We start from the raw sequence: 288358 nt of genomic DNA, 5'->3' as shown, positions 1-288358 counted from the left end.
AAGATGGGGCTCAGGCTCAGAGAATAACAACAGAGAAGAGAAAAGATGACACAGAAGAGAGTTAAGAAGAAAGAGCTCATTGATCGGATGTGGTTGGTGGACATAAGGAAACTATCAGAGATGGCTCGACACTTGTCTTAAACAACTGAACAGAATTATATATAATTTACTGAATAGAAGATGCTGGGCAAGTGGAAGAAGTGAGCAAAAAAAAAAAAATGAAACAGTACCTTGCCCCTAACATCTAACCTAATTTCATATAAGTCTGAGGTAATGTCTAATGAAAAGTTAATAGGGCAGAATAGGCAATTGGTCTAGGATGTGATTTGGGGGATCTGAGAGTGAGTGATTATGCTTCAAAAGTGTTTATAAAGATAACTAATCTACCTGACAGCTGGAATTTGTGGAGAAATATATAATTCCAACAAGAGAAATAAGCCATGTCTTAAGCAGAGCTTTCTGTCATTACACCAAGCAGTACCCTTCCAGACAAATAGGCATGTGTTTCCATGTGCATCCGTTCCAACCAGAATCTGAAGGTACACATTTCTGTTTGTTTACAGTAGCCTGAAAAACCACTTGACTTCAGAGCTGGGCACTGTATTACTGCTTCAAAATGGAGTCAGTTTCTATTTTATTCGTAAGAGGCTATAAATAGACTTTGTTGTTATTGTTTTCCAATCCTTTTCTATTATTTCAAAAATCAACTGGTTTGTGACCTCATTGCCTTACAGGTTCTGCAGCAGTTCTACTCAATAACCCCAATGACCGATTTGCTGGATTCTTAGATTGGCACTTCATAACTGTTGAGCATCTAGAAGTCATAGGTGGGTGAAGACTTACCTTAGAAGATTAAGATTCATAAACTTTACAAATGAATGGAGCAGGCTGAGTGTGGGAAAATAATTCAAGAAACAGTGGTAAAGAACAGCCCCAGTTGGTAAGACAGAAGGGAGTGGTGGGATTTTGCATGGAGTTTGCATGTATTATCTCAAAGTGAAACATCTATGAAGCTGGTTGTTGCCATGCAAGGAAATGAACCTTGAGTTGCAATTCTTTTTATTTTTCAAGAATAACTCCAAATTTTAAATGCCATGAGAGTCTCGGATTTGTAAATATTGTCAATTACTTCCATTTTTAAGACGAACGTACAAACGAAGTAAACCAAAGTTTCTCAACTCATACCTTCGTTGATCAGGGCTCTTGTTAGTTGCCAGCCAGTTGGCTCTAACTCATAGCAACTCTGTGTGCAACAAAAGAAACATCGCCAGGCCCTGGCCCATCGCCAGGGTTACTCTAATGCTTGAACCCATCGGTGCAAACACTGTGTCAAACCATCTTCTTTGCCGCTCCTCCACTTTGCCAAGTGCAACATCCTTCTTCCGGGACTGGTCGCCCCTGACAAAATGCCCAGAGCACTTAAGATTAAGTCTCATCCTTGCCTCTAAGGAACATTCTGACTTTATTTCATTCAAGACAGATACGCTTGTTCTTTTGGCAGTCTACATTACTTTTAATATTCTTTGCCAACACCTTCGCTCAGATGCATCGATTTTTCTACAGCCTTCCTTATTCAATGTCCGCCTCTCACCTGCACATGAGGGAATAGCATGGCTTTGTGTCAGCTACATCTTAGTCCTCAAAGTAACATTATTGCTTTTCAACACTTTAAAGAGATCTTGTGCAGCAGATTTATCCAATGCAATGTATCAGCTTATCTCTTATCTACACCTTCCATGAGCATTGATTATTGATCCAAGCAAGATTAAATCCTTGACATCAACCTGTCCATTTTCCATGATGTTACCTATTAGCCTAATTGTGAGTTGTAAAGGGTATTCCCTTCCATATTTTGTTTATCTTTAAAGTCTGCATTCTTTTTTTTTTAAACCATGTGCCCTTTGCCACAGATGCTTACGAGGAGAAGACACAGAGATCAAAATGCTGAACCGTGTCAATGTTGGCAAACACAAATGACTGTAGACTGACTATGGTATTGTCTATCTTTCCTGAGGAGTCCTCACTTCGTGAACCAAATCCATTTTTAAATATTATCCACCATTTTTTATTCGATAGCACAAGGTCAGACAAGGAGGAGAATGTGGTCTCTGCCTCAGAGGCATAGTCTACCTGAGAAAGGGGAACCTTCCAGAAATAAAGGCAGCAACTGGACAGGAGGTATCATTAATGAAATACTGCCAAAACGGTCATAGTGCACTTGCCGGGTGTTTCTGATGCTCTGACAGAAACTGATGCCTGGAAGTACAGGGACAGACCAGGGCCTCACCCATTCTGTGTACACAGGACTGATCTAGAGTCTACACTCTCAACTGCTGTGCTGTCAACCAAACAGCACAAGTAAATCCAACTGATTTGCCAAGCACTGTAACCATTGCCGTCTAACAAACTCTGAGGCATAGACTGCAGGACAGAGTAGAAGAACCCCATGGGGTTTCCAAGGCTGCCATTTTTGTGGGAGACACCTTCCACAACTTTCTCCCATGGGATTACTTGTCGATTCGAACTGACAATCTTTTAGCTCCCAACAGAGCACTTTACCACTGAATTGCTAGGGGTCCTTGAAGACACCTATAATAACCCTTAATGATGGGCATTCTGCAATGGCACCATTTCCCTCAGCATTCCAGAAAACTCATGGCGATATATTGCCTTATCTCTTCCAGAGGCAGTCCAGCTTACTTTTTAAAGGGTGTTAGCTTGTGTCTGGAGTTCTTAATACAAAATATACTAAAATGTAAGGAAAATAAATGAACACGAACACTGTTACCCATATACTGTGAGACCAATTTTATGTGTTCTTAAAATGACTGGTGTAAAAAGAAATAGATGAACATTAAAGACAAGAAGGACATCCATCAATGTGCCCTGACTCTGTGGACGGTGGTTATCGCAAATGACTGTTAGGAAAAAGCAAACGGAAACCACTCGTGGTCTTTCTCATTCGTGCTCCTGAAAATCAACTTTGTGAATTTGTCGGTGACGTTTTAGACGACCGCCGTACATTTTCTGTTAACTCTAGATAATAACAGAATAGCCTTTCCAGTAACAAAAAGGCCCATCCAATCAAAGAATCACACACCTCCAGGCAGGTGTGCTTCTCAAGCTCCAAACTCTTTTAGAAATCTCCTCTGGCGGTGAAGTTCAGGCTCACTGCAGACCAGAGAGTACGCAGGACAACAAAAGGAAAGGGGCTCAGTCTCTTTCCTCTTTCTCATATTACGTCTTCCCCAGCTGCTAGAGAAACTGTGCGTCTTGCTTGGCCCAGCTGAGTGTGAAGAGGGAGGAGGAAAAGGAGCTAAAGAAACGGTTTTCCCTGTAAGGAATCCTGGTGGCTTAGTGGGATGAAGATCTACAGCCATAAAAACCCAAATGGGCAATTCCACTCTGTCCCGCAGGGTCATTGCCTCTGAATCCCCTCAATGGAAGTGATTTTCTTCTCTTTTGTGATCTGGAATTGATGTCCTCAGGACATGGCAACTGACATTTGGATCAAAGGAATCTTTTGAAATCCATCAAAGATTCATCTCAGGGCACTTCTAATTATATAATCCCAGGCCTCCCCTCCTATGGCGCCCACAAGAAACACATACCGTTGCCCCATCCTAAGAGCAACCAGAGATCACTCAAAATGTAGCCTGCTGTGTTGACTATGGCTGCTTCGGTTAAAAAAAAAAATCTTTGAATTTCTCTGAGAAAGAGTCAGATATCATTTCTGAGCCCATCAAGCTTCAGCAGATAACTACCCCTGTTATCTCGTGTGATTGGTGAAGAAGAAACAAGCTAGCCCCTTACATTCTCAACTCCATGAGATCACTCTAGGTCCTAGAATCTAGGATAATGTTGTTGACTTGTTCCTCACCATATATACTGTATAGGGGTTCTCCCTTTCTGTGAAAATGTGGGTACATAGAATCTTATTTTTAGCCTTTGTGATTACTATGGAAATGCTACCAGTAAATGGATAGCCTTTTAACATACTGCTGTATTATTTTATTCTTCATGTTTTCCAGTTTTCCCCTGATTTTTCTACATTTAGCATGAGTTGTTTGTCTCTTAAAAGATTGCTTCTTTCTAAAAATCTCCAGTGCTCATTTTCCAAAAACAAGTCGGCAGCCGTTGACCCCATTTGCTAAAAAAATTAATTTTAAAAATACTATTTCCTGACTAAAAGAATTCTGGAATAATTCCCTTGACTTCTGTACAGGTGAAGACATTTACAAGCATCCCTTAGCATTATGCTGTGTGTGGTATCAGGACAAACCACTGTACAGCATACCTCCATGTCCGCATACCGTGTTCCCCTCCTTCCCAAATCCAGCATGCTTCCTCTTCTCATTTAAAATGCTCACGGCAGAAGAAGGAGTGGCAACCTGTGGACCCAGAAAAGGTCTTCGATGGTGAACTCACACGGTGGTGAAATCGCCATTATCTGAGGGTGAAATCACCGTTATCTAAGGTCATTATTTAAGGGTGAAATCACCGCTATCTAAGGGCAGAAGCACACTCCTTCAGACTCTGCAGGGTTAGGCCAGCCAGTGTCTATCACACTCAGGACAAGTGAATAAAATGTATGTCTAGGTGTAGTGAATGGAAAGCTAATTGGGTGGCACAATTAAGTATTCAAAGAAACACAACTCTCTTTCGGTAATCTATCTGAGAAAGTAGAGCCAGGCTGCTCCTTGGAAATAAGGGCGCTGAGATATCCTTCAGCAAACGCTCTGGGAGAACTCAGCAGGAAGCAGCAATCACCAGAAAGGCCATTATGTTTGGTAAAATAGAGAATCAGTGAAAAAGAGGAGACTATCTCTGTGAGATGACCCAGAGATTCTCTCAGTGAGATGACCCAGAGGCTGAAACAATGGGCTCAAAAATAGCCATTGTCAGATGTCGTAGGAATGGGCAATGCTTTGTTCTGTGATGAGTTGGAGCTGACTAGACATCACGGAGCCACAAAGAATGCTCAGATCACAACCTCAGTTTGACAAGTTCAATCATATCATTTCAAAGGCTAGAAATAAAACCTATCACCTAAACAATGATATAAATGTTTGCCACTTTGGAAGTCACAGACCTAGAGAGTTAACAGCCTAACAATGGCTGTCATCAGAGTGAGCTCAGAGATGAGTCATCTCAAGGAACATTGCTTGTGTCCTTCATATCACCATGATATACTGCATGTGTCCCCGGGAGGGGAAGTACAGCCGTTAGACATTTGACAAAACATAACACTTAATATTTTTCTTTATTTCATTCATTGCAATCACCTAATCTGGTGTCAATTTAAGGATTAAGAGTGTAGGGGTGGAGTCTAGGCTGTCAATCTGCATATAGCCAATGAGACTTCTGTGTGGGCATGGCCTTCTCCCGAGAATTCTGGGAAATCTGGTACATCCTCCTTGGAGGCGTAAGACACCTCTCTCTCTCTGCTATTCCCTAGGAGACAATGCAGAAGACAAGCCACATGGATGCAACCAGACCTTGGAAGCTGGAGAAGCCACAGAGAGACCCCTGCCAGCACTGAGATGCTTACAACGCCACTGGACCCAAAGACTTTCTACCCAATGGCTTGTAATCGTACTGCATTTGGCTTTATTACATGTGTTTTGTGAGTCTGAAGAGGACTTTATAGATTGATATTGGACATATGGATTAATATCAGACTTATGGTCTTGGACTGGACTGGGTTGGGATGTTTTTCAATGTTCAATTCCTCTTGTATATAGACCTCTCCCTTATACACAGATGTGTGTCTATGGATTTGTCTCCCTACCCAGACTAACACACACTGCTGTTGAGAATATACACAGCAAAACACACACCAATTCAACAATGTTCACGTGGCCAATTCAGTGACACTGGTGACACTTTATAGTTGTGACACTAGCCGTACCTTCCCTTTCTGAGTTGTTCCTCTTCTGTCGCTATCGACTCGCTGCTCCCGAAGGGTTCTATCATCTGATGCTTCCAGTTGTGATTGTCCATTTGATCCCACATAGATAGTCCTTAGGGGATCACAGCAGTAAAAGCAGATTCATTTTACTCAGAATGCCAAACAGCTGTTTGATTTTAAGATGACTTCAAGGAATATTTTTGGTTAAAAGTTCAAATATTATCTCAGGGGAATCATTTGAGGGGTCCATCCAGCCTCCATGACTCCAGATGAATTTGAAATTTTGTTTTGCATTTTTCTTCTTTTGATCAAGATGTTACTCGAGGATATGTGCTTGTCTGGGTAGACTAGAGAAACAAATTCATAGACACTCATATGTGTATAAGAAAGAGCTTTATATACCAGAGAAATTGAATATTGAGAAAACAGCCCAACCCAGTCCAGATCAAGTCCTTAAATCCTATATTAGCCCATATATCTGAGACCAACCTATAAATTCCTCGTCAGATTCACGAAACAAATGCAATGATGCTGAGTGCAGGAAGATCACAGGCCAGTGGGTGGAAAGTCTTGTGGATCCAGTGGTGGTAGAGGCATCTCAGCACAGGCAGGGGTCTCCACGTGGTTCCTTCAGGTCCAGTGCTCTAGCATAGCTCCATGTGTCTTGTCAGCACGCATGTCTCACAGGGAGTAAGCATGTGTCCCACCTCCAGTGAGCTATTTATTTCTGTGGCGCCTCCAAATGAGGTCATCAAGCTGTGAACTGATTGACAGGCTAAACTCCACTCTTTCACTCTTAAGTCTCAAACTGACAACAGATTATGTAACAAATTATATTTGATCAAAATACTCAGTGCTGGAAGCAGAATTATTCAGTTTGGGTGCCATCCAGTCCTGGTCAAGGGTAAAGGAGGCAGTTGTCCATGAAAGCAACTAGTTACCAGTCACACATTTCATTGCTGCCTCCTATCTCTGCTTCTCCTTCCTCTGTTTCTCCAGTTAAATAGAGACCAATTGCTGTGCCAAGGAAAGCTGATTGCAAGCTTTTAAGACCCCAAGAATTGTGCAATAATCAGGAGGCAGAACAGAAGCATTAGGCAAATTAACCGGGATGTCCCATAAAGTCAAACCTCTAAGCCAAACAGCCAAATCCTGTGGGATGTTTGGTTCTACATAAGCAGCCTCAGCAGGTCCAGGTGCAGGAGCAGTGGAGGGAGGGGCTGCCTCGCTGAGGACATTTGGCCTACCGTAGTTTCTAACTGGCCCCTGGTGACCCTGGCAACATGCTGTAGACAACTGAACCTTTAGCCTGTCTTTTCAAGATGCACAACACCTTTTATAGATCACACCAGAAGGACCCAAATTGGAAACCCCACTAAGTGAACTGGATATAACCTTAAACTCATTTGTAACAGATTTAAAGAACTGAAATACTATTCCCTTGAACTTACAGCTGAAATGTCCTAATAGGAGAAGCAGATGATTGCTATCCCGAGGTTAGGAAATTGGAAGTTGTTGGTCTTTGGCTGGATTTGGACCTCTTACTCTAAGAATGCCCCACTGATCATGACCTGAGACCAATATTTCCTTGCTGTTTTCACACTCTGTATGCTTGTTTTGTAACATGGGTTAGCCTTCCAGGCAAGATACTGCCTCTATATGAGTGTAAGTGAAAGGATGGCCGTATCTCCAACCCTAATGGTTGTCATGTCCAGTCCCCTAAGTTTTGAACCGGTTGTTGTTATTGTTAGTTGCCATTGAGTCAGATCTGATTCACAGTGACCCTGTGCACAACAGAACAAAGCATTGCCTGCTCCTGCACCATCCTTACGATTGCTCTTATTTTTCAGCCCATTGTTGCAGCCACTATGTCAATCCAACTTGTCAAGGGCCTTCTTTTTTTGCTGCCCCTCTACTTTACCAAGTATTGTGTCCTCCTCCAGGGACTGGCCTCTCCTGACAATATGATCAAACTATATGAGATGAAGTCTCACCATCCGGCTCCTTAAGGAACATTCTGGCTGTGTTTGCAAGACTGATCTGGTTTGTTCTGTTGACAGCTCATGATGCTTTCAGTATTCTTTACCAGCACCATAATTCAAATGCATCCATTCTTCTTTGGTCTCACTTATTCCGTGCTTATGAAACAACTGAAAATACCATAGCTTGGGTCAGGTGCACCTTAGTTCTCAAAATAACATCCTTACTTTTCAATACGCTAAAGAGTTCTTGTGCAGCAGATTTACCTAATGTGACATGTCATTTCATCTCTTGACTGCTACTTCCATAAGTATTCACTGTAGATCCAAGCAAGATACGATCTTTGACATCAACCTTTTCTCCATTTATCACAATGTCACCTATTGGTCCAATTATAAGGATTAAATTGAGTTGTAATCCATACTGCACACTTCAATCCTTGATTTTCATTAGTGGTGTTGGAGAAGAATATTGGAAGTACCATGAACTTGGGAAAACAAATTGGCCAGAGGACTTCTCTTTAGGGGTCTTGATTCTTAGAGGCGTCGTCTTACATTCTTTGGACATGTGTCAGGAGAGACTAGTCCCAGGAGAAGGACATCATGTGTGGAAAATTAGACCAGGAGGAAGGCCCTCACGGAGAATGACGATGCGGTGGTGCAACAATGGGCTCAGGCAAAGGAGCAGTAGTGAGGAGGGCGCCGGGCTGGTGGCGTCTCATTCTGTTGTGCATGAGGTCGCTGTGGGTTGGAATCGACTCAATGGTCCCTGAAAATGACATTAACTCTCCTTAATTTCTCTTCATTGCTGAAGAAACCACAATACTCTTTTCATTTGGGGGATCTGGAGAGTTCTGGTAATGTATTCACACAGTCATTTCCTCTTTACTTTCTTATATCTCCCACGTCACTTCCAAAGCACTTACACGTCAGGTCTCACAAAACCTAGATCCATCTCTGTCAATAATCAATTGTTTTCCCTGAGCCGTTATCTTGCAAAGAGGCAATAATAAGTTGGATAGTTCATCATCAGCTCCATGGTAAAACCTGTCGCCACAAAGAGTTGATGATATGAATACATTTTCTAGCATTAAATTCAGACTTCCATTTACTTACCTTATTCTCAAGAAAATACTCTAGTGACACTGTCATTAGCGTATGTAAGCCTAGACATAGAGTCTTGTTCTCTGTCATTGACAGACCTTAAAAGGGCGGCATAAGATAAGGGACGGCTAACCCTATCATGAATCAAGAGACATGAGGTCTAGCTCACAGTCACTCACAGTAACACCTTGACGTTGTTGTTCAACGTCTCTAGATTTCTTTGACACTGAATCCATAAATTGGGTAAGATGATTATTGTTCCCAAAGTTGTCTCTCAGGAATGCTTGTGATGATGTTCTAATCTCTTCTGGTGTGTTCCATGTTATCCTGTGGATGTGAAACACCAATGTCTCAACATCCAATTCCGCCAAAAAAGGAAAACCAATATTGTTTTGTTCTTCCTGCTCTAAAAAAGACTTCCCTGCCTCCTTTCCCCTAAACTCCCTCCCAAGCCCTTAAACTTTGTCATTAATAGAAGTTGTCAGCTCCCCCAACTGAATCACTCTAAAATAGAGCCTCAAGCCAACCTGTACAAGAACGAACAATATAAACAAATAAATCAGACGGGCAAGAAGGCAGAGCAGAAAAAGTGGGTTAAATGTGATACGAAGTTTAAAATGTATCCCATTGCCTGCAATTTCAAAGGCCATTGATAAATTACTTCAGCATTTTCTGGCCTAAGAAACATCCATGTGGATTTAAGAGGTAGTATCCAGAAAGAATTCACAGTCCCCCAAAAAGACAGAATAGTGTGAAATAAGGACAACTCATCTTAAAGAAAATAATGGAGTCCTGTAGACAATCATTTAATAAATTGTAGCCTTTGTCTGCTAAATAGTGCTTCTGTGGCCTGGGGAACTTTTTTTTTCTTTTTAAGTTCAATAGGCATCCATTGTATAACTACCCTGGTGTGATCTAGCCCAGAAACGCTATTGGATCCAATTCTTTAATAGCATATATTTATTACAAGCCTTCCAAGTTAGATCAGAGACAGAGTGTGCTTATGGCTGTGCTCCCAGAGAGCATGAATAAACAAAATATAAGTGGGAAGGTGAGAAGTGCCAAGAGAGAGAAGATGAAGTATTATGGGAGCAGAGAGGAAAGTATAGAATATTTCAGAGAAGGGAATTCGGGACTGTTTCTTCTGGATTTGAGCAAAGTACGAAGGGAATGGATATTGAATGTGCAAGGTGAAAGATAATTGAAGAAACTGACAAGAATAGAGATGAAGAAACTTGTAAGAATAGAGGTGAAGGGCAGAAAGGGGAGGGGGTTGTGGAAGAAGAAAGAATCAAACTGGAAGGTTGATTAGGATTAGGCATGAAGCATCTTGAATATTCACCTAAATAGTTGAGGTGCTTCCCCCAGATTTAGGAGGCTCATGTAATTCTTGAGCAAGGGAAAGCGAACATTCGAACGTGCTTCGGCAAAGAACGGGAAGGAGATTATAAAACAGAGAGGGATGGGACTAGAGATGATGAGAAGCAAAAGTCTAAAGGAAAATCCTCACAGAATCTACAGAAAACCTGCTCTGTGACCACGCCGAACCTGTTCTTTGGTGACCCTTGTCCTCCCCCCTCAACACCCATCACCACGGGGTTGTAAGAGTCTTAACTGAGGAAGAAGGTGAGGGAGAGAAAAATGTTTCAAATATTCTTGATAGTAAAAGGCTGGAAAATACAACTAAGATTGGTTTCCTGGAGCTACTGTAACAAACATACGAATTTGGTGGCTATAGACAACAGACATATGTTTTCTCACGGTGCTAGAAGCTAGAAGCCCAAGCCCGGGTGTTGGTCATTGGCTCGTTCAAAGGGCTGTGGGAGAAGAATTGTTCCATGCCTCTTTCCTACTTTCTGATGACGTCCAGCTCTCTTAGGAGGGTTGTAGATGCATCTTCCCATGACCGTCTTTCCACTGTGTGTCTGGCTGCTTCCGTCTTGTATACCCACTTTACCCCAATATGATCTCATGTTAACTGGCAACATAATTAAAAGTAGGGTTTCCAAACAAGGTGACGATCACAAGCACTGGAGTTTAACCAGACACAAACTTACCCATTGTCATTGAGTCCATTCCAATCACAGCAACACTGCAGGACAGAAGAGAATGGCTTCCCAAGATTTCTACACTGTGATCTTCACAGATGCACACTGCTGCATCTTTCTACGGTGGAGCTTCTGCTAGCTGTTAGCGGCTTCAAAGTTTGACCTTTATTTTAACATTGGTAAAGCGGGACACCATTGATAAAACTCATATCCTGGCAAAATAGCCACATGGCAGCCGAAAACCGTATACCCTAGCTTGTCGTGCATTCTTTCCAAAAATCGGGACTTTCTTAAAATGCCGCGGGACGCGGGAAAAATTGTTAAAAATCGGGACTGTCCCGCCAAAAGCGGCACGTCTGGTCACCTTACCTCTTGGTTAATAGACCAATATTTAACCACTAGGCCACCTGAGTTCCCAATTGGGGGTTCACTTACTCACTGCCATGGTCAATTAAGACCCTATAGTACAAGGTAGACCTGCCACATGGGTTCCAAGACTGTAACTCCTTTTTAGAATAGAAAGCTCCATCTTTCTCCCAAGGAAGAGCTGGTGGATTTGAACTGCTGACCTCGAGGTTAGTAGTTCACCATATAAGCTACTGAGGCACCTTCTGATTTGAGGTTAGGGCTTCAATATACCTTTTGAGGGGACACAATTCCACCCAGAGTTTAAGCTTTGGAAAGATAAATGAGTCTTGAAAGAAGGACAGTATTGATTCCTACAGATTAAAGATTCAACCTGGGAGAAAAAGGTTAAGAATAACTGACAGGTAAGAAGATAGGTTATGAGAACAGAAAAGGTCTCTGAATCCTCTCTCATTCTCTCACTGAACATCCATCTCTCTCTCTCTCTCTCTCTCTCTCTCTCTCTCTCTCTCTCTCTCTCTCTCTCTCTCTGTTTTGTGTTGTGCATCTCTGTCTCTAGGGTAGTAGAAAGGATAATTTAACAGGTATTGAAGAAATGGCATGAGGACCATGTATGAACTCCTTCAGCTACAAAAAGGGGGAAGGAGAATCCAACTCCACATCAAACCAGTCCCATGCTTCCTATTTGCATGCCCCGTGCAGAAATTTGGTGAGCGTTACAAAGACTGTAGCTACAGGGGCCATCCATCCTAGGAAACGCCACTGTACCGCAGGAACATTGTACTCCTTCTTCCTTTGTTCTCCCACAGCCTCTGAACAAGTGCGACCAAGCACGACTTCAATGAGAAAAACATATCGTCGCAAAACACCCCACGGAACCCCAAAACCTTATTGTATTTCTTCTTCATGTAAAAGTAATATCTGCTTACCCCAAATAAAAATAAGTCATCGGATTCAATTAAATAATGTGGACAATTCTGAAAAATACCTGTAGTCCCACACTCTGAGAGAGCCACAATTTGGTATCGTCTTTTTCAGATCCATATGTAGATATGTGGAATATAAGTCACAAGAGTAGATTTACTGGTAAAATCAATTTTAGGTACACATTTCACTTGGAGTGTTATCATAACCAATTCATTGTCTGAAATACACTCCTATACATGTAAGTTATTTTAAAATTTTATCACTGCAATTTTAGCATCTCACAAAGTCATTACAAGATTAAAATCTACACTGAAATTAAAGAACTCTGTTTAGCTCTCTCAGACCACATTATTGTCCTTACTTTAATTAGTTATAATTTGTATATAGGACATTCACGGCGAGGGAGCTGCAGTCCTCATCAAACTCCAGGAAGTACATAGGAGGCATTTTAATTTCAGCGCTCAGATTCATAAGCTGAGGCCTCCAGCAGTTCACAATGAGCTCAAGGTCACCTGGTACATGAAAAGTCGACTTGGAAATCAAAGCCAGGATATTGGAGCTCAAAAATTCCCTAGGGACAGAAATCCCTTCATAGAATATCTGATCTTGTAGATATAGACCTGAGAAACAATCCAATTCAACCTTCTCACTTTATAAGCATAGAAACAAATATACTGGAATATGCTTCTGTGGGCCATGTGGTGGTTAATGACTATCTAGAAAGTTCTTGCTATTGTTTTTAAAACTGGCCAGTGTAGAGAGCTTCCTGAATAATAGCGGGGGGGGGAGGGGAAGAATTATGCAAGATGTTTTGCAAAATGGAGAGATGTTAATTAAAAACAAATTCTTATTGAGTAGAAAATTAGAATTTATTAAAAATAAAGAAAAGATATCCTGACTATTTTTTGACTTGGCGAAAGTGATGTAGAAATGCATTTCATTTTTTAAAAACTCAGTGTCTATTACTTCAATGAGGTTTTAAATTAAGTTATTAAGTCAATACGTGTTTTATGATTTTTAATTAACTTGACTTTTTAAACATTGCATCCAGATTTTCTACACATTTAAAATAGATCTCGACATTGTACAGTATGATTCTGTTTTTAAAACCATATGCAGACACAGGAGATGGGGCATCTTAGGGTTTAGGAAGATGATTGAAAGATCATATACCAAAATATTAACCTTGCATGGTAAGATTTCACAACCTTTTTTTTCTGCACTTGCTTATTTTCTATTTTCTCCTTCAATGGACATTTATTTCTGATGCAAAGGTATTTTAGTGGCCCATCAATGATTTTCTCAGCAGTTGTTGGGAAAATAGTTATAATGTTTTAGAAGCCATTTTTTGGCCTTAGGTGCGGTTCAAACTCACCTGCTGTTCTGCAGGAGAACGATAATACTGTCAGCTCCTGGAAGGTTTATCAATCTCAAAAATCTTGCGCAGGATTACGATGAGTGGTAATTGATTGTATGGACATGGATTGGGGTTTATTAAAGCATTGTGGTGCATCTGGGGAGTGTCTGCTTCGTGTCTACTCCAGATTCTGTGTAGTCTGTCTTCTGCTCCACCCAGGTTGCAAAGCGAAAAACGACATTTTAAAATTCCCTTGCCATCAGGATTCCAGGGGAGACCTAGACTTTGGCTCTGCCAGTTAGACACCACCCTCGGCGTCCTCCTGGTGGATTTGCGTGGAAGAGGGGAGGCATGCTGTGAGCCACCCGTTCGTTCGCTAGGACCATCCTGGTCAACCCCGGGAGGCAGTCTCCATGCTCCGCAGTCCCAGCCTCCTCACCGGGCAGCTGCTTGCAGCAGTGGGCCAACTATCCCGTCTTCAGAGACCGGGAGGCTTGGCATTTTGTCTTCTTTTTCCCATCCGATTGTAAGCCATCTAATACATGGTAATAAATGCCATTCAGCAGCGGCTGACCATAACAGTTCTGTTGATTGCACTTGAACACAAAGCATGGGATCATGGAAAACTGCTTTTGCACTCTTCTTTCCAAACCTCAAGCTCTATGATTCTTTCCCCACCTCATTTTTTAATTACAATAACATTTACCTTTTGCTAAAAATCAAAAAGCGATACTAAGAGTTATAGACTGTTTCTGCTTTTCCCAGTGAGTCGATTCTGGCTTACAGAGTAGAACTGTTCCATAGGGTTTGGTGGGCAGTAATCTCTTGGGGAGCAGACTGACAGATCTTTTCTCCTACAGAGCTTTTGATTAGCGGCCTAGTTCTACATGGCTGCAGTAACTGGGATCCTAAACGTTATGTATTCGGAAAACCTGCTGCCATGGGTCCCATAGCCCATGCCCACCCGCCCCCAGCTGTTCTAGGTGTACTCGTGAACAAACCCACCGATGGCAGCGCAGTGCTGCATTGCTCTCAGATACGTTTTAGGGTTATGGAAAACGCAAATACCCAAAGAGGTTTCTCTCTCTCTGTCTCGTTATTTTTTCTTTTCATTTTTACAAAAAACAAGACTAGTGGTCGTCTCCAATGTACGACTTAGTCGAGTTGAGGTAACTGCACTCAGAGCCACCTGCTTTTGTGTGTGCACATCGCATTGTTCGTGATATGCATTCCATACCGTGTTGCAGCATCCAATTGGCTGGTGTGTTTGAGTCTCAGATGTTCAATAGCTATTCATTGTCCCAAACACTGCTCAGTGTTGTAAGGCGGATCAATATTTATTCATTGCACAAAGCCAGAGAGCGGGCTAAAAAATACTAATTTTAAAGATGCATTCAACTTTCAACAGCTCCAATTTCTGAACAGTGTGGGAGCCAAGAAGTTGTAAGTCAAGGACTAGCTGTCCACAAACCTAACTGCTGCAAATCTCTTTCTTTCTGATGCCTCTTCTGACTTTCATTCACTCTAGGTGCAAAAATAACTGGTCCTTCCATGCTATTGCATATCACTCCACATTGTGTAGAGACCCAAATGCATTTCACCCCTCCCCTGTGGATATGGTACCCATGTAAAGCAACCGTTATTCCTTATTACAGTCTTCATCACAGTGCTTAAATATCTCTGACAGTTTCAAAAGCTAAGTGCAAGAAACATTAGATGCTAGCAGCTTGCATTTAGCAGTGTTTTTATAAATAATATCTGTTTGCTTCTTACTGTATCACCAGGGCTCAGAGCAGCAGCTGCCATGTAAAAGGCACTAAGTAAATACGTGTGAGATGAATGCCAAATGAATGATTGAAAACAAATTAGGAAATATATTAATGCAATGCACCACATGAACGAGCTAAAGGAGAAAGACAAATACATGTAAAACCATCTTATTATATGCCGTCACAAGAATGGCAAAATTTCATCACCATTTCTGAGTTTTAAGAAAAGTTATTCATCAGGAAATAGATGAAGTTTTAGCCTGATAAAAAAGCTTATCAGAAACCAACAGCAAATTATATTTCTAAAATTCTCATAAAAGAAAGTATTGTTACCACCGTCGAGAGGTCAGTTTTAAATAAAAATAAACTAGCGTACCTGAGCTAGGAAAGAAGGAAGCATACAAAAAGAAGGCACACAATATTAAATGACCTATTCACTTCCACAAAGAAATGCAAAACATGCTTGATAAAAAAGCACTATCGTCAGCATAGAGATTTATTGAGTTTACCATGAGGAAGTTCATCATACTGGAGGCAGGCCTGGTGGTCCAACTTTAATAGCGCTTGTTCTTTACCAGTGAAAATGAAGGAATCGGACAAGGAAGACTTCAGGGGCCAGTGGTGGACTCCATCTGTGGCAGCATCTCCTGTCAGTGTTCCAGGCCTTACCCACAGACACTGGGCCCACCCACCTCTGTCTGCTAACGTTCCACCTTGTTAACTCCTAATGCTTCTCATCTATGACTATTGAGGTGATATTAAGGTTTCGCATCTACTTTGCTGGGCTAAAATTCTCAGTGGTTTGAGGGTTAATGCCTAGTAACCCCTCCATAACCTCTCTTAACACAGCCAATCCACTGCAAATCTCCGATGCACTTAACTCACTGTACACGGTATGATCTGGCTCCGAGATAAGCAGATGCTGTGATTAAGCTTGTTTGTCTTTTACTGGTTCTTGATCCCATATCTGGCTCACTGACCTTTTATAGTCAAGGGCCTCTTACAGTGCCTGCTTATCCTAAGAGTTGTCAGAAACCTGTTATCTGACCTTCGATTTATCCTCCTCTGCATCCACCAACCTGTGGTTCTCCTGCCAGTCATCCCCCAAAGCTATACGTGTCAGGAGAAGCCCCCAGTATGACATCTGACCCATGGGCTTAGAGCCTGCTTGTCTTTACACTTACCTGCTTTTATAACCATGTGAGCCGTTATCAAATTCCGTGATAGAAATTTCTACAGATATATAAATACATAAGCATTACTGATCTAGCATCTCAAGAAAACCTAGCCTATGACAATAAATAAGATATAGCTAGCCAAGAAAAGGGATCGTCTCAACATCAGAAAACACTGTTAGAGAAGGTCAAATTACACGGAACAACTAAAAGCCCATAATTTGGGATGATATATGACAGTGAAAAACACTTTTGCTAATTATTGTTGTTGCTGGTGGCATCGAGTCCATTCCAACTCGTAACAACCCATGATACTTTTAATATTTTAATTTTCAACACTATAATTTAAATGCATCAATTCGTTTTTGGTCCTCCCAATCACTGTTTAAATTTCACACACATGTAAGGTGTCTGAAATTACTGTGACTCTGGTCAAGTGTACCTTCGTTTTCAAAGGGACGTCCTTCTTCTTCTACACTCTGGAGAGCTCTTTTGCAGCAGAGTTGTTCAATGCAACACACCCTTCACTTTCCTGACCGCTGCTTCCACGGACACTGATTGTGGATCCAGGCAAGCTAAAACCCTTGACAACTTCGATCTTTTCTCTGTTTATCATGCTATTACCAATTTGTCCAGTGAGGATTTGGGTCTTCTTGACATTAAATTGCAATCCATATTAAAGGCCGCAGTCCTTGATCCTTATCAGCAAGTGCTTCAAGTCCTCCTTGATTTCAACAAGCAAGGTTACATCATCTATATATAACAGGTGGTTTATAAGTCTTCCTGCAACCCTGATGTAGATTTCATCTCCATACAGTCCAGCATCCCAGATTATCTGCTCAGCAGACAGATTGAGTAACTATAGTGAAAGGAGAAAATTCTCCCGCACACCCATTTTAAGCCATGCAGTCTTGTTCTGTTCCCTTGTTCTGGTCAAACAACTCCCTCTCAGTCAATGTGCAGGTCCTGCAGGAGCACCATGAAGTGTTCTGGAATTTCTATTCTTTTCAATGTGGCCCATAGCTTGTTATGATCTCCAAATTCCTTTGCGTAGCCCCAGTAACTATCTTTCTGGTATTCTTTGCTTTCAACCAAAATCCATCTGACATCAGCAATGGTATCCCTAGTTTCAAGTCCTCTTCTAAGTCCAGCTTAAATTTCTGGAATCATCTTGGTGATATACTACTGCAAGCATTGTTACATTTCCTTCAGCAGTTTACATGCATAGAATAGTAAAATATCATCCAATAATTTTGGCATTCTATTGATTCACCTATTTCCATATTTTAACAGTTTTATTGTCACTTCATCCACATACCATACAATTCAATAGTTTAATTATATCAAAAAGAGTGTGTAACCTCCTCTCTGGGAGATTGGCAAGGGGGAGGCGGGTGAGGGGAGACGCCGGGGAGTGTAACATAAGATATAATAATTATTTATAAACTATCAAGGGACCAGGGGTGGGATCGGGGAGGGAGGGGGATGGGGGAAAAAAAGGGAAACCGAGCCGATTCCAGGAACCCAAGTGGAAGGTGAATTATGAGAGTGATGAGTGCAACGAATGTATAAAGGTGCTTTGCTCACTTGATGTATGCACAGATTGTGATAAGAGCCTTATGAGCCCCAATAAAAAGATTTTTAAAAAAAGAAAGAAAGAAAATGATTAGGGCAAAGAATGTACGGATGTGCTTTATACAATTGATGTATATATATATGTATATGTATGGATTGTGATAAGAGTTGTATGAGCCCCTAATAAAATGTAAAAAAAAAAGAGTGTGCAATCATCACAGTCCATTTTAGAATGTTTTCTTTTCCCTTGTAATCAGTTATTAGTGCAACTTTTTTTTCAATTGTGGCAAAAATATGTACACAACAAAACATCCTCCAGTCAACAACTTCTACAACTTCAGTGCCATTGATTATATCTTAGTATTGTGTAACCATTATGGATTTCCTTTTCCAAATTATTCCACCGCCATTAACATAAACTCAATGCACCCAAAGCAAAAGCTCCTCCTCCTTCACCTTTGAAAACCAGTGGTCAATTCTAGTTTCTTTTTTATTTAGTAGTTTTCTCGATATAAAATTCAACTCTCCTAAACTTCCTTAGTTGTTGCTTTTAAAAAGAGTTGTATATGCATCATCACAATCAGTTCTAGTGACCCTTCGATTCTTTCGCTTGAGATACGCTGAGCATATTCTTCATTTTTTGTTTTCTGATTCCAGGTCTTTACACATATTTTTATATTGTTTTCTCAAGTTATCTTTTGAAATGTTCTGATCTGATCTTTTACTTCATCATTTTCTCCACTTGCTTTAATGACTCTATATTCAAGAGGAAGTTCAGAGTCTCTGCTGGCGTCTCTTCTGTCTTTTTTTTTTTTTTGTCTATTTAATGATGTTTTTCTTTCTTCGTGTTTGATGTTCTTCATGTCATCTCACAGCTCATCCATCCTTAGTATTCAACAAGTCAAATCTGCTCCAGGGATGTTCTCAAAATTCAGATGGAATATAGTCAAAGTCATGTTTTGGCTCAAGTAGACTTCCTACAGATAGAATCCTACAGAGAGAGTATTACTTCTGGCAAGCTCCATGTATGTTGTCACTGTTTATGATGCTGAAAAAAAATTATGTTTGCAAACAAGATGTCTTTGGTCTTGAAAAATACTATCATGTAATCTTCAGCTTTGTTTCAACCACCAAGGTCATATTTTCCAATTACACTTGAGGACCTCTGTGTTTCCAACTTTTGTATTCCAATTGCCAATAATTAGAAATGCATCGTTCTTGCATGCTTAATCTATTTTATTTTTTTAATTATTTATAGCTCTTACAGTATTCCATATATCAATTATATCTAGCATCAAGTATATTTGTATATATGTTGTATATATATATATATATATATATATATGTGTGTGTGTGTGTATATGATGCTGTATCAGTCTGGTTTGACTAGAGAAACAAATCCAGAGGCATTCAAATATGTGTATGGGAAAGAGCTTTATATACAAGAGCAATTGAACATTGAGAAACATCCCAGCCCAGTCCAGATCAAGTCCATAAGCCCGATATTAGCCATATATCCGATACCAATCTATAAAGTCCCCTTCAGACTCACAAAACACATACAATGATGCCAAATGCAGGAAGATTACAGGCTAGAGGGTGGGAAGCCTTGTGGACCCAGTGGCGATGTAAGCATCTCAGCCCTGGCAGGGGTCTCCACGTGGCTCCTCCAGCTCCCAGGGTTCTAGCTGCACCAGGATAGCTTCATGTGGCTTCTAGTCAGAAATGCCTTGCAGGGAGTGAGCAAGCAATTTATCTCCTTCGTGCCTATAAATGAGGACACCAAGCTGTGACCAGATTGTAGATAAGCTCCACCCCTTCACTCCTAAATCTCAAATTGACAACAGATTATGGAGCCACCACAGTGGCCATCATCATTTTCTAAATATTTACTTTCTATTGGAGCCCTTGGAATCAGCTCTTCCTTTTGCCCTTCCATCCCCACCATACCCCTTGATAAATGATAAATTATTACTGCTTTCATATGTTACACTGACCGCTGTCTCCCTTCACCCACATTTCTGTTGTCCTCCTCCACCCCTCGGGGGCAGGCGGTATGCATTGAACATTTCAGTCAGTTCCCCTTCCTCCCCTCCTCTCACCACTGTCCCCCTACCCTCCTGATATTGCTCCTCCCATTTCTGTTCCTGAGGGGTTTATCTGACCTGGCTTCCATGTGTCATAAGCTCTTATCTGTACCAGTGTACATGCTCTGTGTATGACCAGTTTTAGACTTAACAAGTTGTTACATAAAATCCTCAGTTTCTTCATCTTTGGCATTAGTGGTTGGTGCATACATATGAATAATAGTTGTATTAACTGGATTTCCTTTTTAGGAATGTAGATATTATACCATCATAGGCTCCATTACTTCGAGATATCTCTAGAACATTATTTTTTGCCAAGGAATGCAATATTGTCTGATGGAAAAAGACAATACCAGTTCATTTCAACTCATCAATGCCTAAGATATTTATCTTCGTGCTTTCATTTCATTTTGGATGACTTCCAATTTTCCTCCATTCTTCCTTCATCCATCCCAGGTTCCAATTACTATGGGATGTTTACAGCTGTGTTTTCTCATTTTGAGTCATGCCCCATCAGTAAATGAGGATCCTGAAAACTTTGCTCCAGTGGCACCACTATGGTCGACTCTACTTTGAGAAAGCAGCTCTTCCTGGGTCACATTTTGAGTGCTTTCAACCTTGAGGGTCTCGTCTTCTAGCATTATATCAGCAATTCTCCCACTGCTATTAGAAAGGTTTTCGGTGACTTTCCCTTCAGAATTTGACAGTTTATTCTTCTTTGTTTTCCATTCTTAGTCTGAAAACTCAACTAAAATCTATTTCCTACAGTAGTTGAAATGCATGTTGTGGTAGTTACCTAACTTCATGCCAACTTGAAAATATATAAAAGAGCAGGGGTGGAGTTCAGCCTGTCACTCAGGTCACAGCCTGATGATGCCTCATAGGGGGTGTGGCCTTCTCATAATGAGGGCCTTGGGAACCTCCCCGTCTCTCTCTGCCTTCACTTTCCTGATGGCCTGACCCTGATTGCTATTAGAATCCTGCCACCGCCACTGGATCCACATGACTCTGCACCCACCAACCTGTGATATTACTTCATTCTGCATCACTGCTTGTGCCTGCATGAGTCTGAAGAGGGACTTATGGACTAGTACTGACTTAAGAACTGGGCTGGGATGTTTTCTTGGTGTACAATCACTCCTTGATATACAGCCCTTTCTTACACATATATAAGTGTCTCTGGATTTCTTTCTCTAGGCAACCTTGCCTAACACAAGCATGACATAGCTTCAAGGATACATCAACATGCAAACCACCACAATACAACCATCTGACAGACAAGTCAAGTCATAGATTTAAAATCATAGACAGTGATACATGATTTCATATATATATATGGTACATCAAGTGAAAAAATATAATTTACAGTGAAAATGTACACATTTAAAGTGTACAAGTATATCTTAAATATATTGAAAGATTTGTGCAGGTTAGTGTTGTTGTTAGGTGCTATCAAGTCAGTTCTGACCCATAGCAATCCTATGCACAATAGATCAAACAGCCTGGTCTAGCACCGTCTTCACAATTGTCCCCATGCCTGAACTCAGTGTTGCAGCCACTGTGTCGATCTCAATCCATCTCTTTGAGCAGATTGCCCTCTTTGACTACCCCTCCAGTTTACCAAGCATGATGTGACGTCCTTCTCTAGGGAATGGTCTCTCCTGACATGTCAAGAGTACCTGAAACAAAGCTTCACCATCCTTGCCACGAAGGACTACAGAGTCATCTTCTTCTAAGACAGATTACGATAGTTTGTTTTGTAGCAATCTGTTACTTTCAACATTCTTCTCCAGCACCACAGTTGAAATGCATCAATTCTTCTCCAGTCTTCATTATTCGGTGTCCAACTTTCACACGCATGTGAAGCAACTAAAAAGGCCACGGTTTGCTTTATAGTAATCAACAAGGGTCTTATGCACTGGATCAGGATTGCATACTCATCTTAAAGCTGAGCTACCTTTTGGAGGAGGTGCTCTGAAATTGATGTGGGGCTGATTGTACAATTCCCTGTGATATGATGAGATGATTGGACTATTGAATAATATGACATGTAAGTTACTTGCCAATGAAACTGTTGGAGGAAAAATCAGTTAATTAATAAGCAGAGAGGTCTCGTGTAGCCGATTTATCCACAGAGTTGTGCATACATCACCATAATTTCTCCTTTGCTGCCATTGAGGTGCTTCTACCTCATAGCAACCCCATCGCCGGGGTAGAACTGCCCCAGTATGTTTCAAGACTAACTCTTTAAGGATATAGAAACGTCTGTCTCCTAATGGCTATAATTTGGTTGTCGAATCTTTCGGCACTCCTACAAAAACCCCAGTATACATTGGTATTCAGTCCTTATTCCCCTTTTCCTATTCGTCTTTTAACCACTAATCGGCTTTGTATCTCTCTAGATTTGCCTCTTATGGATATTTTATATAACTGCAATGATTTGATATGTGTGGCCTTTTGTTAATGACTTCCTTTGCCTAACATTACGTTATCAAGGTTCATCCATGGTTTATCATGTATCATTACTTCATTTATTTTATAGCCCAATGATAGTCTATCCATTTTTTTTGGTTAATGAGCAGAGAATAGTTTCCACATTTTGGTTATTTTGAATAATGCTGTAATGAATATTTGTGTGCACATTTCTCGATGGATGTATTTTTTATTTCTCTTGGGAGTGAAATTGCTCAGTGATTCACTAACTCTACACTTACCCCCTTTAAGTTCCTAGCAGACGATTTTCCAAAGAGGTTACAGCGTTTTAAACTCCCACCAGCAATTCATGAAGATTCCTATTTCTCTGTACCATCACCAATACTAGATATAATTTTGGTAATAGTATAGTTGATAGGAAGTGGCCTATCACTGGGTTTTGATTTGCGCTTTCCTAATAACTAATGCCATTGAAAGGAGTCCTGGTGGCACAAGGGTTTGTCTTGCTGCTAAAAGCAAGGCCCACCGTTCTAACTCACCAGCTTCTCCACGTGGAAGACGTAGCAGTCTGCGTCTCTAAGAAGGCTTACAAACCCCAGGGGTGGTTCTTCTCTGTTCTATAGGGAAGCTGAGTCATAACTGATCCGTTGGCAACCACGATAATGAGGAAGAACATGTTTTCACGTACTCATTGGCTATAGATACAGAGAAATATCTATTCAGATCCTTCACTCATTTAAAAAATCATTTCGCTTTTTCTTACTGAGTTACAAGGGTTTTTACCTTTTATAGGTACAAGTCAGGTAGGCGTGTGATAAATAATTTCTTTCCATATGTGGGTTGTCTTTTATTATCTTGAAGGTATCTTTTACACAAAAAAGCTATCACTTTGATAAAGTCTCACTTATCAATCTACTCTTTTCTATTATTCTTTTTTGGTTGTTTGGGGTTTTTTGTAAGTATTTATTCTATTTTTCAATTGGGAGCTAATACATATCATTCCATATGATATATCATGTCATCTAGCAGTATGGTGCAATTGCTATTGCAACCAGTTTCCAAACATTCTTTTCCTTCCTGAACATCTTCCCCTTTTTCCCCCCAACCCCCCCACCACCCCCCACCATCCCCCCCACCACCACTGTATGCCCTTACCCCAGAAACCCTTATTCTACGTGCTGTCCCTATAGGTCCATCCATCCTGGGGTTCATATACCGAAAAACAGAAAGACATATAACGCAAATTCAAGAGGGTAACCTCAATAACATAAAACATCTGAGATAAACCCTATTATGAACAAGCAAAAAAACCCAGAGCATTTTGAAAACCAAGTTAGGTCCAGCATGCATCAGAGGGGCTTGGGGGGATCAACTGACAAGGTTTCATCCCTTCAACTCAGCTTCATCCCTTTGATCTTCTCTACTCATCTCTCCCACCGCTCTGTTTAGTAACCAGTTTCCTCCCATCCCTCTATTATGGAGAAAGGGAGGTCACCGGAGGCTTGTTTCCTATGCGTACCCACAAATGTGTCTTGGGCTCCCACTGTCAGTCATAGCCTTCTGCAAATCAGATGATCATAATTTAGGCTCTGATACGAATCCCTCCTCTGACGTCAGATTATATGATTTACACTCCTCTAGTGACGGATGATGGTGTGCTTCCTCCACGTGGATTTAGTTGATATCATACTAAATGGCTGCTTGTTTGGAGACAAGCTATTAAAATCCCAGATGCTATTTTATCTGATAGCCTGGAACCATGTAATTTCTTCAGCACATTTTGCTAGAACACCCGTATGTTCTGTGTTCCATTCCTGAGGGCGAGCACTGAGCAGGGCCATGATGCAAGAACTAATTGTTCTTAAATAGGAACTAGGATTTAGTGTGAGCCCCAAACCCTTTCCTAGATCTATGTTTTTGTTTTGTTTTTAATTTGCCTGTGGCTCCCCTTCAAAATCTCCTTGTTAATTAATATATGTTTGAGAGTGTTATCTATCATCCCCCAGGGGCATAACGATCTTCCGTTATTATTGTGATTAGCACCTGGTACTAATTTTTTTAAGAACTCATGAGGAGGGAAATGTACTCTTTTCATATTTAATTTTGATCTTGAAAGTAAACGTAAAATGTAAGTAAGAGCAATAAACATCATAGTGATAGTAACACCTGAACCTGTCTAACTTCAGGAGAAAAAAATAACCACGAGCATCCCAACAGGGACTCCCAGGAGAGAGAAGCCAGGCATTCATCCTCCAACATTGCTTTGAACCAATCTTAACATTATTCATCCTCCCATAGCACGCTCTACTTCTCTTCGGGTTTCCATCATTCATTGAAACGGCTATACAGAACGCACAGACCAGACTTATGGTCGTGGCTTATGAAGGCAGCAACAAGATTAGGATCAAAAGAATACAACTCAAGGTCTGAATCAGGAAGCATTCAGGAAAAATACTCTTGTTACAGTGCAGGACAATTCTCATACCTCCTCTAAATTACAAGAGAGCTTCTCTTGGCCTCTCCTCTGGATCCCTTAGGACAGGTCCTTTTTTGGCGCTACTATCTGACAGCATCAGCTCTTCCACTGCTCCTCTTCTAGCCCCATAGCTGTCAGTGTTAGACCCTTGACCATTGTGACAGTTCTTTGGGAAGCTTCCTTGCTTCCTCGATTTTTCTGCTTCTTACTGAAAAAACTCTGTGGGGTTTGTTTTATATATATAGAGAGAGAGTTTGTAGATATACAAAGTCCTTGTAAATTTCAACGCATGGTCCTCCTATCAGGCCCCAAAACTGACCAATCTTCTCGGTTGGCAAAAAAAGCACTTCATTTGCAGTGTTTCACTCCTCATGTCTCAGGTTCTCACTAACTCTTTAATGTCTTATTGCTGTTGGTTTTTAACATTTTATTAGGAGCTCTTACAGATATTATTAATATCTATAGTTCCATTAGATCAAACATAATTGTACAATTGCTGTCATCATTTTCAATACGTTTTCTTCAATCTTGAATTCTTTAATATCAGCTCTCCTTTATCCCCTCCCTCCCTCCACCACCACCATGGACCCTTATTATATGACAAATTATTATTGTTATTATTACTGCCATATCTTACACTATCCATTATATCCGTTCACCTACAATTCTGTTGTTCATTCCCCTCAAATGCGGTTACACATTCATCATTGCTATCAGTTTTCCCTTTCCCCCTCCCTCTCTTCCCTCAGGGAATTGTTACTCCTATAACTGTTTCTGAGGGGGTCATCTATTTTGAATTTCATTCATCGAAAGATCTTGATCACACAAGTGTACATACTCAGGTCTAGCAAGACTAGTAAGTCAAAACTAAGGCCATAATCATGGGGTGGGGAAGAAATATTAAAGAACTAGAGTATAGTTGTGTGTTTCATCAGTGCTGTATTACACCTGGATATATCATCCCTTCCCTGTGACCCTTCTGTGAGGGACTGTCCAATTATCTTACAGGTGGGTTTTGGGTCTCCACTTTGTCCATGCTCCTTCACATCAATTTGATTGCTTGTTTTTGAAATTTTTGATATCCGTTCCATCGACACTTCATGATCACACAAGCTGGTGTGCTTCTTTCATATAGGCTTTGTTGTTTTCCTGCTAGATTGCCACTTGTTTAGCTTCAAGCCTTTAAGATCCCAGGAGCTATATCTTTTAATAGCTGGGCACCATCAGCTTTCTTCACCACATTTGGTTATGCACCCACTTTGTCTTTAACAATCTTGTTGGGAGGTATCATACCTTGTCACAATATTAGAACAAATCATTTTCATACTGAGGCAAGATTTAAGTAGAGATCCAAAGTCGATCTACTTCCTTATTTTGTGTGTGTGTGTATATATATATATAATTTTTACCTTAATGGCAACAAAAATAGTTTCAAATTGTCATTACCAAAACCATCTCAAGAACCAAAACCCCATTCTAAAAATAAAAGCTAAGGAAAACACATCTCTTTATGCTTATCTGGCTCTTTAAATGGAAATCATGTTAAGAAATTACTGCTCTCTTTTAAGAAGTCATTTTTTGCCATTTAGTAATGAAACATAATTGCACAAATCAATGTTAATTTATGACAAAGAGACAATAAAATATTGATGAAATAAAAATCCCTAGGCTTAAGTAATGAGAACAGGCATTTAAATCAATTCTCCACACTGGCACTAAAGTGATCTTTCGAAAACACAAACCAGTTTGTATTTCTTGCTTAAAACATTTCACACACTTGTCACCATTTATAAAACGAATCCAAATTCATTGGCAAAATGAAACACATAGTTTTTGATTGAGCCTTGCTTATCGCTCACTCATCTCCCACTACTCGGTAACCTTGTTTTATCCTGCAGCATACTAAGCTAAAAATAGTTCCCAAAATATATGCTATTTTCTTCCTTCTTGCTTGTATTTTTATGGTTTTAATGAACACCCTTCTCTGGTTTCCACACAGTAAGATCCCATCCATCCTTCAAAATCCAGCCCAGATTTTACTTATTCTAGGAAATCAGTTTCATACTAACCCTTCTGCAATGCAATCCATCTCTCTTTCCTCTCTGTTACTTTGTACCTCATGCATATTTCTATTCTTTCCCTTAATGACAATATATTGTGTGCATCTTGGGAACAAACTAATTTTTTGTATCAAAGAACATAGAACACTTTATAAAAACAATAGTGTGATACAATTTTTAAATTAGATGGTAGTTTAGATTGTTTTATAAAGAAATGCTTTATATTTCTACACACTGAAAAATTATGACAAATGCTTACATGTTATATAGATCAGACTTGCTCCACACTGTCCACTATCACAGTGAGTAAAAAAAATATTTCCATATCTTTAATGTCGAAGAGCTAGTTGGTGGCAACGTTACAAACAACTCTGAAGAATTTTAGTTCCTCTGCTGTCCAGTGCTACCTACATCGACAACAAAATAGTCACCATCAGATCATCTTCTTGTCAAGCAGCCTGGTTAAATACATTTTTTAAAAGAATAGTTATAGAATTAATCTCAAAATAAAAATTATACAGGGGAGTATGAGGCGAAGCAAGTCAGTACAGAGTATCTACTGTAGAACTCCATGTAAGTAAAACTCTCTAGAATGGTGATTCTCAAGCAAGGGCAGTTTTGTCTTCCACCGGACATTTGACAATGTCTGAAGAAATTTTGTTTATTACAATGGGAGCAGAGGTGCTGGGGGTATCTACTGGGTAGAGACCCAGGAGGCTGATAAACCTCCTGCCATGTACAACAACGAAGAATTATCCAGCCCGCAATGTCAATAGTAACAAGGTCGAGAAATCCTTCTCTGGAAAATGCAAACTAATCTATAGCGACAGAAAGCAGATCAATGGTTGCTTGGAGATGGAGGAGAAAGGGAAGGATGGGAGAGAGGGATTGCAAATGGACTCTGGGAGATTGTTCCGGGCAATGGATACGATATGCATTGTAACAGAAGGTTTAGGAGTGTATGATGTTGTCGTTGTTGTTGTTAGATGCAATCGGGTTTGTTGCTGGCACACCAGTTGCAACTCTTAATGAGTGACCCAGTGGAAGACACTGAAAATGCCCAGTCCTGCACCATGCTCACTATTGTTACTACACGTCTCCAAAGTGTTACTCCATCTAACCATGGTTACTATTTTTCGCATAAATATTATGATGTTGGATTCCATTGGTGTAACCGCCTATCAATCCGTGGAATTCAAGAGCTTCACCTTTAGTTGACTTTCTGTTTCACTGAGCTCTGTTTCTCTCGAGGCACCGGTCCCTCCTGAGAACATGCCCAACATCTGTTAGACAAAGTCTCGGCCTCATCATTTCTAAGGAACATCCGAGCTGCTCTTCTACCAAGACAGATTTGTTTGTGCCTCTGGCCATCTATGGTACGAACATTATTCTTTGTCAATAACGTACATTTGCCAAAAATGAACCCAAATGTACATTCACATGTGTACAGTTCATGATCTGTCCAACAAGCTCATAGAGCTATTTTTAAGAAAATAAGATAAAATGGTACAAGAACAACAGCAAAAAAGGACCCTGTTACACGGGCCAAGAGTGCCAGGGTCCTCTCCTACTCAACAATATCGCACTCATGCCGCCGTCTCTAGCCCCAGGATATCATCAGGTTCCCTTGAATAATTCACAATTTTTCTTTACAAGCATAATATGTTATCATTTCAGATTAAAGTTAAATATACAGAGAATTACCCAAAAAATCAGAGACTAAGCTATGGATGAAGAACAGATACAAGCTGTTTCTATATATTCCAAACAAGTCAAATCAGAGCAGACTTGATAAACATTTTCTATCATGGGGATGAACATGTTCTGTCAGCAGAGTGGGTGGTTTGTGGATTGTTAGGAGCCACTGCCAGAAATACGCCAGGAGATGCCCAGCGACAATAACATTAACTTTCATAAGCTTCCTTTGTTGGACCAAGACAGGAAGAGCAGGACAACTAGGTTAATTGATAAAGCTCACCAAGAACCCTCTTTCCCTCAAACTGAAAACCCAACATGATCAGGTGGATTACAACTCATAGTGATATTATATGTAGATTCTGAGACTATCTATCTTTACGGGAGCAGACAGCCTCATCTTTCTTGTGGATCAGCTAGTGGGCTTGAACTATAGGCTTGCAGTCCTAGCTAAAGAGTAATCCCACAGTTCCATCCCTTAAACCTGTCCAGTTATGACAGCCAGTCTTCAAAATGGCCTCCATTGATCCCAGTTCCTAGTAACCCTTGTATGGAGTTTCCTCCAACACTGTACCAGTGTCTATCTGTGTGACAAGTCAAATGCAATAGAAATCTTAGTACGCTATTTCCAAAATGAAAGTGCAAGAGGCATTACCATTCTCTCTCTCTCTCTCTCTCTCTCTCTCTCTCTCTCTCTCTCTCTCTCTCTCTCTCTCTCTCTCTCTCACACACACACACACACACCTTGGGGTAAGCCAGCTTCCATATCATGATTCAGCCCTATGGCAAGGCCCATATGGCAAGGAACTGGGTCATGGGATCACCAGTCAGTAAGCAGATAAGGCTTGCTAATGGTCACAAAGATGGAACGTAATTCCTCAGGCCCCAGGTAAGCCTTCAAATGTATCTTGACTGCTCCCTGATGAGAGATTTTGAGACAGAAACACCTAGGTAAATGTTTCCTCTATGATCCTCAGAAACTGTCTGAGATGATGAATGTTTGTGTTTTCAGCTGCTAAATTCTGACATAATTTATCATCTAGCAATAGATAACTAACACACAATCTACTTCAGAAACTTGGGAGCTAGGCAAATGCTAACATTTGATGTGTCTATTGTTTGCCATAGTTTTGAGGCGCCTGCATTTGGACTCAATAGATGCTTCTGATAGCCTGACATTCAGAGCCTAGAAATACTCCAACATTCCTTTTGAATGAGAAGAAATGGAAGAAGGATATAATGGTATCAACAGCAATTGTAACCCAATCTCCACTAAATGGATCACTCACAAAGGGAGGAAACACTCTGATCTGGAAAAGGCGTATGAAGTTGGTTTTGAAAGTAAGATGTAGAGACTTTGCCTGAGGTGTTTCTATGCACCCTCTGAATCCAACAGACGGAAGGTTTGAATATGATCCACATTATTAAGTAGAGCCCTGTTGCCAATTATTTGCCTAAAATCTGCAGCTTTACATCCACAACTTTAACATCCATAAGGGACAAGCCATTATTTCCAAAAGTCCCTCCTTTTTTTTTAATTTTAACAATTTATTAGGGGCTCATACAATTCTTATCACAGTTCATACATATACATACATCAATTGTATAAAGCACATCTGTACAGTCCCTGCCCTAATCATTTTTTTCTCCTCTTTTCTTTTTTTACATTTTATTAGGGACCCATACAACTCTTATCACCATCCATACATATACATACATCAATTGTATAAAGCACATCCATACAAAAGTCCCTCCTTAAAACCCACCTGGAAAGGGAGGAAGAGCTCTCTTCCACTTAAACTGATGGCAAATGAAACTATTTAATAAGGTTAATTGATGTTCTTGCAAAAGCTGCAAACAAAAGAAAGTGGGACAGAAGGAAAGTTAAGGAAAATAGAGGAAAGAACTAGGAGGCAAAAGACATTGATAGAGATATAAACACAGGCATGTACACATGTAAATATATTAATATATAATAATAGGGATATAGGTCTATGTACATATATTTATAGATTCAGCATTAGGGTAGAGACAGGCATTGGGCCACTACACAAATCCTCCCTCAATACAAGAACACTTTGTCCAAATAACCTAGCATTCTGTGATGCTCACCTTCCCAACACAACTGCTGAAGACAAAATGGGTGCATAAGTTAATGTGGTAAAAAAAAAAAGCTGATGGTACCCAACTATTAAAAGATATACCATCTGGAGTCTTAAAGGCTTGAAGTTAAACAAGCGACCATCTAGCAGGGAAGCAACAAAACCCACTTGGAAGAAGCACACCAACCCATGAGATCACAAGTTGTCTCAATGAGATTGGGTGTCAGGCATCAGAAGACCCAAAACAAACAATAATTTCTATGTGAACGAGGAGGTTCCGAATGGAGACCCAAAGCCCACCTGTAGATAGTTGAACATCCCCTCACAGATGAGTCACGAGGAAGAGATGAGCCAGCCAGGATGCAGTTTAGCACCGACAAAACAAAACATTCCTCTAGTTCTTTAATGCTCACCCCCACCCACCCACCCGCCGCCACAACCATGACCCCAGTTCTAGCTTACAAATCTGGCTAGACCAGAGCATGCACACTGATACTGATAAGAGCTCTTGACGCATAGAATCCAGGACAGATAACCCCCTCAGGACTAATCATGAGAGTGCCCATACCATGAAAGTAGGGGGAAGGTGGGGACAGAAGGGAAAGAAAGGGGGAACCGATCGCAATGATCAACAATACAACCCCACTCCCAACAACAAAAGTGTGGATGAAGGGAGACAGTGGTGTAAAATATGAAAGAAGTATGTTGGATGGATGTAATGATTAAATGAGATCACCTCTATGAAAAGCCAGAGAAGGAAGTGTGTAAGGATCAGACTTGTTCCTACTGGAGTTCTCTCCGGAGCAGTGGATTAAAAAACAAACAGCAAAAGCCATATTGCAGCTCAACAAAAACCTTCGCTCCTATGGGGGTTACACAGAGAAATTATAAACAATCCAATACCGAAAGCACACCCACCTCTATTACGTCAGTGCCCTGGAGAGGAGTGGGAAGTGGCAGGGGTTTGGTTTGGGGTTGTTGTTTTTTTTTTTTTTATTTCAATGTGTAGCAAAGTCTGAGACTCGCTGAGCTGCAGAATATGAAACATCCACAAAGGATGTGCACAGAAAACCAAATCACTGAATTCACAATGTATCCTGCCACTTTCAGGAAGATAAGCTAAATGTTCTAGCTGCTACTGCTTACATGACACCACACGCAAAGTCACCAACCTTCTTTAGTATTGTATTCCTCGTGTTTCACAGCACCGAGCATGCTGTTGACATTCTACAAATATTAAATAATAGCAATGGCTTGCTGTCAGTTATTTTTTGTATAGCTGTCATTACAGTTGAACTGGGAATCAGGGAGAGGTTTTGTTCAGCAAGACTCAATTATTTGGACATCACAGTGGCTGGTGAAAGCACGGGCCGCCACAGACCTAGGGCAGTGAGAGGGGTATCAACGGAAGCGAGTCCTGAAGCGACACTTTTTTATTCCACAATCTCAGTGGCTGCACTGGCTTTCCAGAGAAGCTGGGGCTGTATCTCTCCGCTCAGTCTTGTGTTCATCCTATCCACCTCCTCGTTGCTAAGATACGTTATGGGACTGGACCCCAAATCCAACAGACTGTCTCTTGAACACTAAGATCCTGTCAGGGGGTCTCCAGAAAAACAAGACCCCATAGTAGTTCTATATATATGTACATGTGTATACAAATATATGCAAATATCGATGTCAGAAGCAAGGTTGTTTAATAAGGTCAATTGCCTTTTGGGGGGAACACAAGGTACAAAGAGAAAAAAGCAAAAACACAAGAATGTAGGAGCCAAGGCTGTTTCAAAAGAAGTACTATCCAGAGCAATTGACTAAAATGAATTTTAAAATGTGTGTGTGTTGCTGTAAGGTGCTATCAAGTCAGTTTTTGATTCATCATGGCCCCACGGGGCAGAGTAAAACTGTCCCATAGGGTGTTCTAGACTGTACTATTTATGGAAACAGGTTTTCTAGTCTTGTGGAGTCTTTCTGTGTCAGGTGTCATTGAGTTGGTGCCAACTCATAACAACCCTATGTACAACAGCACAAAACACTGCCCCATCTTGCCCCACCGCCACAATCATTCCTATGTTTCAGCCCGCCATTGCAGCTACTGTGCCAATTCACTCGCCCAGGGCTTTCCTCCTCTCTGCCGACCCTCTGCTTTCCCAAGCATGGTGTCCTTCTCCAGGGACTGGTCTCTCCTGACAGCATGACCAAAGCATATGAGACCAAGTGCCCATTGCAGGGAGGGTGACCCAACAGAATGTTGTGAGTACTAACATGGTTCTTAAAAGCTAGTGAGCAGCCTTCGAAGGTGTAACTGCTTGTCTCTCCCCCAGCTGGAGGAAAGAAGAGTGATGAGAGTGGAAAGACACACGGATAAAATTAGCCCAATGGGCTTGTGGATCAACCATATGAATGAGTGTCAGTCTCCACTACTGTGGGATCTCAAGAACTAATTGGGGTCCCATTACCATTACTACCTGCTCTAAAATGGATCATATTAAGAAGGGTTAGGATAGAGTGGAAGGAAAATGTGGGACATAATTCAAAAATCATAAAACATACCAGGTTCACCAGTCAGAGAGAGACTGGTGAAACCTCCAAGGTTATAGTCCACAGTCACTCTTCAAGTCTGGAGCTATACTCACCTGTATGGTTCAATTTTCAGTCAAACAATAGGTACACTGCAAGCGATAAATGTAACAAAATGTGTATAAATTGTTGGATGTAAAACTCATGATCTACTCTGTTACCTTCACCAAATTCATTATATATATATATAATGCATTGACTCAAAAATCCAGGTGACTGGCAAGTCAAAATTTGTAGGACTAGCTGGAAATTGTGGCCACTTGTTTTGTAGGCTACCGAGGACAGTGGAAGCCCAAAATCCACTTGCAAGGATCTACATGTATATGAAACCTCAAGTCTCAAGTGAATCCCTCTGACTGTATGAAGAGATACCAAAAACAACAAAAAAATGGAATTGGACTGGGCAGAGTGGTATTTTGTAATAGTACCCATTTTTCCCACTAGGCGGGCATAGAGCAACTCACTCTGAATTAGTGCACCCAGTGGCCTCGCCTGGGAGGTTATCTCTGGTCACAGTGAATTTTTTCGCAAAAGCAGTTTCACTCAAACATTGTTTTTTGTGATTTGTCAATTTCAGAGAACAGCATGCGGCTGTGAAATTTTGTTTCCTGCTCAGGGAAAATGCCACCGAAACTTCTGTAATGATGAACACAGCTTACAAGGACAGCGTTATGGGGAAACCTCTAGTGTACAAGTGGTCTTCTCGTTTCAAAAAAGATGAACTGCTGATTGATGACAAACCTCATTCTGAACATTTGTTAATTTCCCAAATGGGTGAATATGTCTGTTGACTCATAGTGCATTTGTAGTTCATTCCACCAGGTCAGACTGTTAATCAAGATTTCCATTTAGAGATTCTGAAAAGATAGCATAACAGTGTGCCACAAAAGACCTGACTTGTGGCAGATGGAAGGTTGGTTTTGCCACCATGACAATGCACCTGCTCGTGCAACCATCTCAGTGTGCAAGTTTGGGGCAAAAAAACACAACAGCATGCCTCTCTTGCCCCACGCACATTCACCTGGCCTCATTCTGTGTAAATTCTTTTTGTTTCTACAAATGAAGAGGGATATTAAAGGATAGCAATTTGACAACATAGAAGAGGTGACGAAAAAACGAGGGAGGTGTTGTCAGCCATCCAAACAGATGTTTGAAAAATGTTTCTAAGAACGGAATCACAGATTTGACAAATATATTAAGGGTAATGCAGAGTACTTTGAAGGTGATAAGGTTGTTTTACAACAAAAGTTAAATACATAGCATTGAAAAAAAATCCGTTTGATGGGGGTTACCCCATTGTAGTACAGCCATGTGACTAGACTTGCTTTCAGATAGAGAATATGGTAAAGGTGATTATGGTAGATATAGTTAGGTCAAAATGTAATATAATTTGATCTCTCCTTTGTCTCATTTTAAATTTGTTCTAGTTTTTAATATTTTTCGTTTCTTTTCAATTGAAGTTTTTATCTGTTACTTTGCTATTATTGTTAGGTTTCTCCCACTGGGAATTTTTTAAATACACAAAGATGTTAATTGGAGAACAAGAAAAGTATTTGAAGCACTTTATGACCTACAATTATTGTTTGAGAGAGTTGGATATTTTTTCACACACACACTAAATATGTGTGTCTTAGCTTCTCAGGGAAATAATTTGTATGGGCCATAATTCTGTCAGCATGAAACTGTTGCATATGTTAGCATGGAGAGCAGCCTTCCCTCCGTTGTGGGCATGGTGTGGAGGCCACAGACGACCTCCTTGAACTTCTGTAAGGAGAAAGAGAATCCAAGTGCACACCAGCTCAAAGCTGATTGTCATCAGGCAGGGGTCAGCTATACCTACTCCCTCCAGACTTCTTTTTCCCATTCCACGACCAACTTGCCCTCCCTCAGAACTCCTCCGCTGGTTTGTGAATACATGGCAAAGGCCAATAAAACTCACAACCAATACTCCTAGGGATGGAGGTTTATTAGAGAGGTGAACAGGTTGCAAATCAGAATCAAGAAACACTAAGTATACAGTCCTTTTTGCCATCAGCACCTCATCTCAGCCATACTAGCAAGCATTTCTCTTCCTGGTACTCCACCTCTCAGCCATGAAGTGCCTTGGCCTCTTCCCTGCTCAGGAGGCAGTTACAGTGTTCCTTTAACACTGGTAAATGCCCTAAGGGCAGCCCATTCTGAAGGCGGCCTCCTGCTAGAAGGCACTCAGCTTTACCCCTTCTGTGGGCTGGGGAACCTTCCGCTCTGCCTCCGGGTCTAGGTGCTGCCATGTCTGGTGCCTCTGCTGTTGCCCCCGTGCACCGAGACAATTGGCACATGTTCCCATCATGGGCCTTCTTTCTTGATGGCCGTAGGATTCTTTTTCTTCCTACATCTCAGTGGCCTTATTTTTAATCAGGAGGATGGGAAAACTGACCAATCACCTCTTTACGAGCCCTGCCTGCCCTGTTTACACGATTGCACTGAGTCACTTGGTGGAGGTGACAGAGACTATGGATAGAAGAGCCATCTCAAATAATGTCATTTCACTGCATGTCCCCAAACAACTTAATGAGAAAGGCAAGGCAAGAGAAATGCAATTTTCTTGAGAATGCAAACAACCAATTCAACGAATTATATCATAGATTTTTTTTTTAAGTAAGAAAAGGGAAAGGCTCACAAGATTCCAGCTCTTCATTTATATGAAGTACAAAATACCAGGCTTAAATTTTCAGTTTCTCTGCTTCAAATCCAGAAAACAATTAGGTGCAAGGATGTCGCTTAGTTTACTAAGACCTTTACCCTCATCATACCACATAGCATTACGCAGAGCCAGTGGAGAAGAGGTCAGGCATTCTATAGAGCTGTTGTCACCGTGTGGGGGTAATTCTGAGTGTCTACAGTTCTTTATAATAATCATGTGGACCAGGGAGATGTAATTATTGTACACAATAAAGCATTGTTGTGTTGAAGACTTTCTCATTCATTACCTGGTTTCAGGTGTGTTGTTATTATGAATCTGTGCAATTATATCATGAAATCTGTGTGGAATGGGGAAGCACAAGGACAGGTCCACAAGGCTCTGAGTGGCAGCGCTTACTGCAAATAAGGAAATTTGAAAAAATAAAGTGCAATATATCCATTCAATTAAATACTGCTGTTTGGGGGTGCTGTTGAGACAAATCCAAGTCATAGTGGCCCCATCTGTCAGAGTTGACCTGCCCCATGGAGTTTTCTAGGCTGTAATCTTGACAGAATCGGGTCAAGTGGTCTTCTTCCCAGGAAGCAGGTGCGTGAGCTTGAACTGCCAACCCTTTGATTAGCAGCCAAGATCCAGGGCTCTAAGACTCTCTCATTAAATAGGAAAAGTCTTAGATAGAGTACTGCTGGAGGGTCTGTAAGATCCACAGAACAAACTTCAAGCATTGGAAATGAACAATATAAATGCTTTTGTGTTGGCTTACTAATAAACATTTTTATACATGACAAAAGAGGGCCTAACACTTGTTTTCTATAATATGCTACTCAATCAGGGGGTCGAGATGGAGAGGACCAAAGCAGAGTCACCATAACACATAGCATCCAAATCAGGACACCATTCAGTGTACTAACCTACTTACCTGAACAGGACACCAGGACAGCAAGCCCAAGCTGAGTCCGCTCAAGGCAAGTAGAAACAATAGACCCACACCTCCTTCTAATCATTGGAAACTATAGGCAGACACCAAAATAAAAACCAGATTGCCATATCCTCTTTTAAAATTTCTCCTTTGCAGCACTGGTGGTCTAGCGACTTGCCCACTGAGTTGCAAGCAGTTCAGGACACCAGTTAGAACCCACAAGCTGCTATGTTGGGGGGGAAATGAGACTTTCTACTCCAGAAAAAAAGTTATAGTCTTGGAGATCCCAAAGGGGCAGTTCCACTCTGTCCTATGGGGTCCCTCTGAGTAGAAATCAGCTCAATGGATGTGAGTTTGTTTTTGTTGTTGCTTTTAAATATACGTGTTATTTTTCAAGAATATAAAGATAGAGTTTACTGTCGAGATTGGGCTTGTGATTTTCATTTTTGATAATTTGGCTTGATAATCAGTCCAGCTGTACTTTTCTAGTCTTATTTGGGAACAAATGAAGGTAAGATTTTCTAGTTACTTTGTACTCAGAAGACGTAGACACTCACGAACAAACTGGACGGTTGTGCTTCAGAGACGGGATCGTTTTATTACATGAGTTTTTGTCTTCCTCGTGGAGTCCAGCTCTCACTGTTGGGCGTGGCAAGATCGACAAGAGTCAATGCTTTCTCCGAGTCCTAGGAGGTGGAGACCGGAGTGGATGATAAAGGAGCTCTATAGTCTTTGGTTTCCTCTTTAGATGCCACTCTTCCCAAAGAACAAGGCACACAGACCTTGTTCGCTTCAAGGTCAGCAGTTCAAATCTACCAGCCACCCTGCAGGAGAGTGATGAGGCTTTCCACTTCCCTGAAGGGTCTCAGAGTCAGAAACACACAGGGCAGGTGTACTCTGCCCCGTAGGGTCACGATGAATTGGAATGGATTCGATGGCTGTGAGTATGGTTTTGTTTGGTTGGTTGAGCTGTTCCCAAAAGAAGAACATCCCATTCTCATATTATAATCCCATGAAGAAGTAAAAGTAACCCTAACGATCACTATCTTCCATATTGGACACACGACTGCGGGGGCAATTTCCTTCGCCACTAGCATTTGAAGCAAACAAATGCCATAAAACATCAGAATCCTGGCCTACATGTTCATGTTTTCAAAAGGCCCAAAGGTCATAGAGTCTCTGTGTCCATTTCTTATTTGACATGAAATCATTCCCTTCAGATTTCCCAAAATTGCTGCCAATGGCCTTTTACCAGGTGAAGTTTCGGTCACATGGGTCAGTCAACACCGGAGTTTCCAAATGGAAAGTGATAGCAGGTCATTAGTAGAAAATACAGACGTGGTATAACTTCACACTTGAGTGTCTTTTTGGTTTTCTTCTTTGACAAGTATGTCAAAGGCAGTGAAGAATGAGGCTACCCAACACAGAAAAAATAAAATCACTCCTCCCTTTAGTATCCAGGATTAAATTAACAGGGTTGCTAAAAATAATATTGTAAATAGACTGTTCAGTCTATGATTTAATGAAAAGCAAACCAAAACTTCACGCAAAGGCAATCCTGTTTTAAAACAGAAGTTAGAATACAATCCATAACATTACAAAGCTTTTTCCTTTGAGACTTTAGTAAGCAGGAATGGTTAGCTTATTTCCTGTTTGTCAATAATTCTAGTAATATCTGCACCAAATGGAATCATTATGATTATTTTCATCATCATCAGTAGCAATCTTAAGGGAATTTTTAATGAATTGAATAAATATATGAATTGAAGTTAGAAATTACAAATATGATTTGCTCTTCTGTGATTCAGGACTCCCCACTTTTAGAAGATCCTTTCATATCTTTCCCTCTGTCTTTTGCTCTTTTATAAAATTTCTTTTTCCTTTTATCTTCAAACCTACTGCCATCGAGTTGAGGCTGACTCATTAGGGACCCTATACGACAAGGTAGAACTGCCCTGTGGGTTTCCAAGACTGCAGCAGTGAACAGGAGTAGAAAGCCCAGCCCTTCACCCATGGAGCACCTGGTGGTTTCAAACTAGTGACCTTGCAGATTGAAGTCCAATGCATAATCCCTATACCACCAGGGCACCTCCTTTTATCTTAGGTGTCCCAAATTAAGTGCTACTCACAGCATTCAAAACTTTGCTTGTTGAAAATGAGGAGTTGAAGCACTTTCTGAAAAAGATCAAGGAGTGCAGCCTTCAGTGTGGATTAGGACTCAGTGTAAAGAAAGTAAGAACCCTCATAACTGGAACAAGAGGCAACATCATAACAAACAAGAAAAGAATGACGCAGTCAACGACTTTGCCGTGCCAGGATTCACAGCCCAAGGCTCATGGATACAGCAGTCCAGATATCAAATGACACATGTCATTAGCTAAATCTAGTACCCCAAGCGCCATCTATTAAAATGTTGATAAGCAAGGATGTTAAATTGAGACCTACTCTGCACGTGACCCAAGCCATGGTATATTTCAATGATCTCATACGCACATAAATGTTAAGCATTGAATAAGGAAGACCAAAGAAGAAGCGATGTGTTTGAATTACGGTGCTGATGAGGAACACTGAGCGTACCCTGGGCTGCCAAAAGAGCAAATACATCTGTCTAGAAGTACAGCCAGAATGCTACTTAGAATCAGAGACAGTGAGACGTCGTCTCACAGCCATTGGATATACTATCAAGAAGACAGGTCCTTGGAAAAGGACATCATGCTTGGTAGAGAGGCAGCAGAGAAGAAGACCTTCAACAAGATGGATTGACCCAGTAGCTGGAACAGTGGCTCAAACAGAACAAGTTTGGGAATGGCACGGGACCAGGCTGTGCTTCATTCTGTTATACACATGGTCCCTGTGAGTCGGAACTGACTCTCTGGCAGTTATCAACAACCACCACAACAGCAATACCATCACAATTTTATCTGACTTGTTTTGTTTAATCTTTTTTCATCATCTGTCCTCTTGGTTCCTCGGTTCTCACTCCCATTCACCTCCTCTCCACTCCAGCCCCCTATCCACTGTATGTAAACTCTTTCCTTCTCTCGATCACTGTGGTGGGTATAAGTATAATGCTGATGGGTATGTGCATCATTCGTATGTGTGCCCCGTTGTTGCAGTCATCCTGCCCATCTTGACTTTATGCCCCTCTCCAGGTAACTGCTCCTCCTTCAAACCATGCCCTAAGCAGATGAGATGAAGTCTCCCTGTCCTCACTTCCAAAGAGCATTCTGACTGTACTTCTTCCAAGATTGATTTGTGTATTTTTCTGACAGTCTGTGGGACATCCAATAAATTTTGCCAACACCATAATTCAAATGCATCAAATTTTCTTCAGTATTGCTTATTTATTATCCAACTTTCACATGCATACAAGGGGACTTCAAAAAGTTGGTAGGAAAATTCCATTATCTCTTCATTTCATTTCTCCATGTGCTTTTGGAAATACCCTTATAGGAGGCAATTGAAAATACCTTGGCTCTACAAGGTTCCATTTAGCACTGCTGAATCATACAGCTTTCCTCTAGTTCTTTAATGCTTCCCTCCCCCCACTATCATGACCCCAATTCTACCTTACAAATCCGGCTAGACTGCAACATGTACACAGGTACAGATCAGAGCTGGAAACACAGGGAATCCAGGACAGATAAAGCCCTCATGACCAATAATGAGAGTAGCAATACCAGGAGGGGAAGGGGAAGGTGGGGAGAGACAGGGGGAACTGATCACAATGATCTACATATAACCCCTTCCCAGGGGGATGGACAACTGAAAAGTGGGTGAAGAGAGACATCGGTCAGTGTAAGACATCAAAAATAATGATAATTTATAAATTATCAAGGGTTCATGAGGGAGGGAGAGTGGGGAAAGGGTTGGGGAAATGAGGAGCTGATACCAAGGGCTCAAGTAGAAAGAAAATGTTTTGAAAATGATGATGTCAACATATGTACAAATGTGCTGGACACAATGGATGGATGTATGGATAGTGATAAGAAAGAGCTGTACTAACTCCCAATAAAATAAATAAAGAAAATACCTTTGCTCATCTTAGTCCTCCCAGTGACATCTGTGGTAGTCAATACTTTTTAAGTCTTTTGCGGCAGATTTTCCCTATAGGGCACATTGTTTGATTGCCTCACCGCTGTTTCCATGGGTGCTGATTATGGATTCAAGTGACCTGAAACCTTGACAACGCCACTCCTTTATCCCCAAATCATGTTGTGGCTTAGGATCCAGTCATGAGTGTTTTTGTTTTCGTCGTGTTGAAATGTCATCTATCCTGAAACTGGTCATCTGGGATCTTTATCAATAAGTGTGTTCACACAATATTCCTCTGGTTCTTTGAGGCTTCCTCACCCCCTGCGATCATGACTTTCCGTGTTGGCTAGACCAGAGCATGCAGATTGGTACAGATAAGAGCTCAAGACACATGGAATCCAGGTCAGATAAACCCCTCAGGAGCAGGAATGGGAGTAGTGATTACAGGAGGGTAGGGGGAAGGTGGGGGGAGGAGAGGACGATGGGGGAATCGATCAGTATAACACTGTCCCCCAGAGGAGGAGGATGAACAGCAGATATGTGGGTGAAGGGAGACAGTGGTCGGTGTAAGATATGAAAAAATAAGAATTTATAATCTATAAAGGCGTCACAAGGGTGGAAGGTGGGGTTAGGAGGGGAAAGTGGGGCTGATGCCAAGGACTCATATAGAAAGCAAATGTTTAGAAAATGATGATGACAACATATGTACAAATATCATGAAGCAATTGATGTATGGAACGTTGTGAGAGCTTAAGAGCCCACAATAAAAATGATTTTTAAGTAATAATAAAATAAGTATGTTAGGTCCTCTTCACTTTCAGAAAGTTGTGTCATCTGCGTATAAGAGCTTGTGAGTGAGTCTTCTTGCAATCCTGATGCTGTGTTCTTCATATAGTCCAGCTTGTAGGATAATTTGCTCAGCATACAGATCAAAGAAGTTTAGAGACTATAAATATTTTCCCTGAGTCTCTCATCCAACTTGGACAACGGGTAAAGAAAGTTGAGGAAGAACTGATGCATTTGAATTATAGTGCTAGAGGAAAACGTTGAAAATGCCATGGCTACAGGAACAAACACATCTCTCTAGGAAGAAGCAGACCCATAATGCTGCTTCAAAACCAGGATGGCGAGGCTCTGGCTCAGACACTGCAGACAGGTCATCAGGAGAGACATGTCTATGGAACAGGACATGATACTTGGTAAAAGTGAAAAAGAGGAAGACGCTGGATGAGCTGGACTGGCACAGTGGCTGCAACAATGAACCCAACAAAACAATTGTGAGGATTATTCAGGACCAAGTTATGTCCTGTACTTTTCTTCTACTCGATCTTGAACCTTCTAATGTGATCCCAAGGTGTGGTAAGGTAATCATTTGTCAATTTGAAGATTAAGAGTGCAGGGGTGAAGTCTAGCTTGTCAATCAGAGCATAGCCAATGAGGCCTCTATGTGGGTGTGGTCTTCTGAGAATTCTGGGAAATCTTGTATTTCCTTCTTGGTGGTGGGAGACTCTGCTCACACCCTGGGAGACATAGCAGCTGATAAGACACATGGACCCACCCTGATGCACAGACCCCTGCCAGCGCTGAGATGTTTCCAATGACACTGGATCCAAGGATTTTCTATCCACTGGGCTGTGATCTTCTACATTCGACATCATTGCATGTGTTTCGTGAGTCTGAATAGGACTTTATAGATTGGTATCGGACATGTGGGCTAGTATGGGACTTATGGACTTGATCTGGACTGGGCTGGATGTTTTCTCAATGTTCAGTTGCTCTTGTATATAAATCCCTTTCTTATACACACATGTGTATCCATGGGTTTGTTTCCCTTGTCTACCCAGAGGAACACACAGGTTTTCATTAACCCCCTAAGTCTGGCAGTGCTTGTGGCACAACAGTCTGGGGAATCAAGATGTCGGTAAACGACATTGCTACTTTGAGATATAGAGCAATCAAAAGTCTCATCTAAATTTTGAAGATAAAATTGAAATACTTTAAAGCGGGTTGAATCTATACATTAAAGAGAAAATAACAGCAGCCCAGACTGGTCCCGAGGCTGACAGCTGTCTCCCCGTTCTTAACTATGTCACAGGAGTCTTGGCTTCAGAGAAATGTCAAGCTCTCATGGGCCTTCGGGATCACTAGGCTCATCTGTGTGGACCATTTGGGGCACTTGTGTTCACAGTGCTGTGGCCTGTCTATTAACGGAAGTAGCTACCTCATCAACATGTGCTGTGTTTGCTCTTTTGAGTCTCAGAGTGATTTTTAAAACACCTATTTTGATGTGCCATGAACCTTTAATGAGAACAGAAAACATCCATTCAACAAAACATTAGGCTGCAAGACAGAGAGAGAGAGAGAGAGAGCCCACTATCGGTTTTTGCACTTGATTGACACACTGGGACCAAACAATGAACTGTCATTCACAAGTCCCATAAAGAAGACATTCTACCACTAACCTTGAAAACACACCCCCACACTTGCTTTAATTTACCCCAGCTATGCAGAACTCAAAAATCATTTGCCCCGGTGAGAGCACTAAGTGGTGATGAGTTAAGGGACAATGGAACAGGGAGTTTTCAGATATGTGAAGCCAAACGTAGCATACCTAAGAGAGGGAAAGTCCTTAGGAAGGTCTGTTTGTTAATTTTCCTTCTTAGCCTTAGTTTTCTCATCCATAAAACCAAACTACCGCCATGGAGTCAATTCCAACTCAAAAGAGATGATAATGATACCTGATATCAATGTCAATGCAAAAACTAACAATACAAAGAGGCTTCAAAAAGTTCATGGAAAATGGAATTTTTAAATTATGGAATTTTTTCACAAATATTTTGGAACTCCCTAAATTGTATCTAAATTGCCTGACACAAGGAAGCACTTAACAAATGGTTAGTATAAATTTTATCATCCTCTTCAGTATCATTAAAAAGGTCGAAATGAATCTCAGTAATGCAGAATAGGAATAAGACCTAGAAAACTTATGTTGGGATGTCGATCTGAAACCAATAAAACTGCAAATTACCTAGAAAAACACAAGCAATGCTCTGACATTGAGTCCCATAGGGTTGTCAGACCAGAATTCAGAAAGACAAATGGACTCAAATGGAAGGGGTTGTTTAGGCAACCCAACTTTAACCACTCCCGCCAATCCCACTCCCAATATCAATGCAACGTGTCATACTTACCGCCTATTCTAATGGCCAGACATGACCCATCTGTAAGATCACTGTACTGCATTATCTTGCATGATGCTGTGATGGTGGACACTATGTCACCAGTACCTCAAGTAGCAGCAGGGTCACCCATGGTGGACAGGTTTCAGCAGCTTCCAAACTAAAAATGCACTAGAAGAAAGGCTGGGCCGTCTGTTTCTGAAACTTAACCAGTGGTAATCTTGAGGATCACAGCCGAACATTGTCCAATTCACTTACTTTGTGTACATTCCCCTACCCTTCCCACGATGTTACCAGGACTCCTGCAGACACCCTCAGGAGAGATCAGTCACAAGAGGAGGCCATTCTGTTTGGTGAGACAGGGTCAATGAGGATAAGGGAGAGCCACAGTGGACAGAGTGACAGGGGGCTGGGAGGCTGGAGACTGGAGAGAGAGGGAGCGACACATGGGTGAGGGGCTAAGAACGAGAGATATTTGGCTGCTGGTTGGGGAGACAATGCCTGTATCCTTATTGTTGCTTAGCTTAACCTATGGTAACCTCGTGATTTCTATAACTGTGAGTATTGTCTGTGCGTTCTGTATGGCCATTGTAATGAACTCTCGAACCCAGTGGAAGAGTAGAGTGGAGTGAGAGGAACCGTTGGTGTCAGCTAGGTTAAGACGGATGGCTGGTGGAGGCCTGGCTGACCTCTGCCTCGGGGCAATAGGAAGCGGAGAAGGTCAGATATGGCTCTTTATTGCCAATTAATGCAGGGCCCACATCTATGCTTTCAAGAGACTCCCCATAGACCGCTAGAAGCCCTTGTCTGATCATAGAGCGGGACAAGAACCTAACGACTCATGGTGCCAGCAGCATATGAAGGTCTTGCCTCAAGTCACAAATTAAGGGTTGTAATTTTTACTCCACAGGATCAGGCTAAGTCTAGGGCTCATCAAAGATTTCACCTTTACTTGGCTTCTTTTCTTCTTCTTCTTCGTCGCCGTCATCTTTCTTCCCTGTTCAGCTTCTCTCTTTGCTTTCCAGCTTTTCCAGAGAACCCCACTTTAATGAATCATCTGTCTTTAAACTATTCACCTCTGGGTTGGGTTTTCTTCTGGGGAATCCCACCCCAGGCAATGAGTCATGGACATGTTGACTGTGGGGAGGCAAGATACACAATAAGGGGGAGGTCAGCACAACTGGACGGAGACAAAGAAAGGCACTACAAGGTGTACAAGAGTAAAGGATAAGAAAGGTAAATACTGTGGCATGCATAATCTGGAAATAATAATAATAAGCAATACATTGGAGTAGCTATGGAGGTAGACATGCAAGCTGAACAGATGTGAGAAGGCCAAATGGGAGGTATAGTAAGAAGAACACATCGATTTGACAGAGGATGTTTCTCCCGACGTAGATGTATGCTCTGAAAATATATCCAAAAATATAGTAGAGAATTCAGAGTTCAAAATTCTGAAAGTATCTCAGCCATACCAAAGGTATGAAGGAAATGACCTGCTGGGTTTGGTAACTTCCGGCCCTCATCTCAGGAGACATTAACATAACTTAACATAATCCACATAGACAATGGTCTACAATTCAGTGTTCCCCAGAGTGGGCAATCCCACGCCCTGGGGGGCTAGAAAGATCAGACACCTACATTTTATCTGGAACTGTAATAGGTAATATAAAAGTTTTTAATTGTCAGGGGGCAATGAGTATATTTTTTCTGCAACGGAAACATGAGGCCAAGTAAGTTTGGGACCCTGTGCTCTATATCCTACCTGAGTGAATAAGGACTGGGATCTTAAATCTGGCCATCTGCAGCAATGACAATTCAAGGAAATCAAGGTCCCAAGGAAACAATTACATCAAGTGGACCACATAGAACCCAGCCCACACTACTCTGAGACCCCAAGAGTTAACTGGCGTTGGCTCCCACCACCAATCACCCTGATACGCGTCACGTCAGAAGGTCCTGTACAGAGTTGGAGGGAGGAAAACAGGTAGAACTAGATTCTAAACCATAAAATGACCAGAATCACTGTTTGGATAGAGACGGGGAAGTCACAACCATTCAAGGGCAGAATTCAACCCATCCACAGAAAACCAGAAAAGAACAAGCTCCTCAATATCATCCACAATAAGATATCACAGAGCAGTATTTCCTCCAAAACAAAGCTCAAACAGCAGGAAAGGACAAATAGAAATAGAGCGAAATCTGGAAGTATGCTGTTACATTGTTAGAGGTCAACCAATGTCAGAGAATAAAAATACGTATCCATTTTAGCGGAAAAGGAGTTTGTTCTATAAACTTTCACCCAACTCACAACTTTTAAAAAGTGTTTAAAAAATGGAAATCACCATCTGCCCACTGATATTGGTGCATCCTATTAATTGGAGGGCCCTTTGTTCCATCTGAGCTAAGAATACAACGGTTGAAATAGCTACTGGCACCTGTCTGTTCTTAACCCCACTGACACAAAAGGTCCTCCAGGTAATAGAATCCGTCAATGTTGCTGCGCAGATGGTGAAAAAGGTGTAAAGTTAGTATTAGTTACTGGTGGGGGAAAGATGGGCTTTCTACTTCTTTAAGCAGTTACTGTCTCAAAAGTCACTGGGGCAGTTCTACCCTGTCCTATGGGGTCACTGTGAGTCAGCATTGACTTGATAGCAGTGAACTTGGTATTTTTGTTTTTCTCTCTCTCTTTTATATTTTTTTGAGGAGTTACTGGTGGTGCAGAGGTTATGCATTGGGCTGCTAACCACAAGGTTCGTAGTTTGAAACCACTAGCCACTCGGCAGGAGAAAGACAGGACTTGTCTCTTCCTGTCAAGAGTTACAGTCTCAGAAACTCACCTGGGAAGTTCTAGCCTGTCCTAGAGGGTCACTGTGAGTCAGCATTGATTCGATGGCTGTGAATCTGAGTTTTTCCGTTTTTGCGTAGTTGCTGAGCGAAGACTAAATTGCACTACCCCTAAAGAAAAGGTAAGGGAGTTCCCATGTGAGTGGATTTTTTTGAAGGACTGGACAAAATACAGGATGGGCAAGAAGTACGAACAGATACTATTCTTGTGAACTCACACTTGGGCAAAAACGAAGGACACGTATGAGTCTGTTTACACATATGAGTCTGGTTACATATATTTTAAAAATGATGTTTTAAGTTATGGGCAACATGGCCAAGTTAAAAAATAACAGAACTATTAGCTGAACCTAAATCCAGCAGATCTCCTCTCTCATTAACTGTTAGTCAAAATTCTCAACCAAGTTCCAGGCTTAGTTTTTCAAAGGCTGACATAATGAAAACATAAGATTCCCTCCTTTCTGTGGTCAAATCTTACCCTCTACCATCCCAATTTCTTGGCATTTTTTTGTTGCTGCTGCCTATTCCCATTCTCCTTCCTTTGGATGCCCTGTCCTTGTGCCATTATTGAAGGCTGATGTCATTTAGAAAGAACTTATACTCTGTTTTCAGTGGCTCTGTCCTCCATGCAACAGCCTGGCATCCTGTCAGTGTCCATCTCTGTCAGCTAACACAGAAAAGCAGCCCTTTAAGGACATTATGCAAATGTGACCTTCCCTGGAGACACTGCCTGGATCCCAAGGTCTAAATTGCCCTGACACATCACAGTGTCCACTTAAGCAGCTGTACCCTGCTCCAATGTGTCACACACACACACACACACACACACACACACACACATTCCTAAAGGAAACTACAATTTCTCAACCAAAATATTATACTAGACCAAAGATCCCACAAGGGAAAACAACTAAAATTTGATACTCAGTGAGCAAAACTGCCTTTCATGATGGCCCATTAAGTAATGTAATTGCCTCTCGAGTCCAGATCATAGCCAAAAAGGGAAACAACGATATACTGTTCTTTCCATTTTAATCCAATGGAGATTTTAATCTCCTCTCCAACAAGTCCTTCAGGTCAACGCAAGCAACCTACCTATTGCCAACCCGTTACCATTGAGTGGTTTCCAACTCATGGTGACCTCATGTGTTTCCGGATAATACTGTACTCCCTAAGTGTAGCACTTATATTATCTGTTGTCAATTTGAGACATAAGAGTGAAGGAGTGGAGTTTAGCCTGTCAATCAGGTCACAGTTTGACAACCTCATTTGGAGGCACTAAGGAGACAAATTGCTTGCTGGAGGGGGGACCTATACTCATTCCCTGTGAGATATGCTTGCTGAGAATCCACATGGAGCTACCCTGATGTAGCCAGCGTCCTGGGAACTGGAGAAGTCACGTGGATACCCACGCCAGCGCTGAGAGGATTCAAAAGACTTTCCACCCACTGGCCTGTGATATTCCTGCATTTGGCATCCTTGCATGGCTGTGTGAGTCTGAAGAAGAAGATATGGACTAGTATCAACATATGGGGCAATATTGGACTTATGAAGTTGATCTGGACTGGGCTGGGATGTTTTTTCAATACTCAATTGTTCTTGTATATAAAGTTCTTTCTTACACACATATGATGTCTATGAATTTTGTTTCTCTAGTCAGCCTGGACTAAGGTTTAAATGCCTGTGATTGCTCTTAACCGATCATGAGATCTTTATTCTGAAGTTCTCCAGATGGATTCTGAAATAGGGTAGTAATGGTAGCAGCAGAACCTGTCCAAGTCCAAAGAAGTTAAAGAATAAGATCAGCCTCAAACGGATTCCCGCGAGGAGGTCAGACATTCCTCCATCCTCCAAACATTTGACCAATTCTGACACCAGCTGTCCCATCCACTGAAGTCTCTACATCTCTTTTGAGTTAAATAGCCCATGGTGACAGCCACACAGAATTCAGACAAAACTTAGAGTTGAGTGGTTTATTAAGGATCTACGAGGGTACAACGTGAGATCAGCATCAACAGACCACAAATCAAGATCAGGATCAGGAAACCTGTAGGTAAGATCTCCTTCTTCGGTGCTGGACAGCCCTTGCAGCTCCTCGAAGCTGGTAGTTCTAGTAAGCAGGTCCTACTCTCAGTCATCAACACCCCCTTTCAGTCATTTAGGCCTCCTCTCGGGCCTCTGAAGACAGACTTCTCTCACCCCTGCCATCTGCTACTATCTACTCTGTCACAGGGCCCCTTCCAGGCCTGTCACTGGCAGCTCTGCCATGCGGTCCCTTCCAGCCTTATTACTGTCTTCAATGTTACAGCCTTGGACCACGTTGTGGTGATTTTAGGAAGTTCCTTGCTCTCTCTCTCTGACTTTTCTCGCTTCCTTCTTCCTATGCTTCTTGCTGATTCTTTTTCAGTTTCTTTCCATCTGGGAAACCTTTGTGATCTGCTCACATATGTATCTAACTCCTTGTCTATTTCAATGCATGGTCCTTCTAGCAGGGCCACAAATTAACCTAGCCAGTGCCCTCCTGGTAGCCCACAGACCTTCATTTGCATAGTAAGTTACAGACACTTCATTTTCACAGACATACTGTTCTCACTGTCAGAGTGTCAATGCTGACTCACAGCGACCCAATAGGATAGAGTAGAACTGCCCTAGTGGGTTTCCAAGACTGCAAATCCTATGAGAATAAAAAACTTTTCTCCCAAAGAGCAGCTGGTGGTTTCGAACTGCTGACCTTGTGGTAAGCAACCCAATGCATAGCCAATATGCTACCAAGGGTCCCAGCCTATAAGCCCTATAGTCACTCCATTTGCATAGTATTGCTAGTAACTTTCCATGGATGGCTACAGTTCTCTCAATAGTGAATTTATTTTAGGTAAGGTACCACTAACAAAATAAGGTCCAATTGGGAGCAGCGATACTAGGAGGGTGAGGGTTGGGAGAGGAGGGCAGGAAGGGGAAACAGATCACAATGTGTAGCCCCCATCCCAGGGGGACAGAAAAAGAAAAGAACAATTTATAAAGTATCGAGGCGGCACGGGGGAGTAGGAGGTGGGAGGAGGGTTGGGGGGGGGGATGAGGAGCTGATGCCAGGAGCTCAAGTACAAAAAAATGTTTTGAAAAAGATGATGACAACATATATACAGATGTGTTTGACAAAATGGATATATGTATGGATTGTGATAAAAGCTGTAAGAGCCCCCCAATAAAATGATTTTTAAAAATAAGGTCCAATTTTTATAAGTGGATTCCAAGGAGATCTGCTGGGCTAGTTAAATCAAGGTAAAGAGGTTGACTCAGAAGACTCTGAGAATGAAAAATCACAGGGAAGGAAGATCGACAAGGAGATGACAGATCTAAGCATTACAATTAGAAGATGTGACCTGATATTTTCAGAGCTCTCCACCCAAATCTAAAGAAATTCACCTTCTTTTCAAATCCACATGGCACATACTCATAGACCGACCACATGCTGGAACACAAGCCAAATCTGTGTGAATTCAAACACATAGAGCTCAGATAGACTTCTCGCTCAGACCACTATGCCATGCGGCTGGAAATCAACTAAAAGACAATTAAGAAAACAAGAGCAAACAATTGGAGGATGAATAACTCTTGATTGCAAAAGGAGTGAGTACTGGCCCAGATCAGAGATAAAACTAAGAAGTTTCTAGAAAATAATGATAATGAAAATTCGACATACCAAAACCTTTGGGACAGAGCAAAGGCAGCTATCAGAGGAAGTTTGATAGCAATACAGGCAAACATGAAAAAAGGAAGAGAGACTTATGACTGAAATGCTGATACAAAACTTACAGCAATTAGAGCAGAGTCAACCGGAAAATCTTACTAATAGCAAAAGAGAAGAAGCTAAAAATCAAGGCTGAGATTCATGAGAGGGAAAACAGGAAAATTATTAAAAAATGCAGTTAAAATTTGGTTCTTTGAAAGGATTAATAAAATCAACAGACTGCTGGAAAACCTAACCAAAGAAAGGAAGGAACCAATTTCAATAGGAAGGATGAGGGATGAAACAGGGGACATTACAACAAACCCTAATGAAATCAAAAGGATAATCATACAGTACTATGAAGGCCTGAAGGCCTGTACTCCAGTGAATTCTTGGAAAAACAATCCCTCCCTAGATTATCCCCAAAGGACATCAAGAATTTCAACAGACCCATTGCAATAGAAGAAATAGACAAGGATATCAAGGGATTACCAACCAAAAAAAATTCCCCCAGACCAGATGGCTTCACAGGAGAATTCTACCAGGCATTCAGGGAAGAACTGACACCAATCCTACACAAACTCTTCCAGAACATAGAAAAAGATGGCAAACTCCCGAACTCTTTCTATGAAGTTAATATAACTCTGATACCTAAACTGGGCAAGGATCCCACAAGAATCAAGAACTACGGACCGATATCCCTCATAAACATCGATGCAAAAATCCTTAACAAAAGACTGGCCAATAGAATACAAAAGTATACAAAACAAATAATTCATTATGACCAAATGGGATTCATACCAGGGATACAGGAACGGATCAACATATGAAAGACCACTAGTTTTATTCACCAAATTGAATGAAAAAATTATAAAAACCACATGATAAGATCAATAGATGTGGAAAAGGCATTTGACAACATCCAACACCAATTCTTGTTTAAAACACTCAAGAAGATAGAAATGGAAGGAAAAATCTTCAATATAATACAAGCAATATATGAAAAAACCAACACCCACTGTGGTAATCAATGGAGATAAGACAAAAACAACCCCTCTAAAAAAGGGGACCATACAAGGATGTCCCTTGTTCCCAGTCTTATTTAACATCGTACTAGAGGTCCTAGATAACAACATAAGACAAAGATATAACATGAAAGGTATTCGTCTGGGGAAGGAAGAGATGAAACTGTCATTATTCACAAATGATATGATTTTATATATGGAAAATCCCAAAAGCTCCACAAGGGATGTACTGGAAGTGATAGAGGAATAAGGTAGAGCGGCAGGATACAAGATCAAGAAACAGAGGTCTATCGGACTGCTATACACATTGGATAAGACTACAGAAGAGGAGATCAAAAAGGTGGTATCCTTCACAATAGCCAAGCACAAATCAAAATAGCTAGAGTAAAAAAACCAAAAGATTTGTATGAGGAAAACTACAGAACACTATTACAAGAAATCAAGAGTGACATCAACAAATGGAAGTATATCCCATGCTCGTGGATCAGAAGACTCAATATAGTAAAAATAACAGTTTTGCCCAAGGCACTATATAAGTTTTATGCTATCCTGATACAAATACCCTCATCTTTCTTCAAAGAATTGGAAAAACTGACTACCAACTTCATGTGGAGAGGGAAGAAGCCCAGGATTAGCAGAGAACTCTTCAAGACAGAGTGGGAGGGCTTGCTTTACCTGACTTTAGCACCTATTATACAGGCACAGTGGTCAAAACCACATGGTATTTTTATAATGACAGATACTCAAACCAATGGAAACGAAGTGAAAACCCAGAAATAAAATCATCAGCATAAGACAACTGATCTTTGATAAGGGCCAAACATATCAAATGGGAAGTGGATTCTCTCTTCAAAAGTGGTGCTGGAAAAAATGGGTATCAACCTGCAGAAAAATGAAGGAAGACTCTTACCTGTCTCCATGCACAAGAATAAATTCAAGGTGGATCACAGACTTGACGTAAACTACAAAACTATTAGGGCCATCAATGAGGAAATTAGGACCAACCTGAGAACTTTGGCCCAGGGAATACATAGGCTATCAGAAATAGGGAGTGACACAAATACAGAGGAGGCACAAATTGACAAGTGGGCTATACTGAAGATAAAACACCTGTATACATAGAAAGAATTCGCCAAGACTTGGAAAACATCTTTAGCAATGACACATCAGACAAAGGCCTTATTACTAAAATCTACAGTACTCTGCTAGCTTACAAAAAGACAAAAATGAATTGTCCTCTAAGGAGGTGGGCAAAGGACCTGAACAGAAGTTTCACAGGGGCAGAAATCTGAATGACCAATAAACATATGAGAAAATGTTCCTGATCATTAGCCTTAAGAGAAATGCAAATTAAAACAACCATGAGATAATACCTAACACCCTGAAAGGTAACCCAATTCAAAATAACAGAAAGTAGCAAGTGTTGGAGGGGCTGTGGTGAGATAGGAACTCTCATCCACTGCTGGTGGACCTGTAGGTATATACAGCCACTATGGAAATCAATCTGGCGATTTCTAAAACAGATGGAAATCGAGTGACCATATGACCCAGCTATCCCCCTACTGGGCATATACCCAGAAGAGGCAAGAAACAAACCATGGCCAGACATCTGTGCTCCAATGTTCATCGCAGCACAGTTCACAATTACAAGCAGTTGGAAACAACCAAATTCCCATCAGCAGATGAATGGATTAAAAAACTGTGGTGCATACAAACAATAGAGTACTATGCATCCCTACAAAGCAGTGATAAACACATGAAGCATATAACCCCATGGGAAGAACTGAAGGGAATTATGCTAAGCGAAGTAAGCCAAGCACAAAAGGACAAGTACAACATGTATCTGCTGAGGTTAGCTTAAAAATGCAAAAGGGTCATAGAGAAAAAGCTATAGTACACATATTTCTAGGGTGAGGCCCAGATAGGATGGCAGGGACAGACTCAATTCAGGGATACATATGGTGGCCAAAAAGTACAGAGAGTGAGAGAGAGAGAGAGAGAGAAAGGAAAAAACAAAAAGACATGGGTAGCAGGGTAACAAGGCACTAAACCACCCAAGGGGAGGATATGTTTATATCTCTACAGGCAAGGGCAAGAAGGACCAGACTTCAAGAAGTGAATGCAACATACCAGCATGAAGCAAAGAACCAATAGAGAGGTCTGAGGGGCCGGCCCCAATCCCAACTACGTGAACACACACCTCCTCCCCTCAGAAGAATTCATTTCAGAGGACAGCACTGAAGCTACAGCTCAGGGAGAGCGGTGAGTCTGACCAGAGCACATAGGAGCAAATGAAGAGGGAAGGAGAGAGTGGAACACATTCTGGCCCACCAAGCCCTGAGGACTATATTCCTGCTCAGAGCAGCCAATGCATAGAAAGGACCATAGGGCTGGCCCCATCATGAGACACGATGTCCCTCACTGACCCATAGTGCTACGGGAACAACACTGGAGACACAGTGCAGGAATTGTGCCCAATCTGACCCCACCACTCTGGGGTGAAATGCTAAGGGTGTGCAACAGAGCAGCAAGGGGAGCAAAGCAATGAAGTCCCCAGGGAATACCAAAAATAGACTTTGGGGCCAGGGCATGGCACCCCATCAGACTTGACCAGAAACCCCTCCTAAAGGTCAACAAACAGACCTTGAACTATTGATACACTTTTCTTTTTTGTTGTTGGTTTTTGTTGTGTTTTCTTTTGTTGCTTTGTTTTGCTCTGTCTTGCTTTTGTGCTTATTATTATCTCTGCATATCTATCTAGATAAGATAGGCAGGATAAACAATCCTGAGGAGAAAACAACAATGGGACCTATGGTTCCAGGAGAACACAGGAGAGGAGGAAGCAGGGGAAAGGAAGGGTGTGTGTGTGTCAAACAACCCCGGGACAAGGGAACAACAAGTGATCCAAAATCGATGGTGAGGTGGCTATAGGATGCCTGGTGGGGCTTGATCAAGGGCAATGCAGCCAAGAGGAATTACTGAAACCCTAATGAAGGCCAAACATGATAGTGGGACAAGAGGAAAGTAAAAGGAAATAGAGGAAGAACTTGGAGGCAAAGGACATTTATAGAGGTCTAAATACAGGCATTACACATGTAAATATATATCATGATAGGGGAGTAGATCCATGTACATATATTTATTTTAAAAGTATTAAGGCAACAGATGGACATCAGGCCTCTACTTAAATACTCCCTCAATTCAAGAACACTTGGTTCTAATAACCTGGCATTTCATGATGCTCACCTTCCTGACATGATAGCTGGAGACAAAATGGGTGCATAAGCAAATGTGGTGAAGAAAGCTGATGGTGCCCGACTACCAATCAAAATAGTGTCTTTCATCTATGGTCTTAAAGGCTTGAAGATAAACAACTGGCCATCTAGCTGAGAAGCAACAAAGTCCACATGGAGGAAGCACCCCAGCCTGTGTGATCATGAGGTGTCAATGGGATCAGGTGACAGGCATCAAAGACCCAGAACAAAAAATCACATCAATATGAAGTAGGGAGAGTACAGAGTAGAGATCCAAAGCCCTTCTATAGACAATTGGACATCTCCTTACAGAGGAGTCACAAGGAAGAGATGAGTCAGTCAGGGTAGAGTATGGGGCACTGAGCGCCAGTCAGGGTGCAGTACGGCACCGATGGAACACACAACATTCCTCTAGTTCTTTAATGCTTCCTCCCACCCACCCCCCACTATCATGAACCCAATTCTACCTTACAAATTCGAGTAAACCAGAGATATATACTGCTACAGATAAGAGCTGGAAACACAGGGAATACTGGACAGATATACCCTTCAGGACTAATAATGAGAGTAGGGATACCAGGAGGGTAAGGAGAGGGTGGGAGGAGAAAGGGAAAACCTATCACAATGATCTACATGTAACCCCCTCCCAGGAGGACGGACAGCAGAAAAGTGGGTGAAGGGAGACATTGGTCAGTGTAAGATATGAAAAAATAATAATAATTTATAAATTATCAAGGGCTCATGAGGGAGGGAGGGTGGAGGAGGAAGGGGAAAATTATGAGTTGATACCAAGGGCTCAAGTAGAAAGAAAATCTTTTGAAAATGATGATGACAACATATGTACAAATGTGGTTGACACAATGGATATATGGATTGTGATTAGAACCGTAAGAACCCATAAGAAAATGATAAAATATAACAAGAAAATGATAAAATATAAAAGTTTTGAAGTTAAACAAGCAGCCATCTAGCTCAGAAGCAACAAAGCCCCCATGGAAGAAGCACTCCAGCCTATGCGATCATGAGGTGTCGAGGGGATTAGGTATCAGACATCATCAGAACAGAACTTCATATCATAGTGAATGAGGAGGGGAGTGCGGAGTGGAGACCCAAAGCCCATTTGTAGGCCAATGGACATCCCCTTACAGAAGGGTCTTGGGGAGTAGACGAGCCAGACAGGGTGCAATGAAGCGACAATGAAAAATACTACTTTCCTCTAGCTCCTAAATGTTTCCGCCCCCTCACCCCCTCCCCCGTCCCCCTGCCTGCCCCAACTATCATGATCCCAATTCTACCTAGCAATTCTGGCTAGACCAGAGGATGTACACTGGTACAAATAGGAACTGGAAACACAGGAAATCCAGGGCGGATGATCCCTTCAGGACCAGGGGTGTGAGTGGCGATACTGGGAGGGTGGGTTGGAAAGGGGGAACCGATTACAAGGATCTAAATGTGACCTCCTCCCTGGGGGATGGACAACAGAAAAGTGGGTGAAGGGAGACATAGGACAGGGCAAGATATGACAAAATAATAATTTATAAATTATCAAGGACTCATGAGGGAGGGGGGAGCGGGAAGGGAAGGGAAAAACTGCCAGAAGCTTAAGTGGAGAGCAAATGTTTTGAGAATAATAAGGGCAATGAATGTACAAAAGTGCTTTACACAATTGATGTATGTATGGATTGTGATAAGAGTTGTATGAGCCCCGAATAAAACGATTGGGGAAAAAAAAGACCAAAAAATGATAAATAAAAATAAATATTAAAAGAAAAAAAGAGAAATTGTTGTGGTTGTTTTATTAGAATCCCAAAGAGGTAATCTTGACAGATTTTCTTGAAGGACACAGGACAATTACAAGGGCTTGTATGAAGAAATTTTAAGGAAATTTAAAACTGAATTGCTGAGAAAGAGGCCAGGAAGTGGTATCCATATTTTCATTCCTTCTTTCATCACCACAGTGGCCCTGCTCATTCTTCCAGCGCAGGAAACCCTGGTTATATCCGCCCTAGAGCTCTGATGATGCCCCTTTAGACATCTTTTTGCTTCCCCAACGCAAATAATATTGTGACGGAACAGGATTTGAGTCCCACAAGGATGCTGGAACTGCCGCTTGCATGTGGTGTAAATCAACGAGCGCAGCATCTTCAGGGCAGGGCTGGCAAGAGGCAAACGCCACCTTCAGAAATACTTGGCTAACATAAGACACAGTCACTTCACATTTTGGCATTTTTGTTTCTTAAAGTTTTCTATGGTTTTTTTGTATCAATCCTTTTTGACTTACCCTCTGTGATGAAGTCAAATTGCTTCTATGGCTCTTCCATCCATAATCTTTGCAACTCCCACCCAGTCTCTACAAAAAAGGGGCAAACATTTGGCCAGTTCGGCCACTCCCCTGAGTATAACGGAACCACCTCCGAAGCAAGAACGGAGAGAATCCCGTGACTAGAGAGGAAAGAAACTGCAGGGGAGCATGTGTCAGATCCCAGTCCAGGTCTGTGGGAGCAGCAGAGGCCACAGCACCTAGAGCACGCGGCAGAGCAGAGTGGTAACACTGAGACTGAGGTAGAACAAGGAGCTTCCTGTCCACGGCATAAGGAAGAAGCCAAGAAACCTTATAACTGAGAAACTAGGGACCAGAAAAAGGTTGGCTGCTGGTTGGAGAGACAGCTGGGGACAAAAATAATGTGCCATTAATGTTTTTTGATTCTGACTTGTGGCAACCTGTTAATTTCCGTTATAAGCCCTTATAATCATGAGTACTGTCTCTGAGTCCATCAGGCCATCAATGGATTATTAAACTCGGCAGAAAAGCAGAGTGCCATGGGAGGAGCAATTGGTACCAGAGCCAGGCAAAGGAAACATGAAGGCACAACTCTACCTTGTGGCAGTGAACCTTAGCCGGCATGGAGTTGGATTCTCCTTCTCCTTTGTGTTACCAGAGGAGGTGAGGTGGCTCCCATGCAAGTGAATAGACGAATCCTTACAAGGTGCATACCAATCGCAGAGTAGACTGGCTCAGGGCCAGACAAAAGTATCAAACCCAAGTTGCTTATGATTTATTCAGGACATGTCAATCAACCTGTACAAAAGTATCCATCCCTCTGGAATAGAAAGCAACGCAGGCCTCAAGGTTTAGGGGAAATATAGCTCAAGCTGTTTTTGCAAAGAACCAATGCAAAAAACCACAGAATGGAAATCATTTCAACACAGATTTTAATCCCTAAATTTCCAGTTTGGAGCCAAGTGCTTAACTGTTCTATCCAGGGACTTTTCAAGGAACTTGGACTCAGCGACATTCTAATTTTAATCAGACCCAAAAAATGCAAATTATCATTATGCAAGCATCTGATTACACTTGCTTTCCTACAACTGCTCCTTGTGGGCATCTTGGCCACCAATAGCTCTGTCTCGCCTTCTGTCTCTTCTGTCTTTCATTCAACAAATATCTTTTAAGGATGTACTGTATTCTAGCACTTGCTAAATCCTGGGGGAAATGTAACACCAAACCATATAGAACTTGTTCTCAATGAGTTTATGATCTAATCGAGAAACTAAGTCATAAGGCCAGCTCGAGACTGTGCAATGCTTCAGGGATCCAGAAAAGAACGTGAGAGACAGTAACATTTTTAAGTTTACATAGACAGTAGATGTATTCACTTTCTATTCCTGCAGTAACGGACTACCACAAACCTCGTGATTTAAAACAACATAAAATTTAGTCTTTCTGAAGCTCACAGACAGTTTTAGAAGCCTAAAATCTAGCTATGGACAGGACTGGTACCTGACATTTCCAGGGCTTTGCCTCCTTCCATTTCTAGGGGTTGGCTGCAGGCCTTGACTCTTAGGTTTGTAGGCAGATCACTTTAATCCCTGTTCTCATTTTTACGGTACCCCTCCCAGCTGGATCAGTCTCATCCTTACCAGGACTATTATGGCTGCACTGGGCTTACATGGATAACCCAATTTCAAGATTGTTCATCTCACTTGCAAAAATACTGCTGTCATATGTGACAGCGTTTGTATCATTGCACTGCAAACAAGGCCTTTCAATCATCAAGCTCTCTGAGGAGAACATTGAGGTTTTCCGCTCCTGTAAAATGTGCAGCCTTGGAAATCCACAGAGGCGACTCTACTGTCTTGTAGGTTGCTCTACATAGGCATTGGCCCAATGGCAATGCGTTTTGATTTTCATTTCTTTTTCTTTTTTAAATCTAAATGGTGACATATTCACAGGTTCCAAGAAATAAGTCATCAATATCTTTGAAAGGCTATTGCTGAGCCTACCAGTGTCTCAGACCAAGGAAGTCTTATGGGCCAAGATGTGGCTGCAGGTGAGGAAACCGCCATTGAGAATGACAAGGAAAAGGGTGTACAACGGAGGTAGGGACTCTCCATGTACATGGTAGGACAATCCTATCACAGATTCATTGAACAGACAACTAGAGCACAGAGGGTTGCCAAGAGTCAGAATCCTTTTATCGGTTTTTGGTTCCTAGAACACAGTAAAAGTGCAGAGTGGAACAGTGTTTCTAAAAATAACACTGGCAGCTATAGAGAGCATAATTTAGAATGTAAATGCTACAAGAAGCAGCCAGGTAAATAAACAAGTGAGCTGCTGTTTATATAAGCAGAACACATCCAGCCCTGGGAGCTCTCCGGAACACAGGAAAGCACAGCCCACTCTAAAGCAGGTAGCACTGAGCAGACCCAGCCTATTGCTTGTCCAAAGATTTGGGCACAATGGCTTCATAACTTCTGATTGGTCCAAAGACGTGGGGAGTTTTACATAAGATGTCCCAATTTTTGAATGCTAATGACTATTCCATGTTCTTGGGAAGGACTGCGATGTGGAAACAGAGGACACATCCCAGTGCTGAGAAGTTGCAGCCTGTGCATTAGGGAAACAGAAGCCCAGCAGCCTACTTGTCCCATGTTTGGACCAGTATGTACGCTGTACGTAGAAGTGTGCTGGAACTGTGCTTAGATGCCGCGGAGGCTGTTTTGAGTCACACTAACATGAAACAAAGTAGCTGCCGTAGACTGATCTAAGCTACCCCCTTTGCAAAGCTCCCATTCAGCTGCTGGGTGGATTTGATGTCCACCTTCTGGTTAGCCGCTGAGCACGTAACCATCAGGGCTCATTTTGTGACTAAGGTGAGAACTACAGATGGCCCTCCTCTCTAGATTGTCCTTTGATGGGTTCACTACCAAAGCAGCACCACCACCGAGTCGTGGAAAACAGAACATACATATGGAAGGATATGCTAAGGTCAGATATGTTAAGTGTTGGTGAGGGTTATTTGAACAGGGACTTCAGAAAGTTTAAAAGGACGCTTCTGTAGTTCAACCTGTCAAAAGACTATTGGCTTCCTAAAGTGGGGTCCTTACAGTATACATTAGAGACCCTTTAATAAAGACATGAGCGTGCCCTACCAAGAGTCCACTCCATCCCGAGCGTCTTACAATTGGGACTTGGAATTTGCCTGAGAGTCAATGTCCACAGGTGCACTCCACAGATTGAAAGGTAATTAAAATGACTAGGTAACCAAACCTCGAATCTACTAGCAGCCAATGAGTTAGATTCTTAGGAAGTGGGAGTAGACAAGTACGAGGTAGCTGCTTGCCTAAATATCATGTTTGAGATATCTCACATAATGCAACTTTACACTCGCATAAGGTTTGTTTGCCAGTGTAAACAATTACATTATACATGTAATTGTGTTCCTGGTAGGTACTTCCATTGGCATAATTCGTGATTCTCAACTCATTTTTCTGCTGTCATATGTATAATGTAGTGTTCACATGTTTGTATTTCCATAGCTATACAAATTTTGCTGAAACAAACAAACACAATACCTGGGACCTAAAGCTGTTTTAAACAGCCCTACATGTGTAATGTGGAAGAAAGATCCACATTGTTTTACATGTGTCCCTTATCCTGCCTTCCTGATTATAAATGTACCCATCTGGTAAAATTAAAAAGAAAAATAATTAAAATTTCAGCTTCCAAGAATTTAATGATCAGAATGAAAATATGAAATCCCACGAGTATTATCAATACGTATATTAATAACAGTTGCATTCCAAGGATCAGACTGTAAATTATATTCGTTTTCTACCAAGTTCACTAAATACAGCTCAAACCCTCACAAGGAAAAGCACGAGTGATAGTCTTGGGCTTACCATAATTTTTACTAAAAGTTAACTCGTTTGCAAACTCTGGTCCTGCTGTTCGAAATGTATAGCCTATGCATGGTCTCAGAAACCTTGTTGTCACAGCTATGTAAGTTTGTCTCGACATCACTTTAGACAACTGCAATGATTACCTGCAAACTAATGGATGATTAAAAAAGAAAAGAGAATTGTATATGTTTGTAATTTTAGTGGTCAAAAAGAAAAACATGTTTGGCATAGTAATTGTGAATCATTATAGAACATGCAATTGGAGAACAGGGTCAGTGTATATTAATATATTTTATTATTTTCTATTTCCCAAAGTCATTGCATTGATTCCACCGATGGGCCAGAGTTTAATGAAAATACGAAATGTTATTATAAAAGGAACTGCAGAAGAAAATCCATTCATCATGCAGGAACTGTACAGATTTTTCAATCTCATTATGGCCTTAATATGCAATTTGTAATGTTTCTTGTGCCTGGTGTTACACAATAGGGAATGAAAAAGTGGCTTAAAGCACATATGAGTTTGAGTTGATAGTAAAGCTCAATATGAATCAATGGCGACATGCAGCAATCAAACAAATCTCACCCACTCTTTATTAAAAATGTAATATCCAGAATGAGTTCTCTCTTCTGCCTCTCTGGCAATGCCTATGTGAATAACATGCTGTTCGGGACACACACCCCCCGCCCGCCCCACAGGACCGGATGTGGATAAACAGGAGACGATTCACAAGACTTCACAGGATGGTAAGGGGGTTTGAAATGCTGTTAGAGAAGAAATTGCTGAAGAAAACCAGTGTTTAACTGGGAAAAGAGAAACATATGAAGCAAAAATAAGAAACAGAGGAACAAAATATTAGTTCAAGCAATCATATAAAAATGTATTTTTTGGACCTTAAGACATAGGAAAAGCCAGTAGCAAACAGTGTTAGCTGCTGGGTTCCCAAACGAACATGAAAAATAACTTCTCAACAGTCAGGATATGAGACAAAAATGAAGGACCTGTTGAATAAAAGGTCTCAAAGGCCATTGGAAATTGAGAGAAGATACCTCAATCCAACATAGATTTCTATTGAAATGAACAAAAGGGGAAAATACTTTGCTAGATCAGAAATTGGTAACTTTCTGCCTACATGAGCTGAATTAAGAAAGATAGCAAGAATATCACAAGTAAACAAAAGTACAAACCTCTGTCCCTTATGAATACATATTTAAAATTTTTTAATTTAAAAAGTTTTCATTAAAACAAACAAACAAAATCTCACTACCATAGAACTGATTTTAACATATAATGACCTTATAGAGCAGGGTAGAAACTGCCCTTTGGGTTTCCAAAGCAAAAACTCTTATGGTAGAAAGCCTTCTCTTTCTCCCATTGAGTGGCTAGTGGATTCAAACTGCTAACCCTGCAATTAGCAGACCATCGCATAACCCACTATGCCATCAGGACTCCTTATGAAGATAGATGCACAAAAATCTTCAAAAAATACTGTAAAATTGAATTAAGAAACATAATAAAAAGATTTAAAAACATGACCATGTGAGGTTTAGCCTAGAAATGAAAGCAAAAGTCAATATATAAAACGCAATCTATGCGACGGAAATTATGTAAACCATTTATGCAATGAACAGTACTTGGATAATGACACCATTTAACAATAAAGCAATCAATGAATTAGGTATAAAAGAAAACTTCCTGATAAATTTTTTCTATTCATAAACTATAGGCAGCTAAGATCAAGGACAGGAGTAGAATGTTCATCCTCTACACGTTTGCCTAACAACACACCGGAATCTCTACCCAGGGACAATATGCAAGAATATAAAAAAATAATTAGCTGATTGATTTAAGGCATTCTGATCAGAAAGGAAGTATTAAAATTATTTCTACTTGCACATGATTGAATATTATATTGAGAAAATCCAAAGTAATCCCAAATACATGATTAAAATTAATAAATAAATTTAGCACGGTTACAGGACATATGATCAAGATATAAAACACAGCTTTACACCCCCACTATCATGACCCCAGTGCTGCTTCTCAATTCAGACTAGACTGGAGCATGTACACAGGTATAGATACCAGATGGGGGTTCAGGACACATGGAATCCAGGAACAGGAATAGGAATGGCTATACCAGAAGGGTAGGGGGAAAGGGCGGAGAGGGGAAGGGAGAAAGGGAGAACTGATCACAATGATTGGCACATAACCATATACCCCTTGCCAGGGGGAAGGAAAACAGAAAACATGGGGGAGGGAGACAGCAGTTGGTATGAGAAATGAAAATAATAATAATTTATAATCTATAGAGGAGTCATGAGAGTGGAGGGGAGGGAGGGGAAAAAAGAGGAGCTGATGCCAAGGGCTCAATAGAAAGTAAATGTCTAGAAAAGAATGAAGGCAACATATGTGCAAACATTCCTCATACAGTCGATGTATGGATTGTAAAAACAGCACAGTTGTATTTCTCTACGCTAATAAGGAACAAGTCAAAAAGAAAATGGTTCCCTTTAAAGAAGCATAAACAATAAAATATCAATTAATTAAGCTAACAAAGAAGTATAAGGCTGTACATTGAAATAAATTAAAAGCCAAAATAGGATAGACATTCCATGTTCACAGTTTAGAACACTTAATATTGTTAAAAGGGCAGCAATCTCCAAAGTGTTCTCCAGACTCAGTTAAAGCCCTTTCAAAAGCCTATCGGCTAGATTTGCAGAAAGACAAATTTCAGCTAATTCTAAATATCATATAAACTTAGAAAATTAAAATAAAACCCACTCACATTCTAGTTATTTTTGACTCATAAAAATCCCACAGAATAGGGTAAAACTGTCTCTGTGGGTTTCCAAGACAGTAATTCTATATGGGACTGGAAAGCCTCATCTACCTATCCACAGGACAGCTGTGACCTAGAACTGCTGGCTTTGTGATTAGCAGCCCAACGCTTAACCACTATACTACCACAGCTCCTATGGACTTGCAAGGGTCCCCTAACACTCAAAACGCTATCAGGAAAAGGAGCAAAAGATAGCTCACTATTTCTCTATTTCAAAACTTACTACAAAAGGACAGTAATCCTGGTGGTATTGGCATCAGGATAAACAGATAGATCAAGAAATAGAATTCGTGATCCAGAAAAATATTTTTACATGTATGGCCAACTGCCTTCAAAATGTTAAGTATTCTAAGACCAACCAGTGGGGAAAGAACAGTCTTTCCAAGAAATGGTTTGAGAACAATTCCACAGCCAAAAAAAAAAAGAAGTTGGCAGTCCTACGTCACATAGATACAAATGTAATAAGCGTTAAAACTAGAAAACTCTTAGAAATAAATCTTTGTGGCCTTGGATTGGGCAAGGGATTCTAAGATGCCACACAAAAGCATATGCAACAAATGGAGATATAGGTCATTCTCGATTGTAAAGTGTTGCTTCTTCAACCTTGTTAGTAATGTTAAGCTCACTTACTCACTGCCACGTAGGTGATTCTGCCTCACCGAGCCACGAGAGGACAGACGACAACTGCCCGCTGGCTTTCCAAGACTGCCCGCCTTTACAGGAGTAGAAGGCCTGACCTTTCTTCCAAAGAGAAGCTGGTGCTCTTTAACTACTGACCTTGCGGGAGCAGCCCAGCGTGTAAACCGCTGTGCCACCAGGGCTCCCAATACAGGGAAATGACAACCCCAAAGTGGGAGAAAATATTTTCAAATCATGCATCTGATAAGTATCGTGTATCTAGAATATTCAAGTGTGGTAGTTACACAATTTTATGTCAACTTGATGAATAGAGTGTTCGTTAAAGTTAGTTGTTATTTCCTGCTCAGGGATGCCCAATAGAGCTTTGATAACCAAGGCAGCACAGAAAAAGGATCGACTTTCTTAATATTGTCTGTGGTTAATGTGGTTTATTGTGCCAACCTGACTGATAAACACATGTGGGGTTAATTGAAGGGAGGAGGGATGAATGGCTTGGTGAGCCTCGCCTTTCTAGTTCTCGGGTCTCTTGATTTGTGATGGTCGGACCAGGACACAGCTGCCTTAGCCAGTTCCCTGCTTCAGCTGGCAAGACTCACTTCCTCACGTCCCCAATGAGAAGCTGCAAGGACCTACCCCGATGCAGCCCTGGGTGCTGGAGCAGCTGTGTGGAGAGCCCTGCCAGTGCTGAGATGCTGACATGTTCAGTGATTTGGCTTTCCTCCTGCAGTCGGCGTCATTGCGTATGTTTTGTGAGATGGAGCAGGACTTGATTGGTGTCAGACATATGGGTTAATGTTGGACTTGTGGCTTGGGCAGCACTGGGTTGGGATGTTTTCTTGATGTGCACTTAACCTTTATATAAAACTCTCTCTTATACGGAGTTTCTGCGGATGTGTTTTTCTAAAGGACCCAGACTCACACGGCTAATTATGAAATGGCAAACAACAACCAGAGGATTATCTGTAGCCCGTTTCAAAGATTCCTTTCCCAGGTGTACATAAATACATAATGTTACCCATTATTTTAATGAACTCAACAAGGATACAATTCCTGGACACCCATGCGTAAACAGACAAACAAAGCCCTAGAGACATTATCCACAGAAGTAATATCTATCAGTATTTATTATATTTTAATGAAGTTTAGGCCCCGGACTTGCTTAGCAGAGGAATTAATTCCAAATAGGTTTCGCTCCCTGCCACAGCGAAAGCTAAACTGCAAGCCGCTGAGACCTGACAGAGGGTCCTGAGTGACCCCAACAGAGTGCGCTTGGCTTCTACCCCTCAGATTAGCAGCTCCTACCCATGTCTCGGCAACAGAAAAGACAGCCTGGTTATCTGCTTCCATAAAAATCCTAGTGGGAAAGATCCTATATAACAGTTCTACTCAGGGGCGGCCATCTGTTCGCATGCCCTTACCGGCAATCGGTTTGGGTTTCCTTTTGTTTTGTGCGACACGCAAGCCCGAAGCTTACCCGGCTCCCATGAAAGAAATCCAGACTCGGGTGAAGGACCTGCACTGGCCGGGGACTGCACAGTCATCAGGGAGCCCGGGCCCTTTTCAGGTTCCCACTCCACAGCATCTGCTTTGTGAGCCTGCACTGCATTTTCACCCACTTTGAATGGCCAGGCGAAAGAAGACAAGAGGACCTTCAGCACTCTGAGAGTCACAAAATGAACTGCACGAGGGCACAGGGAAATGTGGGCATTGAAGCTCAAGAGCTTCAAGTCTGCACTAAGAAACAGGGGAAGCTGATAATAGGAGGCAACAGCTAGAAATCTCTGCTGTCAAGCATTTATACGACCATCATTAGAATGCCCACTGAGTCAAACAGCCGACAAGCAGAAGTAATATATACAAATTGAACATACAAATCTGTGGTCAGCTCCCAGGAATGAACAGTAAATTTTTCTTCTACTTTTATGTGTTGATGGTATTCTTTACTCATTTGGCATCAACACACTTTTCTAAAACTATATGCCTGATCACAATGTCATAATTGGCAGTGTATTTGAATTAGCATGAAATGAGGAAGGTCTATTAGATAAAGCAAGTGAGCATTTCTGGAATAGCGAGGATCTGAAACAGTTCTTGAACTGCACACAAAACAACCACTCAGCCCGTCTTCCCTTGAAACGTATTGAAGGTGGCAGTAATTTCTTCAGTCCTCATTTCCTGCGACTCTGTATCCCTCCCTGAAGCCAGACTCCGAACTATGATACCCGTCAGTCAACAGAATGGAGGAGAGATGATCAGTGTCATCTTACTGAGTAAGCAAGGAAAGCGCAGACTTACATGTGCTTATGTATTACCTGTAGCAAAGAGATTGCTTCTTTTTTCTCTCTTTTTCACTACATCAAAAATCCCGCTCCTAGGTGTGGTTGACATCTGCCTCTCTCCTAACCCCTTAGTGTCTCCTGAAAAAAGCCAAGCTCTTCTCAAATGCACAGTCCTTGACATGGATGGGCACCCCCTCTTCCCCCCCACCCCCCTGTAAGAGGAACGCAAGCTTGTACTAGCCAGTCTGTAGTGAAGCTTCTCAGGGTTTGTCTGGGTTTTGTTTGCTTACCCCATCCACCAGGTGAAACTGCTCACTACAGAGGAGTAAGCAACACCAGGTGCCCATGCTTCTCTTGCTTATTGGGCAATCCACCCCCTGGAGGTGGTACCGTGCGACTTCCAAGGTCAGCCTCAAGATAGGTGCAGTTTCACCTCCCGATGCGTGAAATACTCTTTTTTAAATCCAGCTTTCATTCTCAGAGACGTCTAGCCAAAATCCAAAGAACATGTGTAGACGAGGCACCTAAGTCGCATGGTATCTGCCACGTCTATGAGAAAGCCATACTGGGCAACCTTGCCCAATCGAATTCACAGGTGTCTGCAGCCCTGGCTGCCATCCTGTAGAACAGAGCTATCGAGCTGAGCCTCGGCAAGCCACAGAATCATGAAACATGGCATTTTTAAACCCATGTATTTTGTTCTTTAGTAGTATACAGCTATTTCAAGTAATATTTTGTTGTGTTTCATGGGATTTTCATTGTGGTGTCATGGGTCCCACATTATGCTGCTAACACATGGTCAACAAGATCTGAAACACAAAGGGGCAGTTCTGCTAAGTCCTCCAGGGTTTCTATGAGTGGGAAATGGCTCTACCGCAGCAAGTGTGTGTGGCCTTTCAGAAGTAGATCACCTGTCTTCCTAGTCTATCTTATCCTGGAAACCCCATTGAAACCTCTCCACCATAGACTATTACTCAATCGGTATTAGAGATCCTGGTAGCACAGCTTCCAGCAGTGTAGCAATACTGCAGCTGTCATGGCATGACAAACCGACAGATCGGTGGTGGACTCAGTATTCCAATGATCATGAAAATAACAGAGGACTGGGCAATGCTTCCTTCCGTTCTACATAAGGTCAGCATGCATTGGAACTAGCTGGAGAGCAACTGACAACAACAAAATACAACTGGCACATACACACCTGCCCATCTGACATAGACTAAAATTTTATTTTGCCTTACTAAGAGGGAAAGAGAGAGAGAGAGAGAGAAGATAGCATCCTGGCCCACCAAGTCTTGTGGACAACATTCCCACTCATAGCAGCCAATGCACAAAGAGGACCTTAGGATGGGCCTCACCATGAGACATGATGACCCCTTACTGAGCCACAGAGCTACAGGGGAGAGCAACAGAAACAGTGTGACAGTTGCGCCTGGTCTGACAGGCCCCTTCTCCCCCCACCACCTCCCACCCCCGCCCACACACACCCAGGCATAACACAAGGGAGTGAAAAAGAGCAGCAAGAGAGAGAAAAGCAACAAAGTCCCACAGGGATTCTGAAAATAGACTTCGGACTCGGGAGACATAGCTTGGCATTGCATCTGACCCAATTGGAAAACATTCATAAGGGTAAGCAGACAGACCTGGAACTATTCATAGGCTAGTTTTTGTTTTTGTTTTTTTTAAATGTCTATCTATGTAAGATAGGCAGGATAAACTACCCCGAGGAGAAAACAATGTGCCTGATGGTTCTGGGTGAACAGGGGAGAGGAAGAGGTGAGGGAACGAGGGGATAGCCAACAAACCCAGGGACAAGGGAACAACAGCAAAGGATCTAAAATTGATGGCGAGGAGGTCAGAGAAGGTCTGGTGGGGTTCAGTCAAGTGCAATGTAGCTGAAAGGAAGTACAGAGAGCGGAATGAAGGTCAAACATGATAGTGGGACAGGAGGAAAGTAAACGGAAATAGATGAAAGAACTTGGAGGCAAAAGATATTTGCAGAGGTATAAACATAGGCATGTACATATGTAAATATATTAATATATAACAATAGGAATATAGGTCTATATACATATATTTATAAGTTAAGTATTAAGGTAGCAGATGGACACTGGGCTTCTCCTCAAGTCCTCCCTCAATGCAAGAACAATTTGTTCTAATAACCTGGCATTCTGTGGTGCTCACCTTCTTAATATAATCCCTAAAGACAAAATGAGTACATAAGGTAATATGATAAAGAAAGCTGATGGTGCCTGGCTGTTACACGATATAGCATGTGGGGTCTTAAAGGCTTGAAGTTAAACAAGAGGCAGTCTAGCAGGAAAGCAACAAAGCCCACATGGAAGAAGCACACCAATTCTTGTGATCACAAGGTGTCCAGGGGATCAGGTATCAGGCATCAGAAAACCCCAAACAAACAACCATTTTGATGCAAATGAGGTAAGGGTCAAATAGAAACACAAAGCCCATCGGTAGACAATTGGACATTCCTTCACAGAGGGGTCATGAGGAAGGGACAATCCAGCCAAGGTGTGCAGTATAGCACCAATGAAACATACAACATTCCTCTAGTTCGTTAATGCTTCCTCCACCACCACCACTATCATGACCCCAGTTCCATCTTACAAATCTGGCTAGAACAGAGCATGGACACTGGTACTAATAGAGCTTGCAACACAGGGAATCCAGGACAGATAAACCTCTCAGGAATAATAATAAGAGTAGCAATACCATGAGGGTAGGCGGAAGGTGAAGGAGAAGGAAGAGAAAGGGGGAACTGATTGCAATGATCTATGTACAACCCCCCCCCTGCCTTCCCCATGGGGATGCACAACAGAAACATGGGTGAAAGGAGACAACATATGGTATAAAATATGAAAATAAAAATAATTTATAAATGATCAAGGGTTCACGAGAGTGGGAGGGTGGGGGAAGTAAGGGGGGAAAAGAGGAGTTGATACAAAGGACTCAAATAGAAAGAAAATATTTTGGAAATGATAATGGCAGCATATGTACATATGTGCTTGATACAATTGATGTATGAATTGTTATAAGAGCTGTAAGAGTCCACAACAAAATGATTTATTAAAATTAAATATATATATTTGCCTTTTAAAAATATTATAAATGTTTAGTTTAAGCTTGCTAATTCTCCAGGAAATGTATTTTCTCTTAGGAATTAAGAACACGTTTTTACATCTTTAATTCCCATCTGCCTTGGTCATCATGTAAATATTTATTGAAAACATGAATGCTTTTAAAGAGATATACATTTATAATGTCAAAAGTAAACGGGTTGTAAAGGATAAAGGCTCTTTGATAAGCAACATAAAGTGCTCAGCGAGAGACGTTATTTTTTTAAGTTATTTTGAGCATTTTAAGTAGAATGACATATACAGATGGAATACTTTCCTTTAATAAAAACACATAAGCAAAAATAAGAAATACAAGAAAGCCACTTTTGGTAATCTCCTATTCTGCTGGTCATATTCAATTGACCTTTGATTTTTCACTACTTTTCAAAACATATTTCCTATACTGTTCACTAGTGTTTTGCAAGCTTAAAAATGCAGAACCGAATGTGTATTGCACATTCGTACTACACTGTAAAGAAAGAACAAAACCTTAGACATTTTCTTTCGATCCCTCTCCTGTGATTACCTTATGAAGGGAACAGCCTACGCCACTCAAATTCCTCCATTCTGATTCTTGAAGGTGATATTGGAACCTATGCATGACTGAGAAACCAATGTAAAGCTTAGTCTTGATTGCAGTTTTTGATTCTACTTTTCCACTGAGAATCTAATTATGCAGAACAGCTCAAGAAATATTCTTTATATTCTGTGACGTTAAAAATTTTAAGGCTTAGGAATAAGAGAGTTTCATCTAAGAACATCTTTTTACTTAAAACATATAAATAATGCTTCTGAGAAATAGCTTACTATCTTGAAATCACATGAAGGGAGCTATTAAACAATTTGAAATATGTTCAGATCTACAAACGGGTTTTAGACTGTGGCGAGTGACCTTCACCACCATCACTTCCCTCCAATGGAGCCAACTTGATTTCTGTGTATTCCATCTTCAGAAGTACAATATAGTGTCTCCTTTGGTGTTGCTGACAAAGGCATTGGCAGTGAAGAACTCGGTGGTTTTGCAAAACTATCTCAGGCTATTCCCAGCTTCATTTCCAGAATTAAAGCCATATTTTCCAACTACTGTTCCTTCCCTCTTTGTTTCCAACTTTTGCATTCCAATCACTAATAATTATCAATACATATTGATGGCATGTTTGATCAAGTTTAGATTGAAGACCTTGGTAAAATTCTTCATTACTAGCTCTAGCGGTGGATGCATAAATCTAGGTAACATTGCAGTGACTAAATTTAAATACAACCCTATTTAGATATTAGATATTTACATTTGAGTAACAAATTCACTGCCATCAAGTCCTGCCAACTCACAGTGGCCCTATAGCACAGGGTAGAGCTTCCCCTGTGAGTCTGCAAAACTGTAACTTTTTGCAGGAGTACAAAGCCCTGCCTTCCTCCCAGAAATTGATGCAGGTGGATCTTATCCTATCACAGGAAACATTCTACTTCGACGTAGATTGTGAAATGTCCTTTTGATGATGAACGTGACGAGATGACTCTTAATCTGTCATTCCTGGCATAGTATACCATATGGTTGTCTGATCTTAAAGGGCCACTGCTAGTCCATATTAGCTCATCAAAGCCTAGCACATTGATCTTTATGTATTCCTATTCATTGTGACGACATCCGATTTTACTAGATCCCCACTTTGTACATTCCCAACTCCAACTACTAATAGATGTCCGTGGCTGTTTCTTCTCATGTTGAGTCTTGGCCCACCAGCAAATGAAGGTTCCAAAGGCTTTATTCCACCCATGTTATGGTGGTTGACTCTTCTTTGAGGGACAGCTCTTGCTCAGTCACATTCTTAGTGTTTTCTGACCTGAGGGACTCATCTTCTGGTCAAAGTCAGGTGACTGTGTGGATCATAATAGAGTATGGATACTCTTGAGAAGAAGAGGAACTCCAGAACACTTCACTGTGCTCGTGAAGAACTTGTACATGAATCAGGAGGCAGCTGTGCCAACAGAACAAGGGATACTTGCATGGTTTAAAATCAGGAAAGGTGTGCTTCAGGATTGTGTTAGGCTGGGTAGACTAGAGAAACAAATTCATAAAACATGCATATGTATATAAGGGAGAGGTTTACATACAAGAGGAATTGAACACTGACAAAACATCCCAACCCTCCAGTCCAAGGCCATAAAGTCTCATATTAGCCCATATGTCCAATACTAATCTATAAAGTCCTCTTCAGACTCACGAAACACATCCAATGAAACCAAATGCAGGAAGATCACAAGCCAGTGGGTAGAAAGCCCTTGAGTGCAGTGGCGTTGTAAGCATCCCAGTGCTGGCAGGGGTCTCTCTGTGGCTTCTCCAGCTTCAGAGGTCTGGTTGCATCCATGTTGCATGTCTTCTGTGATGTCTCCCAGGGAGTGGCAGAGACAGAAAGAGTTGTCTTCTGCCTCCAAGGAGGAAGTACCAGATTTCCCAGAATACTCAGGAGAAGGCCATGCCCACACAGAAGTCTCATTGGCTATCTCCTGATTGACAGCCTAGACTCCACCCCTACACTCTGAGTTCTTGGATTGACATCAGATTAGGTGACTACCACAAGATTTTATCTTCTCCCTATAATTATTAATCTGTATGATGAGAAACGAATCTCAGAAGCCGGACTATATGAAGAAAACTCGACATGAGGATTGGAGAAAGGTTTAACAACAACCTTCATCGTGCAGACGGCGCAATCTTGTTTGCTGAAAGTGAGGAGGATTTGAAGCATTTGCTGATGAAGATCAAGGATGGCAGCCTTCAGCACAGACTGAAACTCAATAAAGAAAACCCAAATCCTCACAACTAGACAAATAGGAACATCAGCATGAGCAGAGAAAAGATTGAAGTTGTAAAGGATTGCATCTTGCTTGGATCCACCATCAATGTTCATGGAAGCAGCAGTCAAGAGATAAAAGGAAACACTGCATTGGGTAAATCTGCTACATCAGACCTCTTGAAAGTGTCGAAAAACAAGGCTGATACTTTGAGGACTCAGGTTCACCTTACTGAAGTCACAGCATCTTCAATCAACTCACATGCATGCAAAAGGTGGACATTAATAAGGAAAACTGAAGAAAGAATTCATGCATTTGAATTCTGATGCTGGTGGAGAATATGAAAGATACCATGGCCTGATAAAAGAACCAATCAATCCGTCAGGCAGGAAGTGCATCCAGCATGCTCCTTAGGAGCAAGGATGGCAAGACTTAATATTACATACTGCACACATGTTGTCAGGAGGGACTGGTCCCTGGAGAAAGACATCATGCTTGGTAAAAGAGAGCTGCAGCTGAAGAGAGGAAGACCCTCAATGTGGCGGATGGGATCAAACATAAAAATAATTGTGAGGATGATACAAGACTAGACAGCATCTAACAACACACACAGTTGTCCCTTGAAATACTGCAAAAGGAGTGGAGACCCAAAACCCATCTGTAGTCAAGGGGACAGCCCTTCACAGAGGGTCACAAAGAAGAGATGAGTCAGTCAGGGTGCAGTATAGCACCGACAAAACACACAGCTTTCCTCTAGTTCTTTAATGCCCCCCCCACCCGCCGCTATCATGACCCCAATTCTACCTTATACATCCGGCTAGACCAGAGCATGTACACTACAGATAATAGCTGGGAACACAGGGAATCCAAGACAGATAAACCCCCAAGGACCCTTCATGAGAGTAGTGACAATAGGAGGGGAAGGGAAGGGTGGGGGGAGTAAGGGGGAATCTATCACTATGATCTATATATAACCCCCTCCCAGGGGAATAGACAATAGAAAAGTGGGTGAAGGGAGACAACAGTAGGCATAAAACATATATATATATATATATATAAATTATGAAAGGTTCATGAGGGAGGGAGAGGAGAGAGGGAAGGGAGGAGAAAAAATGAGGAGCTGATACCAAGGGCTCAAGTAGAAGGAAAATGCTTTGAAAATGATGATGGCAGCAAATGTACAAATGTGCTTGACACAATGGATGGATGTATAGATGGTGATATGAGCTGTAAGAACCCCCAATAAATGTATTTAGTAAAAAAATTTTAATTAAAAAACAGATACAGTGAATTGAGGTTTTACCCAAAGAAAAAAGAAAAAGCCACAGATTGGTAAAAGTGCTTGGCACCAATATATCCTACATGAGATTAATCTCTAAAATTTATAGAAAACTTCAACACCTCAAAAAAACCACAAAAGATGAATAATTCAATTTTAAAGTAAGCAGAGGACATGAGCACACGCTTCCCACAAGAAGACATCCAAATGGCCAAGAAACATATGAAGAAATGCCGACGGTCACTAGTCGTTACAGAGATGCAAATCAAAATCACAATGAGATGTCACCTCACCCCAATATTAACAGCAAAGTACAAGAAATAAACAACAACACAGAAAACAACAAATGCTTGTGATGATACAAAAAGATTGGAACCTTCATGTGCTGCTGGTGGGACTGTAAAATGGTGCGACCCTTTTGGAAAGCTGTATGGTCCTTCCTCAAAAAGTTGGAAATAAAATTACCATATGGCTCAGCAATCCTCCTAGTTGGGACAGATCCTAAAGAAATAAGCAGTGACAGAAATAGACATATGCATGTCGGTGACAGCACTACGCACAGTAGCGAAAGGATGGAAACAATGTACGCAAATAGCCACCCGTGGAATCATGGATAAATAAACGTTAATACACATACACAATGGAACGTAAGGACAATGAAAAGGGATGAACTTTTGAAACACCCCATAACATGGTGGAATATGGAGGACACGATGCTGACTGAAATTACTCCATCACAAAGGACAAAGCTTGTATTCGACCACTGTTTTAAAAGTCAATACAAGTTTTTCCCACTTGAACAAATATTGTTTGATGGTTCCCAGAAATGGGAAGGAAAGCAGGGAAGGGCAGTCACTGGCTACAGGATAGACAAGTGCTAACTGGGGTGAAGGGGAAACTATGGGCAATGAGAGGAAGGTCAGGAAAACGTCATGGTGGCAGGGAAAACGTGGGATGGGTGAGAATTAAAGCCCATAAGGGCAAATAGTGTTCTATGTCCAGTTGTGCAACAGTGGTGACCTACGAATAGATGTTTGAATAGATATGCAAGCCTGACAGGTGTGGGAGGGAGAGTGGGAATGCATCCACAAATATTTATCAGTCTGAAAATAATGTGTGGCATACAGGGTTATAGTTATGACAACTTTACTTAGACTTAACTAATCATATTGAAGGAATAGACACCTGGCCGGGCTATCAGGCTCATACTCTAAGGGGACATCAAGGTCAACTGGCATAACAAAATTCACAAAGACAATGTTCTACACCCTGCTTTGGAGAGTAGGACTGGGGTCTGAAGAGCTCATGAGCAACCATTGGTCTCTCTCCCAATGGGGGAAAGAAGAGCGTTGGAAATTGAAAGATGTTTGGGAAGTAAGTCTGATAGACTAATGGGCCACACAAACATCATTCGCTACAATATTGGGACCAGAAAAACTAGATGGTGTTCTAAAAAGGATCGTGTAAGAAGGACCTGGATAGTATGGGAGGAAATCAAGGGAGAGAATTCAAAATCGCAAAAGAGACCAAGCTGACTGGTTGGAGAGAGATTGCCGGGACCCCTCCCCAAGAGTAGAGCCCACGGCAACCCTTCAGGACTAGGGCTGGATTCATCGCACGCTAGAACACGCAACCACCTCAGACCAAAAGGGCAGCAGCCACTGAAGGGCCAAGTTCAGAGGGTCGGGAAAGGAGGAGGAATGACAACTGGAAGCGCAGGGAGGAAGTAGGATAAAAGATAGTACGTTGAGGCGATTCGAATGGATGAATTGAAACAAAATGCGAATTAATTTTTAATGTAAAATTTGACTATCTATTCTCTTGACCTTTTATAATGTATATAAAGATATAATTCCATTTTATTTACCTGCTAGTAGTTGGCATTTTTATGCTTGTACAAATTTATGCAGATTGGAAGCAGTTTGATCATGATATCGCAATCATCGAGAAGATGCATTTTGGATTGAGGACATTTGTGGAGATGCTACTCAGCTCCAAGACATTAGACTTTTTTGTTATCCAAAAAAAAAGTATTTTTGTTTCCCATAACTCTGGCATCTAGCAACTTTTCTTGGTTACCTACCAATCATTTTTCATGAATTTATAGGGTGAAGTGATGCAAAATGCTCTGAAATTTACTTATGCCTCTGAACTTATTGTGCCAAGAACACCACAAGGACGAACAAACAGGCCCTAGAGAATGAGAGCCAGAACCGTCCTGAGAACAGAGGATGGAGAATCGTCTTGTCATCAGGTAAGAGCAGTCCCCAGAAAAGCTTGGTAAAGTAAAGGGTCAGAAACCCTGGAAGAAGCCACTCACCAAGACGGAATGACCCAGTGGCTGCAAGGTGCGCAGACACAACAACAATCACGAAGATGTCACAGAATCAGGCTGCTTCTCGATCTGGTGTTCATAAAGTTGCTATGAGTTGGAACCAACTGGACAGCACCTAACAGCAACAACAAGGAAGACCTAACAATTTACATACACACGATGTTAGTAATTTGGGGGCTATCAACTGCAAAGTCAGCAGTTCGAAACCACCAGCCACTCGTTGGGAGAAAACTGAGGCTTTCTACTTCTATAAAGAATTACAGTCCTGGAAAGTCAAGGGGCAGTGCTAATCTGTCCTGCAGAGTCAAGATGAGTCAGAGCTGACTCAAAAGCAGTGTTTGGTTTTTTTGTTTGTTTTTTTTTATCTTAGTGAAGCAACCTCATGGGATAGTCAAAGGTTAATCGTTTTTGTAGTATAAGTAAAGAAAATGAGACTTCAAAATGCTTTGCCCAAATCAATAGTTACATATTTTCACACAAATATCACACACCTTATATGTTTACTTGCCAAACACTGCCCCTCTCCATCGCAGGGATGTTTGTAAATGTCCTGTTCTAATTTTTTTTAACAACAATATGTGTTTTCTTGAGAGGCTCAGAGTTGTAAATGGCCCAAAGGACACACAGTCCAAAGCCTGGAGCTCCTGATGGAAAGCACTCATGCTGACTTCTAGATCATGCTGCTTCAGACCACACAATATACTGTTGCTTGAGGGATTGATAACAAAACTTACAGCCACTGACTTAAAGAAGAAAGTGTAAATTTATTTTAAGTTGTATTAGAAATTACAGAATATTGTAACAGGCAGGGATATAAAATGTGGTTATTGTCAGAAAAGGAGCCGTTACAAAGAATGGCAATCTCAGAAAACATAGATCTCCTTCCCATGTGCCTTCTGATTCATGTCTGCTTCGTTTACTCAGAAAAATAAATTCTTTCCTCCCACCTCCCCTTGCAGAACCAATGCTGCTACAGGAGGGCAAAATGCATGCTATTCTGGCTCATGAATCAAAACTATTACTGGCTAAATTCTGATTTCAAAGTCACCAATGTTGGCAATGATAAACAAGGTGAAGGAACACACAGCAACAAATCGTTAATGCTTCCAGTGCTCTGTTCTTAATGCATAAACATTAATGTTTCAGTGGCTAGGAGACGTTCTATATAAACCCATTTTCAGAAAATTCAAGTCCCTTCCGAAAGTGACAGAAATGGTTGGCATCATTTCAAGTAGTGAGTGTGGGTGTACACTCTGATGTAAGAATGCCAATCACAGATCTCATTATCAGGAGGCAGCTATTTAATTTAATAAATCTTTGGCTTTTATGTGACAGAAATATGTAGCAAAGCTCTGAGACGCTGAGAAATACTGTACTGGCCCAGTCATGCCTAGCAGAGATCTGAAATTAGGTAACGCTGAATTCTTCAGACCATAGAGCATATATCTACATAAATATCAAGGGGCCTCTGTATGATTGCATCAGCTCTTATCTTTAGATGGCACCAACCCAGCAACGGGAGCCAGAAAATTCCATCAATGCCACCGTGAATGTGGCTTAGCTTTTAACTGCAAGACACAAATGTGCCTGTCTTCATTCAAGGGCAATGATGACTTAAACCTGCAACATCCAAGGCTCAGATATGGATGTTTGGTAAACTTCGAAGGCAGCCTAGAATTTAAGCCTTCCTCCACATTTCTGAAGGCTCCTTTTTTACCAAATAATTGTGCTTCGGACCCTCCCCCACATTATTTCACTACTGGTATATTTCATCAAATAAATTAGAATTTCCCCCTAAATGACCTTATCTTAAAAGAATGAAAATTATTTCATCAGACCTGAGGCCAGTGTATTCGCTTGAAATTATAGTTACCTTTTTAATACAGTTCAGATCCCAACAGAAAAAAAATGTACCATCTACCAATGGAACTTCATGTTGTATATTTTTCTTTGAGGTATAGTCTATTTTGCACCCACCCATCAGGACTCTTGAAACTTCTTTTATTTAATCCATCAATTGCAGTGTCGGTCCAAGTATATTACACCCACATACTCGTATAATCAACATGGATAAATGGACACACACACACGGACACACACGCTAGCCCTTGCTTTGGAAATAGTTCTACATGTGTTATTTTTGTTAAACAACTTATGGTGGGGTGACCATATGGCTTTTTGGTCAGTGAGATATAGGAACTTTTGGGTGGGATTGACAGAGCATGTGAGCATCCTTCACCTTAGATTGTTGATGTGATTAACAGAGCTGGTAACAATGATGAAAAAGTGAAGCAGGAGAGTCCCTGTATCAGCTTGGACCTCATAACACAGGTGACCCTGGAGGACATTATGCGGAGTGAGATAAGTCAATCACAAAGCAACAAATTGTCTAAGGTTGCTATTACAGAAAGTCAAGAAAAGTCTTCTCACTTTAAAAAAAAAAACAAACCATTCTCTGATAATCCCCAGGGGTGGGAGGGCAAAGAGGGGAAGAGTAGACTTGGCCTAGAGTGTTGAAGCCTGTTAACTTGGGTGAATGGGAAGCATTACGCAATGACAAATGTTGGCCCAAAATGATCAAATCAGGGATGAGCATTAAATGATCAACCACTGGGAGGTTTGCAACAGTTAAAGGCAGCAGAGGTCAATATGATTTATATATTTAACCAGGCAATAGTGGTGCCCTCCAAGGGGGTGTTTGGAAAGACGCGTGGGAGAGTGGGGATATATCCACAATGTGTATATATATATATATATATATATATGTCACAGAGATCTTGGTATTGACTTTTGCTGAAAATACACCCATGAATGTTTCTGGAGCATTCGAATGGGCCGTGGCGCGACCCGTACGCGGCTGGCAGCGGCGGCGAACACCGCGGAGGAAGGCCGTGCGACTCCCGGGGCCACCGGCCCACATTCGATGGAAAAGTTATGAAAACTTCCTAGACAAAGCAAAACACATTGAGGAAATGAGTGACTGGACTTGGAGGATCAGGACCATTGTCTCCGGGGGCACCATGGTCAATTAGCCTAACACAATTCACAAAGACAATGGTTTAACGTCCTCCCTTGGTAAGTACTGACTGAGTTCTTAAAAGCTCATAAGCAGGTATCTAAGATGAAATTATTGATCTATCCCCCATCTAAAGGAAAGATGATCCACAAGAATCAAAAGATGCACTGAAAACAATTAGTCCAATAGACAAATGGACGACACAAACATCAGTGCTCACACACTTGAGACCAGAAGAACTAGATGGTGCCCTGCCACCACTACCAACTTCTTCAAAAATAATCGTAGTAGAAAGTCCCAGATAGTGTGAGGTGAGAAAAAACGTGAAACAGCACTTGAAGTCATACTGGTTGGATAGAGACTTGTGTGACTACCAAGTCGATGGCTCTTAGTCACCTTAAAAGTCTGGAGCTGAACTCACTCCTGTGTTAAAACGTTTGCCTTGTTTGTTAGGTGCCATCTGGTTGGTTCCATCTCACTGCAATGTCAGGTACAACAGCCCGGTCCTGTGCCATCCTCACAATTGTTTTAACATTTGAACCTACTGTTGCAGCCACTGTGCTTGTTAGAATAATCAACCATTTAAGAACAAAAGGGCAGCATTGGCCTATGTTCAGAGGGTTCGGATAACCGAGGAATGGGAGCAGGACACTCTGTGTGTAAACAGAGCAAGAGATGGCACATTGAGGGACTGCCATGGGTGGGTTGGAATAAAGGGCATATGAATTATTGAATGTAAAATTGATAACATGCTCTACAAACATTCACTGAAACCACAGTAATTTTCTTTTTAAAAACATCAAAGTACTTTCACCAGAAATAAAGAAAAACAGAGTAAATTTTTGAACACAATAAGGGGACTTTAAAAAAATTGTGGAAGAACAAAATGAAAAGGTAATGGGGTTTCCCCATGGATGTTTTCAAGTCATTTTGTGTACTGAGCACATATTGAGGAAAAGCCACATTGTAGTGAGAAAGAAAAGAAAAAACTTGCAATTTATAAGGCAAATGAAAAAAACAAAAGATACCCCATTAATTGGACTTCTGATGGCTTTATAAAACTAACCAATTCTGAGAATGCTGTAGAACATTTTCTCCAAGAGATGAAAAGGCTCACAATAACTCTGAAGTGCCTCTAAACTCAAAGCTGGTGAGACTGAATAACATTCAAGCAGGGTTGGAAATAAGAGCCAGGTAGAATGGTGGCCTTAGGGGTGAATGGAATTCCCATAGAGTGGAAGAAAAGGCAAACCAAAGACAATGTTGTCTGTCTTCTGTGCAAACTATCAGGCAGCAATACAGATGTTTCTTGTAGAAAGACCCTATTGGAAAAGGGGAAAAAAAAATCGAGTGGAGGATTAATGAGATAAAACCACCCAAGTAAAAAAAAATGGCACGCAAGGGCACTCTAATGATCAGAGAGAAAGCTTTTGAGCTCCAGTTTTGTTGCCTTTCAGCTTATCTTTGATATAACATTTTAAACAAGAAGACAACCAAAGTAGCATGCTATTTTTAGTAATGCTGATGATCACCTCCAAATGGAAATGATTTATAAAGGAACAAAATTTTGGAAAAACTTCAAAACAAGAGAAGGAAATGGCTCAGGATCAAGATTTTAATTTACTATTTTCTAACATTTAAGCACAGCCTGACAATTTTAGTAGGACTGATCTCATCGATGATTTTCTCTCATTAAACCCGCACTTGATTTTTTAAAAATAATCCTATTATTTATTCCATGCTTTTCCCCCTTAAACATTACTATATGACACTTAATATATTCACCAGAAGTAACTACATAAATATGATATTTCTTTTTTTTAAAATATGCTATTTATATGGATAATTTGAAGACACTCTGGTGGCTTATTAGTTATCGGACGGCTGACAGGTCAGTAATTAGAGTCCTCTGGCAGTTCTATGGGAGAAAGATGACCCTATCTGTTCTCTTAACGACAAGCAGTCCCAGAAACTCAAAGGGGAATTTCTATTCTGTAGCAATCATAGGGTTTCTATGATTCAGACTTGATGGCAGAGGGTTTGGATTTGGTTATATATCTCTGCAGAGGTTGACAAATCCAAGATCAGCAGGTCAAATGGCAAGCTGCTGACTTAGAGGCTGTGGAGATAGATAAATGCCAAGAACTGGAGTTCAGATGATGATGAACCTTCCCAAAGAAACTCTTAGTGGACTGTCTATTCACAGATCTCATTTTAGAGATGATTACATCATATCACGTTGCCAAATGGACCACATTATCACATCACTGCCAAACCACATCACAGTTTCCAAACTACTGAAAATCATACCCAGACAAGATGACATGCAACCTTAACCAAAAACTGCCACCCTAGCTAATTTAGCATCTGTACACATCTTCTTAAACCATTACCTAGTCTCTATATAGGCAATTATAGAGTCATATTTGCATCTAACATGATTCAACTAACATGTAATTGAAAATGCACCTATTACATTTTTTGATGTACATATTCAAGAAATACTCACAATTGCATTCCTCAGTTGCAATTGGTCACATGATCATAGCTGGTATTTGGGACTGCCTTCTTCCACCACACAGCCTGTATAACCTTGATCCTCAGCAAGCACCTCAGCTGGTTGTGCTTCTGTGCCTTTTCGGGTGGCCTAACTTCATTCATAAACAATCTGTGCATCCAAATTCAAGTCACAATTGAGCTGAAGTAGTTTTCCATTGACTTTGATCACAAGACAGTAGTATTAAGAGATGCCTCAGGAGATATCCTTAATTTCAGACATGCAATTCTTTTCCTTCACTATGTAATATCAATTCAATTTCTCCTGGGTCAGGATGAATCACACAAGATATTGTGACCACCCCTTCTTAGTCCGTTGAAACAAAGGCAAGAGGAGTCCAGAGTGGCTGGTTGGCATTTTAACTTCCATTGAAATTGAATCAGTGTTATTTGGCCAGGTGGGAGCATGCCTCTGTTTGGAACTAACATCCCAAGACCCGCAAACCACAGAGTTCCAAAAATAGGAAACCGAATTTTGAAAGTGGATCACTACTGGTAATTGTAAGTAGTGATACTCCCATTTCCATCTCTTGGTTCCTAGACCTGTGAATCCTGGCTACTGGAGTAATGCCACTGTATATTAGGTGCTGAATTAGAGCAGATATGGCCTCCTGGAGAGCATCTCCCCAAGCATGTAAAGTATTGCCACCTAGCTGATCCCAGAACCATGTTAGAAAGCCATGCCATCATTCTAGCATGCCAAATGGGGAACCTGGTAAAATTCCTAGTGAATTCCATGAGCATACGCCCATGGCTAGATTTCATTTGCTATCAAGAGTATCCCTCAATCTGAGGCAGTGCTCTGTGGAGGAACCAGGATGGTGAATAAATTTTGTGAGTTTATGGATTTTGGCAGAAACATTGTATGCAGAGAAAAGAATTCTGTATCCAGAATAGGCATCTATCAAAGTAAGAATAATACCATGTCAACCTGAAGACTTTTCCTTACCCATGTAGCTTCAGGTGTTGACAAATTCAAGATCAGCATGTCAGCTGAAGGTTGCTTTTTCATGGGCTGGAGAGGCTGGTGAACCCAAGATAGGCAAACAAGACTTCAGACTGCTGGTTCACAGGTTCTGGTGGCAGACAGATCCCCCAAACTGGAGGTCAGATAATGATGAACCCACTGCAGGATCCATAGCAAGTCTGAGTCTTGTTGGAACATGCATTTATATTCTGGGGACAGGACACATACCCAAAGCAAGTACTTTATCTCCAATTAGTTCCCAATGACAAAAGCCATCCAAAATGACATTTTATTAAATGATATATTAAAATGTAAGAATTTATGGTTTTCAGAAGAGTACAAATGTAAAGGCATTGCTCCATTGCCTTTGCTTTAATCTGACTGAAAATCATGCTGCAACAACTCAATGGCAAACCCAAAGTAAGCCTACATCACCACTGATGGTGTCTGCGATGACTTTGAAGATGGGAAGGAGGTCAAATACATTGTAAGGATGAAGATACAAAGGAAAAAGTTGATTAATTACTCAAAATTCCACTTTGAAAAATAATTACCAATTTAAAATTCTTTCCAAGACGGATAATCGAAGACAATAGAACAAAAGCATTTTGTCAGATGTGTGGAGTCAAAATATTTACATATTCTTTCTCAGAAAGCTAGAGGTTACACACTATCCAAAAGTTTTTGTAAACAGAAAATAGAAATACCTAGAGAAGAGAGAGACAAAGGCATTTTCCAAGGGCCGAGAAGAGGTCAGAAGGGAATCATGGATGAGAGGTGGGAGTCAGATCGCACCAGCAACCCGGGCAGGCAGAGCAGATCAGGAGGGACTCTTTCCAGGAAAATTTTGAATCTTATTTATTATTTGAACAGATTCGTCTTGAAGGAAATTTTTTTTAAATTGAAGGAAGAGTGCAAAATTCAGCAGTATTTTAATGAAGATAAATGATAATAGATTGAGAAGCTTAAACCTACATTAAACATTTACATACAGGTTCAAGACGTTAGGCATAGATTTGAAAACAAATTATTTTCATAAAAAAAACAAAGCGATGCAAAAAAATGTAAATGCAATCATTATAAGTAACCTGGAAGACTAGTGGATGCTATTTCCACAGTTGAGAAAATCTTGAAAATCTTGCTCACGAGTTGGGTAGAGAGAAAGAGAAGTGATCTGGGAGATCACGTTATAGAAATCAACAAATGTCTATAACAAATGAACCTCGAGAATGCAGTATTGCCACCATCCTTATCTAGAGGTAAGTGGTGTTGTTTGTTGCTGAGTCTTCTTGGACCTATAGTGACTCTATGCACAATAGAATGAAATACTGCACGGTCCTGCACCATCATTACAATGATTCCACTTTACCAAGCACGCTGTCCTTCTCCAGGGACTGGTCTCTCCTGACAACGTGTGCACAGTACGGACAATGCGGTCTTGCCACCCTTGTGTCCAACGAGCGCGCTGGCCTTCCTTTTTCCAAGACATCAGTTTGCCCTTTTATTACTCCATCGTACTTTCAGTATTCTTCCCCAGCCCTATAATTCAATTGCATCGATTCTTTTTTTGGTCTTCCTTATTCAATGTTCAACTTTGACATGCCTGTGAGGCAATGGAAAATACCGTGGCTCGAATCAGGTGCACCTTAGTCCTCAAAGTAACATCTTTCCAAGACTCTACAGAGGTCTTGTGCAAAAGATTAACTCAGTGCATTGCATTGTTTGCGCTCTTGACTGCTGCCTCCATAAGCATTGATTGTGGATCCAAAGATGAAATGCTTGACAACATCAACCTTTACTTCCATTCATCATGATGGTACCTATTTGTCCAGTTGTGATGATTCTAGTCGCCTTACATGGAGTCAATCCTTGATCTTCACCAGCAAGGCCTCCTCATTTTCAGCAAGCAAGGTTGTGTCGTCTACTTATTTTGTGTTGTTAATAAGCCTTCCTCAAATCCTGATGCCACATTCTTCTTCATATAATCCAGCTTCTCTGATGATTTGCTCAGCATACTGATTGAATAAGCATGGTGAGAGGATACAACCCTGACATGCGCTTCATGTGATCTTAAACCACGCGGTGTGCCCTTGTTCTGTTTGCACAACTGCCTCTGGACCCACGCACAAGTTCTGAAAAGCTCCAGACGAGCACGACAAAGGGTGTCGAAATTCCCATCCCTCTTCAGGGTCACCCACGATTTATTGTGTCCACACAGTTAAATGCCTTTTCATAGCCATGAAGCACAAATAAATGCGCTTCTGGTATTTTCTTTTAGCCAAGATCCATCTAATAAACAATGATATTTCTCATTTCATGTCTTCTTTGGAATCTGGTCTAAACTTCTGCAGTCATTGTTGGATGATCTTCAGCAAAATTTCACTTGCGTACCATATCAATGATTTTGTTCTAATAATTTGAGCATTCTGGTGGGTTGCCTTCTTTGGAATGGACACAAATGCGTACCTTTTCTTGTCAGTTGTCCAAATAGCCGTCTTCCAAATTTCCTGGCCTAGACAACTGAGTGCTTCCAGTGCTTCATCGGCTTGGAGAAACATTTCACTTGGAATTCCATCAATTCCTGGAGCCTTTTGTTGTTGTTGTTAATGTATTTAGTGCTTCTTGAATTTCTTCCTTCAGCACCATTGGTTCTTGCTCATATGCTACTTCCTAAAATGGTGGACTGTTCTTTGACCAGTTTGCTTTGGTACAGTGATTGTGCATTCTTTCCATCTTCATAGGTAAATACCAGGAGTAAATACCCAAATAAACTACTGGAACTGTACAAATTGGCTTCTGAGTAAAGGTTGAGGGATATTTTTTTTTTGGTGTAAATATGTTAGCACCATTTAGGTTTTTTTAACTATGTACACAAACTACCTTGCTGCAAAATACAATTAAGAAAAAAAGAAAAAGCACCACTCCATTTTAACAACCGTTTTTGACATAAAAAACACCTTTTTAATGACTACATCTGAATGCCTAGAAAATGAGCATGAATATTAAAAGGATCATTTTTTACAGGTAGATAAAATAAATCTGATACGATTTAAGTACTGTTTAAATTATCTTGAGATTAAATTTGCTAACTTAAGCAAATTAAACACCGATGGCAAAACCTCATTTTCCATTCATGGCTTCAGCACCCAAGGTGCATTTCCCACTTCTGACTCAACTATCTCATTAAAAATGCAGCAAGGGGGACCATCTAATAAAATATTGATAAAACTTCATTCCACTCTGCAAGAGACCTGAAGAATTACCACTCAAGAGGAATTACAAACTGGTTAGTGTATATGACGGTGAACATTAATTGATCTGCTCCTAAGAATGAGACCTTGCTGAACTTGCTTGGCATCGCGGGTTACAAGCTGGACTGCTAACTGCAAGGTCAGCGGTTTGAAACCACCAGCCCCTCTGCAGAAGGGTGAGGTTTTCTCCTCGGGTTGCCTTCTCAGAAACCCACAGAGGCATTTCTGCGCTGTCTGATAGGCTTGCTACGAATTGAGCCCACTCAATAGCGGTGGGTTTGTATTTGAAGCATGACAGGCACTCCCTTAGATAAGAAGGTGGTCTGGTGGCGCAAAGGTAAAGTGATCAGCGACTCACTAAAAGGTGGGGAGCTAACACTCGGCAGGGGCTGTCAGCGATTAGAGTCGAGGAAGCCAGGTGGGCAGTTCTCCTCTGGTTTATGTAGAAATAAACTTGGCGGTACATGTTCATTGTGTTCATGTTCACAGTCCAGAGAAATCATTCCAATTTACTACTGTGTCAGAGCTTCAATAATGGTGATGATTTTATAGCACATGCATCACCGTGTGTCCTAGCATGTTCCATGTTCTAGCATGTTCCACACAGGGCATGTGTGTCTTGGGGAAGCAACTATAATACGTAGGTATAGTTACAGTGAGTCAAAAACATGACAAATTGTGGCACACGTGCACGGATACACATGCGTTTTGGATCCCAATGAGTCCCCGATCCAGAGACAGAATCGCTGATTGGTGTGGCTGTTGTCACAACTGCCAGCAATAAGTGGTGCTCGGCAGGCATTGAAAACCACCTGGAGAGCTTGTTTAGATTGAACGTCTTCTTCCTCTTCTCTCGCAGTCCACTCTTGAGTCACTTATTATTGTTATTTACTTCTTCTATGTCCAACTAGGAAGGCCTGGCCTGCCAGGTAAGAATCACTTCTGTTCTGAACTATAACTATCGAGTGTGTCTTAACTTCTGGTGTCTTGCAGGAGGAAGCAATACACAGATTACTGAAGCTTTTAGCATGACGTAATCTCACGGTGACGATTATATTGGAGCTGATAAAGTATTTTGAGCAGTGACAGCCTGAAATGGGAGATGAGAGTCATGAGAAAGATTCTAAGATCCTTTTTGGTTGAAAGTACAGTGTGATGATTTGATATGAAGGCCTGCAGAGGTAGGAGTAGGGTTGCAGCACATGTATGTTAGAGGCCATCCGTCTTTCTAGCTGCTCTGTTGTGACTACACATGAGCAGAACTGCCCTTCTAGCAAGGTCTGCCCGAGTGCTTCTTGGCCAGTTTGAACCACAAACACTTTGGCACCTAGTCGTTGAGTGGTGAATATATTATATATAATACATATATAATATATAATATTCACCACTCAACTACTAAGTGTGTGTGTGTGTGTGTGTGTGTGTGTGTGTGTACATTCGGGGACTTTCTTTGGATGTCCTCCAAATTCTATCTGACTGTCATTAAGTTGAGTCTGATGCAAGCTACCACATAGGCAATGGTAAAACTGCCCCTGTGGGTTTCCAAGACTTTAAATCTTGACAGTAGAAAGTCCCATCTTTTTCCTGAGGAGTGGCTGGTGGGTTAGAACTCCTGACTGTGCAGTTTAGTAGCCTAACATGTTATCCACTCTGGTGCCAGGGCTCCTCCTAGATGTCCTGGACCAGCCCATTATGTTCATGTAAGTGGAATTCAGGTCAGAAGCGTAGATAGTAGCACACACTTTAAGTATACAAAATTCTTTCACCAAGACTTATGACTACATACTCATGAAATAATGTATCTACTGGGCGGTAGTGTGGCAAACAGAAAGAACACATCATTTAGTCTTCGCTCTTTGTTGCTGTTGGTAGGTGCTGTCTAGTTAGTTTCCATTCAGAGTGACCTGGTGCACAACAGAATGAAGCATGGCCTGGTCCTGGACTGTCCTCACAATTGTTGTTTGACCCATTATTGCAGACACTGTGTCTGTCAGTCCATCTCCTGGTGGGCCTTATTTTTGCTGTCCCTCTACCAAGCATGATGTCCTTGTCCAAGTACAGTTCTCTTCCTGATAACATGTCCAAAGTATCTGAGACAAAGTCTTGCCATCCTTGCTTCTAAGGAGCATTCTGGCTGTACTTCTTCCAAGACCGATTTGTTTATTCTTCTGGCAGTTAACGTTACTTTCTTCACAAGCACCATAATTCAAATATATAGATGCTTCTTGAGTCTTCCTTAATCAATGTTCAACTTTCACACGCAGATGAGGCGAATGCAAATACCACGATCAGGTCAGGAGCATCATAGCCCTCAAAGTAGCATCTTTGCTTTCCAACACTCCAAAGAGGTCTTTGTAGCAGATTTAGCCAATGCAACGGTCCATTTGAGCTCCTGACTGCTGTTTCCATGAGTATTGAATGTGGGTCCAGCAAGAAGGAATCCTTGACAACTTGAATGCTTCCACCATATATCATGATGCTCCATATATCATGATGCTCCTATTGGTCCACTTGTGAGGCTTTTCATTGTCTTTGCATTGAGTTGCAATCCACACTGACGACTGCAATCATTGATCTTCATCAGCAAGTGCTCCAAGTTCTCCTCACTTTCAGCAAGAAAGGTCTGAACAACTGCATATTGCAAGTTGTTAATAAGCCTTCCTCCATCCTGATGCCACATTCTTCATATAATCTAGCTGGCTGATAATTTTCTCAGCATATAGATGAATAAGTATGCTGAGAGCTTCGTAGCCAACAGCATCATCTTGAGCAAGTAATTGGAGTTCTCTGGGCTTCTTCATCTTATAAGATCTTGTCATGAATATGATAATCTCTAAGACCTCTACCACCGAACCTATGATTACATTTAATTCCCCCCCGTTTGTATCTAACCATTAAGAAGAGCTAGAGTATTTTGAACCTTACTTGCCAAGTCTCATCAACTCATAAAATCATAGCAATCAGTTAAACCTCATTTTAAAATTTTTCAAATTTAACTACAGACATTAATTTAAATATGTAGGGTATGCATTGCATTCAGTAGAGACAGTAATGATGACTGACATTTTAAATAAAATGTCACCCACTTCGGACAAAAATTCATAATAAAGATGCTTAAGAGCTTTAACTATAATACCAATAATCTGGATATTCTATAAGAATTATATTAAATGTTATAATACAACTTGATGTTAGGATACTATACAACTATTTGACTTTTTCTCTTTTTTTGGTGACATAAGGTAATTCTACTGATCATTTCAGTAATTTAGCCAATGGTCTAGAACTTTGAGAAAAGGAAAGTATAGGCTAGTTGCAAACCATAGCACATGAATTGTTGACTACAGACTGAACTCTTAAGTGACTGGACCCTATTTAAAAATATATATTCATATTATATAATCACTTATATTATATAATATAAATGTATTATTGAATATTGTTAAATTGCATTATAATATTATATAATAATTATATAACACATTATAATATATAATAATTACTTTATATAATTATATAACATAATTGTTTATATTATATAATTATATTAGGTTATATCATAATATATTGAATTATAAATATTATAAGATTAAGTTATATAATATAAATATATTGTTTATATATTATATATACATATATGACTGTAACCACCGGCTACATGTCACCTGCAAAGTAGGTAGTGGGTCCAAACAACTAATGTTTTGATTAGAAGCCAAGCACTTAATCACTGCACCACTAGAGTGCCTTGAAACTATACACAAGAATATTTAATTACATGGGGAAATATAGAAAGTGAAAGTATATACATGGATATATGCATGCTTTAACCCCTTAAATCTGGAAACCATAGATATTGTGACCAAATAAAAATATAATTATTATTCCTGGAGTGTAGATTTTTTCACTTCTGCGACGTCCAAGTACATGTCTAAACTGAATGGAGTCAGGAGTCAGGCATGTTGGGGACCCAGGACTGGGAGCACACGTGGTCTTGCAACAGTCATCTGAACATCTTTTTAAGACCATCAAGGCCAAACACGATGGTTCGTCTATGATGCCTAGATTAGGAAATTCTTTTGTTTTGATATTTTGTAAAATTTCTACAGTATTGATGTGTTCTGAATTATTCTACAAAATGTGTTGTAAATCCCAACGTCCATGCCTGTGGTTGTAATCTCCTTTGAGACTGGATTGTCTTTGCTATGTTTACTAGGCAGGATTAGTGTATGGTGTGTGTTGAGCTAATGGCTGTTGAACTGTAAAAGCGATTACACACAAGCTAGCAGACCGAGATGGGAAGAGACGACCAGGCACATGGAGACCACATGGAGAAGATTGAGAAAAAGGGCTTCTCTCCAGATCCAATAGAGAGAAAGCCTTTCCCTACAACTGGCACCGTGAATTTGGGCTCTGGCCTCCTAAACTGTGAGAAAATTAATGTTTGCTAAAACCACCCATTTGCGGTATTTCTGTGACTATAGCAAGGCTTACCAGGTAATATATTTGGAAGCCCATATTTTAAAATGCCTAGGTAGCCACATTAGTAAAGTAAGACAACTTTATATTGCATTCATAGCACAATATTTAGGTAGTATGAATTTAACCAGCAGGTAAATGGGGGGCAAATTTTGACAAAGTTTGACCTATAGGGCCACTACGAGTGAGATACTACATGTTTGGTTTGTCATCACTCTCAACAAACATTTGCCATCCACTTGAGCCCTTAATATCTGCTGCTCATTTTCCCCCTCCCTCCCCACTCCCCCTATCCCGTGAACCCTTCATCATTCATATATTATCATTTTGTCATATATTGCACTGTCTGATGTGTCCCCCTGCTCTCTTCTCTGCGGTCCCTCCCCCAGGGAGGAGGCTCTATGTAGATTTCTGTAATCAGTTCCCCCTTTCTACCCCACATTCTCTCCACCCTCCAGGCATCGCCACTCTCATCACTAGTTCTGGACGAGTCATCTGTCCTGGATTCCTTGTTTCTGGTTGCTATCTGTACCAATGTACATCCTCTGGTCTAGCCAAATTTGCAAGGTAGAATTGGGATCATGATAGTGGGGGGGGGGGAAGCATTTAAGAGCTAGAGGAAAGTTTTATGTTTCATCATTGCTACCCTGCACCCTGCCTGGTTCATCGCCCCACAACCCCTCAGCAAGGGGTGTCCGGTTGACTACCATTGGGCTTTGAGTCTCCACTCTGCACTCACCCACATTTTCAATGATATGATTTTTTGTTCCTTGATGCTTGATATCCGATCCCTTCGCCAGCTCGTGGTCACACAGGCTGGTGTGTTTCTTCTATGTGAGCTTTGTTGACCTTTTCTACACTCTTGTGCAACGGATTTAGCTAATGTCACCCATCTTTTGATCTCTTCACTGCTGCCTCCATGAGCAAAGATTGCATATTCAAGACAAAGTTCTTCACGTCAACCTTTCCCCCATTTGGCATACCAGTGATATAGCTTCCGACGCCACATGAACACACAAGCTACCGCAGTTCAACAAACTGACAAGCAGTACACCTGTGGCTAGTGCGTTCTGGAATGCAGGACTTCAGTATGGAGGGCTGAGCGGTCTTGATTCTTTTCCACAAGGGCGTACCCTCCCCAAGATGGGAAAACTCTACTGGATGGAGCTTTCGTGGGGCGCATTTTTCCCGCTAGGTATGGAACAACTCACTCTGAGTCAGTGTACCCAGTGGAGTCGCCTAGGAAGGTTCTCTCTGGACACAGTGAATTTTTTTGTAAAAGCAGTTTCATTTGAACCTTGTTTTTTGTGATGGTCAATTTAAGAGAACGCTATGTAGCTGTGAAATTGTTTCCTACTCAGGAAAACTGCCGCAGAAACTGCTGTGATGAACACAGCTGACTAGGGCAGCGCTGTGGGAAAAACTCAAGTGTTCGAGTGGTTTTCTCGTTTCAAAAAAGGTGAAATGTCGATTGATAACAAACCTCGTTCTGGATATCCATCCAATTCCTGGATGAAAATATTGACTCGTAGTGTATTTGGAACTTGTTCCACCAGGTCAGACTGTGAGTCAAGCTTTCTATTTAGAGTTTCTAAAAAAAAAGCATAACAGGGTGTGGCAATAAGGCCTGATTTGTGGCAGACGGGAGACTGTGGTTTTGCCACATGGAAATGCACCTGCCATCGCAGTGAGCCCATATTTGGCAAAAAAACAGCATGCCTCTCTTGTCCCATGCACTTTACTCACCTACCCTTATTCCATGCAACCTCTTTTTGCTTCATGAATGAAGAGTGACACAAAAGGACAGCAATTTGATGACAAAGAGGTGAAGAAACAAACAAGGGAGGTGCTGTCAGCCATCCAAACAGATGAGTTTGAAAAACGTTTCCCACTGATTATGACCATATCTTTGTCAGACATTAATCCATTTCATATTTAGCCTAGAAATCTATTTAATCACCTTTATATACCTAACTTCTTAGGTGTTCTTTGAATGGTTTCAAGATCATTTTTGTTCCCTTAATAATTAATCAGTAATAAAACCTCTAATGTGTATGTAAAAAAAAAAAAAGAAAAGAAAAACGTTTCCAAGAATGGAATCACAGATTTGACAAATGTATTAAGTGTAATGAGAGAACTTTGAAGGTGATAAGGTTTTGTACTAAATTTAAATACATGGCTTAAAAAAAATTCCTTGTGTGTGGCTATACCCCCTTGTAAATGCATTCAGGTTGGGAAAAGTGAAATAAAATTTTAGTTGAATGGGCAGAAGAGGCAACATAGATGGCAAAAAATTTAACCAGCGCAGATGGGATGAAGTGTAATCAGAGATAAGAAATTAGCAAGACAGGCTGTGTCCTGGCTGTTAATGCTAATAATTAACTAAAGACATGAAAAACACAGTTTATCAGTGGAGCTGGTGTTGGAGACAAGTTAAGATTGATAAGCTGCACTTCAAATCCACCATTTGCTTCTAGAGATGTCTTTGAAAAATCCTGTTCACAGTAATATTGGGAGAAAGTAATCATAGAAGTGCCTCTAAGTTGTTCTTGCTTTCTTACCACTTAACATCATGTGAGATGTACCCATCGCCCCCCTTTGTAACCAAAGGTACAGATCAGGCAAATCAGTTGAGAGGTACAAGTCTGACGGACTTCACACCTTGTGCAGAATTCATGCCTGTCCAATCTCGTCTCCTCTCACTGAACTTCCTGACCTGGGCAGAAACTGAGCAGCAAGTGGGGTTGCTAGGATCCCAGGATGCTATCTAATAACCAACTTTTAAAAGACACTTCAGTCAAAACAGTGGGGTTTCCCCGACTCCTCCCACAATGCCATCTCTAAGTGTTACAGGTATCCAGCAGCACACACCGTAGCCTAAGGATCAGCAGTCCCTAAGAAAAAGTGAATGCTGAGTAACAAGGCAAACCATGTTTATTATTTGACTGAAGAAATCAGAACTCTGAGCTGAACGGTTCCTTCTCCTATTTATCAGGCAGCTTGACATGCACATCTTTGAAAGATGTTGCCTTAAAACGGCCAGCTCTACACTCAGAACTCGTAGCTCAGTCCACTTGCAAACACAGTAAAGGCGTTACCCCTACCACGTTGCTAATGTGTGTTCCCCTTAGGGCAGTGGTTCTCAACCTTCCCAAGGCCGCGACCCTTTCATACAGGCCCTCATGTGGTGGTGACCCCCAACCATAAAATGATTTTCAATGCTACTTCATTACTGTCATTTTGATACTGTTATGAATCAGGCGACCCCAATGAAAGGGTCGTTCTACCCCCCCAAAGGGGGGTTGAGAACCGCGGCATTAGGGGGATAGACATTTGTAACTACCATGAGGACCACTCAACCTCTTACAGAATTGTTTCACTCCCTCAACCAATGGAAGACATATCAACAAAGGAGACCCCTCCCCAGCCTTCATGATTCTTTTCTTACCAGTTGTACTAATTGGTATCAAACCGATTTTGATTCATGGTGACACCATGTGTGCAAAGTCCAACCCAACTTCATTGGATTTTCAAAGTTGTGACTTTCTGGAAGCTGATCACCAAGACTCTGTCCTGAGGCACCTCTGATGGGCTAGAAACACCAACCTTTTGACTATGAGAGCACTTAACCCTTTGCAGCCCCCCAGGGGGACTACTTCTTACTTGCACACAAAATATCAAGTGATCCAGAACATCCAGAGTTCATTTAACTGCAATATTCAGTGACCAGGCAGGCCCAAGAAAAATCTAGACTGATGGAATAAATGGAACATTCTGGCTATTAAAATGCAAGGATTTATGATTTGGTGAATCACTTCAATGCTCAGACACTGATCAATTCTTTAAATTTAAGTCATAAATCTAATACTTTCCATATAACTCTAAAAACTTTCTACCTAGTTTTTCATCAGTAAGTCCAAAAAAAAAAAAAAGATAGGGTCATAGTTGAGATAAAAAGTAACCGCTCTTGGGGGGCGGGGGGTAAAAGGGGAAAAAACTACCACTGCAAAAGTAGGCAGAAGAACTAGGAAACCGCCACGGGGAATTCTGACTGTGGAGAAGCTCAGACCTGACTTCACAGGACTGTGGAGGGACTGTGGGAGATACCTGAACACTGGTGTGCTCTGACAGATGCCTTGGGAACACCACATTGACCTGGTATTCAGAAAAATTAACTTTTGGAAATATAGTTTCTAACAGGCGTAAGAAATATTCCTAACCTAAATTATTTTATTCAAAAGTATGATTATTGAGGTAAGTTTCTGTTATCCGAAAAATTTCCCCATCCACTTATAGACCCATTCATTCCTCAATAGCGCAGAATAAACCACTTCTTGAGGAGCTACAGATATACATTAAAACAAGGAACTTTAATGATCTTGGTAAATAAAAAGGAAACGTGAATCTTACAGCTGAGAAGTGAAAACAAGTACATCAATATTGGAAGCACAATCACAAGTTCAAGTGCTTACAGAAGCCCATGGCTGTTAAAATAAACATTTAAAGAAGCAAACAGAAACTTCTTACTGGGGACAAAAACCAAAACACAAAAGTGGAGGGGGTGTAAACAAGCAAAAATACCAACTGATGGCTCAAGAGCAGAAGGACTCCCCAATGGTGTTTTTAGAGACATGCATCAGAGGCACGGGAGTGACTACTGGTCAGTTATTAATCAGACAGCCAGATGACCCCCAGAGTCCCAGGGAGCCTGACATGACGGAACCGAGACATTATCGAAGCCCTTCGGGTTGTGAGGGGTCATGGCAGTGCGTTGATCACGCTCCTCAGAAGGAAGTGGAGGGTGAAGTCCACATCCTGCTGGTTGTACCAGTATCTCAAACCTCTTTCACCCGGGAAGGCTAGCGTCTGCTGTATGTGCTTCATTCAGATATTTTAACACAGAAAAATAACATGGCAGAGCAAGAAACTAAGCATATAACGTTTCTATTTCGTTTTTAAAGGATCAGCAGAATCAGACTTTCCCATAAAGGGAACCTGAAACGTTGATTCACGTCATAGTATTTTACAATTGGGGATAATCTAGTCTACAGTAGGCATCAATTGACATGGCTACTTGGGCCCACCAGGAACTGGCAGGTCTGAGTTACCTCCCCCACACGTATTACTGTGACTCCATTTAACATATATCAAAGATTAATTCAGACTTCTACTCCTTAAAAAAAAAGAGGGGGGGGGACTGGAAACCATCTATCCATCCACAGAGAAGAGCCTAACTGCGTCTGTCCTTCTTAGGGTGACATCCTCATTCACTACTGTGCCACCTAGTCTGTCTGGGGACTGCCAAGTCCTTCCATTTCCCACCACCTCCTACCCTGACATCAACTGTTTAGCCTTGGGGGCTGAACTGGCCTCTACAGGGCCGGGGGTGGTAGGGGGGAGGGGAATCTGTTTTAAATCAAGTAATTTCCAACTACTACCTTCCAATAACTGGAATTTTGTTTTAATTACAAGGAGAAAATTAGGATCTTCAAAAATGGAATGTAGTAATACCTAGCAAAGCTGACCAGAAAAAGATTACTTCCTAATTAGTTTACAGGCATTTTATTGGCAATTTGCTAGTGTGGAGATGTGGTCTAGAAAATATTAGTACTAAAATGAGTTAGAGCAAATGCTCTAAGTGTGTGTGCTTTAGATAAAAATGTTATAAATCAGCAGTTAATAATAAACAAGTGTATATAGCAGAAATAGGTACCCTGTGCCCAGTGCTGATCTTTACCAGCAAAGAACAGTGTTAGCGTTCAAACCATGATTTCTTGATTTATGGGCAAGATTAAAATAATGGACAAAAATTAAGCAACAGACATCCCGGTTAACTATTATGAGAAACAAATTAAGTAAGGTAAGGTGAAGACAATTATGAACAGGAAATATTTAACACTGCGCTAGTATATTTAGACCAGATACTCTACTCTCGTTACAATAAAGCCAGAATAAGATATTGGACAGTATTTTGTTGACTATAAGATCTTAAGTATTTTACAGGTGGCAGTCATATTTTTCATCAAAGAGCACTGAAAGGATGAGATGATGATGATACCATTTGTATATTGCACCAATAGTTCTAATACCCTCATCAACCTTTGGTAGTTTCAGAGACATGATGAACCAAAGCATATGTCAGGTATCAAAAAGGAAGCCCGCCAAAACAATCTACCCCAGTAACCAAGTGATAAACACAGGATCCATTCATAATCTGGCAGAAGACTTTATTTCCTAATTCAAATAGAAAAATACCACACTTTTATGAAAATAACCAGCACTCTATGGGAAGGGGTCTTTCTGTTTGTTGTCTGAGGTTTTGTTTGGCCAGGTGTCCTCTCCCAAGGGACAGTCATAAACGTCTTCTGCTTCCCCCGCCCCTCCAACATGCTGCTGCTGGGAACACAGACACCATGCTTGTGACTGATGCAAAACCTCCTGCGTGTACAGAAGTGAATGGTCAAGGCAGCTACCTGGTTGGGTCTTCACCCACTGCGGCGGCTCCGAATAAAATGTCCATCTGGTACCGCATTCAGATGTCCAGAGGGAGCAACTGAAAGGACACCGCACAGTCTATCAGCCAGCTGGAAGGAGCCATCCAGACTTTGCCCTGCCGAACCTTCTCTAGGCGGTAATTGGAAATGTCCTCGTAGATGATGTACTGTGTGCAGAAACGCTGGTCGGAGTCGGGCCTGGCGTGGTAGGCCACCGTGTTGATGGTCTGGGTCACGTCGCTGTCGGGCTTCGGCTTTCTGTTGAGGATCTGGCCTCCGGCCGCTGTGACAAGTTTCACTAGGTCGCCCTTCGGATGGTGCTTGAAGGCTCCCCCGAAGTAGAAGTGGCACCCATCAAACAGTTTTGGCAACTGAAATAACCAGAAGGAAAATAGAAATCACTGCAAACAGATAAAAATATCTCCCAGTACTATACATGAATGATAGCAATTTAAAAAAAAACCGTGAGCAGTTAAGAAATCACGACAGGAAATCTCCTTGTGTGAATTCGCTTCTTCTAGTTCATCCCCTTCCCCTTTAAAGTCAATCAGTACCCTGGGATCCGTTCCACTCTCCCTAGATTTCAGGCAAGGTTTTTACAAAGAAAATCAAATAGGCAAAGGCTGCTCCAAGGCTTCTTTCTGATGTTTATTCTTAAGTGTTAGGACAGGAAGCCTGAGCATTCCTAGAATCTCTCTGAAGTACAATTCCGAGGGCACCTGCTGTGGTTAGGGGCTATCAGTTGGTTCCTACCCACAGAGATCCTCTGCATAAAAGAAACACTGCATGGCCCTGCAGCGTCCCTGTGCAGCCATGTGTCAATCCACCTCGGTGAGGGCCTTCTTCTTCTTCACTTCACTGACTATGATGTCCTTCTCCAGGACTGGTCTCTGCTGAAATACCCAGAGCGGAAGACAGAATCTTGCTTTCTTTGCCTCTTTGGAGCACTCTGAAACGACCAAACTTCCTTTAAGGCAGATTGGTCTGTCCTTTCAGCAGCCCATGGTGTTTCCAATGTTCTTCTCGAGCACTACAATTCAAAGGTATCAGTTCTTCTTCTTTCTTCCTTATTCAATGTCTGACTTCCACATGCAGATGAGGCGATGTAAAAGAACATAGACTTGGGTCAGGCGCGTCGTGGTTCTCGAAGTAGCCTCTTTTGCTTTTCAATACTCTAAAGAGGGCTTTGAAGATTTACCCAACACAGCACGTCTGTTGATCTTCTGACTGCTGCTTCCACGGGCACTGATTGTGGATCCAAGTAAGACAGAATTCTTGACAACTCCAACCTTTTTGCCATTTATCATGATGTTATCTGTAGGGCCAGTTGTGAAGACTGGGGTCTTCTTGTCATTTGGGCTGTCATCCACATTGAAGGCTGCAATCCTTGATCTTCATGAGCATGTGCTTTAAGTTCTCTTGACTTTCAGCAAGCCAGGTTGTGTCATCTGCACATTGAATTAAATTACAAAGTAGGAGCTTTCCCATAGACCTGTACACACCACCACCCGCACAAACTTGGACCCTTATGTACATATTACCAACTAAAGCAGCGGTTCTCAACCTGTGGGTCACAAGCCCTTTAGGGGTCGAATGACCATTTCACAGGGGTTGCCTGATTCATAACAGTTGCAAAATTACAGTTATGAAGTAACAATGAAAATAATTTTATGGTTGGGGGGGTCGCCACAACATGAGAAACTGTATGAAAGGGTCGCGGCATGAGGAAGGGTGAGAACCTCTGAACTAAAGGTTTCCAACAGCCATGGGGTGAAGGTGGCCTCTCCGGGGCAGAGGTCTCTCAGGTGGAGGACAAGAAATGATGAAGCCCTGATTAAGAGCCCAGTCTGCACGTTTCCACCTGCTTGGAAAAAGAGCAAATCAGTTCTTCACGTCCCTTCCATAAAAATATCTCCTTGTCATTCCTGATGTGCTCATATATCAACTTGAAAATGGAATATTATCTATTAAAACTGCAATTTGTGGCAGGAAAGACATATGGCAGCTAAATTCAAACAGCAGCTGGAAGCTTTCTTCGGAGCTCCTTCCTGTAGCTGAGCCTTCCCTCAGATTCTGAAAGGTTTATGGAACGTTCAAGATGCCAGAAATCCATTAACGGTATGAAATTATTACCTTCTGGATTTTACTGCTCATTGTGATCATCTTTCTGAATCAAGTGCTTGAGATAAGCACAATTAAGATTGTAATCAGTCACGTGTACTTGCTGAAAGGGCAGGCGCAGACTCCCTGAGGGTGGGAGTAGCACGGAGTCAGCAGTAGAAGAAGGAGAAGGGAAGAAGGGAAGAAGTAGTAAAAGAAAAATACCAGCTGCTCTCTGTGGAGTCTGCTTCTCTGAGGACCGTCAGGGAGTTCGTACTTCTCTTCCTGCTCACACTGCTTACTGAGCAGACATGCTTCCACCCCTGAGCACAAGATGAGAACGGAATCAATCAATACCCAGTGAGCACTGTCCTTCTATCACGGCAACTGCACGACTCGCCAGAAGTGTTTTAAAACAGGATGCAGTTTCTTCTTCATATCGTTTGGAAATCAACGAAACCATGCTTATGCGAAAATAAAATAGAACAAAACTGTAGAGAAAACCTGAGAAACTCCTCTTCAGAGGATTAAGTACCACTGACCATAAGTATTAAGTTTAAACTCCTTTCTGGAAAACAAACAAAAATAGAAAAACCTACATCAACACATTTTTCAAAGATAAGAATAGAGATCCACGTTTTCATTTCTAGCCATCACCAGAATGAAGGCTGCAACAGTGCCCGGCCAGCCAGCCACGGGGAAGCGGAGCCTGAGTACTTGTGCCGTGTCTGTACCGCTCACCCTGGCAGTCGTGGGTCTAATCTCCCGTCACACTTGAAATTATCTGACATTAAGGAAATTACAGCATAGCTCCTCGCTCAGCGGGCCTCACTACAGGGGCCCGACAGGCCTCGTTACAATAAGCAAGCAGCAGAGTCTGAGAACACACTGGGATCTCGCAGACACACACCGAAGTGACAGCCTTGCAGCATTTGCTATTTTTCCCTGGGGGCTGGGACGAAGGCTCACAGATCCAAATTATAAGAAAAGGCAATCGAGAAGCCCAGTCTGGCACCGGTTAGAGTCACCCCATTAAGTGGCTCTTGGACTGGGAAGACCTACCTGGGCAGCCCATCCTTGCTGGCACCAACTGTTTGGCAAAGCAAACCCTAAGGCACAGCCAGAAGTGGTCATAATGGAGGGCAGTTGGCTAAATCTAGAGGTCTGTCTTGCAACACTGTCCATCATTCTCAAGGAAGGGCATTCCGGGCATGTGGATGAACCCTGGTGGCGCAGCACTAGGAGCATGGTGGTGCGAATCCACTTAGTGCCTCTGGGAGAAAGAGCTGGAGATATGTGTCGAAAACCACAGGGCAGAAGATGCCTAGGCAGTTCGGCTCGACCGCGTCGTGGTCTGGTGCTCCCAATTCAAAGCCGACTCAGCAACAACTACTGACCTCTATGTACAGCAAGCTCTTGTTCTGATGATGCATACATAACTAGACACAACTCAGGATCTGGAGGTGAATGATTTAACTACTTTCATTACTTAGTTTGGAAGAAATGTTGTAACCTTTTGAGCCCTTGCCTTAGAGGAAAAACAGTACCGAAAAGAAAGAAAAGATCATCCCAGTACCTGACGCACAGGGCCATTGTGGGGGAAATGTGAAGTTTCTGGAAGCTGAAAGTGTAATAAATTATCTTCCCCATAAAAACAAACCTTTCCCATAATTTGTTATAGGTCGTTGAGATTCCTTGTGCGATATCTAAGTTTTCTCACTGGAGGCAATATAGTATCACAGGAATCTCATATCCTTCACATTTGTATTCCTCCCACATCGACTCTACTCTCCATGAAACAAGAGCATCCGGGACAACAGAGGCTCCTGGAAACCCAACGTCTCATCACTTGTCTGGTATTAACATGAAAAGTTTTTTTTAATGGGACTCAATAAAAATGTAAATACTTGAGAATTAATTTTACTCACACAGTACTGTAAAAGTTCGGGATATTTAGATGTCTAAATATAGTCATGTATATATGTAAATACACATATATAACGATAGGGAAATAGATCTGCACTTATATTTATTTACCTATTAAGTATTATGGAAGCACATGGACATTGGGCCTCCACTCATACTCCCTTATGCAAGAACACTTTGTTCTAACAACCCGACATTCTGTGATGCTCACCTTTCCTGACACAATCGCAGAAGACAAAAGGAGTGCATAGCAAATGTGAAGAAAGCTGATGGTGCCTGACTATCAAAGGATATAGTGTCTGGGGTCTTAAAGGCTTGAAGAGAAGCAAGTGACCATTTAGCTGAGAAGAAACAAAGCCCACATGGATGAAGCACACCAGCCTGTGTGATCATGAGGTGTCGATGGTATTAGGTATCAGGCATCAAAGACCCCAAATAAAAAATCATATCGATTTGAATGAAAGGGAGGGTGGAGTGGAGCCCCAAAGCCCATCTGTAGACAACTGGACATCCCTTACAGAAGGGTCACAAGGAAGGATGAGCCAGTCAAGGTGCAGTAGAGCACCGACGAAAAACACAACTTTCCTCTAGTCCTTTAATGCTCCCTTCCCCCTCCCACTATCATGATCCCAATGCTACCTTACACATCCGGCTAGATCATAGCAAGTACACAGGGGAACACAGGGAATCCAGGGAAGATAAACCCCTCAGGACCAATAATGAGAGTAGCGACACCAGGAACAGGAGGGGTAGGGAAGGTGGGAGGAGAAAGGGGGAACTGATCAGAATGATCCACATATAACCTCCTCCTGGGGGAAGGACAACAGAAATGTTGGTGAACGGAGACAGCAGTCAGTGTAAGACATGAAAATAAATGTATTAAATTATCAAGCGATCACAAAGGAGGGAGGGGAGGGGCGAAGGGGAAATGAGCAGATACCAAGGGCTAAAGTAGAAAGAATGTTTTTTAAATGATGATTGGCAATATTGGATATGTGCATGTATTGTGATAAGAGCTGTAAGAACCCCCAATAAAATAATTTTTTTAAAAAGATCTGAGTTACAATCCAAATGTACAACTACTTCAAACTATTTTTAGATACCGAAATGTCACTTAGCTCTGTATCTAATGACATCAACCATAAGCAGAAACAATTCATGGTTGCACTCTAAAGGTACAGCTATTGGTTGTCCTTGTCTCAGGAAAAGAAGAGCATAGCAAGTCAGAGGCAGTTGGAAGCAATTAGTGCAGTGGACTAAGGAGCTCTGTGAACCTCACTCAGTCTACATGACCCTGAGACCAGAGATAGTGCCTGGCTATCACTACCAACTACGCCAAAGGGATCACATTAGATCACATAGAATGGATGGAAACATGCCAATCAAAACTCAAAACCGTAAAAACAACAACAACTGCAGGCCTACTGATTGGAGAGGGACTGATGGTGTCCCTGAGACTTTGGTACCTAGTCACCCTTCAGGCCCGGAAATGAAGTCAGCTCCACATGGCTCAAGTTTCAACCAAACAACAGCTAGTTCTTAGGAGGAACAATAAAACCAGTGAAGTACACACAACTTAGAATAATCAGCCACTTCAGATCACAAGGGCAGCTATTACCCAAGGACAAAGGAAACAGAGTTCAGGAAGTAGAACAGGTAATGCTACATTATAGAGAACACAATGAATGAGATGAAACAAAGCTGTATAAATTGTTGAATGAAAACCTCCATGAACCTTCACCCACTTCACAATAACGCGTGAAAGAGAATCTGTAGACACACACACACACACACACACACACACACGGCTGAGAATTAGAACAACATGCAGGTAATATATGATTGGACAGCATTGTGAAAAACTCCTGAAAGATGCCAGTGGTATAATTCTGTCCCAATGATCCTTAGCCAACTCCACAGTGGAAGGATGTCAATGTACCCGAACTCCTCCTAGGCTTAGCGTCCATGGAGCTGCCCAAATGCTGCTTTCTAACCTGAACGAGAGCCCCAAATCAAAAGTACATTGCTACATGTACCAGAATTGTCACAGGAATGCATTTAAAATATAATTAAGTTAATTAAAAAAAATGAGAAGCCTCTTACACAGGGCGAGCCCCATCACGAGACACGACGACCCCCATTGACATAGAGCGCTGAGTAGGACAGCACTGGGGACACAGTGTGGGAGATGTGCCTGATCCCAGCCCACCACCCCGGGATGAACCCTAACAGTGTACAGCGGAGCAGCAGGGGGAGCAAAGCAATGAAGTCCTTGAGGAACGCCAAAGGTGGACTCTGGGGTCAGGGTGTGGCAGCCCAGCAGACTCGTCTGGAAAACACTCATAAAGGTCAATGGACAGACCTGGAACTGCTTGGGAGCTTTTCAATTTTGGCTGTTGGGTTTTCTTTTTCCTTTATTTTTTTTGTTCTGTGGTATTAGCTGTTGTCGATTTATTTTTTGTCTTCTTTATTTGTTGTTTTTCTCTGCTTTGTTTTTGTGTGCATTATTGTCTAAGCACGTCTATCTGGACAAGACAGGTGGGATGCACAATTCCAGGGAAAGAACAATGGGACCGATGGTTCTGGGGGAACACAGGAGAGGGGGGATATAGGTGAAAAAGAAGGGAGTGCCAACAAACCTAGGGACAAGGGAAGAATAAGTGATCTAAAGTGGCTAGCTAGGAGGGCATAGGGTGCTTTGGGGGAGGGAGAGTACAGATCAAGGGCAATGTAGTCATCAGAAATTACCAAAACCTGAATGAAGACCAAACATAATAGTGGGATGAGAGGAAAGTAAAAGGAAATAAAGGAAAAAAAAATTGGTAGGCAAAGGATATTTACAGAGGTCTAAATACAGGCGTGTATAAATGTAAATACACTTACACACAGACATATTTATTTATAAAGTATTACAGTAGTAGATGAACATTGGGCCTCCATACAAATACTCTCTCAATGTAAGAATAATTTGTTCTAACAGCTTCCCTGACATGATCGCTGAAGACAAAATGAGTGCATAAGGAAATGTGGTGAAGAAGGCTGATGGTGCCTGGCTATCAAAAAATAAAGCGTCTGGGGTCTTAAAGGCTTGAAGATAAGTAAGTGGCCATCTAGCTGAGAAGCAACAAAGCCCACATGGATGAAGCACACCAGCCTGTGTGATCATGTATCAGGCATCAAAGACCCGAAACATAGCAAACAAACAGCATATCAACGGGAATGAGGGAGAGGGCAGAGTGGAGACCCCAAAGTCCATCAGGAGTCAATTAAACACCCCTGTCAGAAAGGCAACAAGGAAGAGAAGAGCCGATCAGGGTGCAGTATAGCACCAATGAAACACTCAACCTTCCACTAGTTCTTTAATGCTCCCTACTCCCACTACCATGATCCCAATTCTATCTTACAAATCTGCCTAGACTAGAACATGTACACTGGTATAGTTACGACCTCACAACACAGGGGATCCAGGACAGATAAGTCTCTAAAGACTAATAAGGGGAGGGTAAGTGTGTGGGTGGGTGGTGGGGGAGACGGGGAACCAATCACAATGATCGATATATGGACCCCATCCTAGGGGGATGGACAGCAGAAAAGAAACGAGACAGTGGTCGTTATAAGGCATGGAGGGGAAGAAAAAAGAATATACCAACTATTAAGGGTACATGGGGAAGAGGGGGGAAAAATGAGGAGCTGATGCCAGGGGCTCACGTAGAAAGAAAATGCTTTGAAAACAAATGGATATATGTATGGATTGTGGTAAGAGCCCCCAATAAAATAAAATTTAAAAAAATAAGCCTCTTAACCTATAAAAATTATCGAGCAAAACCCATCACTGGATGGCAAAATAATCCCGTTACTCCAAGAATTTTTATCTAACAATCTTCTTTAAATTGATGTGGATTTTTATCATTTTAAAATATTCTTCAATTACCCTAAATCTTAGATTCAATTTCTGTGTACATTAGCCACTCCAGAGCTGGAAGAAACAAAGAAAAACCATAGCAACCCTATAGGATGGAGGAGATCTGCCCCTCTGGGTAGACCTATTTAAAACTTCAAACTTCTATTGGTGTAGACAGCCTCATCCTTCTCACTCTCTAGACCTATTGTTTGGCTGAGAGTTAAGTCACAGACGTGAGTTAGAATAGCATTAAGATGTTTTATTGTTACTCCTCCACGAAAAATGGAGTAGAACGTATCTACGTATCTACAGAAGATTGCTGAGTGTGTTATCTGAGTAGGATATAAGTTTATTCAGATCAAAATAATTACTTGCAAATGTTCATTAGTGGCGAATTACTTTCGTAACATAGTTTTATTTTACAAAAGCAACGAATGCTGCGTTGTAGACACAATAAATCATTACAATATGAATGTGCAAACATTGGCCATACTTTCCCATGGTTTAAAACAAAGCACTCAATCCCAATATCTAACCAACGAATTTCAGGGAAACACATTCCCTTACAAAGCGTAAAAACGGTGCCAAAAAGCCACACACCAAAGTTTTCTGATTAAAGACCTGGAAAAAGATATTTAAAACTCAATTCATTCCACTCCACTTTCTTTTTACCTGTACGCGATCAAGCTATAATAATCATGTAGTCTAAGGAAGGACCGTAATAAAAACTACTGCAATTGCTACTATCATATGATGCGTGTATTTATGCCATGCCCCACGCCCAACAAGATCGGCGTTTTGGTGCCACCTTAGGTTTGGGAACTGGAATGGAGAGAAGTGGCACGACCTACGTCCACTGACTTTTCTAAATCCTGTGTGTCTTTTACACTAAAATGCAAACATTCTATAATACACAAGATAAACCTTGGGCTCTAAAGGGCAGGATGTGCCCATCTCACAGGCTTCAGGCGGCTGAGCTAGTCTCCAAGATGATCCTTAACCGTTTTAAATGCCAGAAGAAGCAAAGAATGCAACAACAGACTATATCATCGCTCCCAAACAAGGGACCGGCCTGCTGACCTCAAGGGCCATGGTCTGGACCAAAGGCAGCACTGCAGGACCAAGAGGCAGCTGTCAGTGTATAGTAACACTTTGTCCTGTAGGATTGCTAGGAGCTGGAATGGGCTCAAAGGCAGTGGGTGGGTCATGAGAGCCTATTTTTCCTCACCTTGGGAATATTACTGCCTATTCAAATTCTACAATCGACCTAGGGATATCTGCGATCACCTATCATGTGATTCTCCATTTATGTTTGCTTTGCCTACGTTTTGGAACCGCATCTCTGTTCTCCAATGTTTTTACAAGAATCACATTTGGCTTTGAATCTATATCATAAGTGTAACAGTTCCATAAAAATTGTTTTGCATAAAATAAAAACAAATATTTTAAATAGCATAGGTTTTAATTATGTAAAATTTAATCAGACTAGTACTAAAATATTTTCTTTATTGAAAATGTGCCTCAGAGTTCTGGGTCAAAATTTAACAACATGGCCAACATGATCATGTTAAAGTGATGACTTACTGTTTCCATATTAAGCACTGAGCCCAAAATAAACTTATGATTTAACTCAAACTCATTTTTATTTTACAAGCAACTTATTACTTTTACCTTTCTCCTCACTTAAATGTGTCAGCCCTTTCTGTAGCTCCTTCCCGGATGATACGCCGAGCAATTCTAACGGAACCTGGACAGGACGGCTCGGGCCAGCACAGCAAATCGAAGACCGACTGACTATCCACTCACAGGCTCCTGGAAGCCGTGAGCAGCTCAGGTCTACTCACCGGAAGAACCAAATGGACTGCACCTCTATGAGGTGCTCACTGGCTTTACGGCAGTACTTAGCTGATTATCTAACCACTCACAGATGGACATTACAACAGTACATCCCTCCAACCCAACAAGGGGCTTTTCTCCGTCAACTGCGAGAATCCAGCCCCAACGGCAACCAGTGAGGAACGTGTGGCCTGGAGAGGAAGGCGCAGGCAGACCTCCGGGGCGCATCTGTGGGCAGGTACCCAGGCTTTACTAGGACCATGCCTCCATCCATAACATGTGCAGCGCTAGAGGCCAATACATCCTAATAAAGAAAGCAGGAAAGTTCAGGGCTCAGATTCCAATATTGAGGAAATAGAGTACTGGCATGGTCTTACTCCTTGCCAGGTCCTGAGACCACTGAATGTCATCTATGAAAAGTTTAAAAGAGGACAAAAGAAGGACAAGACAGACTAAGGAACTGTTTCAGTTCTCTAACAAGTTAGCAAACCGCTTTGCTAGTCGCTGTGTTAGCAGAGAACACACCTAGGATATTCTGAAAGCCAGGAATGACGTCCAGTCCACGAGTTGCACTTGGAATGCCTACAAGGGCCAGTCAGATGCCATACATGTGTGAAGCATTTGGAATTAAGTGGTAGGGAGTTGTGGAGACAGAGAGACAGACAGAAAAGTGCACATCGCACCTGAAGGCATACAAATGAAATGTTTATTCTAGGCTAACTCACATGAACTGGGCCTGCTTTGGGCCTCTGGGCTGACAATCTGAGACTCCTGACGCTCTCAAATCAACCTCTTCATTTCACAGATAAGGAAACTCAGTCCTGAGAGATGTGAGTAGCTTTTCCAGTGACACAACTGGGATGAGCATGCAGATAGCCTCTAACCTCTAGATCGGTTTATTTTGAAATCTTTCTTAGTTGTAGAAAATAAATCGCCCAAGGAAACGCCAAGCAGTCTCTCTGCAGCTTTAATACACAGTATCCTTATAAAAGAAAGCCGCACGCCACTTAACAGATGTTTAAACAGCAGGGTTTCTATTTCAAAAGAAAAGCAATGGAGAGCAAATGCTTTGAGAGTGATTAGGGCAAAGAATGTACAGATGTGCTTTATACAATTGATGTATGTATATGCATGGATTGTGATAAGAGTTGTATGAGCCCCTAATAAAATGTTAAAAAAAAAGAAAAAGAAAAGCAAATAGCCAAAAAGTACACCAATGGCAAAAAATACAGACTAGCTCTGTAGGGAGGAGTCTGGCAACAAGCAGTGGGCTTGTCGTTATCGTTAGGGGATGGATAGGGGTTTATAATCTAATGCCAAACTACCTCTCTCTAGCTTGAATCCTATAGTTTCAGAATGACAAATCAATTCTTATCAATGCCCAAGGGTACTGCTGCTTCTGAGATAAACCAACTGAGCTGATTTGTCAACAAAACCAAAAATGATGATGGAACACTTTAAACTTTTGGCAATTCAAATGGTAAGACAGTAATATCAAAGTGGAAGAATCTACCAGCCAAAGCATCACCCAGTATAAATAGCATTTTAAAGTTTCACTTAATAAATGCTAAGCAAACTACAGTAAGAATTATAGTAAGATCTTAAAACTAGAGACAGGTTACTTTCTACCACTAAATATGCTTCTTTACGTTTAATCAAAATATCTCACATTTTTGATACAAAGAGGTTCATAGAAAAATGGAATGAAAGTCATGGCAGTTTTCCACCACCTTTTGAAGCCCCCCTTGTACATGCTAATAAAACCCCATTATGCAAACATCTACTACTAAAATAGTTCAGAAAATCGGAGAATGGACTCATGCTCACCTCTCTGAATAAAAAGCAAACACATAACCATCTTGTTAGCGATCTTTACTCACAGTCTCCGAACTGAAATGACTTCACATGAATGTTATTTATGTAAACACAGGGTAATTCTGCACACGCAAGGATTATGTGCACTTAAAAATGTGTAAAGCTATTATCTTTATAAAAATGTATGCTTTATTTCATCTTCCGGACCTTTCAGAGTTTCTGTTACATTTTAGATTTTCACGGAAGCTTTCATTTTGCAGGGATGTAGTGATGAACCCCTTATCTTATTAAAGCCAACGGATTCTTTGGCCAGCTGTCTTCTTCATCGGGTCTACGTCTCGCGAAGCGCTCCTTCTGCCCTGATCTTAGTACTTTATAGGTAAGCAGCCCAATTCCCCAAGTACGTCTTAACTCGAAGTCATTAACTCCAAGCCATTAAGGTCGCTCTGGCTGCCTTAGCAAGGCCCCTTTCTGCATACTAATGCTGCTTATGAATTGAGGCTACAATGATTTTTGTAAGAGGAGTTTCCACTATCCAGAAAGGTGCTCCTTTAGTCCAAATCGTGAGTAATGGCCCCTACGTCCCATCTTATTAAAAAACTGCATACATATCACTTAATGTATGTTTCCAGTTTTGAGCTGTATAAAACGGAAATGATGTCTGTGCATGTATATTAAGTATTGCCATGTTTCCTAGTTTTAAAAGGAATTTAAAAAATCATACAAATTGGAGAGTAGGAAAAATGGCTTTCCAGAATGGATAGCTACACATAATGGTTAGAGAATACGATGAAGGTGGGCTACAGCTTCATAATAGAGTTTTTAAAATGTCTGAAGGGCAAGGAATTATACATCCCCAGAAGGCTACCGAATTTGCTTACTCTCTCTTGAATTTGATCTCTCACGTAAACACTGTTAATGAAACTGTTACAGAAAAACAGGCCTCTTCAGTACCTACTAATCCAACAGTTTTCCTCTGTTTCTTTGTACATATTCACACACTTTGTTGAATAAGGAAAAGATAAAAATTTTATGATTTAAAAATGTTTTTAAAATATCTTGTTGGTTTCCTTTTGTCTCAACATGTACCTGGTAAGCATTTTTTTTCCAGATATCTTAGAAAACCACAAGATGCTCTTATTCTTCTCATATTTAGCACATCCCCTGCCATTCCCTGCCATCAAGCCGCTTCTGACCCACGGCGAACCCCCAGGACAGAGTTGAATTGCCCCCAGAGGATTTCCGAGGCTGCAATGTTTAAAGAAGCTGGTTCAAGGCTGTGGGCGATTCCACTGTGTAGCACTGTCTCTGGTCGCATCGCATCACGGTGCACAAGTTCGGTTGCTAACCAGTGTCAGCAGTTACCAACTACCAGCTGCTCCTTGACAAAAAGGTGAGGTTTCAGCTCTGCTAACAAGTTACACGTCTCTGAGCCCACAGGGACGGAGCTACACGGAGAGCCAGCACTGACTGGATGGCAGTGAGAGTGGACTCTGCAGCAGGATGGCGCTGCTTCTCCCTCTCAGCAACAGTGCCGCAGAACATTCTTTCCTCTGCACTGCTGCTGGCTTGGGGCAGATTCTCCGGAAGTGGGGCTGGTAGATCAAAGCAAGGGGGTTTATTTTTATTCTGAGACAATCTGTAGATTGATCCCTGCTCAACTAAACAAAACCACTCACTTGCCCCTCTGCCACCTCCCTGAGACAGGCCCAGAGTAAACCAACTGATCGGTCCCCCACCGCAAATCCCCGAGGCTCTGAGGACTTTTAAAACCTCCACAGCAGCCGTTTTCTCTAACCTGATGGGAGGGAGGAAGGGAGAAGGAGGACTACAGGAAAGGTGGCAGCCACAATGCAAAGCAGGCGCTCAGACTAGAAGAAATTCCAGAAGTATGGATTGAAGGAACAGGTCTATCAGAGACATTTTATTTTGTAAACATGAGTTTGCATCTTTAGAAAATCATTTTACCATATCCATATTCTTTCCAGGAGATAAACACGAACATTTATTATAGCTCTTCATTCCTTCATTCCTTCGCCCTTGTACCCAGACGGGTAATGAGGTGCCTGCATCACTGGTACCAAGAACTGGAGCTAGAACAGAATCTCAGCCACAGATCTGGCCTTCAAGAAAGAACTGTTCTAGTTCCACGTTTTAATTTCTGTAAAAATATGTGTAAGACAAAATATCAACTTATAAAACAGCTGCAAGATAGCTATGGTGAGAGAAAATAGCTGATATAAGATCTATATAGTCAAGTATTAGCTGAGTTTTTCAGCGCATTTTAAAGGCAATTTTTGTGGTAACATTAGGTTCCTTGACTGATATTCGGGTCAGCTTAGACTCGAGTGTATACAGTTATACATAATACCATTACAACCTCTTCCTACAATCTAGACACTCATCTAGTAAGTAAGACACTCTACATATACAGTATAGGAAGAAGGAAGACTTTAACGAACTAAGACAAAAGATTTTTAAATAGGAAGCTGGTGTCAATGGATCAAAATTCTTTTTGTTCATTTTCTTAAATGACACAATTGCCCTATACAACTACAGAAAATGCTCAGCTCTAATTTCTCATTGAACCTATTTGATTTCTGGAAACGCTCATGAGAAGTAAATTACGGTGTCTACATAGACAGCCCCCTTCAGGCTTGGTCTACTAGCAAGCACCGCGCTCTGCAAACACAGAGCCTTGCTTTAAGAGGCCACAGACCTTGGCAACCAATTATGAATGCTCTGGTCTACCTTGCTTTAAAAAAAAAACTGCGTTTTTAGAGTTCTTAAATAGCTCTGAAACATTTCTGACTATCAACCTGAGATGCCTGGCACTAAGCAAAATATAGAAATGAGGAGAAATATCTATTAGGGAAGAAGTGATCTGAGTGGATTTGCCTTGCTTTTATAAACCCCAATCACTTTTCAAAAGCATTGTTCCAAACCTTGAACCGATTTCTCTTGGGACTCTATGTTAGAAAATAGGGGCTGTGAACTTCAATAAGAGAGTCCATCAGTCCTTTAAACTAAGACAACCATTGAGTATTACTCACCACTGTGAGAATCACCACATAGCACACTATAAAGGCGGTTTGATTCCATCAGTGAGTCTACATAAATGACATGGCCAAGCCATTGAAATGACAGAACTTTCATTTCTTAAAGGCCAATTTTTATGGAAATGAATCACGTGGCCTGTGTATGTAACCAAGTGCTAGTTCAGCAAATTCACAGGAACTAGACTCAAAAGTTCAGTGGTAAATGCCTTCACATTCAAAATCTCACATGGCTTCTTTACTACGGAGGCTGATTATTATGAAAATCGATTCCTGTCTACAACCAGCAGTGGAGGTTCAGCACAAAAGCATCTATAAATCATGGAACCTTTCTAAATGAACTATTTTCCCATCAAGGCTTCCAACGGTTTGCCACAGATCTGAAAGGATAAGAAGGTACACAAGCAAAGAGGCAAGGGCCCAGTGGAAAACCTCTTTGTCCTGCATCAATGGCCAGTCAGTTCCACTGCTGGTCCTACCTCTGCTCTGGTCAAGCAATGACTGGGAAGAACTGTAACAGAGACTGAGGAAGACTGCTTAAAACCAAACAACAAGCTTCAATGAACCAGTGAAAGCGTCTGCAACACGCTCTTGTAAGTCAACGACTGACTGGAGTGTGATCAAATGGACAAGGTCAATGTCTGATAGGACCCTTGGGGGACAGTGAGTTTATGGCACTGTGAGAATAACAACGCAGAGGAGTTCAGTGAAAGTACATGCACAGCTTAAAAAGTATAATCAGTGTTGCTGAACTGTATATGGAGAAGCTGTTGAACTAGTGTTGTTTTGCTGTGCCTATTCTCAACAACGGCTAATTTAAAAATACAATAGATTTGTTCTAAGAAATGGGAATGTACAGATGTGCTTTACACAGTGATGTATGTATGGATTGTGATAAGAGTTATATGAGCCCCTAATAAAATGTTTAAACAAAATGAAAAAAGAAAGCAGAAAATATTCAAAAAAAAACCAAAAAAGTGCTAACCAGACATTCCTATCAAGAGGTATTGTGGTAGGGCTGGTCACAGCACCAGTGGGGCTGAGCATCTACAGAAAAGACACTGCGTTGAAACAGGACATGAATATCAATTGCTGAGAAGATACTGTTTCACAAACCAAATCAACTTCAAGCTACAAATTAATAATTACCGTCTTGATAAGTCAAGCGTTCCTACCACACCATAAAGCTATGAAACAAAGTTTAGAAAAACTAATTATAATCCATCATTAGCTTCTTGAAAAGAAAGTTTCTTTAAAAATACCCATTATTCCTTTTCTTATCTGTAACTTTTTAGTTGGAAGTCATTACGGGCATCCAGGGGCTTGAAAAGAAAGGTCCTGGGACTGACTTCCCATGCAGCTTCCCCAGTTTCCCCCAGGGTTCACATCTCACACACTCACACAGCCATAGTACATAGGAACACGCAAACGGCACTGGCGCAATTCCGGTTTTCCTAATTAGTGTGTGAGTACAGCAGCTCTATGTAATTTTCTCACCTATGTGGCAATATGTGACCATGACCCAGATACTACTCCACCACATTATCACAGCCCCCTTGCATGATCCTTGTAAAGCCGTTACTCTTTTCTTAACAATCAGTCAATGTTGCCCCCAAAGCCATCCAATTAAAAGCAGAGCCTTTGGCCACCAAGGAGAATCACAGCCCTGTGGGATGTTTCTTTTGCTTAGTTTAGATCCTAGAAGAAGTGAATGGCAAACAGGCCGACAGTCGGGAAGATGAAGACGGGCAGTTCTGAAGGGGGTGGCACTGGTGGAGGAGGAGCAACAAGGAAATTTTCCACAGGAAAATGTGATAGCATTGGTTTAGTCACCCCAAATCAGGGAGTACAAGGCAGGTCGAAATTCCCCAATGCATCTTAAATTAGACTGGATTAGCTCAGAAAGCAAAAAGGGTAATTGTTATACAGGTAAATATTTCTAAAAATCATTAAAAGAAAAATAACTTCCATTTCACACCCTACCCCGCAGTACATTTAAGAGATTTATTTACTAAACAGTTAAATACACCATGTATAGGAACCCAGGTAGCACAGTGGTTAAGCACTCGGCTACGATCTGAAAGGTTGGTGGCTCGAAACTACCAGCTGGTCCACCCAAGATGGATGTGGCCGTCTACGCCCACAGTCCTGGGAACCTGGCTGGGCTGCTCTACTGTCGGCCACTCTGAGCTGGAGTCCGGGTGGGGGCAGTGGGTCCGGGGAGTGTTTAAGTTTGTCATGTAACAGTAACACAGACTGAACAGGCATGAGTCTACTACATAAGTCCTTTCACTCTCAATTAAAATAGCTGGCATAGTAGGGGAAAAAAAGCTTTAAAACCAGAATATATTTGCAGACCAAGAACATCTAAGTGACACCACTAAGAAAAGAAGAGAAGCTTTGCAAAATTTAGAGACTGACCAGAGGTTAAAATAATAATACTTAGCATAAGTTCTTTAAATAATTACCAGCAGTAGTACACTATGAAAAATGAAATTGGCCTACTTAATTTATTTTGTAATTCCCCCAAATCCAAATACTTACATTCAAATCTGAGGATCCAGCATCCATTGAGAATCCCAAGCAAACATTTCAGGGTACTTTGAACTGCATCACCAGGAACAATGACATGAGTAACTAGGATACAAAAGAGCAGAAGGGAAAACAGGTGTAAAGCAAAATAACTCACTGATTAGCCTGCCTTCTCTAACTAGCTAGCTTATCTTCATAAACCAGTCAGGCTGTCTTTCACAATCCGATACTAGCACGTAGTCAAATTCAAGTTAATCTTATATTCAACCACAAAACTTCTGTTACATAGCATCCTTTGCTAACCTGGCCACCGACACGAAGAGTCAGATCATAAACCGTACATGTGAAAGCCACCTTATTAACTGCAATTTTTTTACTTTCATTTTCAAATTACAGCTAAAGAATTGTGGCAATGCACCGCACTACAATTTAGTTGTCATTAGCAGACTCACAAATTCACTCTGTATGATGAACTGTTCTAACCGAAAGCAGGAAGCAGAGCTTTAAACTTTAAATTCCATAACCACAATTAAGCCTATAGATAATTTATAATTATATAAATAATTGAAATTACTGCAAGATGCACATGAAAGAGCTTCCAAAGGTTTGTGGGAAATCCAATGATCTTTTCATTCCATCTTCCCACACGTTATGAAGCACCCATGTTACAAAGTCATATCCCAACGTCTAAAACATGGAGACGTTAATCAAGGAGTTTTCCAGAGGGGTTATATAATTCTGAAAAAGAAAAACAAACCTACTTAAATGTAAACAAGCATCCTCACCTGTAGTGTCAAACTCAGCACATTTTTTCGCTTTAAGCATGGCTGTCAGGTCACTGAGCATTTTCTGTTGCGCAGAAGAAAGGCCACTGCCGATAAGCACAGGAGGCCTATCCCTGCGCTGGCCCGTTTTCATCTGCTGATGGAAGAGACGCCACAGCATTACAAACACTGAAAGACCACAGCAAAGCACTACGCTGACTTTCAGTCCTTAAAAGTGTGAGTGTTAATATTTTAGCTTACATCTGGCAATTCCCAGTAACTGTCACCGATTGAATGCTTTTCTATGTCTTTGATTCTAAATTTGGATCTCTTTAGAGTTTTACAATTTTGGTCGGTCACCACGAACATTTTCGCTAGTTTGCTTCAAAGAGCTCAAAATCAATTTATCAATTTCCTATCTCAGCATCGATCACTTATTCCAACAGAGTTACACTCAACTTGCTTAGTATAGTTTACACAGATTACCTTAGTGAGGACGAAAAAGCAACCTTAGAACACTCCAGCCTCTACAAAAGTATGACCCCAGAGATAAGGAACATGTTAAACCCCTCTAACCATCTCTTCACGTCTCTTCAGGCATGACGTGTGATGCGGTTCCTTTTCTTCTGACCCGCACCACCCAGTAGTCCCGAGTTCACAGCAAAATCTGGTTAAATCCCAGCTACAAGTTTGGGCGCTCTAGGATCAACCACATTTTGTCCAATGGACTGGAAATTCAGGGGTGTTCCTACTATACCCCTCAATTAATTTCCTGGGTGGCAGATATGTAAAGTGCTATAATTACAATTTGTAGATATTACAATACTTACAAAACAGTTGTATAAAAAGAGATTCATAGGGCAAGGTCTGGAAGTGTCTCCAATGTGGAGGTTCCATGTGACCAGGGTCTCATTCACTCTGGAAACATTTTTCTCTAGTCAATGAGGAGGTTCCGCTGAGCTTCAAAGTCTAGCACTTTCAGTAAGGTTTCATCACCCAGGCCTGGATGACAGCACCATGGGTTAGTGTATCGACAACATCTCCAGCCCTCCCTTCACTGTGCACAGGTCTGCAATCTGGCGGAGACTCCATGGGCAGCTAGCTCTTACCACGCCTCGCCTTTTTAGGCCTCCCTGAACAGCAAATGAGCGCTGAATAAGGAAGGCCAAAGAAGCGAGGCACTTGAAATATGGCTGGAGAAAAATCCTCCAAGTACTATGGACTCCTAAAAGGACAAAGTGATGTCTTAGAGAAAGTTAGGTCAGGGTGCTTAGAGACAAGGATGGCAAGACTTCGTCTTCCATCCTTTGACATACTGTCAGGAGATCGCTCTCCCCGGAGAAGGATTAAGCGGAGGGGCAGCGAGAGAGATAAAGTCCCTCGGTGAGATGGACAGACACAGGGGCTGCACTAATGGGCTCGGGCACAGGAACAATGGTGAGAAAGGCACAGGCCCGGGCGGTGTTTCGTTCTGTTGTGCACAGGGTCACTATGGTCACACCCTGCCTGGTGGCACCTCACACAACAACAATGAACAACAAAACTATTCAGTCACGCGAGACACTGCAAAGGTTTCCAGGCTGCCTCCCCAGAAACAGGGACAACGGGCAAATTCTTTCCTTCATCTGATCCTGCAAGCCCATGAAACAAGGAAAACACACGCGAGTTTAAAACATCAGGAGATCGGATGCAGAAATATTAACTCAGAGCAGCTCACGGGAATGGAAGGAGTGCTCGAATTCCCCCTGGGATTGGGGGAAAACACCAGGTTAAAGGCTTCTGGGCAGCCGCCTTGGGTGCCCTCATCTCCCAGTCCAGAAGAAAGGAAGATGGCAAAAATCCAGACAAAGGGAAACAGCGCAACGGACTAATAGACAATGCAAAACTGAGACCAGAAGAACTAGACTGTGGTCAGCTCTCCCTACCAACGGGTCTGAAAAGTACCGCACTGGAAGATTCTTGAAAGAACGGGAGCAAATGTGGAACCAAAGCCCCAACTGTAAGAGACCAGGCTTACCGGTCGGTAGACACTTGTGCAAGCCCACAACTAGGGCCGGCCCTCAGTCGCATTCGAGGTCTGGGGCTGAATTCACCCCAGTGTCAGAATCATCATCCACTCACAATTTTAAAAAGGTATTATTTACCCAATGACAGAGTGCAGTGTTCGGAGGTTTACAAAGAGATGCAAACAAGAAACACAGGAGACAAGTTGGATAAGCGATGAAGGTGGCTCTCGGGGATGTGAAACATAATGCATATGAACTACTGGATTTTAAAACTGAGCGTGTGCTCTGTAAAAGCCTCACTAAATTCACAATAAAAAGGTTAAAGAAGCGCGCTGACTTATAAAGAATATTGTTTTCACTTTAATCTCTAGATTTAAACACAGAGGAGACAAAATGGACCAAAACAAAGGCAAGGCAGCAGTGGAGAGGAGCACCACAGACTGAAAGAGAAGCGAAAGATTCAAAGGGGCCGTGACCACAACAGAGGCCGCAGAAGTTTAGAACTAAAACTGAATTGGGAATCAGTCAGGAACTACCTAAAAGAGGAAAAGGCATGACCCCAGCAAAGAAGAACGCCGAGAAAACCAGTCTAACACACTAAAAAGGGCAATTCTCAAAAGTAAAACACAGAACGCTCATCCATGCGTGAGTGCACATGGACACCCAGCATCCGGGTTTTCAAAAGCGCTAAAAACACGAGTGAAAGACTGAAGGTAAGACCACAAGTACAGTTTGACAACTGGATGTAAGAGAGTTAGCATTCAAGTATTTCGCATATCGTTACAGGGATAATTTTATAAATGTATGCTGTCTGGTGTCCTACATTTACTATACATCAACCTGTGGCTACATCTGTATACAGACCTATCCTAACAACTCATTTACTAATTACTACACTATTAGAGGGCTTCCAAGAGTTCATAGAAAAATAACGGCACTTTGAAGGCTTCTTATCTATATACTAATCTACTAGCACAATTCATGCACTTGTATAGTAAGTAGGTAAGTGTATGAGACATTCTTTAGAGGCACCTCATTTAAAAAGTCACAACGCCTAAAAGCTCAGCTACCTGAATCACTAATTCAAGCAGCACAGGCTTTACTGGATGTGCTACATAAGATGTGCACATACGTACGTTTACTTTCCTGTAGAACTACCTTTCCTGTCAAGTACAAGACAGCGCGGACCATGTCTAATGTAAACGCGGTAACATCTCGGCAGCTCGGTGTACCTTGTGGATCATGCAATTGCTCCATTTCTGCCAGATTTTGAAAATCCTTGTCAGTTATACTGAGAAGTGCCAGAAAAATAAGCCTAAGTGGAACATAGTCTCAGTTTATATAACTCCACTGCAACTATAAATTCGTTCTTGGCACACACAAAAACCAGAATGAAAAGATATCGGTTCTAAATATAGTTTGTGCTACTATTCCCACCAAGCCCAGCAAAGCACCAAAGTGGGTCAAGCATTTTTCTATCATAGTTTTTTAATTTGAACAAAAAATAGAAACAGAAAGCAAGCAGCTGCCACAGTCACATGTCTGGTTTGGGGTAAGGATGGGGGATGGCGTTTGATTAGAACAGACAGAGGTCTAAGAGTCATGAGACGCAAAGGGGTTCCATAAATAGCAAAGGGCTCAACATTCTACTCAGGATAGAAGCCTGGATGTTCTGTCCCTGAAACTACAGAACAACACATATTCTTAATTAGTGAGTTACCAAATATAAACTATTTTGAAAAACCTGGGAAGAATTTAAAGGATGGTAACTTGCTCAAAAAAAGAGTGATGCTTAAAGAAATCCCAAAAAGAACCCACCAAGTAGCTTTTTTCAGTCTTTTTGGAAGACCCAAAGAGAAAAGATCTCTTTGAATGACGAGGTTGGTGAAGAATCTGGCCGGGACGAGCGAATCTGTGTTACAAGAAGTGCAGCCTGAATGCTCCTTAGAAGTGAAGACAGCAAGGCTTCCTTGGCCCTTCCTGTGTACTTGCTACCAGAGCATGTCATTTGGACTTGTGAACAGTCGCTGGAGAAGGGCATCATGCCTGGTAGAAAGAGTGTCGATGAAAAGCAGAAGCCCCTCAATGACATGGACTGATGCAGGAGCGGCACCGACGGTGACAACAGTCTGGGCCTGGCAGTGTCTCCTTATGTCGTGTTCGGGGTCCCGATGAGACAGAACCAGGGTCCCGATGAGTCAGAACACTGACAAGCCGGCACCTAACGACACATGTGAGAGCTTGCGTTTCAATGGAGAGTCACGCCTTCTGTCCAAGGACCACTAATCTGTCCTTGAAAAATGTTTTAAAAATCAAACGAGGAGCCGAGACATTTAACCTTATCTACTTATCATCCCTGCCTTTTGCGCACAAGGCCCTCGCGAACAGTCTGTGCGGCTCCTCAGAAGAGCTTGCTCATGACTTATGTCATAAAGGACACAGCCATCCTCACCCATGCACAACATACTGAGCACCCACTGTAAACTAGACACTGTTCTGGGTGCTGCTCACTGCCATCGAGGCAACGCTGACTCACGGCAACCCTCTGTGGGTTTCCGAGACTGAAACTGCTTAAGGGAGGAGAAAGCCCAGTCTTTCTCCCACAGAGCTGCTGGTGGTTTTGAACTGGCAACCATATGGATCGTAGCCCAATGCTTAATCAGGACACCATGGTGCTAGGATTATAGTAAATTAAGAATCAAGTAAGCCCCAGCTCTCCCAGTTTATATTCCAGCTAGGAGGAAAATGAATAAAGTAGGCACATATTGTACCAGATGATACATGTTTGGTAAAATAAAAGCAAGGCAAGAGGGATAAGGCATCTTGGAGATGGCCACTCAATATACTTCTGCTGTGCCTTCTGGTGCACAGGCCTCTTGAACAGGGTGACACTGGAGCAAGGCATGAAGGAAGTAAGGAAACATGCACTTGACATATGACTTTCGACTTTTTTTCCTGATAATGAAAGCAGCTGGTAGGACGGGCCTGGGCTGTGGACACATTTGGTAGGTTCGAGAAACAGCATGGTGACCTGCGTGTCTGGGAAGTGAGTGAGCAGGAGGGGTTTCACAGCAGCTGCAGAAGGTGGACTTCATCCTGCCGCTGCAAGGACGGCACAGAGAGAAACTGCTCTTTCCTGAGTGACATCAAGAAAGACTTGCTGGCACGCATTAGTCTTCCTCAGGCAGGTGTGCACGATCAAAAGCATGAATCAGGACACCTGCAAGGCCATGGCCCTGCAACACGCAAAAACCAGTTTCCAAATCTGGTGAGAACACAAAGGTACCTGGAAAACAGAAACTAAAAAAATGACCACTTTGCTCTTTTCTTAAGAGAAATGCTATCCTCTACTCCAAGAGTGCCATAAAAAATAACGTTATTTTTGAAACATTTAAAATAATCCTTTCCCGGCTTTTAACTGTGAGGAACACTGGCAAAAGACAGTTCAGTTTTGTGATATTCTGCCAGGAGAGTTCAAGTTCAAATGAATAAAATAAGTAATGATTTATAGTGGCCATGTCTAGTGAGACAGAATGAGTGCAGACTTAAGATTTAAAGTTGGCTTTCTAACTAGTCAGTTCAAATACTTTAAAGGTTGGTTAGTCCTGGGCAAGGTCATGGTTATCTCTTCTGTGAGCGAAGGAGAGTGAGCTACTCATTTCTAGGTTGGCTTCCAGTTTCATTATCTACACTTCGGTTGGGGAGCTTATTTCTAAAGACAAAAGTCCAGGGCAGAAGACAGAGAATTCTGTAAGTTGTAAGTAAGCAGGCTGAGTGTAGTTACCTCTAGGATTGTGGCCACCCCTGATTAGGATGGGGAGAGATTAGTGAGGACAACGCTGCTACACCGAGTACGGCGAAGCAGGAACACAGAAAGGATCAGGGTCCTTGATAGTCACCAACTGCTGAACTAGCGAAATGCAGAGCCAGCCTACATGGGGATCAGCTGACACAGAATACATGCTATAAGTACAGTATATACCCGTGGATAAGCCCAGTTTTTCAGCACAAAAAATGTGCTGAAAAACTGGAGTTTGGCTTATACATGGGTTAGTGGAACCCCAACGAGGTATAACATCTCCCTGGGGCTCCCCCCGACCGCGCCCCCCACCCAGGTAACAGGATGAGTGCCCGTTATCTTGCGGGTGATTGCCATTTCTCCGCTGTTCATTCAAAGCCCCGCTGACATGGCAGTGCTTTGAATGTTTGTTTACTCACATCTAACCAATCAGAGCCGTCCTATGACGTGTATCTCTGAATAAGCCTTTTAAAGACCGTGTGCGAAGGATGTGGCATGAATGGATGTCATCTGGTCAAGCCCTACTAACAAAAGGAGGAAATCTCATGAAGCCTGACATAGAGTTAATAGCAAAGTGGGTCCCAGATGCATGGGAAGACATTCCAGAAGACATGACGCGATGTGCCTTCCAGAAATGTAGTATTAGTACTGCTATGGATGGCAGTGAAGACTGCGCTTTGTATGAAAATAACAGCAGTGATGGTGGTGACGGTGATCTCAGTGAGGACAGCGTCTATGATGACCTCACACCAGCTGAAGCTCTGCATTGGGATAATGATGATGATGAGGAATCCAGTTTTGAAGGATTTTTACTCTTTACATTTTAGCTTGGTTGCTGATTGAGCTCAAGGAATACTACTCTTAAGGTATCATTGTTGATACCTTATTGTAACCTATTTTCCACCTACTGTGCCAGTTAACTAATGTTAAATGACTTGTCCTTTTATTTATGTTTTTATTTATAATAAATATTTAAATACATTACCCCCACTGATGTCTCAATTTTTAGTAATTTTATTTTCATTTGTTTTGATTATTGAAACTCATCAATAGCTTCTGCATTTTCTACCCTAGGCTTATACTCAAGTCAATCAGTTTGTCTGGTTTCATTAGGTACCTCGGCTTATACTCGGGTCGGCTTACATTCAAGTATATATGGTATGCAATAAAAGATCTTGTTTCCAGCCAACATCATTCTATGCGGCGCCCTGCTAAGCTTTTACCCTTAAATGCTTACATCACCTTCCCTGTCACTCTCTCTGCGAAGCTCTTCCCAAATCCCCACTGAAGTGAGTTTCTCCCAGCTCTGTGCTTCTGATGCATTTTTTATGAGTCTGATTATAAATGTATATCAATGCATAATGAAGGGCTTGTCATCTGTGTTTCCCACTAAACCAGGGGCTCCTACAGAGCAGGCACTCCTCCATTTTGGGTCTCCAGCTTGCCCTTCACTCCTAAGTCCAGCTCACAGATCCAACTGCTTACTTAGCATACCCGAATGATGCCTGGACACAGGATACTACAGAACACTACCGCAAGGAACCAAAACAGACCTACACAAATGGAAGAAAATGCCATGTGCATAGAAAGGAAGACTTCACATTCGGAAAACGTCAATACTACCCACAACAAAACACAAGAGGACACTGCTTAAACACACACGCACACCCACACAGACACATACACCTGACACCAGTGAAATTAAAATATGTTACTATTGAGCCCTTAGCTCTTTTCCTTTTACATACATATTGTATATTTATGTTTATTGGCATGGTTATATATCCGAAGTTCAATGGAAAATTACCTCCCTGTTTTTTTTAAAGTGCCAGATAAGTTTTAAAAATGAACAAAACAATTAATTCCTTCCATGCCGAGCAAATGGCAATAGCACAGACTCCATTAGCAGTTCCTAATTACTCATTCCCTGCACCTCATAGCGCGGTCACACCTCCCCTTATTACTGCACTCCAGGTGGAGGGGGCTCTCTCCCACCACAATGACAGACCTTGCTTCCTCTCTTGCCCTCCATCCCACAAGTCATCTTTACATGGCAGGCAAAGTGAACTTTTATAATAAATCATTAAGTCAAACCATATCATTCACCTGGTGTAAATCCTTCCAATACTTTATCAATACTTTCAGCTCCTTGCCAGTGTGCAGCAATAATCACTTTTTGGAATCTTAAAGCATGCCAACCTCATCCATTCAAGGTTGAAACTCTCGCTATTCCTTGATTTGAAGACTTATCCTCTAGCTGCCACTTGGCTGCCTCCCTCTCATCGTCTAAGCTTTGATTCAAAGATCAGACCTTTGAGGACCTTCCCCAACAACCCTACCTAAGCAGTCCATTCATGGGCCCAGCACTCCCACCCAATTACGTGACATAAAACCTCTTCAAATCACTCATGGAGATTCTGCTATTTCTATTAGTTCACACATTTACCATCTATTTCCTCGCTCTCACTAGCATGTAAGCTCCTTGACAAATAAGAGATCTATCCATTGTATTCCTTGCTGCATCTGTCACGCCGGGTGACGGCATGGCCATCAGAAATACAGAAAGGGCTCCATAATGTTTGCTGACAGACTCATTGTTACCGTGTCTTTTTTGAATCCAGTCGCTAATAACAGGAAGTGCTCAATAATTGCTTGGCAAATGAAAGCAATTTGCTAACTGGAAGTTTTTCCATTATGCTCCTTTCATAACCAATTTCAGTAAGAGATATAAACGTCCCAAAGCTAAATCCATACTTACAACTGAGCAATGGCCAGCTGACGATGGCTCCTCCTTCTCTGGTAGCAGCAACAGTGACTTCATATCCTCATTGTGTGCACAATCCACGGGCCGCAGACCAAATATGTTACTGGCAAATAGGTACAGATGGGTTAAGTAAATAAAGTGTGTGACCTGATTCTTAACTAAATGAATGCAGCAGGGGAACAATTTTTCAAAGTGCCTTTTCTTAATATGCAATTTTAACTAAGAGAAACAACTCAGAATCCACATAAAGCATAAGGATCAAGAATCATCAGTTGCTGAATTCAGTGGTGAAAAGATTTAAAATTTTAATTTGAGACCAAACCACAGTTTATTTTTAATCGAATATACCCTTACTCAGAAAACACAATGAATACATTGTTTCTTATTGTTTTTTTCTTCAGTATTCATATTCACATTTTAAATCGTGGCTTGGGAATCATTAATCACTATGAGTAAGGTTCCTTCAACTACAAATAAAAGCCTTTTACTGTAGCTATTATGGGCTCACAAGTCTATGTAAACAAGTGCAGACACTGGATAAATTCACGAGACAGGCATTATGATCCATCAGAAGGAGGACCATGCCGCACAGCAGGCACTAGGATAATGTAGTAAACAGGGCATTCTTAAAAGGAATTTTAATGGTGGCAAAGTGGTTACGCATTGGAAACTCAAAGGTCCGGAATTCGAAGCAGCAGTCTATCAATGGAAGAAAGATGAGGATTTCTACTCCTGTGTGAGGAGTTAACAAGTCTGGGAAACTCACAGGGGCAGGTCTGGGCCACTAGGAGTCGACCTTGACTCGATGGCAGTGAGCTCTTGTGGTTTTGTTGTATATACAATCTAACCCACTGCTTGAGTCTGTAAGTTAAAAGTAATTGATATTTGCAGGCTGAAAAAAAATAGACTGTCCAGATGCACGCAGAGCCTCTCAGCACTGCCGCATACTGAAGGCCTACTGAAAAGAAGCAGACCGTGGTCAGAGGGGGTGTCAGAAGTCGAGCCCCTCTGCTCACAGTAGCGTAACCCATAATGACAAGGGTGGGCTGAAGCCCAAATGATGACGGCCTCCGGGACCTTCCTTCATGATGGGCACTCCTCAAAATGAGAAGAAACAGCTGCAAAAAAGTCTAAAAAGTGGAACTTGAAACGTACTAAGTACGAATCTAGAAAACTGGAAGTCATCACTAACGAACGATCTATACCCTCGGCATCAGTGGGCTCAAATGGACTGCTATTAGACATTTTCAATCAGAAAGCACAGGGTTTACTCTGCTGGGAACAACACAATCAAGAGGAATGGCTATGCATTCTTCGTCAGAAAGCACATTTCAATATCTCTCCTGAAATACAATGTTGTTTGTGACAGAAGTAACTATCAATCCAGAAACAAGGAAATCCAGTCACTGGGACGCTTACTCAAAAATACATACCAACCACTGGTTGGTGCTAGTGATGTAGAAATTGAAAACTAATGATCAACAAATTGAAGAAATCTACCAACATCTTCAGTGTGAAATTGATTAAACATGCAATCAAAATGAATTGATAATTATCAGCAATTGGAATGCAAAAGTTGACAACATAGAGGAAGGTACAGTAGTTGGAAAACGTGGCCTTGGTGATAGTAACAAAGCAGGAATTTGACACGACCAACAAAATGGGTGACAGAAATAAAACACAGAATTTAGCAAGGCCAATGACTTGTTCTTAGTAAGTACCTGTTATCAACAACATGGACTTCCTAGGTGAAATACACAGAAATCACATTGGCTTTATGTTTACGGAGAACAGAGAAACTTGGTATCAGTGGCTAAAACCAAGCCAGGGACTGACTGCAGAACCAGACCATCAATTACTCTTCTATAATTTCAGGATAAGCTGAAGAAAATGAAAAACGAACTTGAATCCATCCCAGCATCTCAAGAACAGATTTACTGCATTGAACATTAATGAAAGAAGACCTGGTGGGCTGTGGGAAGGCCATCAGGAACATCATTCACGAAGAAAACAAAAGACAGGAAACAAAGGAGAGATCAACGTGGATGTCAGAAGAGACTCTGAAACTTGTCTTACTGCAGAGTGGCTAAGGCATACCGAAATGAGGAAGTAAAAGAGCTGAACAGAAGATGCCAAAGGGCAGCTCCAGAAGACAAGGTAAGTCTTATTATGAAATTTGCAAAACGTAGAGTCAGGAAACCAAAAAGAAGATGCTCAGTCAGCACGCCTTAAACTGAAAGAACTCAAGAAAAACTTAAGCCTCCGGCTGCAAGATTAAAAGACTGGAAGCATCAAAGGAGATGGAACGAATACACAGCATCTCTGGAACAAGAACTCGTCAGCATTCTACCATTTCAGGAGGAGCAAGAACCAACGGTGCTGAAGGAAGAAGTTCAAAATGTACTGAATGCTTTAGCCAAAACAAAAGGTCCAAGAATTGATGGTGTGCAAATTGAATATTTCAACAAGCTGATGGAGCACTGGAAGCGCTCACTCACTTGTCTGCGCCAGGACATTTGGAAGGACAGCTACATAGCCAGCTAACTAGAGAAGATCTGTATTTGTACCCATTCCACAGAAATAAGACACAACAGAATTTTCAAATCATAGAACAATATCACTGATATCACATGCAAGGAGAATTTTGCTGCTAATCATCCAACACAATGGTTGCAGCAGGGCATTGTTCGGGATCTGCCACAGGCTCACATCAGATTTAGAAGAGACGTCCGAGGGAGGCCTATTATAATCGATGTCAGTTGGCCCTTTGCTCAGAAGTAGACGATACTGGAAACAATGCGTGTGGTTCATTGACTGTGTAAAGGCATTCTACCGTGTGGATCATGACAAACTACGGACGACCTTGCGAACGGGAATTTCAGAACTCTTCACTGGGCTCATATGGAACTTCCACATGGAGAAAGAAGCAGCTGTGCCAACAAAACAAGGGAATGACGCGTGGTTTAAAATCAGAAAAGGTGTGCGTCTGGGTTGTAGTCTCTCACCAAATTTATTCAATGAGCAAATAAGTGAAGAAGTTGGGTTATATGAAGAATGTACCATGAGGTTGGAGGAAGGTTGATTACCCTGTGATACGCAGGTGACATAGCCTTGCTTGCTGAAAGGAGATGGAAAGCTCTTGCTGATGAAGGTAAAGGATTGCAGCCTTCAGTACTGATTACAACTCAAGGTAAAGAAGACAGGTACCATCGTGATACACGGAGAAGATAGAAGTTGTCAAGGATTCCATCTTGCTTGGACCTGCCATCAACACTAATAGAATCAGCAATTAAGAGATCAAAGGATGGGTGCATAAGCAACTGTGATGGAGAAAGGTGATGGTGTCCAGCTATCAAAAGATATAGTGTCTGGAGTCTCAAAAGGCTTGAAGTTAAACAAGTGGCCATCTAGCAGAGAAGCAACAAGCCTACGTGGAAGAAGCACACCAGCCTGTATGATCATGAGGTGTCCACGGGATCAGGTAAAAGGCATTTGAAGACCCAAAACAAAAACTCACACTGTTGAGGATGGCTCAGCATAGAGACTCAAAACCCGTCTGTAGACAATAAGACCTCCCCTCACAGAAGGCTCACAAAGAAGTGATGAGTCAACCAGGGTGCAGTATTCCTCTGGTTCTTTGAGGCTTCCTCTCCCCCAATACCATGACCCAAGTCCTGCCTTTCAATTCTGGCTTGACCAGAGAATGTACACTGGTACAGATAAGAGCTCCTGCCACATGGAATCCAAGTCAGATAAACCCCTCAGGAACAGAAATGGGAGTAGCAATACCAGGAGGCAATGAGGAAAGGGGGGAGTGGGGGGTAAGAGGGGAAAGGTGGAATCGATTTCAACGATTGACGCATAACACCTCCCACCACCACCCCAGGGGGATGAACAACAGAAATGTGAGTGAAGGGAGACAGCAGTTGGTGTAAGATATGAAAATAATCATTTATAATTGATTAAGGGGGGTGGGGTGGGGAGCAGAGGAGCTGACACCAAGGGCTCAAATAGAAAATAAATGTTTAGAAAATGATGATGACAACATAGGTACAAATATGCATGATATAATTGATGTATGGATTGTTTAAGAACTGTAAGAGCCCCCAATAAAATGATCTTTAAAAAAAAGAGCTCAAAGGAAGCAGTACAGTAGGTAAGCCTACTGCATTAGACCTCTCGAAATTGTGGAAAAGAAAGGATGCCACTTTGAGGACTAAGGTGTGCTGCCTGACTCAACCACGTATTTTCAATTGCCTCCTCGGCATGTGAAAATTGGATGCTGAATGATGAAAATAGAAGAAAAATCAATACATTTGAATTATGGTGTTGGTGAAGAAACAGTGAAAGGCCCATGGACAGCCAAAGTGACACACAGATTTGTCTTGGAAGAAACAAGGATGGTGAGACTTCGTTTCATGTAGTTTGGACGTGCCCTCAGGAAAGGACTAGTTCCTGGAGAAGGACGTGGTGCTCGGTGCAGGGCAGCAAAAAGAGGAAGGGAGAGGAAGGCCTCGTCACGATGGACTGACACGGTGGTCCACTGCAGCAATGGACTCAAGCATTAAGAACAACTGCGAGGCTGGCCCAGGGCCAGGCAACGTTTCCTTCTGTTGAACACAGGGTTGCCCTGAGTCTGAAGGGACTTGGTGGCACCTAACAACACACAATGTAAACCAATAATAATCCTTGCCATGAAAGCACAAGCCAGTAAGGTTCAGAGCCACTGAAAGCAGAAGTCTCAATGTGTATCAATCCACCAGTCACAGAACGCTACACTAGAAGAGGGTTCACAGATCTCTGCGGAACCCTATCTATCGGTGGCACAGATAAGGAAACAAATATTGAGGTTCCAATGACTGAAAATTACCTTTTCTTTGTTCACTTCAATACTGTTGTTCAGTGGTTTTTTAATAAGTTAAAAGTTTAAGCTGTTTGAATCTTATCTATTTCCAGCTCCTTGCATATGGTTTGAGAATCGTTTTAACTGTATGACATTTTGAAAGTAAATTTTGTTAATTAACATATTTCTTTTTCTAATCTGTTTTTGAAAATGGTGGTAAGGCCATACGATTGCATTAATTAGTGTTCTTGTGAAAAAGCAGTATGTAATCAGGACATGGGAGCAGGCTTCAAAAACTTTGTGCCAATTCCATTTTTTTAAAATTCCATCTTTGGATGAACTCTGAAACCCCTTCATAAAATAGTATACACGGTACAGCATCAGTTTTGTAAATGATACGGTTTGTGCAGAGCAAAAAGACCTGGGAAGAAACGAGGTAAAACATTAGACAGAGAAGGAAGGAGGTGTCAACTGAGATGCTGTATGGCGTCACATCCGATGACATGGCAGTAAGCACTTGACCGGGCCTCGGAGCAAAGTTGCTAATGATCTTGGTACAAGGGGCTTTGGTAGCACTGTGGGACAAGAAGTCCCAGTGAAAGGGTAAGAAATGAACCACAGTCAATACTTCCTAGTGATGGCTCTTCATGACTGTTGATTGAATCCGCTGTCTTCTTTGGATCCTCAAGCCAACCCGTCCCACTACCGGATCAACATTTATACTTTCGCATTCCTCTCTACACAACCTTCCTCTGGGCAGAAAAGGAGACCTCCTGTCTTTCCGTTCTCTGATTTTCAACAGTGTGACACAATTCACTACGCTGCTGGCTGAACTGTCCTAAATCCCCACACAATTAGGGCAGGCAATCACTTCACTTAATTTCAAAAGGTAGCTGAGCTCATCCACTATACTTCATAAGTACCACTTTCATCCTCGAAATTATGATGCCCATGAACCAATGCAAACCTCTTCACACACACATGCAATTATCAAGACAGTCCAAAACTAGAAATCTGAGTGGAAGTACTAATATCATAGGCTTTAGACAACCCTGTATAACTGAACAAATAAACCGATCAGTCACACTGCCACCAAGAAAATTACAAGGCACACAAATATTTTTTAACAATGATAAACTTAGATTTTAATCCTTGAAGAAGTAAAATGTAACAAGTGTAGTTTAATTCACTGCAACTGGATGATGAGGCATGGTTATTTTATACCAATACAAATAAATGTCTACTACAACAATGTGAAGGAGTCCTGGTAGGCTCATCTTTATCCTGCAAAGTGGATAATGGGTTCAAACTGCTGACCCACTATACTATCAGGGCTTCACAGTATAACTAGGGCTTCATATATTCACTATATCCTTATATTGAGCTGCCAACCACAAGATCAGTGGCTCAAATCCACCAGTCGCTCCTCAGGAGAAAAATGAGGCTGTCTACTCCTGTAAAGATTTTCAGTCTCAGAAACTCAAAGGGAGAGTGCTACTCTGCCCTACAGGGTCCCTAATAGTTGGAAATGACTCAATGGGAATAATTTGGTTTTGGTTCATGTCACTCTGGAAAACGGTTAAGTGAAAATACTGCTTTACAGTACAGTAAAATAACAGTCTAAAAAAAGTAAGATGTTTTCTCCTCTCAAAACTATTTCATAAAATGACTAGCAAGATTTGAACTTACATATAGGGTCCTTATTATGTATATGGCCTTTACCCATATGGTTTCTTTACTTGGATTACACACAGCTTCTGGCTCTACTGAAGTCACTAACCTCTCTAGCCTTCGAGTGCTGGTAACCAACCAGAGAATGGTGCACTACAAATGCTTACTGACAGATAACTGGTCAAACCTCAGGCCTGCATCATGGGACAGGGAGCATGTTAAATCCTGTCATACTGTTCTTTGCTCCGTCACAGACCACTGGCATTTACAAATAGATAGAAGTTTAAATGTGGCACCTTGCAAAAGACGTAGCAAGAAAAGATGGAAGGACATGTAGGATTTCTCCTCCTCCTATTTGCTATTACATAAAACTTGTTTTCCCATGATTGACTAGACTAATACTTTTCTTATACACTTACTAATACGCTGAAAATAATTTAAAAGACACATAATTACTTCTCTTTTTGAAAAGAGGTAACACATGGAGGAAAAACTCGTCATACGTTGGTGACTATTAATGTGACTAGTAATTGAACAACAGCCACAAAAACCCAACCCACCGCCATCAAATCAATTCCAATTCACAGCAACCCTCTAGGACAGAGTAGAACTGCCCCTGTGGGTTTCTGAGACTGTTACTCTTTTGAAACAAGTTGCCTGGGAAGCTTATAGAATGATCTTTTTAAAATACACTTAAATGTATGCTTAATTTCTGGCATGATTTAACCTCCTATCTTAACATTAAAACCAGGCATTTAGGAAAGACAGAGAAGATTTAGAAAATATTGTCCTTGCCTGTAATCCGAGGACAAAAATTCATTTAACCCGTGAATATCAAACTGCTAAAGTGTGAAACAAAGCACAAATAACGAGGGGAGATGTGAGACAGCGTTCAAAGGAGGCAAAGAAAGCACACTGACACACCAAGTGACCTTGAGCCTTGGACCAGAATCTGGCATGTGGTGGGTGGGTGGAGGGCCTGTGAGGAGAGTAAGAATGGACATGTCTGGACGGGACGACACAGGCAGAGGAGAACCTTTGCACTTGAGTCTATTAATATGTTTTACATGCACCATCTTTGAGATTTCCATTCTTTTAATGCCCTATCCAAAAGAGGCTCGGTAATTTAGTGAATCCCAAATCATTGTATGTAGATAGCATACTTTATACTGACTCTTACAATTTTTATTTTTACTAGACACAGAAATATCGTACATGATCAGTGTCCAAAAGGGTATCTTTTTCATTCTGAAATTTTTCCTCTCTTCATTCACAACATAATATACTGGTAAAGTTTACAGGTTTTATTCTCTAAAGCACTGGTTCTCAACCTTCCTAATGCCGTGCAACCCTTTCATACAGTTCCTCATGTTGTGGTGACCCTCCAACCATAAAACTATTTTTGTTGCTGCTTCATAACTGTAATTTGCTACTGTTATGAATCGGGCAATCCCTCAATGTGTCATTTGACTCCAAAAGGGTCGTGACCCACAGGTTGAGAACTTCTGCTCTAAAGTCTTCTTAACCGATTTCTTTACCTATAGTTTTTAATCATGCAGGGATAGTGAACTGTTTACTGTGGCTCTTGGAGCCAACAATTCTAACTCCCACAAAATGATCTTTCCCAGTGTTCAGCTGCTAAGAAGGTGGGGTGGGGAGATACTGAAAAGATTCACCTGTGCGTAATTCTAAATAGGATTCCCTGGAGTGCCATCCTGCCATGTATAAAATGAACACTCCGAGAAGCAGGAGGGGCGATCTCATCACCAGCACAAGTGAGGAGAGGAACTTGTCCTCTGGACCCGAGTTCTCTGCACAAGGAGCTCCCTGGATCCAGATCACAGCTCCCATACCAGAGGGGCTGGAAGCAGGACCCAGAGCACAGAGCAGTGATGAACTTCCCAACCCATGGAGCAAGGAAAGCTGAGTGCTTCTGTGCAGGAAGCTGGCTTGCAGAGTGGGGTGCTTCTGGGCACTTACTAGAGGAACTTGGGCTGCTGATCATGGAAGCGGAGCTGAGCGCCTTCAGGCTGAGGCCTACTGGCGAGGGATGCCTCTGGGTATTCAGTTCAGGGAGCTGGGCTTGCTGACCAATGGAGCTTGCCCTGACTTCAGGTTGAGGCTTACAGCTGGGAGGTATGCCCCTTTGTGGCAGATTGTACAGAATTCTGTAACCTGTCCCAAAAAACAACTCAATTGAGTATTTCTCACTGGCATCACAACTTGATAATTTCCTTAATAAATCCTTTAATCATGAATTTTGTCTGTGAGTTCTATGTAGCCCTTCTGATGCAATGGCTTTCAGAGCCCAGAGAGATAAAATAGAGGATATTAATTATGATATCACAGATCACTTTGGAGGAAATGACTGAAGATTTTAAAAATTTATTAACAGAAGATTTAAGTCTTCATAGGCCATTGCTGTTACTTATCTAAGTTACTGAAAAGATTGGTACATCATTGCTAAGATACAGATTCTATCTCTACATAAAGAAACATTGCTATTGGTAGGCAACGTTATATATCATATGTACCAGAATGAAGTATGCCTGGTCCTGCACCATCTTCACAATTGTAATGTTTGAACCCATCTTTGCAGCCACTGTGTCACGCCAGCTCTTTGAAGGCCATCCTCTTGTTTGCCTGATCTCCTGCTTTACCAAGCATCGTGTCCTTTTCCAGGGAGGGGTCTCTCCTCATAAACTGTCAGAAGTACTCAAGAGGAAGTCTTGTCATCATTGCTTCTACGGACCATTCCAGCTGTTACGTCTTCCAAGACAGACTTGTTTCTCCTTCTGGCAGTCCATGGTATTTTCAATATCGTTTGCTGTTACCATAATTCAAATGCATTGTGGCAGTTACATAATCTACTGTCAACTTAAGGAAGGGGTGGAGTCTAGCCTGTCAATCAGATCACAGCTTGGAGTCTAGCCTGTCAATCAGATCACAGCTTGATGAGCTCACTTGGAGACTTGATGGAGATAAATACCTCACTGGATGTCAGACAAACTCTCTCCATGAGACATTCCTGTTGATAAGCCACATGGAACTACACTGATGGAGCCAGAGCCCTGGAGTTGTAGGAGCCACGTGGAGACCCACGCCAGTGCTGAGATGCTTCCACCACCACTGGATCCACAAGACTTCCCACCCCCTGGCCTGAGATCTTCCTGCATGAAGTGTTATTGCCTATGATGCATGAGTCTGAAGAGGAATTATAGACTGGTATGGGACATATATGCTAATATAGGACTTAGGGACTTGATCAGACTGGGTTGAGATGTTTTCTTAACATACAATTACTCTTTGAGATTAACACATGTCTCAACTCTTTTATGGTCTTCCTTTGTTGTCCAATTTTCACATGCAGCTGGAGCAACTGAAAATGCCGTGGCTTGTGAGTGGTGTATCTTAGTCCTCAAATAATATTTTAGCTCTTCAACACTTTAAGGAAATCTTTAAAGTGGCAAATTTGCCCAATGTAATACATTAGGTGATCTCTAGACCACTGCTTCCGTAAGCATTAATTATGGATCTAGATAAAAGTTAATGCTTGACAACTTTCATCTGTTTATTGTGGTGTTGTCTATCGAAATCACTTACAACTGTAAACTTCTCTGTTCGTCATGATTTTGGTTTTCCTCATATGAGCAGTCTGGTGGGGTCAAACTGCTGATTTTCTGGTTATCGGCCCAGCTTGAAACCCTCTATGCCAGTGATTCTCAACCGGTGGGTCACGACCTCTTTGGGGGTCGGGGGTTGGACAACCCTTTCACAGGAGTCGTCTGATTCATAACAGTAGCAAAGTTACAGTGATGAAGTAGCAACAAACATAATTTTATAGTTGGGGGTCACCACAACATGAGGAACTGTTAATGGGCCGAGGCATCAGAAAGGTTGGGCCACTCTGTGCCACCAGACCTCCTTACAGTGCAAGTAGGACCCCTTATATTCCCGTTAGTATCTGTATTCTATTAATAAATACTTCAGAGTAACAACACTAGAGATCTCTAAAAAGTTTACACCGTATAAAGGGATGCATAGCTGTGCTGAGGGTGCAGAGTTGGGGAGAGAGCTAGGGGACACTGCATTCCAGAAACCAGGTAGCATGGAAAGCATCCTGACTACTTTCAAGAAGCTACTAAAAAAATTTTGTCAAAACCTGTGGGCAAGGAAATGAAAGACAAAATAACAAATCATTCTAACTTATCATTATAAATGCAAATTCCTAATTAAAGTCCTAACAAACTGACTTAAAATATGTGTTTAAAGAGCAAAGTACACAAAATTTTATTTAAGCAAAGAACACAAGAAAGGTTTAATATTAGGAAATTAATGACATCAGCATGGAAAAAATGTAAGCATCTCTTAACGGTGAAAATCATGTAATAAAAGAAATTCATGATTGTTTTAAAAAACGACAGTCAATACTGGAAGGAAGCTTCTGTAGGGCAGTGAAGAGGATCGATCTCAAACCTACAGTGAGTATTTATTTTAATGGAGAAGGAAACAAGACTGCCAACGATCACATTATTTTATGGTATTGTTCTGAAAGCTCTGGCAAGTGCAGTGAGAAATGTAATAGAAATAAAAGTTAATAGATGCTAATTATATTCTTAAAATTAGTGTGAGATGCTATAGAATCAATAGAGTTCCCATTTTATATTTCTTAACAGAACATGCAGTTCTCCAAGGAAACGAATACGTAGAATGACCTCATTGAATGAAGTGTCATACACGTACTTCCACACATGTATATATGAAGCCGATCGGCAAGTTTGCAACGTTATCGCTGTTATGAAGTTGTCATTGACTCGATTGATTCATGGCGACCCCAAGTATACAGAACTGTTCTCACGGCATTTCCAAGGCCAATCTTGACTTTTCAGAAACAGATCATCAGGCATCAAGATACTTCTGACTGAGTTTTAACACAACTTTACTAGGACATGTGTAATAAAGGCTTAAAGAAACGGAGAAACCATGTCATTAGGCTTCCCTTAACCAACTCCATCCATCCATTGTAATGTCTATTATTTACCCAATTTCAAAAAAGCGATGTAAGATGTCATGAAATTTACAATGGCCCACAAAATCAAATTTCATCTGAAAAATTAAATTGATAAAATCGTTAAAGCCCACCTCCCCCACCCCCACTGCTACTATCACTAGTTTAATTCAGATTCTCATCATGTCTTCCTTGGACTATTAGACCAGCAGTTCGCAATCTATGGGTCACGACCCTTTTGGGGATCAAACCACCTTTCCACAGGGGTCACCCGATTCGTAAAAGCAGCAAAATCAGTGATGAAGTAGCAACGAAAATAATGTTATGGTTGGGGGTCACCACACAGGAGGAACTACAGTATTACAGGGTAGCCGCATTAGGAAGGTTGAGAACCACTGCATTAGGCCTATCTCTAAACAAAGCGTCCTGCCAGTGGGAAAATGACAGATCTTAATTGAAAAGCTGGACTGACATGGTTCCTGTCTACCTTTGCTGGTGTCTTCTCTCATCGCCATCCCCGCTCTCATTCTAGTCTTCCATGACTAACAGGAGGTCCTAGACGTGAACGAATAAGCAGGCCAGCCTGAGTGCATCTTAGTGCCCGGTCTCCTCATTCGGAGAATCCCATCCCGTTCTTTTCTCTATCAATCTTCTAAGATCCACGATCTGCCTGCTCACTCCCATTAGAACAAACACAACCAAGAGAACGGGGAAGGGGACAAAACTAAAGCAACCCTGGAAGACGTCCTCAAAGACCACGAAGGAAAGACGTCTACATAAAAAGAAGACTTCAACCGCTGTTTCAGAATTGAAGGGTGCCTTTTAGATATTTACAAGGAAAAAGACCGAAGCACTAGCGATGGCAATACTTTTGCTCCTTCTGACCGTCATTCTAGTTATAAAGACTTTAGTCCTGCTCACTGAGCGAACAATAAGCAGAGAGAGAGAAAAGAAGCACGCATATTAAATCAGGACCCAGGGCCCGAGTCATTTAGGACATTGATGGCTAAAAATGTGCAAGGGTTTCTTGGAGGGAAAAAAAGTAAGAGCTGTATCGTCTTCTGGCCCCAAGGCCTCCTTCCCATGCTTAAAAACGGGAGGCAGGCACAGGATCTCATCTGCCAGTAAGACATGGAGAAAGACAACACTGACAGTGGGAGAAAGCTCCAAAACCCCAAGCCTAGGAATGTACTTCCAAGAACCACAATGGATGCCCACAGAGGGGTCAAAGCACGGCTGCCCACTTGGGTGAAGAACAAAGCCTGCTTGAGAAAAGTACCACGGGGGCGCCCACTGTTAACTCTAACAGCTCCCGGGGCTGGCCACTCAGCCCTCAGAAGGAACTGGCATGGAAACGGGGTTTTCGGGATTCTCCTCAGAGGTACAGGAAGGTAGAGGGAGCAAGGAGAGATTCTACTTCCTCTGTTCATCTCATCTGGTCCTTTATCCGGGGAGAGGAAAACACTCCGTTGTAACACTCACTCCAGGCGTGGGAGAGCAGACAGGGTCTAGTCCAATGAGGAGGCAGTAACTTTTCGATTGTGGGGTGCACCTTAAATACAGCATTAAGGAGTGAGGAAAGAAAGTCAAGAATAAGTAACTCTAAGGTGAGACCCAGAGAATGTGAATTTCATCACTACAAACGAATAAGAAGCAAGAAGGCTTAGGAAATCTTATCTTAAGGAAATAAAAACTCAAAACATCTAGTTCAAAAACTGCATGAAAAAGGACACGTGAACTGTTCAGAGTCGAGGCTGGAGAAGGAAAGAGTCTTATATATCATGTCTGGAGTTGGGCTTTTACCTTAAAAATATTACAGGGAATCCATGGATAGGGTTTAAGTGAACAAGGAATATCCACTGACTTGTACATTTTATAAAAAAACAACAAAAAACTCTAGGGAATAAATTAATTTTAAAACAAGAATACCAGTAAAGCCCATCAAATGAACAACTGTAACAAAACAGGATTTAAAAAAAATGAAAATAGTGCAGAAAAATTCTCAGTATGATGCCCAACTATCAGGAACGGAAAGAATTACAATGTCTAGAAACAGCTAACATACTGCTTTAAAACCAAGCCCACTGCTATGGAGTGGATTGTGACTCATGGCGAGCCTGGGACATAGAGAACAAGCTGCCCTACAGGGGTTCCATGGCTGTCCATCTCTATGGAAGCAGTGGGCCTCATCCTTTTTCCTCACAATGGCTGGTGGATTCAACCCACCGACCTCAGGTAACAACTCAACACTTACCCTACTGCCACACCACAGCTCCTTCATGCAGCTGTGCACCCAAAACCAAGTCCACCTGCCACTGAGTCCATCCAACTCATAGCAGACCTGCACAGGGGCAGATTTTCTTCCCGTGGAGTGGCTGCTCTCTCTACACCTGACTTACTATCCCTCGTGCACTTATCCTTCCCATTCCTTTTCCAAATAAACCACCAGGTATCCACTATAGCAGGGGTGTCAAACTGTCGGCCCGCGGGCCACATGCGGCCTCCGATGCTCTGAAATTAAATGTAATGAGGGAATTGTGTGGATGCTATTGCCTTGATCTTCCCTAAGTGCTATTTTCTTCATAACAATTATTTCTATTTTCATTTTATTTCAGAGCATCGTGGGCCACAAAAAAATTACCTCCGGGGCTGGAAGTGGTCCGCGGGCCGCCAGTTCGACACCCCTGGAACCACTTGACAAGTGTGGCTATTTAAAGTAATGAAAATGAAAAGAAATTCATGGTAGCCACATTTCACGTAGCCAATAACCAACCACAGGTGGCCAGCGAAGACCTGAGCACCCAACAGCAATGATAAAGAGTGCTCCCACTACGGGAGGAAGAGCAGCTGGACAACTCTGGGCTACTCAAATCTCAAACTCACTGCCATCGAGTCGATTCGACTCCCAGTGCCCCTGTAGCGCAAACAACTGTCTCTAAGATGCTGTAATCTTTCCGGAAGCAGAAAGCTTCCTCCTTCTCCCACGGAGTGATTGATTGGTGGATTAGAAGTGCTGACCTTGCGATTAGCTGCCCAATGTGCAACCCACTACACCACCAGGACCTCTCTTCTGGCTATTCATGCTACTAAAGTCTGCTACTTTGCAGGGTTGACCTTAGATCAAAAACCCATCTGCCCAGGACAGCAGACTTGGTCACCATCTACAGCCACACCTTATATATAAATAAGCCTCATGGCACAGTGAAGAACCATGTCGTACACACCTGAGACAGGCCGTGTGCTCTGGCTCATTAATCCTCGCAATGCGCTGAAGAAATAGGGAAGCGGCAGGCATCAGCCGCGTTTTATAGGTGAGGACCCCAAGGCACAGAAATGAACCCGCCTGAGGCTATAAAGGCAATCATGGAGTCACAAATAAAAGCTGTATTCCTGAACACTCCGACCAGGGCTCCATTCATTAAAGAAGTCGAGGCTGATTTACAAACCCTGGGAATGGAGACAATTCGGTCTCACCTGGCCCAAACAACCATTTGCTTTATCAAATGGCCGGCTACACCCACAGGAAATGTCACACCTATTAGGTCCAATATAAATAAATACCGAAACATAGAAAACAAAAGAATCTGAAGCCCCTGAACTTGCCCCATGTAGTCGTGGTGATGGTTCCCCTCCAAGGGAGAGAGCTGGAGCAGTCAGCTTCTGGGGAGATTCATGGCCTCTGAGTCCTGGGAGGGCAGTTCTACTCTGTCTCCCAGGCTCGCTCTGAGCAATCAGACTTGCTGGCCGCTGGGTTTGGGAAACTTTCCTCGACTCTCTTACAACAGCCAAAGGGAAACAATAAATTATATTACATGGTTATCTATAAACCATTACAACCCAGATCTGCCTTTTTCATTCTTCTTTGCCCCTGCACCAGTGCAAGCCTGACTTTCATAGGCTCTTTCCAAACGTATAGAAGAAATGGGGGCGCAAAGAGGCAGTGCTTGTGTTTTCATCTCAACTACCTTATTAGCTAGAAGGAGTAAAATAATATATAGGGAGACATGAACCAAGTTACAGATTAAAGATATAAAATCCACATATGGCATTGGCTTGTGACACTCTTGACAATAGCAATTTTAAAATGCAGCCGCCAGCGTTCACTAATATGCTGCTGTGCCCTGACATTGCGAAACAATTTACCCGGAGCCTCATTTGAATGATGTGAAAAATCGAAGAAACAATTCTACTGCACTAGCCCACCACTGAATTCCTACATATGTCAGCTGCTACTTAGTGCATAGGCAGAGAAAGCACAAAGCAAACAGAACACACAGTTTTAAAGTACCAGGACATATATAATGTTATCTATACTTCAAATTATTTTCTTATTTGTATGTCTTCATCTATGAAATATGTATGCATCTGTGGACCCAAAGTAAACTTTTCCAGATATTCAAAGCTTCTAAAATTAACCTACAATTGTTTCTGAATTAAAATACCAAATCTCCGTGATTAAGTAAAATCATTAAATATGGGGGTGGGGCATGAATGGGGATTATAAATCCTGAGCATAACGGGCAGGCAGGGAGTGAGCAGGAGGAGGATGAGGACACACACTCACTACTATAGGACACAGGAGAATTCCCCTCTGGGTCGCCAAGACTTTCAATCCCTAGGGAAGCGCACTCCCCCCCACCCCCTCACATCCTCCAAGGAGCAGCTGATAGGTTCAAACTGCTGACCTTGTGGTTAACAGCTCAATGCTTAACCAACCCCGCTATGACAGCGGGGTTCCTTAATGGTCACCTCTAATTTTAACTGTGAAAGAGAAGCGAAGCGAGGAAGCCACTTGGGTATTCAAGTCTTTGCTGTATTATGTATCCTGACTCAAGAAAACAAGCCAACTGAAAAAAAAAGAAAAGAAGAAAATTAAGCTAACATCGCTTACACAGCATTCCTAGAGGCTCCGTAGGAGAGTAAGAGCTTGACGATGTCCAAGTGCCCGTTCCTGGCAGCATCGTGGAGTGGAGAATCATTCTGATAGCCAGTGGTGTTCACCAACGCCTTGTGCTGAAGCAGCAATTCCACCACCTTCAGGTGCCCATGATTGCAGGCTTCATGCTAATGAGGCGAAAAGCACAGGGCCATGAAGATGAGCATGAACAACGCTACCATAAAACCAGGGACAGCATTATGAACAATGAAATGTGTCGACAAATGCATTCTCTTCCTAAACACTTGTTCGGACAAGGTAATAAACCACAATTAGTAAAAATGGCCGTGATACATGGTGATCCTTAGAACGAAGAGTCCACTCATTTAAGCACGGGAACCGAGTGCTCCTATCTATGTGTAGAAGAAAATGTAACTTTAAGCCCCACTGTAATGCCTACTGTTTTTCCTGTACAATAAAATGCAGGTTTAAGTCAACTAGAGGTTCCTAAACCGTTCCATAATAAAAAATTCAAAAAAAAAAAAACACTTACAAAGTACTTAACCTGATCTTCCCCCAAAATATGAACTTGTCCAAGACTAAATTCACTGAATCAGAAGTTGGTCGCCAGCCCATAGACATAACCACACACACCAACTGAAGGTGCGGAACTAGAAAGAGCATCTGAGGGCAAGGCTCTCTGTCTGCTGACACTACAGAGCAGTCTGGCTGAAGTCAGTGGCACCAGATGCCATGCACGGTCAGGGTTCCAACAGTTTGTTGAAAGAATGGCATAGTTGGTAACCTGATGGAGAATTCAAAGCAGTTTCACATGGAAGTCTTTCCTGCATGTCTTGTGAACTGCTCATAAGGCCACGATGCTGTCTCTTATAATCGTGAGCTTTCTGAGTATATCTATTTCATTTCTTCTACAGTGAACGCCTGTAGGTGTTTCTAAGAGTAACACAAAGTAGTAAGTGATGAGCTACAATTATTGTAAATTAACTCCTCTACATCACCTATTAGCCTTTACTACAATTTGCCTTAGTATCTTTTAAACGTTTTAAAAGTAACCTATTTTTGAAGTTAACCAGCCTGCGGAGTGCAAATAACAAAGTGACTCTGATCTAGACTACACTTTCCGGCTTAAGAATGTGGCAAGGACGTGTCATTGCACCGGCCTAGTGAGAGTCTCCTAATTTCTGTACTCATTTCTAGCACACAGGATCCACCTCATCTGCTGACACTTCTGGGGCTGCCGTGCAATCGCATACTTACTTACCATCCTAGTGTAATTAGCTCGTATAACATTTATTTTTAAGTCTCTGCACCATCCTTTTTCTTCCAAAGACTACTCTGCATTTTTAGTAATGATAAAACCAAAAACTCACTGCCATTAAGTCCAATTCAACTCACAGCATCCCTGTAAGACAGAGTAAAACTGGCCCCGAGATTTTCCAAGACTAACTCTGAAAGGGAGTGGAAATCCCCAGCGTTCTCCTGAGGAGCAGCTGGTGGTTTCAAACTGCTGACCTGGCAGCCCGGGACGTAACCATTTTGCCTCCAGGGCTGCTCCTCAGTAATAAGAAGCAAAAAGTTAAAAGGAAAAAGCCTCAGGCAAGCTTTCTACGACCTCTGCATATACTTGCAATTGGACCGGTCCCAGTGCGACTGGGGTGAGAGCATCTAGGAGAACTAGTCCCTTGTATCAAAGGCCCACCATCTTCCTGTATTCAGACACCAGCTTGCAGTGCCACAGGCGGGCCTGATGCTGCTTGTTGCCGTTACCACCAAGCAGTACCTGAAGGCAGCAACACAACAAGACTGCGTGCCCAGCTTTGCGGGGACTCAGTCGATATGGTCGATTAGTTTCCTGCCTGCCACAAAAACGTCGACAGCAAACAATCATTGTCTGAGACTCGTGTGGATGTGGCAGAGGAAGATACATGACAACTACCTAACTATGAACGGTAAAACATAAATGGAATGAGAATAAAATAAAAGCCAACAGAAAACTACCAATGGTGTCCATCCGGCATGGTCCTGAACATTCGGGTCACTTCCATTTTGTAAGAGATATTCCACAGAAGGTATATCACCCTGGTAAAACAATGAAAGAAATTTTAGAACATCGAAAAATGAAGAGATTAAAGTTCTGTCTTTTTTTTTTTAATTTTCTGTTTTATTGGAGATGAAAGAAAACACATCTTTTCTCATGGGTTTACCATGAGTTGGAATTGATTTCATGGCCAGCAAATTTTTGGAAAAATTCCATATATATATATATATCCCCCAGAAACCAAGCATATATATATATATTTCCCAGAAACCAAGCCTTGGAAGGCAACAAAAAAAGAAATAAAATTAGGATACCATGTCAAAAGATCGCTTGCTCATAATAAAGTTTTTAAAGACATCATTTTATTTGTGGAGGGAAAAAAAATCACTTAGCGCATCTATGAAAATGGTTTCTGAGCATTGTCTAAAACTAAATTAAAGTCAAGAAGATTGATTGGTGACACCATTAAAATTGCCAGAAGCTATAGACTTACTGATGCTATTCTATTTTTCATGTATTTAGTTTGCATTCACTTTATTTGCTCAAATGTATTTTTCAGGCAGAAGCAGTTGCTTTGTTTAAAAATGACAGGAAAGGAATGAACAGACACTTATTCAAAATGCCCTGTGGAGTCAGCATTTTCCTTCTCCTGGTTCACGACTAAAACCACCGCCCTTAGCAAATGAAGGTGATTTACCCTAGGAAATCTTTACTACACGCAAATGGTTGCCATCCCTGGTGTTTGTGTCTGACTTTTTTGCCTCCATCCTCCGAAGGCAGCAGGGTAATTAAAAATGTATTTCTACATGGGCTTCTTCCAAACAAAGCTGCCTTGAACATGTCTGGTGTCCATGGATGACTGCAGACATGCTATCTCAGTAATGCATTCATGTCTTAGTCCTGTATGGCTGTCTTTAAAAAGGAGGGTGTTGGATAAGAGGTTGGATAGTATTTTGTGCCATAGAATAAACACGGCTTTGTGGTCAGGACTAATATCGAATTTAACTACAGTGGACTTCTTTCCAAATCACAGCAGCTCTGCACCATGTTTACATTATCGCTGGCCTCCGCACAAACCTGTTTTAGATGGACCAGGGGTGAGAAGACCATGATGACTGTTACATTGCAAAACGGTGATGTTTTGTTTGTTTAAGTTACAGGCATAGGATGTGGTAGTTATATACCATATATACTTGTGTATAAGCCGAGTTTCAGCACAGTTTTATGCCGTTTTTGCAGTAAAATTAGGTGCTTTGGCTGATATTTGCGTTGGCTTATACTTGAGTCTATCCGGTGATAGTTTGTCAATTGGAGGACTAAAAGTGCAGGGGAGACTCTATCTAGCCTGTCAATCAGATCATAGCCAGTGAGACCTCTGTGTGGGCACTGCCTTCTCCTGAGGATTCTGGGAACTCCTGTATTTCCTCTTTGGAGGCGGGAGACACTGCTCTCGCTTTCTCACTCCCTGGGAGACACTGCAGCTGACAAGACACATGGAACTACCCTAGTACCCTGAGCTGGACAAGCCCCATGGACCTACCCTGATGCAACCAGACCTCTGAAACTGGAGGAGCCACATAGAGAGAGCCCTGACAGCGCTGAGATGCTTACAACGCCACTGGACCCAAAAGCCTTCCATCCCACTGGCCTGTGATCTTCTTGCACTCGGCATCTTCACATGTGTTTTGGGGTCAGAGAGGACTTTACAGACTGGGATCGGACATATGTGTTAACATCGGACTTATGGACTTGATCTGAGCTGGGCTGCTTCCTCAACACTTAACTGCTCTTGTACATAAACCTCTTTGTTACAGAAATGAGTTCCTCTGGATTTGTTTCTCTAGTCTACCCGCGCTAACACAGGGGAGCTTATTAGGAAGAGGTTTTTAAGAAAACTGAAAATTGCATTAGGGAGAAAAAAGCCATCGAAGTTGAAAGACGGCTCTCTCCCCCCACGCCCACGCCCACCTGAGCACAACCACGGCTTACCTTTTCTTCAAGGGTAGTCAGGGCTCTCCGACAGACACGTTCCTGGAAACCCTCACCCACCCCACCCCGCGCCTTCAGAGACTCAAAGAGCACCTAACATGAACATGGCCTAGGTCCACCAAGGATGCCGAACGGGCCGCTTAACACAGCATGAATCCAAGAATGCAGAATCCTTCAGGGGAGGGTAAGAAATGTATAAACTAGGAGGATAGGCTGAGAATCCAGAGCTTTACATTTTGATCTTTGTTTTATACAAGTTTCTATGGGTTGGTAATAACATATATAATAATTTATAACAGTAATATACTGTCATCACAAAGAGAAAGATGGGCCTGGGGGGCATGAACAACTATTACAAGTCGTAGAACTCATTCTTTTGAAGAAGTTGAACAGGATTTGGGAAACAAGGGAACCACAAGGCAAGGAAGACCGTTTTAATTCTACTTTCATATTATCAAAACATTTTCAATTTGACTGTTAAACTAAGGCATTAAAATAAAGACAAATTCCATTTGGAGTTTTCTGTACCTTGTTTGTCAATATCTACCTAAATCCTAACAATGACTAGACTTAAAAAGCAGACATAAATGAAAAAACCTGCTTTGTAAGTCCTACGTCAAGCTCTGCTAGGTCTCCCAGGGAGTGAGCCCAGTAAAGGGACTGGGAGGATGAGCCTCAAGAAGCCTCTCACTTAACTTTTTGTTCCTTTCGCCATCGGTGACAAAGCTATCATGGTGGAAAGAGCTGAAACCTACATTCCAAATTTGGTGATATCTGACACTTACAGAGAGGAGCCCGGTGGCACGCGCAGGTAAGCGCTTACATCCTGGGGATGCCAATCTAGGGTCAGTATGTGTGAGAAGCAACTTTCGGTTAAGTACTCATCCACTCTCAAAGCCTTTTGAAAATTCCTTAAAGATAACTCTCAAAACAAATGCCATCCAGTGGATTCTAACTCGCAGTGACCCTATGGGGCAGAATGGAATCGCTCCTCTGGGTTTCTGAGACTGGAACTCTTTATGAAAGTTAAAACCTCCTCTTTCTCTCCAGGACCAGGTTGGTGGTTGGTGGTTTGGAGCGGCCCGCGTGGGACCCACTGTGACACCACAGCTCCTCCTACAAGAGACAAACAAAACCGAACTCACTGCCATCGAGGCGCCAAAGTTGACTCGCTGCAGCTAACCTTTTCAAACAGAGCCATTCTTCAGGAAGAAATGACAGTTGTGCAGTTGGATGAGGACAGATCCCTTAAAGTTACACACTTGCCCTATTAGCAGGGCAGTTACTGTGACTAGAACAAATTCTGTTCTTTTAGGAAAACAGAAGGGGCGACGGGAGTCCAGAAAGACAAAAGACAAAGCAAAAAAACCACAGCCTGAGCTTACGCTGAAAAAGCCTGGATATTAAAAGTTGCAGATGACAGTGTTGTGTTCAATTAGTTTTCTGATGTTCTCCTCTCGGGAGGAAGAAACACTCTCTGTCCTCCCACTCCCAGCCCCAATAATCTTTTCGGAAATTAGTTTCGTCTCCTCTCTAAGTTTGATAATGGAGAAATTGCTATGTTCCCCAAACACAGAAACATTTGCTTTTATGTGATTGGTTCTTCTGCTTCCATGTTTTGAGCTGCTTCTCAAAAACAGTGAAACCTGAATAAGGTTTTTCTTTAAAAAAAAAAAACAAATGAGATTTTTATGTTCCTCAAGTCACAAAATGGCTTTAAACATTCAGTGGGTCTACAAATAGCTCTCAAATTGATTACCCCAGATCCAATTTTTAAAAGTTTCTCAGGAACCCACAGGGACTGCTCTACTCTGCCCAGTCAGGTCACTCAGCGTCAGGATCCATTTGGTGACAATGAGTTGAGTGTAATTTTTGCTGTATATTTAAGTCAATTCCAAATGTGCTCAAGATTATGCCGATACCACTTTGCATTTTTAAAAACAGTGCCATGAACGTTCTACAGATAAACTGCCAGGAGAGCAGATGCTGCCAATCTTCAGCACAAAATAGATATAAAAGCCCTTGTCCTTTCTCCTCTCACGTGATACCATAAAAGAAGGCGCCCCCACGGGGCTAAATGAAAATTTAACAGTTTGGGCCCTTGGGCTGTTGCTCTGCAGGAGAAAGAGGCGTGTCCGGGGCAGTTTGCTTCCACCAAGATGACAGCCTGGGAGACTGACAGGCAGCCCACTCCATGCTAGCGTCTGCATGAGTCAGAACTGACATCCAGCCACAGGGTGGGTTTGGGTTTCTAATGACAAAAACCTATGAACCCTAAGAAGTCCATGTAACGACCCAAAGACCATTGTAGAGACGAGAGCCAGAGAAGGGAGCGGAGTGCTATGGGGCGGGGAAGTTGCTTTTCCGGCTCATGGTCTTCTTTCCAGGGCTCTCTACGCTATCCAAGGGGCGTCTGATCGCATTCGGCCTCTAGACTGCCCCCGAACAGGTAACTGATTAGCAAACTGCTGGCTTCTTATAGCCAGTCTGCTTTCTCCTGCCTCAGATTTTTAAGTTGGCCATATTTTCATCTTTCTATTTTATGTAAATGCAATGCCATGCACATAAATAAAATTATGATAATTAAGGGGTTCAGACTAACTGAGTAAGCTTGAACTGACAGGAAGTTTCCAGGAAATTAACTTCCCCGGCTTCTGATTTCTTTCAATTATTTTGTTCAGTAACTGAATACTTTCTGAATCATAAGCACTCACTTTAGGCTCTCTGCACAACTTAAAAGAATAATTAAGATTTTCTTACACTAGTGTTAGAAAAAAAGGGGGGGTAGGAACAGCTAAGTATTTACATAGGTTTGTAGGAAATTTTAACTGGATTTGGTAATAGTAACACTTTCAGAGATTGAAAATAAGAAAGTATGTTTCACTGTATTCTGATTGCTTAGCCTTCTGTTCAAAGAAAAAAAATCATTATAGATTTATGTCTATTTCACTTGTGCATATTACAGTAATCTAAATTTTTAACTTTCCCAAAACAAGAGCACACATGCAAACCCCAAAACTTTTCTACCCTTATGAGTTCTTCCAGAATACCATTAATAAACACCTTTATAAAAACAGTATGCCTTTATAATGAAATAGGATACTGATAAATTATCAACTATAGTTAAGTTTTATCTGCATAAATGGACTCATCAAGTACATTAATCTTCCCCTTTTAGCAAGTGAATGCTGGTTTAAAAAAAATTAGCCATCTGGCATAGAGTTCTAAAAGATTTTAAATACTTTCCCTGCTTCCAATGCAGCAGGGTTTGGTGAATAAAATGCTTTACCTGATGATTGTGGTAACCGTCACTACAGTAAGTTATGGAGTAAGAACTGAGTTCCCCCTGCCACTCACGACCTTGGTATTGGCCTTCCTCTCAGTGGCACAGGAAAACCGGATGGTTCTAGAGGTTAAAATCTTAAAAATATCACAGATGCCAATTTGTTTCCGAACCCTTTGATACGTTCTCGTCAACCTAGTATGGAAGATACCTAGCGATAACATAACTTTTCCATACGCTCTAACCGGGATGCTTTAAAATACACTGTAAAAGTCAAGCACTCGTGGAGCCTAACAGGGATTCTCTTTTCCTAGGAGCGCATCTCCACCTTTGGTGTGCATTCTAAGCAGACGCTCTGCCCTGCCAATTGCTTTGAAATAGTACCTATTACTGCTGCATTACTAATACATCACGCAATGCCAGCTACAAGCCATCTTTCTATTTCACAATAAGCTTATCAGTGTGGCATGAAATATGAGCAATCTTTACCATTTTAAGAACTCATGCTAGGAACTTTGGAAGGATTCATTCCAGCACCTACAAATTCTTCAAAGGGTGTGCAGTGCACACATTCAACTCAAAATACATTTTATGAGCAGGGGGCACTGTCAATTAGTGATATGAAAAACAGTAGAAACCAGTGCCCTCTCCTGAAGGGTACAGCAGCTTGAATTTACCAATGACAGTAGGAGTCGTGGATAATTAAGAGAATCAAGAGATTCAAAATGAGTAAGTTGTGAGACTCTTCAGAAAATCAACCATCGAACTAAACCTGGGAGAAAGAATCTCAAGCAATTTCTGAGAGTGAAGTCCACCAAGACCACTTTATACCACATTTTTCTGCCTTACTATTCTATTTTGGCTTTTTTAAAAAATGGTCTGTAAGCCAACTACCTACTTTATACCTAAGAGTTTCCTGGTTCACATACTGTCGGTGGCAGTTTATAATCCTCTCGCAGTGCTGAGCAGTTTAACAGAGACCATGTAGGCGACAAGCAATGCGGGCCCTTAAGGGGAGGAAGAGTGGCCCAGCCACGGAACCCTAGAGATGCTCCATAAAAATAAACTACGGCTGGGAGGGCATCTCTATCAACGTAAGTGGACCCTCGCCTGGTGGCCGAAAAATAACTCGCATAAGGGGAAAGGCAGACACGAAAGCAGCCTATCCGAGACAAAAACGTCATCACTATTACGCCCACAACCCGTGTCTGAGAAGCACTCATATGAATCATGTGAAGATTATAGCAGTTTGTATCAAAAAGTGACAAAATGCAAAGTCATTTTGTATCTTTGTTTTAAGTCACACTTTGCAGAAATCTAACTAAATGAGAACCGGGGCCAGCTCAGAGAACATAGGCTTATCTATAAGGTTTTCAAGCCCTGGCACCAAGTCATGTTGCAGGTCCCCCACACCAGTGTCGGGAAGCCAACTCCGCATTCATTTCTCCACCCACAATGAAATATGGAAATCCCTGGACCTCCTCCACACCTACTGGGCTTGCTTCCTAGCAAGGACCTACAATGGACCTTCAATTGCTTCCTACATGGACCTTCAATCTCATGTCTTGGGGACTTCCAAGAGGTTTCTCTCAAACTTCCCAAATTTCTCTCCAACCCAAAGGAGCCTGGCGTTCACTGGGCGGATATACCATATGAAGTCATCGCAGCAGCAGAGAAGCTGTCCTACTTCACCGCTGAGCTACAACATGACACATGTTAATGCCGCTTGCATGAAATCACAGAGCAATGCCTGTACAGGGACTAGCTGGTCCCTGTCATCGTAACACGTGCGTCAGCTTCAAAGATTAACCCCTGCACGCAGGTTTCATGCCCAGAGTACGGAGGAAGAAGGCAGGCCACGTCCCAGGACACTCACAAGGCCCTGGACCCAGGTGCAGAGGCAATAATGGAGGAGAATTCACTTCAACGAACAAGCCAGTAAAAGCCGTGGTTGAATGGGGTAGTCACTCCGTGTAGGGAACTCACAGGGGTCACCTCTGACAGTCAGATTGCTAGGTCTTTCGATCTTGCAAATCCTGGTGGAGTGCCACCGGGAGTACCAAGCAAGCACACCCTGCAGCAGGTACCCTCCCTCGCATGCGGCCCCAGATATTTTGTACGGAGAAGTGCATTGCCAGCAGTACTCTGGCTATCCATTGAACACTAGAAGATGGGTCAACAAAAAGATGAAAACGGAACAAAACTCAGTCAAAAGGACAGCCGGGGCATCTGGCTCAACAGAAGGTAGGAAGCACGCTTCCTCCGGGCAGCTCGTGCTCCCTGGGCCCCGGGCCACCACTGCTCGAAGCAAGGAGGACACCACTCACGCCACCCTCAATGGAAAGCTCTGGGCGTGGAAGCGCTGTGGCTCTAGGAAGTCGTCAGTCTTACGGACCTATTCACAGATCCTGGAGGAAGGGACTGGAGTTGGCTTCTTCCCAAACCTGAACTTCGGAACACACGCGTCTTACCTTAATAGATGCCACATGGAGCAGAGTCTCTCCCCTGTGGTTCCTTTTCGCAGCAGTGGGGCGGCCGCTGGGTGAGAGCTTGGCCGCAGAGGGGCTGCCCATCATTCGTCTGTAACTTGGGCTGTTCAGTGGGGAAGGGGAAGGAGCTAGCGAAAGGCTAGTGGAGTCATGGGACACGTTACTGTTTTTTCTCCCAAGTGTGTCGCCAACTTCAAGTCTGCTCGGCGGTGGGGAAGGACAGCCAGGCAACGGCTCTGCCGCCTCAACGGTCTGTTTCACAAGAGTGCTCCCAGCGCTCGGGAGGCTGCCTCGACGTGGCTGGGAAACGGCACCACAGAGTCTTTTGGGACACCGATCCTCCTCCTGGCCCAAAGGCAAGGTTTCCTTAGACGTGTGGTCACTTTCACAGGGAATCTCCTGGGGTGTCGCTACTTCATTCTTCCTGTCAACTTCTGCAGACACTGAGTGCACAGGCAGAGGTAAGGCGATCTCATTTAAGCTTCCGAGAAATTCAGACTCTGCTATGGGGTCACTGGCTAGTAAGTCGATTTCACCATTTGGCTGAGAGCTGGCAATGACAGACGGCTGGCTGCAGAAGGACACCAGCCTTTCCTTACATTCCCCCTTGGAGTCAGGGTCCCCATCTTCCTTTTCTGCCTCTACAAGCCATTCTTGGTTGATTTCAGCCAATCTTTTCTTTTTTTGCCTTCTCCTAGATTTTTCAGAAGCCTTTTTAGCCTTACCCTTCCGAGACACATCGACGGAAGGACTGGAAGAGACAAACTCGTACATGGAGGCCTGCTGGGCCTTCTGGTCACTGACATTCTGAGGCTGGGTGCGCACCGACACTTTGCTCACAACATACCTGACCTTCTTACTCCGAGGACTGAACCACATCTTTATTGAATTCTTCTTGTTTTCTGCATTATTGAAAATTCTGGTTTTACAGGTTGTTTCTTTCGAATCTGCCAGAGAAATGAAAAGAAATCTGTTACGCAAAGTTCTCTCTCCCACCTTTGAACTTCCAAAGGCAATGGGTTCAAAGTTCTCCTGAAGACGATCCCCAGCTGGTACTCCATCGTACCGCGATGGCCTACCTGCTGCTAAGATGCCCGAAGCTAGGCCACTGGCATGCCACCTGCCAACCAAGTCACTGGCAGGCTTCAACAAAGCTTCAGCAAAGCTAATGCACCCTAAGAATAAAGTCCTCATGATCGACTTCCAGAACAACGAAAGCACCCCACGTCTCTTGCTTTGGGAATGTCAGGAGGAGGGGTCGGTTACAAGAGCAGGACATCACTGTTTGGTGAAGTGCTCAAAAGATACTTAAAGATAAATCTGCTCTCAGCTCCTATTCTAGTCTCCACACTAATTCCACACTAGCCATGCATGTGGGCCGTCCTCTTGAGGAGCCCTGGTGGCGAAGTGGTTACAAGTCCGGCTTCTAACTGCTAGGGCAGCAGTTCGAAACCATCAGCTGCTCTGTGGGGGACAGATGCAGCTTTCTACTCTTGTACAGGGTTACAGTCTCAGAAACTCGCAAGGGCAGTTCTACCCTGTTCTACAGGGTCACTATGAGTCACCAGCAACTCCAGGTGGTTGTTCCTAGAATGTTTCTGCCTCAAATCCTTTGCAATCAGTCGCTCTGCCAGACACATGCTTCCCCAACTATACGTGCGCAGGTAGCTCACTCTCGTACCACCTTAAGGCAACGCATCACCGGAGACCATCCTTGCCACTCGAAACTTACAACCCCCACACTCCTGGTGTGTTTTCTGTCTTCTCTTGTCTGCCTCTACCCACTAGAATATCAGTTCCTCAAAGGCAAGAATTTTAGCTCAGTGCCCAGAACAGTGTCTGGTATATAGCAGGTGCACAACTAATACTTACTAGAAGAATAGGACTTCATAATGCAGGTAAAGTCATCTGCCTCTCGCTCAGATTAAATGACAATGCGCCGTGCTGCAGAGGCTCACTCTGCTATGTGTAAGGAGGGGCCTGAGAAAGAGAGAGAGGATACTGTGGGACCAACTCTGTGGCTCCCACTCAGGAGAAAGACCAGTGGCTCAGACAGGAGCTGTAGTAAGAGAAATGATAAAAAGTGTCGGATCAAGGGTAAGGTTGCGTAGAGAAGAGGTATACTCTAGCCCAGGTGGTGATGAAGCATGGTAGTAGGGCAGGAGGAAAGTCAAAGGAGATGGAGGAAAGAGCTAGGAGTCAAAGGGCATTTATGGAGGTCTAGACAAAGACATATACATGCAAATATATATAGGAGGATGGGGAAATAGATCTATGTGTCTATATTTATAGGTTAAGTATTAAGGTGGTAGAAGGACCTTGGACCTCTACTCAAACACTCCCTCAATGCATGAATACTTTCTTTTATTAAATTGGAACTCTATGATGCTCACTCTCCCAACACAACTGCTGAAGCCAAAGTGGGTGAACAAGTAAATGTGGTGACGAAAGCTGATGGTGCCCGGCTATCAAAAGAGATAGTGACTGGGGTCTTAAAGGCTTGAAGGTGAACAAGCGGCCATCTAGCTCAGAAGCAAAAAAGCCCACATGGAAGAAGCACACCAGCCTGTGTGATCGAGTGGTCCCGAAGGGATCAGTTATCAGGCATCAAAGAACAAAAAATCATATCATTGGCTGCACACCTCCATGATACGATCACTGAAGACAAATAGTGCATAAGCAAATGTGGTGAAGAAAGCTGATGGTGCCCGGCTATCAAAAGAGATAGTGTCTGGGGTCTTAAAGGCTTGAAGGTGAACAAGCGGCCATCTAGCTCAGAAGCAAAAAAGCCCACATGGAAGAAGCACACCAGCCAGTGCGATCACAAGGTGCCAAAGGGACCAGGTATAAGGCATCATGCAAAAAAAAAAAAAAAAGATATATGTGTATATGTATATATATATATATATGTGTGTGTGTGTGTGTGTGTGTGTATGTATATATATGCCATATTGAATGAAGGCGGAAGTGCAGAGTGGAGACCCAAGGCCCAAGTGTCGGCCAATGGAGATCCCCTCATAGAGGGGTTTATGAGAGGAGATGGGTCAATCAGGGTGCGAGGTAGTACCGATGAAGAACACAGCTTTCCCCCAGATCCTGGATGCTTCCTCCCCCCAACTACCATGATCCGAATTCTACCTTGCAGGGCTGGATAGGGCAGAGGTTGTACACTGGTACATATGAGGGCTAGAGGCACAGGGAATCCAGGGTGGATGATACCTTCAGGACCAAGGGTGTGAGGGGCGATGCTGGGAGAGTGGAGGGTAAGTGGGTTGGAAAGGGGGAACTGATTACAAGGATCGACATGTGACCTCCTCCCTGGGAGAGGGACGGCAGAGAAGGTGGGGAAGGGAGACTCCGGATAGGGCAAAATATGACAAAATAACGATGTATAAATTACCAAGGGCACATGAGGGAGGGGGGAGCTGGGAGGGAGGGGGAAAAAAAAAAGAGGACCTGATGCAAGGGGCTTAAGTGGAGAACAAATGCTGTGAGAATGATTGAGGCAGGGAATGTATGGATGTGCTTTATACAATTGATGTATGTATATGTATGGATTGTGGTAAGAGTTGTATGAGTCCCTAATAAAATGTAAAAAAAGAAAAGAGGAGAGAAAAAAAGAAAATGATTAGGGCAAAGAATGTACAGATGTGCTTTATACAATTGATGTATGTATATGTATGGACTGTGATAAGAGTTGTATGAGCCCCTAATAAATTGTTTAAAAAAAAAAAAGAAGTGACACTGGAAAAAAAAAGTGTCGGATACAAAATCTGAAAGGTTGTGCATGAACTAGGCCACGCTGCGGCAGTAAGACACAAAGTAAACTGGAGATCCCGAGCAGACGTGCATATGAAGTAGATAAGGCTGGAACATCTAGCTCACTGGCGAAGCAAAGAAAGCAGTGAAATGAGAACAGTGTAACATAGGCAATGCAAGGTCTTGCTAACAAGTTATTCCAAGAGTACTGGAAAGCCACTAGCGTGTTTTCGATACAGTAGCTGTCACGACCGACTGGAGCTGTGTTTCTGTTGGGCTGTTGTGCAGATGAGCAGATGCTAACTGTGGATGACAGGCCAGGTAGAACTGGCCTCTCAGTAATGAAGGAAACTAAAGAGACGACTGGGAAGGTGAAAGTAGAAAAGAAGCAGAATCATGTATACAATACTTCAGATAAAACGTACAAGATTTCGTGATGAAATCCATAGAAGGAAAACAAGAAAGCATGATTGCTATGTTCCTATCTTAGACTGCTGAATGGCCTAGAAAAGACACACTGGTGTTAGGATAGGGAATCTGCCCTGCAGTCTGAGCATCCTTCTCCTCCTGGCTCCTGGGGGCAAGGCTGAAAATACAAGGCCCTGACCACTTTGTTCCAAGGGCCCTTCTCCGGACTGACTTTGGTGAAACAGTGCCTCCTCCTGGAAACAGAGCTGGCTTGCTTCTGCATACCTCAAAAAACAGTAATTTCCCCAAGCTTAGAGTTGCCACTGTGTATGGAAATCCATCAACAGGATCCTTGAATTGCCATCCTGGAACAACACGAACCAGGATGAACCAAACAGGCTCCCATTTTTGCCATGAGTAACGTAGTCCTTATATCTTCTGCTAAGCCAACCAACCAGTTGTGCAATGCCAATGCATGGGGACACCATGTATTCCAGAGTGAAACTCTACTCCATCGGGGGTTCAATGCCTAATTTGGGGGAAGTAGACTACCAGGCCTTTTTCCAAGGCACCACTGGGTGGACTCAAATCACCAAAATTTTGGCTACCAGCCAAGAGTATGAACCATGTGTAGGTACCACCAGGGTCTTCAGTGGGCATCAATTAAAAAGACACAACGGTAGGTAAAGTCAAATCCCAGAGTCTCCAGTTTCTGGCAACTGGAATAAGATAAAAATAAATGACATGCATCAGTACAACAATAAAATCGAAAATCCAAAATGCAGAAACCATGTAAGTTACATACCTTGACACAATACATTATATTTTAACAGCACCAAGCTTCTGGGTGTTCCCAGTGCATCACTAATCTTGCTAACGTCCTAAATAAGCCTTCAATTAAAAATTCACTCAAAATAGACGTACCATAAGAGATTTAAAAATAGACAGTAACAAGAGCATTATTATCTGAAGGCTTTTGGGACCAGCAAAAGTATTGGTAGAGGAAAACATACAAACTGATTTAAAAGAAGAACTAAAAACAAGGAAACTATGCTTCCCATTCAAGTAGCTAGGAAAGTACAAAATAAACCTAAAGGAGCAGCAGGTGTAAGTAAAGATAAAATTTCTCATGGAAATACAGAATCACACTCTCCAGCAAAACCTAAAAACAGATTACTAGGGAACTCTCAAACCTCACTGCCAGCGATCAATTCCAACTCATAAGAATAACAAAAATCAGTACCCCAAATCTGGACAAGATGACCCAAAGGGCCGAGTGAAGATCAAGATTAAGAAAAACAAAACTAAAGATAAAACACCCCACACCTTATAAACTAATACAATAAATACACTACATTAAAAAAACTTCACAATTCATCACTTTCAGGAAAAATCTGAATTAACGAAACCCTCAAAGAAAGATAATCCAACGTAATCACAGGAGGGAAAGAAAAACAAATCTAAAGATGGTTAAAAACATTCCAGTATGTTTGGGGCAAACCTTCAAAGAAAAGGTAACACTGACTTCTAAAAGAAAAAGATGGAAGAGTGATCCATTTTCTCAATTTTCGTAGCACGAACCAGAGTAAAAAAACTAAATTTGGTGTGTATATTATATATGAAAGAAAACCAAAAGACCAATTTTGAAATAATACTAAGGTGGTAAATAAAATTTTCAAGTACCCTTATTCTTGAGAAACTTTCATTCTTAAGAGCACCAAAATTTTAACATTGTTTCTGGGAAGACATTTCATTTCAATTTGTTTTCCCTTAAACTCTCAAGAAGGTGAAGGAGAGCTATTGCTCTGATGGGTTTAACAGCCTTATCACAGCACAGGATTAGCAAACCAAATGTCAAATCCTCTCTCAAGTCCAAAATTCCCTTATGTGTCTATTCCTCCTTCAACGCGTGCTTGTAGAATACACAAGTTCTATCAACAACGCGAGAAATACAACTTTAAACCAGTATGGAACATGGAAAAATAGGGTTTGGGAAATAATTCTTTAACTGTGAACAAGTTTCAGAGAGGTGATCTTTCTTGGCTAACGAGTTCAGTCAACCTGCACTGCACTGCACTGCACAGAAGCCACCGCTTCCTGTGAATGAAAATGAAGGCATTCTACTAGAAAGGCTGTAAAATGAGAAACCTACCTGGCAACAGGAGCATGCATCTTCAGTAAGGGCAGGTCCGCCTGTTTCCTTTTTGTCTTAGGTGAACAGAGCCAACAAGTCTACTAACTGTTATTATGATAGGATGTTAGAAACCAAACATTCAGAATGAGACATCATTCACACAGACATTCTGTCTAATTTTAACAGGGTCTTTCCTCTCTCGTGCTAAGTAGATTCCAAAACCAAGCCATTTTTAATACAATCTCAAGTATGTCAAAGTAAAATACTACCCAAAACTTATTCAACGAAAACTATGGAATACTGAAATAAACCTATAAAAACAGAAAACTATCCCTTGCTCATGAATATAAGACTTAATAAAGTAAAAAAAATGTCAATTCTGCCCAGCAATCTAGCAATTCAGTGTAATACAAATACCAACATTCTTTACAGAAATGGAAAAATTAGTGACCAACTTCATAGAGAAAGTAATAAAACCTCAATAGTCAAAGTAATACCAGAGAAAAAGGCTTTACACTCCCAAATCTCAAATATTTTATCTACCCACAATAATTAAAAGTATTTGCTACTGGTTCAATGACGGACACATACGCTAGTGGAATAGAACTGAAAACTCAGAATTAAACTGATTTTTGACTAGGCATCAAAATTCATCAAGTAGGGCAGAAACAGTCTCTTGAATTAGGGGAGTTGGCAACACTGGATATTCAACTGTAGAAAAATGAAACAGGACCCATACCACACACCACATACAACAAACTTAAAATGGATCCAAGACCTAAAAGCTAAACCCAAGATCATAAAATTCCTGATAATAAACATGGAGAGAAAACAATGGTACCTAAACTTATAAAAATAGGATACATCATAACAAATACACGAATATAAGACAAAAGAGCTAAATCGAACATACGGAAAATTTGAAATGTATGGTCATCAAGAGAGTTTACTAAAGGAGTAAATATACAACCTACAGACTTGGAAAAAAGTTTTAGAAATTACTTACCCAATAGTGTTCTAATGCCTAAAAGCTATAGAAAACCCCAAATCAGCAACAAAATACAAACAACAACCCAATTTACAAAAAGGCAAAAGATCATGGAAAAGGCTATCCAAGTAACCAACAAACACATGATGTTCTTCATAACCATGAGCTGGAAGAAAGAAGTAAATCAATGACACCGTCTTACACCAGCTAAAATGGCACTGATATTGAAAACAACAGCAAAAAAAACCAAGAATATGGGCAGATCGGAACCTTTATCCATTGCTGATGGGATTCTAAAATAACACAACCATGACAAAATATGATATGGCACTTTTAAAAATAACATAGAAATAGAACTACCCTATGACTCCACCCCCAAAGGTCATATAGGATGACTATGGGTCAGAACTGACTTGATGGCACCGGATCAGAATTTTTATACCTCAAGATACATACCCTAGACACCTAAAATTAATGACATGAATACACACGTACACCTTTGTTCACTGCTGCTTTATTCTCAATGCCAAATAAACAGAAACATCCAAAGTGCTCACCAACAGATGAATAGACAAACCAAACCATGGTACACACATGAAACAAAATACAGTACAGCAGTCGATAAGAATGATGAGTGTGTGACGTGTAACAGGAGCAGACCTGTAACAAGTGACGTAAGACATGCATATACGGGCAAATATTGCATGGTCTCTCTTTCATAGGAAGATGGGAACAGGTAATATAGGTAGACCAATGTTCAGTATTGGTTACTGAGAGGGAAGTGGGGAAAGAGCAGACCACAGAGACTTATTATTTTAGGTGATGGCAAAACTAGCATCAAGTGTGAGTGTAGTGAGCACAGCACACCAAAGTTCAAACGAATGCCTGTGCTCATAGGGATGGACATAGCATATTTCTATCTGATGTGTACAGGTGTGTACATGAGTGAGAACAGATCGTCGTATCTATCATTAGGTATAAATCAACTATATTCACAGGTGCATGCATTCACTGAAGATACAAATACAGATACTTCTCAAACGCCTCCCTAATTGATCTTCTGGGCTTGGAGGTCGAGAACCAGTCTCGCGGAACAATGCAATCAGCTCAGATGGCATAGCAGAGACCACAAAATCGTGGTCTGCATTCCATCAGTGAACAGCCTCTGGGTATTTAAAGCTCTGAGCATCCACCTGAGGTACAACTGCAGACTCCACATGACAAGAGCAAAACTATAAGAAGGTAACCAAAAATACAGAGGCAAAACCAGTCAAAGGAAGCCACAGCCATGTCTATATTGAGACCAGGAAAAATCAGGTGGTGCGTGGCTACCACCACAGAAAGTTCTGACTGGGATCTTAAATACATGATCCTGGACAGATATTGGAGAAAAACATGCAACAGAAATCAAATTCTTATTTTTATAAATGTGCTTTATACGGTTGATGTATGCATGGTGATAAGAGTTGTATGAGCCCCCAAAAAAATGATTTTAAAAAATAAAACCAGTGACACTCAAAAAAAAAAGTACACAAATTGAGTCAGCATAAAATAAGGAACTCCCTGAGATTATCCCCTTGAGCCACTCTTTAAACTTAGAAGTAAGCCTATCCCCTAAGATCACCATTTAATAGAATCGCACAGAGGCACACAAAATAACAATTATTACCCAAAGTCCAGGACTCTTCATTAAAACCACCAGCATGAGACCAAATGATCAATAAGCATTCGAAAGTAAAGATGAGAAGATAAGTAATCAGGGCAACTGGAGACCTGGAAAGGGAAGTAACAGAACTCAGAGGCAATGCTGACGCTCTGGGAAAAATGTATTAATGACACTCACTGAACAATTTGTGAAGAAGTTGTCAAATGTGAGCCTGATGTGTGGAAACTTTCACCAGAAACTCAGTATTATTTTAGAGAGAGAGGGAGATACAGAAACAGAAGGTGGAGTCCAGGTAGAATCACGCACCCGGTGCCTCTGTTGTTAGATCAGAAAACTAAGAGAATTGGGAGTGTGAGTACAGACCCCACCACGGCAACGGAACCACGTGGAGAAACTCATCATCGGAGAGGACTACAGGGCCAGCCCCAGGCTGAGTCAAACTGACCCCTCCTTAGAAGCATGTGCTACAGAAGACAACAGCATGGAGAGAGGGCCCGGCACACCATGCCAACACAGAACCAAGCCAAGAAGGAAAAAGAGAGAGTAAAGGACTAGAGCCCATCCGCACGTTCAGTCTTGAGGAAGACTTCTGGGCCCAGAGCTGCTAAGGCACAGAAAGGATGTAGGGCCAACAGCTTGAGACATGATGTCACCTTGCTGGAGCATACTGTGACAGAGGACAATACTGGGAATACTCGGCTGGGAATCATTCTGGCCTGACAACCCCCCACCCCACCCCACTCCCAGTAAGGCAAATCAAGAAGGGAATGTAACAGATCAGCAATGGGAGCAAAGCCAAGCCACAAAACCCCTGAGCAGCCCCCAACATAGACTACAGGCTGGAGGGGCAGTTCCTGGACCGCCCAGGACCGGTGGCAAGATAGCCATAGAGGTCAGTGGACAGACCTGGAATTATGTATGCCTTTTTAGCATTTTTATAGGGTTTTTTAAATTCAATCTTTTGTTTTGTCTGTTATTGTTGTTTTGCCTACCTATAAAAGACAGGCATGGGAAGCAAACCCAAGGAGAAAGCAACGGGACCTATGGTTCCGGAGGGAGTTGGGAGTGGGGGGTGGGGGTGTTTGTGGAGAAGAAATGCTGAGCAAACAATGCCAGAGATAGGGGAGCAACTAAGAATTAAAGTCAGCAATGAGGAGGACATAGAAATTCTGGTGAGGCTGGAGCAACAGCAATCTAGCTGAGGGGAATTACTAAGAGGTATATGAAGGGTGAGCATGATGGTGGGCCAGGAGGAAGGTAAAAGGAAATAGAGGAAAGATCTAGGAAGCAAAGCTATGGATGGAGGTATAAACGTAGGTGTGTACGTATGTAAATATATTAATTCATAAAAATTATAGAGGTATTGGTCTATGCACATATATTTATATAGCAATGCAAGGCCTCTGCACAAACGTTCCCTCAGTGCAAGAACACTTTTTTCTAACAACCTGGCATTCTGACATGCTCAGCCTCCCAACACGATCTCTGAAGACAAACTGGGTGCATAAGCAAATGTGGTGAAGAAAACTGATGGTGCCCAGCTATCAAAGATAGAGCTTCAGGAATCTTAAATTCTTGAAGCAAACAAGCAGCCGTCTAGGAGAGAAGCAGCAAGTCCACGTGGAAGAAGCACACCAGCCTGTGCAGTCATGAGATGTCCATGGAATCAGCTAACAGGCACCAGAAGACCCAAAACAAACAATCAAAAAAACATTTTGCTGAGAATGAGGGGAGTCAGAGCAGAGACCCAAAACCCATCTGTAGAAAATAGACATCTCCTCACAGAAGGGTCACCAGGAGGAGATGAATCAACCAGGGCGCAGTATAGTATCTATGAAACACATAATATTCCTCTGGATCTTTGAGACTTCCTCCTCCCACCCCACCCCCACCCGCCACTATAATGACCCCTGCCTTTCAGTTCTGGCTAGATCCAAGCAGGTATACTGGTACAAATAAGAGCTCACGACACACCTAATCCAGGTCCACTAACCCCTCAGAGGCAGGAATGGGGGTAGTAGTGATACCAGTAAGTTAGGGGGGCGGTGGGGGGAACCAATTACAATGATCATCGAATAAGTCCCACCCACCCCAGGGGGACAAACAATGGAGACATGGGTGAAGGGAGACACTGGTTGGTGTACAATATGAAAATAATAATAATATATAATTTATCACGGAGTTTCGAGTGGGGGAGGGGGAAACAGGGAAAAAAGAGGAGCTGAAACCAAGGGCTCAAATAGAAGCAAATGTTTAGAAAATGATGATGGCAACATATGTACAAATATGTTTGATACGACTGACGTATGGATTGTTATAAGAGCTGTAAGAGCACCCAATAAAATGATCTTAAGAAGAAAAGAAAAAGAAACCGCTAAATGCTCACTGCTGGTAACACAATTTCAACTATGGCTTACAAGTACCGCATCCAGTATATTTCTTCTCTAGCTGATGAGCTCTGAACGACTGATGGACGGTAGTCTTCACTATTGACTATCAGATGCCAGCCTCATGTCCTCTAGTCTCCAGAGTCCCTTGGAATCCCCAGGGCCACATGGAAGGAGGAATGCTGAAGTGATCTGACAGGTGCCATGTAATCAATCGGTCTTTATCTTTGTTGTTTTTAATAGTTGCATTGGCATTTAATTCGCATATGATACAATGTAATCATTCAATCATATTACAAAGAGATGCGCAATCATCACCACCATCAATTTCAGGGCATTTTCTCATACTCTCTGTTAGTTCCCCACTTCCCACCAAGTACATGCCACATCCTTTAGTGAATCATTAATTCAGTTACAGTCTCTATAAATTTACTTATCCCGGATTTCATATACTGAAAATCATACAGAACACAAAAAATGACGACAAACCAAAACAGAAAACTTCAGCCAAAAGGAAAGCAGAAAATATTAAAAGTGGAAACAACTTTAAAATGGGTCAGAAGACATATCACATGATAAGGTGTTGTATTTTAACCTAACCGTGTCTGCCATAATCAACTTTACAACTCCCTCTTCTGTTATCAAGACTAAGCACGCCCTCCACCAGGGTCAGAGGGAATTCACTGGAGCTTAATCCTTGTGGAGACCTGCAAAGATTCTGGGCTGCGCCTCTCATCCATAGCCTTCTACAACCAGATGTTCAGAATTTAGGCTCCGATACCATCCCCTCCGTTGGATACAGGTTATATTATTTATAATCCTTGGATTGCTTCTTTCATGTGGACTTAGTTGATACCTCACTTAGATCGCTGCTTGTTTGAAGACAAACCTTAAAGACCACAAGAAGCAATGAACTTGCCAACAGGAGATCTGGGAAGGGTAGACAGGTCAAGTGGAGGTTTCCTAATAGAGGAGAGTTTGTGGAACTTGAACTCTGCTCTGGAAACTACTCTCTCTTTTCTCTCAGGCAAGTAAACCTTTCCACTTACAAGCCCGAAGAATAGCATCTTGTACACTGAGGGTGTTATAAAATTTAAGAGTCAATATGAACTGTTTAACACAGTTCTGACCACAATATAAATAACAACATGAAACAGAAAGAAGCGTGCCAGGATTATTGATTTAGGAATGATTTAAGATTAGAGACAACACTGAAAGGCTAATCTTATGATGGCATATACAAATTTTTATTTTTAAAATTCATTTGAAACATAATTGATGACGCTTTTCAGGATGCAGAGGCCAAAATTGTGAAATCCTCGATGTTTACACTGATGCACAAAAATATAGAAGAAAACAGCTAAAGAAGTTTATAAGTGGAAGCACCATCCTCCATTTATGAAAAGCACCTAATTCTACGATGGCCAACACATTTCACCCTCGTGTGTGCATACTTCCTAACTTAAAAGTGAACATGAAGAGCGCACATATCCCTATAACTGCTATGTAAACAATAATTCCAATAATCATCCTGCAATAATTCTAGTCCAGAAGATTTTAATTATGTATCTTGGTATCACAAGCAAGGATCGCAGCATGCAATATGATCATAAACTACGGAATTTACGCAGCATCTCCTAAGATATGACTGTACAATGCTAACAGCCCCACCAGTGGAACATAAATCACACTGTTAAAAGCCACAACAGTGTTTATGGGTGAATGCCTCAAAGCACGATAAATTATAATATTCATTTCATGCGAAGAAATGTTGGTCCTTCCTCTGCATAGTAAATTTCTTAATGATGACATTTAGAAGAATCCTCGCCTATCAACTGATATATTTCAGAGCATGCCCCAAACTATCGAGAAACAGAGGTGCACAAGCTCCTAAGGTGTTGCTTTAAGCCAAGTTTTTCTTAAAATTTAATAAATAAACAGCTACAGAAAGAGAGGCAATTAGAAAATGTGATTTAGCTATCATTAATCTACATCAAAGGACTATGATGATGCGCAGTGTGTCTTTCAAATTATTCTCCATTGTAGGCTTCACAATTGAAGTTGAGAAATCTCTTTGACAAACTAGTCCCTTATTAAAAATCAAAGGGAAATACTTTGCTACCATCTGTGCTACATTAACGCCGTCGGGGAAGACTGATCACACGCTAAGTGAAGAAGTACCCAGCTCTATTGGGAAAAGCGACAGCCACACAAGGACCACAGCACTCATGTTCATCCTCTATGAAAACTCGCAGCGCATACGAAACACGAGGTTCATTTCGCTACATGAGCCTCCTTGCTGAAAGGAGAAACCATGAGAAAACTGTGACCCTATGAATGCATCATCAAAGTTTGTTTGTTTGGGTTTCATTGTCATCAACACCAAACTACGCTTCGCAAAATGTGACCAGCACCTGCGGGGTCTGATTTAATACGAAGGGGTGCAGGAGAAACGAAAACTTTTACATTTAACTGCATTAGTCGAAAGTGGATGATGTTATAAAGAATTTGGTAAAATTATCCGTAAATGGTTGTCAGTAAAATTTATGACAGGCAATCTCTTTTCTTTAAAGCACACCGAATCAAGAAAAATCTGTTCCCACGGTTAGAAGCTCATTTTAGAAAGTATTACTATAAATCAGGCTTCTTTATCTCCGGTATACCAGATACTATGACCATGATCTGACAAGTTCCTCCTAATTACCCACCTTAATTACAGTAATTATATATTTTATAGTAAATGCAAGTAACAAGGTTCATTTGGAAGATAAATTGTGAACTACAGGCTTTGGGTTTTTTTTCTTCTTTCCTTTTTAAAGAGAAGATGTGGAAGATGCTCAACCATTTCATTCAATTCATCATATTCAGCACTTGTTCTTTATTTTGGAACTAGGTCTAAGACAGTGGTTCTCAACCTTCTTAATGTCATGACCCTTTAATACAGTTCCTCATGCTGTGCCCCAACCATAAAATTATTTTCATTTTTACTTCATAAAATTGTAGTTTTGTTATTGTTATGAATCAGGCAACCCCTGCAAAAGTGTCATTCGACACTCCCCAGCCCGCCACCTCCAACCAAGGGGTCGCGACCCAAAGGCTGAGAACTGCTGGTCTAAGAGAACACTTAATTGAAAACCTGTATTTTGATGCAAAGGGCTTAAGTAGAGAGCAAATGCTTTGAAAATGATGAGGGCAAAGAATGTACAGATGTGCTTTATACAACTGATGTATGTATATGTATGGATTGTGATGAGAGTTGTATGAGCCCCTAATAAAACGTTAAAAAAAAAAACAACCTGTATTTTATGGTTAGATTTTTTTTTTCCCCAATGTCCTTTTTATAAAGAAGATCAACCATCATTTGATCCCAACTACTGGTTCCCTCTACTTATTTTATAGCTTTCTTACGCCACCTTAGTTTTTACAAGGATTTTAACTAAAGCTAAGGCACTACATAAAATATATTCAGTGGATAATTTTTAAAGAGCGAGAGAGAGAAACACTCGGGGTGCTGGGGGGTGTTGTGGGAGGCAGGACATGTCAACTGTCCTTCAAGCCTAGTTTGTTATGAAAATATTTGAGGAGGTAAAGTTGGCAACAATGCAATTTACGTGGCAATGGGAAAAAGTCTGCACCAGGAAGATTATAGATCTAGAGATAGATATTTCTATTTCAGAATGTTTATATTCTAGATGCATTATTACCTCTCATCAAAGGCACGCAGGAGGCTGTTACCATTCTAAAATAGATAGTTAGAACAAAACCTAAGATTTTTGTTTTAAAATCACTTTAGTGTTTGGGACATGAGTTAAGTCTCAGCACTGCCACCAACCCAACTCAACAGAATGAATGCAGCTCCCTACAGCATTGCGCAGGACGCCAACGAGGGAGGGGCCACCCTCGGGAGTGACCGTCCTCAACGTCCGTAAGACAGGAAAGGAGAATCGAAAGGGACTCACAGCCACTGAAAGTCTAATGATACGAAACCCAAACAGCGAAACATCAAGTAAGTATCTTGAAGCTACACTCTGGCAAGGAGTAAGCATGGAATAAGTAAAAAAAAATGGCTTTTGGAAAGTGAATTATTATAATTCTCTCAACAGACTCTACCTCTAAAAGATACAGCATCTGGAGTCTTAAAGGCTTGAAGGCAAACAAGTGGCCATCTAGCTCAGAAGCAACAAAGCCCACATGGAAGAAGCACACCAGCCTAAGTGAATACAAGGTGTTGAACGGACCAGGTAGCAGACACCAAGGAACAAAAACAATCATTGTGTGATCACCTTCCTCACATAAACGCTGAAGATGAATGTGTGCATAAGCAAGTGTGGTGAAGAAGGCTGATGGTGCCTGGCTATTGAGAGATATAGCGTCTGAGGACTTAAAGGCTTGAAAGCAAACAAGCCTAGCCCAGAAGCAACAAAGCCCACATGGAAGCAGCACACCAACATGGGTGATCATGAAGGGCAGAGGAGACCAGGTCTCAAACAACAAAGGCGGGGGGTGGGGGGTGGGAATCACATCACCATGAATGAGGGGGAGTGCGTGATGGGGACCCAATGCCCATCTGTAGACAGCTGGACATCCCTTGCAGAGGGGTAGTGGGGAGGAGATTAGTTACTCAGGGTTCAGTGTAGCAACAAGGAAACTCAAAACCTTCCTCAAGTGCTTAAACGCTTCCTCCCTTCCCGATTATCATGACCCCAATTCTACCTTGCGGACCTGGTTAGACCAGAGGATGTACAGCGGTGCAGTAGGGATCTGGAAACACAGGGAATCTAGGACAGACGAACCCCTCAGGACCAGCAGTGGGAGTGGCGACACCGGGAGGGAAGGGGGTGTAGAAAGGGAGAACCGATCTTGGAGATCTATGTGTAACCTCCTCTCTGGGAGATGGGCAATGGGGAAGTGGGTGAGGGAAGACGCCCAGCAGTGTAACATAAGATATAATAATTATTTGTAAATTATTAAGGGTGCAGGGAGAAGGGGGGAGCGGGGAGGGAGGGGAAGGGGAAAAAAGGGAAACTGAGCTGATTCCAGGAACCCAAATGGAAGGCGACTTTTGAGAATGAAGAGGGCAACGAATGTATAAGGGTGCTTTGCTCAATTGATGTATGTATGGATTGTGATAAGAGTTGTATGAGCCCCAATAAAAAGATTTATTAATAAAAAAAAAAAAAGAAAAGCAACACTCAAACCCAGGCCTCAAGACCCAGAAAGACACATGCTCCCAAGTAACTTTCCTACAGATCTTGTTTAATGATTGAAAAATAATTCCATGTTGCATGTTACATAAAATATTAAAAAACATACCAAAAATTTAAATGACAATCACAGCAAAGCCTCAGGAGGGATCTACCTTATTTTCCTATGAAACTTGAAATAGGTACCCCAATAAACCTTATGAGACTGTGGTCAGTGCCCTTTTGGGTCACCATTTATAAGTGAGTATGGGATCAGGCTTCAAAGAACCAGAACAAAAAATCGTATTGATGTGAATGAGGAGGCCATAGTGGAGACCCAAAGCCCATCTGTAGACAAGTGGACATCTCATGAAAGGATCACAAGGAAGAGCAGAGACGGTCAGGGTACAGTAGAGTGCTAACTAAACATCCAACTTCCCTCTAGTTCCTTAATGCTTCCTGTCCCCACCATCACGACCCCAATTCTACCTTACAAATCCGGCTACACCAGAGCATGTACATGGGTACAGATGAGAGCTGGAAATTCAGGGAATCCAGGACAGAGAAACCCTCAGGACCAATAATGAGAGTAGCCATCCCAGGAGGGGCTAGGAAAGTAGGGGGAACCGACTATAATGATCGACATATAACCCCCTCCCAGGGGAATGAACAACAAAAAGTGGGAGAAGGAAAACCGCAGTCGGTATAAGGCATGGAAAAAAATAATTTATAAATGATCAAGGGTCCATGGAGGGAGCGGGGAAATGAACTGATAACAAGGGCTCAAGAAAAATGTTTGAAAATGATGGCAACATTCTATACAAAGGTGCTTGTCGCAATGGATGGATGGATGGATGGGTTGTAATAAGAGCTGTAAGCCCCCCATAAAATAATTTAAAATAAAAAAGGAGTATGTTACTTACCACATACCAACTGGAGAAAAGTCCAATGACAACATCAAAAGGGCCACAGATCTTAAAGTAGCACCCAAAATGTCAATGCGTAACTAATCATTTTATCTTTTTTACCACCATCTAATTTTAACACAGTGACAAAAGCCCACTTTCCCCTGGTAGTGAGATTTTTTTCCACATTGTACTCTGAACACAAGGTTCACTAACTCCCTCCAGGACACTATCAAGGACAGAGGGACCCTTGATGAAGAATCCCCAAGAGGAGAAAAGCCCAATTACATACCCAGTCTTCTCAACTAGAAAATAAATATAATCAGCACTGTCGTGCATTAGAAGAATGCTGATGAGTCAAATCTCTTCCTCATCATACTCTTAAGAGATTCATAACCACATTATAAATTTTTTCAATGAAGTGCCTTAAATAAGTATTTATATGTATGTATGTTGTTGCCAACAAGTCAGTTCTAACTCAAGAAGATCCTATGCTTACGTGCATGCCTACATATAAGGGGGCGTCAAAAAGTTTGTGTGAAAAGCTCATTCATTATCCTTTTAACCCCATTTTTTCCACGTGCATACTTAATTGTATCAGAAGAAAGTAAAACTCTGAATCTATTCTTGTAATAGTCATATAATCGTATGGTTAGTGGTTAACACTACTCCAAAACTGCAGCCCTATAGCACACTGCATCATGAGAAGGCGCTTAACACAACGATCCATACAGATACCGAGAAGATAAAACTTCTCACAAGCAGACTATAATTCAGTTTTGTACAAAGCAGATGTCCAGTCAATGAGACTCCAAGAATTTTTGCTTGGGTTTTTACATACAGCTAACATTATGTCAGGTATCTAAGAACATAAGATTTAATGACAGATCTAACAAACGTATATGAGCATTATCAATCATTCATGGCACCTGTCAGTCAAGGAAAAGGCTCTCCTACATACACAAGCTAAAAGGAAGTGATCTGGCCAATAAAATGACAATTCCAATTTCCAATTAGAGAGATCCAAAAGCACTTGTACTTTCTTTCCACAGCTAATTAGTTCTCAGCAGAAAGCACAACGGGAAGACAAATAGTTAATAAACAGAGTCTAGGAGCAATCTGAAAAACATTAACCCCCATTTAAATAGAGAAGAAGAATATTAGATTTGGGCAGTCTCAAAATGTGTTCATCTATTTAATTCAACCTAGGAAAGTGATCCTTGGAAGAATGTTGTACCCTAGCTTCTAAAAGTGTACTTAAGTGGTTAGCACTATTGAGGACAGAATCGCTATTCCGTACATACTACACAGAGATTATCACTACTGTAAAAAGCAGGCAGGCATAGAGTGGCAAAAAGTCGGGACTATCCAACAAAACGGGGTCTACTCTCTCAATTCTGGTCTTAGCTTGCACGTCTGACTTTGCGTTGGTCATGATCACTTAAGCTCTCTGGACTTTGGCGCTCATCTATGACATAAGGGAGTTAGGATTTTACCATCTCTCGGGTTAATTGTCATTTCTCAAAATTAATCTAAAGACTATGTTGCTGCTATGTGCCATAGATGTTGACTCACAGCAACCTTGCAGCGCGGAGTAGAGCTATCCCGTAGCTTCCGAGGCTGTCATCCCTAAGAGAGCAGATTGCTAAATCTTCCCCCCCAAATGACTATTGGGTTCATTACCACTGACCTTTCTGTTAGTCACTGACCGTTTTTAAGCACTGCATCCTAAACACCTGATCTTAAAAGAAAAATCTAACCTGTCAATCAGAAATTCCTGACAGTTCTTCTTCCACATACTTTAAGTGACCAATATGAATTCATCAATTATTTAGCCAAGAGGGAATCGATAGTATTTCTCATCTGAAAAAAGAGTTCTTACCTGAAAGAGGATTGTCGTGCAGCAAATTTTGAAGCTTACTACAAAGCTGGATCATGTTGTCCAACTGTCGATTGATCTTCACATCTTGTATCCAGGCTGGGGTGCTGCACACCGGGCACTCGGTTCCAAAACAGTCACTTACACAGTCACTTTAAAAGATTCACAACAAAGCATTCAGTCGGGTCTGAATTCTAAACAATAAACCATCCCAATTTGAACAGAAATAAAGGAAGCACTTTTTCCCCCTAACATATAAGACTATTTTATATTTTACTGTACACTCTGTAATGGTTCTCATTTTATTTTTCATCTATTAACCCAGAATTCTGCGGAAGCATAGCATCACTCTATTGGTGTGTATTATTCAATGAGCCAATAGCATCCAAATGACCAAGGCATGCTACCACAAAATCATGACTGGTAAAAGATCCATTCAGTTACAAGATAAGCCACTGGAATATAGTGAAACACTGACATGGCTTCAGGTTCCACAGTGCTACTAACTGAGAAAAACTACCCCTTGTCAACCTCCAGCGTAGAATCAATGAGGTCCATAATTATCTGAAACAAAGCCACTGCCTTGAATCGATTCTGACTCCTATCAACCTTACAGACCCAAGCAGAACGGCTGCTCAGGGTTTCCAAGGCAGTGGTTCGTAAAATTATTTCTCCAACTGCCTAGTGGTGGCTCTGTGCTGGGCTGCCATGCACATGGTGGGCAGGGCTTTCTCCTCCCTCCAGAAAAGAGAGAGTGCTGCAGCCCACAGGGATCGCTGTGAGCACTGACGCGGGGACGGCAGGGAGCTGGGTAACTTTGAGTTGTATCCAAATACAGTTCATGTGTGAAGCCAGAATTGCTTTATACACGTCAATAAAAACAGCATATGTCAATAGAATGAATACATAACCAGATATGAAACTCTCGCTGTCTTCTCTTCAGTAAGACGCCGAAGAAATTTGCAAGATGTGAAACAATGTCATTTTTTTCAGGGTCTATTATTTCTTTAGCTTGTAAAAGAGTTTCTAAAAGTTGCCGTGTATGTTAATGTGCAATTGGTTTTATTAACATTATTTTAATGAATCAGCATTTTAAAAATGCCTCTGCTTCTATTACACCTATATCTATGTACAATGGGATTTAAAAAGTGTTTGGACTCCCTCAATGCATGAATACCTTCTTTTATTAAATTGGAACTCTATGATGCTCACTCTCCCGACACAACGGCTGGAGCCAAAGTGGGTGAACAAGTAAATGTGGTGAAGAAAGCTGATGGTGCCCGGCTATCAAAAGAGATAGTGACTGGGGTCTTAAAGGCTTGAAGATAAACAAGCGGCCATCTAGCTCAGAAGCAACAAAGTCCACATGGAAGAACACACCAGCCTGTGTGATCGAGTGGTCCCAAAGGGATCAGTTACCAGGCATCAAAGAACAAAAAATCATATCATTGACTGCACACCTCCATGATAGGATCGCTGAAGACAAATGGGTGCATAAGCAAATGTGGTGAAGAAAGCTGATGGTGCCCGGCTATCAAAAGAGATAGTGTCTGGGGTCTTAAAGGCTTGAAGGTGAACAAGCGGCCATCTAGCTCAGAAGCAAATAAGCCCACATGGAAGAAGCACACTGGCCAGTGCGATCACGAGGTGCCCAAGGGACCAGGTATAAGGCATCATGCAAAAAAAAAAAAAGATATAAGTGTGTGTATGTATGTGTATATATGTGTATATGTATATATGTATGTATATATATGTATATATATATCATATTAAATGAAGGGGGATGTGCAGAGTGGAGACCCAAGGCCCAAGTGTCGGCCAATGGAGATCCCCTCATAGAGGGGTTTAGGAGAGGAGATGGGTTAATTAGGGTGTGAGGTAGTATCGATGAAGAACACAGCTTTCCCCCAGATCCTGGATGCTTCCTCCCCCCAACTACCATGATCCGAATTCTACCTTGCAGGGCTGGATAGGACAGAGGCTGTACACTGGTGCATATGAGGGTTGGAGGTACAGGGAATCCAGGGTGGATGATACCTTCAGGACCAAGGGTGTGAGGGACGATGCTGGGAGAGTGGAGAGTGAGTGGGTTGGAAAGGGGGAACTGATTACAAGGATCCACATGTGACCTCTTCCCTGGGAGAGGGACAGCAGAGAAGGGGAGAAGGGAGACTCCGGATAGGGCAAGATATGACAAAATAACGAGGTATAAATTATCAAGGGCATATGAGGGAGGGGGGAATGGGGAGGGAGGGGGGGGGGGGAAAGAGGACCTGATGCAAGGGGCTTAAGTGGAGAGCAAATGCCTTGAGAATGATTGGGGCAGGGAATGTATGGATGTGCTTTATACAATTGATGTATGTATATGTATGGATTGTGGTAAGAGTTGTTTGAGTCCCTAATAAAATGTAAAAGAAGAAAAGAGAAAAAAATGATTAGGGCAAAGACTGTACAGATGTGCTTTATACAATTGATGTATGTATATGTATGAACTGTGAAAAGAATTGTATCAGCCCCAATAAATTGTTAAAAAAAAAAGTGTTTGGAAGAATAGCATTAAAAGATAATGGAAATTCTCCACAAACTTTTTGAAACTACCTAGTAACTATCTACATTTTATACACACACAAGAAAATGCTGTTTATTGTCCTCAATTGGTGTAGTGGTTACAAATTGGGCTGCTTAACCGCAAACTCAGCACTTCAAAACCACTATGCGAGCAGTTCTCAACCTGTGGGTCACAACCCCTTTGGGGGGTCAAAAAACCCTTTGACAGGGGTCACCTGATTCATGACAGTAGCAAAATTACAGTTATGACGTAGCAACGAAAATACTTTTATGGTGGGGGGGGTCACAACATGAGGAACTATGTTAAAGCACTGCCGCATAAGGAGAACCACTGCACTAGACACTCCCACGGAAGAAAGGGGGGCTTTCGAGGCCCATACACAGTTGTAAGCACAGCAACTCACGAGGACAGTCCGACCCTGTCCTGCAGCCACGCTATGAGCCAGCATCAATTCAACCGCCGTTTCGTGCGAGTTAATGGAGACTGACACCAAAAGCTTGAGAAACACTCCTCTGGGTCTTCAATGAATTTGTTGTTAAGAGAACAGATGGACTACTTTCGCCAGGGAAACTCTCTGAAACTACAACACTGTCAATATTCAAATCTGTGTTCCAGCCCTCCCCACCACCTCTCCGTTTCAGGTTAGCCACCTCAAAACCATCTTTAGAAAGTGCATGCTGCCGGCCCAATGGTTGTAGGTAATTCTGAGTCTGCAAAGAATACATAAGCCGCTGTCCTGATTCTTAGCACCACGTAATCAAAACAATTAAACCTGCACTGAATCATGGGCTCTTTCATTGCACCATATGCATCACTCTCTTTAATGAGGTTCCAATGTCTGGTTCACTCACAGAGCACTTCAGACTGATTAAAGGTAAGCAAGCACCCCACACACGACACAATGCCGTGGGTCACTAAGCTTGAGCAGTGCTGTCACTAGTCTATGGTCTTCCGTGAACAAGCCTGCTGCGCCTCAGCTGGAACAGGGCTTCTGCAGCTTCCGGATGGGGACTGGGAGTAGCCGTCATTTCAGGAGTTTAAGGGAGATGATCTTCACAAGGAGGTGACACCTGGGCGGACTTTCTTTGCTAACCTCACAGAAATCTGGCAGAATACAGTGCCGGCCCAAGAAAGAGCAGGTTCCCAAATCCTGAGGCAAGACTGAACCCAGCTTGTTTAGTAAAAAAGTAGGAACACGCAGCTGGGGCCAAGTGAGCCAGGGAGCCAGGGAGGTCGGGATAGGGCTGTGGAGGTCACAAAGGGATTTTAAGCAGGGGAATTACACGGATTTGATTACTATTTTAAAAGCCATGGGCCATAATGCAGACAAGGAGAAGGGATAATGTAACTGGAAAAGAAGGAAACAGGACTAGTTAAGAGGCTATTCCAACAATCTGGAGTGAGAAAATATGATGGGGGCTCTTGGATTACGTATCAGAGGCAGTAAATAGAAAGAAAAGCAGGAAAACTCAGATTTTAACACTCATTCGGAGGTACAAGGAAGGACGGTGGTGACACCCGTGGGTAACACTGGCTTGCTAAGAGCAAGGTCACCAGTCCAAACGTACCAGCCACTCTGTGGGAGAAAGCTGTGTGTGACACTGTCCCCGTCAAGATGTGCGGCCTTAGAAACCCTGTCTGGGGTCACCGCGATTGGAATCAATTCAATGGCAATGGGTTTGGGGGTTCTGCTTTTGACTTTCTGAAGTAGAATTGGTAAACGTACAAGAGGGCTAGGGAAGACAAAGTACAATCTGGTAGCGATGCTTGGGTCAGTGTACAGTGTACACACAGTGTACAGTGTACAGACAGTGGTGCCATACATTGCAATGAGGACTAATGAGGCTCTTGCCTCATTAATATATTGAGGGGTGGATCTAGCACTTTCTTTATAAAGCATCAAGTTTGAGATGTCTTTTTGTCATCTAAATGGAGATATCCTAGTAAACGATGGTGCATATATAATTATCTACCCAATCTTCCTGCTGAGGCTGTTCCATGTAAGAGATCCACGTTTCCAATGACAAGACTGGGGTCACCCTCCCCCAGATAAAGCTGCCTTCCACACCTACCTGCCCCCGTGCATCACAAGCGCAATTACATTCGTGGACGCTCAAGTTTCAGTGAATGCGCTCACCTCTCTTGAAATAATTTAAAGATTGAATCAAAGGAAGTTATATTGCCCTGTTTTCAGAACTAAGCTAAGACATTCAGTCCTCAATTGATTTCTCCTAAACAAGACACAGGATGAGATAAAAGGCTAATCTTCTAACCTATAAACCAGGACCTATACACATTAGACCACTGATAGAATTTCATCCTAACTTTAAGAACTAATCTTCGGAATTTTGAAAAACTAGATTCAAAGCTAACTTGATAAAAAAATACAGACATATTTAAATTATATGAAGGCCATTTTATTTCTGCCCCACCAAGAATGCCAAAGCCAGTATATAACTTTAGACAGAGCGTCACATTTAAGCTTTGGTTTTCATATTTGTAAACAGTTACACAGATCAAAGTAACAGGGTATGTACAGTAAGCTACTGTGAAGACTATGAGCGTTACATAAATATAAGGTACTCTATTAATCTGATTATATGATTATTCTCTAACAAAAACAGTAGTTATACTACCATACTGAGGCCATAATTACTTACCTACAGAAGATGTGCTCACATCCTCCTAAGCAAACAGGTTCCCTCAGAATATGGGTGCTGTTTGAAGAAAGAAATGCCCAGAATTTAGGTCAATGCCAGATAAACATTCCATGCCCAACATCTCATCAGCCGAAGGCCCAACATTACCAAACTTCTCTTTCTCAAAGCACAAAGTATGAAGGAAGGATGTGTGCATCTGTAAGCCTGTTACTCCCAGGTACAATCTTGTATCACAACATCTCTGCTGAACTTCAATTCAACTGTCAAACATTGAACAAGTTCTAACTCTTTTCATAATGTACAGTCCCCTGAAGTCACAGGAAGAGGCAACTCTTCTCAAATGTCTCAAAAGCTCTTAACAGTCAAAGCCAGCCACTGGCTTCTCTTTGCAACCACGAGCACACACTGTCAATCAAAGTAGAGACTCAAAACTCAAAAGAAGAGGCACGGGCAGAATGACCTTATAATTTTTGGAGCTCCTTCTGAGTGAAGGGCGGTGGTAAGTGGGATCCTACAAAACTCAGTGTGTTCCAGGAATGTCTCAGACAACCAAGCTACCTGGTCCCCTTACCAGTCTCACTACACCAAGAAGTCAATGTCAACTGAGTGACCCTACAGGACAGGGTCTATAGGACAGGATGCCTCAATAAGCTTCTGGGAGTGTAACTCTAGGAGACTAGAAAGCCCCATCTTGCAGGTGGTTTCGAAGCGCAGACCTCGTGGATTGCAACCCCACCCATCACCACTATGCCACCAGGGCGCCTATCTTGCCCCTTATGGACCCGTTTCCCATCTCCTTTTCACTGGTGTCTTGTAAAAAACAGTCATTCTTTGGGTTCACAAAAAGTTGCCTGTTTTGTTCTCTGAGCAACAGTAACCAGGAATCACCAGGTTGGCTGGCAATGGGCAGAATTAGAGATTCACTCCGTTGGGGAAGGAAACAGAAACAAAATAACCTCAACTCAGCCGAGCAACATCCCTGCATCCATTGCTAAGCTCGGAAACAGAAGAACGGTCTTACTGACAAACTACGACCTCAAGTCATTAAGATGCAGCAAGACCAAGCAGAAAAGGTAACACTTTTGAAGGCTGACTGATTTTATTTATTATTAGACTACCCCTAAGGGCCATTTCGTATGTGCACCATCCCCATCCAGTCACCTCCGTAAACATATCCATAAAAACAGTTTTCCACTGCACACTTGAGTATCTACAAATGTTGAAGTGAAATTAAGTTTCCAGAAAGCAGGCTAACGCAGTACACACTCATGTTACTCTCAAGATAGTGAACGGTGCTCACTGACATTATAAAAACCATTACTTTTCAAGAACCTGGCAAGATCTGATTTTTCTATCACACTACATAGCACATCCTGATAGAAATATGACCCATGATGCACCAGTCACGTCCGTGAACCCAGCAATTAAATACGATGACCTCTAACGCACTGTACTCCTGCTCAGTAATGTTCTTCCTGACTGGACCTGCAAACCTAACCTCTACTTTTCCCCAACAACTCTGTTGAATTCAGCTTCATTACAAGCTCTGAATCTAAGGCACCTAAAGTCCTATTTTTCTTCCCTCCTCCTTTTCTATCACAATATCCTTCTATCTTTTCTACTCTGTCACTTGACCAAGCCTTGAGGTCCAGGTTCTTCTCTACCTGAGACGACTATGTTCATTCAGTCCGTGAGCTCATGGATTCTCCATCAGCACAGACCGAAGACTCCCCTCCTTTAACCTTCACCACTCCCTCTACTCTGTTGAGCTAGACATGGACGTACTGGAAAGGCCCGCTGCCTGCGTGCTTGGGCAGTGGAATGAACAACCCTTAGAAAAACCTGGAAATGTACAAAATCTTCTGTGTACATTCAACCGGTAGCGTTTTCATCTATGGATTTGGCAAAAGTGGCACATTAGATGTTACATGAGTTTTAAACAAAAAGACTAGATGGCTATTCAAAATATTCTCCACACTCAATCCCATTAAACTTATTGGAGTCTTTGAAATACAGGCAAGTGCATATGTAAATACATTTACATATGAAAAGGAAATAGATCTATGTGCATATATTTATAGGTTTAGTATTAAGGTAGCAGATGGACATTGGGCTTCCACTCAAGTACTCCCTCAATGCAAGAACACTGTTCTATTAACCATGATGCTCACCTTCCCAACACGGTAGCTGAAGACAAAGCAGGTGCATAAGCAAATGTGTTGAAGAAAGCTGATGGTGTCCAGCACTCTGGGGTCTTAAAGGCTTGAGATAAACAAGCACCCATAGCTCAGAAGCAACAAAGCCCACATACAAGAAGCACACGAGCCTATATGATCATGAGGTGTCGATGGGACCAGGTATCAGGCATCAAACAAAAAATCCTATCACTGTGAATGAGGGGGAGTGCCGAGTGAAGACCCAAAGCCCATCTGTAGGCAACTGGACAGCCTCTTACGGAAGGGTCACGGGGAAGAGATGCACCAGTCAGGGTGCAGTATAGCACTGATGAAACATAAAACTTTCCTCTAGTTCCGTAATGCTTCCCCGCCACACACACACTATCATGATCCCAATTCTACCTTACAAATCTGGCTAGACCAAGAATGTACACTAGCACAGACAAGAGCTGGGCACACAAGGAATTCAGGACAGATAAACCCCTCAGGACCAATAATGAGATTAGCGATACTAGGAGGGTAAGGGAAAGGTGGGGGGAGAAGAGGGAACAGATCACAATGATCTACATATAACCTCCTCCCTGGGGAAGAACAATAGAAAAGTGGGTGAAGAAGGGAGACATCAGCCAGTATAAGACATGAAAAAATAATAATAACTTATAAATTATCAAGGGTTGATGAGGGAGAGTGGGGAAGTGAAGAGGGGGGCGGGGAATTAGCTGATACCAAGGGCTTAAGTAGAAAGAAAACGTTTTGAAAATGATGGCAACAAATGTACAGGTGTGCCTGACACAATGGATGGATGGATGGCTTGTGATAAGAGTTGTACGAGCCCCCAATAAAATGATTTTTTAAAAACAAACTTACTGGAGTCAGCTGGTATGATCTTTTCAGCACCTAAACCAACATTCCAACCTTTTCACCCATCAATATCTTATCCCTTCTTCCTCTGGGTTGAGGGATAAGTTTGGTTCCTGCAGCCATTCTTCCTCCTTAAGGTATGACGGCCCTAGCTATTTGCTCCTTCTACCTCCAATATCATTCCTGTCCCCCAAAGTACCCTACTCCACTATAATTTCCTTTCTTCTTCCTAGAGTCTGTGGTGAAGCAAACAGTTAACAGGTGTGAGTGCTAACTGAAAGATGGAGGTTCCAGTCCACACAGAAGTTCCCTGACAACTCTAGAGCGTTTTCTACTCAGACACATGGAAAGTTGTTACGGATCTGAGGCGCCTCCCAGATCAACTAGTCAGTGCGTTTTTCATGCGTATCCCAATACGCACAGGTAATCTCTCCTTCAACCTTAAAAAAAACCAAAAACTTCATTTGAGCTTTCACTCACTCTACCTCCGACCCCTAAGTCTCCCTTCCTAGCACAGATAAGATTCTTAAATGCATGCTCTTTACCAGCAAACTGTCCCCTCACACTCCCAGTCTTCAATCCCACCTCTCTGCTAAAGCTGACCTCCAAAGTATGTTTGGTCCTCATTCTGACTTCTCTATGAAACAGCACGAACCGCTAACCACACAGACCTTTTCTGAAACCTGCCCTGCACGGAGTGCGTCTCCTGTGCTGCAGTTGTTAGCTGCTGCGCAGGCAGTTCTGACTCAGAGCTGATCCTATGTCAAATAGAAGGAGCCACAGCTGGTCCTGTGCGGTCCTCACAACTGTAATGCTTGAACCTATTGCTGCAGCCACTGTGTCAATCCATCTCTTCAAGGGTCTTCCTCTTTTGTTACCTTTCTACAATAGTACATTTACTTGCTTTGTTAGTCTGGGTAGACTAGAGAAACAAATTCATAGATACCCATGTGTGTATAAGAAAGAGCTTTATGTACAAGAGCAATTGAATATTGAGAAAACATCCCAGCACAGTTCAGATCAAGCCCATGTGTCCAATACCAATCTATAAAGTCCTCTTCAGACTCACGTAGAGACATGAAATGACACCAAATGCAAGAAAATCTCAGGCCAGTGGGTGGGAAGTCTTGTGGATCCAGTGGTGCTGTAAGCAACTCAGAGCTGGCAGGGGTCTCCACGTGGCTCCTCCAGCTCAGGGCACTAGAGCAGTTCCATCTGTCTTGTCAGCTGCAATGTCCCCCAGGGAGTCAGTGTGTTTCTTGCCTCCAGAGAGCTATTATCTCCTTAGTGCCTCCACTCCACCCCTTCACTTGTAAGCCTCAAATTGACAATAGATTAGATAACCACCACACCTGCCTATTCCAGTACTTCATTGGCTGCTCTTTTCCTAACTTACAGTAAGCATATTCCTTCAAAGATGCAGTGCAAAGCCTTCTGACTTCCTCTAACTAGACCCGACTCAATGCCTTGATTCTGTTTCTAGCTTTAAATTTCCTTCCTCCGATGACTCTGAACCCACTGACTGTGCGTCTGACCCCTTACCATAACAATACGATCCTATAATGCAATTAGCAATAAATATCTGTGAACAATTGGTCAGATGTACTAATTATTCTAATAATTCATGAACTAGAAAAGATTTGTTGTTAACACAGGAGGAAAGACATGAAAACAAAATGAGTGAGAAGAGTGAGGTGGACACATGGGCGGGAACAGAACAGAGTGGTACAGGGAAAGCTGGGAGTGGGGAGGGCCAATATCGAAAGACTTCCAAGAAAAACATCTCAGAGGGTGGCAGCCCAGTGCCAAAGCAAGGCTCTCAGATCGGAGCTGACAAGTTATCCAGGAATAAAAGGATCCATATGATATCTAGGTAATATCTATTAAAATGTCAAATATATACAACTTTAACTCAAGATAGTCTACTGCCAGGAATTTATCTGACAGATCCTCAAACACCCAAAGATATATAAACAACAACTTACAAATGTCCATTTAAGAGTTATATTTGAAATGTCACATATTAAAATTTGAAAAAAGCAATCAGAATGACATAGGGCTTCTCAAGGGATGCTAGAGAACACGAGAAAGACTTTGGAGTAGTAACAGGAACTTATTTTGTACTGAAGAATTCTATATCATCGTCCATAGCATACAATTAATACCTGATAGAGCATAAAAAAACTCCATTTTCAGAAATAGAAACCTAAGAAGGCAATAATAGCCCATGAGGGGGAGTGGAGTGGGGTGGGGTGGGGGGTTAGGATAAGAAACTAAAGTTAGAAACAAACACAGTTACTTGAAAATGCTAGAACCAAACAGTATGAACAAGGTTGTGTTGAACACCTAGAACTGATAGGCAGTAAAGCCCAAGGACGTTTTCGTTACAATTTCTGTCCTATTTATCTTGTAACTGTGTTCATGTATAATTTTAGAGAAAACTTCTAAAAGGCACATAGACAAGGACACTCACTCCAGTGCTGCCCATCACGGAACATGACTTAAGACAACCTAAATTTTTACCAACGAGGACATGAGGAAATAAATCAATGACACATCACTCTGATGTATAATGTCCCCTGATCTCAGGTATATAATATTTATATAATCATAAATCATCTCTTTTTTCTTAAAGGACATACAATAAACTATAACTAGTTCTTTTTTTTTAAAAAGGACTTAGATTTGTCACTGAGTTGTTTTCAATATTAAATGTTTTTATAAAATATTTAATGAGTATACAATGTGTTAACACCTTAAGACATATATAAATTATTCCCCCTTTTTTTCAATTCAATAGTGAAAATTCTTCAGAGAACCCATGCAACTTCCCCCACCCCGCTCAGCTCCTCAGCAAATAATATTTTTATTATTAACTAATGAAGCCAGCGTCTTCAACATTTCACACACAGATAGATGTCCAAGGTTTACTCACTTCCCTCCCCAGCTCAGAGGCACTACCCCCCCCCCAACTATTCACACACAACTCATTAAGCAGAACTGTTCAGGATTATATAATGGAGCTGTCACTCAGCAAAGAGTTATAAGAATGATTGGGTTGTAGTCTCCTGCTATCTCTTCTGCAACATCCATTCCATGCCCTAGATGTAGGGAGACATGCAAATCTGACTTTGACACATCTACCTGGGTAGTTTATAAACCAATGTGGCTTAAGTAAAATGGGCAAAGGCTTCAAAGGAGAAAAGAGTCACCTAGTTGGGGCTCTGGAGATGAATGCTAAAAAAAATAGTTTGTATTGCAACTGTCAGACTCCCTGTTTTTCTTGACTTTACATAGCCCATAGATCCATAGCCACCAGATCTTGACTTTCAATCTTGCTGAGCTTCCCAATCCACCATTGCCTACATACTATGATGCTAGGTGAGCATCAAGATTTCAAAAAATCCTTAGTGAATGAGCCAAATGGAATACTACATTAAAAAATGCATTGGTATTAACAATTCAATTTCATTCTTATCCTGTTTACAGTATGATATACATATATATTAGAAATTTTAACAAATCCAGAAGAATAAGAAAAGACATTTGCATGGTAACAAGATTTAGGTACCTTGAAATTTCAACTTACTTTTCTTTTGCCCCATCAGCAGTCATAGTTCTAAGACTTCACATGCAGTTGATTTGGAAAGATCCCCACAGCCAGAGAGGCTTATAACTTAGAGAACTACTAAGTATTGAGAACTTTTTTTAAAGTTCCTGTAGATACAAACTTTTCTTCACAAAAACAAAAGGAGAGCAAATTAAGCTAACAATACTGAAGCAGACCTGTCTTGTAATGGAACGGCTCCCTAAGCTTTCATGAGAAGTTTAAGGACAGAACAAACCAGAGTTGGAATCAAGTTGATGCTAGTTTATAAGACACAGCAAAAGTGCCGTGAGGCTTCCCATGGTGTAAATGTTTACAGAATCAAGTGCCACATCTCTGAACCATCAACCTATCAGTTAGCAGCCATCCTAGTTTCTTATATCAACTGCCATTCAAGTGCACAAAATGGCTACTGGACATTCTTATATTTGAAGAGTACTCAAGTATAAGTATTCAATTAAACATTGTGTGTGCTTCTCTTTAGGGGAATTAACAACACCATTACCAAATGAAGAGTGTTAATAATGAAACCGCTATGTCATGTGTCATGTAGTTATTTGTATACGTCAGATATAAACACAACACAAAGAATAAGAAACCATGCGTACTTGCTTAATGTCCATGATCAAGTAGTGATGATTAAGTGAAATATTCCAAATGCTGCTCTATTAGCGACGAGGAAGGTGCGACTTCAACTCGTGTACTTTTGAGGGTGCCTGCAAATACCATCCATGGGCAGATGCCTAAAAGCCCCCCATCCCTACCCAACAATCTGAGCTCCAGGCCGTAGACCCACATCTCTACCCTAATGCCATTCCCACTGTGACTGACTCCTCACTAACTTGCTGCCATTGAGTCAATTCCAACTCACAGCAATCCCAAAGGCAAAAATAGAACTGCCCTGTTGGTTTCCAAGGCTGTGAACCTTCATGGGAGTAAAGGCCTCACTTTTCTCCCTGGGCCTGGCTGCAGGATGCAAACTGCTGACCTTGCAGTGAGCCGCCCAATGTGTAGCAACTATGCCCCCCAGGCTCCTTTGGGGCATAATATTAACCAGTGGGGACTCGCGTGTCTGGGGGGTTTCTCTGGCCCTCACACGCTAGCTCTGTATGCCAGTTATACACCTCCTCTAACAGAAAAGGCCCAAGTGGTGGTTCTGACTGGAACGTCCCCAGGGAAAGAGCTGTGCCTTCTTCATCTGCTCTGAATCTTTGGTCTCCACTGATTGTGGGCAATTAACCTCAAGAACCATGGAGCATTTCTGACCATCTGTAACCAGGGCCTGCTTCACTCACAACAGCCCCTCAACAGTTAATTGTTAACTGTTCATTAATTTAATGAATACTAGATATCAGGTATTTGAAACTGGGACAGCCGTCCACCAAAGAACCAAAACATTTTCTGCCAAAATAAGGCTAATTTGAGAAAGATCTGTCTGTCAGCATGAACTCAAAAACTTACTCATGGACTCATCAAGAGACAGCTAAATAGGAGAAACTGACTGAACCTATGGCCAAAGAAGGGTCCCCTCAAAGGAAATACCTGCAGTGACAGGGCTGCGATGTAAAAGTGACATTACATTCTAAGCTTCCAGTGGTTAAGGTATGGCCTCGGGTTTGAGGGGGACTTTGAACGGTTCGTGGAAAAATAAGAGTTGGAAATAATGGAGTTTTTCCAGTAACTTACTGAAGCTTCTTCATATTTACCACCACTCCCTAGGCCCTCTCTTGAAGATACCCAGACAAGAGTAACTATTTAATTGTAACGCAAAACAAATGGCACTTCACTGTCTTTTTTTATAGTTCTTCACAGGTAAGAGTTCTATGAGGGTATAGAAAGAGGAAAAATATAACTACACATTGCTGATTGCTTGTTTCCTGCCTCTCCTGTATGGGGAACATAAAAAACTGGGTGACTGAAAGGACATAAATGAAGGGGTGGTGGGGTGGGGGACAACCTAAAACTTAAAAAAATAATTTAAAATGGCAATTTTAAAGAGAGAATAGTAGTTTTAGCTTGAAAGCAAAACAGATAAATCAACCAGCTACTCAAACTGCATGCAAACATCATTGAAAAGTTTCACTCACTGACACACAGTCAATGCTGATGCACAGTGACTTCAGAAGACATGAGAAACTGTCCCTGTGAATTTCCCTGTCACTTTTTGTGGGAGTAGAAAGCCCCATCTTTCTCCCTCAGAGCAGCTGGTGGTTTTGAACTGACCTTCTGGATCACAAACCAACACCTAACCAACCACTCTGCTCCCAGAACTCTTAACAAGTCTGACATGTAGGTCACTAGCGCTACAAGTTACAATTGTAGACAGATGTCCCCAAATATGGCAACAGGATCCTATTTACTTTAATTCACAAGATAGTGTCTTAAGACACCTGGTTGCATACACACTGTATATGCCTGTTATTTCCCACTTCCTTTAGCAACACATCATTACCGTGTTCTCTGCCAGAGATAAACTGTCTTCCTGTCTTTTTTTCCAAATCTTTAAACAACTTCTATATGGTTGTGAGGCTTGGAACCACGACAAACATCACATCTGGCCTCTTGAACAGTTTCATCCGCTTCACCTTGAAGCCACACTTGCTCCGTTAAAGGTCAAGAAAGGATGCCCTGTGTTGTAGCCAATTCACCCTCACCAGCAAGTCATGCTTGCTGGAAAAACAAATCCAACCTGTGACATGAGCCAGGGGACAGCTGGGAACAAACTTGAGATGACAGCTGTGAGCTGGATGTAAGGGTAACCTGGATAATCACTGGCCCACTGGGTAGACCTGAGAAACTCTGACAAAGGGCATACTGACACACAATTTCCCAACACCACACTACACGGAATGGTGCACAGCAAAAAGAAGCCGGTCATGCGGAGTTGCTCTTCCACGCAGGATGCCGGGCCACCGCTCTGCAAGGCAGAAGTGGAGGTAGGATCTTTTTCCAATGAGTGAGCTGCAGCTAGCAAGTTGTATGCCTTCTGTGCTAGTTTCCACTGCCATCAAGTTAACTGTGACTCAAGGAGACGCTAGGTGTGCAGAGCAGAGCTGGGCCACGTGGTTTCCAAGGCTGTGACCCCTCAGGGGCAGACCACCAGACTTGTCCAGGGAATCTCTGGATGGCTTTGAACCACCTGCATTTCAACCCACAGGTGGGACATTTAACCATTTACAGCACTACAGACACTTAAACAAACGTGGAGATCCCAGGAAAGGAGGGTGCTATCATTTTCTAAACACCCATGTAATGACAGAAAACTCTCCATGAAAAAGGATTTTTAAACTTTAGGAATTCCACTTGTTACACAGAGTTCCACCAACTACAGCCCGTTGGGGAAATCGAGCGGCAGCCTGTTTAACAGGACGTTCAAATTCAAAATGGCTTCTACAGTTTTAAAGGATTGTTTTTAAAATGAGAGAAAAGAAAAGAGTATGTAACAGATTATGTAATAAAGCTCATCTGATCTTATAAGAAAAAACTTTCAGTTAGGTCGTAAAGTGTGCAAAAGAACAGTTAAAGGTTAGTTAGGGCATGTATTAAGGAGGAGCCTGGAGGCATAGCAATTACACAGTAGGCTGCAGTCTGCAAGGTCAGCAGTTTGAAACCACCAGCAGCTCCTCAGGAGGAAAAATTAAATAAAATCACTGGAGTTTGGTCTCATTCTCCAGTCCATTAGAGGGCCTGTACTTAAAAGTGTGAGCCTACTTATGATGATGATCCTTCAGTCCCAAGACCCTAATTATCTACTCCAATTGAGAATTGGTAAAATACATATATATATATATTGATATCGAGTAAACATGGTACTGGCTTCCTTTTACATTTCAGACCTACTATGTTGCTGCTCTTGTATCACTGCTGCAAGGTGCTGCGGTCTCCCTTCTAACTCGCAGGACCCTATGCACAAAAACAACATTGGTCAGCCCTAATGAGGGACAGTGGGCTCAATCACAGCGACCATATTGTCAGTCCATCTCCTTGAAGGCCTTCCTCTCCTCTGTGTAAACTACTTTACCAAGCATGATGTCCTTCTCCAGGGACTGGTCTCTTCTGAGAACATGTTCAAAATACCAGAAACGAAGTCTTGCCATCCTGGTGTCTAAGGAGCATTCAGGTTATCCTTCTTCCAAGAAAGATCTGTTGGTTCTTTCGCCAATTCATGGTACTTTCTACATTCTTTGCCAGCACCAGAATGCAAATGCATTAACTCTACTCAGTCTTCCTTATTCAATGGCTAATTTTCACACGTACATAAGATTAAAATTACTTCAGTCTTCAAAGTAACATCCTTGCTTATCAACACTTTAAATGGATCTTTTATAGCACATTTAACGAACACTCATAGTGGATCCAAGCAAGGCCAAATCCTTGACAACGTCGATCTTTTTTCTGTTTATCATGTTACACCTATTGGTTCAGTTGTGAGGATTTTGCTTTTCTTTACCTTAAGTTGTAATCCATATTGAAGACTGCAGTTCCTGATCTTTATCAGCTCCCATTTTCAGCAGGCAAAGTTGTGCCATTTGCACGTGACAATTAGCCTTCCACCAAACTGGATGCTGCACTTTTCAGTCCTGCTTCTCAGATTTGCTCCATGTACACATTGAGTGAATGTAGTAAGAGGAGGCAACCGTGACAAACACCTTTCCTGATGTTAAACCATGTAGTATTCCCTTGTTCTGCCCAAATAACTTCCTCTTGATCCATGAACAAGTTCCGTAAGAGTACAAGAACGCGTGCTCAGAACGGATTGTCCAGTTTGTTATGATCCACAGAAATGCCTTTGTACACAAGTAAACATCTTTCTGCTATCTTTCTGGAAAACAGAGACTTTCAGCCAAGATCCATTTCACATCAGCAATCATATCCATTGTTCCACACTTCTGAATCCAGCTTGAACATCTGGCAGCTTCCTGTCAGTACTCGGGATGATCTTCGGCCAAATTTTTAACTTGCATGTGTTATTAATGACACTGTTCTATAATTTGCACATTGTTAGGTCACCTTTTTTTGGAATGGATAAAATATGGAGCTCCTCCAGGTGGCTATCCCCCAAATCTCTTGGCATAGACAAGTGTGCACTTCCAGGGCTTCATCAGCTTGATGAAACATATTCCACTGATATTTCATCAATTCTCGGAGTTTTGTTTTTGACTAATGCCTTCAGTGTAGCTTGGATTTCCTCAGTACTATGTGTTCTGGATCATATGCTACCTATTCAAATGATTGACTGTCAATAGTTCTTTTAGGTATAGTGACTCTTAGTATTTTTTCCATCTTCTTTTGATAGTTTTGCATCATTCAGTATTCTGAAATAGAATCTTTCAAAGAAGACCCAGTGATGGGTGCTGTTGGATACCATCAGTTCAAACGCATAGCAACCTAATGTACAAAAGGAGACACTCCCTGGTCCAGCATCATCTTCATGACCTATGTTCCAACTTATTGTTGCAGCCAATACATCAATCCATCTCATTTTTTTCAGTGGTCCTCTACATTGCCGGCCATAAGGGCCTCTTTATTTTTTTAGATATCACATCCTATTTTATTACTATCATCATTTTCTATTAAATTGGTTAAAATAAAAATTGCTTTGGAGGAACAGTGTTTGTTTTTTTTTTGAGGGCCTATTCTAACAGGTCATCGAAAGTACATGAGCTGAAGCCTCTCGATCATCACTTGTAAAGCATATTCTAGATGTACTTCTAGTCAGACTTGCTCATTCTTCTGGCATCCCATAGTTTCACTATTCTTTGTCAACAGTACAATGCCAATGAGTAATTCTTCTCGGGTTTTCCTCATTCATTGTTCAGCTTTCATATGCATATAAGGCCACTGAAAATATCATAGCTTAGGTCAGATGCAACTCTGCTTTTTACCACTTTAAAAAAGATCGTTATACATTTACCAAATTCAGTACGTTCTTTGATATCCCTGACTGCTGTTTCCACTATTGCTGGTTGTAGATCCAAGGAAAAGAAATTCTTGGCAACTTCGATATATTGCTATTCTTGTTGTGACTTATTAGCCCAGTTGTGGGGATTTTTACATGAAAGGATGTAGTCTGCTCTTCCTTAGTAAGTGCTTCAAGAAATCTTCACTTTTAGCAAACAAGCCTGTGTTGTCTGCATACAGAAGAGCTCATCTCTAATTCTAATGCCGCCTTCTTCTCAAAGCATTTGCTCAGCATACAGATTGAATATGTGCCCTGACACTTAATGATTTCAATGATTCGTGCTACCCTAGCACCTTCGATCAGTGACTACTATAGTACTTCTTACATTGCACAAGCAGTTCCCCACCTTGCACCCACTCACCCCAAACCATTCACTGAGCAGACTACAAGCTTTTTGTCTAGTTTCCTCCCTCATAGAAAGAAAGTTCCCTAAGGTATGGGATTTTGTTTACTATTGAATCACTGGATACAGCAGTGTAATTACTGGAAAACTGTGATAGGAAGTCCTTTTCATTAAAAAAATGTTTAAATGCTGTTAAAGGATGCTCTTAAGCAGTGGTTCTCAACCTTCCTAATGCCGCGACCGTTTAATACAGTTCCTCAAGTGTGGTGACCCCCAACTATAAAATTATTTTTGTTGCTACTTAACTGTACCTTTGCTACTGTGATGAATTGGGAGACCCCTGTCAAAGGGTCCTTAGACCTCTAAAGGGGCCGAGACACATAGGTTGAGAACCGCTGCCCTTAAGTAACTTCACAGTAAGTTCTACAAGTCAGAAATCAGAAGGGGAAAAAGTCAAAATCAAACAAAAAAAATTTTTTAAGGAGAGAAAGCTATAGCCATGATAGCTAGGAGCAGAGAGAAAGCTCTCCCAAATGAACCTTATGTGACAATACTGAATAGCTCACTGGAGGTGCTCAAAATAGGAGTTTAGAAGAAATGGAAAGTGAGCTGGGCCCAAAAAAGCGGGGGGAGGCTAGGAAAGGAAATGTAAGGGGTGTCCGTCACAAGAATATTATCTTCGGGTTGAATGAAAAACATCCAGGATATAAAGAGGCTGGCGGATAATAAAACGCTGAAAATAGTGTGTAGCATGTCCCATGCATGTAGCATGACATCCTTAACAGTCGGAACTGCATAGTATGTTGGCCAGCCAAATCCCTGTTACCATGGGTTGGCTGGGATACCCAGTGAACCTATATTCCACAGTAGAAAGGACCAACGAAGGAAATGGGAAAGGGAAAAAGAAAGACGGGTTCCACCCCACTGTCATTTCCAACTGCGCCCCCTGAAAGGTTCCACCACCAAAGTAAACGCTGATAACAAACTAGCCGGGTTCGGAGCTCAGCAGTGACAGCCGGTTCAACGCAAGGGCGCAAGGAGCCCAGGTGGTGCTTGCTGTCTGTCGGGAGAGCTCTGGGCTGCTAACCACAAGGTCGGTGGTTCAACCCCACCAGCAGAAAGTTGGGTGACTCCGCCCTTCTCCAGATTTAGTCTCGGAAACCACCTAGTAATATCGTGTGCCTGGGAGTCAGAAGCACCCGAACTTCTTGGGAATTACGCGGGGCCTGCACTTCACCCCAGCTCCACCGGTGCACACTCCGGAGGCGGGGCCTGAACCTGCGCGCACACGGAGCGTCCCAGTCCACCGAGCAAGTTGGAGACGTGCCTTTTGAACTGCTCTGGGTGCAAGCGGGGCCAGAAAGGCGCCCAGAAGGAACTGTTGCTGGGCCGGGGAGGACTCCGGGTGCCAAAGCCTGGGCAGGGACTAACCGCGGGCAGGCCCGGGGGCCGGGGGCGGGGGAAGAGAAGGAGGGAGCCGAAGTTTGAAAGCCCTCGGGGGCCGACATTACCAACGCGAACAGCGCAGCAGTTTCTCCAGCCGGTCCAGCGCCGCGCGGCTATGGGCCCAAGCCCCGCCGCCGGAAGGCTCCATGGCGGACGCGGGACCAGACTCGTTCCCGGAGCGGACGCTCGGCCGCCGGACCCTGGGCATCGCCCCGCCTTCGCGGGAAAGGCTCCGCGGCCAGCAGGAGAGCCGGCGGACTGCAGCGAAGAGGAAAACGCGCGGGCCCGGGGGTGACCGGACCGCGGCCCCTAGTCGTTTCCCGCGCCAGCAGCCGCGGGACGCCGGGGGGCGGGGCACGCGCCGACTGTCCGGCGCGCGGGCTGCAGCGGGGCGGGGCCATGGGCGGGGCCTCAGCGCTCCAAGGGACGCTGCGCGCGGGGCCGGGCGGGATCGGGGCGGGGCGTCGGAAGCGCGCCTAACGACCTCGCGCTGGCATTGGAGGGGCGGGGAGACGGGGCGGGGCATCTGAGACCGCAGTCCCGGCGCTGAGTGCTGGGTGGGGCGGGACCGCTCAAGTCCACCAACCGCCCAGCCAGGTGCGGTGCTGCGGCGGGAAGTCCTGGGACGCGGCCTGGGGGCAAGGTCCAGAAAACGGAACCAACCCAGGGCGGAGCTGGAAAAACTGGTCTCCCAGCAGCATCCACGTCGCGCCATTAAAAACCCTGAACTGCTTCAAACTCCCACTTTTCCGAACCGAGATTACTGGAAGGAACTTAACTGTTGGGGAAAAAAAAAAAAAAAGCCAGTCTTGAAACTTCCGGTTGAGTGTGTTCTGCCATTTCACTACAGTGAGCTCTGGAAATGCTCCCGACTTTAAAAGGGCCTCTGGACTGAGAAGCGCCACAAGATGCCTGTGCGTTTTATTCTTCGGAAAGTAGCATTTTATCACCTTATTCTTTTTTTTCCAGTCCTGGGGTATAAGTGTAAGTGCTGTTATTTGTTGTTATATGCTATCTTCTATGTACAACAGATTGAAACACTACCATTTTCAAAATTGTTATGTGTGGCCCAGTTGCAGCCACTGTATCTATCCATCTCCCTGAGTGCCTTACTCTGTTTTGCAGATGTTACGTTAAGCATGACATCTTTTAGGGACTCCTCTCACCAGATGACTTGTCCAACAGGCAAATGAAAAAGCACCATCAATCCGAAGGGGCATTCTGGTGTATTAGAACTTACAATTCTGAGCACTGTGTACAGTGGGCTACCGTTCATGGTGGAAGGCCTAAATCCATTTTGAGTTTTCACAATATTTCAGCCTCCATTGAGCCTTTATTCCTTTCGGTCTGAAACCCGCAGAGGGATTACCATGACTCAAAGGCTGCCAGGAAGCATTAAAGGCCCTAGCCCTCAGGCAGAATACATTGGGAAGTGAATTACTCCCAAATGGCCTAACCCTCAGGCACTTGCCTGAGTTTACCCTAATGAAATGTGAAGTGCTCCAGTCTAGCTGTGAGCTTGGGTTACTTACTACAAAGTCAGGTTTGTCACCACAAGCCCCTTGGAAGGAGAAAGATGAGGCTGTCTGTGCCTCTGAAGACTGACAACCTCAGAAACCCGCGGGGCCAGTTCAACCCTGCCCATAGTGTTGCTATGAGTTAGAATTGGCTAGATGGTAGTTTTGAATGAAGATGACTACCTTGGTCTGAGGGCCCTGAAGCAAATCTTCTATCCAGCAAAATGGGTATGTTCTAATCATGGCCACATTCCTGCTTCTAGAATCCTTCCTGCAACTAGTGTATGATCTGCCACCACTCATGCTTTTGTGACCGTTTCCCTGGCACACCCACGTACTATTTAATCAACCTGTAAATCCTTGGGCTCCATTAAGACCCAGTGCTGATGGCCTCCCTTGCTGGGATGATGTATTTATGTTTTTGTTCTGTTTCAGACAATAAGTGACCTCCACAAATTATATTTGAAATATGGGCATCTATCTCTTTGGTCCTCTACAACACCGGTTGCTCTTTTTCCTAGACTTCTTTGTTCTGATAGCTTGAGAGATTCTTCAACAAGACCATGAGATGTTTTTTGAATTAATCCAATCTAAATCATTACAAATAACCTACTCAAAGAGATGCTGAATTCTGGCTTATTTTTAAAATATTCCTAGAATAAAATTTCAAAATATTTTCTTGAAAAAAACATTGCCCATTTTTTTCCATAAGGATCATTCATTCATTGACCACCATATTTCAAAGATATCAGCTAATGAGCATACCTTCATTCCCGAACTCTCAATCCAGTTCATTCCCAAATATTTCCATTGGCACCACTTAACTTTCTCTTATCTGCCCAAATCTCAGATGTCTACCTGTGTTTTATTGCCTACGTAAAAGCATTTTACTGCATGAATTATAACAAATTATGCATGAAATTGAGAAGAATGGGAATCCCAGGACCCTTAAATGTGCTCATGCTGAACCTGTACATATACTAAGAGGCAGTCATCCAAATGCAACAAAGGGATACTGCGTGGTTTAAAATCAGGAAAGGTGCTCTGTTAGGCCAGGTTGACTAGAGAAGCAAATCCAGAAATACTTGTGTATATATATAGGCAAGAGGAAGGAGATCCCCAGACCTTTTGTCCTCTAGGTGGGTTTTAAGTGCCAACCTTTAAGTTAGCAGGCTAGGGGAAACTGTCTACACAACCAGGAACCTAAACCAGTTCCGTTTGCTTAAAAATTCCCACGTGAAAGAGTATGTATTCTGCACAAGAAGAGCTGTTTATTCTTGGACTTTGGACAGACAGGCTTTCACTTGCTTTCTGAATATGACGCCATAACCCTGAAAACAAATTTAAATTCTCTGGAATGATCCTAATCTCTTTCAGTACCATTTCAAATAAAATATATACTGGAGACATATATGATCATGAAACTCTTTGTAATGTTTGTTCAACTAACTTTTTTTTACAGTATTCTGTTGCTTAATTAAGAGCAAAATTGTCTCAGCAACTGAAAAGAGTAATTTTGTCTTGTGGACTAAAAGCAGATTAGGCTAAACTGAACAAACCAGCTAGGATACAACCAATCATTATTCACTCCCCGTGGGTGTCTAAAGGATCTATGTGTATCTTCTCATGAACCAGCTGGGGTATAACCAATCATTATTCACTCCCCGTGGGTGTCTAAAGGATCTATGTGTATCTTTTTATGAACCAGCTGGGGTATAACCAATCATTATTCACCTCCCCATGTGTGTCTAAAGAATCTATGTGTATCTTTGGGTGATGGGTACAGTTCTGTATTGATCAACGTATTGGCTTCAGTGAACTGTCATGAACTGTTTTGACAAGCTGTGGAACATAGACCAAGTCTCAATGTCACAGTTAAAATAACAAAACAAACCCATCGCCACTCAGTCATTCCCCACTCCTGGCAGCCGGCAGAGTGTCTTAGAACTGTTCCACCCAGCATCCGAGGCTGTACATCTTTACAGAAACAGGCTGCCACACTGTTCTACTACAACGTAGTTGGTGAGTTCAAACCACTTGCCTCTTAGCTGGCAGTCAAGTACTTGCATATTGTGCCGCTCGGGCTCCTGCCAATGTCACATAAACCTTGGCATTTAGTGAAAAATCACCAGGTCTCTAGAAGCATCTAGATTTTTTATTTTTTTTTGGAAGGATGATGGGTCCATTCTTGGGGACCCCTGCCAAATTTCTGTCACCCGAACAAAAGGAACGAGTCTGAGGGCGCAAATGCACTCATCTGTGTCTCCAGCAGCTGCTGTAAAGGTTCTGGGTCTCTTCGGTGTTTCCTGATCGTTTATCAAATTCAGTCTGACACAGATATTTCACTGGTCATTGTTTTTTGTTCGATAGACTTCAGAGTTCAGCCCATTCCACTGCTTTTTATTGCTTGCTATTTTTAAGGAGACACCTCAGTAGAAACCCCCTTTTTTCTGTACAGTGTAATTACTGAAGCACATAAAGTGGTTATAGCAGGAATTTATCACTTTCAGGTGGAAATACTCCCGGCCAAATAAAAGATAGAGTAGAAATGCCAGGAGCAATTTATAACAGGCTCACTGACATTTTGTGTTGAGAAGCTCTACTGGTGAATAAGCATCAAGTCATAAATCTCTGCAAACGTGATTAAAGCAAGCGAGTTATTCTTTGAGGGGGCACGATAATACAGGAATACTGTGAGGCAAAGCAGAAAAAAAAAATTCCCCCAAACAGCTGACAAAAAAAAAATTCCCCCAAACAGCTGTCAGTAACATTTACAAACAGCTTGTTGTAAGTTCGGTTGGATTCCAACAGCTGTTTGTGCACACATAAAATTTTCATTTAGGAAATGAGCACTGGCCTGGGTTTAGGGGCCATTGTGTCTCAAAATGTTGTAATCAGATTTAATCCAAATTCATGCGATCATTTTGATCTCTTTCAACCTACAAGTGAGAGGCAACTAGTGCGATCCTCAGGAGGCCTGGGTCACAGTATGTATTTGGTAATGTGGGACTCCATGAGTGAATGACAGAATATACTGTCTGTGAGCTCAATGGTCAACTGTAAGGTGAATTTCTGCTTTATTATTGCTCTATCCATCTACCTTGGAAAGTCGGCCGCGTATCTGGGCTCATTTTACTCACTGTGCTAAGGGCGCTTATTAGCCCTCAGCATCACTTTAGAGGCTGGAAGGCTGAATAAAAATTTGGTTACTATTATCAAGTCATTTGCTATAAGAGATGCTTTGTCAAATGTCTCCTTGTTATTGTTGCCTGTGTCTTTGTTTAGTTGTTTTTCTATTTCAAAAGACAGCTGACGTTTCTTTGCCACCTGTGAAGTAGGAACCATAAGAAAACACCACGTTGCTATTTGTTGCATGGATTCAATGGGCTGATGCGCTTGGCAAAGTGGTTCCAACATAAGAAGTCCTTAATCAATGCTAGCGTGCACACATACAAAAATGGTTCAAGAACACTAAAGTGATAAGCTTTTATCTTCGGTAATAAAATTCACTGTATCCCCATGGATACCCAACTAGACGGGAATCTAATGTGTTTCATCTTTTTAAAATATCTGTGAAATATAAGCATATGTGTATATATGTGTGCATATTTGTTCCATTTTATGTATTGATATGGATATTTAGATGGTAAGTCAGATTTTTAAAAACATGTTACAAATAGAACAACACTTTTCTTACATAAACAAGATGCACGTGGTAATAGCTTTTCTTTCCCTAAGTTACTCAAATCACTGAGGACAATATTTTCCATGCGTGTTCATTGTTTCAGAAAAGCGTGCATCTGCTCCAGGGCCCTCAGATGCCTGACTCCCGCCTGGTGATATAGGCACCTTACCATTTCCATTTGACAGAGAAAGGGGCCTTCCAGTTGTCCGGTCATTTCCCAAGAACACTGTTTATGATGGGCAGAGCAGGAAAGTAGCCCAGGTCAGCCTGACTCCAGAGTCCAAACCTGTAAGCACCTCCGCGCCTCAGTTTCCACCACTTGGCTGTTAGTTTGTCAGCACTGCGGTGGCCTGCATGTTGCCGTGGTGCTGGAAGCGCTGTCACTGGTATTTCTAGTACCAGCAGGGCCACCCAACGCGAGAGGGTTTCCGCAGAGCTTCCTGACTAAGACCAGACAGCGAAGAAGGAATCCGCCGCTGAACAGCTTATGTGACAAAGCACTGGCAGATATCGAAGGCCTAGGCTAATGAATATCAAAAGTGCTATGGACTGCCAAAAGAACAAACAACTCTCTCTTGGAAGAAGTGCAGCCAGAAGGCTCCTTCAAAGCAAGGCAGACAAGCCTTCGTCTCAGGGACGTGTTGGATAGGTTGTCAGGAGAGGTCAGTCTCTGGAGAAGGACATCATACTTGGCGGTAAAGTCTCAAAGCAAAAAAGCAGAAGGTTCGCCACAAGATGGATTGACAGAGTGGCCCCAGCAATGGGGTCAGGTATAAGAACAAGTGTGAGGATGGCACCGGACCGGGCAGTGCTTTGCTCTTGTGCGCGGGTCACTCAGAGCGGGAACTGACTTGATGACACTTCACAACAACACAGACGGCTGTTCATCAAGATGAACTTTGAGAAAGGTTGTGTAATGTTCTATCAGTGGCCAGATCAGCGTGCACCCTGATTTACAGCACATTTGTGTAAAGTTACAACAAGGCGTGAAGCTACTGTCCTTCCCGCACAGAATTTGCCATCTAGTTGCAGACCAGATGACTCCTAAAGAGAATACAAGTAATATAAAACAGGGTAGAATCATGTGTTCCGTCATGTGGTACACATGTAAGTATCCCCAGAGGTCAGGGGAGAGGATGCTTAAAATGGTTTAATGAAGAGTGGAGTCGTCATGGATAGATCTGCGGCAGAGGTGAGAGTGGGCAGTAAGTCTTGGAAGACAGAGAGGGTTGAAGTAATAGAAAGAAGAAAGAAAAAGATTTCAGATGTACGGAATCATATCAACCCAGAGACACAAATGGCAGGGAAGTCCTGGCCCCGGCTTGACCAGAGCAAAGTTATTAGACTGAAACATCTGAAATTGCTGTTTTTGTAGGTCAAAAATGGATGGATAACATCAATTTCATCTGGCTCAGCCTAATATATGTTAGATAGAAGTGATAATAGTGCCCAGCGGACCGTTGTCAGGGACAAGGAAGATTCAGAGGAGGAATCCGTGAAAAGTCGCCTTCTGAAACGGAGCAGAGCAAGGATTGACAAGTAACAGCAGAGACTCTTAGCGTCTCTCTTCCACCAGCCAAAGAGAAATCTGGAAAAAACTGCCGGGGTATCCAAAGAAAAGTCCCAAATTAATCAAAGTAAATAGAACGAAATGAAAGGACTGAAATATATATACATATTGTCTTTATATATAAATATATATTATATATATATATTATCTTTCAGGATACCGTGAACCTAGGAATGAAACCAGAGACACATTACTAATATGGCCTGGTGGCATCGTGGGTTCTGAACAGGGCTGCTAATTGCAAGATTGGCCTTGGAACCCACCAGCCTGTCCTCAAGGAGAGAGGAACGGCTTTCTGCCACCTTGGGAACCAACAGGTTCTAATCTGTCCTGTAGGCTCACTCTGAGCGCTCGAATAGACTTAGCGATAGTAACTCTGGAGATTTGGATTAATTCACACTTACATAGCTTTGATATGTACCAGTGATCTGTAGACATCACTAGCTTGTACTACTGCCAAGAAACAATTAGAAAATGTTCAGGAATGTTAGCTGGTTGTTAAATGTTATCCTTCTTAAAATTAATTTATTTATGTAAAGTTAGAATAAAAATAATTTTAGAATGAACTGAACTTGGAATGCAACAAAATTGATTTAAAAATAATTTTAAAACATAATTTAAAAAATTTTAAACAACAACAGTAAGGGTAATAAATAGTAAAACTCATGACTTCCTAAACATTTTACTACATTTTCTTTTTGTCTAGACTTTTGGTATTATTTAATCTTCTCTTGCTAGGAGAATTTAAGCCACAGTTAGAAAATGTTGTAAATCAAAGCATGATACATATAGTTTGTTGATTATTTACTCTACACATAATAAATTGGCAAAGAAATTGACAATACCATCCATTCAGTTTAAAAACAAATGTCATGTCTGTAGCTGTTGCATTGTGAATGTAGCCCATTCAATGAAGGAGTCTCTCTTATTGCCCACTGAAGCCAATTTCACTTCCACCTTACTCATTAACTTAAAACAAAACAAGCAAATATTAACCAAGGCACGTCAGAATTAGCTCAGAAAGCTGATTGCTCAACATTTGCCAGCACTTCACTGAGAACACCCACCCATTATGTTACATCATCAGCCTTCCCTGCCTAACACCCTGTGGAAGTCCTGACACTATTTCACATTGACTCACAAGCAAGTGCGTGCCTTTGGCTGCAACCTGGCATAAGATACCTAACTCACTCAGCATAAAGGTGAAGATGATTCAGGACTCTTGTATCAGTGGATTACCAGTGTAAATGACTTCAATATCAAGTCCAAAGCATATGCATCCAGGACTTTGAAATTATTAGCAAAACGTGAAATCGTTATCAGAAATGAGCTCAGACCCCTGAGTCTGGATTGAAAGCCAGTTCCAGTTTTATCTCAGGATGCCTAAGTAGGAAATGTTACTGTGTTTTTGTTGTCATTGTTTGGCTGCTATTGTTTTTCCGGTGAGCTCTTCCCCAGACCCAAGGGAGAACATTTCGCAAGCAGAACAAGATGGGCAGAGGCTACGGTGCAAAGGGAGGTGTTTCTGATTTCTATTGTCTGCCTCTCAAAACTACCCAAGGATATGTAGACATATCCTTCCAGAGGCAAAAACAAAAACCAGAGGTCCTTGTGCGTGAAACTTTATTACCTGCATTTCCCCCCTCCCTGACCATATTCTCTTCTCAATAGAGTGCTGTTTTCACACTCACTGACTGGATGTCAAAGATTTTCACATCTTTCTGGTTTATTGCTTTAGGTGAACTTGGATGCTGTGATCGCAGTAATTATCAAACTCGAGAAAGAACAGGAAAAGGTTGGGTGGGGCAGAGGAATGGAATTAAAAAAAAACATTGTTTGCCCCTACCTATTTGTCATGGTGAAAGGTACTTGAAACTAAATGGAGAAATACATTTTAAAATGTCTATAAAATTGAAGAAGAATCCTTGAGCACCTATTTTTGTGAGGGTGGTAGGGTGGACAAGGGTGGGGGGAGGAGGATGACATAAATAATAATGAAGAGACAAAACAACAACAAATAACAGGGCTTGTTGTCAGGGTGATCACCAACCCCCAAACCCAAATCCCAGTGATGGAGTCCATTCTGACTCACAGGACAGGACAGGACAGGCATCCTGGCTTTTCAACATTGTAACTCTTAAAGGGAGTAGAAAACCTCATCTTTCTCCCTAAGAGCAGCTCCTGCTTTTGAACTGCTAACCTTACAGTTAGTGGGCCAGTAAGTAGCGTACAAGACACCAGGGCTCCTTTAGGGATATAAAAAGTAGTGGTTTTGTTTTCTACCCTGAAAAGGCAACTTAATGCATCCTTTCATTTGCTCTCATGGATCAGATATTTTGGGGGACCTCTCCTATGTCAATCACTAGTAGGTGGTGCAGACCATTAAGCACACAATTACTGGCCCAAACATTGGCCGTCCAAAGCCGTCCAGGGGCACCTTGAAAGACGAGCCTGAAGTTCTACTTCCAACAGATTACAGTCTTGCAAATCCTTTAGCGCAGTTCTGTTCTGAGCGCAAGGGATTGTCTGGGCAGCCACTCACAGCAAGCACACGTCAGTTGCTGTGGTCACAAGAGGGAGAGGATGGATCTGACCGGGTCCTCGTGGACCTCCTGAGCTGTGCTTCCCTTTCACCAACTTTAAAAAAGGGAAAATGAGAACTGCCCTCTCAGCGCTGCAGGAGTCTCCGGACGGGGCCAGCGGTTAAAAACTCGGCCACCAACCTAAGGACTGGCCTGCTCCGTTCTGAAAGGGCCCCGCCATGGAGACCCTAGGATGCAGTTCTACTGTGAAACACGGGGCATCACTGGGAGTTGGCAAGGAACGGTTTGGGGTTTTGGGTCCCAGGGTTACTGTGAGGATCCAATGATGATACCTAAAGAGAAAGCAGTTTGTAAACCTACATGTGAGAGATGATGATTATACTTCTCTTTGTCCAAATTCAAAATAAGAGGTACTCGGCCCGCGCCCCATTTGTTAAAATTAAAACAAAATTATTAGCTTCAATTGTCAGCGGGCAATTGTCTCTGTAAAAGAAAATACCTCTTTTAAAAACCTGACTATTCAGGCTTTGCGTGTCTCCCATTGTGATCAACAGACAATGTGGCTTGCTTTGAAATGTCTTCTCTACATGTTATTTCCAAGTAGGAATTAAATTTCTCTTCTTGAATTATAGGGTGCCAGAATAAATGGCTGAAACATGGATGATAATCACAAAAACTAACTCATTCTTTGCTGGTGCCTGAACTGCGAGGGGGATTGGTGGGGGAGAGCCACCTGTAATTTAAACAGAACTATCTCAAACTTAAGGTAATTTTTCATTATACAGTATAAGTACAACATAGTAAAAAAATCTGTATCTAAAGATAATTTTATAAAATATTGAATTAAAATAATTTTCTCTGCTCACTTGGGAATTAGACTTAATATCATCAAACAGACCCATAGCTGGATGTTCCTTTTTAGTCATATATATATATAATCTTTAAATAAAATTACTGTGCGAACATGTTCACAGATCAAGCAATCTTGACAAGTTCACCTCAGACAAGTATCTTCTAATGATTCAAACATTATTACTTGAAAGGTGTACACTCAATCAACATACCAGTTTTAAATGGGGTTTGACCCATTGGTTTTCCACACAAAGTTAACATTGCTTCTTGAAAATAAAGGAGACTGATAGAAATTTCAAAAGGCAATAAAGTAACTATATTATCTTCTCATCCACATGTTAAAATATATTCATAGTCTTTGTCAATATGTACGTGTCATGTGTGTGTGCATGTCTATATTGCGCTTTACTTAAATGTACAGTTAAGATACACATAGGAAAATCCACTATGCATTAAAATTGAGAACAAACGTATGTAAATATGTATAGCACATGTACAAAGATATTATTCTAGTGGTAGATAAGATTAGACTGATTCATCATTCTTCAATGCATGAGGATAAAGAGCTGCAGGTTCTAGAAATATGAGAAAGAGTTTTTCTGCAGTAAATTATTGCAGACAATTGGACATCCCAAAGTACAAACATGCAGTCATGAAGCATAAACAGATCCCTAAATTTGGTTTAGGCAGCAGTGCCTAAGCACAAGCATTGCAGGTTTTGCCTTTAGAAGGCAAATGCATTTTAAAATCAGTTTGTTAGGTGACAGAAAGGCAGTGCGTAGCTTCAGCAGTGGTGTAATATACTGTGATCGTTTAATTCTATCCAAACATGAATCAAGACCTCCATATCCCGGGAAAGCAGCACAGAGCCCAAGCTTGCTGAGGCAGCGGCGGGCGATCTAACAATGGACTCCTAGAGGAAAGACTGGGTGGGTAACCGCACCACCGTCTCCTGAAGAAGAGAAATGCCTACAAGCAATTTGGAATAAAAATATAGTACTCATCATTGTACAAGGCTTGGTGTGTTTTGTAATGTATCATTAAATATGTTTTTTATTATAGCATTACAATTTTTTTTACTGTTTCTCTTTGAGAATAGCAATATTTTAAAATTACTGGAATGAAGAAGTAGAACCATTTTAAAGCTGTAGATTTGTTTTTAAAGCAGAAACCTATTTTTTTTTAATTTAGTGCCTTCAGTATGACTTGGAGGTAGAGTGGTGCCTTTGTACACCGTTTTACTCATAAATGATACGACGAATATCATGGAACACTTTATGAAAGCCTTTCATCACAGTCAATGCACCCCATTTTAACAAATCTCTAAGTGAAATGTAATCAAGTCTTTCAGAAGTCATGTTTTTGTAAAGGGCAATGAGTTTATATTGGGAGTTTCATCTATAGTAAAATTTTCTTCAAAATAATTTAATAAACTCAAATATAAGGTGTTTGCTATAATTTTGCAAATGCAGGTAACTCTTTCAGATTTGAATGCAACCTTAGACATATTCCCAACACTCACTTGTATTATGCATATGCACTAGAATCAAGGTGATCAAAAGATGCAGACTAAATACCTAGGGTTCATTAGGATGTACTGAGAGGGCAGTCATCAATATTTCTTATTCCGCACTTGTGGGAATGGCCTTAGCTGAATCATAATGACCAAAGCTATTCAGTCATATCCACTTTTCTATTACTCAAGCTGGGAAGAAGCCTAAAATTTCATCAGGAAATGGGGTTCTCTGATCGGTAGAATTAAAAAGAAAATGCATGCATTGACCAGGCATGAGAGTGAGGTTTCAAATCTGGCGTGGAAGAATAAACTGAGAATGTGAGCAAGCGATGTGTTTCCACAGACTGCAAAATAGTAAGACAACAAGGATGCCCTCCTCCTGGGATCTTCGTATTATCCCTGTTTGACTTGTTAACGCTTGATTTCCATGTAAAAAAAAACAGTTAGGTGAATTTACTTTAGTTTTGTTTTACTTTTACTTTTTTTCTTCTACTTTTGGTTAGAAAGTATGTAGAAAGCTTTGCAATGTATCTGTTTATTAGAGAATAAAGAAACAAACAGAAAAGCATGGTCTTTGATTACGAGGCTATTCAGGAGAAAAGGTTGGAAAAGAGGGTTGGGGAACGCTGACAATGAGGAGCTAGAAGTAAGGTGATACAAGAGAATAAAAGTCAAGGTGGGGCGGGAGCAAGCTTTGTTCCAGGATAAGGCATTAAAATGATATTTAAGCTGGAAAAACTCCATTTTAAAGAAAAGATTGGGATTCTAAAAAGAAAAGGTAGCTTATGGAAAGAAGAGACTGAAAGATCCCACTTTCCTTTTGAAGACTCCTCCAGGGCTAAGACAGGTCGGGGGCGGAGGACTGAAAAAGAGACTCTAGTGTTGTTGCTGTGGGTCACAGAGTTGATGGGGACTGATGACCGCACTCAGCTCACTGCCATGGCAGCCCAGCGCATGCCCCACTCTGGGGGAGCACCGCAGAATCCAATATTCTACCTCAGTCATAGTGACCGCTCCGAATGAGTGTTCGTCCCTCTACCGCAGGGCCCCGTTCTTTTCTTGTATTCAGAATATGGAGATCTGCGAGGGCTATGGCACCTTCTTCCCTTTTCTGATCTTGCAAACACAGTCTTCATTCTCAGAGACTAGTCGGTACTGGGAAAAGCCTGTGGAAAGAGAAAGAGTTTAAGTTTCATTTTAATGTGTAAAATGAGATTCTCAAAGCAGGACTTTGTTAGGCTGGCTGGGCTGTCTAGAGCAACAAAAACATCCGATGTCTATAAGAAAGTGCTTCATATCAAGATGCAATCTTCTATCAAGTCGGCAATCCAGTCCCACCCGACTGAAGTCCATGGGTCTGATGCTACCTGAACACCTCGTCCGACTCTCCTAACTGGTGACACAGAAACATGAAGCAGGATGCTACCTGAACACCTCTTCCGACTCTCCTAACTGGTGACACAGAAACATGAAGCAGGATGCTACCTGAACACCTCGTCCGACTCTCCTAACTGGTGACACAGAAACATGAAGCAGGATGCTACCTGAACACCTCGTCCGACTCTCCTAACTGGTGACACAGAAACATGAAGCAGGATGCAGGAAGCTCCTACGCCGGCAGGTGCAGAGTCACGGGGACCCACAGTTAGTGGAAACATGGCAGGGATGTTCAAGCTCAGGCAGCCCAACGGGCTGCCCTTGGAGGAGGCACAGAAGTCCAGCAAGCAGGAAGGAGAAGGGCTACAGAGAGAGGAGGGGTCCCCAGTGTCTCTCCTATAAAAAGGCCACACCTTCCAAGAGGCAGCATCAAGCTGTGACCTGATTGACAGGCTGGACCCCACCTCCACACAAGTCCACTGGACATAAGCTCTAACTGCCACATGAACCAAATTTCATAGTAAAGACTGGCAAAGCACAAGCAGGGGAGGGGAAAAAAGGAGAACAAATATAAAGAAGAAAGGGAAGAGGAAAAAATATATTTTAAAATTTTGATTGGCTTTTAGCTTCAAAATATTATAAAAGTCGTGAAATAAATCATTGTATTTAACAACACTTAAAAGGTCTCTGGTGGCATAGTGGGTTACGTGTTTGCCTGCTAACAGGAAGGTCAGTGATTCAAGCCCAGCAGCCACTTCCCAGAAAAAAGAGAATGTATTCTGCTTGTCTCAGAAGCCCTCGATCCCACTCTACAGGCCACTCTCAGTTGCACTCGACTCAATGGCAGCGGGTTAGCTATTTTGGTTTTAATAACATTTAAATTGTAAATGCAATTAAAATAATTTCTGGAGGTTTTATAGTTTACTTCTTGAGCTGTTAACCACAAGATCGGCAGTTCAAAATTCCCAGTAGTTCCCTGAGATAAAGATGAGATTTTCTACCACCAAACAGTTAGCAGTCTCAGAAACCTACAGAAAGTGTGCTGCTCCATCCAGGAGGGACTCCATGAGCTGGAATTGACTTGTTGACAGTGAATAACTTCAATGACGTCTTGATCTTTAGAATTAGCAAAGAATGGGTCAAGATTTTGTTGGTTTGGGGTTGTAACGTAACAGAAAGAATGCTTTCAAAGCAGGACATGCCATCTCCATTCAGATTTCCCCAAGGATATCCCTTAATCCTTAAGTCTTCTTATCAGAGTCTTAAAACTCCTTAGGTGCCATCATGCAGGCTGCCTTTCTCTGCTCCAGATGTTAAATGGCTTCTCGTTTACCTGTTACTCCAGCATATTTCCATTATTTATCACTTTCAACAAGAACATTTGCGTCTTGTGGCATATTTGCATCTTCACTCGGAATGTGAGTCACCTTGTAGTTCATATTATATTGCTAGAAACTGGTACTTTATGCACCGGGGAAAGGATGAGCTAGCGTTAGGCAGAGAAGGTCCTGCATGGGGTGGTGATTAAATTTATATGTAGCCAATTCTGTGACCAGTTCTCTGTTATGAAACGTCCTTCCATACACAATTTTAAATAAACCAAAGAATTGATTCTGAAAACTCAGATCGAAGAAGGACCTCTCTGATGTGTGATTAATCAAGAATGGTCTGCCTTGCCAAATATCCCACATGTGGCTAGATTTTCACATGAATGGGGAGATACTTCTTGAGAGGATGCTTTTAAAAAAAAGTCATAATCTCATTCTCAGAAATATATAGTTATTATACTAAGACATAGTAATAAATTTTGGTAATATATGAACAGGGCTTCAAAAGTTCATGAGAAAAAGCAATGAAAAGATAGCTGATTTTCCCCCATGAGTGCTTATGTATAAAAAGTATACCATATACCATACCCCAAAAGGCAGGAAAGGCAGTTACATCACCTAGTGTCAGCTTGTGAAGGGTGGAGCCTAGTCTGTCAATCAGATCGCAGCTTGATGACCTCATTTGGAGGCACCAGGGATATAAACAGTGCACTGGAGCCCAATACATATAGACACACTTCTTGTCTTCCTGCTGACAAGCCACATGGAGACCTCTGATGGAATCAGAGCCCTAGAGCTGGAAGAGCCACAGGGTGACACCTGCCACTGCTGAGATGCTTCTACCGCCACTGCATCTACAAGACATTCTACCCACTGGCCTGTGATCTTCGTGAAATCAGCGTCATTGCATGTGTTGCGTGAGTCTGAAGAGGAAATTATACACTAGTATTGGACATATGAGCTAATATAGGACTTATGGACTTGATCTGGACTGGATTGGGATGTTTTGTTAATATACAATTATCCTTTGATCTAAAGTTATCTATTACACACATATGCATGTCTATGAATTTGTTTCTCTAGTCAATCCAGACTAACACAAACTGCTTCATAGAGTTTCATCTAAAATTTTAGCCATAAAAATTAAAACAGTAAAGATCTTTGCTTACGCATTGTCACAGAGTTTCTGGTAGTATGTAGACTAGGGAAACAAATTCATAGACACTCAGATGTGTATAAGAAAGAGCTTTATATACAAGAGCAATTGAATATTGAGAAAACATCTCAGCCCCGTCCAGATCAAGTCCATAAGTCCGATATTAGCCCATATGTCCAATACCAATCTATAAATTCCTCTTCAGACTCATGAAACACATGCAATGATGCTGAATGCAGGATGATCACAGGCCAGTGGATGGAAAGTCTTGTGGATCCAGTGGTGGTGGAAGCATCTCAGCACTGGCAGGGGTCTCCACCTGGCTTCTCCAGCTCCGAGGCTCTGACTGACATCAACCTGTCTCCATGTGGCTTGTCAATAAAAATGTCTAGCAGGGACTGAGCATGTGCCTCCTCCAGTGAGCTATTTATTTCCTTCGCACATCAAAATGAGGTCATCAAGCTTCGACCTGATTGACAGGCTAGACTCCACCCCTCCACTCTTGGTACTCTCAAGTTGACAAACAATTATATAATTACCACAAGTGGCTTCTCAACAATGGCACAAAAATAACCTCTTTGTGCCCTTTCTGAGGTAGTTTAAATTGGCAAGAAAAATAAACGGCTAGCCAGTTACTTTGTTAAATTTTATTTATATGCAGAGAAAAAACTAACTCACAAATGATGAAAATTTGAAATGTAACTATTATCTTATAATACATAAAATATGCCCAACTAGAAAAATATAACAGTTGTATCTGGCATGATCAAGTAGAGGGGCATTGAAAAGGAGGAAGGCCCTTGGTTGATGGATTGGCACAGTGGCTCCAGCGATGGGCTCAAGCACAGGATGATTGTGAGGATGGGAGAGGAGGGGCAGTGTCTCATTCTGCTATGCATAGGGTCGTTTTGGGTTGGAACCACCTCAGTTCTGCCTAACAATAACAACAACAGCAACTATGTCAGCATGGAAGCGAAAAAATAAGTTTCTGGCATGTTCTAATTTGTGACAATCTCTATCAATTAGTATTCCCAAAAGCTGCTTGTTAAAGAGATGTATCAATTCATTTTGAAAGCTTCTCTTGATTAAGTTGAATTTTCATATCAGTTTGACACCATGAATTAGATGATTTAAAAAAAGAAGAAAAGGAAAGTTAAATTTTTCCAACATTATTTTTAAAAAATAATTGAAATAGGCTTTCTGGTAAGATGCCATGACTATTAGTGGTGCAAACTCACGATTATGTGCAGCCATTTTCATTTGTTTAGCTTTAAAAAAAAAGGAGAGAGGGTGAGATGTATATTTGGAAGAAGCAATTTCATCTCCCAAATTGCTTGGCATTTGGGTGCATTAGCCAAGTCTCTGTTGGCCAAGAGGAAATTGGTTATGATGAGAATACAGATGAAGAGAAACCTCCTTTGTTCCATCTTTAATGCTCTATGGTTCTTGTAATTTGGTCTGCATCGTGACCTTTTTGAAACATTCATGTATTCATCATTTCTTTATTTAGAGTTCTATGGACCTTCTTGTTCCTTTACATGGAGAAAGGGGTTACTGATGTACACTTTTGATGATGTTTCTCTGACTGTTGGCCATTAAAACCCAACTCACTGTCATCGGGTCGATTCCGACTCATAGCAACCCTTGTGGTGAATCGTGAAGACTCTGTAAGACAGGGCGAACCGCCCCTGGGTGTTTCTGGGACCATACGCTCTTTATGGTTGTAGGAAGCCTTGTCTCCCGTGGTGCACCTTGGGTTTGATCTGCTGACTTTGAGGTGAGCAGCCCTTACATATAACCACTATATTATCAGCGCGGTTTGAGTTTGGACCTGCCATTCGCATGCTTTAGCAGCACTACAGGGGGCCACGCAATCTCCGCAGGTCCAAACCGAACCAACCCCACTGTCCCAATCCTGACTCAGGAGAACGGAGCATAACTTCTATATGTAGTGAATCATGCTGCTACCGCAAGGTCGAAAGGTGAAAACCACCAACCAGCCACTCTCCAGGAGAAAGATGAGACTTTCCACTCCCGAAAGAATATATACAGTCTCCCAAGCCCACTGGGGCAGCTCTACTGTGTTCTATTGGCTCATTATGTATTGGACGCAATTCGATGGCAGGGAGCTTTGATAGAATTTCTGAAGTTGTAAATCTTTATGGAAGCAGATTCTGCTCCCCTGCACCGCCTGCCCTTATCTTTTTTCCCCAGAGCAGCTGGTGTGCTTGAATCCCTATCCTTTTAATTATCAGACCAGTGCTTAACCCACCGTGTCACCAGGGAAGTGACTAAACTATTTTGAACATTGGCCAAGCACAAACCACACACTACCTTCACCCACAGGCTAACTAATTCCAAAGCAAGACGTGTCATTGTGTAAGTCAGAGGAATAATAATAAACATTAATTTTGTCTTAAAATGGTTTTCAATTACTGTTAGCCATGCTTTGAATTAACTTCTCAATAAACTCTATTACACAGCAATGTCAGTTCTTGCATATCAAATTTTAAGAACTCTTAGTTCAGTAAATTCCTAGAAATCTAGCAGTATGTAAAAATTAATGAATTATTTTAAATTCCCCAAGGCAGTTTATAAGGCTATATATTATTATGAAAGGTGTGTGGGGGCAAAAAAAAGTCTATAAAAACACTGGACCGTGTTAACTAGAATGTCTTTCTTCCCAATAATCTGTATCCTAGGGAAACTGCAAACATCATTCCACTCTCCTGAAGGCTACCCATTCTTGATGGTATAATTACAAATATCAAGATATGATAGGAAGAAACTTGATTTGAGGGCCTGGATGCCAGAGCTTTTAAGTCTAGCTCCTACTTACTAGACAAATAAGTCATCCTTGCCCAAAAAACAAACTCACTACCACTGAGTTGATCCCACCGGATAGCAACCGTACTTATAAGGTAGGGTAGAACTGCCCCTGAGGGTTTCCAAGCTGGGGAAGCCTCATCTGTCCCCTTCTGAGCTGCCAGCAGCTGACCTCATGGCTATCAGCCATCTGTGTAACCACTGCACCACGCATACATTTGGTCTTTCATTATTTATCCATACCTCTTCCCCAAAACACATGTCTTCACATGTGGTATGAGTTGGGGGGTGCCATCCCCCCCTACCACTAATCACGGGTTCAGTAAGCATAATTGTACAGTTGAGATATGTAAATATGTTATATTAAAGTAATGGAACGCATGAGAGACCAAAGGTATTACAATAATGGGAACAGACACATTTCATAGTAGCATGCTCACCTCAGCCCCGCTTGGTGGTCCACGGGGAGAAAGGGGGAAGGGGAGGAAGACAAGGGGACAGGGAAACAGGGAAGAGGGAGCCAAGGAGAGAGGCCTCTATCTGCTGACCCAGGCTTATATACCTTTGGGGGGCGTGCAAGCCCACTAATTACAGGTAAAGACATACGTCACAGGAAGGGGTTGCACTATAGGGATGTAGAGGCAATAGGAAGAGGAGGGATTGGGGGTATACATGTGACAAGATGAGCGGATCCTAGATTTGGGATGGCAGTTTAGCTTTGACCTTTTCTCTGGATCTCCATAGAAACCATTATCAGTAGGCTGTGAACTCCACCTACAGGAACCAAATCAATGACTGTAGACATCCATTGTCCTTAACAGCAGGGAGCAAGGGGCGGGCACTGCAATCTGGCTACTGATCGCCCTCAGGCAGGATGCCTGTGAGCATCTGACCTCCCCCCACATTCATACTAGAAAAATAATAAATATAAAACAACTCGTGAACAATGTTTTCAATTATATTTTCCTTTTCCTTTCAGGTTTATGTATAGCTGTAACAGATCAAGAATAAGACTTTAATGATTTGTGTATTTTTTTTAATGCTATCGTATCTCTTCAGCAGAGCTATTTAGTGATCCGTATTATTCCATAGGCACATAGAATCATGGAATCGTGCAATTAAACTGTAGAATTAGATCTAGTCATAACTAGGCTGGCCACATCTGAGAAATGCCTACCATGCCTACCACCATGGTGGGTCTGTTGGGGTTGGTTATCATTCATGGTGAGAGTATGCCTGTAAGAGTAGAACTATACTCTGGGTTTTTAATGACTGGATTTTGGGAAGTAAATCCCCAGCCTTTTTTTCAGAGGTGCCCTTAACTAGACTGAAGCCTCCAAACGGTTAGTTGACAGCCAACCACATTAACTATAGGCACATCTCAGGTGCTCTGCCCTACCATGCCCCGTGCCTCTTTTAAGAGGGTCTTTGGGGAAAAGTCTTCTTTGTATGAGTGGACATACTAACGCTGATCCCACAATTATTAGCTCAGGGCCAGGTGCGTAGTAGTAGACAACCTTCCCTATGAGCTCTCTCCAAAGGACATGTCCAATATGGATGATGGGCCAATGGAATCCTACCCTAGGGAAAGTCAAAACTGAATCACCATGATCAACATTGGAAGCGCTCCAAGTCCCTACTGTGAGGCAAGAACAAGAGTCTGCTCCTCGGCGTGCTTACTGTGACTAGAGGTTTTTAGAGCTATTCTTGAATGCTGAAAAATAAATGGATGTAGCCATGTTCTAAAGGTGTCATGGTGATGCAGGTTAAAGTGTTGGGCAGCTATTCCAAAGGGTCACAACGTGAATCCGCCGACCCATTCTTTGGGAAACACTGTGGAAGTCAGTTTCTATAAAGATTTAACAAAACAAACCAACCTACTGCCGCTGAGTCAATTCTGGCCCATTATAACCTGTATAGACTTTCCTAGGCTACACATCATTATGGCAGTTGACAGCCCTATCTTTCTCCTGCAGAGCCACTGGACGATTTGAAATACAACCCTTGAGGTTAGCAGTAGGACACTCGCTGGACATCATCGCCAGGACTCTATCCATAAAGATTTATGGTCTTGGAAAGTCTAAGGGGCAGCAACTCTACTCCGTCCTATGTAGTCATGCGAGTCGGGATAAACTCAGTGGGGTTGGTTTTCGGGAAAGCATGTTACAGATTGCTGCTGCACTGGTCACCCAGCAGCTGAGGACTTTCATAGAATTTCAGGTTTGTGGAAACACTGCGTTACACTTAACGTATCCACTAAAACCAAAACCAAGCTCACTGCCACTGAGTCAATTATGACCCCTGGCCACCCTGCTACAGGCCAACCAAAGTCACATCCATTACTCAGCAATGAAACCTGAGGAAAATGTTGAAAGTACTGAGTGATGAGCATGCTGAACTCAAAAAAGCTTTTCCCTGAGCCGTCAGTGGTTCGCTTGTGTTACAAGGAGGCTGTAAAATAATAGTATAATAATAATAGATATTCAAGTCCTAATCCCTGGGACCTGGAAATATTACCCTGTATGGCCAAAGAGATTTTACCCACCTGATTTAGTTTTCTAGATGTGCTCTTGAGAGGACGAGATCGCCCAGATATTGCTATGGCACACGTATTTTGCAAGAGGAAGGCAGAGATTTGAACACAGAGATAGGGCAGAGGCAGATAAGTGATGACGAAGCAGAGAGGTGTTTGAAGATGGAGGAAGGGGTCATGACACAGAGATGTCAAAGAAGGCAGCTCCAAAAGCTGAAAAAGGTAAGGGAACAGGAAGAGGTTTCCAAACGTTTCGGGAGAAGTTCCTTCATCTTTTAATTTCGTGAATTATCAAAAGCCCTTCCATGCCCCTTCTCCTCACTATCAACATAGTTAGGTGCCAAAACCCAGGTCATTTTGGGAAAATGGGTATTATGGGAAAATGGAAAATGACTACATCAGATGACAAACTGGAGGATGATTACCTCATTACATTACTGTCTCATTACACCCCCACATCACTGCCAAGCTAAATTATTAGACAACTGCCAAATTATGTCATTATAAAACTACCTTTCAGTGTACCACACTGGTGGTTGCAGTGCTCTGTCATGCTGGAAGCTATGTCAGCAGTATTTCAAATACCAGCAGGCTCACCAAGGAGAAAGGTTTTAACAAAGCTTGCAGACAGAGGACAAACTATAAAGAAGGAAGCCTCGCTAAAGAGACTGCCCGTTTCTAAGGGCTGAGTCGTTGAAAATCATTCGAACTACAGTGGAACATTGTCAGACACGGCGCCAGAGAACGAGCTCCTTGGGTGAGCAGGCACTCAAAATAGGCCGTGGAAGAGCTGCCTCCTCAAAGGAGAGCTGACCATGATGATGGGGACGGACGAAATACTGCAGAATTCTCATAGCTGATGGCGTCATACTCAAAACAAGAAGCAACCACTGCAACAGGCTGTTAAGAATTGGAATGCAAAAATGTGCAAAGTGTGAATCTAGGAAAACTGTAACTTGTCAAAAATGAAATATAATACATGAAGATTAATAGCCTGCTTGGAAAGCCTTCACTGAAAACCATTCTAGGAATTGACATGATACCAACTGAAATCTTTTAACAACTATGGAAGAAATTCAGATCTGTGCCCATTCAAAAGAAAGGAGACCAACAGATTTCAATAAATATAGGACGATATCACTAATATCACCTGGAGGTAAAATTTTGCAGAAGATAATTCAGGAGTCGCAGCAGTACATAAGCATGTGGTGCCAGAAATCCCAGCTGGATTCAGAAGAGGATGTGTCACAAGGACTATCTATCATTGCTGATATCTGATGTATCTGGGCTGAAAGCAGACAATCCCAGAAAGGCGTTTACTTGTTTGCTTTTCTTTGGTTTTGGAGGTTGTTCTTCTTTTTTTTTTTTACTAACTATGGAACAGATAGGAATTCCAGAACACTTCATTGCGGTCATGTGGAACCTGGACGTAGATCACAAGGCAGGTGCTTGAGTAGAACAAGGGAGTACTGCGTGGTTTAAAATTTGGAAAGGTGTGCATCAGCATTGTATCCTTTCACCATCCTAATCCATATGTATGCTGAGAAAATAATCCAAGAAACTGTACTATATAAAGAACTCAGCATCAGGATTGGAGGAATGCTTAATAATAGCCTGGGTGTGATATGCAGAACACAAAACCTTGCTTGCTGAAAGGTTCTGAAAGGAGTCGAAGCACTTGGTGATGAAGATCAAGGGCTGCAGCCTTCAGCACAACTTATAATTCAGTGTAAAGAAAACTCCAATCCTCACACAATAGACAGTATCATGATAAATGGACAAAGGATGGAAATTGTCAAGGATTTCGTCTAGCTTGGATCCACAGCCAATGCTCATGGATACAGCAGTTGAAAAACCAAATGATGTATTGCTTGGGCAAATCTGCTTGCTGCCCAAGATTTCTTCAAAATATTGAAGAATGTTACTTTGAGGACAAGGGTTCACCAAACCCAAGCCATGGGATCTTCAATTGCCCCATGTGAAAGCTGGACCAAAGAAGAATCTATGCCTCTGAATTACGATTTTTTGAGGACTATGGAAAACACTGTGGCTGCCAGAAGAAGAAGCTTTCTTTAAAGAAGTGCAGCTAAAATGGCCCATAGACGCAAGGATGGCAGTACTTCATCTCACATACTTTAGACATGTTGTTGGAGACTAGTCTCGGGAAAAGGACGCCATCGTACAATAGGAGGTCAACCAAAAAGTAGAATACCGTTTACAAGACAGATTGACAGAGCACCTGCAAGAGTAGATGCCAACGTAACCACCACTGTGAAAGTGGCACAGGACTGGGCAGTGTTTCATTCTTCGGTGCGAGCAACTTGGTTCCGACTCAGAGAAACCATAGGTACAGCAGAACAGAACATATGCTGGCGAGGTTCTTAGAATGTTCTCCATGCTGGATCTCATTCTTGTAGCCACAGGTAAATCCATCTTGTCGAAGGCCTTCCTCTTGTTCACCGACTTTACCAAGCAAGTTGTCCTTCTCTAGGGACTCCTGAAAACATGCTCAAATGATTTGAGACGAAGTCTTGACATCCTTCCGTTTAAAGAGCAGTCCAGCTGAGCTTCTTTTCAGACAGATTTGTTCATTCCTCTGACAGTCCATGGCATGGTCAATATTCTTTGCCAACATCAGAATCCCAAATTATCAAACCTCCTTTGGTCTTCCTTACTCATTGTCCAGCTGGCCGACGCGTGTGAGGAGATTGGAAATCCCATGGCTTGGGACGTGCTCCGTAGTCCTCAAGTGACGTCTTTTTTCTTTAATACTTTTAAAGAGACCTTTCACAGCACATTTGCCCAATGCAATACATTGTTTGATTTCTTGATAGCTGCTTCTCAGACTGCTGATTATAGATCTAAATAAAATGAAATCCTTACCAATGTCAATATTTTCTTCATTTATCAGGATGTTTGTTGGCCCAATTGTGAAAATTATATCTCTCTCTATATATATTTAATTTATTAAATAATATATTTTATTAATAAATAATTTTATTGGGGGCTCTTACAGCTCTTAGAACAAGCCATACACCAATTGTATCAAACATACATATGTTGCCATGTTCATTTTCAAAACACTTTCTTTCTGCTTGAACTTGGCATCAACTCCACTTTTTCCCCTCTCTCCCTCCCCCTCCCACTCTTGTGAATCCATAAATTATAAATTATGATTATTTTCATATATTACACCATCCACTGTATCCCTAAACCCATGTGACTATTGTTCGTCCCCCTGGGGTAAGGCGTTACGTATCGATTATAGTTGGTTTCCTGTTTCTTCCCCTTCTCCGCCTCCTTCCCTCATGGTATCGCTACTCCCATTACTGATCCTGAGGGACTTATCTATGCTGGACTCTGTGTATCCATAGCTTTTATCTGTACCAGTATAAATGCTCTGGTCTAGCCTGATTTGTAAGGTCCAGCTGGGGTCATGATAGTGGCCGGGAGAAAACATTAAAGAACTGGAGGGATGTTGTGTGTCCCATAGGTGCTATGCTGCACCCTGACTGACTCACTTCTTCCTGTGGTCCTTCTGTGAGGGAATGTCCAATTGTCTACAGATGGGCTGTGGGTCTCCACTCTGACTTCTCTCATTTGCATCAATATATTTGTTGTTTGGGGTCTTCTGATGCCTGATACCTGATCCTGTTGACACCTTGTGATCACACAGGCTGGTGTGTTTCTTCCAAGTGGGCTTTGTTGCTTCCTTGCTGGCTGGCCGCTTATTTAACTTCAAGCCTTTATGATCCCAGATGCTGTATCTTTTAATAGCAGGGCACCGTCAGTTTTGAATTATATGTTCTTTGTGTTGGGGTCATTATAAGTTGAAACCAACTCAATGGCAGTGGGTTCTGATTTGGCTGTGTGGAGGTGTGATCCATGCTGCAGGCTGTCCTCTATAATTGCTATCAATAAATGCATCAACCTTTTTTGCTTTCAGCAAGCCAAGTCCTCTCGTCTTTATACGACAGGTTGTAAATGAGTCTTACTCCAATCCTGATGCAGCATTCTTCTTCATATGGTCCAACTTCTCTGATTATTGGCTCAACACACAGTCAGTATGTATCTAGAAGAAAACAACCCTTTGCTCAGTTTAAATGACTTCCTCTGGGTCTATGGACAGATTCTGCATGAGTACAATTCGGTGCTCTGAAATTCTTTCTTTCTAATGGTATCCAGAGTTTGCTATGATACACAGTCAATTGCCTTTATGTTGTCAATAAAGCGCAGGTAAACATCTATCTGGTATTCTGTGCTTTCAGCCAAGATCCATATCATAGAGCAACGATTGCACTAATTTCCTGTCCTTTCCTGAAATGAGCTTGGATTTCTAGCATTTTCTTTTCAATGTGTTACTGAAACCATTTAAAAATTATTATCAGAAAATTTTACTTGCATATGATAATGACATTAGTAATTTCTCTTGGGTCACCTTTTTATTAAGAGTATTTTAAAAATCATTTTATTGGGGGCTCATACAATTCTTTTCAGAATCCATCCATCCATCCATTGTGTCAAGCACATTTGTACATTTGTTGCCATCATCATTCTCAAAACATTTGCTTTCTACTCGAGCCCTTGGTATCACCTCTTCATTTTTCCCCTCCCTCCCCTCTCCCACCTCCCTCATGAACCCTTGATAATTTATACTTATTATTTTGTCATATCTTACACTGTGTGATGTCTCCCTTCACCCTCTTTTCTGTTGTCCATCCCCCAGGGAGGAGGTTATACGTAGATCCTTGTAATCGGTTCCAGGGTCACCTTTGCAGTAGTCATAGATAGGAACCTCTTCCGCTTGTTTGTCTGGGTATCTGTCTTCCAAATTTCTTGGCATAAACAAGTGAGCAGCTCCAACACTGCTCTATTTGTTGAAACCTTTCTCTTGGTTCTTGAACCCTTGCTTTTTACTTATGCCTTCTGTCCAGTTTGGGCTTCTTCCTTCTACACCATTGATTGATTATTAATTGTACACTGTCTCCTGAGATGACTGAATGTTGATCGATTCTTTTTGAAACAGTGACTCATCGTATTCCTTTAATCTTCTTTTAAAGCTACTTGTGCTATTTAATGTTTTACTTATAGAATCCTCCAATATTTCAACTCTAGGCCTGAATTTTTTCTTCAGTCTTTCACCTTGAGAAAGGGTGAGTGTATTCTTCCCTTTCGGTTTTCTAACTCCATGTCTTTGCACATTTCATTTTAATATTTCATCTGCTCAATAAATAAATTTCATTTAGCTTTTATTTAATAATTTCTTCCAGTCACTTTAGCATCTCTATGTTTTAGAGAGAGTTTAAGAGTCTTTACTGATATTCAATTTGGTTTTTCTCTCCTGTTTTCTTAATCATCTTTTGCTTTCTTTATCTATGATATTTTTTATGTCATTCTCAAACTGTTTGGGCTTTGGTTATCCGTGTTCAGTGCATCAAATCTATTCATAAGATAATCTCTTAAATTAGATAGGATATACTCAAAGCTTTATTTGTCTCTTGTGGAATTGTCTTCAGGTCCAGCCTGAACTTGTAAATAAGCAATTGATGGCCTGCTCCACTAATAACTGTTGGCCTGGTTTTGACTGATGATATTGAGGATGGATAATATTGAGATTCACATGTATATTTACTGCTTATGTTGTTGAAAAAAGATTTCTGTAATGAATAAGTCATTGGTCTTGTAAAATTCTGTCATGTAATCTCCAGCATCATTTCTATCATGAATGCTGTATTTTCCATTGTTTATATTTCCTATTTATTTCCATGTCTTACACCAATAATTATCAATGCATCTTGAATTCATGGCTGATCAATGTCAGACTGCATACAGTAGAAATTGGTAGAAATTTTCTATTTTGTTATCCTTGATCATATTGGTTGGTGCATACATGTTAATGTCAGTTATATTAATGGCTTTTCTTTGTAGAAATATGGCAATGTACTTCAGGATAGGTCTTGAATGTTTTTGATGATGAATGTGTTGATGTCATTCCAAGAATAGTAAAATTTAAGATTATTTGATTCAAAATGGGCAACTCCAGTCAATTTTTGGTCACTAATATCTAGGTCCTAGGAGTTCTGGTAGGGTAGTAGCTTATGAGTTCGGCTGCTAAAAGGTCAGCAGTTTGAAACCACCAGCCACTCCCTGGGAGAAAGAGGAATCTTTCTACTTCCCTAAAGCCTTAGAAACCCACAGGGGCAGTTCCACCTAGTTCTGTATAGCAGCTAGGAGTTGGAATCAACTCGATGGCAGTAAGTGAAGCGAGAAGGTCTAGGTTTATGACTTCTGTGGGTTCCATTTAGTTTTTGCTGCCTTCTAATTTTCCTAGATTTATACTTCATACATTACATGTTTTAATTATGAATATATGCTTACAACAATTTCTTCTCATTTTGAGTCATCCCGTGTCAACAAATGAAGGTCCTGAAAGGTTTGCTCTATCTGCATCATGGAAGTCAACTTTACCTTAAGGAGGCAATTCTTTCCAGTATATTTTGGATGCCTTTGAGCCCTGGTGTACGATGAGCCACTATTCCAAAAAGAATTGATCAACATTCAGTCATCTCAGAAGGTAGTGTACAGTCAGAAGTTTTGGCCCACCGGGCACTCCTTGAGAGAGAGCTGGGGCCGTCTGCTCCTGTAAAGACCCAGGTGACTGTGCGCCCAAAGCAACTTGCTGGTAGTGGGTTTGGTCTTGGGTTCCATCTGATGGGCTCCTCTTTTGGCAATGTTCCACTTCTATTCAGAAGGCTTGCACTGGCTAATTTGCAAAATCTGCCTCCCTCTTCTTTTTCCCTAATCTGCGTTAGTCTTGAAACTCAGCGGAACCTTGTCCATCATGAGTGGCATAACTGAAATACGTGTAGCACAGCGGCCAGCATCACAGAACACATAAGCCACCACATGAAGACAGACAGGCAGAGGAGTGGGGGCAAGGTGAGATAGTTAGTTTACTTTGCCAACCCAGCCGATAAACACATGAGGGGTTAATTGAAAGGCGGAGGGATAAATGGCTCGGTGAGCCTCGCCTTTCGAGTTCTCTGGTCTCTTGCTTTCTAATGGTTGGACCAGGTTGCCTTAGCCAGTTTCCTGCTTCAGCTGGCAAGCCTCACTTCCTGCAAGACGTCCCCAAGGAGAAGCCATGGACCTACCCCGATGCAACCCTGGGTGCTAGAGCAGCCGTGTGGAGACCCCTGCCAGCACTGAGATGCTTACACATTCGCTGACTCGACTTTCCTCCTGCAGTCAGCATCATAGTGTGTGTTTTGTGAGATGGAGGAGGACTTTGTGGATTGGTGTTAGACATATGGGTTAATGGGTTAATGTTGGACTTGTGGGCTTGAGCAGCACTGGGTTGGGATGTTTTCTTGATATGCACTTACCCTTTATATAAAACTCTCTCTTATCCATGAGGTTCTGTGGATTTGTTCTCTAAAGTACCCAGACTAACACACAAGGAGTATAGGCTAGTCTTTGTACATATTCCCTGTACTTTTATGCAGCTAACATGTGGCTTTTACATTTGTTTTCCAACTGCCTCCTCACCACAAGGTGTGTATGTATGTGTTAATATACTGTCTCTATATATTTACCTATCCTGGGCTTCATATACAGAAAAACATACAAGAACAACAAAACAGCAATAACAAAAACAGAGAAAAAGCCCAGTTGAAATGAAAGAAAAATTTTAAAACTAGAACAAAATTTAAATGGGTACAAAAAGTTCAAATGGTAAGGGGTTAAATTTTAACGTAACTGCATCTGCAATAATTCACATAAAAAAGTTTAAAAACCTGGAACAAATTTTAAATTGGGTCAAAAGGGAGACCAAACGTCGATACAGTACATGATAACCCAAGTATCTCTGCCATAATCGACTTACAATGCTCAACGTCTGATAACAAGGCTGTTCACACGCCTCACCTGTGGTCAGAGGGGACCACTGCAGGCGTCACCTATGTGTGGACCCTGCAAAGGGGTTGGGCTCCCATGGTCATCGTAGCCTTCTGCAACCCAGGTGAGCACAATTTAAGCTCTGCTGCCATTCACTCCTTTGGGTTTGATTATGTACAATCATTGGATCACACAAGCTAGTGTGCTTCTTCCCTGTGGACTGAGTTGACACTTCACTTAGATGGTTGCCTGTCTGGGACAGCCTTTAAGGTGCCAGAGGGTATTCTTTCTGATAGTTGCACCATGGCATAGGAACTAATGTTCTTAGACTGGGGCTAGAGTGAAATGCGAGCCCCAAATCCATTCCTACATCTGCTTTGTGACTCGCTCTAGAGAGTCTTTCCTGATTCTGGCCCCTTCTTATCAGTATGATGAGCCTCCTGCTCCTCTACTTCTACTCAGGGTGACTGTACTTACGACCTTCCTGCACTCAACTCATCTGGTATTGCTTTCCCGCCATACTGTGGGGAGGAAGAGAAGTATTCGACGTTTGTCTGATGTCAGATCTTTGCATCTGTATTCCCTCCAAGGTAGGAACTCTTTTTCCCCATGCCAGCCTGCCTCGTATGTAGTAGGCACTCAATGTTTATGGGAATTATTTCAACTCCTGCAAGGAAGTATACTTTTAATAAGAAGCAACTTCTCAGGGGCTACTCAGCAATGTCAAGCCTTCTAAATTGCTGCCCAGAAAAAACTCTGGCACTGATGATATTAACCTTTAGAAGTCACATTAGCATTCACTCGAAGCCCATGTTTTGTGATGAATAACAGTCTCCAGTCTGGTGATTTGTATTAGAAAGACACGGGTTTTAAGAATGCAAAATGAATTGAGAAATTATCAGAAACTACAAAATCTCAACGTATTACTCTATAGCAGAAAGCATTCTCTAGTCAGTCCCCTACGTCCAGTGATCTATGCCCACTTAAACATGCATAAAACCCAGTGAAATCAATTACAGCATTCCTCCTTACTGCTTTCAGCTAGGGATGTCGTTCATCTGCTCAAACCCTCTGGCTCTCTCATGGACCCAGGTTTCATTACATCACCAGGTGAATGCTTATTTTCAAAATGACATATTCTTTGATTGATTTGTCCTGCTAGGAAACGGAAAAACAAGAACCTTTGAAATCAAAGGCAGTACCATTGAACTTAATCCATATCCACTAAACCTTTACCTGTGCTCACCATTTTCCTAAGTGCAGTGGGGTTATACAAGAAGGTCGAGATACCAGGGAAGCTTTAGGCAGCCCTAGGACACAGTCCTATTGAGAAACACGTAAGAGACTTATAAAGAAGAGTGTGATTAAGTGTAAAAATGGAACATAAAGTCAGTCTTTTTGAAGATTTGTTGGAAGAGAAAGCCATCAGCAGGGAGTTGAGGGAATCAGCCCACTGCAGGTTCAAGGGCACACATTGATATCATGGGACACAGACCTGAGTGGGGCAGAGTGGTACACTTTGAGCAAGCCAGCTGATCTTAGCATGACTTGGGGGAAAAGAGAACAATTTTCAACCAGAAAAAATGAGAGGAGGAAAAATTGGTATGTGAACATTAGAAGGAGCCTTGGTGGAGCAGTGGTTGTAAAGTGCTCAGCTGTTAACCAAAAGGTTGGCAGTTCAAACCCATCCGCTGCCCCTCGGGAGAAAGATGTGACAGCTTGCTGCCGTAAAGCTTTGCAGCCTTGGGAGCCCCATCTGTCCTGTTGGTCACTAGGACTTGGCTTTGGTGCTTCGGCGACAGGTTTTGTTTATTTCGTTGAACATTACAGATGTACTATCTCCAGTTAACAGTTGGTCTAACATTTTATTTTTAATTTGGTACCAAATTATAATTTAATATAGGGTCACTAGGAGTCCTCATTGACTTGATGGCAGTGAGTTTAAAAAATTTATTTATTGAAACTTCCTGTTATTTCCATCTTAAGTGCCTCTATTGACTTCCTGCTCAAGAAATTTTAGGCAGATAACAAAAACACTGACAAGAGAATCATGTAACTTAAAAACTGACAATTTCATAAAATAGAAAGAATGTGAGGAATTTATAAAGTCACACCCAAAGAGAAAAATTAAACTGAAAACTAGAGATTCTAAGATTACACACAGTTATATTTAATTCAAAGATTTGGGCTTGGTCCATCAAAAGACATCCATTTAATACTTCAGCTTGTGTATATATTTTAGACCAAAGACTTCTAAAAAGAGAATCCTCATAATTCTTCAGAATTCTTGGGTCTCTTTCAAGAAGCCCATAAATATTTTGAAATTTTGTTCAAAATGTTGCCTTTGTAAATATTCTGATGGAAGATTCCTAGTTTCATCACCTTCTTAAGAAAAAAAAGTGTGACCGTAAATATTAAGAACCACTGGAAGGGGGTGGATTCTTAGTTTACAAAGCATTTTCAACATAATTACCTCGTCTGAGGGTCATAAAATTAAGTACAAGGTTAAAATGAAGAATCTAAGAATCAGACTTGACCCAAGATACATTTTGTTTGGGCCACACAGTATTTTCTGAAATTCACTGTTAACAGTTAAATGTATTGAAAAAAAAATCTTGTATTATGATGCCCTCATTCTGGCACCACACAGTAATTTCTAAAATTCATTGTTAACAGTTAAATATATTGAAAAAAATTTTTAATCTTGCATTATGATGCCCTCTTTCCGGCATGACAGTACCCATCTGTTAGGATTGTTTTCTCAAAACAAGCACCTTTCTTCTAGTTCAAATGTATTTACCACTCCCTCATACCCTGAACCCCTGTGGTCAAGTGCTTTCTGCTTGACTTCTGTAGAAAGTTGTATTTGGGAGGACCAAATTTCATAATTCATCCCGGAGTTAATCATTAGAGAGAGTTCTGACTTTAACCTAGAATGGAGTCTGCTGTCCCAGGGGTTTCCAAGCTAAGTGCCTGCAAAAACTCTGCTGTTTAGTCTTTGGTTTTTGCTATCCTTTTATCTAACCAGCAAACATTAAAAAGTACACCCATAAATCGTTTATCAAATGGCATACTTCACTGGGCAAACCTGCAGCAAAAGGCCTCTTTAAAGTGTTAAAACACTAAAGAACTGGAGGAATGTTGTGTGTTCTGTAGGTGCTGTGCTGCTCCCTGGCTGACTCATTCCTTCCTGGTGACCCTTCTGTGAGAGCACGTCCAATCATCTACAGATGGGCTTTGGGTCTCCTCTCTGTCCCCCATCATTTGCATCAATATACTTGTTTGTTTGGGGTCCTCTGATGCCTGTTACCTGATCCTGTTAGCTGGCACCATCAGCTTTTTCCACCACATTTGCCTATGCACCCATTTTGACTTCAGCGATCATTCTTTAATGCATCCTCACACACACCCCCCAATATCATGATCACTGTTCTACCTTACAAATCCAACAAGACTGGAAAATGTACAATGAAATCCAGGACAGATAAACCCCTCAAGAACAGTAATGGGAGTAGTTATACCATGAGGGTGAGGGAAAGAAGGGGGAAAGAGGGAGAAATGGGGAGCCATCTACAATGATCAACGAATAATCTACCTCCCAGGGGGATAACCAACAGAAGGGAGACAGTGGATGGTATAAGATATGAAAATAATAATAATTTATCATTTATCCGGGGTCCATGAGGGTGGAAGAGTGGGCGGAGGGAGGGAAAAAGAGGAGCTAATACCAAGGGCTCAAATAAAAAGAAAATGTTTTGAAAATGATGATGACAACATCTGTACAAATGGGTTTGATACAATTGATGTATGGATTCTTATAAGAGCTAGAAGGACCCCCAATAAAATGATTTATTAATTTTTTAAAAGTGTTAAAACACACAGAGGGGCACTTTGAGGACTAAGATACACATCCCTCAAGCCATGGTACTTTTAACCACTTCGCGTGCACAGAAAGTTGGACAATGGGTGTGGGAGACCACAGAAGAATCAATGCCTTTGAATTTTGATGTTGGTAAAGGATACTGATTAGGCTATGGAGGACCAGAAGAATGAACACACATGTCTTGAAAGAATTGCAGTCCGAATGCTCTTTAGAAGAAAAGACGGCAAGCTTTTGTTTTGTGTAGTTTGGACATGTTAACAGGAGTGGCCAGTCCCTGGAGAAGGACATCATGCCTGGTAAAGTGAGGGTGAGCAAAAAAAAGAGGAAAACCCGGGAAGAGATCAAGTGACACTGAGGCTACAACAATGGACTCCAACGTGGCAATGATGAGGGATAGCCTGATGGTTAGGAATTATGTCAACTAGGCAGTCCTAGGCAAGGGTGGAGTCAAATAAGATGGAAAGACCAGGGAGAATAAAATCTTCTCTGGCCCTTTGCCTTCTGCAGGAGCTTAATCTTCTATCCGGTTCCCCCATCTCTTGTTTCATAGCCTGCCAATTTAGGAGCTGTCAGCAGACTATCAATTGCAGATTCATCAGGCTAACTTCAGACCTCTGCCTGTATCCCTGCTGTTTTGTCATCTGGTCTAGTTTCAGCCTTGTCATCCTGGTCTAGTTTCTCTATTTCCTGTTCTTCCTGTTCATCAACTTCCATATGTCGGGAGAAGCCTGCTTAAATAAGACTAGACTTACCTATTTCTACAAACATATGCTCAGCACTTCATCTGATTTTGGTTCCAAAGGCATTAACATTAACCTGGTCACGCAAGGGGCCTTATCTAAGCGATACCACTTTTACAGAACATAAAGATCCCCTCCCCCACCACCATTTCCCCCCTAGTTTAATTCAATGATTACTTTTTAAGCTATTCTTTAGCTCTAGGGAAACGTTTCAGATGCATCACCGGCAGGGAAATCTGAACTGTTTAGAAAAGTTGAAACCAGTTTTCAACATGGCCGGTTGTTGCTGTTAGGTGCTGTAGACTTGGCCATTGACGTCTAATAGAATTACTACATCGAGCTGTCTTGTCCTGGTGGTGGGGAGCCATGGTGGCAGTAGTAAAGTTCTTGGCCACTCCCCAACAGTGACTCAAATCAATGCCTGGGGACTCCAGATGTTAAATCAAACTACTATCCAGAGCTATCTTGCCCTTGGGTAGGGTAGAGCCCCGATGGCAGATCTTGGCCACTGACCAGAAGTGGTTCAAACCGACCAGTTGCTCTATGGGAGAAAGGTGTGACAGTCTGCATCTGCAAACCTAGGGGACCCTCTGGAGCAGTTCTATAGAATTGCTATGTTTCTAAAGCCACGTGACAGCAATGGGCTCATCTTTAAGGAAGCAGAGAGCCAGACCAGACCTTTGCTTCCTCAGCATCTCTACGTGGGTTTGAATAGTCAACCTTTAGGTTAGCAACTAAGTATAGGTGCACCATTTGTGCTATCCAGCTCTAGATAGTGACAATTTCTAATCAGACATTATCAAAAGATAGCATTTGTGATATGCAGGTTTGAATTCCACTATAGCAGGAAAATATTGTTTGTTTGTTTGTTTGTTTTAAATCTAAGGCCCTGAAAATGAGGGTCTAACTAATTTTTATTGAAAATGAAGATAGTTCCACTCCTCTGTCAGAAAAAAAAATTCAAGTGATGGAAAATAAAATGTTTTTCTGAGACATAAGTAAGCATAGCTCAGAAGATTTCCATTGAGGCAAAAGAGAGAAAAAAATTAAAATAAAAAAATCATTGCAAGATCTCTGTACTATTTTATTTTTGAAGAAAAATGCTTTCTTGCTTTATGAAGTCATTCTAAGCTTGTTCTTAAATCTACATGGAATTGTACCTCTACTGAATGCAGAACAAAATACAACTTTGGCTAAACGATCTGGGAGTTATGATAAGGAATCTCAGTTTGCCTTGAATGCCAATGAATGTTAAATTTGTAAAACTTACTAACAATAGCACTAACATTTGGGTAATACTTTATAGTTCATGCACACTTTCAAACTCATTTGATTTTCAAAATAACCCTTGGGAAAATCAGGATGCATTTAGTATAATTTTACTGATCCGGAGACATTAGGGCAGGACCAAAGTGACTTAGCACTGTGCTGAAGTAAGTAGAATCCTTTTCCCTGAAGTTTAAAACCACTTCACTCGGTAGCAAAGCCTCTTATTCCCGAAGAAAACCAAAGCATAATATGCAAATACCCGCAGAGGTTTAACACAGCGATTTACATCTCCACTAAGATGTAAATGAGTGATTAGGGAGGCTTTTCTGAGAGGAGGCTTAGGAAAGGGAGGTGGAAGGAGTGGGGGGGAGCACACAGCCCTGAGAAAGGTGTGCCCTCTAAAGGAGGAGAGTGCAGAATGGAAGTGGGAAACCTGGAAGAGAAACAGCATCATATTCATAGGTCCTTTGAGACCACCCACTCCTCACTTTATGTTATTCTATTGATCACTATCTGTATGAAGGTATGTTCATCGTTTTGAATCTTTCAATGGATTAGGTTTTTTAAGATATGAATCCATCACAATTTTAAATTTGCGACGTGATGTTTAAGGAGCCCTCAAGGCCTATGGGGCTAAGAGCACTAGGCTGCTTAGTACGGGTGCAACTTAGTGCAAGGTTGGCAGTTCGACCCACCAGCCCTTTATTGAGAGAAACTGAGGCTGTCTACTTGTACAAACTTTGTGGAAACACAAGGGAACAGTTCTGCTCTGTCCTACAGGGTCTCTCGGAATCTCCTTGGCATCAAGTTGATTCTGACCCAGGATGCTATAGTGCAGGGTGGAACTGCCACTGCAGGTTTCTGAGACTAACACTTTACAGGAGTAGAAAGCCTGCCTTTCTCGCACAGAGGGGATGGCACTTTTGAACTACTGATCTTGTGGTTAGCAGCCACCAGGCAGGGCACCTTCCAAGCTCAAGCTCAATGCCCTTGAGTCTTTTCTGGTTCCCAGCAATGCTCCAGAATAGAATAGAAGTGGCCCTGTGGGCTTCTGAAACTGTAACTATGGGAGAAGCAAGCCTTGTCTTTCTCCTGAAGAGTAGTTGGAGGTTTTGAATTGCTGCTCTTGTGGTGAGCAGCCCAGCACATTACCCACTATGCCACCAGGGCTTCTGGTCGGTGAGTACATAATGTTTGTACCCTCCAATTTCCTACTATGGTGACTTGTATGTTACTAGCATGCATGAGTCAACACCACCATTTTTCAAATACCAGCAGTGTCATCTACCCTTGTTAGATAGGATTCAGTGAAGCATGCAGACTAAGACTAGGAAGGAAAACCTGGTGATTTACTTTTAAAATCAGCCCAAACCCTAAGGATCACAATAGAGTGTTTTTAATATAGTACTGAAAGATTAGCCCCATGAATAGGAAGTCACTCAAAACACAGAGTGAACGCAACAACGAACTCAACCATGCCACCAGTAAGGAAGACCATGCAGGACCAGGCACGTTTAGTTTTGATCTGTTGAGCACTGCATCACCATGAATCAAAGCCAACCTGACAGCAATTAACAGCAACCATTATATTCCTTGTTCTATAGCTTCTGAATCTGGCAGCTCCCTGTAACGGTTACTGAAGGATATTCAGCAAAATTACGACTCTATGGGATAGGGTAGAACTGCGCCTATGAGTTTCTGAGACTGTAACTCTTTATGGGAGTAGAGAGCCACGTCTTACTCACATGGAGAGGCTGGTGGTTTCGAACTGACAACCCTGAAGATTGCAGCCCAATGCGTAACTGTTATACCAGCAGGGCTCCTGGATAATGTTCTGTAATTTGAGCATTCTGTTGGGTCACCTTTCTTTGAAATGGGTACAAATGCTGATCTTTTCCAGTCAGGTGGCCAGGAAGCTGTCCAAATTTCTTGGCTTACATGAGTGGCAGTGCTTCTAGTGTTTCATCAGCTTGTTGGAACAATTCAGTTAATATTTCATCAATTCCTGGATCCTTGTTTTTGGCTGATACCTTCAGTTCAGTTGGAACGTCTTCCATCAGTACCGTTTGTTCTTGATCACATGCTACCTCTTGAAATGGTTCAATGGCTGAGTATACTGTTTCCATATTCTTTGGATGCTTCCTGCATTGTTCATAAAATCTTTCAATATTGAAACTCAAATTTTTCCTGACTTCTTTCAGTGTAGGATAAGCTGAGCATGTTCTTTTGGCTTTCTAACTCTAGGACTTTGCAAATGTCATAATAATACTTACTCTGTACTCTTGAGCTTCCCTTTGAAAGGCTCTGTTCATCTCTCTGACTTCATCATTTCTTCCATGTGCTTTGGCTATTCTGCAATTAACGAGCACATTTCAGAGTCTCGTTTGTCATCCACTCTGATCTTTGCTTTCTCTTCTGTGTTTTCAATGACCCTTTGCCTCCTTCACGCATGACGTTCTAGACAGCCTCTCACCGCTCATCAGGTCTGCTTTCATTGGTGTTCATTGTGTCAAATCTGTTCTTGAGATCTCGAAATGCCAATGGATAGATCCAAGGATGTATTTTGGCTTTCGTGGACTTGTTTTAATTTTCTTCAGCTTCAACTTACACATTAGCCACTGATGCTCTGTTCTATTGTTGGGCCCTGGCCTCATGTGAGCTTCTCCACCATCTCCACCTTCGAGCTTCTCCACCATCTCCCCTACAGAGGTAGTCACTTTGATTTTTCATGGTTTATTTGCATAGTTTCAAAAACATCAGAAACAAACGAGAATGATTTTCTTTCTTCTCATGCTCACCTAGTCCCAGATAGCGATGAAACGTTGGTGAAAGAAGGTGGTCTAAGTTAATGAATGGCTGTAGACAGCTACGATAAGGCAGTGGAAATCATAAATACTGGAATCACTCCCTGGCTTGCAAGAATTGACAATCTGGGGTTTTGGAAGTCCTAGGACCTGTACTCCACCTCCTCACTGCATCCAGGGAGCAGTCAGGAGCTCTATGAACAGCGGCTCAACCCAGTCGCCAAAGCGCCCAGCCTGTACAAAGAACTCACAAGTGCACAAGTGTGGTACCAACACTACCTCCTTTCCAATAAAGTTCAGGCTTTGACTATTTGAAAACAACTTGAATCTTCTTACCCGTGTTGCTCAAAAACCAAGACAAAAATGCCTGGGGTAGAATTGGCAGAGGAATGTGTAAGTTGGCCTTGTGGTGAGCAGCTCAGAGCATCATCGACTCCACCAGCAATGCTCCTTCTGGACTTCTTAAAAGTCTGCAGTTGTGTTAAATATTCATTTCCAAACCCAAACCAGATCGATTGCTGTTGAGTCCATTCCGACTCACAGGGACCCTTACAGGACAAAGTCGGGTGGAGCAGAGGAGAACGGGAAAACCCTGCCACATCTTTCTCCCACGGAGTGCCTGGTCGGTTGGAACCTCCCTCCTTTCAGCGAGCAGCTAAGTGCTTTGACCACTGCATTATCAGCGTGCCTGCCACATATTAGTTAAAAAAATACCATGGAGTCAATTGTGTTGCATATGGCCCTATAATCAAGCCAAGTCCAATGCCATCTATTCAATTCTGACTCATAGCAACTTGATAAAGTGTTTCTAGGGCTATAAATCTATACAGGAGCAGTCAGCCTCATCTTTTTCCTGCAAATCAGCTGGTGGGTTTGAACCATCCATTCCGCAGTTAGCTGTTCAGTACTTACCTGAAAGCATCACGCGGTCGATTTCAACTTAGAGTGAAGCTACGAGGCTGAGTAGAGGCACTCTTTTGGATTTCTGAGACTGTCAATCTTCACTGGAGCAGACAGCCTCATCTTTCTCATGCAGAGCAGCTGGTGGTTTAGAACTGCTGACCTTGTGGTTAGTAGCCCAACCTGTTATCCTCTACACCAGGGTTCCTAAAGATTTATATCGGAGGTGCCATTTGCTTGTCTTAGGCTGAAATATTTTAAAACTCTGAGTTCTGATTCAGATCTAAGGGGGCTTTGTGGGGATTTTGACCATTTGAGAAGTCATTGCTGCCCATACATACATTGAGAATGAGAAGTGGACATTCTAAGTACTTGGTAAGTGCTGCATGGTACAATCATCATCGTTATGTACTATGAGTAAACATCATATGTAACACTCATGAATAAAGCACCAGCTCTTTGACAAGTAGTGATTTATACAGATAATGTCAGATGATCCTCACTTCCGCCCTATAGGTAGATATTTTTATCCCGAGGCCGATAAGTGCCAGGAGAAAATTAGTGGATGAGAAATGCAAGATCCCCAAAGGCAGCATTTTCCACAAGGAGAAAAAAAAATGGCATTGAATACCGATGAGTGAGATCTAGATAATTCCTGGACCAAATTCAAATGCCACCCTCAGGAAAAGCAAAGCCATTGTTTGCACTGAAGTTAAAACTAGGTCCTGAAGAGCCTCCTTCAGACAGAGCATGGGCAAAATTATGACACGGATTTATTTTGGTCCCTGCATCATGAGAATACAGCTGGGTTTTTTATGTCTAAGGCTTTTGGGCATTACCCATCAGGATTCTCACTGAACAATTAGGGCTTACTACTAAATGATTTCGGGCATTAGCGTCAGGTGACTGTGCCTTCCTGAATCCAGCCATCATTCCCAGGGCAGTGAGGGGCCTCCCATTAATTAAAACAAGCACCCCTCTCAAAAAACAAACCACCCAGCAAGTGAAAATTTTAGGCGCTGAGCCCTGGTGGTGTAGTGGGGATGAGTTGGGGTGCTGACCACAAGGCCAGCAATCCAAACCAGTAGCAGCTGGGGTAAGAATGAGGCTTACTATTCCCCCAAAGAGTTACAGTCTGAGAAACCCACGGGGCAGTTCTACCCTATCTTGTAGGGTCCCTGTGAGTTGATGTGGAATCGGCGGCAGTGAGTTTTGGTTTTTGGTATTGTTAAGTAGAATCTACTATTCAATAAATGTTACCACAAAAGCCTATCATAAAACATTCGATAAATCAATCTACTTTGATTGGGAAGACATTCTAGTGTTACTACTTTGGAGCTGGTTCTTCCCCCTGCCCCCACCTACACCCCTCAGCTGTAGTCCCAAGGGTTGTCTGTCATCTGCTATGAATATTGTGCTATTTACAATGAGCTGGCCAACACTAGACAAAATTGCAAATGAACCCAACTTGCTTTGAGGAGAACTTACTTCTCTTCAGGTCAGAGAAAGCTTGGTTATGTGGTGTTCTGGGAAAGCTCAGATGAATTCCTGAGGTGGTATCCTTGGGCACCCAAAACTTGTTAACAGGATTAAACGAATATTTCCACTGACAACCCCATCAAGGCATGCTTAGTACTTATTTGACTTCCCGGCTGTCTGTAATACAGATACTCCCTCCTTTTTCCTGAATAGACATTTACTTTCCCTTTGGCCTCTCAGATGCCCCACTTCCTGGGTGTCCACCATTTTCCTCCTGCTTGCTTCTTCTCCATCTCCTTTTCCAGGTCTTCCCTTCCTCTCCAACGGATCAGCACTGGAAGTCTTCAATGCTCGGTCCTTGGTCCTCCTTTTTTCTCTCTACATCCGCTCTCTTGTTGATCTCATAGCTTAAAATATTCTGGTCTCATAGCTTTAAATATTGTCTTTATGCTCTCCCTTCCTCCCTGCCAGCGAGTCAGTTCTGACTCATAGTGATCCTATAGGGCAGAGTAGAATTGTCCATGCAGGTCCAAGATGGTACATCTTTATAGGAGTATAAAGCCTCATCATTCTCTTGCAGAGTAGCTGGTGGTTTTGAACTGCTGACCATGTGGTTAGCAGCCTAATGGATAGCCCACTGTGCCATAGTATCTCAAAATTAAGGTGATCAACATTCAACTCCATAGCACTTTTCCCTTGAAATATCTGCTCTCCCTGCTGTCTTCACGCATCTCATTTAAAGCAATTCATCATGGCGCTTTCCCTTGCCCACACTCGCTCCCCCACTTGCTTGGCCTGTGTGTTTAGCCATGCATCTGCTCACAGATCACCATTATTGCAGGAGCATGTGTGTAACACATTTACCTCTGTTGCCTTTAACTCTTGCATCTCATCCCGGCGTCTTCCTCTGCCTCTATCATTGGTTACTGATCTCCCTGTTAGTAGATTGCCTTCCCCTTCAACCAAGTCATATACGAGTCATGGTCTTGCATGGCTACCTTCTAGTTAACTCCAGCTCTGACCACTGGGAAACCTTGGACAATATTTCTTTTGGCATGAAAACCTTTTCTTGACTTTTTGTTTGTTTGTGATGAACTGATATGTCACTAATCAATCTAAGTCTGCTTCAGTTTTTACTTTTTCCTCCTTTTACAGCCACCACGACCAGTGTTTAGACCTAAAGGGCAAGGAACCTGGAAGGCTTAATGGCCATGACCCTTCTCGCCTTTACCTTTATTTACTGTATATACTTGAGTTTAAGCTGAGTTTTCAGTACACTTTTAATGCCGTTTTTGTAGTAAAATTAGGTGCCTCGGCAGATATTCGAGTCGGCTTATACTTGAATATATACAGAATGTCGTTTGGTTTTTATATATTTATGTATATTTTTATTTCTGCCCATTTTGCTTGTGGGATGTAATAGTGACAAAGAAAAACACATTTTATATGGTTGCTTAGCCCACTGAGGGCCCTCTGAGAGACTGAGCAGAACATGCCTCTGCTTTGTGCCACTGAGGGACAAGGAACTTGAGATAGTTATCACAAACTCTTGTTCCTCGCTGATTGAGAACTGCTACTAGATCTTTCTGGACCTTACTGCTTTCCGGCACTTTCACAGTGGAATATCCCTTAGATAGTCTCCCAGCCACTGGTAGCACTTTCTAATTTGCTTGGTTGGTGGAGTGATCCAGATCTTAATAGTTAAAGAGATCTGAGCCTTTATCTACCTTGTCAAGTGGAGTTCATGTTTTCTTCAGTTTCAAGTTTATGAAAGTACGGAAAGGCACGCCAGTAAATCCTCCAGTGGGATTCTCCTCGTTGCTTCCATTACATAGCAGCAAGCCTAGATTCTTGATAATAAAGACGGATTGCCTCAACAATGTAGAAACTTCTTTTCTTTCTTTCCCACCGGCATGAGGTCTTTAAAATGAGCAGGAAACATTCAGACTTTTAGGGACAATGAAAACGCCATTGTTCCCTCACTAAGCATTCTACTACTGAACACCAGGAATTCCCCTCTCACAAGGCCTGAAGTTTTGGGATTTGGAATCACAAAATCCCAGGTGGGACCTTAAGAGTGATAGTTACAAGCAGTTCAATCCTATTTCCACATCTTGGTCCTCTGACCCATTTATTTTAGTTACGCATCGGGAAGATTTCATCATATTTCTTGGTAGATTTTCTGAAAGGCCCCGTCTGGACAAGTAGTGTCGCAGCCTCCCAGAGCATCAACCCCAAGTTGGCCCTTTAGCTGAGGCTTTAAGAGGCTTTACTTAATATTTTATCACTTTGCCAGCTTCTAAGCTATGAAGCATGGGATAAGGCCAATTGATCCCTTGTGATAAGGCCACTGAAGTGACTTATTCCCTGTGTTGGTGCATCAGACACGCAAGAGGGTACAGCTACTGCTACAGCAGTGCCAAGATGGATTCAGAAAGCAAAACTATCTATGCATCTCAGAAGGACAAACAGCTGCTTCCTCTGGGGGGTAGCGGCTTTCTGATGTCAATAGACACGTAGTTATTCTCCGTGAGGGGTGGTACCAGGTGGAGACTAGTCTCCCTTGCAGACAGACCAGGCATTCAAGCGGCAATCCAGCCTGGTGAGAGGGATTTCCTACTGTTGGGGCCACACATAGTTTCCTTCAGTTGTGTACTGGGTTGCCATGGGTCGGAACTGACTTGATGGCACCTAGCAACAGCAGCAACCACCAACAAGTAAGGGGGCAGGGCATCGTGGCAGCACACCTCAGTGGCACAATTCTGAGGTGCATTCCCTACGCTGTTTTCAGAGACTGGCTGCCGACCGTGATGTTAAATAAAATATATAAGTGAGTACGACATGCCAGACAATGTGCTAAACGTTTACATGTATTACAGTTGTCTTTACACGGCCAGGAAAAAAATCTAGTAAAAATATGCTATATCGGATATTTTCAACCAAAGACATAAATATCAGATGAATAAAATTTGGTTTGGGGATTTGAATTTACTTGTGAAATAAAGATAATACTTCACAATCCCGTTTTTGGTTTTAATTCAAAGATTTCGGCTCGGTTATGAGTTCCCAAAGGGTTGTGTTCTATTAATCCTTGTGTTTGCAACAGCTGGCCCTTAACCTGGTTCTAAAATAATTTCTTTCAGAAAAATGAATACACGATTAGTCCCAATGAGATAGAGATTAAAGATGTTTCAAATGTCAAACTTTTCCACAATATTATCCTTGTAATCAACAAGCATTCCTCCCCAAAAGCATATTCCAGCAGGCCCCAGAGTCCTGCAGTACACGGCAATAGCTCACAGAAATCACGAAATGGATCATATGGTTGTGCGTGCTGGTAAATCCATAATCTGTCTGGCGGATCCTCCACATCCACAAAGCTTCAGGGTGAAATGAGGCCAGGTGGCAGGCCTCAACTCAAGTGCGGAGAGCCAGAGGTCAGGCAGAGGCAAGCCAAATGTGGGATCCAGAGGAAGAGAGAAAAGAAACATCCACAAGCGAAAGCAGGTCTCCTGCTGTCTATAGAAGCTCATTTGGGAAAGGTACGTCACATAAAATAGCTTTGATGGAGGTGTGGCTGGTGCCTTTTAAAAGCGGACCATACTCCCAAGGAAGCAAAGTATGGTGATAGGAGTTATTTACCCTAGTGAGGCAGGATGCGAAATGTATCCCACCCTAATCCTGACTCACTAGCATCGCAGATAGCTCCTTCCAAAATGAGTTTACAATCACAGGTGTCAAGGCCAGAATTTACACTACGTCATAGAAGGGAGACCTGTGGCCAGGAGGGCCATACGCAGTAATGAACTACACCTCATTAGTGTGCATTCATCGGGTGTGAGAGCAATAGTTAACTTAAGACTTGGGATACTAGATATGTGACAGGATAATTTATGTCAAAGTATATGTAAAATATAAAAATAGTTTAATTGACCACATTAACTTCTTATTATATATTATGTTACACGTTATACCTGTATGAACTAGTACTTGAAAATTTATCAGTTCCCAAATATTTATTAAGGATTTACTATTTTCTCCAAGAGACGCTTGGATGGGAGGGGGGTTGGGGGGGGGAAATTGTTAAATTGATTCCAATCCTATGTGCTCAAGATAGAAGGTATTCATTTTCATAATCGGTGTCAAAAGACGTCTCCAAGGTAGTTAATCTTGTTTTAGGTTTTCCTTTCTAGCACTTTTGCAGAAGGGAATCTATCCATTCTCAGGAGATTCTAAAAAGATCTTAATGGAGAATTGTTACCATGGCTGAGATAGAAGTACTCGCGCCTTTAACAAAAGAAGTGGTCCCCCGTGAGTTCCGGTTCTTCTAGCAGCATGCTTCTGAACTGCGCCTCACAAACGGCTGTCCCTTGTGGCACACCGTACAAGTAGAAGATTTTTTTCTATTTCCCACCTCTGCGTTCTGTTCGCAGCGGAAACTGTGCTTTCCGAAGTCTGCGAGAAAAGGGTACCATTGGAAGTGACTCCACAATCCGTCTTCTTTTTTTTCTCATCTTGGTCTCTGAAAGCTCTTCGATCAGGCTAAATGTGCCAAACCCACACTCCAGGTCAGCGAATCTGTTGAAGCCAAAGCAAAACCAGTGTCCAGGCTTCCTCATCAAATCACATTGAAAGTGAGCCCACTGCTGACTTGTGTCTTGCCTTTGAATGTCCTTGACGATCGCCCGTTGGGACTGTCTTCGTTATCTAGTGCTGCCCAAAGAGAACTCCACAAGTGGATGGCGTTCACAAAGAGACGTTTAGTTTCTCACAGTTTGGGGGGCTGAGGGTCCAAGTTCAGTTTGTCAGGTCTAAGGGGGAGGGCTTTCTCTCTCTTGTGGTTCAGTCCCCACGTTATTTCAACATCTGTAGGCACAGCATTCCTTGAAAATGGCCACCTGTCTTGGCATCCATCTGCCCCCCTCTCCAGTTCTGGCATTTCTCAGTGGAAGGGCCCAAAGTCCAAAGGACACATTCCACTCTGGCCTCTTCCTTCTTAGTGATAGTTGGTCTCTTTCTCTGTGTTCACTTCTCACTTCGTTTATCTTGTGATGCTATGCAGACTTAATGAATGTTCTATAATTTGCCTCTAGGTTGCAATACCCTCTGCAGTGGATACACGGAAGTCACAGATGAAGTTCATGATGAAAGGGAGGAAAGGAAGGTAACACGCTGTAATACCAGTGAGAAATGCTCAAAGTTGGGTTACCAGGACGTGCCCCCACATTTCAGGTCTGCAAATACACGCCTGCAGACCACTCTGCTGTAAGCCCCAACCTAACGGCTCTCAGCTCACATTAAGTGCCCAGAGGCCCCAGCCCCAAAGCACTCAGCTCCACTTCCATGGGGCGGCAAGTCCGACTCCTCCAATTAAATGCCCAAGGGCACCACACTCTGCAAGCCTTTCTCCTTACCAAAAGTATTCATCTGGATTTGTTCCACAGATGGGAAGTCCATTCTGTGCCCTGACTCTGGGCTCTGCTGCTGCACCTCTGATGGTCTAGCTCTCATCTGGATCCAGGAGGTTCACTGCACAGGGGTCTCAGGTCCAGAGGACCTGCTCCTCTCCTGACTCTTGCTGGTAATGTAATCCCTCCACCTGCTTCTCAGAGGGTTTTGTACAGGTTAGAATGGCAGAATGTGCATAATAGTGCCAATTATTCATAGATGATTCCTATCAGTATCTTTTCCCACCTTCTTAGTAGATTTAGGAAGGGGAAGGTCCTTTCGTGGGAATTTGAGACTTTGGCAAGCAGAGCCCCATTAAAATAATTCACCGCCCTGCAGAGATGGCAGGTTGTGCCCCAGGGAAACTCATATTAGGGCTATGATGGGATTAAGAGGATTGCCTCTCAGCCTTAATCTTTTCATTGGTTTATCAGACCAAATCACTGGTATCATCGCATAACTGCCAAACGACTGAGAATCATGACCCAGCCAGATTAATACATATTGGGGGGGGAGGGGGGAGTATGTGTGTTGGAGGGCACAATTGAATCCAGGACAGCATCCTTATGAACAGTAGTTAGTATCAATCATTAATAAAGCAAGTTACTAGAACACTTACAGTAGTGCACTGCAGCCAGTTCTTCCTCAGATCTCTCTACAGCAGTGTGTTCAGGGTGTCACGTGGTTATCCTGAAATCCACCATGCAAGTCCGGTCTTAAACTGCAGAAGCCAGAGGAAAGCTACAAACCCAGGGTCCCTTCTTGGCCAGCCTCTTAGAGAGCTGCGTGTTCAGCATACACCAGCAGACCAGTGAGACTCTACTTTAGCACGCAGGTGCTCCTCGCAAAGAAGGCCTCTTGACAAGAATCGCAGTTTGTTATTTACCACTTCCTCCAAGTACTTATCCCAGTTGCCGTTGAATCCATGTTAGCGGGTGGTGGCTGATCCCACGCGTGTCACAGGAGAACGGTTCTCTCACAGAGGGTTCACCAGCCTTGTTTGGAAGGAGATCACCAAGTCTTTTTCCCCACGGCACCTCCGGGTGGACTCCAAACTTTGGTTTGCAGCTGAATACATACACCATTCGCACCCTCCCCCGCTCCAAGGATTCTGCCAAGTTCAGTATTTTCTGTGAAACCCAATGTTCCGTCTGCCAGAGGGAAAGAGCGATGCTGCCCTACTTTCGTCCTTTCACCGTATTATTGTGAAAAATGAGTGAGATACTAATTTGATGGCAATATTTTCTAAACACCCAGGCGTCCTGTCAGCATTTGATCAAACAGAAATCAAAGGGCGCATTTCTGAAGCATATTCTTTCTCATGAGCGCACTTGGGTATCTGTCAGACAACAGGTTGTTTGCGCTCCTCCTACAAACAAAACAAAGAAACTAGCAAAACTGCCATGAAGGCATTAGTGTGCTATGCAAGATTTACAACTAATTTCACAAGGGAGGTGGAGAAGTTTTATCGCCCTGTGTCACTTAGCCAAGGATTTCATACTTTCTTAGAAATGTCTATTTTCCCCCAATCTTATGTTAGGCTGGGCAACTCAATCTGTCGTCGTCTACTTCTGGAAAGTTGCTTCTCACAGTATTTATAGCTTCCCTTCATATCATGCGAGCTGGCTTCCTTCTTCGCCCGAAACCTGGGGCAACAGGAAACTCCCTGAGACTATACCACCGGCACCTGTGCAGCCAATCTGTATCTTGTTCTCCAAAGGCTGCCAGCTGCTAAGAAGACATCTTTTTCTCTCCAGGTACTATATATTCTCATAAGAAGATATTTGCTGTCCCGAAAAATATTTTTTATGACGTCTTCCTTTAGATTGCATGAAAGAAAGAAAGAAAACCATCCCAATTTATAAATGGTTCCTGAGCTTCATTAAACCCAGGGTTCAGACACCATCTCAGGATGGGGAGTGTGCAGATGCCGAAAATATTTTTGCTTCATCCCAAAGGCCATCTTCCCCATCATCCCGTCTCTGTTCCAAATCTGGAGAATTCTTCTTTGGTTCTTGCAGAAGTGCGTAATCAATGGATCTGTACTGACTCGTCGAAGGAGTCTTGGGGCAGAAGGTTCCCTGAGGAGTGGGTGCAAAGCTGGAATAGGGTTCATGTAACAAAGGTGTCAGGGAGACGCCTGACCTCTTCTCTGATTTCACAAGAGAAAGAGTGACTCAAGATCAAGAGCCTAAGCCCAAAACTTAAGGGTTAGAGGTCAAGTATGCCTAAATCCTTTCACCCATTCTGACATCATCTGCCCCTCTTATGCTTCAGGGTTCATTAGGGAAGTAACAGGTTACAGTTCAGATTCGGGGATGACTCAGAATCCAGTTCTTGGCTCAGGACAACCTCTACACAGAGGTACCCCATAGGCATACCTCGTTCTGAGCCTCTTGGTCTCTTGGACCCTTGACCTTTGCTCTGCTCTAGCAAACGTTTCAAAATTCGCTAGCCCTGCCCAGTCACTTGCCTGTCAGCTTTTCCTATGTATTATGTATGGTCCATTGCTCTAATGCTGGAAGAAGTGAATTGAACTAGAACTAGACATCTAGCAGATTCTGAAACCTATAGGAGCCAGAGTGTGTTTGAGTCTTCCCCTACTGAAGTCGTCCAAGGTGAACAAGTTTCAGCAGACTTTTTTTTGGTCAAGAACAGACTGCAAAGGAAGACTAGGTGGTGCGCTTCTGAGAACTGAGCCCCTGGAAGCCTTAGGGATTATAGTGGACATTGCCCGAGAGAGTCCCTGTGGTCGAAAAACACTCCACTTTCAACTGAGGCAGAGCCGCCTTTTCAAAGCAGGGGGGTACCCTACAACAGGAATGGAGAAAGCGCTTGGTACCGTCATTTGGCAGCTATACGACACATGACCTCTTTAAGAGATTAAAGAACAAGGATGTTAATTTGAGGACCCAACTCAGCCTCTTTTTAATCACTTCACGGAAGACCGAAGAGTTGATAGATTTGAATTCTGATGCGAAGGAAGAATATTGAAAGAACCACAGCCAGAAGAAGAAACAAATCTGCCTTGGAGGAAGCATAGACAGAATGCTCCTGATAGGCGAGGACAGCAAGACCTCATTTCCTGTACTTTGGAAATGCTATCAAGAGAGAGCAGTCTCTGTAAAACCACACCATGCGTTGTAAAGTCGATAGAATGAAAAGAGGAAGACTGTCGATGAGATGGATTTTCACAGCAATGATTGTGAGGATGGCACGAGACCGGGCAGTGTTTCTGTCTGTTGGTCACAGGGTCACTATGAGTCGGAACCAACTTGGTGACATCTAACAGCAACGTCAGTGACCACACTCCACCAATAAATCTCCCAGCTGAAGGCAGTCGGCTTTCTCTTTCCGTGGAGTGGAGGCCTCTGGCTTTTGTGGCTTATGCTGTTGATGCTGATCACTGGCTCCCGTGTCGCAGCCCTCTGTCCACTGGATTGAGGACATTTTCAGAGCAGGGAGACAAGGTCCAAAGAACACGCTCCACTTTGGTTCTTCATTCTTGTTCAGCAGTTCTCAAGCTGTGGGTTGTGACCCCTTTGGGGGTTGATCGACCCCTTTCACAGGGGTTGCCAGACTCATAACAGTAGCAAAATGACAGTGATGAAGTAGAAACAAAAATAATTTTATGGTTGAGGGGGTCACCACAACATGAGGAACTGTATTAAAGGGTCATGGCATGAGGAAGGTTGAGAACCACTGTTCTTGATGGTCATGAGGTCTCCCTATTGCCTCCGGGATGGCTCATTTTAATCTTCTCCAAACTCTAAACTCACTGTTGATGGACTGATGCCAACTCATACCGCCCCTGTGGATTTCTGAGACTGTAACTCTTTATGGGAGGAGAGAGCTTTATATTTCTCCCAAGGAGCAGCTGGTGGTTTCAAACTGCTGACCTTGCTGTTAGCGAAGCAGCCTAACTGTAACCACTGATCCTTGGGGCGTGGTAAACCTGACCAATGCCCATGTTAGGTTCTCATACACTTTATTTGTATGACCCATCCCAAGAAGAGTATCATGCCCTTTAGTTACCTTGCTAACACTTCATTCAAACACCTTGGTTTGTCACAGGCACCTCATATGCATAGGCCTGCCCAGTCATGTGGTGGGAGTAGCAAAGACGATATGGTTAGAAAGGCCATATTACATAATTCACTCCAGTGCAGTGTAGGTCCCCCAAAGCCTGGCACTGTGTCTCTGTGCTTTCTCCCACCAAGGTCTCTGACATATACATTCTGCTTCTGTCAGCACCTTCCTCCAGGGCCCTCTGCTTTCAGGAAGAGAGGAAGGAGCTGGGAGATGGAGTTATTAATGCAGCAAGCCAGAGTGGCTTGCTTCTCTTTCCCGAAGGCTCAGTTTCTGGAGGACCAGGTAGAATGCATCTCATTTGCATGCTACTTCACTATGCCTGTCTTTCCTACAATAGCCACACTTGGTGTTGCTTAGCCTGAGTCTCTAACGTCCTTCTGCTTTCCTGTACACCAGGGGATTGATGATGGCCTGTGAAGGAACCTGTCTGGTGGCCATACCTGACCTCCTCCAGCGTCCCTATTGCCAGGAAGCGGAGGTTAGACTTGCCTTCATGTTCCACCCCTTCATGCCACACTACATCTATGCTGGGTTTAATAATTCACTGCAGTGTGCACCCAGAACTCATAGACAGTACTCACAATTATGGGGGTTTATTAGGGAAGCTCATCGGTGTGTTAGTCTGGGTACTTTAGAGAAACAAATCCACAGAAACTCATGTATAAGAGAGAGTTTTCTATAAAGGTTAAGTTCACTTCAAGAATACATCCCAACCCAGTGCTGCCCAAGCCCACAAGTCCAACATTAACCCATATGTCCAATGCCAATCCTCCAGCTCCAAAAACAGATGCAATGATGCCGACTGCAGAAGGAAAGCTGAGTCAGTGAACATTTAAGCATCTCAGCGCTGACAGGGGTCTCCACACGGATGCTCCAGCACCCAGGGCTGCATCTGGGTAGGTTAATGTGGCTTCTTCTCAGGTCGGCCAGCCTGGCACAATAAACAAACTACCTCAGATGCTTTGCAGGAAGTGAGCCTTGTCCGTTGAAACAGGGAACTGGCTAAGGCAGCTGCACCCTGGTCTGACCATGAGAAAGCAAGAGACCCGAGAGCTAGAAAGGCGAGGTTCACTGAGCCACTTATTCCTCCGCCTGTCAGTTAACCCCACATGTGTTTATCAGCCAGGTTGGCACAATAAACTAACTACCTCGATCGGTTTCTACAAGTTAGGGTCTAGAAACAGTAAGGGTGCCGTCATTAGTTCACAGCAACGCCTCTCCTCATCCAGCAGCCAAGTCTCTCTCCAGTTCTCAGCCTCTCAGCTTCTACCTCGGTGGGCCAGGAAGCCAGGCAGCCTGTCACTCTGTCCCACCATCCCATAGTCTCAGGCCAGATGAAGAGAGGGTATTGCATAGTCTGAGTGATGCTCCTTTGAGTCTCCATGTCACTGTCTCGGTGCTTCCGTTCTCAGTCTCTACCGCTTCAGATAGAAATCTCAAACATGCTCTTCTGATTGTCTTGGGAATTCTGTGTGTATGAGAGAGAGATGGCTCTTATACACAGAGGAATGGTTTTGGGGTGTGCCTCTGGTCTTTCAGCAGACCATTCCCCCCAGAAAACAAAGTCTGTGAATTGGTCTACACTGTCTACTAAATCAGAGACTTAATTTAATCCTCTGAAACCATTCCCAAACCCACTGTTATGGAGTCAATTCAGATTCTTAGCGACCCTGGATAGAACTGCCCCTGTGGGTTTCCCAGACTGTAACTATTTATAGGAATAGAACGCCTCATCTTTTTTTCATTGAGTAGCTGATGGATTCAAACTGCTGCCCTCACAGTTAGCCCAACTCAGGCTCATATCCTCTCCCCATTAGCATAGAAGGAACCAGCTTCCAAAAGGGGATTGTAGCCTCAGATTCAGAATTATATAGGCCACACAGGAAAGTATGCCTAGGACCATAGTAACTGGCTACCTCTCAATTTATTACACCTCTCCTTTCTTCACCACAGGTGCACGAGTTGGAAGTGCATAATCAGGGGCTGAAGAGTGTTCTGTGCATCCATTAATGCAGAAGGGGGGTACATGTGTTCTCCCATAGAGTGGCTGCTGGATTTGGACCGTTGCACCAGGGCTCCTGGACCTGCTGTGGAGGGAGTCCTATTTCAGCCCTCCGGAGTCATTCCCTGTAGGTGTGCCTCAGAACCTCTGATCTTCCCCCAAGAACGTCTCCAACTTCTAAAAAATTGCTCACTGAGACTGAGTTAACCATTCTCCCAAAGGCTAGATTGTTCACATCCATAGAGTTTCTTCAATCCCTTGAAGCTTGGAAGCATTTGCCGAAGACTGATGGTGCTCTCTTAGTGAAATGTTAAGTGTTTGGCTGGTGAGGGTCTCCTTTGGGCTCAGTTCCATGCAAACACCAGGACTCGATAATCAATACTCACGGCAGAGTCAGAGATCACTCCATAGAAGGAGCAGACACACAGTCCCAGCCTTAGCGCTGTAGCTAATTAAACGAGGTAGCTGATAGCAAGTCACTTAACCTTCTAGTGCCTCATTTCCCTCATGCATCAAAAGGGAAATAATAATAACTAGATTTGCTGTGAGACAAAATTCAATAATGGTAAAGTACTTCAAAAAATATGAAACTCTGTATCAGTGTAAAGTAATTTTATTATTATACAGGCTAAGTTGCTTTGGTCTTCCAATTTCAGTGGAAATTAAAGAATTGAACATGAAACATCAATTTCATAGAGGAACCATAGCAGAATGAACAGTAGTAGAAAGATCTATTTAATCTAGACTTTATATTTTTATTATCTGAAATAATTTGAAAGAGACGGCACTCTTACTCATAATTTTTGTTTAAAGAAAGGGGAGCTATTGGAGCAATTGCAAAGAAATGAGTTAATAATTTCATTAGATTTTGATGTCCTTTAAACATGCTCCAAAAAAGGGCTCTCTGTTTCTTTCATGCGACGAAAATGATAAACTCAGATAATAATACTGTACAATCAAAATGCCAAGGGCTCTCACTTTATATATAAAAACCAAGCCTTCTCTTAAAAAAATATTAGTACTATAAATAGCTCTTAATATCAGGGGGGCTGTGATTTATGATAAGTCACAAGAACAGCAAATAATAACTTCCTCACTTATAATTTATTATGATTAAAGAATTGTAAATTCAATTTTGCATTTTTATATTTAGAAATTTCCACTGAGTTGTAACCTTTCCCCCCCTCCTGGTTCTTGCTGCCGGTTTTCATCCCCACAAGTCAAGGTGATTCAGCACTCCTGCTGCTTGCTTAAAATGATTTGAATTCCGTTCACAGGGTAAACAATCAAAGTACAAAGCAATCCCCAACCAATCTTGTTTTCAGGCAGTCTTCCCATCTTAATGCCATGTAGCACTGGGATCAGAAGCACCTCAGAGAAAAGGAGTGCACTGTGCTATATCAGGCCTTTCCCATCAGGCGGGTTATGGGACTAGTCTGTCATTTCCTGCCTCTCCGCCCACACCTCACCCCCCCCAACCCCCCCAATGAAACTGAAAGTTGTTTCCAGACCCGAAGTGTAGAACCCTGTTCTCAAGAGTAAGATGTATGAGAAAATATATTATTTTGGGGTTTTTTTAAGGTGTTGTTGGAAGTCCCAGCTCACATGGACCCTATGTTGAACAGCATGAAACACTACCCAGTCCTGAGTCATCCCTCTTAATTGTTATGCATGAGTCCATCGTTAAAGCCACTGTGTCTGTCCATCTCTTTGAAGGTCCTCTTTTTTACTGACCCTCTGCTTTTCAGAGCATAATGTTCTTCTCCAGGAGCTGGTCTCTCCTGATAACATGTCCAAAGTACACGAGACAATGTCTTGCCATTCTCACCGCAAAGTATCCCGTGTGTACTTCTTCCAAGAGGATTCTGCTCATTCTTCTGGAAGCCCATGGCATGTTTAATTATATCCAGTGGGTCAATTCTTCTTACATCTTACTCGTCTGCTGTCAGATTTTTAAAAAATATGAGGCGATTAAAAATACCATGACTTGGGTCAGGACATGTTAGTCCTCAATCGAGGTCTTGCTTTTTAACACTTTAAAGTCTTTTGAAACTGATTTGTCCAATATACTATGTCATTTGATTTCTTGAGTGTTGCTTTCATGAGCTTTGGTTGTGAATCAAGTAAAAAACCCAAAAAGTTCTTGACAACTTCAATCATGTTAAGGAGAGGTTTTGAGAAAATTGGAATTTGCCTTGGTGAGAAAAAAGCCAGGAAAGGGGCAACAAAGAAATTTTTCCCATCATATAAATGCACCTGCCATTCTTTCAGGGTAGTAAGGACGTTTCCATAAGAATTTCAATGGGAAACCAGTAGGAAATCAGGCTGCTTGACAGCCCTGATCTTGTCCCTTTCGATTTATTTTTGTTCTCCAAACTCAAAAAGAAACATTTCGAATGAGCATGACCTGAGTTCCATAAGGATGTCCAAACAGCCGTGTTGATGTGGTGAGTTGTGAAGTGCACACAATGTCGGGGGAAGGGTTAGAGAGGTGGAAACCATGCCTTCAGAGATGTATATAGCTACGTGAAGTATATGTCAAGAAGCGACAGCTTCACATTTTAATGTTTGTTTAATAAAGGCGTCTATGGTTTTTCAGCAATACTTTCTGACTTCCCCTCATATAAAAGAACTCTGATTTGCTACCAGCCCATGATGTTAAACTACAATCAGTTCAGGAAGCTAAACAACAAGCCCTTGATCCTAGTGGACAAAGAGTGGACCCCAAATGGTCAAGATTTGATTAACAATCGGGAGTCTCCTTAACTTTTGTATTCATCAAGATAAGGAATATGGAAATAGGAGCAGAATATGGGGGTACATGACCTATATTTTCTTGAACATTTTCATCATATATATAAAGGAAAATACAACAGCATGAGATGTGTAAAGTTATTAGGTTAACCATATAAAATTGCCGTTTTTATAGGTTAAAATTGTTGCATGTTGGGGATTTCAAATTAACTTCTACATGGGAAAAATTTACTATTTTTAATAAAACTTATATAGGCCATATACGATTTAGGGAAGGTAATATCTGTCAGATTTCAAAGATAATCTTTTGTGTAATGATATATCATTTACATTTAGGCTTTCAGAGCAAGCATATAAGTCACATATTATTACTTTAAGGCACATTAGGGAATCTTGATGAGATTGGGAGCTCTGTTTTATATAAATTTTCGTGTGGATGTTGAAACATCATTGTCATAAGCAGAGCTGGAAAAGGTCACAGATAGCTTGATTTTTATGCTAAAGTTTTCTAAAATGCCTTAGCATAAAAGTGTCTGTTTATCTTCTGCTACAAAGTGATCTAGGACAGAAACGACATCCTCTGGTGATTGTTGTCAGTCGCCAGACTTATTTGCAGAACCCAAAATGCCTACATGCAATTTTAGGTGGGTTCAAATCTGTGAACTCTACTGTGACAGACAAACTCATTTCCATCCCTATGGCTGAAAAGCATACCCTTGATATTGCTCACCACTTGTTGCTGTGATGCCAGAAGCCAGGCCACTGGCAGGGTCACTCATGGTGGACAGTTTTTAGTGGACCTTCTAGACGCAGAACATACTAGGATGAAGAAGCAGTGGTCTCTCTTCAGAAAATTTGCTATTAATCTCCTGGTGAAGAGCAGTGGCCTGTTGTCTGACACAGATCCTGATGAAAAGGAACCTGACATGAAACTGGGAAGAGCCACATCCTTTGAGGAGAGTTGACCTCAATATCATAGATGAAGCAAAGCCTCTCGGACCTTCATTTGCTGGTGAGACATGATGCAAACACTCATGAATAATCAGAGTGTAGACTATATCAAGTCTGAATCTAGAGAATTTGGAAGTCATCACAAATGAAATGACTGACTGAAAACCAAAAATCTAAACCTGTTTCCATCAAGTCAATTTACTCATAATGGCCCTATGAAATGGTATTAGTGAACTGAAATGGATGAGCACTGGCCCTTTTGAATAGGTCAGTCATACGGTTTACTCACTATACTGGAAACTAAAAATTGAAGAGATATGGTGTCATATCAATCATCAAGAAGAATAATTTAGGATATGTTTTCATGTTCAATGCTGCCTGCATTAGGGTGGTATGTTTATGCCCACAAGGTGACCAAATTATATGAATATTATTAAAATGTGTACCAAACATTAAAGCCAACGATGAAGAAACTGAAGAATTTTTACCAAATTCTTCACTCTGAAATTGGTCAACCATTCAATCTAGATGCATTGAGAATAACTGGTGATTAGAATGTTAGAAACCAAGAGGAAGGATCAATACTTGGAAAATGTGAATTGGGGATAGAAATGAAGGTAGAGATCACATGACAACTTTGCAAGATCAATAACTTGGTCATTGCACTATTTTCCAACAATATAAATGGCAATCATGCATGCGCACCCCACCTAGCAGAATCTAAAGGAATCAGATTGACTACATCTGTGGGAAGAGAATATGGAGAGGCTCAATATCATCACCCAAAACAAGCCCCGTGGCTCAATGTGGAACAGCTCATCAGTGACTCACATGCAAGTTCAAGTCGAAGCTGAATAAATGAAAATAAACCAACAAGAGTCAAAATAGGACCTTGAATATATTTCATCTAAATTTAGAAACCATCTGAAAAGATTTGATGTGATGAACACAATGACTGAAGATGGGACAAGTTGTTAATGACATCAAGAACATCATATATGAAGAAAGCAAAAGGTCTTTAAGGAAACAGGAAATAAAGAAAAGTCCAAAATGATTGCCAGAAGAAACTGAAACATTCTCAGATAATGTGAATGGGAAAAATGATGAAGAAAAAGAAATGAATAGAAAATCTCAAAGGACAGCAGAAGAAGTCAAATGAAAGAATTCTAAGGAAATGTGCAAAGACCTGGAGGTTGAAAACCAAAATGGAGGAATCTACTCCGCATTTCCCATGCTGAAAGAACTAAAGAAATATTCAAGACCTTTTTTTTTTTGAGATATTTGAGAATTGTATGGACAAAATACTGAATGAGGTGAGGAAACATTAAGAGAGGATGGAGGGAACTCACAGAATCACTGTCTCAAATTAATCAGTCAACATTCAGCCACGTCAGGAGGTAACATGCGATCAAGAATGGTGGCACCAAAGGAAGAAGTTCAAATTATACTGAAGGCATTGGTGAAAATAAGACTCTGGGAATTGACAGAAAACCAACTGAAATGTTTCAAGACATTGATTCAGTTCTAGAAATACTGACTAGTCTATGCCAAGAAATTCAAAAGACAGCTATCTGGTAAACTGACTGGAAGAGATCCATATTTATGCCCGTTCTAAAGAAAAGTGACCCAACAGAATGCAGAAAGTATTGCACAATATCACTAATACCACATGTAAGCAAATTTTTCCTGAAGATAATTCAATGACTGTTGCAGCAGTACATTGATAAGAAACTGCCAGAAATTCAAGCCCAATTCAGAAAGGGGCGTGGCATAAAACATATCACTGGTGATGTCAGATGGATCTTGGTTGAGGCAGAGAATACCAAAAAGATGTTTACTTGTCTCTTGTTGACTCTGAAAAGTCATTTGACTCTGTGGATCTGACAAAGTATGGGTAGCATTGAAAAGACTGGGCATTCCAGAACGCTGAGCTGTGGCCATGCCGATCCTGTACACAGACCAAGGGTCAATTGTAAAATAGAACTAGGGATACTGTGTGGGTTAAAATCAAGAGAGGTGTTTGTCAAAGTTGTATTTTTCCACCATATTCATTCATGATGTACATTGAGAAAATAATCTGAGATGCTGGACTCTCTGAAGACGAACATAGGATTGGAGGAAGACAAATGAACAACTGGTGATATGCAGATGCCACAACTTTTCTTGATAAAAGTCAAGGGCATCTAAAGCACTCACTTATGAAGATCACACATTTCGGTATGGATTGTTGTTACTGTTAGGTGCCACAGAGTCGGTTCCGACTCATAGCCACCTTCCGCACAACAGAATGAAACACAGCCTGGTCTTGCGTCGTCCTCACAATTGTTCTATACTTGGCCTTGCTGTTGTAGCCAATGTGCCAATCGATCTCATTAAGAGACTTCTCTCTTTTTTTTTTTTTCACTCCTGCCCACTTTACCAAGCATGATGTCCTTCTCCAGGGGCTGTTCTTCTGACAACATATCTAAAGTATGTACGATCAAATCTTGCCATCCTTGTCTCTAAGGAGCACTCTGGCCTTACTTCCTCCAAGACACTTCATCTCATTGTTCTTTTGACAGTCTATGGTGTTCTTCACCAGCACCATAATTCAAATGCGTCCATTCATCTTCAGTCTTCCTTACTCAGTGCCTAACTTTCGTATGCAGTGAGACGATGGGAAATACCATGCCTTGGGTCAGGAGCTCCTTAGCCCTCGAGGCAATATCTTGCTTTTCAATACTCTGAAGAGCTCGTATGCCATGCTTCCAGGCTATGCATACATCTTCAGTGGCGCCTTCCTCCAGCATTTTGAACTCAGTTCTTCTATGTTGTCTGTTCTTAGTACGGTAGCTCCACGAAAATCTGTTCACTTTGGGTGACCCTGCGACGTGCCTCAACCAGTTTCCAACAATTTGTTTTCTACGTGGGTGCCTCGACATTTTCTTCCTTTGACCCTACCATCACCATTTACCCCCAGAACCCCAAACCCCTTATTCTATTTGCTTTTCCTCTAGGTTCATTGATCCTAGGTTTCCTATGCCGAGAGACAGAACTAAGTACGTGTGTGTCGCACAGCTTCAAGCGGGTGACCTCCATGGACATAATACCTCTGAGATACACTCTAATGCGAACAAACAAAAACCGAAGGAAACAACACAGACCAAAATTGCACAAAACTTTGGGAAGCCTAATCAGCTCCAGCCCACATCATAGAGGGGAATCTACTGACAAAATTCTAACTGTTCTGGTCAGATTTATGTCTTTGCTCTTCTGTCCTCGTCTCTCCCAAGCACTTTCCTCCCTTCCCTTAACTTTAGATACAGGGAGTTTCCAGAGCTTTATTTCCTAAGTAGTCCCACAAAGAAATCTTGGGTTCCCACTGTCATCCATCGCCTTCTGCACACTGGATTCTCAAAATTTAGGCTTTTAAACTGATCCCTCCTTTGACTTCAGATTATATGGATTCCCATCCTTTGGTGAATGATTATGGTGTGCTCCTTCCATGTGGACTTAGTTGACATGAGATATATTTTTGAAGTATAAAAATGTTTATATGTTTCTAATTATATACCAAAAGTACAATTTCTGCACTAATTCTACATTTCTTATGGCCCATTTACAGTTTCTATTTTTGATCATGATTTATTAAAATACTCCATTACACCCAGTCCTTTATCTGCCACAATACAAGGGGGTACCCCCCAAACCAGATTCCCCCCCCAAAACTATGAACTTAAATTTTTTAATTTTAAATTTTAAATTACAAAATAACCTTATCCCTCTCAAAGTATTCTCCATTACACTTACTACATTTTTCAAATCTGTGATTCCATTCTTGGAAACATTTTAAAAACTCATCTGTTTGAATGACTGACAGCACCTCCCTCATTTTTTTCTTCACCTCTTCTAAATTGTCAAATTGCTGTCTTTTCATGTCCCTCTGCATTTGATAAACAAAAAGAAATCAAATGGAGCAAGGTCAGGTGAGTCAGGTGTGTGGGGCAAGCAAGGCATATTGGTTTTTTTTTTTTGTCAAAAAAATGGCTGTGTGAGCAGGTGAATTGTTGTGGTGGCAAAACCAGTCCCCTGCCTGCAACAAATCAGGCATTTTTTGTTGCACACTGTTAAGCATATTTTCAGAACCTCTAAACAGAAAGGTTGATTAATAACCTGACCTGGTGGAACCAAGTCTAAATGCACTATGAGTAGACATTTCGTCCATGGACGTCCAGAATGGTTTGTCATCAATGGCCAGTTCACCTGTTTTGAAAGGAGAAAACCACTCGTACACTTGAGTTTTTCCCATAGTGCTGTCCTTGTAAGTTGTGTTCAACATCACAACATTTTCTGTGGCATTTTTTCCCAAGCAGGAAACAAACATTCACAGCCACACACTGTCTCTTAAATTGGCCATCACACACACACACACACACACAAAAAACGAGGTTCGAGTGAAACAGCTTTTACGAAAAAATTCAATGTGACCAGAGAGAACCTTCCCAGGCGACGCCACTGGGTGCACTAACTCAGAGTAAGTGGCTTTGACGCTCCCCTAGCGGGCGACGTCTAATTTGTTTGTTTTTAATTTCTTTGGTACCCCCTCATATAAGTTTTATGGTCTTTATTTTCAGGAATGCTTAACTGTAGCTAAGAAATCTGTGGTGGGGGTGCTCAGTAGAGGACTTTGCTCAGGGCTTCTGTTTTTAAAGTTTCTGTTTCTCTGCTAAGATTACTTATTTTTTAAACTCATTAAGATCATGCTACCTGTTAATTTTGAATATATTTTTCTTTAATTTTTTGTGCATATTTATAATAGCTGAGACCCTGTCCTGCAAATCTAACATTTGAACTGCCTTATTATCAGTTCTTATTAACAGTTTTTCTTATTTGGGGTATGGATCATATTTTCCTATTTCTTTTCAAGTCTAGATAGTCTTCCTTGCAAACAGCATTCCAGCCAACTTTGAAATCTGTTTTTGTTTTCTGAAAATCATTGTTTTGTTTTGTTCTAGTAAGTAGTTAACTTGTTGTTTTACATCTTAATGTTTTGTCTCCCAGAGATCATTCCACATTAGTGCGTGAGATCATTCGCATTCTTTGGTATAAGCTGCATTCTACTCTGTTGTGTAGATGGGGAGTAATTTTCTCAAGTAGTTCTTTATTGCTGAACATTTGTGCTGTTTCAATATCTTACTGTATTTTTATGCCTAACGAATAACCCTAACTCTAACCCTGATAGAAAGCAGAGGGCACACTCTGAGTTATTGAGGAGGCTAATGAAAAAAAATGTTTAGGATATAAGAAACTTAGGGGGCTCAGTTGTAGAATTCTTAGGTAGACACCACCTGCCTATCAGTGGAGACTTACGTGTTGCTATCATGTTGAACAGCAAAGTTTCCAGACTAAGACAAAGGAAGAAGAAAGGTCCGGTGCTCTGCTTCTGAAACAGACAGTGATTTGTATTATTGTGCATAGGTGATCCTTAGATGGTTACACTCAGTTCAAAAGATATAGAGTCCAGGGTCTTAAAGGCTTGGAGGCAAACAAGTGGCCATCTAGCTCGGAAGCAACAAAGCCCACAGAGAAGAAGTACACAAGTCTATGTGAACATGAGGTGTTGAAGGGATCAGGTAGCAGACACCAAAGAACAAAAAACATCATTGTGTGATCACCTTCCCCACATAAATGCTGAAGATGAATGTGTGCATAAGCAAGTGTGGTGAAGAAGGCTGATGTTGCCCAGCTATTGAGAGATATAGTGTCTTGGAACTTAAAGGCTTGAAAGTAAACAAACAGCCATCTAGCCCAGAAGCAACAAAGCCCACATGGAAGCAGCACACCAACATGTGTGATCATGAAGGGTTGAGGGGACCAGGTTTCAAGCACCAAAGCCGGGGGGGCGGATCATATTGTGAATGAGGGGAGCACATGATGGGGACCCAATGTCCACCTGTAGACAACTGGACATCCCTTGCAGAGGGGTAGTGGGGAGGAGATGAGTCACTCAGGGTTCAGTGTAGCAATAATGAAACTCAAAACCTTCCTCTAGTTCTTAAACACTTCCTCCCCACAACTATTACGATCCCAATTCTACCTTGCAAACCTGGTTAGACCAGAGGATGCACAGTGGTACAGATGGGATCTGGAAACACAGGGAATCTAGGACAGATGAACCCCTCAGGACCAACAGTGAGAGAGGTGATACCAGGAGGGAAGGGGGTGTTAGAAAGGGGGAACCGATCATGGGGATCTACATATAACCTCCTCTCTGGGGGGTGGGCAACAGAAAATTGGGTGAAGGGAGATGCCAGGCAGTGTAAGATAAGATAAAATAATAATTTATAAGTTATTAAGGGTTCATGAGGGAGGAATGGGGAGGGAGAGGGAGAGAAAAGAAAATGAGGAGCTGGCGAGGATGATGAGGGCAACGAATGTATAAGTGTGCTTTACACAGTGGATGTATGGATGGATTGTGATAAGAGTTGTATGAGCCCCAATAATATGATTTAAAAATAAAAACAACAAAAAAATACAATAACAAAGAAAGCTTAAAGGAAATCTCAGTGATGGAGATGAACACAAAAGGTCTAAACAGGAAGAGGGGATGGAGCAGTAAGGACACTGGAAAAGCATCCTAGCTTAAGTGGTAAGTAACTACAGCCAGACCCCTTGCCTGAGAGGAAAGAGGCCTGAGGTAAAGGAAAGAGGTTAAGAAAGAAATAGCCTGAACTTTGTCTCCTCCTGCTGTTCAGTATCCGCTGGTGTCTCCTATGGGCCAAACCTAACTGGAAGCCAAAAGAGGTCATGCCATCTGGGAGTCCCTGGGCCAAATCCACCTGCAACCTATTTTTAAAATAACCATGTGTTGCAATGCAGGATCATTTGTTTACATGTCATCTGAAGATGCTTACGTGGTCTTCAAGGGCAGAATTTAGCAGTTGTGACAGAAACCATATTGCCCTTAAAGCTTAGTCAATCTCTGATCTTTTATTAAAAATATTTTCTGGCCACCAATGAAATTCACAAGCTCATTCTCTCAGGGACCAGAGCTAGGCAGAGAAGGATGGAAATTAGGTCAATGATTATTCAGCATAAAAAGTAATCTCATGGTTTGTCAGTGCCGTTTGGAAACAGATGCCTGAAACTGGGCTGCTGAGTCAAAAGGCAAATGTCTATGCCATTTTTTAAGCGATTGCCAAGATCCCTCCAGAAGTGGTACAACATTCCATATTAGCCCTGGAAACATATTAGAAGTTCTATTTTCTTTTTCAGCCTAGCCAACAGAATATGCTGTTTTTGTTTTTTAAATTTTTGCCTACATAGTGCCGTTAAACTAGCAAACAAACAACTCACTATCCAGTGATTCTGACTCATAGAGACCCTATAGGACAGGGTAGAACTGCCCCTGTGGGATTTCCGAGACTGTTTACAGCAGTAGGAAGATTCGTCTTTCCCTTGAGGAGTTGTTGGTAGTTTGGGATTACTGACCTTGAAGTTAGCAACCCATTGCATAACCCACTATGCCACCAGGGCCCCAGGCCTATCTAACAAGTGACACCCAAACCAACAAGTCAAATTCTTTGCCACTGAGTTAGTTCCAACTCGTGGAGAGTTCGTGTATAGAGTTTTCAATGACTGACATTTTGGAAATAGATAGGCAAGCTTTCCTTCCAAGGTCTGTCAAACTTCTAACATTTCAGGTAGGGACTGAGCATGTTAAATATTTCCTCCCAGCCAATGTCTCGGGGGTTCCTTTCAGCTCTTCTCCGCTGCGGAACAGGGAATCCAAGATGCTTAGAGTCTTTCTTTGCTTCTCACTCATTTCAGCAGGCAGCTCAAGCAGAGAAAGGTTTTTCTCAACTGAATTCATGGGTGTAGCTTTTTTTCTAAGAGGGTAAAAAGCAATGACATTTCCAGAAGACAAAGTTTTTTGTTGTTTTTTTAAACTAGATGAGCAAAATTATTGCCAGAGACGCTACACAATACAGTTTCTAAACTTTTGTCTTTCTTAAAAAAAAAAAAAAAAAAAAAACAACCCAAAAAACTCCATGGCTACAGAGTTGATTCTGACTCATAGTGACCCTATAAACGGTTTCTGAGATTGCAGATCTTTACGGGAGCAGACAGACTTCTCTTTCTCCAGGGGAGCAGTGGTGGATTTGAATTATTGACTATTTCCCAGTTAGCAGTCCAAGCCCTAGCCCACAGCGCCACCAGGGCTCCATGCTATTCTGAATGCGGATGTCCACAGGGTGTCCTAAGCCAGTCTCTCCCTTCCTTGTGTGTTGGGTGTGGGCAGCTAACTTTCTCTGTAGTTTCGCAGGTCCGTAGGTCGCAGCGAGGAACCACACTTCTGAAGCTGTACTAGGGGCACTACACGAAAGGAGACCCAGGGACATCTGGTCCCAATTAAGTGAGTACATTCCGAATTTTGATGCTGCAATGGCACGAAACCTGTGGCACCTGCAGAGATGATAAGGACATTTCTCACATGGAAGGGGATGTAAATTACTGAGAGAGGAAAAACTGTGGTGGATTGCTACTAAAATGGTTTCCAACCATTCCCACGCTCTATTATTCACTCCCTGTGTAATCTTCATACCTTGAGTCAAGGAGAGTCCTGCTTTTTTGTTCCTAAAAAGAAAAAAAAAAGATGAAGAAGAAGAAAGAAAATATTGCAACAGGGATGGAATGCCACTTTTGAGATTGCTATAATATGACTTGTGTCTTGCTCATACTCCTTTTTCTCCTTCTCTTCCCTCTTATGTGTTCTGAGAAAGCAGTTTGCCTTGTGTTATGATGTGCTTTACGGAGAGACCCATGTGGTTAAGGAACTGAGGTTGTTCTCCAGGACGTAGCCAGTAAACAATGGGTGCATACAGGAAAGGGAGAGCGAAAGCAGATCTCATTCTGGTGTGCCAATCCTTGAGGGAGACGTTCCTGCTCAGAGCAGCTCATTCCCAGAGATGCCTGCAGGGTCAACCTCAGTTTAAGACATGGCATCCTCTCCCTGGATGGCAGCACTACAGAGGAAGGCCCTGAAGATATAGTCCTGGGAGGGCGGCCAGTCTGACCCACCCACATGGGGGCAAACCAAGAGGGGAGTGCAACAGATCAGTCAAGGGAATGAAGCCACTAAGTCGCTGAGGAATCCCAATTGTAGACTTCCAACGTGGAGACATCTGAACTGGTTGGGGGTTACTCACACGGGGACCACACTGCAAGTCTAAAGGTATAATGGAGGGGGTGGCACTAGAACACTCCACCCCTGACTGCAGGAATAGCAGTGGGGACCATTAGTATGTGTGCCTTTTGGACCTGATTGCTGAAGACTAAAAAGGAGTCTCTGTTGTAAGGTAAGCCAGTCCCAGGATATGGAACCCTGAAAGAAAATGGTACTAGACTGATGGATTATAACTTGTCCTTCTTGCTATTTAACAGAGATATATTCATCTACTCTGCGTCAGGATCCCTGTTCGACTGGGGACAATTTGTATGGTCTTTCTTTTCTTTTTTTTGGTGTTTATCTATACAAGATAGGCAGGATAGGCTATACCATGGAGACAGCGACAGACCAACAGTTCTGGGGGGCATGGGAAGGGAGGAGGTGGGTCATGAGCCAGTAATGACCAGGACAGGGGAACAGGAAGGGTTCTAAAATCGATGGCAAGGAGGGTTTAGCTTTTCTGGTCATGTTCGATCAATGGCACCGTATCTGAGAGGAATTACTGAGAGGTGAATGATGGGTAAACATCATAGTGGGGCAGGAAGAAAGAAAAATAGGAAAGAAGAAAGAAAAAATATAGAGTTATATATAGATATATGTAAATATAACAGGTGTACTTGTTTACATATGTATATGTATGCAAATTCAACAAGGAAGCAGATGAATTTTTGGCATCTCCTTAAATGTTACCTGAGTACAAGGTTGGTTCTAATAATGTGGCATTGTATGATACAATCCTGACATAATTGCTGAAGACAAAATGGGTGCATAAGCAAATGTGGTGAAGAAAAATGATGGTGCCCAGCTATTAAAAGATATAACATTTGGGGTCTTTAAGGCTTGTACTTAAACAAGCAGTCATCTAACAGGGAAGCAACAAAACCCACAAGGAAGAAGCACACCAACCTGCATGATCATGAGGTGTTGATGGGAACAGGTATCAGAAGTTCAAAATCAAGCAACCAAATTGATATGAAAGGTGTGGGTGTAGTGGAGACCCAAAACTCTCCTGTAAGATAATTGTACAGTCCCTCTCAGAGGGGCCACCCGGAAGGGATGACAAATCCAGGGTGTGGTATAGCACTGATGAACCACATAACTATCCTCTAGTGCTTTTATTTTATTCCCCTTACTATTATGGTTTTTTATTTATTTTATCTCATTAATCATGTTAGACTTGTGTATGTTCATTTTTATAATTAAGATTGTTCAATAGATGAAAGCCATGATAGATAACCTTTCAGAAACAGTAACAGGAGTAATGGTTCCCTGAGTCTTTGGGAAGAGAGTGGTGGGAGGGGAGGGGAGCTGATATCATTGATGATTGTATAACACCACTGGAGAGGAGCAAACAACAGAAGTGTATGTGCATGGATATATTGGATGGTGTAAGATCCGGCAACACATAAATAAATATATAAGAGTTCCTGGGAGGTTGGGTGGGAAGGAGGGGGACATAGGGAAACTGTTATCAAAGAGTCCAAAAAGGAAGAAAATATTTGAAACTGATTGTGGTAGCAATTGCACAATAATGCTTGATGCGATTGAACTATGGAATGTTATGAGAGCAGTAAGAGAAAAAATCGGATAAAAAACGTGTTGCCTGTTGCATTGAGCTAACTCAAACCAGGAGCTTGCTGTTTTGACGATTGGAGGCATGGGGGCAGTGTAAGCAATGCTCAGCTGCCCTACTTCCATCAACTCTAAAATGTTGGGCACTTGTCAGTTGCTGTTGACTAAAAAACAACTCATGACAACGCACGTGTGCAGAATAGCTTTGCTCCATAGTAGTTTTCAAACATGCGACCTTTGGAAGGAGTTCTCCAGGTCCACCTTCTGAGATGCCCCAGGGTGGGTTTGAAGGATCACGCTTACAGCTAGCAGTCAAGCATTTAACCCTTTGGGCCACCCAAGAACTCCATGTGGAAACTTATAGATGGAATTATGTGCCCCTCACCTCAAATATGTGGTGCAAAGCCTGATCTCTATGCCTATGGTTATCATCCCATATGGGAAGGAGTTGTCTTTGTTTTGTTACTGTGGCATGGTTAGTGTGGGTGTACCTTGAGTCTTTTTCCTTTAATATTTAAAAAAGATTAAACCAAAGGAGAGATGGGAAAGAAAGATTCCACATATCTGGAGAACTCCAAGAAACCAGGAAGCAGAATCTGAAGAGCTAAGAGTCTTCCTCCAGAGGTGATGGAGAGGAAGCCTTCTGAATTTGAACTTCTAGCCTCCTAAGTTGTCGGGAAAGAAATCTGTATGTGAAATCCAAAGAAGAAGAAGGAGAAGGAGAAGGAAGGAAGGAGAAGGAGGAGGAGAAAAGAATGGGTGCATAAGAAGTGAATATTCTCAACAATCACTTAAGTTTATTACCAACCACATGTTACCTTGAGTACAGCCGGTTAGAAACTCAGAAACAGAACACAGCTCCATTACACCCAGAGTCCAGACTGACAAACTATGAGGCAATAAATGTGTTCTAAGCAACTAGGTTTGGAATGATTTGTTAAATGTCCATAGATAACTAGTACAATAGTGTGTATAACTGCACAGACAGAAGGATCCTAAGACATCATCTACCCAAGATTCTTCTTCATTTTACAGAAAAGGAAAACAGACCCCAGTGATATTTAAGAACAGAACACATGCCAGTATTCTCCACAAATATTGAATAGCTGTTTTTTATTAAAATAATTTAAAACTTGGCTGAGATTAGATTTTTTCTTTAAAATAGAGTCAAATATTTCAACGATTTTAAAAATATATGAATTCTAGCGTCGTGATAATAAAGCTAAAAGGGAATTTCTAGGTGAGGTAGTGATAGCCATCCACTCATTTTACAGCCGAGGAGCCTAAAAATCGGCTTTTGGAAATCCCCTTTTATAATTGCTTTCCCCAAGTGGTTTATGAACTACATGAGAAAATCAGGCTCATAACTTTGTAGCTCACCTTCTTCTTTCAAACCCAAAACAGTACAATCCAATTTAACCAACTATTTTATTCACTAGTCTTGACGTTTGGCAATCTCTGAAAAATCTAATCCCCCGTCAAAGGATGGAGATTTGCCACTATTGAGTATAGTCAAAGAAATTAGCTTCAGGCTCTGAAAGTAATTTCAAGAGGAGTTCTAAAACTGCTTTAAGCAATGGCAGTCCCGCTGGAATGAATGTAGGCCCTGTCAAGGCAGCGACTTTGAAGGGGATATAGCACTTTAGATCTGTAATTTCTGCTTCGTTTCTTGAGGAATAGAAATATACTATATATTAAACATGCAGAAAAAAGATGGCCAGCTATTCCATAACAATCTAACATGGACAAATTGGAATAAAAGCTATCAAATAATTTTACTTAACAATCGACACCTATGATCCTGAATGTGACCTCCTTGCATTTTGTAGTAACCATTTGGGTTTATAGTAACAACATGTTTTATTTTTTTCCTATTTTTATCAACATGTTTTAACATGAGCTTTGTCATAAGATGTTGATTTTAAAAACACTTTTCAACAGCATGTGCCACAGCAGGGCCCAGTGGACAGTTTGGACTGTCCTTCCTCAGCCCTGAGCTTTTCTTCCTTCCATTCATTCCCCACTTTCTCCATATTCGTGTATCTTGACAGACAGAGAAAATGTCACCAGCAGAGTTTTATGAGTTTGGCTGGGGAGTAGAGTTTTAGGTTGCGTATAGTTACCTGGAAGTTGAATGTTCTGAAAGATGTGGTGGCTTCATTTGGTCTCGGTGAGAAGTTCTATGGTCTTTTATGCCTATTATGTTGAAAGAGGAACTCTAGCTACATGTCTATTTGATGATCCTCCTTTCTGTGACTGCTTTGATCCGTCCTACAGTGAAGACATCTTCGGATTGAACACTGCTTTCTCAGATGCTCAGTCAATTGTGTCTTAGAAGGGGCTGGGGGACTCCCAAATGTGTCCAGAAAGAGCACATTCAGCTGCCATCCCCTGCGAATGGGGAAGCTCCCCGCGAATGAAATGAGACAGGATTGCTGAAAAGATGATATGAATTTCTATACTCTCACGTTTTGATTCTTTAATTGATGGCAAGTGTTCCTAAATTTTGTGGAATATAATCCAGAACCTAGAGTAATCCTAAAGCCATATAATTAGGATACTGATTTCATCGACTTAGCTCCAGGATGCTGATTTTCCAAGCTATGGTCGACATGGTCGGAGGTCAGGATTTACTCTGATCAGAGCACCTGCTGGACCTCTGGTGGACATATTCTATGGCACTCCTAGACAAGGAACTCCAAAGGTCTCTGACAGCCCTCACGCCCACTTACATGTACGGTGAGAAGCCATGGTTCAGGGTTTGAATTGTGCTGACCCTTAGCCTATGCCTGTGGGCAGAGATTCTGGGTTTGACAAGTCCAAACAGCATTTCCTGCTTGAAGGAATAACTCAGGACAAAAAAGTAAGCAATCAGAAACGTTTGAGAACTAGGAATGCAAAAACAGTTTGACCTAAATACTTGAATCAATTCATGGTTCTCCAGTATTGCCTGTGTGTTACATCTCCAGCTTCTGTTTCCAAAGTTTCTCTCTCCCACATTTCCTTAGTGGCCCATATCACTCTTCAAACTTCCTATTGATGTTCCTTTCTTTTTCTTATTTTTCTACCCCACTCTGCAGTAGTCATTCAGAACTAAATAGAGTGCCAACCTCTGAACCAATCTATAGTATATTGCTGTGACCTGAATCCCATTTTCTCAGTTACCAATAAATTGCAATTCATTCCTCACAGCTTCCTGACATAACCTCTGACTGGTTCATACTAAATCTTTACTGTACCTTAGAAATCTAGCCTTGCTTTGACTCCAGTTCACGTTTCTCTGTAACTCAGTAGATCTGTCAAGGAGGTGAGTTTTTATAATTAGGATTATCTATTTTTTCTTAATGTTTAAAACAACATTATAGGTTTTGGGAGAAAATATGCTAATTAAGAATAAGGACTTAAATATTTCTTTATTAAAATGCTATTCTAGCTTGACAAAACATACTTTATTCCAGAATATGTGAAGTTTGCTTCTTATTTTGGTTAATTAAGAAGCACAAATAAAAGTACTAAAGTATTCATCATTTTCCAAGGGATGCCTTTGCTTTGGTGTGTTGGAATGGGAGCTGTTCTGAACTCTGTGAGAAATAATTTTATATGATATGTGCATAAGATGAATTACAATTCATACCAGTCAAAACCGTTAGCATGCTGTAAAAATGGCAGGGGGAGGGAATCTGACCTCTTCTAACTTCACACGAGGGAAGGGGAATCCACACCAATGGCCCAAGTTTGAGTCCTCTGAGGCAGCGGTCAGACACATCTCCGCCTTCCAACTCTTCTGTCAATTCTGACACCAAGGGCCCCTCCCCCAGCAGTCCTCACTCGATTGCTGGGCCCGATCATTTGTTGCAGTGGTCAAATAGACCTCACAGACAAGATTCAAAATTGTGGCGTTTATGAGGGAGGTAACAGACGACAATTTAGAATTTGGAAGGGCTCAGGATGCAGTCAGCTTCTTCTCAGCTGGACCCCCAGGCAGGTCTCTTCCTGGCTCTCAGCTCTTTGGTTCTTTATTACCTTGTCCCCCTTTGATTATCTTGACCTGGGCTTTGTTCTTCTTGGCCAAGTGTTGGAAACTTCTTTAGATCTGTAAGTAGGTGTTCAAGACACCTTGCTCTGCCAACAGGCCTCCTGCCCTGAAGACACTCTGATTTCTTGCTTTGTGGGTTGGCACACCCATCCTAGTCACCTCACTCTGCACACCCCAATTGATTTCCAAGAAATATGGATAATACACTCCTAGAAATGCTCAAAAATCAGTTTGTCTTAAGAGAAACACACACAAACCCATAACTTGTTATATCATTGTGTATTTAAGAGATACCTTAATTTGTCTAATCAAATGTTATCGGTGTGACCAGAGCCCATGTGGTGCAAGTGATGTGTGATCAGCTGATAACCTCGTGGTTGGTAGTTTGAACCATCTAGCAGCTCTGTGAAAGAAAGACCAAGCAACATATTTTCATCAAGATGACCAAGAAATCCCTAAAAAAGAGTTCTAGTCTGTGACATGTGCTGTCGCAAGTTGGGGCTGACTCGCCAGCAGCCAACAATAACACTAGCACCAGCACCAGCACCAGCAGTACAACTGAATTAGGCTTTATTTAACAGATTGGAGACCTCACTCCACAACACGTTACTTCTCCAAATCACGACTGCTTCCATGCCAGGCCACTGCTGCTGAGAAACATGACCCGCCACGACCATATTCCTGTAAAGCCATTTTGGGGCTGAAAGTTGTCTCTTGATTTTATACAAGAAGGCTTCAAAAAGCTCGTGGACAAAACAATGGAATGGAAGGACAATAGGATTTTTCCATGAATTTTTGAAGGTTTTTCGTACAATAGCCTCATCTCTAGTATTGGATGTGGATCTCTGATCCACTGCCATCCAATCAGTGTCAATGCGTAGCAACTGAAGTTTCGGGTTTCTAAGGCTACAAGTCTCTATAGGAGCAGAGGCCCCGTCTTTCTCCCATGGAACAGATAATGGGCTTGAATTTCCAACCTTGTGGCTAGTAACCCAATGCTTAACCCATAATAGAATCAGTGTTCCTTGTAGGCAGATGACAAACTATGAATTACCTGGGTGGGAAAGGCACATTGTAAACAGTTTATTCCTAGAACACTGAAAGAGAATCTTTAACTCCTATTAGTAGAAATGATGTTGAGTATAGAGTAGCAGATTAGTAACCAAGCATGTCTGTGCATCTTGAGAAAGTAGAGTCTTAATGAGTTCACCTGAAGGCTACATAGCTCGATGGGGAACTCCTGCTTGTCAGCTTGGTACTTATTTCTGGCCAGTGTCAATTAATGTGCATTTAAAAATAGGTGCATGACCAGAAAAAGCTTTTTCAAAACCTCCAAACTGGCACATTGAGTGCCTCGAAATAAAACATCAGTGGCTCACAGGATGCTTTGAAGTGAGTGACAAACAATCCATCAAAGACTACTGTAATGATGGTAGAAAAATTGGTCTCCTTGAGCTAGTCAGCTTATTACTGCCTAAATAATCACATTTCCTGTTCTAAAGCCGATTGTCGTGATGATTGTATAACTCTTCTTGGTATGATTGAACTATCGAATTACATGAAATGTGGATGAAGTGCCAATAAAACTCTTAAAGATTGATTAAATAATCACATTTTTTAAAGGGAATATACATCTATCTGTCTTCCACTTATATCAACAGCAAGAATAATTGAAAGAAAGAGTCAAAGAATTATTTATTCAGGTCACAGTTCTGCTGCAATTGAAATGATATTGCCTGGAGATGTGACCTTCTCCTATTTAAGCAGACTGTGTGTGAAGATTTGTCTCTTCTTGTTGATATGGATCCTTAATCTGTTTCCTTGACCATCGGTTCTTTGCACGTTAGTCCATGGACTATCCTATTGCCTGCTAGACTTGGGAGCTATCAATGGCCTACCACATAGCCTGCCAACTTCACACAACTCTGCAGCCAGTAAGCTCACCGGTTGCCTTTGGATTCATCCATCTCTGCCTCCACCAGCCTGTGGTCTTTCTGCCTCCTGGTTTGTCTTCCAATGATCTCTTTGTCAAGCTAGTACCTACTTGAGTCAAGAAAAGGCTCCAGCTTAATCTTTGACCCCAAGATTTGAAATAGAGTAAACTTATCAGCTTCTACAATTGTATGAGCCAATTTCTTTTTTTTTTTATAACTTCCAATGGATTTAAAAAATAATTTTATCGGGGACTCATACAACTCTTATCACAATCCATACATCCATCCATTGGGTCAAGCACAGTCTTATAAGTTTCTTCCTTCCTTCATATCTATCTCTGTCTCTATTTCTACCTCTATCTATACTTATACCGATATCCACACTTATATCCATAACTATCTATCTACCTATACCTATGCATGCGTCTATCTCTCTATCTCTATCTATCTATCTATCTATCTATCTATCTATCTATCTATCTATCTATCTATCTACCTACCTACCCACCTACCATCTATCTATTACTAGTTTTGCTTCTCTAGAGAACCCAGACAAACACACCTGGCAATAACTCAGCCTCCTGAGTCAGGCTCCTAGCAGGACTCACTAAGCCTCTTCCAAGTCTCACATTTCAGAGCTTGGATCTGTCATTCTCTCCAGCTATTGTTCTAGTACACCTACAGTTTATGAAATTTGGTCCATTCTGATTTTGCAGCATGTGCCATGATTGAACTGTTTTGAGCCAGTCTAAAGGCTGGGAGAAAATATAAAAATACAGTGCAAGAACAAATGTCAGCAGGGAATGCCTGAAAGAACCAAAAACGGTACAGAAGCTATAGATGACAGCAAAACAAACACATAATCACAGTCCTGAGTCAGAGATGTAAAGACATTAAGGTAATAAGTGGCGTCAATATAAAAATGTAATGAGGGGAAACATGGAAAAATAAAGCAAATCGATAAGAATGTTAAATAAAGGTAGCAAAAGGCTAATAAAAACAGGGGTGCTTGCCCCCTAACAGTTGCAGGTGGTGCAGTCTGTCTAACGCCACAGGACTCCGATGTAGCTAGATGCTCGATAGTAGAGCTCAGGTGATAGAACTTGTAGGTTATGGGAAAAGTAAACAACTTGCTGAAGATCCTTGAGAAAAATCTCCAGTGAAGTATGAGAACCTTGTTGTGGCATAGACCAGGTTTTGGTGCTGTTTTCCTGTATGAGAACCAAAGCAACTTACAAACGTTCCATTTTGTGTACACAAAAATTCTTCTTTCTGAAATACTCATGTGCTGAATGTTTTTCCCAAGGGAAAGTAAGTAATAGCTACAATTCTCCTCTTTAACATGCCTTTGTTAGATGCGAATCTTTACACGAATATCTCCGTAAACAGATAAGAAAAATAGGTGTACTTTTGAATCTTAAATAAGGCAGCAGAGAATTGGAGTTGGATTTTACTAAATCAGTATATTCTGCCTTTAGGAAAGTACAGGCAGACCTTAGATTGTGAATGAGATTCATTTCTACCTATATCTTTAATTCTTTCAGTGGACTTTATAAGTAAGTCAAAACAGGTGTGTATATTTCTTATTTAGCCATACTTTAGCTCAAGAAAAGGCTTGATACTTTTTCATTGATTTAAAAATTGTGTCTTCCACAGTGCAGGAATTGACCCCGCAACACTGTCTGACCCCACAACACTGAGGTGAAAGACTAAGGGTATGCAACAGAACAGCAAGGGGAACAGAACAATGAAGTCCCCAGGGAATACCAAAAATAGACGTTGGGGCCAGGGCATGGCACCCCATCAGACTCAACCAGAAAACACTCCTAAAGGTCAACAAACAGACCTTGAACTATTTATAGACTTTTCTTTTTTTTTTTTGTCATTGGTTTCTGTTGTTGTTTTTGTTGCTTTGTTTTGCTCTGTCTTTTTTTTCCTTTGGTTCATATTATTATCTCTGCAGGACTATCTAGATAAGATAGGCGGGCTAAACAATCTGGAGGAGAAAACAACTGGACAGATGTTTTCACGGGGACATGGGAGAGGGGGAGGTAGGGGAAAGGAAGTGGGTGTTAACAAACCCAGGGACAAGGGAACAACAAGTGATCCAAAATCGATGGCCAGGAGAGTGTGAGAGGCTTTTTAGGGCTTGATCAAGGGAAATGTAGCCACGAGGAATTACTGAAACACAAATGAAGGTTGAACATGATAGTGGGACAAGAGGAAAGCAAAAGGAAATAGAGAAAAGAACTAGGAGGCAACGGGCATTTGTAAAGGTATACATATAGGCATGTACATATGCAAATATATTTTATATGATGATGGGTAAATAGATCTTTGTGCATATATTTATAGGTTTAGTACTAAGATAGTAGATGGACACTGGGCCTCTAATCAAGTATCCCCTCAACAAAAGAGCACTTTGTTTTATTAAACTGGCATTCCATGATGCTCACCTTCCCAACACAATCACTGAAGACAAAGTGGGTACAAATGTGGTGAAGAAAGCTGATGGTTCCTGGCTATCAAAAAATATAGCATCTGGGGCCGTAAAGGCTTAAAGGTAAACAAGCGGCCATCTAGCTGAGAAGCAACAAAGCCCACATTGTAGAAGCACATCAGCCTGTGTGATCAGGAGGTGTCGATTGTATCAGGTATCGGGCATCAAAGAACAAAAACTCATATCATTGTGAATGAGGGGGAGTGCAGAGTGGAGTCCCAAAGCCCATTTGTAGGCAACTGGACATCCCCTTACAGAAGGGTCTCAGGGTGCAGCATAACACCGACGGAACATACAACTTTCCTCTAGTTTTTTAATGTTTCCTCCTACCACTACGCTCATGATCCCAATTCTACCTTACAACTCTGGCTAGACCAGAGCATGTACACTGGTACAGATAAGAGCTGGAAACACAGGGAATCCAGGACAGATAAACCCCTCAGGACCAATAATGAGAGTAGTGATACCAGGAGGGTATGGGAAAGGTCGGGGGGGAAAGGTAGAACTGATCACAATGATCTACATATAACCCCCTCCCTGGGGGATAGACAACAGAATATGGGTGAAGGGAGACATTGGTTAGTGTTAGACATGAAAAAAAATACGTATATACTCGAGTATAAGCCGACCTGAAAAATGTGCAGAAAAACTAGGCTTATATAGGAGTATTTATGGTAATCTATAAATCATGCAGGAGGGAGGGTGGAGGAGGGAGGGGGAAACATGAGGAGCTGACACCAAGGGCTCAAGTAGAAAGAAAATATTTGAAGAATGATGATGGCAACAAATGTACAAATGCTCTTGACACAATGGATGGATGTATGGATTGTGATAAGAGTTGTAGGAGCCCTCAATTCAAATGAGTAAAAAAAAGTTGAGTCTGCAGCGAATGAAGCGATTGTGATGAATCATTTTGTTCTCGTAGGGGTTCATTCAGTGATTTCAAAGTGAAGGCAAAGTGACTACCACTAAGGGGCAAGTTGAAGTTTTCCCTACATTGGACTTTCATTTGTTCACAACACAGGACTGTCTGTATTTAAAAATGGAAAGGTCTGAACTGGCCCCGCCACCACCACTGCGCTAGAGTGATCTCGGATTATTCCACAGGGATTGGATTGAGCTCCCAGGCAGGGGTGATTGACCCTTCTGACTCACCTTAATTAATTTTATCTGTAATGACCTTATTTTTCTGATAAATTCACAGATGGGAGGTGAATGGGGATGTTATTATTTAAAAGCAGTGGTAAATGTCTAAGTTTAACTAAAATTTGTGGTCTTTATGGTGGCTAAATATTCATAATAGTTGACAGATGCCAAAACACTGACTGAGATATGGAATTCTGAAAACTCAAGAACTTTTAATTTCTATATAGCATAGATAGCAAAGCAAACCAATAAAAACTGCCATCGAGTTGATTCTGAGCCTGTAGAGAGGGTAGAACCACCCCTGTAAGTTTCTGAGACTATAACTCTTCATGGGATTAGAAAGCCTCATCTTTCCCCTGCAGGGTTCCTGGTGGTTTCAAACTACTGATCTTGTGCGTGGCAGCACAGCAAGGAACCACTGTGCCATCAGGACTCCCAGGTAGCAAAACCCAAACCAAACTCACTTGTGGGGACCTCCAGTGGGATTCTAAGACTTTAACTGTTTAGGGGATTAGACAGCCCAGCCTTTCTCCCTACGAACTGCTGGTGGTTTCGAACTGCTGAAACGGATGACCATGCAGTTCATAGCCACTTCACTACCAGGGCTGCCATGCCAATAAATCTTGGCAATTTTTGTGTGTGCACAAGAATCAAAATCAACTCACTTCCAAATGTTGAAGATTAATCAAATTTCCACTTTCCCACTCGCTACCACCAGCCTTCCATGCTGCCCTTCCTCTGTGCCCCTCGTCAAACAGAGGCCGCGCCGAGAGCACCGTCCAAAGGATACTCCCATCTTTTGGAGTAGGAGACCTATTGGCGTAGTGGGCTAAATATCGGACTGCCAAGCACTAGATTGCAAACCACTCTTTATTTGCACTTGATAATTTTCTGGAATAACTCACAGAAATTACTATACTTTTAATTACAGATTTATTATAATGAAAGGATGTAAATCAGAGTAGGCGGAACCTGGGGGTGGGGGTGGGGTTCCTACGCAAAGCTTCCACATCCTAAAGAATATACATACATGATCTTCCCTTTTCCACTCGGAAGCTCTTCGAGGCTCCACGTTCACAGCCTTGTTTGTTCTCAGTCCTTACTATGACCGTGACTGAGGTCTCACTGGGATAGGTAAGTCATGTCTCCTGGGGTTAGTTGGTATCGGATCACCAGTTGATCTTTCCGGTTTGGTCATTGCTCATATTCCTGAGCACAAATCCTCAGATGTGGTGTGAAGGTTTTATATAATAAAAGTACCTCAATTACTGAGGAAATTATCATGATTTAGAGTCCCAAGGGACAAGGCCAAGACCACATTGCTTTAGGTAAAATTAAATTATTTATGCTACAGTTTCCTTCTCTCAATGTCCTTTGCTATATTCCTGTTGCTGTCATCCTAATTGGATTCCTTGTCTCTGTAAAGTAGAAGGTCATAAAGCCATTTGACCAAAATTAAATGAATTTAAACGAGTCCTTTTGGCTGCACCTGGGACTTCATGTGGGCTTTGGTCCATCCAGCAGTCAATTGAAACCTCTGACGAGCTCCTGTTGACTGGCTATGTTCATTGCTAGAAGTCTGAACAACTGAGAAATAATTTTCTATACGAGCAAACCAGTGTATGAAGGAAATATACTCAAATGAAGGGGATCTTGTCACAGCTATGCTTTTTCGTAAAGGTGGACCCAAGAAATATGTCTTGGTGACAAGAAAGTCATAATGAGAATTGGCTAAAGGGGTGTAGGAGTTGGCCTCAAAGGTTTCCTGGAGAATTTAAAGGGCTTTTGGTTAACAAGCTGTTTCAGAGACATGAAGTGTTGGTGTCAAGATGGTTTTCCCAATTTCCTGAGACAGCTGGTTAAAGTGGTTTAAATATCTATCAGGGACATTTTCAGATCCACTTGAAGATTATGGAACTATGATGAAAAACATCTAATTAGTTCCTGAACTCAATCAGAGTAAGCCACTGTACTCAATTATCCCATAGAGGCCCACTCCTCATGCTTACCCCATTGCCTTTAGAGCCTTAACAAAGACGAATCAATCATATGACAGTATGATCATGTCTTTGCTGCCTGGATTATATCTATTTTTGTTTGAAATTCTTCAGCTGGAATTATCAATCCTCACTTATGCAGGCTGGTGTATTCCTGCCTTTGAATATAGTATCTTTTTATTTTTCCTCCCACATGGACTAAATCCTCTTACTCTCCTTTTAAGGACTGAGTGAGCTTTGTCACAGGACCTCCAATGTGAAAGTCCCTAAAACCAATGGCCCCCAACTCCAGAGGAAGCTTTCTACAACATGTATCTGGCCATGCTAATTCACTTTTTTATTCGCTTCTGCGACTCCTCTTTTGTCATGCAGGCAGGGATATGTACTTTGTAGGTCCACTAAAGAATGAGGCTATGTTTAAAAACCAGGGGAACATGTTATTAACATGCTAAAAGAAAAATACTAACATATAAAGTTTTCTTTTTCCTTTTTGCTGTGGTTTCTCCCTTAATTTATCATGATATCTTTGTTCTTTAAAGTTACTTGAAGTAAATAAAAAATTCTAGTTATTAGTATACATTTTACCATTCATCTTTATGTTGTACAATGCCAGTTTTAGATAGAAATTAAATAGCCTGAATTTGAGAAATATGTAGAAATACCAAAATTACACAATTTGTAGCATATCTGGCACTGCTGTGCAGAACCAACTTAATTGCTATTTTATTTCCTGACATGCACACATACCACAAACACTCTCTACCTGCAGTTTATCATAAATAAAGAAGGTCCGAAAAAGGGAGTTCTAAGCTTGCTTCATTTTACCCTGTCCTTCTAAACCATCATAAAACCAAATCCACTGTAATTAAGCCAATTCCAGCTCATTTCCACCCCAATACAGCCTCATTTCTCTGCTGGAGAACAGTGTGTGGGTTTGAACAGTTCACCTTGTGATTAGCAATCCAATGCCTACCTGAGAGTTCAGCAAGGCTCCTTAAGTCATCATAAGATTGATATAAGACATTCCCATGAGTAAGAAAGGATATGCTAAAGCGTCCTTGTCACTGGTGTTTCTCCCAACACCATTTCTTTCTTTATCTGAAGCGACTATGGTTTGACTAGGAAGCCTGCTTCTCAGGTCAGTCAGCAACACTGATGATAAATTGGAGATGTTGCATACCTTGTACTCACTTTGAGTCTTGAACTTCCATGGCCTGTGGGTCCCCCTGCATTCTGTGTTCATGGGGTTATCATAAACCAAAAAAAGAAAAAGAGAAAGAAGAAACTCACTGTCACCAAGTGAGTTCCAACTCATAGTGACCCTGTAGGACCGAGCAGAACTGCCCCTGTGGGTTTCAATAAATCATAGTGAGAGCAGAAAGCCAAATATTTCCCCTGTGGAGTGACTGGTGGTTTTGAAGTGATGACCTTGTGGTTAGCAACCCAACATGTAACTGTAACCAGGGCTCATGATGCGCTACCATCTACATTGTGTGGGAACGGAATCACAAGAAATAGCAAACACCCATCTTAAATGCGTCACCTCTCCTGAAACGCATGCTTTATGGTCTCAAGGGTCACCACTCACGAAAGTTCAAAGAGGAGACGGCCACTGTCAGCAGTAGTACAACATTAACTAAATCTGAGCACACAGCCTGTTTGATTGTACTACTGACAGGTCTGGGCTGCCCACCCCTGAGCCCAGATCTTTGTTAGATGGCCCTTACTTATATCTCAGTGACCCATCATCATCTCTCGCCTTTTCCGGTCTTCTCTTGCATTTCTCCCATCACCCCGAACACTCTAGGATCCTTTTTGCCCGTGCTTTGAAACACACAGCTTCATATTACACTACTTTCCCTCCTCATCTCTCAATGCTGTTATGTTCATCTAACTGAACACCTTACATTTCTTAGGACTCAAATGGACCCTCCGACTGGGAGATATTTTCCCCCCTCTCACCTGACCTCCTACATGTCTCATAGCTCCTTTCTTGTAGCTTCTATTAGGGACATTTCTGGATATTGTTATGGTTTTATTGTCATCCTATTAAACTGTGAACATGTTAGTAACCTTTGCCACCGTTATTAGTTATCATTGAGTTGATTCTGAGCCATGGTGGCCCCATGTGTTGAGTGTAGAACTGCTCATGGATTTCAAGGATCTGACCTACCACATCCCCATATCCATCTTCTGAGGGGTCCTTGGGAGGGTTTGAAGCATTAACTTCAGGGTAGTAGTCAAGTGATTGATTGTTTGTACCACCCAGGGGCTTCTCATGGACACATAGTAGCTAGTAAACTTCATAAAACCGAACTCGCTGCCATAGGCAACGTTCGCTCAGTTGTGACCCCCACCCCTGTGGGTTTCCAGGACTGTAACTGTTTAGGGGAGTGGATAGCCCAGTCTTCCCTGGGGAAGTGCTGGTGGTCTCAAACTGCCAGCCATGTGAATCACAGTCCAGCACGCAACCACTACACCACCAGGTTCCTTAAGTACAGCGGTTCCCAATCCCTTTCACAGGGATCACCTAGGACCATCGAAAAACACATTTCTGATGGAAAACACATTTCTGATGGTCTTAGGAACCAAGACACCGCTCCTCTATCCGTCTCCAGGCGGGTCCGCCCACATGCAGATACGCCCACATACGAGTACCCAGTGTGAAGACTGTTACCCATGCTACACCATGCTTCAAGACAAAATTTCATTTATTGGTAATTAGAAATAAATAGTTCACAATATAGGATTACATATTGTTTTTGTGATTAATCACTGTGCTTTCATTCTGTTCAATTTGTAACAATGAAAATATATCCTGCATTTCAGATATTTACATGATGATTCATAACAGTAGCAAAATGATAGTAATGAAGTAGTCACGAAAATAATTTTATGGTTGGGGGTCACCACAACATCAGGAACTGTAATAACGGGTCAGGGCATTAGGAAGGTTGAGAACCACTGCTTTAGTAACTAGTAAAGAGCAAACTTTTTAGACCAGATTGGGTACATTCAGGGTGGCATGGTGTTATATTCAAATGGTTCTCTAGAGTCCCAAAACAAAAAACCTCAATATTTACTGATCAACTATCTCGTAACCATTCAATGACAGACTATTACGCTGAGTCAGCTGATCAGTAGAGTTGAACTATATCTGTATATTGAAATTGGGGTTTTCAACTGGCATACCACTGGGGATCTTGTTAAAATATAGATTTTCATTCAGTGTATCTGGGAAGGAAATGCAAATTGTCAGCAGGGGGCAGAACTGGATTGAACTGGTTTGAAGCCCTGATTTAAACAGGACCATCATGAGCGTCTTTCGAAAATTTCCATATTGGCATCTGCTCACTGGCTGTTGTCAGAAACTGTAGAAGCTTAGAAATATTAAAGTTTTCTTTCAGCTGTCCAGAACCCCTTGACCACTCGCCAAGACACACACACACACACACACACACACACACACACACGATTGTGAACCAGTATCTCTGAATACATTGGTCATGAAATGACCTTCAGAAATGGAAAATTTCTAGCCCTTCGAAGCTGTTGACTAAAGGCTATCTTAGGATGCATACACAAGTTCTTCACATCAGTAATAAGGCTAGACCAGAGTGATGCGACTCTGGTTTGATGCTACTTTAAAACACAAGTTGTAAAACTGGCTGTTGGGAGGGAACAGATAACCAGAATCAACAATAGCAGGAACAAAAACAAACACACAACACACCAACATTCCTCGGGTGGTGATTGGATAAAAGGAAAGCAGATGTAAGTCACATTGCTGGAGCGCACGTTTTTCTGAGGCATAATTCACGATGTCGAAATCCTCTATGAAACCTGTTTTTCTACTGGTTAAGAGATAAATAACACCGCCTGGAAAGTCAGACAGGTAAATACATCTTCCATATTGCTCTAGTTTGGCACCATAATTAATCCTGGGGCTAAAAGCTCCTGAATTTTCTGGGGAGTTTTGGGTTAAAAACAAGAGGGGGAGGGGGCCTGACAGGAAGGACATGCTTTCAAAACCAAAACTATGTGTGAGGGGCATAGCTTTGTTTTCCCAGAGAAAAAACAGGGGGATGAGTCAAAACCCCTTAATGAAGAAGCTGTCTTGCTTCCTGCCAAGGAAAGGTGTGCGCATGAGCTGAAACAATTATTTTCTATTGTTGGCTCTTCATGCCATGGGCTGAGGACTATATGACACACAGAGAAATGATCATATTTTTAAAGCAGCAGTTTCCCAATTTCTGTTAATCCTTATGTTGTGGTTAGATGCCGATAGCTCCGTGAAGGCTACAGTTAAAATAGCAATTATTTTAAAGGATGTCTCTCTTGTACACCTCTAGTAAATTGGATTATGTTTTCTGAGCCTCCCAGGAGCATTAGCCAAAGCATAACTAAAGCTTTTCTGGTATTATAAATCATCTTTATAGGCTCACAGATATTTTATAATAAAGATTGGGATTTCCCTAATCTTTTTAATGTGAAAATCATGTTTCTTTCTCTCCATTAATCCTTATCCCATTTCTGTGACTCCACTCACACATTACATTTATAGAGGCTATCAGCCAAAGTGGAGAACTTGTTTACTTTCTTCTGAAAGCCAGTCTCTCCACCCAAATCTGACCTTGCTGCAGAACATCAGGTAACACTTGATTTGTGGATAGTTTTATTTTTTCCTTTGCTCTGTGGAGAGTTGCTAGGCCTACACATTTCTATATTACTCACTTGTTTTGTTGGTGAAAAGCCAAAATCAAACTCACTGACATCAAAGTCAATCCTGACTCATCGCAACCCTGTAGGACAGGGCAGAACTGGCCGAGGGTTTCTGAGACTGTAACTCATTACAGGAGTAGAAAGTCCTATCTTTCATCCAATGAGCTGCTGGTGGTTTCAAACGCCTGACCTTGCAGAGAACAACGCAATTCCATAACCACTCTGCCACCAGGAAGAATGAGAATGAACTTCTCTTGGTGTATTTGAAATGAAATGAGTCAAACAGTAACAGCAGGGCACATTTAAGAAAATAACATCAGTGGCTTATTTGTATACATTGAATGTACTTGAGAGTTAAGCAAGATTTTGATTTTTCTAAAAGAAGAAGAATCAGGAGCAGGAGGAGGAGGTAGAAGCAAAAAATCAATAAATTTCAGAGGTCAGTGTTTTCTAGTTCTGGGTTGTATTTGATGTAGAAACTCTTTTTTTGTTGTTGTTAAACAATAATTTATTGAGGCCTGCCCTCCCAGGCTCCAGGTCACTTTTGCCGTGTGTGGACCTTGTGTGCCTGCCCCAGGAAGATGGGGGGTGGCAGCGGCAGGGCACACTGTTCGCCGAGGCTCACGAGGCGGCAGAAGCTGGCGTTCTCGTACGGCCTGCAGCTCCATCTCAGTCCATGGCCTCCACCTTCTGCCCGTCATTCTCCTGCAGGACCCGGCGCTGTTCCGGAGAGGCCCACTGCAGGCACTGACCCCCCAGCAAGCTGCATTGTTGTCCTGGATGTCAGTGTCATCCTTTCCCGTCACACTGGGGTCACCAAAGAGGTCCAGGGCATCATCCTGGATCTGAAAGAAGACTCCCGTCTCCAGCAGGATCCGCTTGGCCTTAGCGTGCTCCTCCCCATCAATGCCTGCTATGGACATGGCAGCAGCGAAGGGGTGCTAAAAGGAGTAGGACGCGGTCCTATACTTGGGAATGGATTTGTACCTCTTTGGAATAAACCTGCTGAGATCCACATTGCCCTGGGAGGCAGTGATGAGGTTCAGGGCCTGTCCCATCTCAGCTAGATAGGAATCCTCCAGGGAGAGCTGGAGCAGGTTCAGGTAACAGGGCTGCCCTGGGCATGAGAGCTTCACCAGGCGATACACACAGGAGTCCAGCAGCATGGCGTCATTGATGGTATCCAGACCCATGCCTGGCTTCTGGCACCAGCAGGGCTTCCCCCGGCGGGTGAGGATGAGTCCGTTCTGTCATCCAGTATCAGGAGGAAAGCTTGGAGCAACTGGGCCCACCAGCCCACGGTCCGGGCCAACTGCACACTGTCAGTCTCCTGCTTCCCGGGCTCCCCCAGCACCTGGAACAGCCACCACCGTCACACCTGGTTGTACTTGCCTCCAATGACATTGTACTCTAGGACCTTCCAGAGCCCGGCGACAGTGTCTCCAGTGTCTGGGGTCCCAGCTCATCCTAGGTCAGCACTTTGAGCACATGGGAGAAGTGCCCGATGAAATACTGCTTTTGGGGGGCACGAGCGCCTGCTTTCTGGTCTCCGTTCATTCCGAGAGAGGAGCAGCATTCTCTGTTCCAAGATGCGAGCACTTGCTTGGTCGATGTAGACACTCTCACCCAGCCTAGCCCCCAAGTGAAAAGGCCAACCAACAAAGCACTGAACAAAGAACGCCAGCTGGATTCACAATGCCACAGGTGAAGAATAAAGTGTCACTAGCCATTAGAGTCTGAAAAGATATGAACTTTCTGTTATAATGTGGTGGTGGGGGGGAAACTATAGGTAAGGTTTACTTTAAGTGGGTAGGTGTTTTCAGGTATCACGTGCAGACAAGGCAACATCTGGCCGTCAAAGCGGGACAGTCATCTCCCTCTAATCTCTGTATGGAGTCCTGGTAGTAGAGTCATTTGAATATATTAGCTCCTGGAGGAGGAGGGTGTGTCCTGAAAGCCTCATGGGGCACTTCTGTGCTGTCCTAGAGAGTCTCAAGCTTTGAGTTGAAACCAACTCAGCAGCAATGTGGTTGTGTCCCCCCACCCCCAACTACTTTTTAACAGGAAGGAAATGTTTTCTGAGAGATTTCCCAGAAAACTTTGTTGTGGGTCACATTTGCTACGATTGGGTCACCTGTTCATGTCCCAGTTTAAGAAAGTGATAGGTGGCATTGATCTCTGCCATTGAAAGCCACACGAGGCATCCAGGAAGACTGGAGAGAGAGGGAAAGACAGAAAACAATGATCTTCCCCAAACTTATGTCCCATCTAACCACTGACTTTGAATACGAAAGTTGCTAAGAAGGAAGTGTGATTTTATTCCAACGAAACTCTTTTGGTTTCTGCAATGGTACTTTTACCAGTCTATTACAGATGATTTTTTAATGCAAGATTTGTAGATTAATTCCAATTAAACCGCTTTAAATGCTTTCAAGTAAAATTTAAACGTCCCCTTTAAACAAAACAAACAGAAAAAGGAACCACCATACAGTTTCGAGTAATAAAAAACAATATTGTGTGATGAATTGAGAAACCAAATCACCCTCTTTCAATGGAATGTAGCAAAGACCAACTGACTAGCACAGTAATTAGGAAGCAAATTTCTGAACAGAGATAGATGCACAATGAAAGCCAATCAGATTATGCAGACATTCAATGCTGTAATTGCATTCCACAAGAGATGCTGAACTGAAAACACCAGGGCACCTGTTTTGTACAAACCAAAGCTAGATTTTATCATCATAGCTTGAGAGGTAGGGGCAACAGGAAATCAGCCCTCTTCTTGTGGCTTCCTTGTTTCAGTGGGACGGCATCTAGCTAGTCCAGGGGTTGGACAATTTCATTCAAGGGCAAAAAATAAAGAAAGAACACACGAGGAAAACAGAACCCAACAAGGCAAAACCAAACCAAAATTTTGCTGTCTTCCGGATGGTCCTGTTCTGAAAGCAGCTATTCTCTTTACATCATCTAGTTTTATCTGAAAGGAATGCAGGCCCTCTCCCCACAACAAATAAACCTTTAATGAAAAAATGACTGCGTAAACAGGGACGCACGAATCCTTAAAATTACCAACTTAATCGTTTCCGGTTTTGGGTAGGAACCACAAGCCTGAGAGTTGGAAAGGGGACTGAAGGTGGTGTGTTAATGAGTTTCTAACTAATGGAGCACAGAATAAAGGCCTCTCATATTTTTACCAAAGACAAAAGAATGCTTCCAAGCTTTCACTAAGGCACCAAAATGAATACGATTCTGGCTGCATTTAATTGATGAGTAACTGAATATAAAGACATTATATAGCACATTATTCAGCAGTTATTTCACCCCCATAAAGATGGGCGCGTTGCTGACGAAAACAAGCCCAGTCAGCTGACACCTGCTTTAAAATGAACAACTAATCCTAATGAAAACAGAGGAATACCATTTTATTAGTCCATTTTTTAAGAAGAAAGGCTTTTTATATTCTTCATTATTCTAAAAGTCAAAATCTCCATTTCAATAGAGTAGTGTTTAAGAGGAGGTGGAAGGAGGTTCTAATGAATATTTATGTCTAGACCTACCCAGATTTGCTTGGTGACAGGCCACAGAGTCTTCTTATGCTTCTAGTAGTGTGTACAGAGGCCTGCATGATAGACAGGACTGCTATCACACTTACATGGTCGGAGCTGGCTGCACTCTACCAGGCCACTCCAAAGGTCCGACAACCGTCATTGTCGTCTATTGTTCACAGCAAGGAAGGGCTGTCCCTCTAAGACAATGCAGCAACCCCCCCCCATCATTTTATTGCAGTCTGGAGGGACCTTCAACATTAGAGTTTCTTTAACCTGTGGAGCATTGGAGCCAGCGGCAACCATTAAGAACTCAGCATCTGATTATTCTTTCTGTCAGTGAGTAAGCCAGCAATTAGTTATTGATCACCTAGCAAAAATGGCCGTGAGTATTGGGGACACCGCAATGAACAAACTACAGGTTCTGCCCCCACATTCTAATCATCTCTCTTTAGGATCCGGTGGAGAAATCTCAAGTCCTACCCTCTCCCCAACTCTAATGACACTTACCTATAAGAAATGGAATGAGATTTTTATAGACTCCATTATCATGTTAAAGACGGTTTGCTTGAGTTAACAAAGAATTTGGGAGATGGAGGTGTCAAGGGAGTTACCAATGAGTTGGATGCTGCGGAGGAGGGAATTAGAGGGCTTTGGCAAATGACTTACCTTTTACCTTGACTGTTTTGCTGTTCTCTCATTTGCTACCTTGTTCCTTTGGCCATTTAGTCACATATGACACGCACTCACCCAGCATCTGATGATGCCAATGGCATGTTTCTGAGAAAGACAGCATCATGACTCTCAGGCTTCAAGATTTAAAATGAACACACTTAGACATTTTACTTTTTCTCATAATGGGGAAACTAGGCAGATATAAAATGCCAATTTTTAAAAGTCAAGAAGCATAAAGATTGAATAGGATCTTAATTTGTATTAGCTATCTATCTCATTTGTACAATTTGATGTGCATAGGGTCACTCTGAGTCAGACCTGACTGGATGCCACCCAACAACAACAACAGCAACAACAACAACAACAGCAACAACAAAACTTGTCGTGTTGGTGAAGAACAGGGAAAGTAATGTGGAACAAATGAGTCTGTCTTGGGAGAGGTAGAGTCAGAGAGCTCCTTAGAAGCAAGGATGTCTAGGCTTTGTCTCATATACTTGAGGTATCTTTTTTTTTTTTCTTTTTCTTTTTTTTTTTTTTTTTAGCAGTGAGTGTGAGTGAGCCCCTTAAAGCCAATCCAGGAGGCCTGGCTCAGCCACCCCACTGCCCTGCAGCCAGCCCTGGCTCAGAGCCACCCTCCCTGGACAGAGAACACAGCTGCCTGGTGGGTCCCCAAGGTGCACCCCTCAGGGAAGCCCACGGCCACATCTTTCTCCCCAAGGGCCAGTGGTGGGTTCAAACCAAAAACCCTTTCACCCCAGCACCACCAGGGGAACATGTTCATGGGAATCCAAGTCAATGACTCACCTCGGTGGGGAGGCTGGTCAGTCCCAGCTGTGGAGGCTTCGGGCAGGAGCAAGCAGATCCAGGAGCAGAGGGTGGAGGAGGCTCAGGGATGCAGACCAGATCATATACTTGAGGTATCTTATCAGGAGAAACCAATTGCTGGGAAAGGACATCATGCTTGGTCAAGTATAAGGTCACTGAAAAAGAAGAAGACCATCTCCTTGATTGACACAGAGACTAACAATGGGCTCCTACAGAACCCCCGTGAAGGTGGCTCAGCACTGGGCAGTGTTTGATCTGAGGTGGGTGAAATCCCTCTCAAACCACCTCTACAGCTCCCAACAACACTCTTTGAAGCTGTAAAATAGCTAGCTTAATCTAGACCCAACCTCATGAAATAATATGACTTAAAGGTTAGTGAGTGCATTCGTTAAGTGTTTAGCAGCTGACCCTAAAGTTAGGCTGCTTGAACCCACCAGTCAGTTGTGTCGTGGGAGAATGATGTGGCAGTCCGCTTCCATGGAGAGGGACAGACTTGGAAACCCAGTAGACTTTCCTCTGTGCTGGAAGGCCTGTATGAGTCAGAGGCAACTCACTGGCAATACATTTAGTGTGGTGTAATGTGGACATTACAGAGCCCTTGGGATGCAGTGGTTAAGCAAGCATCTGCTAATCAAATGGTTGGAATTACTCAAATTCACCAGGTGCCCCAGGAGATGCAGATGTGGCATTTTGCTTCTGTTAAGATTATAATTTTGTAAAATCGGTGGGGCAATTCAACCCTATCCTACAAATTTGCTAAGAAATTATATCAATTTCATAATAATAGATTAGGTTTAAGGTGTTAATGGCAAATGTCACTTAGTGAGCATATCTTCCAAATATGATATTAGTAATTTAATCAGGACTTCCCATGAAATTGAAGTTTTAGGCATCTTAGAAAGTGGGGAGAGCTAGCCTGGGTGTTCTGGCTCATTTCCTTCAAACCATGGCTATAGGTCTTTACCTATTTCTTCCCTTTTTAGCCTATCCTAGTTTAGGGCATGAAAAGACAATGGGAACTACTCTGATGGCAATTAGCATGAGTATTAAAATCATTCAGAAATTTCATTAAGAACCACTGTAGGTATATTTCCAGGTGTATCAATTTCTCAGTCATCATTTCACCTTTGATTTAAATTAAATAGATGGAAAGAAAATGAAAACTGGATGCAAAAGTTCTTTGATTTAATAAAGAAGCAGTATGTAGCTATTGTTAGTAGTGTTCTATAAAGTTAAATTTAAACTCTTGCTTCATAGCAAAAAACCCAATACTAATTAGGGATAGCCTATTTTGTTACACCACCATTAGGTATCCTAGGGCTAAGTCTTCCATCTGTCGAACTTCTTCAGCTCTCAGCACAATCCAGACCTGGGCTAACATTCCTGGAAAGATCATGCACATAGTGCCTCACCATTTCTGGGTGGAGCCGTTATCCTCTCTGCCTGGAAGCACAGAAAGTATCATAGACAGTTCTCTATGGTGTTTTCTAAAAAATAATGTAGAGTTTCCCATGCGTTCAAATAATCAAGTACAGATTCTTCCCCTTTATATCCCTTTTCACAATCAGCTAATGGTATCTGAGACATCGGACCAAGTTTTATATTTCTTTTAATTCTGAAACATTTTGGATCTGTAAAAACGGATGGAAAGAAATGGACTCGAAAATACATTAAATAATGGAATCCTTCTGGGAAAGTAATTACTGTAGGCAAGTTAGTAAACATGAGTTTTAGGAAAAATTTTAGTAAAATCTAGGGTACACATATGGAAAACAAATTATTTAAATAAGAGATTTTATAATGAAAATAATTATACCATGTAAGTTTTGTAGCTCATAAAAAAAGAAAAACCAATATCAAACATTTAAAAAATGCCTTTTTAAATGGGAGAATCCACTTGCCCAGGGATAGATATCATAAGGGAGGAGCAGTGGAGTCTCCTGTATGGCTGCTGGCAGCAGTGGTGCTGCTGGGGCTACAGAAAGAAATCTCCCAGAGTGTGTCACATTACTTGCACAGCTGCGGGGACTGATGACCTCAAGATTGCCAGGTCAGATGAAAGTCTTCTGACTGCATAAGTGAATGAATTACTTGACAGGCTGCTGCTCACTCCCAAGATTGAGAGAGAATGCCCCAACCTTCTGGGTGCAGAGGCAAATTAAACCAAAGTCAGCCGATAAGATGTCAGGCAGGTGATAACTCCAAGGATCTTCAGGTAATATGGTAGGCCATTGACCCAAGACCCACAACCGAAGGTTCATGAGCCAGATGCAGGATCCAGAGCCAGAGGGGCAAGGACACATTTCTACAACATGCACATTGATTAGAAACAGACCACATCCTTGAGGAACTCGCATCCTGAGGGATTATTAAGTCTTAACTTCCAAATCACTGAGAACCCTAGTCCATCCCAGTTCACCCTACCTTTAACTGTCCTAGCGCTAGCAACAATAATTCACGTATATTTGAGTCATGGGTTTTTTAAGTGGGTATGATGTATTTGAAAACATTATCTGTGTGGAAGTAAGGGGCAAAATTTACATAATATATTATACCTTCTGGTACAATCTTACAAAGTAATTAGCACCATAATTCACCCATTTTTCCTCTCTGTGGGAATGACTCTAGCAACTGCTATGGGGTGTATCTCTTGTTAAAGATGCCTGCTTAGAAGAAAGGAAGGATTTCATTGTTATTGAAATGTGTTTAAAATTTAGATTATAGATAAGTAGATGTAACCCACAAAACAAAACTTGGAATAATGACTATTTTAAAAAAGTACAAATTTCCAAATTTGGTTTGTCAACTAATATGTGAACTATTTTACTTTGTTTTGGAAAACTAGAACCATCTAATATAAGATGTAAGCATAATTGTGAAAATCACACTCAACTAAATCATGCTAATTGCTTTTGCCATCTTTGTCCTACATAATTGTTTTTTACTTTCTTGTCTCCGTGTGGCTATTTCTTAAGGTCAGGAGAGGAGCATGATGTTTTAATTAGCATACGTACCCCCTGAGTGCAAACACTTTGAAATGGCCTGTGATGCATTTCTTTATCTCTTCAAGTCTTAGTGACTGTTCAGTACTTTGAAGAGGTTAAAACACATGCTATTGATCCAGGGAGAAAAATATCCTTTGCAAAAAATTCCTTTCCAGGAAACTGTTCTTAAGAATGCCATTTGACCTTCCTGTAATGTTGTCTACTTAGAGCTATAATGGCTGCTATTTCTGTAACAGTAGCTTGTTTTGAAGTTATAGTTCAAAGAGAGATTTTGTACAGACCATGGAGAGAAGTAGGGACTTTGGTCATAGTGGGTATGGATTTGCATTGTGGGATGGCATTGTTAAGTAGGGTTGGATCTTACCTATGGGCCAGAGGTTCTCAACCTAAGGGTCACAACTCCTTTTGGGGTCAAACAACCCTTTCACAGGGATCAGAGGGATCATCAGAATATGTTCCTAAGACATATATATTTCTGATGGCCTTAGGAACTGAGACACCGCCCCTCTATCCATCTCCAGGCGGATCACCCACATGCAGATATGCCCACATAGGAGTACCCGGCGTGAAGACTGTTACTTATGCTACACCATGCTTCTTCAAGACAAAATTTGATTTATTTGTCATTAGAAAGAAATATTTCACAATATATAATTACATATTGTTTTTGTGATGAATCACTGTGCTTTCATTATGTTCAATTGGTAACAATGAAAACACATCCTGCGCATCATATATTTACATGATGATTCATAAAAGTAGCAAAATGACAGTTATGAAGTAACAACAAAGAGAATTTTATGGCTGGGGGCCACCACAACATGAGGAACTGTATTAAAGAGTGGGGCATTAGGAAGGTTGAGAACCACTGAAATAGATACTTAAGGACCTACTCCGTGTAGTTTGGCTGTTGAGAAACTAGTTTGATGATCAGTAAGTTACTTACAGAAAATAAGCAAATAGATAATGAACTTTTTTTTTTTTTTGGTGCTTCCAGATTTCCTGTGGAGTTCTTAAAAGTTTTCAGCAACACCCGCTAAATTCCCTACATTCAAACCACAGGGATTGCCATCACCAAACAAATACTTATTTCATCTCCAAGGTATGAAATCTGTTACATGGCCTCAACCAATGTCGTATCTAAGTTTTGGAACAGTCCATGGCATGAAAATCTATTTTCCTCTTTATTCATGGATTCTCGTGTCCATAGTAACCTTTTTCTACTTCAAGATCTTATTTAACCTCAAGCCTTCCAGGTTTCCTCTGGTACAAGACCAATTGGGTTCAACCAGGAGTAAATTCTTAAAACAGCAATTTGGGCATGGGAGAGCATGTTTATCATCTAAATAAGTAACTGCAGACCAGTTCCAGCCAATTGGTGCTATGCTTTCAGTGAGGAACCCAGTGATCTCATAGCTGGTAATTTCTCAGAGTCAGAAGTTTGAATTTCAAGCCAAATATCAAGATTGTGCTCTGAAAAAAAAAAAAAAAAGATTGTGCTCTGTTGGCATTCACCATTTTTTTTTTTTTTAGTAACACTGTGCTGATTAGAAAGGCTGATGGTACAATGGTCAGCACTCATTTAGTAACTCAAAGTTTGGAGGTTCTGAACGCCCCATCTGCTCGGCCAGAGAAAGATGTGGCAGTCTGTCCTCACTAAGGTTTACAGCCTTGGAAATTTGGTGGTGAGATAGCTAAAGTTTATTTTGCCAACCTGACCAATAAACACATGTTGGGTTAATTGAAGGGTGGAGAGATAAATGACTCCTTGAGCCTCACCTTTCTAGTTTTTCGGGTCTCTTGCTTTCTGATGGTTAGACCAGGGTGCAGCTGCCTTAGCCAGTTCCCTGCTTCAGCTGGCAAGACTCACTTCCTGCAGAACATCGCTGGGGAGAAGCCACATGGACCTACCCTGATGCAGCCCTGTGTGCTGGAGCAGCCGTGTGGAGACGTCGGCCAGCTCTGAGATGCTTACACATTCGCTGACTCGACTTTCCTCCTGCAGTCGGCATCATTGCATCTGTTTTGTGAGATGGAGGAGGACTTTGTGGATTGGTGTCAGACATATGAGTTAATGTTGGACTTGTGGGCTTGGGCAGCACTGGGTTGGGATGTTTTCTTGATGTGCACTTACCCTTTATATAAAACACTCTCTTATAATGAGTTTCTGTGGATTTGTTCTCTAAAGGACCCAGACTCACACAGATGGCATAGTCTTACTCTGTCCAGTAGAGTCACTAAGAGCTGGGATCATTTTATGAGCCATGGGTTTTGGTTTGTACAGATTACAAAAAATACATCTCTGGAAAGACTTTTTACTTGTAGACAGCCCATTTGTGACCTGTACTCAAATTCTAATTCCATGAACTGAAAATTCATTAAGATAAACCAGTTATTTTTTTTGTCAAATATAAATGATGCTGGGAAGATGAATCTACTCCTTCACCCACAGTTTGCTCTTGACCTTAAGTACTGTGCAGTTGATGCTCTTCTAAGAGACCCCATGGGACAGAGAAGAATGGGCTCATATGGTTTTCAAGACATTGATCTTCATGGGAGCATATCAGCGGGTCTTTCTCCCGAGGGGCTGCTGGGTGGGTTCACATAGTCAGCTTTTCAGTTAGCAACTGAGCACTGAGCCAATTGCCGCCAGAACTCCTTTGACTCTCCGTTTAAGGGTGATTATATTGAAAGTTCTGCGACTGGGAGCCTTGGTGGCAGAATGAATATATTTCATTTCTAGAGAGGCTTCTTTCTTTCATAGAACAAAACTGTTTAAAATAATTATCACCAAATAAAATAAATAATAGGAAAGAAATGCAACCAGCAAAGGTTCATCTTTCATTGATATCAATATACATAATTATGCTAGTAAAATATTTCAAAGATCAAACAATATCATAGTCAATGAAGGGAAAATAATAAATTGATAATTTTTAACCAGCTTAATGCATTTTTTAAAGGGAAAAATGACATTCTTGTTTATTTTTCAGTTGCTAAAATGAATAACGGCATTACGGTTTCTGTGATCACACCTGACCTTCTGCAAATTGCCAATGGCTTCATCAAAACTGATTTTCACATATTTAGGTTCATTAGGATGTACATCCAGATTGTTTAATCAAACTTTGCTCATAGTTGATCGAATACCTTTTTTAGTCATTTATAATTATGAAATTTCACAATTATGCAAATAGGAAAAGTTTTCAATGTAAAGAAAAGTTTGACAGAGATTTAAAAAACATATCATCTCATTATAAACACAGGAAATACAATACTCTGATGTTTTTCTTTCTTTCGGGGGGATTGATTCTTGTAGCTTTTAAGTGACTGCAGTACTGAAATGGTAAATACATACGAAATGACAGAATTGCAGTATCTCTGTCTCCTCCCCTTTAGAATCACCATCTAGCACTGATTGTTCGAAATCTATTGTTGAACTGCAGGAATACAACAGGGCTTCAAAAAGTTTGTGGAACTACAGAATGGGAGCGGGGAAGGGGCAGAGATGGGGTGGAGTGGGGGAGGTGTAGAACAAATTCAAAGTCCTAAAAGAGGCCAGGTTGACTGGACAGATAGACTCCCCGCGACCTGTAGAATCCCCCCAAAGCAGGGCTCTCCATCTGAAAGGGACCTCCTCTCCCTGGCTCCATTTTCACCCCAGGGATGTTGCTTTTGTTAGGGGCTGTGAAATTGCTTCCAACTCATAGCAACCTTCTGCACTGTAGGGTAAAATACCGCCCCATCTGACACCGTTCTTACGATCATGATACTTCAGCCCATTGGCGCAGCCTCTGTGTCAATCCACCTTATTAAGGATCTGCTGTTTTTTCACTGACCTTCCTACTTTGTAAAGCATGATGTCCCTTCTCAGGGACTGCTCGCTCCTGATCACATGTCCAAAGTAAGCGAGATCAATTCTTGCCACCCTTGCTTCTAAGGACCATCCTGGCTCTGCATTCAAGACAGAATGACTTTTTCATTTGATGATCCATGGAAAGAATTCTTTGTCAGCATAATTCACCAGTTCACAATAAATGTTACCAAACAAACAACAACAAAATTTAAGTTCATGAAAAAATTCCATTATCTTGCAATTCCATTTTTCCATGGACTTTCCCCCCAATTTTTTCTATTTACTTTACTATGTTGTAATATTTATTATTAATTGGCAGTTGATGCATATATCCTTCCAGAGTTCAGTCACACCATGAAGTATTGTACAGTTGCTACCACAATCAGTTTCCAAACATTATTTTTCCTCTTGGATTCCTTGACACTGTCTTCCTTTAAACCCTACCCCCACTGTACACCCGCCCCCTCCACCCAGAAACCCTTATTCTCCTTGCTGTCCCTATAGGTCCATCAATCCTGGGTTTCATCGAACAAAAGACAGACATACAACACAACTTCAAGAGGATGACTCCCAGTGACATAGCACCTCTGAGATAAACCTAATATGAACAAATAAAAACAAAAATATAGAAAATGTTGAAAACCAGATCAGATCCAGAGTATGTCAGAGGGGGATCAAATGACAACGTTTCAACTGTTAAATTCAGATTTGTTGCTTTGACCTTCTAGACTCATCTCTCCAATGCACTCTGTTTGGTGACTACTTTCCTCCCATTGCTCAGTTATGGAGAGAGGGAGATCACCAGAAGCTTATTTCCTATGTAGCTTCCACTGTGTTAGACAAAGTTCCCTGGAGAAACAAAAGCAGGACATTTATGATTCATATATATATACATATACATATGTATGTATATATATGTTTATACACCACAAAGGGATATAACAGCTAATTAGGCCACACAGAAGTACAGAAGGCTCAGTTCAACTCATTTTCATGGAATAGTTAATATACTGGAAGTCCTTCAACTCACAGGGGCTGTTGGATCCAAGATCAAGGAAGCAGACAGCTGAATCTTCTCTCAGACAATGCAGGCAGAGTCTGCCCACAGGCAACAAACAGCAGGGTGGGTCACTAACAGTCAGCAGCTCAGGAGCTTAGTGAAGCAGGCCCAGATGGGATATCAAACTCAAGCAATGCAAGATGACAGGATCCACCAGCATCAAGCTCAAGTGATATACACACCAGCAGTGTGGCAAAGCAGGTCTCCAAGGAACCTCAAACTCTAGCAACAGGATCCACAATTCACGGGTTGGCTGCCCCACAGGTGGTGTAGCTCACAAGTTGAGGCAAAGAACTAGCTAAAGCAGCCTCATGCTGGTCCAATCACCGGAGAGCAAGAGAGAGGGGGGTTGGCCTTGCTGAATCATTTATCTCTTTGCCCTCCAATCAAACTGCCACTTGATTAATCCCACACGTTCTTATTGGCCAGGTTGGCACAATAAACCTACCAATCACACCCACAAATGTATCTTGAGCTCCCACTGCCATTTATAACCTTCTGCAAACTGGATTCTCACAATTTGGTTCTGATACTAATCCCTCCTTTGACTTCGGATTATATGATTTACAATCCTTTGGTGACTGATGATGGTGTGCTTCTTCCATGTGGATTAGTTGACACCTCATTTAGATGGCTACTTGTTGGGAGACAAGCCTTTAAAAACCTAGTAGGCGCTACTTTTTCTGATAGCCAGGCACCATCTAATTTCTTCACCACATTTTGCTATAGCACCCATATCTTCTATGTTCCCTTCCTGAGGGTATGGAGCAGGGCCATGATGCAAGAACTAATTGTTCTTAAATTGGAGTTAGGATATAGTGCAAGCCCAAAGCCTATCCCTGCATCTGTTTGTTTGTTTTTGATCTGCCTTTGGCTCCCTTTCAAAACCTTTTTAATTAATGTAGAGCCTACTGACCATCCCCCTGGGGCATCACGATCTTCCATTAATATTGCCTTGATTAGCTCCTGGTACTAATTGTTTAAAAGGTCTGTTGAGAAAGGGGTATTGGGCTCATGTATCGGGCCTAACTCTATATCACCATAGCTGAATGATTCACTTTCACAGAATCCGTCCTTTCGTGGCTGGACACTGTTTGCACAAACAGCGGGGGTTAATTTTCAGGGAAATTTACAATGATTACCACCGATAATGTCCGTCATGGGTTTGCTAGAATAATGCATATGTTAATGTAGCACATTGGTCACTGGTGTAGAAAAACCATGTTTGTCTGCCTACCAACAGTTCAATAATATTGGTGCGACTGTCTACTGCTTCCTCAGATACCATTTTTTTCTGGCTCAGGTTACAGTGTATCTGAGATAGAGTCCAGTTAGCCCAGTGGAGTTTCTGCCTCGGATCTCACTGAGGCAGTGCTGTGCGCCTTGGAGATCCAGGATTCAGTATCCCCGCGTTCTGTGGCACCCGGCCTGGGTCCTCAGGATGCACCCAGAAGCCCAGGTCAATGTGGCCCATTCAGTGCATACCACCAAAGACACTTTCCTACCAGGATTCCCCAAAGCATTTTCAGTCATTCCCCACCCCCACCCCAAGTGGAGGTCAATCCTCCCTCTTTTCCTATCATCAGACATGCATTTGTGTTCCCCCAGACATGCTAGCTCCCTTTCCCCTCTCCTGACTTATTTTCCCCTTTGGTTTCCCTCATCCCTCTGATAGGGCTGTCTACCTGTCCCAGAGGGACCTCCATAGATTTACACCAACAGCTTTTTATTGTGATTTTGGTGAAGGTTTACACACAAGATCATTGGTTTACATCCCAAATGGTTGTTTCAGTGCGTCCATTTTCGTCCCCCTCAGTGTACCATCATTTATCCCTCTTTCTTCATCGTTCCTGTTTCCCGTCCTCCTAACCTTCTGTCCGTGGGTAAGCGCTGCCCTTTGGACCTTACATGGTTGAGTTCTCCGGCACGAGGGCGGGTGGATTTCAGTTCCAAATTCTGTGAGGTTACTCTGGGTCAGAATGGATTCGGCAGTCTTAATTGTTGTCTGTTTCCTGTACCTCGTGTACTCTCTGTCATCTGTATTCTGGGCCACCACAGCATGTCCTCAGACCCAGAGTTTCAGCAACCTGTGGCCATTATTTCCACAGCTTATTATCTTTTTTTTAGTCCAATTTTGTTTTTGTTTTATCTTCAATGTTTTATCTGTCACTGCTCTGTGGTCACTGTTAAGGTGATGGAACAGAACTTGGATTTTCAGCCAACTTCTCTATTTCCATTAGTGCACACATGTGTATGCACAGTCATGAATATATTTAAAATCCTAAAAAGTTCTAGAGTGAAACATTCCAAACTCATTATAGTGGTTATCGCTGGGGAGATGAGAAGAAAGCCCAAATTTGGAATAATTGTCAAAGATCACACTCATCTTCTTTGCGATATTTTGATTTATAAAGTAATTTGTATTAAACCAGTACCTTAAAATCAACTTCAATTTTTATGAACTGTAACCCCCAGGACTATACTCAAATCAAAACTCCCTTCCATCAAGTCACTTCTGGCTCCTAGAGACCATGTAGGACAGGGTAGGCCTGCTCCTGCCCTTGGCAGTTTCTGAGACTGTTACTCTTCACCAGAGAAGACAGCCTTGTCTTTCTCTGGCGGAGCCACTAGTGGCTTCAAACTGCTGATCTTGTGGTGAGCAGCTCAATGCGTAACTGCTATGCTCGCCTCCACGGCACCTTCAGAACCACCGAGGGGAAGGATTTAATATGTGTGCTGTTCTATCTTTTTTAGGTTTCTACTTAGAAACATGATTTTATTCCTTAATCCATTTCTTAACCTACCTATGAAGGGGCATCAAAAAGTTAGTGAAAAAAATGTAATTAAAAAATAATGGAGAATCAGGTCATGGCCAATGGTGTTTCTGTGTGGACCTGGCCTTCTCTTGAGGATTCTGGGAACTCCTGTCTTCCTCCCTAGCGGCAGGATACACATTCTCTCTGCTTCACATTCTATGGACAAGCCACAGGAAGCTATGCTGATGGAGCCAGAGGCCTGGAGCTGGAAGAGCCACATGGAGAGTTGCGCCAGCACTGAGAAGCTTCCACAAGACTTTTCACCCACTGGCCTGTGATCTCCCTGCTTTCGGCATCATTGAATGTACTGCATGAGTCTGTAGAAGAATGTATGGACTAGTATCACACATCTGAGCTAGTATCCGATTTATGGGCTAATATCAAACTGATGGATTTGAAAAAAAATAATGGAAAAAATTTACATGCTATTAGAAGCCCCGTCCTATGGAGTTCTAAATATATTGAGAAACTATTTTTCATTGTTGTACTCCTTGCTTTTATTAAAAGATGTTTAAATTTTAAAACTTGGGAAATTACTCACAAAGTATATTTTACTGAAATATTATAATGACCCATTAACTTTTCCAGTGCTGTGATCTAGAGATAGAATAATACGTCTGTATTGCCATTTTCCTTAAAGTCATCAATTTACTAAGCAAATTCATTTCTCTGGGGTAGTTCTTACTCACTGACACATAACACAATGTCTTAATGCTTTAATGGGATTGTTAGGTAGGATTTAAGTGATTCACAGGTGATGCTGAGACAAAGCCTCCTCTTTAAGAACAGCTCGGCATGATTCATATTCTGTGCTATATTTTAAGAAAACAAGAAAGAATAGAGCAACGCTACAAAAGCAGATGGAACACGTGTGTTGGAAGCTGTTTCAGTGCCTCTTAGTGCTGTAGAACCACCTGCCTACCAAAGCTAAAGAATGTTGGTCATGAGGATGCTATGAAGGACAGCTGTGAAGGAGCTTCTCTTGGAAAATAATTATCTCGATGCGACTCAGCTTCTTCTTGTTGTTGTTTATGGCGGGAGGCGCAGCTCCCTCTATTTTTCAGCTGTATTAAGTTTAAATTTAAAAAGCTAGGACAAAACTCGATTTTCAGATGGCTGCAGTCAGTTCCAAGATGTAGT

General features: G+C 42.0%; 1 protein-coding gene and 1 pseudogene across 2 annotated transcripts; both read right to left on the bottom strand.

Moving 5' to 3' along the window:
* Positions 1 to 95440: 95440 nt before the first annotated feature.
* Positions 95441 to 189531, bottom strand: BARD1 (BRCA1 associated RING domain 1). 2 transcript variants are annotated; one of them, XM_075529501.1, is made up of 11 exons: positions 189266 to 189531; positions 174805 to 174861; positions 169579 to 169727; positions 150249 to 151213; positions 142466 to 142546; positions 140462 to 140634; positions 124043 to 124151; positions 115501 to 115636; positions 114728 to 114820; positions 99875 to 99972; positions 95441 to 97920 (listed from the first exon to the last, which is right to left on the bottom strand). In XM_075529501.1, exons 1-11 carry the CDS (start codon positions 189406 to 189408, stop codon positions 97588 to 97590), a joined length of 2337 nt encoding a protein of 778 aa, XP_075385616.1. In that variant the 5' UTR covers positions 189409 to 189531; the 3' UTR covers positions 95441 to 97587. The 2 variants fall into 2 exon arrangements, with proteins under 2 accessions (XP_075385616.1, XP_075385617.1); XM_075529502.1 differs by having other exon boundaries at positions 115501 to 115633.
* Positions 189532 to 271974: 82443 nt separating this feature from the next.
* Positions 271975 to 272993, bottom strand: LOC142424510 (farnesyl pyrophosphate synthase pseudogene; annotated as a pseudogene).
* Between the last annotated feature and the right edge of the window lie 15365 nt (positions 272994 to 288358).

This window comes from Tenrec ecaudatus, chromosome 13, assembly GCF_050624435.1.
Source record: "Tenrec ecaudatus isolate mTenEca1 chromosome 13, mTenEca1.hap1, whole genome shotgun sequence".
Taxonomy (NCBI): Eukaryota; Metazoa; Chordata; class Mammalia; order Afrosoricida; family Tenrecidae; genus Tenrec; species Tenrec ecaudatus.
Note: the sequence above shows the minus strand (reverse complement) of the source record. Positions and strands in the feature narration are given on the sequence as shown.

Coding starts and splice junctions, on each gene's coding strand:
- BARD1 (XM_075529501.1), bottom strand. CDS start 189,408: ATGCCCAGGGTCCGGCGGCCGAGCGTCCGCTCCGGGAACGAGTCTGGT. Junction 114,821..115,500: donor TGCTGAGTTTGACACTACAG/GTGAGGATGCTT, acceptor TTTGTATCCTAG/TTACTCATGTCATTGTTCCT. Junction 99,973..114,727: donor CTGGATCCTCAGATTTGAAT/GTAAGTATTTGG, acceptor TCTTGTGCTCAG/GGGTGGAAGCATGTCTGCTC.